Genomic DNA, 281330 nt, shown 5'->3' with positions numbered 1-281330 from the left:
GCTTTCTGCCAGACCGCATGGTGAGTGTCAGCCAGGGCTCTCTCTAACTGTGCCTTTTCAAACATAAAGACGTCAGTGGTCCGAATCTGAGCCTTTGGGAGAAAAGCCAAATGGATGCTGAGAGAGGGAAAGGAAGGTTCTCCAGGGGACATGAGGGGTGCCACAGAGTCCACTCACCTGCAGTTGTTCCTGCAGGGAGTTCACCTGCTGACACCTACTCTCCTGTGGTAGGAAGAGGAAAGAAACATCTTTTACCAGGGAGGCAGAGATGCAGCAGCAAGGGACAGGACCCCAGAATGCCACCAATGGCCCAGGACAGGCCCACCAATGAGGCCAGATTCTCAGTGACCTTGTGGGGCCGAGGGTGGGGTGCAGGGGTTGAGCCTTCTCCAGGTTGGGGGTGGACAGAACAAGCCTGCAGCTCCCCATCTGAGTCTTTCCCCAAACCCATCAGACATGGAATGAGCGAACAAAGAAATCATGTTCCTCTTTCCTGTTGGTCCAGAGTTTCCTGGTGCTGTTTTTTCTGTGTGGAGCATCACAGGAAAGTGACCGAGGTTGTCCCCTCAGCTCCATTCCCCAGACCAGAGTGGTGGGCAGGGGACAGGAAGGGATTTTCAAGGAAAAGCTCTCAGACCCTATGGGGACGCAAATTGACAAACTCTCCTCGAACTCCCAAGGAAAGAGAATTTGGATCTTTGTTGGCTTTCACTCACAGCTACAGAGCTGAACATCTGAATCTGGATTCTCTTTAAAGGACAGCCACAGAAACTTCTAGAAATGGAGGCTGAGAAAGGAAAGACTACCCTTCTCCCAGCTTGTGATTTACAACGGTGCATGTATTCACCATGAACCACACACTATGGGACTGGAACTGCTCTTAACAGCAGGGATCCAGGTATGAAAAGGACAGGCAAGATCCCTGTCTCCCTGATGTCTCATGTGTGTCTAGAAATCTTTCATTCTTAGAGCTGAAAGGGGCCTTTGATACCCTCTAGTTCTATCTCAAGACACTCAAGCCCTGGAAGGAGAGGTGGCTTGTCCAAAACCAAAGACAGAGCAAAGCAGGAACTAAGTCAGGGTGGGAACATAGGACTTCAGACAACAGTCAGCCTAGTGTTTCCAGCAAAGGGACAGCCAAGGGCACGTGTGGCGAGGAGTCAAGCAGGGGTGTCTGGAGAAGAGAGAGTGGGCAGACAGGGCAGCAACGGAAAGAGCCATGCCGCATGGTCTGGGGCCCCTCCTGCTAGGCCCCTGAGCACCCCATTCTCCCTTGGCACAGGAACCCCCAGCCCCTTTTCTTTAGATCCCCCAGGGGAAATTGGAGCCCAGGATTGGCAGTGTGGAATCAGGGGACCCCACTGGACTCTTACCAACTCCTGGATCATGCTCCTTCAACGTTTGTTTTCTATGTAGCTGTAGTATCAGGCTACTGCTAGATCTAGGCATCTGCTCTGAGGCACGTGCAGAGAGGAGGAGGTGGAGGAGTTCTGGGGGAGAGGTAGAGAGAGCGATCATTAGGGGTGGGGTGGGGGCTGTCTCAGCTGGCAGAGAGGGGCTGGGTGCCCCCACCATGAGAGGTGGTCAAGAGGCTGGCCCGCAGGGCACTTACCTCCAGCTCCTTCATGTAAACTAATGTCACAGAAGCCTCCCCATTGATGTCACAAAGGCCTCCCCACTGATGTATGATGTGGGCTAGAAGAGATGAGAGTGCACATGGAGACGCTCTGTCCCCCTCAGTGGCTAAGCCCTCTGCTGTCGTTTCTTCCCCATCAGCTGGCAAAAGTCTCTTTCCTGTCTGACCTGGACCAGGCCTCTTCCTGTAGCCCCTCTGTGCCCACTTCTGAAGGTCTCTCTCCCCCATCGACCCTCCCCTCCTGAACAGCTCTTATCCTGTACTTTTGTTTTTTATTTTTTTCTTTTGGTGGCCAGTATAGGGATTGAGCCCTGGATCTTGGTGTTATCAACATCAACCTGTGCTTCCTGCAGCTGGACCCGATGAGAGCCAAGCTCGTGGTCTGTCTTTGTGTGCACAGCTTCAAGGGAGAAGACTCAGGGACGAGTCCTAAATCATAACCCTTGCAGAGGGAGATGCAGGATTCAAACCCAGACTTAACCAGTCCCTGACATTTCTTCCATGATCCTTACCATTACCCCCTACTGTCTCTTGAACCCCCTGTTTCCAGGAGCCTGACCAGCCGAGACTCACCTCCTTAGGCAAATGGCAACCCCCAGAGGTTGCTAGATCAGGGCTACTGCCAGTTTTCATTTTGTTCTTTGCTCTGGAGGACCACCAGGGCTGTTTCTCCATTGATAACCTCTTAACTGTGAAAGGGAAAAGCAGTAATATTCAGGAGACCGATAAGCCCCTATACTTCCATCCTACTTTACAGTTTTTCCAAAATATTCTTCCTTATACCATCTGATTTAATGCCACCAGCAACCTTACACGGTGTTGTAATGATCATTAAATGGTTGAAGGAATGGACCGATAACATGACTGAAAAAAGGCAAGAATGGAATTTAACTTCAGTCTTCTGGGGCTTTGTCAAGAATCAGCAGCTGCCAGTTGGCAAAGTACAAATCAGACATTGGGGTCCTCCCTTACAGAGCTGTGAGAGCTGCACACCAGTACTTTTCAAACATTTATATCAATGTATCCTAATGGCAGAAGTCGTGAGGGCACACCCCTAGGGATCTGGGGACCTAATAAAAAGAGGACAACTCAGGCATCATTTCAGAGAGAAGTCTGTTACGATCTTACAAATCTAGATGAATGTCACACCTGAGTTCATTAATCGATTTTTCTTCTCTCAAAAGAATCGAGCAAATCTCATTTGTTAGAAAGATGCCCCCTATGAATCCTGTGGCACCCCAGATTGAGATGATCTGGGCAAGATTCAAGCTGTGAAGTTCAGTTGCCCAGGATTTGTTCCACAGAAGATAAGCACATCTCCCTCCAGAGGGCCCTGACTGAAAGGTGCTCTGGTCCCAGAATCCTAGGGAACTCTAATGTGAGATACAGACTCAGAAATAGGATCTAAATTGTCTCTAGAGAGTAGAAACTTGGGAGAAAACTAAACCAAACCCATTCTCCCAATTGTCACCCAAAGATATTGTCAACATTTCAAGCTCACTGGTGATATGTAGGCTTTTCAGGTAGTAAATGTCTAAGTAAAGGGAGTGAGGGAGACAGAAACCTCTCGGTCCTGCTTCCCCTAGTTCTGAGTGCCCTTCCAAATGGAAATTTGTGCCATGACCAGAGAAGCTGGAATGAGGGTGAAAACACTTAGGGGACTGGGCCATCAGGTCAAAGTCTGGGCTCCAGGCAGTAATGACAAGGGACAGCTGGCGAGGGCAGGGGCTGGGATGGCTGAGAAGACTTTGGTGACGGGAGTCAATAGGCTCAGAGGGATAAGCCCTATGTGCCTCAGAAGTGACACCGAGTCCTGCCCCTGTCCCACCATCAGAGGGGCCTCAGGCTGGGTCTGGGGCCTGCAACCCAACATGCTATACCTTATTCTTGGCCACAGTCAATTTCCTCTGTCAGGTTTCCTCTGATGTCTCGAGGCAGGGAAAAGGTAAGGGGGGCCGTGTCACCACCATCCAGGCACTGGGGACTTGGTTCCTTCAGCTGACAACGCAGATGTGCAACTGAGCCAGAGCTGGTGGGAGCGGGCGGTGCCAGGCAACACTGAAGTAGGCGTGTCCTCAATGCTCACAGCTCATTGGTGAATGAAAAAGATGAAACAAATGGGGGCATGGCCTGGACACAGGGAAGGATGGAGTCACAATGAAAGTTGTGGGTCACTGACCCCACCTACCCCGGGGAGAGACCCCCCTTGGGGAAATGGGTGGGGCTCTCGCTTGGTGTCCATGCAGCACCTGTGTGACCCTTCATGGCAGTTGTCAGAGAACTCAAGGCACCTGGCAGAGCAGAGAGGCCACTGTCCAGCCCCAGCCCTGGCCCTCCATGTGCCAGTTCAACCCCTGACCCGGGACGTAGGACCCCAGGGCTCAGGAGGTGGGTGAGGAAAGGACAGCAGGGGAGAGTGTATCACTTCACAGTCCCTTTCCAGACTCCTCACAGCTCTGCCCCAGACCTTCTTATCCCAGAAACCACCTCCAAAGACCCCCATCCAGTCCTCCAGGTGCTTCTCCACTTGCCCCCTTCCTCGAAGGTCCCTTCACTGATCCCGGGAGCGTAGCTGCCCCTTCCCAGCTGGGTCCTATCCAGGTCACTCCTGCTTGCCAGATGCTCTTCCTCTCACACCGCACAGCACCCCCTTCCTCCCAGCACGGGCTCTCGGTCCCATCAGCCGTTCCCCTTGGGTGCCTCAAGACCAAACTAGGGAGGTAAAACTGTAAAACTCTCAGAAGAACACACAAGTGTAAATCTTCATGATCTTATATTAGGCAATGGTTTTCTAGGCGTGACATCAAAAGCACAAGCAACGAGAGAAAAAAATGGATAAACTGAACATTATCAAAGTTAAAAACTTTTGTCACTCAAAGAATGCCACAGAGAAAGTGAAAAGAAACGTGAAAGAAAGTGAAAAGAAAACCACAGAATTGGAGAAAAATTTTACAAATCTTATATCTTATCAGTTTTTCTTTTTTTAAAGATGACCGGTAAGGGGATCTTAACCCTTGACTTGGTGTTGTCAGCACCACGCTCTACCAAGTGAGCTAACCGGCCATCCCTAAATAGGGATCTGAACCTGTGGCCTTGGTGTTATCAGCACCGCACTTTCCCTAGTGAGCCACGGGCTGGCCCAATCTTATATCTTAGAAGGAGCTTGTATCCAGAATATATAAAAAAAGATTAGAACTTGATAATAAAAAGATAAATATCCCATTCTTTTAAATTGGCGAAAAATCTGAATACATAGTTTTCTAAAGAAAATATACAAATGACCAATAAGCACATAAAAAGATGTTTGACATCAGTAGACATCAGAGAAATGCAAATCAAATCCACAGTGAGATATCACTTCACACCCACTACCATGGCTATAGTCACAAAGATGCATCAAAACAGTGTTGTAAAATTATGGAGAAATTAAAACCCTCACACACGGCTGGGAAAACTGTACAGTGGTGCAGCCACTTTGGAAAAGGCCTGAAAGTTCCTCAAAGGATTCAGTGTAGAGTTACCATATGATCCAGCAGTTCCACTTCTAGGTATATGGCAAGAGAAATAAAACTATGCATCCACACAAAACCTTGAATATAAATGGTCATAACAACATTATTCACAATAGTCCAAAGGTGGAACTAGCCAAGTGTCCATGAACTGATGAATGAATAAACAAAGTGTGGGATATCCGTGTAAATAAACATTATTCAGTCATAAAAAGCATTGGGGTGCTGACGCGTGCTACAACTTCACATGAACCTTGAAAACATTATGCTAAGTGAGAGAGGCCAGTCACAAAGGACCTCATAATGTACGATACCCTTTTTATTAAATGTTCAAAATGAGGAGATTTGTAGGAAACTAAAGCATATTAATGGTTGCCTAGGGTTGGAGGGGATGGAATAATTGGGGACGATGGTTAAGGGATTTCGTTTTGGAGTAATGAAAGTGTTGTACAATTGCTGTGATGATTGCAAAACTCTGAGTGTGCTCAAATCCATCGAATCATACACTTTAAATGGGTGAGTTGTATGGCATGGACATTACATCTCAATAAAAGCTGTTCACAAACAAATGTGGGGGCCGCCCCGTGGCTCACTCGGGAGAGTGTGGTGCTGACAACACCAATGCCACAGGTTCGGATCCCTATATAGGGCTGGCCCATGGCTCACTTGGGAGAGCGAGGTGCTGACAACACCGAGTCAAGGGTTAAGATCCCCTTTCCGGTCATCTTTTGAAAGCAAAAACAACAAACGTGCTGTGACTTCCGCTTCTCCTTAGGATATAGATGTTGCAACAGCCCAATGCCCAGCACAACGACCAGGAAAAAGCCAGATAAAGCATAAAAATCCTATTTTGAAGGCATAGCAGTGCTGTGGAAACGACAAGTAGATGATCTTGAACTTCACAGCGAGTCGCGTCCCCGCAGGCCCGGCGTCCGCGGCTGTCGCGCAGAGGCCGCCGGTCGTCCCACGTCGCCGCTCGCCGCATCCGCCAGATTCAAACGAAGACGGAGATTCGAATTCTGGCGCCGAGCCCGGTGATTGGGCGGGAGGCGCGGCGGCGGCCAATGGGCGGGCGCGGAGGGCGGGGCGGGGGCGGGGCCGGGCCGGCGTCTTTCCCGCGCTCCCACGGTGTCGGCATTTTGAGTGTTTTGAGCCCCAGGAAGGCTCCATCCGGCCCCAGAAGCGAACGGACCGAGCAGACAGACGAGCGCGAGCGTCGCCCGCGAGGTGGGTCGGCGAGGCGGGCGCGCACACACGGCCCCGTCGTCGGACCCGAAGGGCAGGGCAGGCAGGTGGGCACGAGCCCCGAGCCCGTCCCCGCGCCGGCCGCGCCCGCCTGGCTCCGGCCGCTCCCAGCGCCCTGGGCTCCCCCTGCAGCCTCGTGCCCGAGCCCCGTGTGCGGCTCCGACGGCGTCCTGGACCTCCGGCCCTGCCACGCGGGGTGCCCTGCAAAGGGGGCCTGTCTGTCGCGGTGGCAGGAAAGATCTGTCTCCGACGTCTGATGAGGGGCTTGCCACCTGCGGAGGGGGTGATGCGACCTGGGGCTTGGCCAGGACCCAGCTGCTGGCAGGGGGGTATGACGTGGCACACAGCCACACTACCGTGGGCACCGACCCTGTGGTTTTCCACTGCAGGCGTGTCTGTGACCAGCAGAGACCCTCTGCCCTGGGGATCCAGTGGATCGTATTAGAACACTAGGGACAGTGGAGCACGAGGAAATCATGCACAGTTGTGCAGTGTGTTCACCGCGCAAGGGCACCTGGCAGAGGTCTACTCACGGCACCAGTGCGCATCTCCGAGAGAGGCTATGCCCACCCGGGAGAGCACCATTCCCTAACTGTCCCCTACAGGGACCCATCGTCATTTACTTGCCCAGAGAGTTGTTCCACAGAAGAACACGGGCTGTGGGTCCCATCAGATCCAGACGCCTTTCCAGGACTGAGCCAGGACTGAGCCGAAGCTGCCCCGGGGCTTTCTGGTCCCCTGTGAGTATGCTGGTGCTCCCCAGTCCTCTCCCGTGGAAGTCACTGCTGTCCCCAGCCCTTTTCTCCATCCCAACAGCAGCCGACACCCCCACCCCAGGCCTCTCCAGGGACTTCTCCCAGCAGACCTGTTCTGCCGAGAATCTCCAGGTCATTTCTCAATCCCTCCCCTCCCTTTCTTCCTGCCCTACAATCTTCAGAGAAGAAGTGGAGTCCTGGCTTGTCAGAGGTCAACTCTTCTCCCTACCCATTGTCCCCTCCCTCCTCCCGCCTCCTCAGATGCTTTACCCCTCTCCAGCACCAGCCACCTCTCCTGATCCCTGGTGTCTCCTCTCTCCCAGCCCTGCCTCTAAGTGTGTCCCCAGCTCCTCAATCAGGAGAACGCTCGGCTTCCCACTGTGCACTACTTTACCTGCTATTAGTGTCTCTTCTCTGGCAAGCTGCCCGAGAAAAACTCTCATCCCAATGGCAGGGTTGCCACCAGCAGCAGCAGCAGCAGCGTTCAGTGAGATGGTGAAACAAGTGTATTCATTTGTCCATGGACTGAGCACCTGCTCAGAGCCAGGCACTAGGATGCAGCATGTGCCAGAAAGGCCCTGCCCTCCAGGGGCCCAGGCCGAGGGGATGAACAGGCAAGAAAAAAATCCAGGACAGTATGAGCACAGTTCTATGAGGGGGAGAGGGGATTCCAGACTTGGGGGTACAAGAAGGGCCCCCCAGAGGTGGTAAGGTCGCAGGCAAGGTGATGCATAAGCCACAGTGAGCCCAGATGATGCGGGTGGGAAGCCGCAAGTTTGCCAAAGGACCTGGTGGATCGGGCTTCTCTCTGAGAATGCGTTGGGATTGCTTTCTCTCCGAGAAATTCAGCACCCGCTGTCCTCGCCCCTCCTGTGGCGTCTGACTGTACAGATCAGGCCTTTCTCGCTCATGCTCACTCATTCCTTCCCTTGTTAAACACAGGCTTTGTTGGGCACTTGATTTCTCCTGGTCATCTTGCTGAATCCTTCCAGCAACCTTGGAGGCAGACACGTTATCATCCACTTTCACAGGTGAGGCCTCCGAGTTCCAGAGAGATGAAGAGTCTCCCAGGGACATCACAGACCTGAGGGGAGAGTGCGAGAAGGACACCTGTGGTGGACTCTCTGGGGTCAGGTTGGGGGCCAGGGCTGGGCTGTTAGGTAGGACTGGGTTTGGCTGAGAGTGAAAGAAAACTCCAAATAATAGTGGTTTAAACAGTCCTCAGCGACCCAGGCCTCCATCTCGTCCCACCACCTCCTTGGCGTGTGGCTTCTGCCTCATCATCCAAGACAGCTGTTCAGCTCCAGTGTCACATCCACATTCCTGCCAGCAGAAAGGGGGAAGGCCAGAGAAAGGCATGCCCTGTCCCTAGAAGGACAGTTTTCACACGTTCATACACTGTTTCTAAGTTCCCTTGCCAGAACTTACTCAGAGGGCCACACCCAGGTCCAAGGGAAGCTGGGAAATATCATCTTATTCTGTGGGGTGGGGGGCCCATGACCAAGCAGAAGCAGGGAGTGCCAATTGGGGGACAACAGGTAGGCTGTGATTGTAGCTAACTGGTCAATCCAGCAGATGCCCTTTCCTGCCACTCAGCAGCCATCTTCCAAGTCTGGCCAGGTGGATGGGACCAGCAAGGAGAATCTGCACCTTGACATTCAGAAACTGAAGGAGGAGAGGGACATGCTGGACAGGGAGATCTCCCGATTCATATTTGAGTAAGTTCCCTTGGGTTCGTTGGCGTGGTTAACATTTACCTAGTGCCCAGTGACTGAAACCCAGTCGCACTAGCTTTACATCAAAACAGGACTGTGCTGTCAGATTCAGGTGCCTGAGCAGCCTCTTGGGCAGGGAGGTGGTCAGCCTGGGGAGGGCCTAGAACTAGGAACTGGAAAGCTGTTGGGAAGGGAAGCTGTCGCTGTCCCCATCTCTCTCCGGAGCCACGCTCTCTGCCTCTGCTCTCATCGGCACACAGACTCCCTTCTCTCTGCATATGGGGCATCATTGTGTAGGGGAAGCTGGCTTTTCCACAGCTCCCGAGTTCCCGATGCCCCTCGTTCCAGCCACATGGCTGAGACTGAGCAGCCTTTGAATGTGCATTTCACACTTGTATTAGTCTGTTTCTGTTGCTTTTGACAAAATACACAGAACTGGGTAATTTATAAGAAAAATGAAATTTGTTGCTTACGGTTTCTGAGGCTGGGAATTCCAAAGTCCAAGGAACACGTCTGGTGGTGGTGACAGTGACCCCTCACGTAGCAACATGGTAGAAGCAGAGAGAGCAGAGAGACTCTCGGTGTTCCCCTTTAAAGCCCTTAAAAGCACGCCCCTGACCACCATTATTAATCCATTCACTATGGCACAGTCCTACAACCTAATCACCTCTTCAAGGCCCCACCTTTCAATTACCGTAATAGGACTTCCCACCCTCAGCAGTTACAATGAGAATTAAGTTTGGGGGGACATTCAGCCTAAGGAAACACTTGAGGGACATTACCTGGCTGCTTGGATCATGTGCCCATCCCTGAGTCCCTTAGCTGTGGCTAGGGTCACATAGAACCAATGTGGCTGCAGACCCCTCACTAAGGGGACAGGGCGCATTTTCCAGGCATGAGGAGCTGGGCAGATCCCCTGCCCTGCTGGGACCTTCATGAGGACAGGGTCTATTTTGCCATCACTACATCCCCAGTGCCTGGCACCTAGTAGGCCCTTACTGAACATTTGTTGAACAGATGCATCATTACTGGGTTTTTTGTTTGTTTGTTTGTTTGTGGCTGGCTGGTACAGGGATCTGAACCCTTGACCTTGGAGTTGTCAGCACCATGCTCTTATCAAGTGAGCTCACTGGCCAGCCCGAGATGCCTCATTGCTGTCTGAGCCAAGGGTCCTCACAAGCTTTCTTAACAGTCTGTATTTCCCTCTCTCCATCCTCACCCCAGGAGCTACAGTGTGGATGAACTGGGGGACCACATCTCCCAGCTCTATGAGCATAATGACATCAAGGACATGGGGCAGGCGCTGCTGGGCAAACTAGGTGAGCAACAGGACTCCAGAGGAGCGACCGGGCCTTGGAGAGTGTCCTCTCCCCTCGGAGTGTCGGATTTTGTTCCTGGGCCTCCTAACTTGTCAACCCTGCCGCCCTTCTCATCTGCCTGCTCCTGCAATGCCCCAGCCCCTCTTACCTGAGCTCCTGGGGTTTCTCCTCCAGTACTGAGCCTGCTTCGGAGCTGCAGGTGGGTTTGAGCAGAGCTCATCCACTCGCTCGGCTGAGGACTAAGGGTTCCCTGTCTTCTGGGGTCTCTCAGAGTGATTGCGATACCATCCTTGCCTCAAGTGGCTGACCTGCTAAAGAGTCATAAAGCGTAAGGGTGACCTTTTGTGATTTAAAGGGGTATTTGTTCCTCCTTGAACAAAATCTCACTGTCCACAAGGCTTTAGCCAAAGCACAGACACCTGTGTGTGGGCTGGTTAGAACAGCCCACCTTGGTGGTAAGGAAATGTGTAGATGGCTTTGTACAAACTTCAGTTCCATCAGCTGGCTTGGAGTGGTGGGCACTGGGGATCAGCAGCCAGTGACCCCTGGGACAGTGTGCAGAACTGGGGCTGTCTGCCCAGCTGCCGCCTGCATTTTAGCACATGTCGCAGAAGTGCCCATCAGCCTGCAGGTTTCCACAGGAGGGAGGGCTTCTCTGCATTTCATTGGAAAATGGGACCCAGAGGAGGGGAAGGAGAAAACGGGAGAGAAATATAGACAGATAAAGAGACGAGGGTGATCAGGGTCCAAGAAGAAAGGAATGTGAGGGAAGTGTTGCCTAGTGGTGAGGAGCATAGGCTCTTGTTAGCTGGCTTGAGACCCAGAGCGGTGGCCTAGGCTTTCTTGTTTACTCAGTGAATCCTTACTGAGCACCTACCCTGTGTCGGGCCCTCTCCAGGGTACTGAGGATGCTTTGTCAAACCAGACACTTAAAGGTCTCTGTTCTCTCGGGACTTATGCTTTGGTGTTGGGGGCAGGGGAGGGGGATGGGCAATAAATAAATGAACACAATAAATTAGTTATAAAATGTGTTAAGTGTTATGGGAAGAGGGCATGCGACAGGCATCTGGAGAGGAGACACCAGGAATACTGGTAGACTGGGAGAAGACGGGAGGGGAGGAAAGGGGAGAGACGGGAAGGGAAGGGAAGGGAGAGGAACACTGGTAGACATCCTACAGTATGCAGAATAGGCCCCAGAACAAAGAACTATCTTTCTTTCTTTTTTTTTTTCCTTGCAGCTGGCAGGTATGGGGATCCCGACCCTTGACCTTGGTGTTGAACACTGCACTTCTAACCACCTGAACGGGAGGTTGTTATTTTTTTTTTTTTTGGGAGGTTGTTATTCTGAAACAGCCAGGCGTTCCCTGCCCTGGCATTGGGGGGCTGCCTGAGCCCCATTTCCCACCAGTCCGTGGGGACAAATGGCCCCTGAGGGCCAGTCGCTGGCACCCCTTCAAGATGTCACGTACTTTAACAAAACAATAAAATAAAGAGAAGGAAACAAAAGACGTCACATACTTGTAGGTTTTGGCTCTTCTCTCGTGGCTCTTGTATTCGGCATTCAGCGTGGCATCTTCCAGGTGACTTTCTCTAGCACGGTGTCCTCTCTTTTGTCCCCAAGGAAATCTCTCAGGCAGCCAGTGCTCACATGCTCTGTGTCCTGCCGTCCTTACAGAGAAAAGTCCTTTGTGTAGTTCTGATTCCAGCCTGCCCCTTCTTTCTGGGTGGGGGCCTCAGCTCACAACTGGAACAGTCGGTGAGCCAGGGGGGTCCACCAGCCTATTGCTCCCCTCTGATCATCCATGTCATTCTTAGGAGAGAGGCGGGGGATGGCGCTTGGGCATAGGGTGGTGGGTCTCACCTGGGGTCATTCTATTCCTGGGGGACACTGGACTACGTTTGGGGACATCTGTGGTTGTCACAACTGGGGGGAGCTCCTGGCATGGAGCAGTGGAGGTCAGGGACTCTGCTCAGCACCTATGGTACCCAGGACGGCCCCATTATAGAGTATGATGTGACCTCGAACATCCACAGTGCCGAGGGGGAGACCCTGGTGTGTTTGGAGCTTTCTGAGGGGCAATGGGAGGGGCTTTGGAGTTTGCTCATTTGCTCAGCCTGTGGTTGCTGCTGGGGATACACAGCCGGGAATAGATTCCCTGCTCACAGGAGCCCCCAGTCTAGTTAGGGAGGTCAACACCAAGAAAACAAACTTGTTCTAGATGGTGCTGAGACTGGCCAAGGAGGTGAACAGTCTGAGCAAGTGCTGCGGGTCGGGGAGGACACGCCAGGTGTCTGCATGGTGCCTGGGGCCATGCTGGGAACCACATGCAGCCTGGACAGGGAGGAGGGCTGGGATTTGGTCAGCTGGATGCTGTGGGGCTGATGCCATGCCAGGCCCTGTGTCCGGGAGCCTGGAAGACTCTGATAGAGAGAGAGGAGGAGGTGGTCGCAGCTGACCGCGGCCTTCCAGTCCCTGTGCTGCCCACTACTGACATTCTACGCATCACATGTGGCTCAAGTGTGTGGGTGACGGTAGCAGCCCCCTAGAGAGGAACGAGAGCAGCTGGTCACCAGTAAAGAACTTGGCTCCAAAGCTGCCATGTCCTGTCTCTCTCAGAGGGGAGTCATGCCGGTGAAGACAGCGCCCCACAGCATCCAGAGCCAGCGACAGCCGGTGGACTCTCGCACAGTGCCAAGACGGACGGGGACAGACACGCGTGAGGGATGATGGCTTTTGCAGGGGAGAAGTGGCAGGGGGCAGCCCAAGCGCACCTGAGCAGTGTCCTGCACACCAAGAAATTGGGGACCAGCATTCCAGGGGAAACGCCACAGCAAGGAAAGCGGGAGCCCCGCACTGGTTTGCAGAGCTGCGGCTGGCCGGGGTGGGCCATTTCCACACAGCGAGGGAGTGGCACCCGGGGCTTTACCCTGCGACTCTGCCCCCCCGTCCCTGCCCCAGAGACACATCACTGTGGGGGCTACTGGGCTTGTGCTGCCCCTGGATTTCTAGAAAACTTCAATTTCCAAGGTCATTAGGGTGGTGTCAGCGAGAATAGGTCCAAGGGGGCTCCATTGTGATGTGGTGGCTTAGTGCAGGGGTTTTAACTTGGGGTCCAGGAGCAGGCTTCGGAGGGGACTTCACAGGCTGAGAACACTCTAGAACAAGGGCCACAGACCAAGTGCAGCCTGGGTGCAAATCCAGCCCTCTCCTGTCTTTATAAATCAAGTGTTATTGGCACATGGCCACACCTGTCAGCTTACCTGCTGTCCGTGGCTGCTCGTGTCCTGCAAAGCTGGAGATATTTGCTCTCTGGCCCTTTACAGAGAAAGTTTGTTGCCCTGGTATAGGATTGTAAGTGGGCTTTTGCATGGGTCAGAGGGAGTGTGATTTCTCCAGAAGGTCTGTGACTCATCAGGGTTAAAGTGTCGTTAGACCCATGGGGCAGTGGGGTGTGTGGGCTGTAACAGGACATACAGGTGACAGGCTGGGTGTACCTGGGAGGTTCCCGAGTATGTGGTCCCCCAGGTGAGGTCCCTGTGTCCAGGGAAGGCCCATGTCTTGATCTGGGGCTGAGGCCGAAGCCAGTTGGATGCTCGGTCCCGGATCTGCCACTCCCCTGTCAGGCCTGCCCCTCTGCTGAGGGTGACCCTGCCCCTCCCCACAGGCACTCGGAACATGGTGCTGAACACAGAGGCGTGCACCATAGATGCAGATGTGCTGAGCCAGCGCTGCGTCCTCATGCGGCTGGTGGACTTCTCCTACAAGCAGTACCAGAAGGCCCTGCAGCAGCTGGCGGGTGCCGTGGTCATCATCCTGCTGTGGCCATAGCTGTCATGCCCCAGGACGTCGTCCGGATGAGCCCCTGACCCTCCCCACACAGGCTGGGTACCCCCCGGCTCAGGTCCAGAAGCTCGTGTTGGATTTGAAGTCAACTGTGTGACCTTGGGCAGGTTGCTGGACCTCTCTGGGCCCTTCAGAAAGTGGGATGGTTGTTCCCTATCATCAGTGGTCATCTTCAGGGGGTGATTCTGTCCCCAGAGGGGCATTTGGGGTGGGGGTGTGTAGTGGAATGAATTATGTCCCCCCAAAGTCCCTGAGGCTTGAATTGTGTCCCCCAAGTTTTATCTATTAGTAACTTAGCCCCCACTGTGACTGTTAAGAGGGTGGGAAATCCTATTATGGTAACTGAAAGGTCTGGCCTTGAAGAGGTGATTGGATTAAAAATGGGGGGAAGGGTGTGATTCTGAGGGCTTTAAAAGAAGGAAAGAGTCTGTCTTCTCTCTCTCTCTCTCTGTCCTCTTTCTGCTTCCACCATCTTGCAATGTGAGACCCCTGGGTCACTGTCGCCACCACCAGATGGACTTTGGACTTCCCAGCCTTAGAAAGTGTAACCAATAAATTTCATTTTTCTTTATAAATCACCCAGTTCTGTGTATTCTGTTATAAGCAACACGAACAGACTAATACAGAAAATTGGTACCAGAGAAGTGACGTGTTGCTTGTAACAGATACTTGAAAATGTGCAAGCAGCTTTGGAATTGGGTGTTAGGCAAAGGTTGGAGGAGTTTGGAGGACTCAGAAGAAGACAAAAAGACCAGGGAAAGTTTGGAATGTCTTAGAGACTAGTTATGTGGTGGTGGGCAGAATGCTGATAGACATATGGACTGTAGAGACCATTCTAAGGAGGTCTCAGATAGAAACAAAAAGGAGTTTATTGGAAACTGGGGCAAAGATTACACTTGCTGTGAACTGGTGAGGAACCTGGATGCATTGTGTCCGTGCCCTAGGACTTTGTGGAAGTCAGAACTTAGGATTTGTGAACCAGAGTATTTGGTGGAAGAAATTTCTAAGCAGCAAAGCATTAAGGAAGCTGCATGGTTACTTCTAACAGCCTACTCTGAGTTATGGTGGCAAAGACATGATGTAAAGCCAGAAATTAAAAGGGAAGCAGAGTGTAAAGATTTGGAAAATTTGCAGCACGGCCATGCAGTAGAGAAGCAGAGAGCATGCAATGGTGCAGCCCAGCGACCGTTAGCTAAGAAGATTAGCACAAAAGAAAAGGGACAATCAACAGAAGGGGGAAAGGCCCTGAAGACATTGCAGAAACCTCTAGGGCCAGCCCTTCCATTTCAGGCCCGAAGGCCTAGGGAGACAGAATGGTCTTGGGGAACAGACCTGAGGCGCCCTCCATGGGCTCGCTGCCCAGGGCCACCTCGAGAAACTGCTTCCAGCACCAGCACCCCGTCTACTTTTGCTGCTCCAGCTGTGGCTAAATTGGTTCCAGGTGTGGCTGGACCTGCAGCTTTAGAAGATGCAAGCCAGAAGCCTTGGCAGCATCCACATGGTGTTACGTCTGCAGGCTCGCAGAATGCCAGAGCTGTGGAGGCTTGCAAACCTCCACCCCGATTTCAGAGGATGTATGGAAAAGTCTGGGGTCCCAGGAAGAGATCTGTTGCAGGGGCAGAGTCACCACAGACAGCCTTTGCTAGAGCAATGGCGAGTGGAAACATGGGGTCTGAGGCACAGCAGAGAAACTCCATCAGCACAATGTATAGTGGAGCCGTGAGAGCGGGACCACCATGGAGAACCCAGGCCTGTGGAGCTACCAGAGTGCAACGGCAGCTTGTGAGAGCTGAAGCATCACCTGAGACCAGGAAAGCCATAGGAGCAGAGCTGCCCAAGGACTTGGGGACCCAACCCCCACACCAGTGTGCAGAGGACGTTGGACATAGAGTCAAGTTACAATATTCATCAGCTTTAAGATTCAATGCATGTGCTGCTGGGTTTCAGACTTGTTTGGGACCAGTTACACCTTTCCTTTGGCTTATTTCTCCCTTTGGAATGGGAATATGTACCCTATGTTTGTCCCACCACTGTATCTTGGAAGTAGATAACTTGTACTGATTTCACAGATGGGACTTTGAGCATTGGACTCTTGAGTTGAAACAACCTTAAGACTTTGGGGATGAAATAAATGCATTTGCATGTGAAAAGGACATGAGTTTTGGGGGGCCAGGGGAAGAATATAGAGAATTCTCCCCAAACTCTCTGAAGCTTAAATTGTGTCCCCCAACTTTTATGAATTAGAAACTTAGCCCTCACTGTGACTGTTAAGAGGATGGGAGATCCTATCATGGTAATTGAAAGGTGGGGCCTTGAAGGGGTGATTGGATTGTAGGACTGTGCAGTAGTGAATGGATTAAAAATGGTGGTCAGTGGCGTGGTTCTGAGGGCTTTAAAAGAAGAGTCTGTGTGTCTCTCTCTCTCTCTCTCTCTCTCTCTCTGCTTCCACCATCTTGCAATGTGAGACCCCTGGGTCGCTCTTGCCACCACCAGATGGACTTTGGACTTCCAAGCCTCAGAAACTAAGCAATAGGCAGAAAGTTTCAAGATGGCGGCGGCTGCGGCGGCTGGCGCGGAGTAGCTGAGGTGGAAAAGGTGGCCACTGGACCTCAGGCAGCCGGGAAACTTGTAGACCTTCCTCTGGCCATCTCTTAAGGGAGGACTGCTGCTGCTGGCCGGTCGTGGAGGCTCAACGCCACTTTGCCCCCGGCAGGAGAGGCTGCCTCATTTACAGGCAACAGCTTTGAAGTGTGGAGCAGGAAAAGAACTGATTCTTAGCTGCAAAAGCAAGTCTCGAAACAGGGAACACGGCGCCAGGGCTGCTGTGGATGCAGCCAGGATCCCGGAGGCTGGGGCCGCACTGAAGGCGGCCAGCTGCCCTATTCAGGATTCGAGGTTTCAGGCCGGCATTAAAGAAGATTCCTGGGAGCGCCTGAGCGGCGCCGCGACTGAACAGCCCGAGGCGGCAGCGCCGAGAACACGGAAGGCAACAAACCAGAGACAGAGCGAGCGCCCGACCTGGCACAGCACTGTGAGTGATCCCTGGCACAGCTCTGTTCGGGGGGTGGATGCCCACGCGGCTCCCACCTGCACCACCAGGCCACTCATTGCCCCGGTGCTGCCTCCATTTTCCCAGGTGCGGGCAGCTCCGCCCTGCTCGGCCATCACTGAGCCCATTTGCTTGGCCTGGCGCGGGGCTTTCCGGACCCTGCGGGCCGGCCTCCTCTCCCACTCCCTCCGCGGTTCTCTGGCGGGGCTGGGGGTGTGGGGCGTCCCGACCAGTGTTGGGAAGACTAGGAAGTACGGGCGGGCTGACTGTCACTCCACCACACCCTGGACTCCGGCCCGGTAAACTTCCTGTTACTGGGAGGCAGATACCATCTCTGCAACCACCAGTTTGGAAAAAAGCCTAACGAATTTCTGGTTGGGAATAGTGTGGTAGGAGAGTTCCCAGGTCCGCTTGAACCTGCCGGAGAGCAGGCTGCAGGCGGGCACTAGACTCGGTTTATACCGGGGGGATACAAAGGTGAACAAGACCCGAGAAAGATCTACACAGTGCTACAAAGGCACCCAGAGAGACCGGTCGTCTGTGCCTAGCAGAAACCTGGTAGACTTCCTGGGCGAGGCGGTGCTAAGCAGGGTCTTGAAGGCCCAGCTGATAGACGAGGGGTGCAGAAGACACTCCCCAGCCCAGCACAGTGTGCACAGAGGGGGGAGACGTGCGGCCAGGGAGGCGGAGACTCGACAGAAACCACACACCCGGTGGGGTCGCCACTGCACGATCTAACAGCCTGGGCCAGAGCACACGGAACGGGGAGAAGTCCTGTACAGGAAGTGAAAGCTCAACAGAGATCACACACCCTGTGGTACGTGATCCACCAGCCCAGCAGAGTACAAGCTGACCAGAAAGGTGGATCCCCGGAGAAGCCCAAGACCTGAGGCAACCACACACACAAGACACTAGAGGCCAACTGAGCAGTCACGGCGGGAGCCATACCAAATTGGCAACCACAGCAACATCCTAGTTAGTCATTAGTCTCAAACCGGTGGACTGTGAAACCCCCTGCCACAATGAATAAACACCAAAAAAAAGACACCAGAAATACAAAAAATCAAGAAAGTACACCACCAAAAGTTAATAAATCTCATACTCTAGATCCTATAGAACAAGAAGCCCTTGAAATGACTGACAAGGAATTTCGAGTGATAATTCTAAGAAAACTGAATGAGATACAAGAAAACTCAGCTAGACATCATGATGAAATGAGGAAAAGTATACAGGATCTGAAAGAGGAAATATACAAGGAAATCAATGTCCTGAAAAAAAATGTAGCAGAACTTGCTGAACTGAAGAAGTTATTCAGCGAAATAAAAAACACAACGGAGAGTTTAACCAGCAGGCTTGTCGAAGTTGAAGAGAGAACCTCTGAACTTGAAGATGGGCTGTTTGAAATAACACAAGCAGACAAAAAGAAAGAAAAAAGAATCAAGGACATGGAAGAAAATCTGAGAGAGATATCAGACAACCTCAAGCGCTCAAATATCCGAGTCATGGGTATTCCAGAAGGGGAGGAAAATGGAGATTCCATTGAAAACATATTCAACAAAATAGTGGCAGAAAACTTCCCAGGTATAGGAAAAATCACAAATCTTCAGATCCAGGAAGCTCAACGATCTCCAAACGTATTCAACCCAAAAAGGCCTTCTCCAAGACATGTCATAGTCAAATTGGCAAAACTCAGAGACAAAGAGAGAATCTTAAAAGCTGCAAGAGAGAAGCGTCAAATCACCTATAAGGGAGCCCCAATCAGGTTAACATCAGACTTCTCATCACAAACCCTAAAAGCTAGAAAGGAATGGGATGATATTTTCAAAATACTAAAAGACAAAGATTGCCAGCCAAGAATACTCTACCCTGCAAGGCTATCCTTCCGAAATGAGGGGCAAATAGTATATTTCTCAGACAAACAAAAACTGCGGGAGTTCACTACCACAAGACCACCCTTACAAGAAATCCTCAAGGGAGTACTGGGTTTGGTTCCTGAAAAATAACTACCACTGCCATAAAAACCTAAGAAAAATCTAAACCCGCTAGTACAATAAAAATGGCATTCATGAAGAGAAAACAAGCTAACAAAAACACTATCTACAACCTAAGGAACCAACAAACAAAGAAACCAAACAGTAAATCAGAAAGCAAGGAACAAAAGACACCTAAGACAACCAAACAACCAATAAAATGCTAGGAATAAATCAACACCTTTCAATAACAACTCTTAATGTTAAAGGCTTAAATTCCCCAATTAAAAGACACAGACTGGCTGACTGGATCAAAAAGCAGGACCCAACTATATGCTGCCTACAAGAGACCCACCTCACCCATAAAGATTCACACAGACTAAGAGTGAAAGGATGGAAAAAGATTTACCATGCAAACAGAAAAGAAAAACGAGCTGGAGTGGCTATTCTTATATCTGACAAAATAGACTTTAAACTAAAAACCATAAAAAGAGACAATGAGGGACACTACTTAATGATAAAAGGACTGATCCATCAAGAAGACATAACAATCATAAATATGTACGCACCCAATGTTGCAGCAGCCAGATTTATAAAACAAACTCTATTAGACCTAAAGAAGGAAATAGACACTAATACCATAATAGCAGGGGACCTGAACACTCCACTGTCAATATTAGACAGATCATCTAGGCAAAGAATCAGTAGAGAAACACAAGATCTAAACAAGACTCTAGACCAATTGGAATTGGCAGATATCTACAGAACATTCCACCCAACAACCTCAGAATATTCATTCTTCTCATCAGCACATGGATCATTCTCCAGGATAGATCACATATTAGGTCACAAATCAAGTCTCAATAAATTCAAAAAAATTGGAATTATCCCATGTATCTTCTCAGACCACAATGGATTAAAACTAGAAATTAATAACAAACAAAACTCTGGAAACTATACAAACACATGGAAATTAAACAGCATTCTACTTAATGACATATGGGTCCAAGAAGAAATCAAGCAGGAAATCAAAAAGTTTATTGAAACTAATGAAAACAATGATACATCATACCAAAACCTGTGGGATACTGCAAAAGCAATATTGAGGGGAAAATTTATTGCATTAAATGCTCACTTCAGAAGAATGGAAAGATGGCAAGTGAACAACCTAACACTTCACCTTAAAGAACTAGAAAAACAAGAACAATCCAATCCTAAAGTTAGCAGACGGAAAGAAATCATTAAGATCAGAGCAGAACTGAATGAAATTGAAAACCAAAAAACAATTCAAAAGATCAACGAATCAAAAAGTTGGTTTTTTGAAAAGATAAATAAAATTGACAAACCATTAGCATGGCTAACAAAAAAAAGAAGAGAGAAGACTCAAATAACAAAAATTAGAAATGAAAAAGGCGATATTACAACTGATTCATCTGAAATACAAGGAATCATTCGAGACTACTATAAACAACTATACGCCAACAAATTTGAAAATCTGGAGGAAATGGATAAATTTCTGGACACACACAAGCTCCCAAAACTGAACCGTGAAGACGTAGAAAATTTGAACCGACCAATAACAATAAAGGAGATTGAAGCTGTTATCAGAAGGCTCCCAACAAAGAAAAGCCCAGGACCAGATGGATTCACAGCAGAATTTTACCAAACATTCAAAGAGGAATTGACACCGATTCTTTACAAACTATTCCAAAAGATTGAAACGGACGCAAATCTCCCAAACTCATTCTATGAAGCAAACATCATCCTGATACCAAAACCAGGTAAAGATATAACCAAAAAAGAAAACTACAGGCCGATATCCTTGATGAATATAGATGCAAAAATCCTCACTAAAATACTAGCAAACAGAATACAGCAACACATACGAAAAATTATTCATCACGATCAAGTGGGATTCATCCCAGGGATGCAAGGTTGGTTCAACATACGCAAATCAATAAATGTGATACACCATATTAATAAACTCAAACACAAGGACCATATGATCATATCTATAGATGCTGAAAAAGCATTTGATAAAGTTCAGCACTCATTCATGACAAAGACCCTCTATAAGTTAGGTATAGAGGGAAAGTATCTCAACATAATTAAAGCCATATATGCCAAACCCACTGCCAATATCATCCTGAATGGGGAAAAGCTGAAAGCTTTTCCTTTAAGAACAGGCACTAGACAAGGATGCCCACTCTCACCACTCCTATTCAACATAGTGTTGGAAGTACTAGCCAGAGCAATCAGAGAAGAGAAGGAAATAAAGGGCATTCAGATTGGAAAAGATGAAGTCAAACTGTCCCTGTTTGCAGATGACATGATCCTATATATCGAACAGCCTAAAACCTCTACAAAAAAACTGTTGGAATTGATAAATGATTTCAGCACAGTAGCAGGATACAAAATCAACACACAAAAATCAGTAGCATTTCTTTTCTCCAATAGTGAACATGCAGAAGGAGAAATCAAGAAAGCCTGCCCATTTACAATAGCCACCAAAAAAATAAAATACTTAGGAATTGAGTTAACCAAGGAGGTGAAAAATCTCTATAATGAGAACTACAAACCACTGCTGAGAGAAATTAGAGAGGATACAAGAAGATGGAAAGATATTCCATGCTCTTGGATTGGAAGAATCAACATAGTGAAAATGTCCATACTACCCAAAGTGATATACAAATTCAATGCAATCCCCATCAAAATTCCAAAGACATTTTTCTCAGAAATGGAAAAAACTATTCAGACATTTATATGGAACAATAAAAGACCACGAATAGCCAAAGCAATGCTCAGCAAAAAAAATAAAGCTGGAGGCATAACACTACCTGACTTTAAGCTATACTACAAAGCTATAATAACCAAAACAGTATGGTACTGGCATAAAAACAGACACACTGACCAATGGAATAGAATAGAGAATCCAGAAATCAACCCACACACTTACTGCCATCTGATCTTTGACAAAGGCACCAAGCCTATTCACTGGGGAAGGGACTGCCTCTTCAGCAAGTGGTGTTGGGATAACTGGATATCGATATGCAGGAGAATGAAACTAGATCCATACCTCTCACCGTATACTAAAATCAACTCAAAATGGATTAAGGATTTAAATATACACCCTGAGACAATAAAACTTCTTAAAGAAAACATAGGGGAAACACTTCAGGAAATAGGACTGGGCACAGACTTCATGAATACGACCCCAAAAGCACGGGCAACCAAAGGAAAAATAAACAAATGGGATTATATCAAACTAAAAAGCTTCTGCACAGCAAAAGAAACAATTAAAAGAGTTAAAAGACAACCAACAGAGTGGGAGAAAATATTTGCAAAATATACATCTGACAAAGGATTAATATCCAGAATATATAAGGAACTCAAACAACTTTACAAGAAGAAAACAAGCAACCCAATTAAAAAATGGGCAAAAGAGCTAAGTAGGCATTTCTCTAAGGAAGATATCCAAATGGCCAACAGACATATGAAAAAATGCTCAACCTCACTCAGCATCCGGGAAATGCAAATCAAAACCACATTGAGATACCATCTAACCCCAGTTAGGATGGCTAAAATCCAAAAGACTCTGAACGATAAATGCTGGCGAGGCTGTGGAGAAAAAGGAACTCTCATACATTGTTGGTGGGACTGCAAAATGGTGCAGCCTCTATGGAAAATGGTATGGAGGTTCCTTAAACAATTGCAAATAGATCTACCATACGACCCAGCCATCCCACTGTTGGGAATATACCCAGAGGAATGGAAATCATCAAGTCGAAGGTATACCTGTTCCCCAATGTTCATCGCAGCACTCTTTACAATAGCCAAGAGTTGGAACCAGCCCAAATGCCCATCATCAGATGAGTGGATACGGAAAATGTGGTACATCTACACAATGGAATACTACTCAGCTATAAAAACGAATGAAATACTGCCATTTGCAACAACATGGATGGACCTTGAGAGAATTATATTAAGTGAAACAAGTCAGGCACAGAAAGAGAAATACCACATGTTCTCACTTATTGGAGGGAGCTAAACATTAATATATAAATTCACACACACACACACACAAATCGGGGGGGGGGGAGGGAAGAAGATATAACAACCACAATTATTTGAAGTTGATACAACAAGCAAACAGAAAGGACATTGTTGGGGGGGAGGGGGGAGGGAGAAGGGAGGGAGATTTTGGTGATGGGGAGCATTAATCAGCTACAATGTATATCGACAAAATAAAATTAAAAAAAAAAAAAAAAACTAAAAAAAAAAAAAAAAAAAAAAAAAAAAAAGAAACTAAGCAATAAATTTTTTTCTGTATAAGTCACCCAGTTCTGTGTATTCTGTTATAAGCAACACAAACAGACTAGTACATGGTGCTGTGGCATGGAGTAGGTGGAGGCCAGCGACGCTGCTTAGCACCTACGGTGCTCAGGACGCCCACCACATAGAAGGAGCTGGTCCAAATATCAATGGTGCCAAGCAGGAGAGAGGCTGCTCTGAATGAACAGGCTGATAGGATCGCACGGGAGACCCCGGATGGGGACGCTCTTGCAGATGACGGGCTTGCGGTGGGGGAAGCTCACGCTCTCCTGAGGCCGGCTCTGTGCTGGTGGTTCACTGGGGCCTGCCTGCCCTCCAAGGACAGCTGGGGGGCACCCTGCCCTCCCATACCCTGGCCAGAGGCCCCTGAATGTTTATCTTGTCCACAGCAATTCATGGAGATTGAACCTGACATGGCTGGCCATGGAGACCCTTGTGCCCATGTACTTTGCCATGGAAAACAAGGCCCTGCTGTCCATCTTTGAGCAGACCCAGGCCGCCTCTGCCTCCCAGGGCTCCACCTCAGCCAAAGAAGGTGGGCTGCAGGGACGGGGTGGTGGTGTCAAGGAGCTTTCCTCTCCCAAGAGTCATGGTCACCCTGTGTCCCAAGAGCTATGTCTCACTGTGCTGTTCAGAGTGAGTGTGTGGCAACCCGTCACCCATAGTTCACTGTGGAGATTGCTGGGCCCTTCCTTGGACCTGCTGTGTCATGGTATCGGGGCTGGGCTGGGGCCCGGGACCTGGAACTCTGCATTTTTACAGCCCTTGCTCCCCCACTCTGCCGCTGATTCCTGTGCGCACAGAAGTTCAAAACTGCTAATTTAGAGGAGGCATTTCCCAGATTCTCATGTGGTTTATGAAAAACAAAGGCATCTATTCATTTTTCTCTCTTGTCTCTTCCACCTGCCAAGTAAATTCTGTGTCCCCAGCTTGCCGGAGCCTCAGGGGGGATGAGCACCATTCTGAGGGAAAAGGACCAAACATTTCCCCCGTCAGGGAATGCAGGGCGGGCGGCCTTGTGGTGTGAGCTTGGAGCAGGAGCCCTGAGCACTCGTTTGTTAAGGGGAAAAATGGAGAGGGAGTAGCAAAAGTAATCAGAGACATGCAGCAGAAGGGACCTGCCAAAGGCCACTGTCACCTATGGAAATAGCGGGTCCAAAAAACACATATTGCCAAACTGCTTCCTCCAGGAGCAAGGCTGGGTCTATCTATGCCAACAAACCTGCCGGCCACATCCTGTTCTTCAGGGCACTGAGCACGGGCTTCCCTCCACCCTACCCCCTAGACACCTGGCGTAGGGGAAAGGGCTCCAGACTGGGAGCCAGAAGAGCAGGCCTTCCCCTTTAAAAGTTCTCCCATCCATACAATCCTGAGCACATACATGAAAAAAGATTCTCCCATCCACCCACCCACCCATCCACCCATCCATCCATCCATCCTTCTATGCATCCATATGTGCAATGAACATATATGCTGTGCCCAAAACTGTATTAGCCCCTGGACACAGCAGAGGAAGGAGGCCACCGTACTGCCCTCTCAAGCTCACAGAGCTGGACAGCAGAGATGGAGAAGCAAACAAGCAATCTCAGGGGCAGACTAGAAACATGGTGGACTAGGAAGGCTTCCTCGAGGAAGGGATGTTTTAGGACAGACCTGAGAGGTAGGGAGGAGCTAGGCAGCTAAAGAAGAGGGAGAAAGTTCCAGGCAGAGGGAACAGCACACGCAGACTCAGATGAGACAGCAAAAACGCTGATGTATAGAAAGGATCGAACGAACTCCAGGTGGTCAGCATAAAGACAGCGAGTGCAGAGAGGAGGGCAGGACAGGAAGGGAGGCCTGGGGGCTGGACAGGACAGATGACAAGTGCAATAAGCCACCGAGACCAGCCTCTCACACCCACGTCCATTGGGGGAACTGGGAAGTCCAGCCCAGAAATGCTGTCTAGAGGTGACCAGCCCTATGTCCTTCCCAGGTCCACCAGGCCTGACACAGGCCCAGATGGCCACAGCCCTCTGGCTCCACCCACCCCTGGCATCTAGGGCAGCCCACGGCCCCAGAACCCCGGGCACCCACTCACCATGCACAGACACCTCCACCTCAGGGTGACCAAGCCCATACAGATGCGGTGGATGGAAAGGAAGCTCCTGTCCACAGCAGGGCTAAGGACAGACTCTCCCAGTGCCTACTGTCCATGCCCCAAGTGGCCAGGAGAGTGCAGGTGAAGTTGAGGCTGACATCAGACTGCCCCACTGTGCCGCGTGGTGTGGAATAGAAAGTCACACACAGAATCCTCGTTTCTGCAGGGTCAGCACGCTCTCCTCTGTTCGTGTGCAAAGTGGGTATCACAGCAGGACCTGTCTCCCGGGGTCATTGTGAGTCTCACATGGGAGGATGTGCAGAAAGCATCTGCATGCAGGAAACACTTAACAAATGACACGTGGTTCCCATCGCCGTTCCTCCCCCACGCAGATGCCCACAGGAAGCCCGCTGTCGTCAGAAGGCCCTTGACTTGATGAACGCTAAGGGCGAGAGGCTAAAGTTCCATCCTGGGGACAGTGGCCTGCAGACCCAGGAATACTCCAGGTCTAAAGGCTGAAGTTTTCTCTCCCTGGACTGTGCTGGGTGGCCACCACCCGTGTTCACTTCTGTCCCTGCCTTAATTTCAGATCCGCCAGAAGCAAGACCCGAGTCAAGGATTCAAGGGCAAGGGTTAATTTGGGAGGTGACCCTGGGGAACCAACAACAGCAACTTAGAAGGTGGGTATCATTGTGCCCATTCCACAGATGAGAAAATGGAGGCTCAGAGAGGCTGAGTGCATGAGTATTCACATTACACTTGGACTCTTTATAGATATTTTATATATTTTTAAAGACCCTATTTTCATGGCCAGTATGTTGAAAATGCTCCACTTCATTAATAAACTAAGAGATACATATAAAACATTTCAAACACCATATTGGTAAAGATTTTAAAAATAATAGTCAATATTGTGGAAAGTGTAGGCTCATTGCAGGTATAAGGATATATTGGTACAGACTTTTTTTTTTTTTTAAAGATGACCGGTAAGGGGCTCTTAACCCTTGACTTGGTGTTGTCAGCACCACGCTCTCCTAAGTGAGCCACAGGCCATCCCTATATAGGGATCCAAACCCATGGCCTTGGTGTCATCAGCACCACACTCTCTTCCAAGTGAGCCACAGGCCGGCCCTTGGTGCAGACTTTTTTAAAGGGCAATTTAGAACATAAATCAAAAGCCATAAATACATGCATTCTTCGACTCAGAAATCTACTTACAGAAAATTTTCCATTGAAAATAATTATGGGTATGTTAAAAAATGTGGCTACATTGTGTTCACTGAGTGTTATGAAAATAACAATCATAATTACTGTATTATTATGTCTCTGTTGCTTATAAAAGAAATACCTGAAATGGGGTAATTTATAAAGAAGCAATTTTTATTGCTTACAGCTTCAGAGGCTGGGAAGTCCAGGGAACACGTCTGGTGAGGGCCTTGTTCTCGGTGGTGATTCTATAGCTATTCAGGGTGTCACATGGCAACATGGCAGATGGCTCGAGCAGGGAGAGAGAGCTTCTCACACGCTGTCCTTTTAAAGCCATCAGAACCACGCCCATGACCCCCATGAAACCATCAGTGGATTAATGCATTCACTAGGGCATGGTCCTCACAATCTCATCACCTCTTCAAGGCCCCAGGTCTCAGTTACCATAATAGAGTTTCCCACCCTCTTAGCAGTCTCAGGAGGGATCAAGCTTCAATGAGTTTGGGGGCACATCCAACTCAGAGCCATCACCATTGCCCTGCGTGTGTTTAGAAAATGTTCAAAAAGTGGAAATGAGGCAGGAAGAGGGCTGAGCATCCTTATCATGCCACTCTAGAACATTCTAACAAGCCAGGCTGAGGGTCAGCTGCTCCTCCCAGGAGCTGTAATTCCTTCCACTTTCTAATTGCTGCCGGTTAGGGGTCGGGTACTTTACACTCTGTGAAGTTGAGACTAATTCATAAACAGGTGAGAAGGTGCAAAGATTCTCTTGTCTGCCTGGTAGAAAGGCTCAGCCCGGTGTTGTGCCTGATTTAGCAATCTTATGAGTCCTTCTTCCACAGGTCTGGGGTCTCCATGGCGGTCCTGTTCTCATGGCTCCACTAGACATGGTGCTAGTGGGGTTTCTCTGCTGCAACTCCGACCTCACGTTTCCACTTGGCATTGCTCTAGGGGGTGCTTTCTGCAGTGACTCTGCCCCTCTGACAGATCTCTTCCTGGGCTCCCAGACTTTTCCATACATCCTTTGAAATCTAGGTGGAGGCTCCCAAGCCTTCTGAGCTCTGGCATTCCGTGAACCTGAAGACCTAACACCACGTAGACTCCACCAAGGCTTCTGGCTTATATTTTCCAAATCTGCAGGTCCAGCCACGCCTGGGGTCAATTTAGCCACAGCTGGAGCAGCCAAAGCAGCCAGGGTTCTGGTGCTAGAAGCAGTTTCCCAAGGTGGCCCTGAGCAGTGAGCCTGTGGAGGGCTCCTCAAGCCTGTTCCCCAAGACCGTTTTGTGTCCCCAGATCTTTGGGCCTGAAATGGAAGAGGTGGCCCCAGAGTCTTCTGCAATGCCTTCAGGGCCTTTTTCTTCTCTTGATAATCCCGTTCTTTTGTGTTAATCTTCTTAGTACCATTAAATTTTCCTTCTGAAAATGCTCTCTGCTTCTCTACCGCATGGCCAGGGTACAAATTTTCCAAATCTTTACACTCTGCTTCCCTTTGAAGTTCTGGCTTTATGTCATGCCTTTGCCTCCATAGCTCAGAGCAGGCTCTTACGAGTAGCCATGCAGCTCCCTTAATGCTTTGCTGCTTAGACATTTCTTCCACCCAATACTCCGGTTCACAACTCTTAACTTCCAACTTCCACACAGTCCTAGGGCACGGACACAATGCAGCTGAGTCCTTTGCCAGTTCACAGCAAGGGTGATCTTTGCCCCAGTTTCCAATAAACTCCTTATTTCTGTCTAAGACCTCCTTCGAATGGTCTTTACAGTCCATATTTCCATGAATATTCTGCTCACCACCATGTAACCGGTCTCTAAGCCATTCCAAACTTTCTCTCATCTTTTTGTCTTCTTCTAAGTCCTCCAAACTCCTCCAAACTCTCAACCCCCAGTTCCAAAGCCATTTCCACATTTTCAAGTATCTGGTATGAGCAACACCCACTCCTGGTACCAGTTTTCTGTTTTAGTCCATTTGGTGTGGCTTTAACAGAATACTTGGCACTAAGGGCCTCCATTGCCAGGCCTACTATTCATGGCCCCCCTGCTGCTAACGGCCCCCCCTAGGGCCTGCCAGGCCTGCCCCAAGTGCTTCCTTGGCCTGGCCTGGCACTAAGGAGTCCCCTGGATGGCCTGCCCCTAGAGCCTCCCTGGCCTGGCCTGGATCTAAAAGCCCCAGTGGCCTTGCTTGTCCCTAGGGACCCTGGCCCTGGCTGGCCTCTATGGACCCCCTAGAGTGGCCTGGCCTGCCACTAGGGCTCCCTTGGCCTGGAAGGCCAACCCAAAGTGCCCCCTACCCTGGCATGGCCTGCTCCCAAGGAAGCCCTGGCCCTGCCTGGCCTACCCCTAAGGCTTCCCTAGCCTAGTCTGGACTGTCCCTAGGACACTGCTGGCCTGGCCCCAGTCTGGCTGAGCCAAGGACACCCCTGACCACTCCTGGGCTGTCCCAAGGGAACTGCTGGCCTGTCCTGGGCTAGCACTTTGGGCCACCTCTATCCTGGCCTGGTCTACCACTAAGGGCATGCATTGCCTTGTGTGCACCTAGGGCTCCTGTGCCCTTGCCTGCCACTAAGCACTGCCCTGGCCAGACATGCTGCCAAGGGCCTCCTACCGCTAAGGGTGGGCCAGGCCTGTCCTGTCCAAGGAACCCACTGGTTGTTTGGCCATAGGGACCCCCCCTTGACTAGGCTGCCCCTATCAGACCACAGCCATAAGGGCCACCCTGCCACTAAGGGCACCCCTGCCACTAAGTGCTCCACTTGACTGGCCTGTCCCTGGGCCACCTTGGTCTATCATGGTGCTAAGAGCCCCCTGACCTGCCTCTAAGAGATCACAGGCATGGATTGCCCTGTCACCATGGCCCCCTTGGCCTGCTTAGTGCTATGGACCCCTGGCCTCACCGGCCTGTAAGAGACCACATGGACTGGCCTGGCCTGCCCTGGGAGTCTCTTACAGGCAGGCCAGGTCAGGCCAGGACAGACCTGAGGCAGGCCCCAACCAGTGGGTCTCTTCTCTACACCTGGTCAGGCCCACCCATAGTGGCAGTGGGGCCCTTAGCAGGCCTGGCTAGGGGACCGTTAGTGGCAGGCCAGGAAAGTCCAGGAGCACAGTTAGTGGTAGGACAGGCCAAGTGAGGCCAGGGGTGTCTCTTAGAGGCAGGCCAGCCTGGGGGTGCCCTGGGGGGGGCTTTCTTTCATTCTTGGGGCCCAAGGGGAGGTCAGGCCAGGGCCTCCTGCCTGTTAGTGGCAGGGGCAGGCCAGGAGGGACATAGGTGGGCTAGAAGAAAGAAGGAAACAAAGAAAGAAAGGAGAGAGAGAGAGAGAAACAGACCCCTAAGAAAGAAAGAAGGAAGGAAGGAAGGAAAGAAAGAAAAGGCAAGCAGGATGGAAGGAGGGAAGGAAGAAAAGAGCCCCCCCTAGTGCCCCCTGGCCTGGACTGACCTGACTCTAAGTGGCCCCCTGTTCTGGCCTGCTGTCCCCTAGGACTCGAAAGAAAGAAAGAAAGAAAGAAAGAAAGAAAGAAAGAAAGAAAGAAAGAAAGAAAGAAAGAAAGAAAGAAAGAAAGAAAGAAAGAAAGAAAGAAAGAAAGAAAGAAAGAAAGAAAGAAAGAAAGAAAGAAAGAAAGAAAGAAAGAAAGAAAGAAAGAAAGAAAGAAAGAAAGAAAGAAAGAAAGAAAGAAAGAAAGAAAGGAGGAGAAAGAAAGAAAGAAAGAAAGAAAGAAAGAAAGAAAGAAAGAAAGAAAGAAAGAAAGAAAGAAAGAAAGGAGGGAGGGAGGGAGGGAGGGAGGGAGGGAGGGAGGGAGGGAGGGAGGGAGGGAGGAGGGAGGAAGGAAGGAAGGAAGGAAGGAAGGAAGGAAGGAAGGAAGGAAGGAAAAACGAGCCCCTAAATAAATAAAGAAGGAAAGAGGGAAGGAAAGAGGGGAGGGGAGGGGAGGGGAGGGAAGATTAGGGGAAGGTTAGGGGAAGGTTAAGGAAGGTTGGGGAAGGTTAGGGCAACGTTAGGGGAAGGTGAAGGGAAGGTTGGGGAAGGTTAAGGGAATGTTAAGGGAAGGTTAGGGGAAGGTGAAGGGAAGGTTAAGGGAAGGTTAGCAAAGGTTAGTGAAGGTTAGTGGAGGGAGGAGGGAGAGAGGAAGGAAGAAAAAGAAAGAAAGAGCCCCCCTAGGGTCCCCTTGGCCTGGCCTGGTCTTCCTCTAAGAGAGCCCCTGGCCTCACCTGTCCTGCCACTAAGGGCACCTCTGGCGTTTCCTGGCCTGCCACTAAGGGCTTCCCTGGCCAGGCCTTTTGATGGCCCCCATTGCCACTAAGGGCGGGCCTAGCCAGGCCTGCACCAGAGACCCACTGTCTCAGAGCCACCCTGGTCTGGCCTGGCCTATCCTTAGGATCCTGCAGGCCTGACCTGGCCTGGCACTATGGGCCTGTCTGGTCCAGCCTGGCCCAGAGCCAAGGACTACCCTGGCCTGTCCTGGGTTGTCCCCAGGGCCCTTCTGGCCAGTCCTGGCCCAGCACTAGGGGCCACCTCTGTCCTGGCCTGGTGCTATGGGCACCCCTGCCAGGTCTTGCCTTCCACTAGGTGGTCCCATGGCCTGGCCTGACCCTAGGTCTACTGTGCCCTCACCTGCCACTAAGGGCTGCCCTGGCTCCAGGGCTGCCAAGGGTGTTCTACTGCTATGGGCCAGCCTGGCCTGTCCTGCCCAAGGAATCCAATGCTTTTTCTGCTATATGGCCCCCCTTTACTAGTCTGCTCCTAGCAGACCACAGCCATTAGGGCCATCCTGCCACTAAGGGCAACCCTGCCACTTTGTGCCCCACTTGACTGGCCTGTCCCTGGGCTACCTTGGCCTGTCTTGGTGCTAAGAGCCCCCCTGGGATCCCCCTTAGGATCCTGCAGGCCTGACCTGGCCTGGCACTATGGGCCTGTCTGGCCCAGCCTGTCCTAGAGCCAAGGACCACCCTGGCCTGTCCTGGATTGTCCCCAGGGTCCTTCTGGCCTGTCCTGGCCTGGAAGTATGGGCCACTTCTGTCCTGGCCTGCTTCGGGTGCCCCTGCCTGGGCTTGCCTTCCACTAATTGTTCCCATGGCCTGACCTGACCCTAGGGCCCCTGTGCCCTCGCCTGCCACTGAGGGCTGCCCTGGCCAAGCATGCTGCCAAGGGACTCCTACCGCTAAGGGCCAGACTGGCCTGTCCTGCCCAAGGAACCCACTGACCTAACCTGCCACATGGCCCCCCTTTACTGTTCTGCCCCTAGGGGACCACTGCCATAAGGGTCACCCTGCCACTAAGGGCAGTCCTACATGCCCTAAGTGCCCCCTTGACTGGTCTGTCCAGGGACCATTTGGCCTGTCTTCATGCTAAGGGTCCCCCTGGCCTGCCCTGGCTCTAAGACTACGCTGGCTTTGCCTGGCCTGGCAGGCCTGCCGTAAGTGCTTCCTTGGCCTGCTCTGGCACTAAAGGCTCCCTGCCCTGGCCTGACCCTAGGGCCTCCTGGCCTGACCTGCCCAAGGGACCAATTGCAGTGGTCTTCCTCTGCAGGCCCCTGAGACTGGACTACTGGTAAGGGCACCCTGCTGCTTTCTTTTCTCTCTCTCTCTCTCTTTTTTTTTTTTTTTGTTGTTGTTGATTATTCTTTTCTTTTTTTTTTTTTTTTTAAGATGACCGGTAAGGGGATCTTAACCCTTGACTTGGTGGTGTCAGCACCATGCTCTCCCAGTGGGCCAACCAGCCAGCCCTATATGGGCTCTGAACCCGTGGCCTTGGTGTTATCAGCATCACACACTCCCGAGTGAGCCACGCGCCGGCCCGTTGTTGTCTTCTTTTTTTTTGGTTTCTCTTTTATGGTATTTTTTCTTTCTTTTTTCTCATTTCCTTTTTTTTTTTTTTTTTCTATTTTTCTTTGTTGCATTTTTTGTGGTTTTTTTGTTTGTTTGTATTCTCCCTTTTTCTTGGCACTCTTATTTTGGTTTTCTTCTTTTTGTTGGTGTTTTGTTTTGTGAGGGTTTTCTTTTGGGGCTTTTGGGGATGTTTTCTTGTTTCGTGGGGGTCTATTTTTCTTTGGGGGGGGCTTTTCTTCTTTTAATGGGTAGTTTTCTTCTTTCTGTTGGAGTTTTCTTTATTTTTTCTTTTTAAAAAGTTTTTTTTTCTAAAAAGATGACTGGTAAGGGGATCTTAACCCTTGGCTTGGTGTTGTCAGCACCACGCTCTCCCCAGTGAGCCACGGGCCGGAACTGGAGTTTTCTTTTTGTTAGGCGTTTGTTCTATTTTTTTGTTTGTTTGTTTTTTCTTCTTTTATGGAGGTTTCTTCTTTTTGTTGTGATTCTCTTCTTATTTTTGAGGTGTTTTCTTCTTCTGGGTGATTTCCTCTTTGGGGTGTTTTCCTATTTGGTGTATTTTCTTCTGCTTGGAGTTTTCTTCCTTTTGGGGGTTGTTTTCTCCTTTTTCCGGGTGTTTTCTTCCTACGTTGGGTATTTTCTTCATTTATGGGTGTTTTGTTCTTTTGGGTGTTTTCTCTTTTATCTTGGTGTTTTCTCTTTCTTCTTCATAGTTTCTTGTCTTTTTCTGTTTGTTTTCTGATTTTCAGTTTTTTTCTTTTCTGGCCCAACTTCTCAGCCAGCTCCATCTTCTCATGCTGCCCCGACTGCAGCACTGGGGACCTCCATGTTCTAATTGGTCTGGATGGAGAGAAGCAATTGGCGGCCCCTGATGCTGCTGGAGACCCACGGCACAGGGAAGGGGACACAGGTCACTGGCTCACAGGTGCCTTCCCGGGTACCATTTCCTGTGAGGTCTCCAGCACCCCAGTTCACAGGTAGGGAAACAAAGTCCCAGGGGGTGAGTGTGGAGGGCAGGCCGGCAGGGCAGGTGACACACCAGGCTGAGGAAGCCAGTACAGCTCAGCCAGCTGCTCCTGGAGCTCACGGGCCTGGGACAGCACGAGCTGGTGGTGGCATGGTGGCACTGCGTGCCCTCCAGCACTTGCCTGTGCTGCTTGCCTCAGAGCCCAGCAGCTGCCCCAGCTCCAGCAGCCGCTCCTCCTGCTCCCGGTTCAGGTGGCTCAGATCCTCATTATCCTTTACCTGAGCCGTAGCTGACACGCCAGGCTCTCCGGCTGCTTCTGCAGCTGCTCCGCCTCCACCTGCAGCCCCTGTTCTTCCTCGCTGAGCCCTGCTGGTGGCTCCGGTGGTGGAGGCTCAGCTGAGAAAGGAATCAGATGATGAGGGATTCTGGCCTCTGGAGTTGCACAAAACTCTCTTCTCGACCCACAGCTCCTAATTCAGCCTCGCCCAGACCATGGCTTCTTGTCTAATCATTCCTCATGCCCAGATGATGATCAATCATTCAAACCACTTTCAAATAGAGTTCTTCACATTCTTATGCTCAAGACAACTGTGGGTGGCTGACGATGGGCACCCCACCCCTGTTTGCAGTAGGGACACTGAGGCTCAGGTGAGCAGACTTGCCGTCTGCTGGTGCACACCTCTTTCTCTTCCCCCCGCCCGCTGCCAGGCCACCCCAGCCCCAGCTTACCTGTCCACCTGCTTACATCGGCCTCACAGGTCACTGGCTCCTGGACCTGACTCACGCCATGCTTCTCCCTTGAAGCGTGCACCTGCCCAGAGCACAGGGGCTGAGCCATGGCTGCCGAAGGGACAAGCTGTCACCTCCCTCTCTACCCCACCCCCATAAAACCAAAACCCTGTGCTGCAGCCACTCACCTGTCGTGGCAGGAGCTTGGATGCCTCAAGCTTCTTCATCTGAAGCTGCAAGGCCGCCTTCTCCATCACAAGGACCTGAAGCTTCCTCTTCAGTTGGGGCTGGTGACACTTGTGGTCCTCATTGCTGTTCCTGTGGCCAGAGGTGGAGGAGAATGGAAAGAACGAGGAACAGAAAAGACCACTTTGGTGATCATGCACTGACTTTGCCACACAACCAGAGGACCATGGCATGAGAAGGGGATTCCAGGAACCAAGTCACAAGTGCCAGTCCAGAGAGTGGACATGAATTGCCTGAGGCCACACGTGAGTCACTGGCACAGCTGGGGCCAGAGCTTGTCTCTGTACATGCTGAAACCTGTATGTCCCCCTCATTGTGCTCACCTGTACCCTCCTACCTCCCACCACACTGACTGCGCTGAGGCCCCCAGACCTGCCATCCACTGTCCCCCTCCTACTTCTTGTCCTCCAAGTGCAGGTGGAGAGCATCTCGCTCTTTCTTCAGGTCACGGTAGGACTGCAAATGCAGAAAGGCGAAGTCAGGATTCGGCAGGAAGAAGATGTAGTCGGGGCACACGAACACTGACACCTACAGCAACCATTCCGCAGTGACATTTGCTCCCCTGAATCACACTTGACATCTTTTTCAAGCATTTCCAAGCCCATGTTCTCAGTTGGTCTTACTAAGAACTCAGTAAGGGTGGAAGAGGCAGGGAAAGAGATCTGATTTACAGCCGGCTGGCCGAGGCCCAGGGATATCGGGTCATGTTGCCATTGTTATGACTGTCATCACCATCATTTGACTCTGTATTGAGTGCGTCACCAGGCACCATGCTAACAATGCACTGAATCCTCACAACCACCATAGAGGCAGTTACTATTACTATCTCCATTTTGTAGATGAAATAAAGTATTAGCGGTAACTGCTAACATCACTTACAGCTGGGATGTGAACATCCAGGTCTATCTAATTCTCTAAGGCCATTTTTTCCCCCGGGGGTGGAGGTGCAAGCGTGAGGGCAGGTTGCTGGACTCACCCTCTCTGCCTCCTTCTGTTGTGCAGACAGTGGTCAGACTCCACTGCAGCTCTTTTATCTGCACTCAAGTGAGCACAGGCAGCTCGCCAGATGTTCACACTCCCCTGGAATGACAGAGGTCAGGATGGAGCCCAAAGGACTCCCCCAAAGGCCTGCCAAGGCACCAGGTTGAGGGGGAAAGGGTGCCCAGATTCACACCTGCTTTCTGCCAGACCGCATGGTGAGTGTCAGCCAGGGCTCTCTCTAACTGTGCCTTTTCAAACATTAAGACGTCAGTGGTCCGAATCTGAGCCTTTGGGAGAAAAGCCAAATGGATGCTGAGAGAGGGAAAGGAAGGTTCTCCAGGGGACATGAGGGGTGCCATAGAGTCCACTCACCTGCAGTTGTTCCTGCAGGGAGTTCACCTTCTGACACCTACTCTCCTGTGGTAGGAAGAGGAAAGAAACATCTTTTACCAGGGAGGCAGAGATGCAGCAGCAAGGGACAGGACCCCAGAATGCCACCAATGGCCCAGGACAGGCCCACCAATGAGGCCAGATTCTCAGGGACCTTGTGGGGCTGAGGGTGGGGTGCAGGGGTTGAGCCTTCTCCAGGTTGGGGGTGGGCAGAACAAGCCTGCAGCTCCCCATCTGAGTCTTGCCCCAAACCCATCAGACATGGAATGAGCGAACAAAGAAATCATGTTCCTCTTTCCTGTTGGTCCAGAGTTTCCTGGTGCTGTTTTTTCTGTGTGGAGCATCACAGGAAAGTGACCGAGGTTGTCCCCTCAGCTCCATTCCCCAGACCAGAGTGGTGGGCAGGGGACAGGAAGGGATTTTCAAGGAAAAGCTCTCAGACCCTATGGGGATGCAAATTGACAAACTCTCCTCGAACTCCCAAGGAAAGAGAATTTGGATCTTTGTTGGCTTTCACTCACAGCTACAGAGCTGAACATCTGAATCTGGATTCTCTTTAAAGGACAGCCACAGAAACTTCTAGAAATGGAGGCTGAGAAAGGAAAGACTACCCTTCTCCCAGCTTGTGATTTACAACGGTGCATGTATTCACCATGAACCACACACTATGGGACTGGAACTGTTCTTAACAGCAGGGATCCAGGTATGAAAAGGACAGGCAAGATCCCTGTCTCCCTGATGTCTCATGTGTGCCTAGAAATCTTTCATTCTTAGAGCTGAAAGGGGCCTTTGATACCCTCTAGTTCTATCTCAAGACACTCAAGCCCTGGAAGGAGAGGTGGCTTGTCCAAAACCAAAGACAGAGCAAAGCAGGAACTAAGTCAGGGTGGGAACACAGGACTTCAGACAACAGTCAGCCTAGTGTTTCCAGCAAAGGGACAGCCGAGGGCACGTGTGGCGAGGAGTCAAGCAGGGGTGTCTGGAGAAGAGAGAGTGGGCAGACAGGGCAGCAATGGAAAGAGCCATGCCGCATGGTCTGGGGCCCCTCCTGCTAGGCCCCTGAGCACCCCATTCTCCCTTGGCACAGGAACCCCCAGCCCCTTTTCTTTAGATCCCCACGGGGAAATTGGAGCCCAGGATTGGCAGTGTGGAATCAGGGGACCCCACTGGACTCTTACCAACTCCTGGATCATGCTCCTTCAACGTTTGTTTTCTACGTAGCTGTAGTATCAGGCTACTGCTAGATCTAGGCATCTGCTCTGAGGCACGTGCAGAGAGGAGGAGGTGGAGGAGTTCTGGGGGAGAGGTAGAGAGAGCGATCATTAGGGGTGGGGTGGGGGCTGTCTCAGCTGGCAGAGAGGGGCTGGGTGCCCCCACCATGGGAGGTGGTCAAGAGGCTGGCCCGCAGGGCACTTACCTCCAGCTCCTTCATGTAAACTAATGTCACAGAGGCCTCCCCACTGATGTCACAAAGGCCTCCCCACTGATGTATGATGTGGGCTAGAAGAGATGAGAGTGCACATGGAGATGCTCTGTCCCCCTCAGTGGCTAAGCCCTCTGCTGTCCTTTCTTCCCCATCAGCTGGCAAAAGTCTCTTTCCTGTCTGACCTGGACCAAGCCTCCTCCTGTAGCCCCTCTGTGCCCCCTTCTCAAGGTCTTTCTCCCCCATCGTCCCTCCCCTCCTGAACAGCTCTTATCCTGTACTTTTGTTTTTTATTTTTTTCTTGTGGTGGCCAGTACAGGGGTTGAGCCCTGGATCTTGGTGTTATCAACATGATCCTGTGCTTCCTGTAACTGGACCCGATGAGAGCCAAGCTCATGGTCTGTCTTTGTGTGCACAGCTTCAAGGGAGAAGACTCAGAGACGAGTCCTAAATCATAACCCTTGCAGAGGGAGATGCAGGATTCAAACCCAGACTTAACCAGTCCCTGACATTTCTTCCATGATCCTTACCATTACCCCCTACTGTCTCTTGAGCCCCCTGTTTCCAGGAGCCTGACCAGCCGAGACTCACCTCCTTAGGCAAATGGCAACCCCCAGAGGTGGCTAGATCAGGGCTACTGCCAGTTTTCATTTTGTTCTTTGCTCTGGAGGACCACCAGGGCTGTTTCTCCATTGATAACCTCTTAACTGTGAAAGGGAAAAGCAGTAATATTCAGGAGACCGATAAGCCCCTATACTTCCATCCTACTTTACAGTTTTTCCAAAATATTCTTCCTTATACCATCTGATTTAATGCCACCAGCAACCCTACACGGTGTTGTAATGATCATTAAATGGTTGAAGGAATGGACCGATAACATGACTGAAAAAAGGTAAATATGGAATTTAACTTCAGTCTTCTGGGGCTTTGTCAAGAATCAGCAGCTGCCAGTTGGCAAAGTACAAATCAGACATTGGGGTCCTCCCTTACAGAGCTGTGAGAGCTGCACACCAGTACTTTTCAAACATTTATATCAATGTATCCTAATGGCAGAAGTCGTGAGGGCACACCCCTAGGGATCTGGGGACCTAATAAAAAGAGGACAACTCAGGCATCATTTCAGAGAGAAGTCTGTTACGATCTTACAAATCTAGATGAATGTCACACCTGAGTTCATTAATCGATTTTTCCTCTCTCAAAAGAATCGAGCAAATCTCATTCGTTAGAAAGATGCCCCCTATGAATCCTGTGGCACCCCAGCTTGAGATGATCTGGGCAAGATTCAAGCTGTGAAGTTCAGTTGCCCAGGATTTGTTCCACAGAAGATAAGCACATCTCCCTCCAGAGGGCCCTGACTGAAAGGCGCTCTGGTCCCAGAATCCTAGGGAACTCTAATGTGAGATACAGACTCAGAAATAGGATCTAAATTGTCTCTAGAGAGTAGAAACTTGGGAGAAAACTAAACCAAACCCATTCTCCCAATTGTCACCCAAAGATATTGTCAACATTTCAAGCTCACTGGTGATATGTAGGGTTTTCAGGTAGTAAATGTCTAAGTAAAGGGAGTGAGGGAGACAGAAACCTCTCGGTCCTGCTTCCCCTAGTTCTGAGTGCCCTTCCAAATGGAAATTTGTGCCATGACCAGAGAAGCTGGAATGAGGGTGAAAACACTTAGGGGACTGGGCCATCAGGTCAAAGTCTGGGCTCCAGGCAGTAATGACAGGGGACAGCTGGCAAGGGCAGGGGCTAGGATGGCTGAGAAGACTTTGGTGACGGGAGTCAATAGGCTCAGAGGGATAAGCCCTATGTGCCTCAGAAGTGATACCAAGTCCTGCCCCTGTCCCACCATCAGAGGGGCATCAGGCTGGGTCTGGGGCCTGCAACCCAACATGCTATACCTTATTCTTGGCCACAGTCAGTTTCCTCTGTCGGGTTTCCTCTGATGTCTCGAGGCAGGGAAAAGGTAAGGGGGGCCGTGTCACCACCATCCAGGCACTGGGGACTTGGTTCCTTCAGCTGACAACGCAGATGTGCAACTGAGCCAGAGCTGGTGGGAGCGGGCAGTGCCAGGCAACACTGAAGTAGGCGTGTCCTCAATGCTCACAGCTCATTGGTGAATGAAAAAGATGAAACAAATGGGGGCATGGCCTGGACACAGGGAAGGATGCAGTCACAATGAAAGTTGTGGGTCACTGACCCCACCTACCCCGGGGAGAGACCCCCCTTGGGGAAATGGGTGGGGCTCTCGCTTGGTGTCCATGCAGCACCTGTGTGACCCTTCATGGCAGTTGTCAGAGAACTCAAGGCACCTGGCAGAGCAGAGAGGCCACTGTCCAGCCCCAGCCCTGGCCCTCCATGTGCCAGTTCAACCCCTGCCTCGGGGCGTAGGACCCCAGGGCTCAGGAGGTGGGTGAGGAAAGGACAGCAGGGGAGAGTGTATCACTTCACAGTCCCTTTCCAGACTCCTCACAGCTCTGCCCCAGACCTTCTTATCCCAGAAACCACCTCCAAAGACCCCCATCCAGTCCTCCAGGTGCTTCTCCACTTGCCCCCTTCCTCGAAGGTCCCTTCACTGATCCCGGGAGCGTAGCTGCCCCTTCCCAGCTGGGTCCTATCCAGGTCACTCCTGCTTGCCAGATGCTCTTCCTCTCACACCGCACAGCACCCCCTTCCTCCCAGCACGGGCTCTCGGTCCCATCAGCCGTTCCCCTTGGGTGCCTCAAGATCAAACTAGGGAGGCTAAAACTGTAAAACTCTCAGAAGAACACACAAGTGTAAATCTTCATGATCTTATATTAGGCAATGGTTTTCTAGGCGTGACATCAAAAGCACAAGCAACGAGAGAAAAAAATGGATAAACTGAACATTATCAAAGATAAAAACTTTTGTCACACAAAGAATGCCACAGAGAAAGTGAAAAGAAACATGAAAGAAAGTGAAAAGAAAACCACAGAATTGGAGAAAACTTTTACAAATCTTATATCTTATCAGGTTTTCTTTTTTTAAAGATGACCGGTAAGGGGATCTTAACCCTTGACTTGGTGTTGTCAGCACCACGCTCTATCAAGTGACCTAACCGGCCATCCCTAAATAGGGATCTGAACCTGTGGCCTTGGTGTTATCAGCACCTCACTTTCCCTAGTGAGCCACGGGCTGGCCCAATCTTATATCTTAGAAGGAGCTTGTATCCAGAATATATAAAAAAAGATTAGAACTTGATAATAAAAAGATAAATATCCCATTCTTTTAAATTGGTGAAAAATCTGAATACATAGTTTTCTAAAGAAAATATACAAATGACCAATAAGCACATAAAAAGATGTTTGACATCAGTAGACATCAGAGAAATGCAAATCAAATCCACAGTGAGATATCACTTCACACCCACTACCATGGCTATAGTCACAAAGATGCATCAAAACAGTGTTGTAAAATTATGGAGAAATTAAAACCCTCACACATGGCTGGGAAAACTGTACAGTGGTGCAGCCACTTTGGAAAAGGCCTGAAAGTTCCTCAAAGGATTCAGTGTAGAGTTACCATATGATCCAGCAGTTCCACTTCTAGGTATATGGCAAGAGAAATAAAACTATGCATCCACACAAAACCTTGAATATAAATGGTCATAACAACATTATTCACAATAGTCCAAAGGTGGAACTAGCCAAGTGTCCATGAACTGATGAATGAATAAACAAAGTGTGGGATATCCGTGTAAATAAACATTATTCAGTCATAAAAAGCATTGGGGTGCTGACGCATGCTACAACTTCACATGAACCTTGAAAACATTATGCTAAGTGAGAGAGGCCAGTCACAAAGGACCTCATAATGTACGATACCCTTTTTATTAAATGTTCAAAATGAGGAGATTTGTAGGAAACTAAAGCATATTAATGGTTGCCTAGGGTTGGAGGGGATGGAATAATTGGGGATGATGGTTAAGGGATTTCGTTTTGGAGTAATGAAAGTGTTGTACAATTGCTGTGATGATTGCAAAACTCTGAGTGTGCTCAAATCCATTGAATCATACACTTTAAATGGGTGAGTTGTATGGCATGGACATTACATCTCAATAAAAGCTGTTCACAAACAAATGTGGGGGCCGCCCCGTGGCTCACTCGGGAGAGTGTGGTGCTGACAACACCAATGCCACAGGTTCGGATCCCTATATAGGGCTGGCCCATGGCTCACTTGGGAGAGCGTGGTGCTGACAACACCGAGTCAAGGGTTAAGATCCCCTTTCCGGTCATCTTTTGAAAGCAAAAACAACAAACGTGCTGTGACTTCCGCTTCTCCTTAGGATATAGATGTTGCAACAGCCCAATGCCCAGCACAACGACCAGGAAAAAGCCAGATAAAGCATAAAAATCCTATTTTGAAGGCATAGCAGTGCTGTGGAAACGACAAGTAGATGATCTTGAACTTCGCAGCGGGTCGCGTCCCCGCAGGCCCGGCGTCCGCGGCTGTCGCGCAGAGGCCGCCGGTCGTCCCACGTCGCCGCTCGCCGCATCCGCCAGATTCAAACGAAGACGGAGATTCGAATTCTGGCGCCGAGCCCGGTGATTGGGCGGGAGGCGCGGCGGCGGCCAATGGGCGGGCGCGGAGGGCGGGGCGGGGGCGGGGCCGGGCCGGCGTCTCTCCCCGCGCTCCCACGGTGTCGGCATTTTGAGTGTTTTGAGCCCCAGGAAGGCACGACCCGGTCCCAGAAGCGAACGGACCGAGCAGACAGACGAGCGCGAGCGTCGCCCGCGAGGTGGGTCGGCGAGGCGGGCGCGCAGACACGGCCCCGTCGTCGGAAGGCGGCGCCCACCGCGCTCGGGGCCAACGCGGGGACCCGAAGGACAGGGCAGGCGGGTGGGCACGAGCCCCGAGCCCGTCCCCGCGCCGGCCGCGCCCGCCTGGCTCCGGCCGCTCCCAGCGCCCTGGGCTCCCCCTGCAGCCTCGTGCCCGAGCCCCGTGTGCGGCTCCGACGGCGTCCTGGACCTCCGGCCCTGCCACGCGGGGTGCCCTGCAAAGGGGGCCTGTCTGTCGCGGTGGCAGGAAAGAGCTGTCTCCGACGTCTGATGAGGGGCTTGCCACCTGCGGAGGGGGTGATGCGACCTGGGGCTTGGCCAGGACCCAGCTGCTGGCAGGGGGGTATGACGTGACACACAGCCACACTACCGTGGGCACCGACCCTGTGGTTTTCCACAGCAGGCGTGTCTGTGACCAGCAGAGACCCTCTGCCCTGGGGATCCAGTGGATCGTATTAGAACACTAGGGACAGTGGAGCAGGAGGAAATCATGCACAGTTGTGCAGTGTGTTCACCACGCAAGGGCACCTGGCAGAGGTCTACTCACGGCACCAGTGCGCATCTCCGAGAGAGGCTATGCCCACCCGGGAGAGCACCATTCCCTAACTGTCCCCTACAGGGACCCATCGTCATTTACTTGCCCAGAGAGTTGTTCCACAGAAGAACACGGGCTGTGGGTCCCATCAGATCCAGACGCCTCTCCAGGACTGAGCCAGGACTGAGCCGAAGCTGCCCCAGGGCTTTCTGGTCCCCTGTGAGTATGCTGGTGCTCCCCAGTCCTCTCCCGTGGAAGTCACTGCTGTCCCCAGCCCTTTTCTCCATCCCAACAGCAGCCGACACCCCCACCCCAGGCCTCTCCAGGGACTTCTCCCAGCAGACCTGTTCTGCCGAGAATCTCCAGGTCATTTCTCAATCCCTCCCCTCCCTTTCTTCCTGCCCTACAATCTTCAGAGAAGAAGTGGAGTCCTGGCTTGTCAGAGGTCAACTCTTCTCCCTACCCATTGTCCCCTCCCTCCTCCCGCCTCCTCAGATGCTTTACCCCTCTCCAGCACCAGCCACCTCTCCTGATCCCTGGTGTCTCCTCTCTCCCAGCCCTGCCTCTAAGTGTGTCCCCAGCTCCTCAATCAGGAGAACGCTCGGCTTCCCACTGTGCACTACTTTACCTGCTATTAGTGTCTCTTCTCTGGCAAGCTGCCCGAGAAAAACTCTCATCCCAATGACGGGGTTGCCACCAGCAGTAGCAGCAGCAGCAGTGTTCAGTGAGATGGTGAAAGACGCGTATTCATTTGTCCATGGACTGAGCACCTGCTCAGAGCCATGCACTAGGATGCAGCATGTGCCAGAAAGGCCCTGCCCTCCAGGAGCCCAGGCCGAGGGGATGAATAGGCAAGAAAAAAATCCAGGGCAGTATGAACACAGTTCTATGAGGGGGAGAGGGGAGTCCAGAATTGGGGGTACAAGGAGGGCCCCCCCCAGAGGTGGTAAGGTCGCAGGCAAGGTGATGCATAAGCCACAGTGAGCCCAGATGATGCGGGTGGGAAGCCGCAAGTTTGCCAAAGGACCTGGTGGATCGGGCTTCTCTCTGAGAATGCGTTGGGATTGCTTTCTCTCCGAGAAATTCAGCACCCGCTGTCCTCGCCCCTCCTGTGGCGTCTGACTGTACAGATCAGGCCTTTCTCGCTCATGCTCACTCATTCCTTCCCTTGTTAAACACAGGCTTTGTTGGGCACTTGATTTCTCCTGGTCATCTTGCTGAATCCTTCCAGCAACCTTGGAGGCAGACACGTTATCATCCACTTTCACAGGTGAGGCCTCCGAGTTCCAGAGAGATGAAGAGTCTCCCAGGGACATCACAGACCTGAGGGGAGAGTGCGAGAAGGACACCTTTGGTGGACTCTCTGGGGTCAGGTTGGGGGCCAGGGCTGGGCTGTTAGGTAGGACTGGGTTTGGCTGAGAGTGAAAGAAAACTCCAAATAATAGTGGTTTAAACAGTCCTCAGCGACCCAGGCCTCCATCTCGTCCCACCACCTCCTTGGCGTGTGGCTTCTGCCTCATCATCCAAGACAGCTGTTCAGCTCCAGTGTCACATCCACATTCCTGCCAGCAGAAAGGGGGAAGGCCAGAGAAAGGCATGCCCTGTCCCTAGAAGGACAGTTTTCACACGTTCATACACTGTTTCTAAGTTCCCTTGCCAGAACTTACTCAGAGGGCCACACCCAGGTCCAAGGGAAGCTGGGAAATATCATCTTATTCTGTGGGGTGGGGGGCCCATGACCAAGCAGAAGCAGGGAGTGCCAATTGGGGGACAACAGGTAGGCTGTGATTGTAGCTAACTGGTCAATCCAGCAGATGCCCTTTCCTGCCACTCAGCAGCCATCTTCCAAGTCTGGCCAGGTGGATGGGACCAGCAAGGAGAATCTGCACCTTGACATTCAGAAACTGAAGGAGGAGAGGGACATGCTGGACAGGGAGATCTCCCGATTCATATTTGAGTAAGTTCCCTTGGGTTTGTTGGCGTGGTTAACATTTACCTAGTGCCCAGTGACTGAAACCCAGTCGCACTAGCTTTACATCAAAACAGGACTGTGCTGTCAGATTCAGGTGCCTGAGCAGCCTCTCGGGCAGGGAGGTGGTCAGCCTGGGGAGGGCCTAGAACTAGGAACTGGAAAGCTGTTGGGAAGGGAAGCTGTCGCTGTCCCCATCTCTCTCCGGAGCCACGCTCTCTGCCTCTGCTCTCATCGGCACACAGACTCCCTTCTCTCTGCATATGGGGCATCATTGTGTAGGGGAAGCTGGCTTTTCCACAGCTCCCGAGTTCCCGATGCCCCTCGTTCCAGCCACATGGCTGAGACTGAGCAGCCTTTGAATGTGCATTTCACACTTGTATTAGTCTGTTTCTGTTGCTTTTGACAAAATACACAGAACTGGGTAATTTATAAGAAAAATGAAATTTGTTGCTTACGGTTTCTGAGGCTGGGAATTCCAAAGTCCAAGGAACACGTCTGGTGGTGGTGACAGTGACCCCTCACGTAGCAACATGGTAGAAGCAGAGAGAGCAGAGAGACTCTCGGTGTTCCCCTTTAAAGCCCTTAAAAGCACGCCCCTGACCACCATTATTAATCCATTCACTATGGCACAGTCCTACAACCTAATCACCTCTTCAAGGCCCCACCTTTCAATTACCGTAATAGGACTTCCCACCCTCAGCAGTTACAATGAGAATTAAGTTTGGGGGGACATTCAGCCTAAGGAAACACTTGAGGGACATTACCTGGCTGCTTGGATCATGTGCCCATCCCTGAGTCCCTTAGCTGTGGCTAGGGTCACATAGAACCAATGTGGCTGCAGACCCCTCACTAAGGGGACAGGGTGCATTTTCCAGGCATGAGGAGCTGGGCAGATCCCCTGCCCTGATGGGACCTTCATGAGGACAGGGTCTATTTTGCCATCACTACATCCCCAGTGCCTGGCACCTAGTAGGCCCTTACTGAACATTTGTTGAACAGATGCATCATTACTGGGTTTTTTGTTTGTTTGTTTGTTTGTGGCTGGCCGGTACAGGGATCTGAACACTTGACCTTGGAGTTGTCAGCACCATGCTCTTATCAAGTGAGCTCACTGGCCAGCCCGAGATGCCTCATTGCTGTCTGAGCCAAGGGTCCTCACCAGCTTTCTTAACAGTCTGTATTTCCCTCTCTCCATCCTCACCCCAGGAGCTACAGTGTGGATGAACTGGGGGACCACATCTCCCAGCTCTATGAGCATAATGACATCAAGGACATGGGGCAGGCGCTGCTGGGCAAACTAGGTGAGCAACAGGACTCCAGAGGAGCGACCGGGCCTTGGAGAGTGTCCTCTCCCCTCGGAGTGTCGGATTTTGTTCCTGGGCCTCCTAACTTGTCAACCCTGCCGCCCTTCTCATCTGCCTGCTCCTGCAATGCCCCAGCCCCTCTTACCTGAGCTCCTGGGGTTTCTCCTCCAGTACTGAGCCTGCTTCGGAGCTGCAGGTGGGTTTGAGCAGAGCTCATCCACTTGCTCGGCTGAGGACTAAGGGTTCCCTGTCTTCTGGGGTCTCTCAGAGTGATTGCGATACCATCCTTGCCTCAAGTGGCTGACCTGCTAAAGAGTCATAAAGCGTAAGGGTGACCTTTTGTGATTTAAAGGGGTATTTATTCCTCCTTGAACAAAATCTCACTGTCCAGAAGGCTTTAGCCAAAGCACAGACACCTGTGTGTGGGCTGGTTAGAACAGCCCACCTTGGTGGTAAGGAAATGTGTAGATGGCTTTGTACAAACTTCAGTTCCATCAGCTGGCTTGGAGTGGTGGGCACTGGGGATCAGCAGCCAGTGACCCCTGGGACAGTGTGCAGAACTGGGGCTGTCTGCCCAGCTGCCGCCTGCATTTTAGCACATGTCGCAGAAGTGCCCATCAGCCTGCAGGTTTCCACAGGAGGGAGGGCTTCTCTGCGTTTCATTGGAAAATGGGACCCAGAGGAGGGGAAGGAGAAAACGGGAGAGAAATATAGACAGATAAAGAGACGAGGGTGATCAGGGTCCAAGAAGAAAGGAATGTGAGGGAAGTGTAGCCTAGTGGTGAGGAGCATAGGCTCTTGTTAGCTGGCTTGAGACCCAGAGCGGTGGCCTAGGCTTTCTTGTTTACTCAGTGAATCCTTACTGAGCACCTACCCTGTGCCGGGCCCTCTCCAGGGTACTGAGGACGCTTTGTCAAACCAGACACTTAAAGGTCTCTGTTCTCTCGGGGCTTATGCTTTGGTGTTGGGGGCAGGGGAGGGGGATGGGCAATAAATAAATGAACACAATAAATTAGTTATAAAATGTGTTAAGTGTTATGGGAAGAGGGCATGCCACAGGCATCTGGAGAGGAGACACCAGGAATACTGGTAGACTGGGAGAAGACGGGAGGGGAGGGAAGGGGAGGGACGGGAAGGGAAGGGAAGGGAGAGGAACACTGGTAGACATCCTACAGTATGCAGAATAGGCCCCAGAACAAAGAACTATCTTTCTTTCTTTTTTTTTTTCCTTGCAGCTGGCAGGTATGGGGATCCCGACCCTTGACCTTGGTGTTGAACACTGCACTTCTAACCACCTGAACGGGAGGTTGTTATTCTGAAACAGCCAGGCGTTCCCTGCCCTGGCATTGGGGGGCTGCCTGAGCCCCATTTCCCACCAGTCCATCGGGACAAATGGCCCCTGAGGGCCAGTCGCTGGCACCCCTTCAAGATGTCACGTACTTTAACAAAAAAATAAAATAAAGAGAAGGAAACAAAAGACGTCACATACTTGTAGGTTTTGGCTCTTCTCTCGTGGCTCTTGTATTCGGCATTCAGCGTGGCATCTTCCAGGTGACTTTCTCTAGCACGGTGTCCTCTTTTTTGTCCCCAAGGAAATCTCTCAGGCAGCCAGTGCTCACATGCTCTGTGTCCTGCCGTCCTTACAGAGAAAAGTCCTTTGTGTAGTTCTGATTCCAGCCTGCCCCTTCTTTCTGGGTGGGGGCCTCAGCTCACAACTGGAACAGCCGGTGAGCCAGGGGGGTCCACCAGCTTATCGCTCCCCTCTGATCGTCCATGTCATTCTTAGGAGAGAGGCGGGGGATGGCGCTTGGGCATAGGGTGGTGGGTCTCACCTGGGGTCATTCTGTTCCTGGGGGACACTGGACTACGTTTGGGGACATCTGTGGTTGTCACAACTGGGGGGAGCTCCTGGCATGGAGCAGTGGAGGTCAGGGACTCTGCTCAGCACCTATGGTACCCAGGACGGCCCCATTATAGAGTATGATGTGACCTCGAACATCCACAGTGCCGAGGGGGAGACCCTGGTGTGTTTGGAGCTTTCTGAGGGGCAATGGGAGGGGCTTTGGAGTTTGCTCATTTGCTCAGCCTGTGGTTGCTGCTGGGGATACACAGCCGGGAATAGATTCCCTGCTCACAGGAGCCCCCAGTCTAGTTAGGGAGGTCAACACCAAGAAAACAAACTTGTTCTAGATGGTGCTGAGACTGGCCAAGGAGGTGAACAGTCTGAGCAAGTGCTGCGGGTCAGGGAGGACACGCCAGGTGTCTGCATGGTGCCTGGGGCCATGCTGGGGACCACATGCAGCCTGGACAGGGAGGAGGGCTGGGATTTGGTCAGCTGGATGCTGTGGGGCTGATGCCATGCCAGGCCCTGTGTCCGGGAGCCTGGAAGACTCTGATAGAGAGAGAGGAGGAGGTGGTCGCAGCTGACCGCGGCCTTCCAGTCCCTGTGCTGCCCACTACTGACATTCTACGCATCACATGTGGCTCAAGTGTGTGGGTGACGGTAGCAGCCCCCTAGAGAGGAACGAGAGCAGCTGGTCACCAGTAAAGAACTTGGCTCCAAAGCTGCCACGTCCTGTCTCTCTCAGAGGGGAGTCATGCCGGTGAAGACAGCGCCCCACAGCATCCAGAGCCAGCGACAGCCGGTGGACTCTCGCACAGTGCCAAGACGGACGGGGACAGACACGCGTGAGGGATGATGGCTTTTGCAGGGGAGAAGTGGCAGGGGGCAGCCCAAGCGCACCTGAGCAGTGTCCTGCACACCAAGAAATTGGGGACCAGCATTCCAGGGGAAACGCCACAGCAAGGAAAGCGGGAGCCCCGCACTGGTTTGCAGAGCTGCGGCTGGCCGGGGTGGGCCATTTCCACGCAGCGAGGGAGTGGCACCCGGGGCTTTACCCTGCGACTCTGCCCCCCCGTCCCTGCCCCAGAGACACATCACTGTGGGGGCTACTGGGCTTGTGCTGCCCCTGGATTTCTAGAAAACTTCAATTTCCAAGGTCATTAGGGTGGTGTCAGCGAGAATAGGTCCAAGGGGGCTCCATTGTGATGTGGTGGCTTAGTGCAGGGCTTTTAACTTGGGGTCCAGGAGCAGGCTTTGGAGGGGACTTCACAGGCTGAGAACACTCTAGAACAAGGGCCACAGACCAAGTGCAGCCTGGGTGCAAATCCAGCCCTCTCCTGTCTTTATAAATCAAGTGTTATTGGCACATGGCCACACCTGTCAGCTTACCTGCTGTCCGTGGCTGCTCGTGTCCTGCAAAGCTGGAGATATTTGCTCTCTGGCCCTTTACAGAGAAAGTTTGTTGCCCTGGTATAGGATTGCAAGTGGGCTTTTGCATGGGTCAGAGGGAGTGTGATTTCTCCAGAAGGTCTGTGACTCATCAGGGTTAAAGTGTCGTTAGACCCATGGGGCAGTGGGGTGTGTGGGCTGTAACAGGACATACAGGTGACAGGCTGGGTGTACCTGGGAGGTTCCCGAGTATGTGGTCCCCTAGGTGAGGTCCCTGTGTCCAGGGAAGGCCCATGTCTTGATCTGGGGCTGAGGCCAAAGCCAGTTGGATGCTCGGTCCCGGATCTGCCACTCCCCTGTCAGGCCTGCCCCTCTGCTGAGGGTGACCCTGCCCCTCCCCACAGGCACTCGGAACATGGTGCTGAACACAGAGGCGTGCACCATAGATGCAGATGTGCTGAGCCAGCGCTGCGTCCTCATGAGGCTGGTGGACTTCTCCTACAAGCAGTACCAGAAGGCCCTGCAGCAGCTGGCGGGTGCCGTGGTCATCATCCTGCTGTGGCCATAGCTGCCATGCCCCAGGACGTCATCCGGATGAGCCCCTGACCCTCCCCACACAGGCTGGGTACCCCCCGGCTCAGGTCCAGAAGCTCGTGTTGGATTTGAAGTCAACTGTGTGACCTTGGGCAGGTTGCTGGACCTCTCTGGGCCCTTCAGAAAGTGGGATGGTTGTTCCCTATCATCAGTGGTCATCTTCAGGGGGTGATTCTGTCCCCAGAGGGGCATTTGGGGTGGGGGTGTGTAGTGGAATGAATTATGTCCCCCCAAAGTCCCTGAAGCTTGAATTGTGTCCCCCAAGTTTTATCTATTAGTAACTTAGCCCCCACTGTGACTGTTAAGAGGGTGGGAAATCCTATTATGGTAACTGAAAGGTCTGGCCTTGAAGAGGTGATTGGATTAAAAATGGGGGGAAGGGTGTGATTCTGAGGGCTTTAAAAGAAGGAAAGAGTCTGTCTTCTCTCTCTCTCTCTCTGTCCTCTTTCTGCTTCCACCATCTTGCAATGTGAGACCCCTGGGTCACTGTCGCCACCACCAGATGGACTTTGGACTTCCCAGCCTTAGAAAGTGTAAGCAATAAATTTCGTTTTTCTTTATAAATCACCCAGTTCTGTGTATTCTGTTATAAGCAACACGAACAGACTGATACAGAAAATTGGTACCAGAGAAGTGACGTGTTGCTTGTAACAGATACTTGAAAATGTGCAAGCAGCTTTGGAATTGGGTGTTAGGCAAAGGTTGGAGGAGTTTGGAGGACTCAGAAGAAGACAAAAAGACCAGGGAAAGTTTGGAATGTCTTAGAGACTAGTTACGTGGTGGTGGGCAGAATGCTGATAGACATATGGACTGTAGAGACCATTCTAAGGAGGTCTCAGATAGAAACAAAAAGGAGTTTATTGGAAACTGGGGCAAAGATTACACTTGCTGTGAACTGGTGAGGAACCTGGATGCATTGTGTCCGTGCCCTAGGACTTTGTGGAAGTCAGAACTTAGGATTTGTGAACCAGAGTATTTGGTGGAAGAAATTTCTAAGCAGCAAAGCATTAAGGAAGCTGCATGGTTACTTCTAACAGCCTACTCTGAGTTATGGTGGCAAAGACATGATGTAAAGCCAGAAATTAAAAGGGAAGCAGAGTGTAAAGATTTGGAAAATTTGCAGCACGGCCATGCAGTAGAGAAGCAGAGAGCATGCAATGGTGCAGCCCAGCGACCGTTAGCTAAGAAGATTAGCACAAAAGAAAAGGGACAATCAACAGAAGGGGGAAAGGCCCTGAAGACATTGCAGAAGCCTCTAGGGCCAGCCCTTCCATTTCAGGCCCGAAGGCCTAGGGGGACAGAATGGTCTTGGGGAACAGACCTGAGGCGCCTTCCATGGGCTCGCTGCCCAGGGCCACCTCGAGAAACTGCTTCCAGCACCAGCACCCCGGCTACTTTTGCTGCTCCAGCTGTGGCTAAATTGGTTCCAGGTGTGGCTGGACCTGCAGCTTTGGAAGATGCAAGCCAGAAGCCTTGTCAGCATCCACATGGTGTTACGTCTGCAGGCTCGCAGAATGCCAGAGCTGTGGAGGCTTGCAAACCTCCACCCCGATTTCAGAGGATGTATGGAAAAGTCTGGGGTCCCAGGAAGAGATCTGTTGCAGGGGCAGAGTCACCACAGACAGCCTTTGCTAGAGCAATGGCGAGTGGAAACATGGGGTCTGAGGCACAGCAGAGAAACCCCATCAGCGCAATGTATAGTGGAGCCGTGAGAGCGGGACCACCATGGAGAACCCAGGCCTGTGGAGCTACCAGAGTGCAACGGCAGCTTGTGAGAGCTGAAGCATCACCTGAGACCAGGAAAGCCATAGGAGCAGAGCTGCCCAAGGACTTGGGGACCCAACCCCCACACCAGTGTGCAGAGGACGTTGGACATAGAGTCAAGTTACAATATTCATCAGCTTTAAGATTCAATGCATGTGCTGCTGGGTTTCAGACTTGTTTGGGACCAGTTACACCTTTCCTTTGGCCTATTTCTCCCTTTGGAATGGGAATATGTACCCTATGTTTGTCCCACCACTGTATCTTGGAAGTAGATAACTTGTACTGATTTCACAGATGGGACTTTGAGCATTGGACTCTTGAGTTGAAACAACCTTAAGACTTTGGGGATGAAATAAATGCATTTGCATGTGAAAAGGACATGAGTTTTGGGGGGCCAGGGAAGAATATAGAGAATTCTCCCCAAACTCTCTGAAGCTTAAATTGTGTCCCCCAACTTTTATGAATTAGAAACTTAGCCCTCACTGTGACTGTTAAGAGGGTGGGAGATCCTATCATGGTAATTGAAAGGTGGGGCCTTGAAGGGGTGATTGGATTGTAGGATCTGTGCAGTAGTGAATGGATTAAAAATGGTGGTCAGTGGCGTGGTTCTGAGGGCTTTAAAAGAAGAGTCTGTGTGTGTGTGTGTCTCTCTCTCTCTCTCTCTGCTCTCTCTGCTCTCACTGCTTCCACCATCTTGCAATGTGAGACCCCTGGGTCGCTCTTGCCACCACCAGATGGACTTTGGACTTCCAAGCCTCAGAAACTAAGCAATAATTTTTTTTTCTGTATAAGTCACCCAGTTCTGTGTATTCTGTTATAAGCAACACAAACAGACTAGTACATGGTGCTGTGGCATGGAGTAGGTGGAGGCCAGCGACGCTGCTTAGCACCTACGGTGCTCAGGACGCCCACCACATAGAAGGAGCTGGTCCAAATATCAATGGTGCCAAGCAGGAGAGAGGCTGCTCTGAATGAACAGGCTGATAGGATCGCACAGGAGACCCCGGGTGGGGACGCTCTTGCAGATGACGGGCTTGCGGTGGGGGAAGCTCACGCTCTCCTGAGGCCGGCTTTGTGCAGGTGGTTCACTGAGGCCTGCCTGCCCTCCAAGGACAGCTGGGGGGCACCCTGCCCTCCCATACCCTGGCCAGAGGCCCCTGAATGTTTATCTTGTCCACAGCAATTCATGGAGATTGAACCTGACATGGCTGGCCATGGAGACCCTTGTGCCCATGTACTTTGCCATGGAAAACAAGGCCCTGCTGTCCATCTATGAGCAGACCCAGGCCGCCTCTGCCTCCCAGGGCTCCACCTCAGCCAAAGAAAGTGGGCTGCAGGGACGGGGTGGTGGTGTCAAGGAGCTTTCCTGTCCCAAGAGTCATGGTCACCCTGTGTCCCAAGAGCTATGTCTCACTGTGCTGTTCAGAGTGAGTGTGTGGCAACCCGTCACCCATAGTTCACTGTGGAGATTGCTGGGCCCTTCCTTGGACCTGCTGTGTCATGGTATCGGTGCTGGGCTGGGGCCCGGGACCTGGAACTCTGCATTTTTACAGCCCTTGCTCCCCCACTCTGCCGCTGATTCCTGTGCGCACAAAAGTTCAAAACTGCTAATTTAGAGGAGGCATTTCCCAGATTCTCATGTGGTTTATGAAAAACAAAGGCATCTATTCATTTTTCTCTCTTGTCCGTTCCACCTGCCAAGTAAATTCTGTGGCCCCAGCTTGCCGGAGCCTCAGGGGGGATGAGCACCATTCTGAGGGAAAAGGACCAAACATTTCCCCCGTCAGGGAATGCAGGGCGGGCGGCCTTGTGGTGTGAGCTTGGAGCAGGAGCCCTGAGCACTCGTTTGTTAAGGGGAAAAATGGAGAGGGAGTAGCAAAAGTAATCAGAGACATGCAGCAGAAGGGACCTGCCAAAGGCCACTGTCACCTATGGAAATAGCAGGTCCAAAAAACACATATTGCCAAACTGCTTCCTCCAGGAGCAAGGCTGGGTCTATCTATGCCAACAAACCTGCCGGCCACATCCTGTTCTTCAGGGCACTGAGCACGGGCTTCCCTCCACCCTACCCCCCAGACACCTGGCGTAGGGGAAAGGGCTCCAGACTGGGAGCCAGAAGAGCAGGCCTTCCCCTTTAAAAGTTCTCCCATCCATACAATCCTGAGCACATACACGAAAAAGGATTCTCCCATCCACCCACCTACCCATCCACCCACCCATCCACTTGTCTGTCTATCTATCCATCCATCCATCCTTCTATGCATCCATATGTGCAATGAACATATACGCTGTGCCCAAAACTGTATTAGCCCCTGGACACAGCAGAGGAAGGAGGCCACCATACTGCCCTCTCAAGCTCACAGAGCTGGACAGCAGAGATGGAGAAGCAAACAAGCAATCTCAGGTGCAGACTAGAAACATGGTGGACTAGGAAGGCTTCCTCGAGGAAGGGATGTTTTAGGACAGACCTGAGAGGTAGGGAGGAGCTAGGCAGCTAAAGAAGAGGGAGAAAGTTCCAGGCAGAGGGAACAGCACACGCAGACTCAGATGAGACAGCAAAAATGCTGATGTATAGAAAGGATCGAATGAACTCCAGGTGGTCAGCATAAAGACAGCGAGTGCAGAGAGGAGGGCAGGACAGGAAGGGAGGCCTGGGGGCTGGACAGGACAGATGACAAGTGCAATAAGCCGCCGAGACCAGCCTCTCACACCCACGTCCATTGGGGGAACTGGGAAGTCCAGCCCAGAAATGCTGTCTAGAGGTGACCAGCCCTATGTCCTTCCCAGGTCCACCAGGCCTGACACAGGCCCAGATGGCCACAGCCCTCTGGCTCCACCCACCCCTGGCATCTAGGGCAGCCCAGGGCCCCAGAACCCCGGGCACCCACTCAACATGCACAGACACCTCCACCTCAGGGTGACCAAGCCCATACAGATGCGATGGATGGAAAGGAAGCTCCTGTCCACAGCAGGGCTAAGGACAGACTCTCCCAGTGGCTACTGTCCATGCCCCAAGTGGCCAGGAGAGTGCAGGTGAAGTTGAGGCTGACTTCAGACTGCCCCACTGTGCCGCGTGGTGTGGAATAGAAAGTCACACACAGAATCCTCGTTTCTGCAGGGTCAGCACGCTCTCCTCTGTTCGTGTGCAAAGTGGGTATCACAGCAGGACCTGTCTCCCGGGGTCATTGTGAGTCTCACATGGGAGGATGTGCAGAAAGCATCTGCATGCAGGAAACACTTAACAAATGACACGTCGTTCCCATCGCTGTTCCTCCCCCACGCAGACGCCCACAGGAAGCCCGCTGTCGTCAGAAGGCCCTTGACTTGATGAACGCTAAGGGCGAGAGGCTAAAGTTCCATCCTGGGGACAGTGGCCTGCAGACCCAGGAATACTCCAGGTCTAAAGGCTGAAGTTTTCTCTCCCTGGACTGTGCTGGGTGGCCACCACCCGTGTTCACTTCTGTCCCTGCCTTAATTTCAGATCCACCAGAAGCAGCACCAGAGTCAAGGATTCGAGGGCAAGGGTTAATTTGGGAGGTGACCCTGGGGAACCGACAACAGCAGCTTAGAAGGTGGGTATCATTGTGCCCATTCCACAGATGAGAAAATGGAGGCTCAGAGAGGCTGAGTGCATGAGTATTCACATTACACTTGGACTCTTTATAGATATTTTATATATTTTTAAAAACCCTATTTTCATGGCCAGTATGTTGAAAATGCTCCACTTCATTAATAAACTAAGAGATACATATAAAACATTTCAAACACCATATTGGTAAAGATTTTAAAAATAATAGTCAATATCGTGGAAAGTGTAGGCTCATTGCAGGTAGAAGTATATATTGGTACAGACTTTTTTTTTTTTTAAAGATGACCAGAAAGGGGATCTTAACCCTTGACTTGGTGTTGTCAGCACCACGCTCTCCTAAGTGAGCTAACCAGCCATCCCTATATAGGGATCCAAACCCATGGCCTTGGTGTCATCAGCACCACACTCTCTTCCAAGTGAGCCACAGGCCGGCCCTTGGTGCAGACTTTTTAAAGGGCAATTTACAACGTATATCAAAAGCCATAAATACGTGTATTCTTCGACTCAGAAATCTACTTACAGAAAATTTTCCATTGAAAATAATTATGGGTATGTTAAAAAATTTTCTACATTTTGTTCACTGAGTGTTAATGAAAATAATAATCATAATTACTGTATTATTATGTCTCTGTTGCTTGTAAAAGAAATACCTGAAATGGGGTAATTTATAAAGAAGCAATTTTTATTGCTTATAGTTTCAGAGGCTGGGAAGTCCAGGGAACACGTCTGGTGAGGGCCTTGTTCTCGGTGGTGATTCTATAGCTGTTCAGGGTGTCACATGGCAACATGGCAGATGGCTCGAGCAGGGAGAGAGAGCTTCTCACACGCTGTCCTTTTAAAGCCATCAGAACCACGCCCATGACCCCCATGAAACCATCAGTGGATTGATGCATTCACTAGGGCATGGTCCTCACAATCTCATCACCTCTTCAAGGCCCCAGGTCTCAGTTACCATAATAGGGTTTCCCACCCTCTTAACAGCCACAGTGGGGATCAAGCTTCAATGAGTTTGGGGGCACATCCAACTCAGAACCATCACCATTGCCCTGCGTGTGTTTAGAAAACGTTCAAAAAGTGGAAATGATGCAGAAAGAGGGCTGAGCATCCTTATTATGCCACACTAGAACATTCTAACAAGCCAGGCTGAGGGTCAGCTGCTCCTCCCAGGAGCTGTAATTCCTTCCACTTTCTAATTGCTGCCAGTTAGGGGTCGGGTATTTTACACTCTGTGAAGTTGAGACTAATTCATAAACAGGTGAGAAGGTGCAAAGATTTTCTTGTCTGCCTGGTAGAAAGGCTCAGCCCGGTGTTGTGCCTGATTTAGCAATCTTATGAGTCCTTTCTTCCTTCACAGGCTACGCACGACTGCAGTCCCTCACGTTCTCTTTGAACTTTGTTTCATTCTGCCAATTCCCTCACTACTAATCTGGATAAAACTTTGAACACTAGGTTTTGAACATTTTGAAAACTTTGCTTTCACATATGTAATATGAAAGATAGGATACAGCGTAAATGATTATAGGACTCTGGCTAAATAGTTTATGGAATACCCGTGGAACACGGATTACAACACAGCCACTAAACATCAAGTTGCAGAAGATTCTTTAATGACACATTGTACGTGAAGAAACAGAGTCCGAAGTATAGGACAGGATGATGTCATTTTTAAAAACAAGGCAAGGATAGAGGTCTGAAGTTATATTCGCCAAGTTAATACCAGTGGTTATCACTGGGAAATTGGCTTAAAGAATATTTAAAATTTTCTTCTTCATATGTCTTTGATTTTTCTAATTTTCTGTAATGAACATGTCTTGTTTTTATGACAAAAATATTTTTATTTTAAATCCCATGTATATTCAGTTCTTCTTTTCAGAACTATATAGTGGTAGCTCTTACACTGATTTTTTTGTTTTGTTTTTTAAAGATCTCAACTGGCTCTACTGCAATTCTAGAATTGGGCAACATGTAATTCCATAAACTAGAATAAGTGTTACCTCTACACTGTTCTTTTTTAGGGTTCTGTAATTTTTTATGTTATTTTTTTGAATTAAAATACAGTACGATAAACTATTTTTTGGTGTAAAGTCCTATTAACACATGTATACATTTGCATAGCACATGAATAGATTTGCACAACACATGTGTAATTTTGCATAGCCACCACCACAATCAGGATCTAGAACAGTTCCATTACCTCCGTGCTACCCGTCTGTAGTCACACCCTCCCCTCTCTCCTCACCCTGGCACCTGCTGATCTGTTCTCCAACACTGTAGTTTTGTATTTGTGAGAACGTCATGTAAACAGAAGCATGCAGTGTGTAACTTTTAGAGACTGTCTTCTTTCACTCAGTCTAGTACCTTTAAGATCCATGTAAGTTGTTGCTTGTATCTGTAGTTCCTGCCTTTTTGTTGCTGGGTGGTATGGATGTACCACGGTTTATTTATCCATTCACCTGTTGAAGGACATTTCCAATTTTGGCAATTATGAATGGAGCTGCTATGGACATTCATGTATACTTTTCTGCGTGAGCATAAATTTTCATTTCTCTAGGGTAAATGCCTAAAATGCGATGGTTGGGTCATATGGCAAGAGCGCGTTTAACTTTGTAGGAAACTGCCGAACTGTTTTCCAGAGTGGCTGTACCATTTTGCATTTCCACCTTGCTGTGGGTCGAATGTCCCCCCAAACCTCATTGAAACTTAATCCCCACTGTAACAGTGTTAACAGGGTGGGAAATCCTATTATGGTCATTGAAAGGTGGGGCCTCGAAGAGGTGATTGCACTGAGAATGGATTGTTCCATTCATGGAGTCATGGCGTGGTTCTGATGGCTTTGAAAGGAGAGCAGGCGAGCAGGTCAGCTCTCTCTTGCTCAGCCCATTCTCACCGTGTGACACCCTGCATTGCTGTAGAGGGCCACCACCAAGAAGGCCTTCACTAGGTGTTTTGCCTGGACTTTGGACTTCCCAGCCTCCAAAACTGGAAGAAATAAATTTCATTTCCTCGTAAATTATCCAGTTTCAGGTTTTCTGTTATGAGCTACAGAAATGGGAGTTCCCATGCTGCTCCACCCTCACCAGCACTCAGTACTGTCAGTATTTTTTTTTAATCTTGCCATTCTACTAGATGTGTGGTGATATCTCATGATGGCTTCAGTGTGCATTTCCCTGCTGGCTAATGCTGCTGAACATGTTGAACACTTGCCTTCCTTATGTCCTCTGTGGGTTGTTTCCTTACTGTCGAATGTTAAGGGTTCTCTTTCCTGATAAAGTCCTTTGTGGGATGTGTGATTTGCAGATACTTTCTTGCAGTCTGTAACTTGTCTTTTCATTCTCTTAACAGTGTCTTTTGCAGAACAAACAGTTTTAATTTTGGTGAAGTCAATTTATCAATTTTTCCTTTTATGGATTGTCCTTGAGGTGGCGTGTCTAAGAACACTTTGCCTATCTCCAGGCCTTGAATATCTTCTCCTGTGTTTATTCCAAAAGGTTTATAGTTTTATGTTTTTTACGTTTGGAACTATGATCCATTTTGAGTTGATTTCTGTATAAGGTATGAAGTCTAGATCAAGGTTCATTTTTTATTGTTTTTTTCTTTTTTTTGCATATGATGTCCAGTTTTTCCAAGACCATTCGTGGAAAAGATTACCCTTTCCCCATAGAATTGCTTTTGCACCTTTGCCAGAAATCAATTGGCTGTAATTGCGTGGGGCTATTTCTGGATTTTCTATTCTGCTCCATTGAACTATGTGTCCCTTGGCCAATACCACACTGGCTTGCTGACTGCTGCAGTACAGTGAGTCTTACAATTGAGCAGTGCAGCTCCTCTCACTTTATTCTCTCGCAAAATTGTTTTGTGTGTTTTAGTTCCTTTGCCTTTCAGTGTATGTTTCAGAATCAGTTTGCTCGTCTCTTTTAAAAGGGCTTGTCATGATTTTTACTGGAAATGCTTTAAGTCTACAGATCAATTACTGTGTCGAGTTTTCCAATCCACAGAGTATGTCTTTCTATTTCTTTAGGTTTCCTGTGCTTTCTTTCATCAGCATTTTCTAGTTTTCAGCGTATGGATCCTGTATATGCTTTATTGATTTTTATCAAGGTGTTTCATTTGGGGGAGCTGTTGTGAATGGTGTTGTTTTTTAATTTTTTTGATTTCTGATTGTTCATTACCAGTGTATAGAAATGAGATCAATTTTTGTGTGTTGACCTAAATCCTGCCACCTTGCTAAACTCACTAATTTTGTTTTTGTTCTCGTAAATTCATTGGAATTTTCTATCCTGACAATCATGTCATCTGTTTTATCTCTTCCTTCCCAATCCATATGCCTTTTTTTCTTAGCCGTACTGTACTGACTAGGACTTCCTGTCTGATGCTGCACCGGAGTGGACATCCTTGCCTTGCTCCCAATCTTTGGGGGAAAGTATTAAGTCTCTCACCAGTAAGTACGATGTCAGCCATAGTTTTTTGGCAAATGCCATTTATTTGGCTGAGTAAATTCCCTTCCATTCCTATTGGCTGAGAGCTTTTTCATGAATGGATATTGATTTTTGTCAAATGTTTTCTCTGAATCAGTTAATATGATCATATAGCTTTCTTTTTTAGGCTGTTCATATGGTGAATTACATCGATTACTTTTAAATATTGAACTAGTCTTGCATTCCTGGGATAAACCCCACTTGGCCTTGGAGTAGTATTCTTTATATATATTTCTGAGTTTGATTTGCTCATATTTTGTTGAGGATTTTTGCATTTATGTTCATGAGAAATATCAGCCTGTAGTTTTCATTTATAGTATATCTTTGATTTTGGTATTAGGGAGATGCTGGCCTCATAAAATGAGTTAGAAACTGTTCCTTTCTCTTCTATTGAGTAAAATTATTTCCCCCCCTTTAACTATTTGATATAATTCAGCAGTAAATCACCCGGGCATGGAGTCTTCCTTTTTAAAAGCTTTTAAAGATACAAATCCAATTTCTTTAATAGTTCTAGGATGAGTTGGGTTGTTTATTTCATCTCGTGTGAGTATTGGTACTTTGCAGTTTTGGAAGAATTTGTCTATTTCATCTAAATTGCTGGGTGTGCTGTCTGTGCATAGAGATGTTCATATGACTGTGTCGTTGTCCTTTTAATGCCTGTGTGACCTGTAGTGATAGCCCTTCTTCATGCCTAGTATTGGTAATTTATCTCCCTTTTATTTGTAAGTCTTGCTGGAAGTTTATCAATTTTATTAGCTTTTTTTTTTAAGATCCAGCTTTTGGTTTCACTGATTTTCTCTATTATTTTATTGATTTCAGTGCTGTGGATTTCAGCTCTTTATTTCTTATGCCCTGGGTTTATTTATCACTTCTTTTTCTAGTTTCTTAAAGTCAAAGCTCAGATTACTGATTTGAGACCTTTCTTCTTTTCTAATATGAACATTTAATGCTGTGAAATTTCCCCTAAGTGTTGCTTTATGTGTGTCCTAAATATTTTGATACATTGTACTTTCCTTTTCAATACTGATTCCTAGTTTAATTCCATTATGGATGGAGAACATACTTGGTATATTTTTAATTCTTTTAAATTTGTTAAGGTTTGTTATGACCCAGGATATGGTCTATCTTTGGTGACTGTTCCAGTCACAATTGAAAAGGATGTTGTTTTAGTCCATTTTGGGTTGCTATAACAGAAATACCTGAGACTGGGTAATTTATAAAGAGAAGAGGTTTATTTGGCTTCGATTCTGGGACAGCTGCATCTGGCACAGGCCTCAGGCTGCTTCTACTCATGGTGGAAAATCGCAGGCAGCCGGTGGGTACAAGCAGATCACATGACGAGAGGAAGCAAGAGAGAGAGAGAGAAGGTGCCAGGGTCTTTTTAAGCAACGAGCTCTCGCGGGAACTAATCGAGCGAGAACTCACTCATTAATCCCCCCTCCCCCAGGGAGAGCATTAATCCATTCATGAGGGATCCGCCCCCATGACTCAATCAGTTTCCAACACTGCCACATTGGAGATCAAATTTCCAGATGAGTTTTGGAGGGGACAACACATCCAAAGTCCATCAGTTGTGTATTCTGATATTGTTGGGTGGTGTGTTCTATAAATGTCAGTGACACAAGGTGGTTGATGGTGGTGTTCAGTCATTCTGCATCCTTGCTGATTTTCTGTCTACTAGTTCCATCAACTACCGAGAGAAGCTGAGTCACCATATGCAGAAAATGTCAAGAAGAGGACAAAATGCTACTTCCAAAGGACAAGATGGCTTGGTCACCAGGGAGCCTGGCTCACAGCATAGTGCCGGCTCTTCACAGCAGTGCTGGCATTGTCAGTTGCTCCTTCTCGGGAGGCAGATGCACGTGGGTTTGAATCTCACCAGCTCCCCTGCTCGTGGTTAACAGCTGAGTTTCAGACATCACCTAAGTACATACAAACACATGCACGCCTTGAATTTATTTATTATTATGTCTTTTGATGCCAGTTTTGAGGTGGGAAGGTTGGTTGCAGCTTGGGTATTTACTGCCTTTCCCCTCCTGACCTCTTAGTGAATGACATCCTGTTGTTTCCCTGAAGCATCGTGAGCTGGTGAGGGGTAATGGGTGTGGAAGTTGGGACAAGTCTAAACGGGTTAAACTTACTTGCATTTTAGAAAAAGGTCATTGCTAGAAGGAGAAAATAATAGATTTGGAAGAGAGAGGAAAGCTGGAGAGAGGGACAGGAAAAGAGGAGTTTAGGGGGGCGGCAGCTGGGAGCCTGAGAGGCCTTCGGGGAAGACGTGTTGAAAGGGACTTTGGGGAGGTTGAGCCGGCTGTTGTGAGGTGTGATTCCCCCTTTGCTAATACTCCAAGAGGCATCAATAAAGACCGACATGACTCTGATGCCTTTGAGTCTCACTTGTGTTTCTCTTGGCTGTGATGCCTCACTGAGCGGGGTCTGAAGGTCAGACAGAGGCCAGGCCATCAAGTTCAATGCATTAATTTGGGGAACACCCTACAAGAGCTTGTTGGAAGTGGGGTAGGCTTTCTCTAATTCCAAGCCCGGAAGGTACAGAATTCAGCTCCCCATGCCAGGAGGGAGACTTGGCAAGAATGCCACAAACTGGAATTCAGTGAACTCTTTCATTATTAAAGTCCTGTAAAGTGAATCGCTGTCTCCAAGAGCAGGTCATCAACTCCCTCAGTGAGCACAGTTTTCTGCTTACATCAAAAAATATTTTTTCCCCTTTTCAAGTTCACAGAGCTAGGAGGAACCACTTGGGGTGGGGCCTTAGCCAGAGATGTTTGGAAATAAAGGGGGGAAAAAAGCCCATCCCATATCCTGAACCCTCCCCTTTCCATCCCCCTGTGCCAGAGCTGTAAATGGGAAGGAGCTATTAGGACCGATGATAATAGCTGCTTGCTGTGCCCAGGGATTATCTAGCGCTTGCTGGATGCCAGATCGTTTCACATGTAGTGAAAGTGCTTAGGCCAGGACCTGGCACAAGGAAGATGCTCAATTAACATCTGCTGACTGGCCGATACTGGCCTGCTCTGCCAACGGTGTTTCAGTGCTCAGGGATTTTGTTCTTTTTAACTGTAAGTCAGTTAGCATCTCAAGGGAAAGACAGGCTCATGAGGCCATCTTCTGAATATAGCAACATTTCTCCACCTTTATTATTTAGGATTTTTTTGTAAATGGCAGAAATCCAATCTAAATGAGCCTAAGCAAGGAAAGGGAGCTTAATTCACATAGTCACGTCACAGAAAGTATGGTGGGAGCAGAGAGTCAAAGACCCCTGGGCCTCTGTCTCTCCCTCTCTCTGCTTCTTATCTCTGCTGCCTTCATTCCTACGCAGACGGGCCTCTCCCTGCGGGTGGAGAACATGCTTCTGGCATCCCCCAATCCATAGCCTTCCTGTCTCAGAGGCAAGAGAGATTCTTCCCCAGTAGAAATATCCCAGGGAAGGATAATGATTGGCTCTGTGGGGGTCACGTGTCCATCTCTAGACCAATCACTGTAGCTGGAGGGATGGGACTGTGGATTAGATCATCCAGGGTCACATGACCACTCCTCGGTTGGGGGAAGCCTGTTGGAAGCCATCAGCAGAAGGAATGGAGCAGCATCCTTAGTTGCAGCCAACAGAAGCTCCCTTTCGGTGATTTAAGCAGTGCTATTAGGTGCTCCCGTGTGAGCTACAGAGTTGTGCTTGGTGCTACGCAGGCGGAAACAAGCCCCTGAAGCCATCGCAGCTCTAGTCTGGTGGCTGGAGGCTGCGGCTCCCTCCACTGCTCCTCCCACGCCAGAACTCGAGTTTGCCGTGACTGCTGCTAAGGGGCCACCAGCTTGTTGTGTCTCCGGTTCCAGCAGGAGTGTACTTGCAGGGCGGGGCCTATGACACACTCATGCCCCCACTGCAGGAGGGGACCTGGCATCTCAGCATCCATAGTGGAGGCGTGTTCTGCTTTCCACTAGGCCTCACAAGGAGGGTTCCCAGACGTGATTTTGGGGTGGCCAAACCTGACAACAAATGTACTCTATGGGTATATGTCGTACATGTGAGCAGTGGCCACTAACCACTTTGTTCTTGAGACTTTTGGTCCTGTGATGTACATTGGTCTCTGCTAAATGTGGAATGAGAGGTATTAGATATTCTTTGGTGACAAAGTTTGCCCCATAAATCTTGGCATTGGCAAGCAGCTCCTCTCCATACTAAGAAGGTCATGGCTCGATGTCTGGTTCTGGAGAGCATCATTTCTCTCCTTCGGGTTTTTCAAATTAGGTTTCTTGGGGAAAAGCTCCTGGCACCATTAATGTAAACATCTTTAATCTGATTCCTTTGGCAATTCTCTGCCCTAATCAAATGTAAGCTGTCACAGCTCGGCGGTTAGGATTGATCTGTTTCCTTGATTGACATCATCTTGATGACACTGTGGATGCTTTGGTGGAGACTTTCTGAGGGTAAATTGAATTGGCAGGTACTTAAAGGAGACTAGCAGGGAGCGGGCTGGGGCATTAAGAGAGCTCCAGCCTGGGTCCAGAATCCACCCCCACTGCAGGGGCCTGGGCTCAGCCACACTTAGAGGCAGAGGGAGGCCCCAGCTGGTCTTCTCTGGTCAGTCGAGATCGCCTTACTCTGGTTTTCCATCTGTCCTCCCCAGGCAACCACACCCTGCCTGTTTTTTAAAAATTGTGATAAAATACACATAACACCAAAGTCACCATTTTAATTATTTTGAAGTGCACAATTCAGCAGCAGTTACTACATTCACAATGTTGCATAACCATCACCACAATCTAGATCCAGAACTTTTTCATCACCGTAAGAGAAAACCCCATATTCATTAAGGGGTCGGTCACTCCCTGTGTTAGTCAGGTTCTCCAGAGAGACAGAATCAATAGGATATGTTATAAATATATGCCAGGGGATTTATTATGGTAATTAGTTCATGGGACTGTGAAGAGAAGTCCCACGATAGGCGTCTGCAAACTGGATGCTGGTAGCGTGGCTCGGTCCAAGTCCGAAGGCCTCAAGACCAGGGAAGCCGATGGTGCTGTTGGTATAAGTCCTGGAACCCAGAGCTGAAGAGTCTTGAGCTGTGATGTCCACAGACGGGACAGAAGAGTGTGTCCCAGCTCCAGCAGACAGAGAGAGAGAGAGAGAGACTTACCTTTTTTCTCTGTTTTTTTGTTCTTTCCAGGCCCCCAGTGGATTGGGTGGTTCCCACCCACATTGAGGGTGGATCTTTCCCATTCAGTCCACTCAGGCTCCCATGCTGATCTCTTCTGGAAACACCCTCATGGACACACCTAAAAAGATAGATTTACCAGATTTCTCTGTATTGCTTAATCTAAGCAAGTTGACACCTAGAATTAACCTTCACATTCCCCAACCTTCCTTCCCCCAGCCCTAGGCAACCACTGATCTATTTCTGTTTCTGTGGATTTGCCTATTCTGGATACCTCCAGATTCCATTTATATGATTCCATATAAATTCCTTTTTCCATATAAATTTTCTTTCCCTTAGCATAGTGTTTTTAAGGTTTATCAGTGTTGTAGCATGTCAGTACTTTGTTCCTTTTCATTGCTGCATAATATTCCATTGTATATATAGACCACATTTTGTTTATGCATTTGTTCATTAATGAGCATTTGGATTGTATCCACCATTTGGCTATTGTGAATAATGCCATTATCAACATTAGTGTACAAGTTTTCACTTAAACGCCCATTTCTAATTCTTTTGGGTGTGTATCTACGAGTGGAATTGCTGGGTCATATGGTAATTCCATATTTAGTTTTCTAAGGAAACGCCAAATTGTTTTTCCCAGCGGCTGCCCCATCTTACATTCCCACTTCCCTGCCCTCCTGACCTGGCATCTTTCAGTGTTTGGAGAGGTTTTTCTTGGCCGTCTTACTTCCCTTCCGTACCCTTGGAGACAGGCTCTCAGAATCTTCTGGCTGACAAGCACTCATCTGCTGAGCAGTTCAAGCTAATGTGCTGATGGGAAAAGGCTAGAGATGTCATGTCTGAGCCAAGTGTAGTATCACAGGGGGCTCCTGGAGTGAATCCCTCCATCTCTGCTGTTCTCACAGAGGAAGTGGTGCTAATAGTGGACATTTAGGCCAGGAGGGAGGGACACTGACTGTGACAGGAGGGTCTTAATTTGGGGACAGATTGGCCTTATGGGATCGCCAGCTTTAACGGCTCTATCTCCAGCACAGAGACTATCCAATTCTGATGACATTCTTCAAACACCTGGGGAAATTACTCAAATAATGGGAGTGTGTAAATTAAGGGGAATTATTAAAGGAACTAGGATACTGCTTATCGTATTTTAATTGTTCTCAGCAAGCTTGTGAGTTTATAAAATAATGAATGAAAGGGCCTGGACTTTTCTCATTCTATCCATCCTTTCATTCAACACTTATTTATTGAGCTCCTACTGTGTGTCAGATGCTGAGCCAAAGCTTGGGGGTATGAATGAGAAAGAGTTAAATGTGGTCCCTGTCCTTTGGAAACATGTTCTCATGGGTCACTTTCTTGCCTTGTGGGTCACGTTCTGCAGGGGACAATCACAGCTCTTTCTTCTGGGTGTCTCGGTACCTGCCTTGGGGATTGGATTCCAAGGTCAACACATAAGGAGAAATCTAGGTATAGAAAAAATGGTTTGGCAATCTCTTAAACTCCACATGAAGGTTAGCATACATGGTTTTGTGTTATGGCCTGAATAGAAATAGTTAAGTAAAACTGTACACCATGTGAGGGGAAAACAAAAGGACAGGCATGTCTCAGCAAGAATGCTTTTGGCTGCAAGTAACAGAGGGTGCGATGCAATTAGCTTGACTAAGAAGGAAAATGCATCATCACACATAACAAGAAATTTGTATGTAGGAAGCTCCAAAGCTCTATTGTCTTTATTGCTGTCTTTGGGCTGGCTTCCATGGTCTCAAGAAGGCTGCACAGTTCCTCAGGTCCTATGCAGACATCATGTCATTGGGTGGAAGAAGAGGGGATCCACTCTCTTCCTTGTGTCTGTTTTTCTAGAAGGTTTTTAGTTTAGCTTTTACACTTAGGCCTATGAATCATCCCCGATTAATTTTGGTGTATGGCATGAGGTAGGGACTCAGGTTCATTGTTTTTCCATACCGATATCCAGTTGTTTCAACTCCGTTAGTTGAGAAAGATTTTCCTTTCCCCATTGATGCCTTTGTCAAAATCAATTGACCATGTATGCGTGGATCTATTTCTGGACTCTATTCTGTCCTGTTGACTTATTTGTCTTTCCCTTTGCCTACACCATGCCACCTTAATTCCCTTTGCTTCAGAATAAGACTTCGAATCAGGTGGCAGAAGTCCACTGCCTTTGTTCTTTTATGTCTCTTTTGGAGATTGTCCTTCTGGCCAGAACTGTATCAAATATCCATTCCTAGCCCAATTACAGGGTGACCCAGCCCATCAGGATTTTCTCTGGAGAGGAAAAAGGTCACCCTTCCTTAAGCCTTCCTTTTTGGAAGAAAGGTAGACACCTGAACCAGAAAGCCAAGGGGGAAAAGCCAGGCTTTCAGGATAAACGGGGTGGGGAGGAGAGTTTAGGGTAGGAAGCCAACAGTGCATGCCAAAATAGAAAGAAAAGTGAAAGGGAATTCTTAATTATGAGAAAGGGAGAGAGAGAGAGAGAACACAATAATAAAAGGACAGACAGTAAACCTCAACTCACTGTGGCTTTTCTTGCCAGCCACAGGTGACAACAATGAAGGTGACATTATGGCCATAAATGACAACAAGACTCGGTGCACAGCCTGAACAGTGAGCAATGACCCCTGCCAACCAAGTGGGCTCCTTCTCCCCTGACGACAGCATCAGGGGCTCAGCAGCACATGAGCTCCATCCAGGGGACAGCGGGCCAGGCCTGGGGCTTGGGGAGGAAGTCTCACAGCACTTGGCTCTAGCATAGCTTTTCCTTGTTTGTTCTTGAAAACATGGGGATGGGCAGTGGTTCCTATGTTTCTTGAACTGCTTGAATATTTCTTGGGATGGTCTCAAACCGTTTCTTAGGTGCATGTGACTTGGAAGCTGGCTCCACAGAGGGGCTGGGCTCTGCAGTAAATCACCGCAGTGCCTGGAGCTCAGAGCTCGGTACGGTCGTGCGGATTCTAATCGCTTGGCTCCTGCGGCTTGTCCTCAGTAGCTCTGTCTTTCTGGGTTGTGAGTCAGTTCCTCTGACTTCCTGCTTGTTCTGTTTTCCAGGCCCTCACTCAATTCTTTAATTCTTCCTGGAGGAAAGAAATGAGGGCTCAAAACCATTTTTTACTTCTCAGGACCCAGGTGGGCAGAATCACCTCCTTTATCCACACAGTTGTCTCTCTTTCTCCTTTCATTGTGCCCAAGCGTTTTGGTGACATCTGGGTAGGATATGACTTTGCAGCATCTTTCAAGGTGCTAAATGTCTGAAACTCGGCTCTGAGTCCGCTCAGAAGAGTTGCTCGAGAGGACTGTGCGTGTCTAAGGAAGACACCAAGCTCCTAGTTAGTTCTACATGTTCTTCTTGCCGGGATTCCTCTGTAAACCATCCCCCCGCCACTGTTCTGACACAGTGTGCAGTGGCGGGGTGGCTCACAGGCTTTGCAGGAAGTTAGACGTGTACACAAAGTCCAGCTTGGACACAGGACTTTACCTCTCCAAGCCTCAGTTTCCTGATCTGTCACATGAAGAGGAAATATTGACATCTGAGATGGTTGGAGGGGAGCCAGCAAGGAGCTGCTCCTCACCGTGTCTGGCACTCAGTGAGGATTTGGCAAACGCTGTCCACTGTTAGCAAAAGAAGAGAGCAGATAGGGAAGAGCGAGGGAGGGCCTTTGGCAGGGAGGAGCCATTTTTCTTTGATTGGCCAAGTGTCCGGAGCCATGGGTTTGGATCCTGCCCCCAGCTGTTTTGGGATCCCCAGTGCAGACACAGTGCACAGGATGGATTGGATTCCGAGCCAGAGATGCACACCGTGGGGTGAGCAATCATAGCTCACACTTCCTGTAAATGGACAGGGCTCTCCATAGCAAACATGTGGGATGTTAGGAAACAAATTAGTCCCTTGAGACTGCTCCTTCTGGAAACGGGGGAAATGTGGATTAATTAAGCTCAAAATTGCAGAGCTCCTTGGCAGCCTGGAGAACTCAGGGAGGATGAGCTGAAAGTGGTTGCTGAGGTTCGGCTGTGCTTTCTCTGGGCCCGGTGCTTTCGTGTCCGCTACTGCTGCCTGGCTCACCTTGGACCCACAATCATGGCTACATTCTCAGGAAGCCCCGAGCACCTGCAGAGGCCCGTGCTTGGGGCAGCACCCCAGCCATGCTGGATGGGCACCGGGATGAGGCCGTGGCGGCTGACGGCAGGTGGCTGTCCCAGACTCCCTTCCACAGCAGATGGGGGAGGCGGTGCCAAAGTGAGCTTGGACCCAGGCAGTGGTCCCAGAGTGGGGCCCCAAGAAACAGTGGAGGTTACCTTGTTCGTCTCCCCTCCATCTCAAGTCCTTCTAAGAATGAGGAAACCAAGGCCAGGTTAGGGGAGGATTTACTCAAGGTCACCGGGCTATTTCAGAACTCAACTCCCTCAGGACCAGCCAGAGGGGCATCTTGCTTTCTTCGGGACCAGCTCTGCTCTTATATCCTTGGGGAGATTTATGGCTTCCTGGTGTCTACAAAGTCTCCCCTCTGACCTGTGCTGACCTGTCCGAAATGCAAACTGGCTCAGGTTGCTTTCCTGCCTGGCATTCTTCAAGAGCTTCCCAGGGCCTTCAGAAAACCCCAAGCCCGTTGGCAAGATATTGAAGGTCCTTCGTGATCTGGCCTTTGTCCTCTCCTCTGCCATCACTTTCTAGCCCCACTAGGTGACCAGCCGGTGAGACTCCCCGACCTTTGCATGTGCTGTTCCCGCTCCTCAAGTGCCCTTCCCCTCCTGTCCTTCATGGCTTCTCAGGCTCAGTCTGCAACCTCCTCTGACCCCTCAGACTCAGCCAGTGCTTCCTCTGAGCTTCCAGAGCTCTTGGTATCCCTCTGTTAGCACTTATCTCATTGACTTAGAATTATTTGTTTACACGTCTCTTCTCCCCAGGGTAGGAAGCAAGTCTTCTGCATCTTAACCTACCCCCTGCCCTAACAGTGCCTAGCAGAGTGCCTGACACACAGCTTAGGCTCAGCAAATGTCTGTGGAGTGAATGACCAAAGGACCTGTTTATCCCCAAAGGTCCCCCGCACTGTGCCTGAAATGTCACCATTTGTGAGTCCTGCCTGGTTCCTGGCTTTGGCCTTCCCACAGCTGGGGCCTCTCTTCTCTCTCCAACAGCTGGCCCAGCCCTGCCCAGACTCTGGGGGCAACTGCAGCCTTTGTCCAGGAAGATTTAAAGAGTCAGCGTTCAGAAGTGCAGGTGACTCAACTTCCCATGAGCTTGGCTGCAAGTTCTGCTCCCACACTGGGTCTGGGGACCTGGCTAATGCCATATCCCTTAGACAGACAGTTCCATGGTAGGCCATTTCCTGAAACCCCGACACTGCTCTAGGACTGAGTTCCTGAAGATGTGTACTGCCTGCCCCGCATGGCCAATGCCCAGCTGCTCAGCTTCTCTGATACCTGCTGCCCCATTCAGGTGGCAAAACTTCATTAGGCACCTACCGTGTGCCAGGCACTGGGTCTTTGCTGCCGTAGTGCTCACAGCTGGGGTGGGAGGGGGAGCCCCACAGACATGACAGTGGCAATACAGTGTGGTCAGAGATAGGACAAGGGGTCAGACAAAGGGCTGCAGGCTTGCAGGGCAGCCTCGGAGGTCGGGTTTGAGCTGAGATTGAAGGGGGATGGAGGAGGTATGGAATAGGGTGGAACAGGGGCTTCCTCCTGGCTGAGGGCTCTGCAGAAACAGGGGGGAAGAAAGCCGTCCTCTGTCCCCCACTCAAGACCCAGAGCCCTCAGCCATGTTGCAGGGCTACCCGGCCCTGTTGGGGGAGCACGGTGTTCTCAGAGGAGGGACTGAGGAGTGGGGGGGGGGGGCAAGCTGCCCTCTCTCACGTGACTCTCAAAATCAGTCATGTCCACAAAAGCTGTCACTTGATTATTAAGGCAACATTTAGTAAGTCACCACCGTGTGCCAGGGACTTGGCTGGGAATTGGGGGCTGATCTAGGGGGAAACAAGACACAGACCTGCCCTCAAAGGGCTCATAGACCAGTGGGGAAATAAGCCATGTGAGCACAGCGTAAGCTGAGTGACAGTGGGGTGCCTGGCCCAGTCTGAGGGCAGAGGAGAGGGAGCACTGTCAGGGAGGGGATGGCTGAACCCAGCTCCAGGCAGCACCTCCTGTGTCCCAGCACCTTCACATGCAATCCACGGGGCTGGGAAGGCAGGTGGGTAGAGTATCCCCCTTCCTCTTGAGTCACCAGATGACTTGTGACAATGTCCTCTAACAGGGGAGGGAGCAGAGCCCAGGGGCTTTGGAGTCTTTCTAGATCTGGCTTCCAATCCTGTCTCTACCACTTGAGAGCAAACGACCTCACCTCTCTGAGCCTCGGTTTGCACATCTGCACAATGGGTTTAGTGTTAGTGTCTCCCTCTAGGGTTGCAGCAAGCATTCAAGGAAATAACAACCATGTGAAAATGCTCAGCACGTGGTAGGTGCCTGACTTATGCTTGTTGATTATAACAGCAGCAATACTTGAGGTAATTGGAAAGCACAGAGCCCTGCGGAACGAAGAGGCATTGCAGGGTGTGCGTGTGCGTGCGTGTGGTGATTGGGGGAGTGGGCGGACGCAACCGAGAAGCGGGGCTCACTTTGGCCTGGCCTGGGAAGGGTCGGCCCCATCCCCCTCCCGCCGTCGCCCTGCAGCGGGGCCGCCCATCCCCATCGGGGGCGCGCCCTCCGCGGGAGGCGCAGGTGTCCGCAGCGTCCCGATCCTTCCCGTCCTCGCCGCCTTGGCCGTGGCCCGAGTTCCCTTCTGCCGTCCGCCCCGCGTCCTCCGCTAACCTCGGGTCTGGACTGGCGAGCAGCGGGGCTGGGAAAGTTTGAGTCACGGTGGGGGGAGCGGAGGAGGCGGGCCCGTGACCCTGAACGGGGTGGGCTCTAGGACCCGCCTCGGGCTCCAGCAGGGGGACCCCGCCGCGCACCCCCGTCCCGCGCGCACCCGCCACGGCCCGACCGAGCGAGGCACCGCGCCGCAGCCGCACGCCGGCCGGCCCCTGGGTGCACCGGGGCGGCCGCGCTCGCCGCGACCCGCGCGCCACCCGCAGCAGCCCGTCGGCCGCGCTCAGCATGACGCCCCGGGCGCCGCTCCTGCGCCTGCTGGTGGCGGTCTCCGCGGCAGCGGCGGTGGCCGGCGCGCCCGGGACGGCGCTGCCCCCCGCCACGGGGGCCGCCACCCTGGCCTTCGTCTTCGACGTCACCGGCTCCATGTGGGACGACCTGATGCAGGTGATCGACGGCGCCTCGCGCATTCTGGAGCGCAGCCTGAGCCGCCGCAGCCAGGCCATCGCCAACTACGCGCTGGTGCCCTTCCGCGACCCAGGTAGCGCCCCCGCGTCCCCGCGCCGGGCGCACCCGGACGTCTGCGGGCTGCGCGCTGCTGGGACCCGGGGCACCGGGGCAGGCCTCGCAGTCGTCCCTTCCCTCCCCCGGGGGACCCGCTCTCCCCGTCTCCTGCGCCTCCCGGTTGGCGCTGTCGGGCTAGTGGCGGAGAGTCGGGGACCCGCCTTGAAATGCCGCGCAGTCACCTCCTGGTTGTGAGGCCGGGTGGAAGCGACCTCGCTTTCCCCATTTGTGAGACGGTGAGAGCTGCCTCTGAAACCTGCTGAGCTGTGGAAATGGGCACTCGCGTCCGGGGCCGGGCACGCGAGGACCCTTTGCAGGATTTGCGGTTTTAACCTTAGTTAATTCTTAGGACGGGGTCCACGCCACGGAGGCAGCAAACTGACCCTGGCTGCAGTTTGCCCCTCGCCCGTTGTAGGAGAACAGCAGCTCCCCTCGCGAGCCGGTGGCCTCCGCCTGCCCTGTTCTCTCTGCGGTCCGGCCCTAATTCCTCTCTGCGCGCAGCCCCTCTGCTGCCCGGGAGCGCTTCCTTTCAGCTCAGTGTGAGGGGCACGCCCTTGAAAGGGGTCCCCGGGAGGCAAAGCTGTGAGCAAATAGGGGGGGAAATACGTTGAACACTTGCTTGCCCACCACCTAGATCCTGTGACTTATTTTCTGATCAACTCACTTTTTTCACGTCTCTCCATCTATCCACCCCTCTCCCCAGGGGCATAGCTTTACAGAGTCTTTACAAAATTGTTCTGCAAAGTGTTCTCGAGCCGAGAAAATACACAGTGACCAACGGCCGTGTCGGTCTGTAAGCCTTTCCAGAAGAATTTGCAATTATTAATCACCACATCGTTACAGGTGCTTGAAGAAAGGGCGCGTGGCGAGGCAACTCCATGCAGCCTTCAGGCCGAGTGTGTGGTCGAGGGGCTGGGAGGCCCCTCTGACTCCAGGAGTTCTGCAGCTCAAAGCCCAGAAGCCAGGGCTCTAGGAAGAGATTTCTGGAAGCATCAAAAGGACAGCTTCCACCTTGGGGTCGGGGGTGCCACAAAGTAGGGGGTTGTGAGGAGGTGGGGTGAGAGGTGTGTCCTGGGCTTCAGCTAGGACACAGGTCACCCTCTGTCTCCTCAACTCTCTTACTCCCTTTCTGGATTGTTCTTGGGCTTCCAAAGACATCACACTGAGAGAGCTTAGAGATCATCTCATCCACCCCTTCATATCTTACAGTGGGAGAAACTGAGACTCAGGACACCAATGAGAATTCCCCAAGGCCACCTGCCAGGGTGACATAATTCCTGATTCATAACCCATATTTGTCTCTAAGATGCTTGGCTCCAGTTGTAGGACAGGATAGCGGCCTTTTGGAGCCAGACAGTGTCCCGAGGAGGCCCCAGAGCCGGGCTCCTGAGGGCTGTCCTCGCTGCCCCCTCTGGCCACCAACTTCGGGAAGTGGGAAGTGCTCCTTCCACCTCCTCCCCTCCTCCTCTCTCCAGGAGTGAGCCCGTGTGCCACTCTCCAACTTTTGCCAGAGGCAGCCCAGCACGCCATCCTCCATGAAACAAAAAAGCCAATCCTGCTCCCCAGTTCCCCAAATCATCCTCCCTACTGACACCCCCAGGTTCAGGCGTGGCGGGGGAATTCAACATTAATTGAGCACCTGATGTATGTAGAGCCCTGCGAGGCTCACAGTGTGAAGGGAGCGAGGTTCATACCAAGGAGCCAGCAGCTGCAGGGGACAGACCAGATGGGGGAGTGGAAAATGACAAGTGCAAGCTTGGGTACCAGCTCCTGGCCATCGTGGGTCAGCAAGGGAGGGGACTAATGGAAGTCTCTCTGAGAAAGCAGCCTTAGAGCGGGGCTTGAAGAGCGTGAGCAGATGTTTACGGGGTTTTGCCCATTTGCCTGGCAGATGCTAGGTGCTGGGGACACAGCTGGGACGGAGGACTCCGTGGGGGGCCTGGGGCTTGCTGGCTGGAGGATGATCTGGGTGGCTGACGTGTAGGGACAGGTGTGTGTGGGAGCTGGAGTGCAGGGGGAGTGAAGTGGGTACGTGGGGAGGGACAAGACTGGACCCAGCCGTGACTGCAAGGCTGAGGATTTGGAGGACTTGGATTTCCTTCTATGGGCTGTGAGCAGCCCGTGAAGGTTTGTGAGCAGGGATTGGAGCAGTGGCTTAGGTTTGAATCAGCAAATGGAACTCCCTCTGGTGGAAGAAGAGCTTGAGAAATAGGGGTTTTAGCGGACTGTTCCCGCCCCCAGGACTGCACACTGGGAGGGTTTTCTCAGAGAAAGCCTCTGTCCCAAAGTCCCAGAGGGATGTGTGGAGCAAGCAGCTGTGGCTCTGGGCTGTACAGGTTTGGGGACAAACCAGGAGCCGTGCTTCAGAAATATTTTTTAAAGTTCTTAAGTGAGAAAGGTGGTATGTTCCCAGAGTAGAGAAGTTAGAAATTTGCTAATTGTTTCACTTGGCTGAAAATTTAGGTTGTTTTCAGGTTTTCTCTATTAATTCTCTATTAAAATCTTACAAAGAACACTCATGTGTGTACATCTTTGCGTCTTTGATTGGTTTTTCCATAGGATTAAGTTCCTCGAAGTGGAATTTCTGGGCCATTTTTAGCACACTGGGTGAGTGGGCGACTCTTCAAGTTGTTTTCCAGAATGTCTGGGAGTCTAAACTTTCACCAGAAGCATCTGAGGGGCCTGTTTTAGGGCAGCCACCCCCAACTTTGGGAATTAGGTTAAAAACTTTTTTTTTTCTAATTCAAAAGATAAAAAAATATCTTGTTTTAATTGCTAGTGAGGTTCAATATGTTTTCAAGTTTTCACTAGGGTTTTTGGTGTGAATTTCTTCTTTTCTAAATTGTCTGTTTCTTTGCTAATTTTTCCATTAGGGGTTTTAGTGATTTTCTTTTCAGTTGGTTTGAGGACTTTTTGTTGATGACAGTAACTGTTTTTTTGTTATGTGGCTAGTATTTTTCCTGGTTGTTTGCCCTTAGTATTGTTTGTGATTCCTGACATTCTAAAGTTTTAAGCATTTATGTAGACAAATCAATACATTTTTTTCCTTTTGTGATTTCTTCACTTGCATGCTTAGAAAGGTTTTTGTCTTTGGTGGCGGTGGTGGCTGGCCAGTACGGGGATCCGAACCCTGGACCTTGGTGTCACCAGCACCACGCTCTCCCAGGTGAGCTAACTGGCCAGCCCCGAAAGGTTTTTTACTATCACAAAATCAGTAAGATAGAATAGATCTTCTAGGTTTTCTTGTTTTCTCAATCTTCACATTGACTTCTTTAACCTAGAATTAAAAAAAATTTTTTTTGGTGTATGGTTTAAAAAGGAATCTAATACAATTCTTTTAGAGTGGGATAAGTAACTGTTCAAGTACATTTTATCAACTAATTCGTTCTTTTTCATTCATTTGGATCCTTTATCCCAAATTACTTTATCTGTTAGGAATCTGGGCTTTTCATTCTGTTCCATTGTACGACCGTTCTCATGCCAGAAGCAAATTGTATTAGCTCAATGGCTGTATGCTACGTACTAGGAGGGTGAATCCTTCCTCATATTCTTTTTAAATAAGCTTTTTATTTTAGAATAGTTTTAAATTTATGGAGTTATTGTGAAGACAGTGCAGAAAGGTCCCACATATGTAACCCCAGTTTCCCTTATTATTAACATTTTATATTATTGTGGTATGTTTATCACAATTCATGAACTAATATTAATACGTTATTATCAGATAAAGTCCATTCTTTATTCAGATTCCTTCAGTTTTTCTTTAATGTCCTTTTTCTGTTCTGGGACCCCATCCAGGATACCACATTACACTTAATTGTCACGTCTCCTCAGGCTCCTCTTGGTTGTGACAGTTTCTCACACTTACTTTGTTTTTGATGAACTTGACTGTTCTGAAAAGTACTGGTCAGGCATTTTCCCCTCAATCGTTATTTGTCTGCTATTTTTCTCTGGTTAGACTGGGTAATGTTTGGGGGAGGAAGACCAAAGAGGCGCAATGGCATTCTCATCATGTCATATCCAGGGTCCCTGCCACCGGGTACAATATCGACCACGTGGTGCAGGTTGTGTTTGCTGGGTTTCCCCACTGTGAAGTTATTCTTTTTTTCCCTCTCTCTTTCCATACTGTACTCTCTGGAAGAAAGTCACTATGCACTGCCCATACTTAAGATGTGGGGAGTTGTGTTCCACGTCCTAGAGGGTGGAGAGGGTGGAGTACCCACATAGATTTTTTTTTTTCTGCTGGCCTGTATGGGCATCCAAACCCTTGACCTTGGTGTTACAACACCGCGCTCTAGTCAACTGAGCCAACCGGCCCGGCCCCTACGTAGATTATTTGAAATTCCTCTGCAAGAGAGAATTGTCTCTTCTTCTCCATTTATTTATTAATTCAATCATTTGTGTATATATCAGCATGGAATCGTGGATCTTGATTTCATACTTTGGGTTATAATCCAATACTACTTTACTTTGTTGCTCAAATTTTTCTAGCTTTGGTCATAGGAAGCTTGTTCGGTTGGCTTCCGTGTCCCTGTCATATCCTCCATTGCTGTGTATGTTTTTTTGTTTTCTTTAAAGCACTTTTCTACTTTCTGACACGAGAAGATGTGCTCCAGGCTCATCACAGATATTTCCGTCTCGGTCCTAGACTTAGCTATTTCTCCAAGGAGCCCTGGTTCCTTTTTTGGAAAATGGTATTAGAAACCAGGATCTGGTACTAAGTATGCTTGCTGCTTCTGGGAGTCCTTGCTTCTAGACACCCCCTTAGCTGGCAGAGCAAGGAGCTATATGTTGTATATGCTTCCTGTGTGTGTACCTATATCTGTAAATATTTCTGCGTGTAACCATCTGTATCTATACGAAGCTAAGCATGAGTTCATACTGGTGTCTCCAACTCTAACTGTGGTTGGTCCTGCTAACCACTTCCCCTGGCTGATCTTATCTGGAAGTTACTCCCAGTCTAACAGTGACAAACCTGGCGCCCACCGCCCGCCGCCCACCGCCCCCCCACCCACCACCCACCATATACTTAATTGCTCATTTCTACTATACACACGCAGTGGTTTCACAATTGTGCCCCCGTGGGAAACAACTTCATTAACTGGAGTACAGTTCTTTCGCCTTTACTCTTACAGACTCCACTAATTTCCATAGTTACTTGGGCCAGCACCTTATTCGTCTTTTCATTCATATTCTGCATTTTCAGAATATTGTTGAACATTCATTCCTTCAGATGAGATACAGAAAAACTTAGTCAATTCCCCCCCGCCCCCAAAAAACAATCTATTGTGATTTTGCTTGGAATTGCATTAAATCTTGATTTGGAGAAGAACTGTAATTTTAAAAAGCCAGTTTTCTCCCTCCAGCAGGGATGCCTCTTCCTCTGTTCACGTATTTATTTCCTTTAGTAAAGATTTATAGTTTTTTTCTTATAGGTTCCACCCACTTCTTTTAAAGATAATTACTAAATATTTTGTTTTTCGTTACTATTTTGACCAGGATATTTTTTTCCATTACATTTTTTGCAAATGAGTATTGCAAGTATGTTGGAAAGCAATTTGTTTTTAGATATTTATTTTCTTTCCAACTTTTTTACTTTTTTTTTTTTTTTTTAGTTAATTTTTTGGGGGAATGTCTTGAGTTTTCTAGGTTGATGGCCACAGCCTGACTAAATTACTGTCTCCTCTTTTCTAATCAAATATTTCATTTATTTTGAGAGTCTTGCAGTATTTACCAGCTAGAACTTTCAGAATGGTGCTAAACAGCAGTTGTGGCTGCAGTGGTTCTTGTCTTGCTAATAATGAGTTCTTTGTATGATGTTGGTTTTTGGTTTGAGGTTTTCTTTATCAAGTGAAAAAAGATGCTTTCAATCCTAATTTACTAATGGCAAACAACCCAAAAAGCAAAAAAAGCAAGAGCAAAACCAAAAAGCCCCCAAAATCTCAAACAGGGATGGTTGCTGAATTTTAGCAAGTGACTTTCTGGCTTTTGTTGAATATTTATAAGATCTTTCTCCTGTTGACCTGTTAATGTAATTCCTTAATTTTAAGCTATTTCCACCTTCCTTGAATAAGTTCTGCTTGGTCATGATGGATTTTTTTTTTAAATATACAGCTGGATTCTAGTTGTATTTTGTTTGCGAGTTTTGCTTTTCATTCTAATATGCATGACCAGCAACTGGCATTCTTTCTTTGTGCTCTTTGTCAAGTTTTGGCATCAGGGCTTAGCTCTTTCAGTTAATAATTTGTTTCCTTCAAAAACTGCAAAATTAATACATGCTTGTAAAATACTCTAATACTACTTCTCTCAAGAGATGCAAACACGTTTAATATTTTGCTGTCTTTCCAGACCACGTATGTGTGTGTGCACATTACACACCTAATGTGTATGTGTGTGTGTGAATACATATACGCACCTTTTAATAATTATACTATGTAAAGTGTTTTGCAACTTGTTTTTTTCCCACACATAATACATCGTGGATATCTTTTCCTGTCAGAAAACATGGATAACTTCAGAGGATGCCATGGGAGGAATTATCTTGATTTATCCAACCATCCCCCTACTGTGGAAAATAGGTTGCTTTCAGTTTCTTTACAATAAACACAAAATTTGCAAATATATCCGTAGGTTACATTCCCAGAAGTGAAACTGCTGCGTTGAAGAGTGTGAACATTCTCAATCTTGATAGATACTGACAAACTGTCCCCTCCAAATGCTTTGCCATTTTACCCTCCTGCTGACCACTTTTCCCCCATGCCACCCTTGCCAGCGTTGGAGGACGTCACTCTGCCCCTTTTTCCTAATTTGATAGTCAAAAAATGATACTTCATTTCGATTTGCATTGTTTGATTGTTGGTGACTTTAGAATCTTCTAAGGTTCCTCCCCTGCATACTTCTGGGTCTCCAGGGGCACTGCCAGCTTTCCTAAGGGAAGAGATGGTCAGTCAGGGATGAGGAGTCAGTGGGTTGAGCATACACAGAATTGCCAGTGAGCTGGGATGGTTTGGGCTCTGGCTGTATGCTCTGCGGGGTGTGTGTGTGTGTGTGTGTGTGGTCTTTATTGTCACCTCTGAATCATTGTTGTTAACCAGCTTCTCATCATGAAATAGAAATGATTGGTCCTTGCTCTGGGGAAAATCTACACCCTTAGCCTGGCCCCACGCGCTTCTCTCTTTGGAGGTGAGAGGTCTGAGCTCCACCAAGGTGTGAGTGACATTAGGCACATCCCTGCCATCCCGCGGCCCCCTGACAGCAGCCAGGAGCGGCTGGCTGGGCCAGATAGCACCTTGTCACAGGGCTTCCCAGGCATGGGTCTGTGCAGGCGAGAGGTGCGAGGAGAGAGGAAGACCAGAAGGGTAAGGAAGCAACGGGTCTGAGGGCGGGAGGCCCCTGAAAGGGGCTGGGTGGGCTGGGTGTGTTAGGCCAGCCTTCACGGCATGGGCTGGTCTGGTCCCCAGGGGTCCCTTAGACATCCATTATTCTCTTACTCAGTGTGCGACTCCTGAGGGATTACCATGGGCCGGGCAGGTGGTCAGCTTGCACCTCAGTCCAGCCAGAATGGCCACTGTGAGCAGCCAAGTTCCTGGGTATCTAATCACAGTTGTGGTCCCTGTTAGGAGGTCCTCTGAAAGGAGGAGAGAGGATGGGACAACTCCTTCAGTCAGAGACATTGGGTTGAGGTGGAGAGGAGCTGACGGGTGGGGGTGGGGTGGGTCAGAATAGGACTGGGAAGAGCACACCAGGTGGAACAGCAGAAACAGTGGCTCTGAGGCTGGCAGGAATGTGGGTCAGAACATCTTGATTGAACATCAGCCACTGAGCTCATGGGGACATTCAGGGAAGAGCCCAGAATCCACCAGGCGTTCAGGGAAAGAGGCCCTGGTAAGGAGGCCCTGAGGAGACTCGGATTCTAGACTCCCGGACACTGAGGAGGAAGCAGAGGAAGGTTCTGGGGCCATTGTGGCTCTCTGGGCAAAGCCAGAATGCTCAATTGGTTTCTGTGCCACCATGTCTGTCTTTTGGGGTGTCTTCAAGGGAATCACATTTGTCCAGACTAAGGCTCAGGAACTGTTGGAATTCTAGCAGGCTAGAAATCACTTTCTCCAGCCCCTGGGGCAACTGAGTACCAGGGAGGCAATTTGCCCACAGGGATGGCAGAGTATGGGACCCTGCCTGGGGTCACTGCAGCTGGAGAAGGTTGTGTGTGTGTGTCCAGAGTTCTTGGCATGAGGTCTTTGTAAGCTTGGACTTCGAGTGCCTGGCTGCAGTCGTGACGCTTGCACTGAGACACACGAAGCTGGTGGAGGGGCTGGCCTGTTCCACCCAGGCGTGCTCCTCACATGTCCGACAGAGTCCTCGGGGCTGGCCCCACACCCACCTCTTGCCCAGTGGAAAAAACCCACCGATGGAGAGACAGTTCTGGGCCAGGCTTCTGGGGCTCATGTGCTGGAGTGTGGCTCTAGTGGAGCCAAGGTCATGGGCTTAATCGTCTCTCCAGCCACAGGCCCTCCTCTGAGGGACTGCATGCCACATCTGCCCAGCTGTTTGATAATTGCCCACCTCCAGTCATGAATCTCCCTCCCCCTCCAAGAGCAGGAACGAGGGGCTGGGGAATGAGTTCTAAGAATCTGCAGCTTGACATGTGGTTGACAGCTTGGGTCGGGGTCAGATGGACCCACACTTGAGTCTCATCTTTACTGCTTCCCAGTTGTCATTCCTCGGGCAGTTTGCTCTTCCATGGGCCTCAATTTTCTCATCTGTAAAATGGTGATAATAGTAGACTTCGTAGGTTACTGTAAAGCTTTTATGAGCCTTAGAGCAAAACCTGGTGCTTAGTAAATATTAAAACAATGGTGGTTATCATCCTCATTGCCATCACCATCATCATCACCAGTGTCACCATTGTGGTTGGAGGCAGTGTAGCCAGGGGCAAAGGGCACAAGCTTCGGAGGCAAACATATGTGGATCTGGACATCATACTAGGTTGACTAGTGTTCCCCCAAATTAGTGTCCTTCTTGAAACCTCAAAATGTGACATTATTTGGAATAGGTTGTCACAGATGTAGTTAGCTAGGTTGAGACAAGGCCTTGTCACATCGCCCTCTCCCTGTGTGTCTGTCTCTCTTCTTATAAAGACACCTGACCTGCTCAAACAGGATTTCTGCCAGCCTCACTGATATATTTATTCATTCACTTATTTGGACAATATTTATACAATATTTATATAAACACTTACTAAGTGGCAGGCACCGAGTGTGGCTCCAGGTCTACCTACGATGGTGAACAAGAGAGAGGGGGTCACTGCCTGCATGATGTAGCCCATCAGCTCTTGCACCGACTCTTCCCCCCACCTGGAGGAGCTCTCTTTACTCTCTGGTCCTCAGTTTCCCCATCTTTAAAAAGATGGGTCTTCAGATCTCTTCGTTCTCAACATTGTTATGTTTGGCACATAGGTCTATAGTAGAATTGATTTTTCCCTACTTTGTTCTCGCTGGAGACAGGACGGTGGAAGCTGTGGTAGGTGGAATAATGTCCCCCCAAAGATGTCCACGTCCTAATCCACAGAACCTGCGAATATGTTATGTCACATAGCAAAAGGGACTTTGCAGATGTGGTTAAGTTAGAGATCTTGAGATGGAGACATTATTCTGGATTGTCCAGGTGGGCCCACTGGAATCACAAGGGTCCTTATAAGAGGGAGGCAGGAGGATCAGAGTCAGAGAAGGAGACGTGGGGACAGAAGCAGAGAGGAGAGAGAGCAGGGAGAGCGAGGCATGAAGATGCTGTGCTGCTGGCTTTGGAGGTGGAGGAAGAGGCCGTGGCCCAAGGACTGCAGGCAGCCTCCAGAAGCTGGAAAAGGTGAGGAAACGGATCCTCCCCATGAACCTCCAGAATCAGTGTGGCCTGCCTGCACCTTGGTTTGAGGACTTCTGACCTCCATAAATAATGGGTATTGTTTTAAGGCACTAAGATTGTAGTGATTTGTTACAGCAGCCACAGGAAACTAATCCAGAGGCCAACCTTAAAATTATTTCCAACCTTTCTAATACTGAAATTTCCTGGGGCCTGCATTGGCCACACAGTCCCTGGCCCTTGGCATGTGCTGGCTGAGTCCTTGGGACAAGAGGAGGTCAGATGAGGAGGCCTGAGCCTTGCTGAGGGATGTGGTCTCACAGAAGCACCTTCCTCTCTCCCAGAGCTTGGAATCTCCCAGGACAACCTGGGTGATGGAAGGCCAGGCCTTAGATGAGGGGTCTGGCAACCTCTCCACCTTCAACCACAGGGCCAAACTGTGGTTTTCTCATTTCAGTAAAATGGTTCAAAAACAAAAAAAATGAAAAGAAAAGTGGGGGGGTAGGGAGGAACTGACATAGGTGGCCAACATTTTATCTTGCCACATAGAACCATGAGCAAAATCAACTCCCTTTTACTGCTATGGTCCTTCCACGAAAGAAAGAGGAATCCCCACTCCCAGAGCCTGTAGACCGCGGACCACGGGCAGCGCTTCCAGCGGAGTGCACCTTCTTTATGAGGCCTCGCTCCAGCTCCTTTACTCTTTTCATGCTGCTGCGAACAGGGCAGAATGGGGTCTAGCGCTGGTCTTCTGTGCTGGGAACCACAGGGGTAGGTGACATCAATGATAGATTATGATGGGGGGACAGAGCTGATCAGATCCAGAACTGGGCACTGCGGTGGCTTCAGCCTGTTTGCAGGTGATGGCCAGTCGCCGTCGATTCTTGGGCAGGGTGGTGTGAGCAGAACCAGATGCCAGGTGGGTTCCTCTAGTGCAGGGCAGTGAAAGGCAGGAGGGCTGGGTGCGGGGAGGGACAGCTACAAGGTTACTGAATTTGCATCCAAAATCTTGACATATGTCTTTGCCACTGAACCAGCAATTCTATTTATGGGAACATATCCTAAGGAAACAACTGAATTGGTGCCTGAAAGCTGTGGAAACAAAGATATTCTTAATCAAATTGTTCACTATAAAAATTGGAAACAAAACAATGCAGGATTGAGCAGGACCATCATTAGACATTTATACAGTGGAAATACTTTGTAACTAATAAAAATGATGCCGGACTGAGTGTTTAACCTTCTGGAAAGTTGCTCACACTGTGTCGTTCAGTGAAAAGAATGAGGCTGAAAATTCCAAGATCAGGACACCAGCGAAAAAGAAAAAAAAAAAAAAAGAACTAGGTCATTTATTCTTCAACAAAGCATTTCTGAATGTCATTTATACTTCAGTAAAAATTCTGCTTAAAATAGAATGCATTTTAAAGATATATTTATACAATTTACAGATATGAATACAAACTTTGAAGGGTATATACGAAAGTGAAAATGACTATCTCTGGCTGGTAGAAATACAGGTAATTCTGCCCCTTCCTTCTGTTTTCTGAATGTCAGGTGTAGTTCAATGTGTAGTTCCCAGGGAGCTATAGTCAAGAAAAGCTCGGTTTCTGGTGTTGTCCAGACCTGGGCTCATATCCCAGCTCTGCCACTTACTGGCTGTGTGTCATCGTGCAAATTACCTAGCCTCTCTGGGCTTCCATTTTCTCCTTTACAAAATTTGGATAAGTCTTGGACTACAGGGTCCAAGTGCCAGAGAGGAGTCAGTGAGCTAATTAGTACATAGGAAGCATCTCAGCACATAGCCTGGTGCTTAGTAAATGTCAGTGTCATTAAGGACATATTAATTTTTGTTTTAAACAATGAATGTGTATAATTACCTAACAAAGAAGTAACTGACATTGAGTAAAATTATTGCTCTTAGTCAAACTAGAATTTGAGGACCTCACATAGAAGCAAGACTGTCTTTGGCTGCCAGTGCGGTGTGAGGCCGCCCGTGGAGCACGGCCAATCCCACGTTCTCGTCCACGGTGCCAGCTCCCAGCTGCCGAGCCTCTGCCCAGTGCCAAGCTCTGTGCCAGGTGTTCACCTGCCTGGCTTCACTGAATCCTCACAACGCTGATTGTTGGTCAGGAGAGATGGTGTTGTTATATGCCTTGTTTTACAGATGAGGAAACTGAGGCTTGGTAAGGTGAAGGGAGCTCTGAGAGGCCCCAGAGCTGGCAAAGGATGGAGCCAGGACTCCGATCAGATCTGACTGAGGTCGAAGGCGGAGGGCTTAGCTGCCCTGTTTGAGGCTGAATTAGTTACTGCAGAGTTCAGAGAGAAGGATGGGGTGGGGAAGGCTTGGTAAAGGCCAGAGCAGGTGAGGGAGAGGGTACAGGTCATGACGGATGAACACGGGTCAGAGGGAAAGGGGCTCCAGAGGGAACCTGGTGTCTACTCTTCCTCAACCATTGTCAGTGCCAGATCATTCCACATGCTTCCCTTTCTAAGAAGGACTGAGGCCTGCTGACGAGCTAGTTGCCAAGTATGGAAGTTTTTAGGGTGACTGACTAAAATTTAGAATTCCTGGACTAAAAATAGTCCATTATTAGAGTTCACTAATGACTTAGATTAAATATGTTCCCAAGGAATCTGATGTTCACACAATCTTGCAAAATCTCCATTGTGAACATATTGTGTCTCCTTGGAATTCTAGCCTTATTTCTGTGCACTGGTGACATTGTCTTATGTTGGCTGTGACTTTCCATTACTGCTATTTAAAAAAAAACCTAAAAACTTTCAATTAGGGAACGTTTTAAATGTATGCAAAGTAAGCAGAAGAGTCTGATGAATCCCTGCCTATCACCCAGCATCACCAAAAAAAAAACCAAAAAACTCTAGCATTCTGCTGCATCTACACCTCCTCCTACCCCACCCCCAGTCAATGATTATGATTTTTATAGTTCTTTTTTCATGAGATAAACTTACATACAACGAAGCGCACGAATCTTAGCTGTACACGTTTGACGAGCGATGCACCGTGGAACCTACACTCCGGTCACCATGTGGAATGTTCGTCTCCCCCGACGGTTCCTCTGCCTGTCTTCCCGTTCAAGCTTCCCTATCCCCCAGCAACCTCTGTTCTGGTTTTTGTTTTCACCTTAGATTAATTTTGACTGTTCCAGAACTTTCTGGAAGTGGAACCGTATAGTACGTGCTCTTTTGCTTCTGGCTTCTCATTATGTCTGGGAGGTCCACCCATGTTGTTGCCATGTGTTGGTAGTTTGATTACACGAATATACCACAGTTTGTGTATCCATTGCCCGGTTGATGGACACTTGCCTTGTTTCCAGTTTGGGCCAATTATGAGTACAGCTGCTATGAACATCTGAGCACAAGCCTTTGTGTGGACGTGTTTTCATCTCTTTGGGCACATACCTAGGCGTGGCGTGGCTGAACCATAGGCTAGGTACGTGTTTAACCTTTTAGACATTTCTGTTGTCTTCCAAGGTGGTTGAACCATGTTGCGCTCCCACCAGCAGGATAGGAAAGTTCCCCGTGCTCCCCATCCTCGCCAAGATCAAGTGTGCTCAATCTTTGTAATTTTTGTTGCTGCTGTTTAAAATGAGCCAATATATAAATGGAGTTTCTGGAAGGTTTTACTTCTGGTGTTGGATAGTTTCTGTGTGTTCTGAAATGAATTATTTGTTTGTGTCTCTGTTTCCCTGTCTTCCCAGGATTCCCTTCCCACTCTGGGGTTGGAGGGGACAGTAGAGTCTTGGTCACAAAAGTTTGGGAACTGCTGTTCAGAGAGGGGACTGGGGGTTTGACCCCTACCCCATCTCTGTGCTCCCCAAGAGCTCTGGGCCCTGGTCTGGGGGTCCCAGCCCACCTGGGCCTCTCTCTCTCTCTTCTCCACAGATATTGGCCCGGTGACCCTCACGGCAGACCCAGTGGTGTTTCAGAGGGAGCTGAGAGAACTCTACGTGCAGGTGGGCTGCCCCTGCCCCCGGCTGCTGGCCCTCTGTGCGTTCTTCCCAGGCCATGCCACAGACCAAGGTCTTTGCCCCACCAGGGGCCAAGATGGCAGCTTCCTCCACCTGCCATGACCGGCCCCTCAGCTCTGCCCGTGGCCTGCACTCCGGCTTGGGGCCCCTGGAGATCTGTACTTATTGGGGTTCCTTCCTTCATTCAGTGAACCAAGTACCTCCAGGAGCCCCTGTGCCTGGCACTATGCCCAGCACATAATAGGTGCTTATTATTTAGTGAATGAATAGAGGGGTGGAAGGAGGAGGTGGTGATGCCCAGTTGAGGGTGTGTGTGGTGACTGGGGGAGGATGGGAGACGGGTCAGTTCAGACCCCTAAACCAAGCCCAAGACTGGGTCAGATGCCCCACGGCTGCCTGGGCTCCTTTGCCACACAGAACACCCTGGTTCAGCATCTCTCTTCCCTCCTGCCCACTGAGACCACCAGTTTCCCGAAGGCAGGATCTGCACGTATTGGTCTAGTTCACTGCCTGATCCCCCAGGGCCCAGAACAGGCCCAGCACAAATGGGGGCTCAGTAAGTCCTTGTGGGGTGAATGAGTGAATCAAGGCCAGAATCATTTACCAAAGAGTTACCACCTGTAAATCCTGCTGCTGTGGTCTGGGTGTACAAACGTGGCTGAGACAGACATAGGCTCCCTTCCTGCGGAGGGTCCCCATCTGGTGGGCAGCGAGGGCAGGAGTATGTCTTTATTTGGGATCAATACCAGGGGAGGTTACAAAGAGGATTTGGGGCGGTGGCTTCGAGTGCTTTCCTCTTGCCCAACCCCACGTCTCCCTTCCCCTGGCTGCTCCCTATCCTGAAGCCGTGGCTAACAGGTGGCTGCTTTGGGCTATCTGTTAGTTGTTCCCATGGTCCCCACCCTCTTCCCCTACTTGTAGCACTCATCACAGTGAAAACTAAATAGCTGTGTTGGGCTTGTTGGTCAGCGCACCTGCCTCCCATCCCAAATTCCATGGGAGTGGGACCATGTCACTCTAGTGTGGGTGAGTGAATGAATGAATGAATGAATGAATGGCTCGGCTTGTCTAAAGTTAAGGCAGATCAGATGCTGCACTGTGTCTGGGAAGGGAGTGGCTGGTGTCATGGCCTGACTCCTGGGTGGGCAGGACACAGTGGTTTGCAGTGACTCCCAGCCCTCTGCCCTCCAGGGAGGTGGCGACTGCCCAGAGATGAGTGTGGGGGCCATCAAGGCTGCTGTGGAGGTCGCCAACCCCGGCTCCTTCATCTTTGTCTTCTCGGATGCCCGTGCCAAGGACTATCACAAAACAGAGGAGGTGCTGCAGCTCCTGCAGCTGAAACAGTCACAGGTGAGTGAGCCTGCCTTTGGGGGCTCAAGCGGGAGACACAAGGGGGTCCTGAGGAAGCTGGGGTCTTCCACTCAGCAGCCCTGAACCCCCACCAGGAGACAGGAGCTGGCTCCAGCCTGCACCAGTCACGGCAGGCCGCCTCTCAGCACCCAGCGCGGTAGGTGGATTCCAAGTGTGTTCTCCTGCTCTGCTGGCCAGGGCTCCTGCCTCCAGGGCGAGGCTTGTTCCTGATAAAGACCACACCACTGGCTCCTGTCACACCCTGTAAAGTCTGCACCACCCGGCTTCCTCCCACGTGGCCTCTGCTCCTGGTCCCTGCAGCTCACGTGCCTTTCCCGCTGTCTCAGGGTTTGGAAGACATGTCAGGCTCTTGCTTCTTGCTTTTGCAGTGAGGGCTGCTGGGAGGCCGTGAGTGGCGAAGGGGGGAGGTCCGGCCCTGTGACATCCTTGGGAGGCTCAAGGGCTGGGACTGCCTCTCTGCTCTCGTGTCCAGGACACACCAGGTTCTTCAAGGTTCTCCTAACTCTGCAGCCTCCAGGGGCCACTCAGCTCAAGAGGAGTTAACCCCCATGCCCTTCTTTGTCATAGATTTAATAACAGCTCCCATTTGCTGAGCCCCTGCTGTATTCCTGGCCCTGTGCTAAGCACTCATCCTACATCACCTCCCAATCCCCAGGAGATGGGTCCACATTATTCCCATTCTATAGATGTGTCACCTGAGCCCAGAGAAAGGAAAGGGCTCACCCCTGTCACTCCACCCTGATTGGGACCCTGCCACTCACACCTGATGTAGGCGGCCAGGGAAGTTGTGAGCTATGCTGCATGTCCATCTTCCAGGTTGTCTTTGTGCTGACGGGGGACTGTGGTGACCGCACCCATCCTGGCTACCTGGCCTACGAGGAGATTGCTGCCACCAGCTCAGGGCAGGTGTTCCACCTCGACAAGCAGCAAGTGACAGAGGTGAGCTCCAGTGGGAGTGTCTTCCCTAACCCTGTTGTCTGGGCACAGTGAGGACGCTGACCACATCTCTGGGTCCCCGCATCTCTGGGTGTCTTTGCTGGGTGGTTGAATAGCATTCGGAGCTGAGCGGCACTGAGCACATGCTCATGACAGGTGCTGCAAACACTGCGCTCAGGGCATTGTGATGTCATCTTGCTGAACCTCCAACCCACCCCAAAGGCAGGTACTTTGGGTTTTCAGACAAATGTTTTGCAAGTAAAGAGGCTGAGACTTGAAGCAACACCCTGGGTTTTGGTCCAGGTCCCACAGCTGGTCCAGGCTAGTGGGACAGACCTAGCAAAGTCTGGCAGAAGTGTGGGTGGGGGGTTCTTCTGAGATTCTCCCCAGAGTCAGGGAACCCGGGGAGGTTGGACGATCATGCAGAACCATCATATTCAGGCTGTGTCATTAGGGACTTGGCAGGGAGGGGCTTGCTTTGTGGCCCGAGATGCCATGGTCTGGATTCATTCCTAGCCCACTGCTAACCAGGCGTCTGCCTCCTGGTCTTGCTCCTGGACCTGTGTCTGCCCTTCCTCCTCTCCAGGCTCTGTTGCACCTGCCTGCCTGGTGGCCTCCCCACTTTCTCTGTACCCCACGCTTCCATTCCTTCCCAGTAGTCAGAGGGGTTCTCCCAGTGATGTGCTGGTAAGTGATTAACAACCACCTCTCTGGAAAGAACAGGATGCCCATTCCCCTGGTGTAAATACTCTTGATTTCATGCTGCTGTCATGAAGCCAATGAACAGAGTGGGTAAGTGATGCTGATAATTGGCATTTTTGAGTGTGTGAGCTGGCTCCAGCACAGTGCTGGATTGTCCTAAAGCAAATCTGACCACACGTCCCTCCTCATTGTCCCTTAGAAAATGTCCAGACCCTTACCAGATCCCTCTGCCTTTCTGATCCCACTGCCTAAGATCCCCCCCTTGCCCACTGCTCCCCAACTCACTGGCCTCTGCTGTTTCTTCAAATATCCCCGGTTCTTCCCCATCCCAGGGCCTTTGCTCATGTGGCTTAATCTTCCAGTTCCTCCTCCCCTGGCTCATTCTCATCTTCCCAGTCTTAGCTGAGATGCATCTCCTCACGAGGCCTTCCTTGATTTCTGCCAAGATTAAGTCTCCTTTCTTATCCTCACCCAGCTCCCTGTGCTGCTTTACAAAATTATAATTTTATAATGTGAGATTCTTTAGTGTCACTAAGCTGTGAGCTCCCCAAGGGCTGGGCCGTTGTGAGTCCCATCTGCCCCCAAATCCCCAGCACCTTGCGTTACCAGAGCGTAGCAGGTGCTGGGTGGAGAGCTGACGAATGAACACACGAGGGGTGCCTGAGGCCCTGCGGGGAGGAAGGTGAAAGGAGCATGTCCAAGCCGGCCACAGGCTTGAGCCAGCCCTGCTGTTGCCTCTGGGAGAGAGTGTCATGTATTGTATGTTTATGAACTGAAGAGAGCAGTTTCCAGAGCTGTGTTTAGATTAGCATGCCTTAACTCCCTGTTGACAGATGGCGTTTTGGGTTCTCTGTGACACATTAGGCTTTATTTTTGGCATGTCAGCCTACCCTGGCACTGAGCCTCCCATGAGAGGGTGAGGCATTTCAGAGGGGAGGGATGGCTTGATCCTTGCTTTAGGGGAGACCTATCTGGGCAATGGCCTGAAACCTGGGTTCCTGCTGGGGGCAACTGGGCAGGGTGGAGGATGTCTTGTCCAGGTGTGGGGCAGCGAGCCTGGGTGAATCCACCGCTCCTGGCTGTGGTGCCAGCTTTCTGCCGTGGGAGTCTGGCTGGGCAGCACGCATCTGACTCAGTGGGACTGCTGATAGCCAGGATTGACTGCATCTGGGTAGGGGCCTGGATCCCTCTCCTTCCTGGACACAGAGCTCTGTCGTTCATTAGCTTAATGCTTTGGACCTAGCCCCTTCCAGATGTTTGCAGACATTCAGCGAGCCTGGGAAAGTGTCTAGGGCAGCCAGGACTATGGTCACCGCCTTTCCCGCCCCCCACAAGAGAGGCGAACAGTGCCTTCACCCATGCCACGGGGGCTCTAGCTGGGAGAAGGACGCAGATGTTGCAAAAGTCTCCAAAGAGTGCATGGGTGGTTAGTCCTTTTAGCTTTCCAAAGTACATCCAGTGTGGCAGGAACAACATTCTGCGTTCTCTCTTCCCCTCGTTTATTGAGCATCTGCTATGTGCCAGGTGCAGCTGGAGGTGCTCGGTGTGGAGGTGGCAATCCATCAGTGCTTAGGCCTCCCTGATTTTGAGCATTTGCCTCTTTCCAGTTGTGGAGTTGGCTTCACTGGTACCAGGAACCCCCTTTGAGGTTCCAGGGTAACTAAAGGAGGGTGAAGATTCCCTGCACTGGTAGGAGTAATTTGGAGTTTTTACCATCCTTAAACAGACAAAGGGCCATGTCAGAGACAGGTGGTGTGGCCCCTTGAGCCTGTCCCAAAGGTGTGCATTGTTGATCAACACTTAGGTCCAGGAACCCCCTTGCACCAGCGTAGCCTCCCACAGGCTTCCCCCGCTGTGCTGTCACCAGCCTCAGTGGTGTGGGCTGGGGTGAGGAAGGAGCAAAAGAGCTGGACAAACCCAATGATTCTGCAGCCTCCCATCATCCTGAGAAGTCCTCTTTGTCTTTTTGTTTTGGTGGCTGGCTGGTATGGGGAACTGAACCCTTGACCTTAGTGTTACAAGGCTGAGCTCTAACCAAAGGGCTAACTGGCCAGCCCCCCTCCATATTTTTGCAGGGAGAGCCCTGGGCCTCTTGCTCTCCTCTGCCTCCCTCCCCTCTCCCGCCCTGCAACACATATCCAACGCAGCCAGTTCTGGGGACGGGGACCCTTCCCATGGACAGTACCAGCAGGTACAAATGGCAAATTGCCCACGTTCTGCATATCAACTAGGAGAAAGGCGACCGGCCTTCTAAGAAAGTAAGGGTAGGGGGTGGGGTGTGGGGTGACAAGGGAGGTTCTGACCAGGTGGCTCTGATTAACAGATCAGGAAAGGCCCAGAAATGACTTCATCCTGGATGCTTCCTAGGGGGAGATGGTGCGGTGGAGTGGTTATGGCCCGGACTCCAAGGCAAGAGGCCTGGCTTCAGACTACAGCTCTGTCACCTACCTGCTGTGTGACCTTGAGCACAGTTCTTAACCTCTCTGGGCTGCAGTTTCCTCTTCTGTCCAGAATCCACCCTCATTTTTCCAATCTGCGGTTGCCAGACCCGTTCAGCCTCCTGGCTCCCCCTTTCTGCTTCCTCAGCTGCCCTGGCAGTCAAGGGTCCTGGGAGGAGCCTCTGGGGATGATTTGTCTGCTGTGAAGGGCCGAGCGGCAGCCATCTGGCCAGGGTAGCAGCACCAGATTCTTTCATTCTTTCCCCATCAGTGACAAAGAGATGAGCCCTGATGCATTGCTGGCTCCTAGGCCCCCAGCCCCGCTAACATCTGGAAGCCATTGCCCTTGCCAAGTAAACACTGAGCTTGCTTAATGAAGGTTCTCTGCTCAGAAGGCTCCCCAGATTCCGCTTTGGAGCCCCAGAGACATCACAGGGTCCAGAAGGCCTTGCCCCCAGGACTGGCCATACGGGGAGTCTGGCCTTGCTGTGGGCGAGAGGGTCAGCTCCCCCAACTCCTGAGTGATCGTGTACTTACAGGGCAGCCCCGCGGGCAGGCCACCTCCTGGTGGGGTCACTGGCTTTCTGTCATGTGTCCTAGAATTCTCTCTGATTCAGTAGCCTGAACTGCTGGGCATCGTCCCTCCATCAGAACATCCTAGAAGGAGCTTGTAAGGGCAGTTGCAACTCGGTGCCAGGTGTGACTTGTCTGGGTAACTGTCAGCTGGTGTTGCCACCACTTCTCAGCAGCTCTGCTCGGTGACAACTCCCTCCTGACCCCTGACAAGGCCTGGCCCCAGGGGAAGAGGACAGTGGCCACAGAGCTACTTATGTGCTGTCGGGGGAGCTGCCTGCCTTACTTGGCCAGCTTCTGTCCACCTCTCCAGCTGGGACTCCTCGGCTGCTGCTCCTTTCCAGTCCACCACTGTGTGGACAAAGAACTTTGTCCCCACTCCTTGGCCAAGACAGGTGGGACTTTTTCAAGAGACACATTACTTAGAAAGCTAGGCAAGACAGAAGAATGAAGTGGCTCCAAGTGTGAAAACAGATGAGTTTCTAGAACACAGAATTCTCACTCTGTGATAACTGAAATCTAGCCATAAACTTCTAGGCACGTGGGCTCCAGCTCAGTCTGAGCAAAACATATTCATTTCCTCAATCTCAGGCAATTCTTCCAAATCTCTTCTTTTCCTGTTTCCTTCTGTGGACGACCCCATGGTAGGCAGAGCTGAAGAACTATGATTTGGAGCAAGGAAGGCCGAGAGGTAGCAGACAAGCACCACTTCCTAATCCCATACCCATGGCAGGCATCGCTGGTCAATCACAGAACCCTTCTAATTGAGGCTGAACGTGGCTTCGCACTTTTTCTTCAAACAGCATTCCACGAAGGCATTTCGAGATGAGTGGGGCTGGCAAGCAACAGCATACCACTGTGCTTGCTCAGGGATGTGTTAAAGTCACGGCATACTCGTTATTTGTAGGTGACTTTTACTTAAACTTACTCTGAAAAATCTCAAGGATGTTGAAAAGCCAAAGCAACGTACCTACCAACTCAATTCAACAATTGTTAACATTTTTGCTCTCCTTGCTTTATCTATCTCTCTATGCCTTTTACTGAACTATGATACCTTATCCAGACTTTTTTAAAAAAAAGATGGTCTCCACCGTAATCCATAATATCACTAATAAAATTAAAACGAGTTTCCTAGTATCATCTTATACCCAGTCTGTATTCAGATTTCCCTCATTGTGTTATAGCATCAAGGTCAAGGTTTCAGATCCCGATACCAGCCAGCTGCAAAACAAAAACAAACCCGCTTTTCCTGAATTATCCCCCAAATGTCTTTTATAACAGTCTTTGTCCAATGAGGACTTAATCAAGTGCTGTGCCTCTCATTTGGTTCTTAGGTCTATTAAGTCCCTTAAATCCGGAGTTGTCTACTGTCTTTTCATGGCACTAAGTTGTTGAAGAGGCATTGATTTGTACCATGTCTCGTGTTCTGGGTTCATGAGATTGTTTCCTTCTGTTATTATTAACTTTTTCTTTTTTCCCCGATAGTCCCCCTAAACTGGGTTAGTCTGAAGGGCTGATTAGAGGAAGGCTGACAGTTTGGCAGGAAGATGTCAGAGCTGGTGCTGTGTGTATTTTCTCTTGTCTCATATCAGGAGGCAGATAATGTCCGCCTGTCCTCCTGTTACTGATGGTAAGTTTGTTTGCTGAGTTAAGGTGGCGACAGCCAGCTCTGCACATTGTGCAGCCGTGCTTTTCCATTTATGACTCAAGTGCTCTGTGGGATAACGCTCCGTCTCCAAGCGAACATTCAGTTTCCCCATCAACCTTTCATCTGTGGTTTTAGCATCCACAGAGGATTCTTGCCTAAAACGATTATTTTATTAGGGGTTGCAAAATGATGATTTCCTAATTGCATCATTCTTTCCACATTTATTAGTGGACATTCTTCCAAGAACTTTTGCTCATCAGAAGGGATTATTTGGTTTCTCTCAAGTACAATTTCTATTGAAAAAGCAGGAATCACATTTAGTTTTTTCTCTTTAATTAAGAAGTCATCTTCAGTGGTGGCAACTAAGGTTTTACTGTTTTGAATTTTGCTTTCTCTTTTTTGAGTACTGTTATGGGACAGGGGTTATGTAATTCAGTATGTTTCAGTTGATTACAGTTATTATTCTTTTTCAGGCTCAAGTTTTCCCAGATTTAGCCAGTGGGAGCTCCTTCAGGCTGGTTCCTGTATCCTCTTGATATGTCTCCACTAGTCTTTGAGAACATCTTTGTCTTATGGAATAACCAGTTGTCCCAGGCTTACCTTAAAAATCGCCTGCCCCAGACCTGGAATTAGTCATTTATCCAAGGAACCCTAGTGGGGAATGGTATTTAGAAACCAAAATCTGGGTAGTAGGAGTGATCACTGGTATTGAGATTTGGGGACATCATTCCTTCTTATCTATCTTTCTGTCATCAAGAACATTTATACTGGGCCAGCCCCGTGGCTCACTCAAGAGAGTGCAACTCTGGGAGCACTAAGGCCGTGGGTTCGGGTCCTATATAGGGATGGCCAGTGCACTCACTGGCTGAGCGTGGTGCGGACCACACCGTGCTGAAGATTGCGATCCCCTTACCAGTCAAAAAAAAAAAAAAAAAAAAGAACATTTATACTACTTCTAATTCAGATTTCACATTGCAGATTTTTTAGTTAGTTTATTTGATTATACACTTGCAGCTTTCTCATATTTAATTATAAGAGGAAATCTTGATTCAGAAAATGCTAACATTTTTGCTTATTTGCTTTATCCTGTAAGATACATAAAATAGCTTCAAAACCACAGTGCTGACAGTTCTGCCACCTGACAACTACTAAGGAAAGATTTCTTTGTAGTTCATTTTGTCCTCAGGGTACCTCCCTCCGAGAAAGTCTAGTTGAGCCTCTGGGTTCTGAATTCACTCGGATTCACTTTTCTCTCTGTGGTTATGGTGCCAATCTGTACAGCCAGGTTCATCTGGCGCATTTTCTTTCAGTTTTAGGGTCTGCACAGGACAATTCTTGAGTAACTTGGCCTGGAAAGAGAAGGTCCAGACATGAAGGCCCTTTTCCTCTCCCTCTTTACTGGTTTCCTCACTGGAACCTGGGAGATGTGGCTATTGCAAAAGAGGAAGCGTGAGCTGGGGAAGGGAGCAGGACTGAGTGACATCTGAGAGGTGGACCTATGGTGAACCTGGTGGCCCTGTTCAGGAGGCGCATGTCCTACGATACTCACCCACAGTGAATAAGCGCTTCCTGAGCACCTGCTCTGGGCCGGCCAGAGAGTTCGTGGCTGAGACACGTGGGTCTCTGCCCCCATGGAGCTCTCAGGCCAGTAGGGAAGAGAGGCATGAATCTAATAAGTGTGAACGACTGGGGTGCAGAGCGCTGCAGAGAAATATGTAGCAGGGAGCAGACAGAGCCTGCTCGGGATTGGAGAGGCCCTTCAAGCTGACAGGTGAAGACAAAGCAGGAGTTGGTTGATGAGGAGGGGGCAGGGCATTCGTGCAAAGAGAACGGCACGTGTGGGTGGGGGCTGCCTGGGGAGGTGTGGGGGCCCAGCGTAGCCAGCATGGGGAGGTGTGGGGGCCCAGCGCACCCAGCATGGGGAGGTGTGGGGGCCCAGCGCACCCAGCGTAGTCATAGTGGCACTGTGACCTTGGGTTAGCTTGGACAGGTGGCCAGGGCCACAGAACATACGGTCTTGAAGGATATGGTAAGGAACTGGAGAAACCAAATAATTTTGTACTCAATGAGATACCATCTCAGACTAGATCAAGGGTCTATACATTCATTGGTGGGGGGATGTTTTTGAGCGAGTTTGATAACCCCCTGAAATTGTACCCTAAATGTGTCCCCAAGTGATATACTATTCTAGGCAGAAGGTCTTTACCTTTTACCTGATTCTCAATGGGACTTGCCCAAAATGTGTAAGATTTTAGAATGAATAGCAATTATAGAAAGCAGGTATTTAAGATTTCTCAGCATTGTGAAAATTCTGTCCACTAATTCCTCACTTGTGTGGATTGGGTGACTCAGAGTGTTGGCAGCAGGTTGTCTCAGTCTTGCTCAGAGAACACGGCACCTGGTGGGAGCACAGTCTGAGGCCCTGGGGGGCGGTCGTGAACTACAGGGGTCTGGAGGAGATTCCAGATCTGCATGTGTAAGAGGCACTGAGAGGGCCTCCTGGGGGAAGTGATGGGTGCCATAGAAATTGACCAGGTGGAGCAGGTGGGGAAGATTCTTCCCAGCAAATGGACATCCCTCGCTCCTTCCGTCCAAGCTGAGTCCTCTGGATGCATCACAGCTCAGAGCCCACAGAAGCCCGGAGGGTAACAATGTGTGAATCGGGGCTGGTGTTGGACAGCCAGGAGTGGGGTGGCCTTGGGTGACCTGGACAACTTGTATCCTAAAGCCTGTGGGGGAGAGACCAGATTCTGAATACAGCTGGCAGCTGGTTAGGGACCTGCTTCAGGTGGGCCAGACACAAGCAAGACGCTATGGGCACCTGCTGGCATCAGATTCTCACACTTTCCTCCCAGGTACTGAGGTGGGTGGAGTCAGCAATCCAAGTCTCCAAGGTGCACCTGTTATTCACGGACCAAGAGCAAGAGGGCGAGCACACATGGAGACTCCCCTTTGACCCCAGCCTGAAGGAGGTCACCATCTCATTGAGTGGGCCAGGGCCTGAGATCGAAGTCAGAGACCCGTTGGGTATGTGCCACTCTGGGGCTGGACTCCTTTTCGGCCCCAAGACCAAGCTGGAAGCCCAGGATGGGAAAAAGAAAGAGACCCAGGTGGCAGGAGGTTCAGACACAAGGCCCCAGGAATAAGGAAGTGGGGGAGGACACCAAGTGGAGAGCAGAAAGGGTGCTGTGGTGGGCAAGGGAGCAGGGAGGCTGGTGGCAGCCAAGCAACGGGAGTGAAAGTGGCGGAGGCCCCAGGCCTGTGAGGCTCTCACTGGGCTTTCCCAATATTGGCTCAGTAGATTCTCACGGTGGGAAGGGTTCCTAGCAATTGTATAGATGGGGAGCTGGGGCCCAGGGAAGTGCAGTACTTGTCAAAGTCAACAGAGAAGCAGGGTCAGTGTTATTTGGGCAAGGTCACCTGGCCTACGATGCTCTGAGGATGTCATGAATAGCAGGTCCAGAGTCCAGGTGTTCAGCCCACACCTGGGGAGCGATGAGGGTGGAGTGCGGAATAAGGTGGGGGCCTGAGGATGCCAAAGGCCCTCTTGTCACTTCCTGGGAAACCTGAGACTGGTGTTTGGTGGGTTGTGGGTTCCTGGACAGGAAGGGACCCCTGTCACCCCCAGGGAAGTGTCAGGACTGAGCAGTCCTTGGGGCTTCCACAGGAAAGATCCTGCAGAAGGACGAAGGCCTCAATGTACTCCTCAACATCCCTGACTCGGCCAAGGTTGTGGCTTTTAAGCCTGAGCACCCTGGGCTGTGGTCCATCAAGGTAGGGGGCACAGGGTTGCGGTGGCGGGTGGGAGAGACCAGCTTCACCGAGCTGCAAGCATCTCCCTCCTGCTTGCCCTGGGGAGCCTAGGGCCTTGGGAAGCTGAGGGCTATGGTGTGGTGGTGCTGTGGGCGTATCAAGAGAAGTAAAGGGTCAAGGACAGAGGAGGGGCCTTCTGCTTTGCACCAGTGAGAGGAAGTGGAGTGGTTTGGGGTTAGTTAGAGAACGTTTAAGAAAGACTTGAAAAATGACTGCAGTGTTCATAAATGGGTAACTGAGCTGGCATGACTCAGAACCCTGTCCTATGAAGAATGTGTCAAAGAAGCAAGGGTAACTTTGAGGGACAGCTCAGAGGGACAGGACTGGCCGGGGGAGTGGGGCCTGCTGTCATCTGCAAGGTGCTGCAGGTCAGGGACTGGAGGCAGGCTCGGACCCTAACTGAACATTCTGGGATGGGGCAGGCTGCTGCTGTGGAAAGTGTAAGCTCCTGCTAACCTGGCAAACACTTACTGAGCACCTGCTGTGTGCCAAGCACCATGCTAGCTGCTGCAGGTGGAGTGGCAGCACGGACCACCTGCCCTTCAAACTCTGAGCACCTTTGAGCCCAGAGCTGTCATGCTGATGGGGCAGGCAAGACAGGGAGTTAGACATGCAGGGGACAGACAGGGCCTTCAGGGGACTGGGGAGAGCTGAGAGGCAGAGCACAGCTTCAGGAGTCCTGCTCAGCTTGGGGTTGTGAGCTGGGGCTTCTGCTACTTCATTTGGGGAGCCTTGTGCTGGGCCCCCGGGAACAGGCAAGTTGCCCACGTGTCTGCAAAGGCAGAAGAATTCCAGCTGCTGACGCGGGGCCAGGTCGGGGCAGTTGCCTCCTGTCCTGGAGCTGGGGTGCTGGGGTCTGATACTCTGGTGATGCGGAGCCTGGGCCTGTGCTAGGTCTATAGCAGCGGCCGCCACTCAGTGAGAATCACGGGCATCAGTAGCATCGACTTCCGGGCTGGCTTCTCCACGCAGCCGTCTCTGGACCTCAACCACACCATCGAGTGGCCCTTGCAAGGTACAGTGCTCCTGACACTGCGCACGAGGCTGAGCCACCCTCTGAAGAGACGGGCTTGGCTTTGGGACATGGTGGGAGGTCTGGGGGCAGGCTCGACTGTGTGTGACCGTGGAAAGGGCCCTGCAGAGGCTAAGGCAGGTCGTTCTCCCAGACCCCAGTGAGTTCCCGGGCCAGTGTTCTCTCCTTCAACCCTGGCCCAGGTGACATCATGATATTCACCTTTAGAATATCCTCCCTGCCACCCATGGCCTCCAGGACCCTTATGTTGTCCCCTTTATCACTGACTTCACCTCTTCTTTCTTTTTGTCAAAACGTGTCTGTCTAGTGTCCCACTTCAGTTTTCCAGTGGAAATCAGGCTGGCTCAATAACAGAGCAGCTGCTAGTGAGCTGGAGTGGCCTGGGAGGATGTGGCAGGTGGAGACATGGGGTCAGTTTTTCCTCTGGAAGTTGCCCACCAGGGCCTGAGGATGTCTGTGTGTCCCATGCTATTTCACCTGGAGAAGCCTGGGCCCCGGGGCTGCCTGGGCTCCAGGCCAGTGAATACCACTGTTTGTCAGATCAGGGGTCCCAATTTATAGTCTGGAAAATATAGTTCCTCACCATGGGGCCATTCAGAGGATTTTGCTGAGACCATCTCAGAAGAGAGACTGAGAGGGGCCTCGTCCAGGTTGGGCAGACTCTGGACACTGAATAGTGGCCAAAAATAGTGCAAGCTGGACCCTTAGTTAGGGCTTTCTTTCAAATCTTTATCTTCTCTCATGTTTGTTATTCTTGTCAGCCCTTGTTAGTTTCCGTGCCAGGACCAGTGGTAATGTCTTTAAAGTGGAAAAGGGGCTGCTTACTCATTTTGTGGTCGCTTTGCCAACAGCAGCAAGGGGGAGAAGTGGGGAAACTCTGGTCCGGCTCTAAAGCCAGAGAGAAAAGTAATCCTAAATGCAGTGCTAGAGTGGGGACTGAAAACTGGCCTATCCCAAGGGCCAGTCTCAAGTAGAAGTGGGCAGAGGAGGTCACCTGTGACTCTCTTGGGTTTCTGATTTTGATAAGGATGTGAGTCAATACTTTTTTTTTTCTTAAAGAGAAACAGCAGGGCAATTGCAAATGATAAATAGTGATTGACACTTGGCCTCAGTGCTGGGGACATCACGGAGTGGCAGAGACTGTGGCTAACTCGATAGTAGATGCCTGGACCACAGGAAGCAGCTGCTGCATGTCATTGGCTGATTGTGGCGACGTGGAAGGGGGCCCAGCATTGACAAGCTTGATTTTTCAATCAAATCTGGACTTCTAGATTTTTACATGCCCTTTCCAGATTGTTCAGTGTTTCTTCAAAAATTTTAAGGCATTTCATGGACCACACCAACCACACCCACAGGCACCTAGTTTATGATCTCTGAGAGAGAAAAAATTAACAACAGTTCAAAAAGGGAGAGACCTGACCAAAGTTCCCAAGTCCACTAAGGAAATTATGAAACCTGAGTCCAGTTCTCCCTCTTTCAGGATGGTGTGAAAAGCACCACATTTCCATCAAGATAGAAAGGGAAACCAGAGAAAAGCTGAGCATGGGGAGAGGTTGGGCAGGAGTCATAGTGTCCCCAAACCAGAGTGGACACTTCATCTGAGGCCATTCTCCAGAGCCTGATGATGGTCAGCACCAGAGTTAATGGGGCAGGGGTGGAGAGACGTGGCCCTTCCCAGTTCTACCCCATGAGAGTCCAAGTCTGCAGAGATGGAGGTGATGCGGCCACTGGGAAGCAACAGGTTGGATGGACAGTGGCATTTCAGGACCACGGACAGCAGCAAGGTCCCCTCTCTCCCCATCCCACCCCCAGCATTGGTTGGCACGGGCGTGGGTAGAGAAGGTGGGGGAGTGGGTGAAAGGGCCAAGCAGCCTGGGTCCTGCAGGTGTGGTCTCAGGGCCCCTGCTTGAGGAGGACCGTGGAGCCCGTCACAGATGCCAGCACCTCGTTCCTCACCCTCCCCTCTGCAGGGGTGCCTATCTCCCTGGTGATCAACTCCACGGGCCTGCAGGCACCTGGCCGCCTAGACTCGGTGGAGCTCTCACACAGCTCGGGGCGGCCCCTCCTGACTTTGCCCATGAGATCCCTCTCCAATGGATCCACCCATCAGCTGTGGGGCGGGCCTCCCTTCCTCACCCCCAAGGAGCGCTTCTACCTCAAGGTGAAAGGCGAGGACCATGAGGGAAATCCCCTCCTTCGTGTCTCTGGAGTTTCTTACAGTGAGGTGGCCCCAGGTAAGTGGTTGGCTCTTTTGTCCCCCATCTCTCCAGCTCACTCAGAGTCCCATTTCTTCCTGGAAACCCGGAAGGTTAGATTACGAAATGTTTGTTCATTAAGTTTCTATGGACAGCTATTCCTTATTAAGCCTAGTAGAAATCAAGATGCTTCAGGTGAGGCCCTCAGCTCAAGGATTTAGAAGAGTCAAATACCTGTCCATCTACCCTCTGTCTACCCATCCACCTACCCATTCATCCACCCATCCACCCATCCATCCATCCACCTGCCCATTCATCCATCCATCCATCCATCCATCCACCCATCCATCCATCCACCTGCCCATTCATCCACCCATCCATCCACCCACCTACACATTCATTCATCCACCCACTCATCCACCTACCCATTCATCCACCCATCCATCCATCCACCTGCCCATTCATCCACCCATCCATCCACCCATCCATCCATCCATGTACCCATTCATCCACCCATCCATCCATCCACCTACCCATTCATCCACCCATCCATCCATCCACCTACCCATCCATCCACACATCCATCCATCCACCTACCCATTCATCCACCCATCAATCCATCCACCTACCCATCCATCCACCCATCCATCCGTCTCTCTAATATTCATTTTGAGTGTCTGCTATGTGTCAGTCATGGTGCTAGGTACTGTAGACACAGCAGCAGGTGGGGCAGACGTGGGTGTTTGCTCTTCCATAGTCATAGCCACTGTTATAGTCATCATCATGGCACTACTAGTCCTGGTCAACATTCTGAGCACTTTCCATGGGCTGGTCCTAGGCCAAGCACTTGCCATGCACTAGCTCACTGAACGCTTGCAGAAGTTCTGAGTTGTCTCCCATTTTATAGATGAGGAAACTGAGACTGCCCGCCTCACAGGGTTGCTCTGAAGGCTCCATAAGCTGGTGCACACCATGGGACAGCCCTTGGGTGCTCAGAGGCCGCACTCAGGGCATGAGAGTTGTGGACCTTTATGTCATTTTGTCATCCCACCTATGGTTATGCTGTGTTGGTTCCCATATGTGTGGCTTTTTACTGGTGTCCCATGTGTCTCTGAGGTCTCATCATCCAGGTCAGAAGCCCCCAGAGGGCAGGTGGAGCCTTTGGTTTTCCAAGTCTGCCTCTGGTCCTAGCAGGGCATGTCTGGGCTCACCGGCCATACGGGCTCCTCACTGGGCTCATCGTCTAACTCCTGCTCGCTAACCCCCTTCCCTGGGAGGTGGCCCGGGAGGAGTTCACAGAGGTGGATGTCATTGACATCCCAGCACTTCTCTGTGGGGCATCTCAGCGAGGAGCTTCCTCCTCTGTCCACTTCAAATAGGGAGCGGGGTGGAGAGGGGGGACCGGCTCCTGAGACTGGCTGTGGTGGCCACGATGCCTGCGGTGGGGTGGAGGAAGTTGAGGAGGTGGGACAGGGCAGGGCTGGGTGGGGGAGCTGGGGACCTCTGCTTTCCAGCCTCCTGGCCTCCACTCCCCTGCTGTGGTTCCTGGGCCTCTCTTCCTTTGGACTTTACAGCTCGGAAGAGGAACTTTCAGGAAGGAATTTCAGCAGGGGCAATAACGGCCTCTGTCTTCTTTCTCCTGTTCTTTCAGATGGATCCAAAAGTTTGCAGTTGAGCTCTGGCTTTTGGTCTCAGCTCTAGATTAAGCTGGGGTGGGGGGAGGGTGTTGTTTGGGTTTTGCTTCTTCCCTGACCTTCTGGGTCTGGGAAGCTGGGATTTTGCCTTAGAGCAGGAGGCTCTGGGTTTGGAGATAAGAGGTGTGGGTCTGGGGTCCCTGGGCCCTTTCAGCTCATGGAAGCGGGGAGCCCGAGCTGGTCTGGCAGAGGCTTCCAGTGTGTGTGGGTGAGTGGCAGTTGCTTTGCACACAGCTGAGGACGTGGCTGGATGGCCTGACACCCCTCTCCCCTGGGACGTGGCAGGCAGCCTGCAGCATGATGTCACCACCGCCCACCCCACCCCCAGCTCTGTGCTCGAGGAGGTCTGGCACATTGTCTCACCCTTGGAGCATCTCTGCCGGCCCCTCTCGCTCTGTTGGGGACGGGGAGAGGGCGGCACAGAGGTTGAGCACACACCCAGGATCACCCAGCACAGACGGGGACTTCTCAGACTTCTCTGCTGAAGTAATTCCAATAGCCAAGGAAAGAGAATGGGTCACCCCAAGACCAGGGTTTGATGAGGGGGGCAGTGTGTCTGACGGGGGCCCCAAGGGACTCATCACAAGCTGTGAGATTTCGTTGAAGTCTCTTTTATTATCTCAAAAATGCGTGTGAATTTTGCATTTACAGCCATGCTCCAACTATGCTTATTTTTAAAGGAAAGGACTTCCCTTTTTTTGGATAAAACTGGCCCTCTGGGCAGATGGGGCAGTTACACAGCCCCACCCACTCCCCTGGGGAGCCCCATCCCAGTCTGGGTAGCTTTTCATCGGATTTCAGAACTGATGAAATACAGTCCCATACAGTCGAGACACTGGTGGGAAGGGGCTGGTCCCTCCTGGCCAGGCTTGAGTTAAACAGCCTTGTCATAAACCACACAGGCGACATGAGCTAAAATTAGTGGAGCTCACGATGCCCAGGCATGATGCCAAGTGTCTTCCACATGCCACTTCTCACCAGCTCCTCCAAACAACATGATGAGACCTCAACATTGTACCGTGATTACCCCGATTTTTCAGAGGTGGAAACTGAGAGTTAGAGAGGTGAAGTGACCTGCTTTCAGTTCCACCTAACGGTGGAGCTGGGGATTGAATCTCCAGCCTTCTGGCTCCTGGTTCACCCCTGTGGTCTCTGTGCTGCTGGGTGTGGTGAGGGTAGGCTGTGGGGGGTGGCTGGGAGGAATTCTGAAGGCTGGTCCTTGCCCACAGGCGCCCCCCTGGTCAGCATGCCCCCCAGGATCCACGGCTACCTGCACCAGCCCCTGCTGGTCTCCTGCTCTGTGCACAGTGCCCTCCCCTTCCGGCTACAGCTGTGGCGGGATGGAGCCAGGCTGGGCGAGGAAAGGCATTTACAGTGAGTGGCCGATGCTGGCTGGTTGTACCCAGCCACAGGGCTCCCAGGATCCTGATGCCCTGGAGGGACCACAGAGGAGTGGGTGGCAGGAGAGGGAACTTTGTCCTGGTCATATTGTCCTCCGGGGCTGCCCAGCACAAACACCTTCAGGGAGGCCAGGGATGGACGAGAGTGCGTCCCCGAGACCGCCACCACTGCTGGGTCACCAGCCTGGGAAGGAGCCGTGGGCCTTTCTCAGCTCCATGGGGTCAGGGCAGGAGGGACCTCGAAGATGCTCTCTCTTATGGATGGGAGTCCAGGGCTCAGCAAGGGGAAGTGACTTGCTCAAAGTCACACAGCATGTCATGGGATTTGCATGTCCTTGGCTGCCCCCATCTCCCCTCTGGGCAGGATTCAGGGGAGTGGAGGCCCCGAGGGCCAGATGAGGCTGGGGGGACCCTGACTGGGGCCGTGTGGTTGTGATTCTCCTGCTGTTCTCTGTTTGCAGGGAGTCAGGAAACAGCAGCTGGGAGATCCCGCGGGCCTCCAAGGCCGAGGAAGGCACGTACGAGTGTATGGCGGCCAGCAGGGCTGGCACTGGACGAGCAAAGGCCCAGCTTGTCGTCACAGGTCTGCCCCTGGGGACCCCTCTGCATACCCCTCCCACCCTCTGCCTAGATTCTTCCCCCTAGGGTCACCTCCTAGCCGGTCTCCTTCTGCAGGGTCGTGCACCAGCCAGCCAGCTGCTGGGGCTTCTCCATCATCCAGAGTCTTGCCGCCCCTGCTGACCCCCCGTGTGGGGCTGTCTCCCCCAGGAATGGCCTGTGGGCTTCACTTGGAAGGTTGAGAACCCTGGCTTGGGTCACACCTGCCTGACTGCCTTAATCCCACCCCGACTTCTTGGTTTGGCCTTTGGGGCTTGGCCAGATACCCGGGCCTTTTCAGAGGTCACTGTCCATCTCTTGGTCCTGACCCCTAATGCCTGCAGGCCCCTGCAAGGATAGCACTGTCGAGCTCAGGAAGGCTGGAAATGCCACAGACAGCCTCAAAATGAAATTGGCTTTATTTTTGAAATTATGAACCTAAGCTGGTTTGTGGAGGGGGAAAGGAATGCAGTGAACATGGAATGATTAGCCACTCCACGTTCAATTACAAAATACTGCTCCTGCGCCTTGTGGGAAGACTGGAAAATACAAGCGAGCAGAAAGGTCAAAATAATGTGCAGTTCCTGCATTCTTCCGTTTTGATTTACTTTCTCCCAGACCTTTTCCTATGTAAGCATTTTTTTTTTTAATGGGATAATATAGATGCTTACACCAACCTGATTTTTTTTTTTTATCATCTAACAATATAGCAGTCATCATATATGCTTCTATGGCATTAATGAAATTTGACTTTTTATGAATCATGGTACAGAAAAGTAGAATGGTTTAAGGAAACTGGTACAAACATTACTTAGAGCTAACAGTTGCTAAGATTTTGCTGTATTTGCTTTTCCTCTTTTTTGCTAATGTATTTTAAGCTAAATTGTAGGTAACCTGATATTTTAGTACGTATCTCTAAAAAAAGTAGAGTTTTCCTGTATAATAGAGGTCCTGTGATTATACCCAGTAAAATGAACAATAATGCCTTCATAGTATTTAATTTTGTTCATAGTCATATTTCCCCATTTGCCCCAGAATGTCATTTCCAGTTAGTTTCTATAATAGCGTTTCTGGTGGCTGCAGAGCTCAAACGCTCTTGTGGACCGTACATGTGCTTGGACGTCACCGTTACTGGCTGAACGTCACCGTCACCATCGGATCCAGTTTTTCCCTGCTGGATCTCAGGCCTTCGTCCCTAGGTTAGGCTGTCTCTGATCTTGTCACTTCTCATGGCTTTTTGCTATCCAGATAGTGGTTTTCTTAGCTCTTCCCTCCTTTGGGGCAGTGGCCTTATTTCTAAATTTTGGCAGCTGCGAATAGCCCTGCTACTGTGCATAGAATAGTTTGAGCACATTATGCTTTCTCTCTTGCTGGTGATTTCCAAGGGTGGAATTATTGGCTCAAAGGCTATGATGAGTGGTGTGGGGCTTGTTAGACATCTTAGCTGGCTGTCATTTGGAACGCATGCACGTGCCCTGCAGCCCTGGAGGGTGCATGGTGGCAGTGAGGAAAGGAGACCTCCCCTGGGTGCCGCCGCCCTCTGAGATGGTGAGCAGATGCTGCTTAGCCACTCTGCCAGCTGATGTGTCCACAGCAATATGTTACGGGCCGACCCGTGCCTCGAGGTTGGGGGTGGCACAGGGTCCCAGAGTCTGGACCCCACCAGGGCCTGCAGGGCAGCCCCTCCCCCACCTCAGCCCCTGAGTCCCTCCTGTGCTCATGTCCCTGCAGACCCCCCACCGCAGCTGGTCCCTGCCCCCAACGTGACCGTGTCCCTGGGGGAGACTGCCATCCTGTCCTGCCAGGTCCTAGGTGAGGCCCCCTACAACCTCACATGGGTCCGGGACTGGCGAGTCCTGCCGGCTTCGACGGGCCGAGTCACCCAACTGGCCAACCTGTCCCTGGAGGTCAGCGGCGTTGTCTCTAGTGACAGCGGGTGGTACCAGTGCGTGGCCAGCAATGCCAACGGAGTCACAAGGTCATCTGTCTGGCTCCTGGTGCGAGGTGAGGCTCTTCCTGCTGCCCCTAATTCAACACGCACCTAGCATGTACCGCAGAAGCTCATCAGTCCATCTCGCTGTTTAGACATTGTCTCTGGCAGCAACATCAGCCCTTTTAGTGTTTTCTGTTGGCTGTTTCTAGATGAGCTGCCCCATTAGCTGTGTTTAAGCTTGACAAGTCATTGTCCTGTAAGATTTCAAAGGACCAGGGTAGAACCCAAGTTTGGGACCAATACCAGGGCAGGCCTTGGGGCCCACCTCCAGGTCACTGGAGACGAGGGCTGTCCTCAGTCCTAACAGCTGCCTGACATCTCCTGAAGCCTCTGGGAGGTGCTCAGCTCAGAGCAGAGATTCAGGGAGCACGAGGCTCCCAGGCTGGGGAGTGTTGGGAGATCAGCTCCCCATGTGGCCTACGGATGTGCTTGGGCAGCTGCCTGGTCTACCCCACTTCCCAGGCAAGCCATTTGGAGGGATTTAGGCCCTTTGCGGCCCTTGCTTCCCCTGTCTTGCCCACCTGTGGCTGTAGGGAGGGACAGGAGGTGGGGGCTGGGGGCTGGTACTTGGGACTGCAGGGCTGCTCTGACTGGCTCTTCCCCACCTGTCCACTCTTTGGGCCACAGAGGCCCCACAGGTCAGCATCCACACCAGGTCCCAGCGCTTCTCTCAGGGTGTGGAGGTGAAGGTCACCTGCTCAGCGTCTGGGTACCCCCCACCCCACATTTCCTGGAGCCGTGAGGGCCGTGCCCTGCAAGAGGACAGCAGGTGAGGGCCCAGGACACAGAGCTCTGGAACTGGCAGCAGGTGGACAGGGCCTCCCAGGGGATCTCTCTGGGCCTTGGTCTCACCTGTGAGTGGGGACAGCATTTGCCTTACCTTCGTCTGGGATTACCTGACGCTCAGGAGTGAGACCACTTTGGAAACATAACAATGCCGCAGAGTGGGCTCAGTGCTCAGGAGCTGAGCTCCGGAATCCAGCAGACCTGCATTTGGATCCTGCCTCTCCCAGGCTGTGTGACCTTGGGCAAGTTGTCTGCCTCTCTGAGCCTCATGAATTAGAAAAGACAATGTACATTAGAGTGATTAGGACACAGCCTGGCCAGAGCAAGTGGTCAGTGTAGAACAGCGATCACTAGTGATGTTGTTAATTAACTTGTAATTAGTGATGACAGTGGAGCAACCCTTGTGTGACCTGACATGTTTTATGGCACAGCTCCAGAATCCGTGTGGATGCCCAGGGGACTCTGATCATTCAGGGCCTAGCCCCAGAGGATGCTGGGAATTACAGCTGCCAGGCTGCTAATGAGGTTGGCACAGACGAGGAGGCAGTCACCCTCTACTATGCAGGTACCTGGGCCACATGCATCTGCAGGAGAGGGACCTCCCTCCCTCCCATTCACAAACATTTGCTGAGCATCTACTATGTGTCTGCCACTGGGACACAGTAGTGAGCAATGGTCCCTGTCTGGGGGGAGCTTATGTTCCCACAGTGGACACGGAGCAGGGTGGTGTGGGGGAAGGGTGTGCAGGTGGGGGCTGGAGGGAAGTGGCCGCTCCGCTCAGGACTCATCCAGGGTTTCTCCGAAGAAGTGACCCTCGCCATAGGGTCACCCTTGGGAACAGTGGTCCAGGCAGTGGTGCTGGGGAGACAGAGGCCCCGAGGTGGGAATAAGCCTGGGCTGCTTGCTCTGGAGGCTGCAGGGAGGCTGGTGTGGACGGAGTGGGGCCAGGGCTGGGATGGGGGGGGTCCCTGATCTGTGCAAGCCTCGATCCCCATCTCCCCTCCACACAGACCCACCAGCCATCTCTGCCAAAAATACCGTGGTGCTGGCTGCTGTTGGGGAGGAGGCTGTGCTGGTGTGTGAGGCGTCCGGGGTCCCCCAGCCTCGGGTCATCTGGTATCGAGGTACGATGGGTGGGGACAGGGGCCTGGGGAACTGTCCCACTGGGGCTCTGGAGGACCAGCTTTCCAGAAATGTCGTTGGGGAGCTCTCTGGGTGGGGTGTCTAGGAGAGCTGGCTGGTTCCAACAGCCCCCCTCACCCCTGACCCCAGCTGGGTGTTGATAGAAGTGACACAGGAGTTAGGAGCAAGATTGAGTCAGACCCAGATTTGATATCCAGCTCCCCTGGGTGACCTTGCGCAAGTCACTTGGCATCTCTGAGCCTCAGTTTCCTTATCTGGAAAGTGAAGAAAATCAAAGATTGGTTGTGTGAGGATTAATGAGTCCATATATGTAAAGTGTTTAGACAGGCCTGGTGTGCAGCTGTGCAAGTGCCCTCAGTGACGGCGATGATGTGATTATCTGGAAAATGGGGGTGACAGTACGAGGGTTGTTCTGCGGCTTGGGGTTCATGGATACACCGTAGACTGCTTTCACAGTGCCTGGCACCAAGCTGGAGCTTGCCTGGCGGGGTGCCGGGGCTGCTGCCTCAGTCTGTCAATGTACTGGGCTCCTGCTCAAGTGTCAGCCAGGGTCCCCAATGAAGCCCTTCCCTCCTAGATGCTCTCCATCTTGTGAGCACTTGTCTGGGACCTTCCCAGAGCCCCACCTTGACTCTGAGACAGGCAGGGCAGGTGGATTTAGCTCAGAGTTTGAGCACTCTGTCCAAGGTCACCCTCCAGTGGGTGGCAGAGGCTTCTATACTCCTTATGGAGTGTTCATGGCAGTGCGTGTTCTGGCTAAGAGCCCCATCAGCCCAGCCCAAGAGCCCCTTTTTAAAGGGGGATCTTATAGTGGAATATTACTCAGCCTTACGAAGGAAGGAAATTCTAACACATGCTACAGTGTGGATGAACCTTGAAGACATTAAGCTAAGAGAAATAAGCCAGACACAAAAGGACAAACACTGTATGACACCACTTAGATGAGGTCCCTAGGGCAGTCGGACTCATAGAGACAGAAAGTGGGGTGGAGGTTGTCAGGAGCTGGGGGAGGGGAACAGGGAGCTAGCATTTAATGGGGACGGAGTTTCACTTTGGGAGGATGGAAAGTTCTGGAGGTGGACGGTGCTGATGGCTGCACAACAGCAGGAGTGTCCTTAGTGCCATTGACCGTGCACTTAAACGTGGTTAAGATGGTAAATTTTATGTTATGTATATTTTGCCATCATAAAAAATTAAATTTAATTTCATTTAAAGGGGGGGTCAGAATCAGGGGACTTGGTTGGCCTCAGGAGCCTGGAGGAGATATCAGGCAGGAAAAATGATGGGGACTTCGGGGTGGATGTCAGGGAGGCAGGCAGGGGCGGGGTCACCTCGGGGCTCCCCAGGCCCCTCCCAGAGCTGATCCGAATCTCATCTGGACCTGGGGATGGGCACCCAGTAGGGAGGCCCAGGCATGGACTCCTTGGGTGTTGAGCCTGCCGTGTGGGGGCAGGGGGCTGAGTCCTAGTTCTGATCAACAGAGTCCTCAGGGAAGACCTGAGACTTCCGCAGGACTGGACCAGGGTTCCTGACTTTGAGGGGAAATCTGCTCCCACCCAGCCCCTTCCCAGGCCCCAGGCTTACGGAGCTGCAGGAGCCCAGGGTCCGGAAGGTCTCCATGGCAACGAAGGGCGCTGGCTTGATGCTTCTTCATCTTTGGTCCAGGGGGTCTTGAAATGATTCTCGCCCCGGAGGGCTCCAGCTCTGGGATGCTGCGGATCCCGGCGGCTCAGGAGAGGGATGCTGGTGTCTACACCTGCCGGGCTGTCAATGATCTGGGTGATGCCTCTGCAGAAATCCATCTGGAGGTTGGACGTGAGTGTACAACTTGTCCCCCACCTGCTCCTACCCCTGCTGCCCATCCCAGCCCTTTGCTCCCCGACTCTGAGCACGGAGAGGAGACCTCTACATCACAGACTGCTAGTGTGGGATTGCTCATGTGGGTCCAGAGGACATGGGGACAAGGGCATCAGGAGGGAGACGGCGTGTGTGTTGTCTCTTGCTGGGTAACAAATGGGCCCAAAACTTTGTGGCTTAAACAATAAGTACTTATTATCTCACAGTCGGAGGGTCAGGAACCCTGGAGCAGTGTAGCTGGGTGATTCTGGTTCAGGGTGTGTTGAGAGATTGTAATCAATACGTTGGCTGGTGCTGCTGTCACCTTAAGGTTTGTTTGACTGGGGCTAGATGGTGTATGCCAAGCTCACTCACATGGCTGTTGGCAGGAAGCTTCTGTTCCTCACTATGTGGGCTTCTCTAGAAGGTGTCTCACCACGTAGCTTCCCCAGAGCAAGTGGGGGTGGGGGTGGGGGGGGAGAGAGAGAGAGAGAGATGAAAGAGAGAGAATCCAAGAGGAAGCCACAGTCTTGGAAGTCACATACCAGCACCCTACGATACTCTACTGGTCACACAGACCAGCCCTGTTGCGATGTGGTGGGAGGGGCTGTGCAGGAGGGTGAACACCAGGAGCCTGGGACAGTTGGGGCTGTCTTGGAGGCTGCCTACAGTATCACATCTGGTTCAAGCTTGGGCTGAGATCTGAGTTCCAGTCTCATGCCTGTCACCTCCTATGTGCTTTGGGCAAGTCATGGAGCCTCAGTTTTCCCATCTGTAAAATGGGGCTGACCATACCCCCTCCCCTGCTGGGTTGCTGTGACAGTTCAGTGAGATCGGGCACGTGATGCCTAGCACAGGCTCTGGCCCACAGCGATGGTTTAATAAACAGGGGTGGGGTGGGGAGGGTGTGTATGTGATTATCCCCTTTTTGCAGATGGGGGTCTGGATTTTCTGTGGCTGGTGCATGGCCTTGGCTGTGATTTCCACGATGTCCAAGTTCAGGTCTGGGTTTTGGTCACTGGGATTTGCTTGGAGCCGTGGGCACAGCTCCTCGGCAGGGTACAGCTCCTCAGCACACTGAGCCGGGGCAGATGGGGCTCTGAGAGTTTGCCGCGGCCATGGCGGGAGACAGGTGCTGGGAGTTCTAGGGAAGCTCAGAGAATCGAAAATGTGCTTGCCGTGGGCCAGGCTGGGCTGGGGCTGGGGCTGGGTGGGGTGACCAAGGAGCTCCCCCAAAAAGGGCAGGGCCCTGGCCAGAGTAGGCCCAGTTAGGAGGGTCTGGCTCTGGGAGAGACGGGACTGTCTCAGGGTGGGATCCTCCCAGGCTTGGGTGCCCACAGTCTTCTTCATTTGTTTATTCTGTCATTCATTCCTCCAACACAAGGGTACCAAGTGCCTGTGTGCAGGCCCTACGGTGGCTGGTGAGACATGGCATCTGCCCTTGCGCTGCTCACGGGGTCAGACAGACAGAAGACAGGCCATCAGAATGCTCAGGGTACAGAGGTCTGGAGGTGGCACCCTCAGGGGCTGTGGGAGCCCAGAGGAGGGGGCTAACCCAACACTGGGGGCTGGGAGACCAGAAGCAATCATTCGGGCGAAGAGCTGGGGAACAGTGTTGCAGGTGAAGGAAGGAGCAGGTGCTAATCTCCCCGTGGCAAGAAGGGGAGCGAGGCAGGGAGTGAGACGGGGAGGGGTTGGGGAGGCGGCCACAGCTGCTTTCTGTTACAGCCTGGGGGAAGCTGTGAGTAGGATCTGGGCTTTGTCCTGGGGGTGGTGAGAGGTTTTAAGGAGGAGAGAAATATGCTCAGACTTTTCCTGCTGTGTGGCTGGACTCTTGAGTGGGGTGGGTGTGGAAAGCTAAGGGCTTAGAAGCCTGATCATAACAATAATAAAAAATATGAGCTAACACTTCTATGGTATTTACTTGTGCTGGGACCAGCTCTAAGCACGTTTCCTGGGCTAATTTGTGCAGTCCACACAACAACCCTTGGAAATGGGGGCTATCGCTATCCCCTTTGCAGATGGGGAAAACGAGGCACAGAGAGGTTAAGTGGCTTGCCTAAGATCACACAGCTGCCGAGTGGCAGAGCTGAGATCTGAGCCAAGGGTCTGGGCCTCTCACCCTGGTCTGGAGCCTGGTGTTCACCAGCTTAGATGTCACTTCCCCTCTCTGAGCCTCGGAGTCCTCATCGGCAAAACGTTTCTGAGATGTGCAAATCAGAGAGAAAGAAGGCCTGGGACGCAGTGGGCTCTGATGAAGCCAGTGCCACTGTGATTGGCCAGAAGTTTCTGGGTGAGCAGAGAGGGTGCTCCAGGGAGGGCTGCACTTGGTATTGTTATGGGCGGTCATTCTCTGCTCCACGTCTGATTTCTTTTCCACAAAGCTTTGTTTCTTTAGGGTCTGTGCTGATGTGCCTTGTTCCTTTGCCTGTCTGCCTTTGACCTTGAAGCCATATCCCCATGTCCGAGGCAACTCTGTTGGCACCCCAGCAGAGTTTCTTGGCCACTGGGCCTTGGACGGCCCCTGGCTTTTCAGTCAGGGAAGGGATGGAGAGTGGCCCAGCACCTGTGGGTCTGGGGTGAGCTGGCCTGGCAGTGCCAGTGGGAAATGGAATTTCCTGCCCATCTGGGTGGCAGCTGTGGTCCAGCCTTCCTGGCCAGGCTGGCAGAGGCCAGGAACAGGTGGGCCCTGTGCCCACACCCTGCTGTTGAGCTGGGAACTGGCTTCCTGGTGGCATTTGGGGCACAGGATGGAAGGTGCCCACTTCCTCTACCGACAGCAAGTGCCCGCGTTGTGGACTAGCCTGCAAGGCACTTTGGCATCACCTTCTGGGCCTGGCATTCCAGGTCCTGCTGCTTATTTGGCTAAGTTACCTGCCTCTCTGAACCTCACTTTCCTCATCTGTGACATGGGGACAATAATCACAGAGCCTTAATGAGATCATGTACTTTGCTCAGAGCTTGCATGGAATGAGTGATCAGTACACTCAGGCACCCTCTCCCCACCCTCTGTCTGCTGTGCCTAGGCTGGGTGGGCTGACCAGGGCTTGGCCAGGCGGGGTGGCCATCATACGGCTGGTGACCGGGCTCTGCGGCAGGCACCCCCTCCCTGAGTTCAGTGCCCTGAGCTGTCGTCTTTGCTTGGCTTGATTTCTCTCTAAATGGTTGTTCATCTGTCCCTTTTTCTGTCCTCCTATTTCAGTCCCTGCTTTTTAGTGCCAATCCAGATGCTCCTTGTTGCTGGGGACCAAGCTGGGAAGCAAGGGGGTGTGCTTTCATGGGTGCTAAAGACCCGCCGGTCAGCATGTGGGGGCAGGAGAAGAGCCCGCTGGCTCTGTGGCCTCTGCGGCTGCTGTGGCCAGTGTCGGGGCGGCTTCTCCGTCTGGCACAAAGGGCCTGGACACGAGGCTGAGATACTTCTAGGGGTCTAGGACAATGCTCTGACCATAAGTTCTTTTCGAATCAGAAGAAAAAAATGAATGATAGTGAGCAGATAAAGGTGAATCCAGCCTGGATTGTATGTGTCTTTGTACCAGTGCAGGTGTAAAATATAATTTTTAATATTTCTTTGCTGAGTAAAAGGCCCATGAAATTCATTTGTTGGTTAGGGCTGCAGCCGCAGGCTGGTTGCAGGATCTCTATGTGGGGAAAGGGTCTCCTGAATCCTCAGAGAGGACTGGGAAGGCCACCCCTCCCCCGCTTCAGTCACTGTCCTTGGGCTCTCTGGGCCTCTCCCCATGACCCACTTTGTCCATCTGCCCAGTTTTTGGGCTGACACTCCCTCCCTCCTCCTGGCTAAACTGAGTCAGGGCTGGGGCTCTTCTGGAGCTGGCTCCATCCCCACCAGTCCTGCCCCAGGGCTCCGACCCTGCACTTGCAGGGAGGCAGACGCTGGGGTGCAGGGTCTCCAGGCAATGATGAGGAGCCCTGGAACTTTAAGGTATTAGGACCAGAGTAAAGTTACCTCTTTCCAGATGGGGAAACTGAGGCCCAGAATGGTGAAGGGGCTCTTCTGTGGGTGCCCAGTGGGGCAGACAGCACAGGGGCCCTGCCCAAGCCCTGGGCCTTCAGGCCAGTGTCCCTTGCCCTGGGAGTGCAATAGAAGGCAGGGAAGTCACCACCTCTGTCACCTAGAATCCATGGGAGCCTTTCCTCCAGGAAAATGCCTGGGGGGCGGAGCATGGCAGACCAGCTGGAACCTGTGAACCTCACCCCCATTGGCTCCGAAGCCTCATTTGCAAGCAGACGTCACTCTTCCTTTTAAACGTTCTGCCCTAGCCAGGCACACCCCTGGGGCTGACTTGCTTCCTCTCTCTCTCCCTCCCTCCTTCCTTCCTTCCTTCCTTGGGTATTTCCTGAGCACTGACTGTGTGCCTGAGGGGACAGCCCTGCCTGTCTATGGCCAGGCCCCTGTATCCCCACAGCTGGCTTGTAGGAGGGTTTCAATAAGTATGAGTCACAAGGAGGAGGTGAGACAGGAGGCAGCTGGCAGTCTGGCCCAGCAGGGCATTTCGGGAGACTGTATGTCACCCTGATGTCTGTGGGAGCCGTGGACAGTGTCTTGGTCAGGTTGGGCTGCCGTAACAGAACACCAAGCACCGAAGCCTGGGGGCTTGCAAGGCAGGCTTTTATGCCTCAGTTGTGGAGGCAGGATGTGGGAGGTCAGGGTGCCAGCATGACAGTCCTGTGAGGGCCTCTTCCTGGTGTGCAGCTGGCCGCCTTCTCACATGTCCTCATGTGGCCTTTCCTTGGTGCATGTGGGTGGAGAGAAAGAACAAACTGTCTGGTATTTCTTCTTTTAAGGGCACTAATCTCATCGTGGGGTCCCCACCCTGATGACCTCATCTAAACCTAATTCCTCCCAAAGTTCCCATCTTCAAATGCTGTCATATTGAGGGTTAGGGCTTCAACCTGTGAACTTTGGGGACACACAGTGCAGCCCATAGCTGATGGGGTTTAAGCAGGGGGAGCCAGGATCTGACATGTGCCCTGGGAAGTCCCTCCCACCACCACAGTGAGGGTGGCATGGGGTAGGCATGGAGAGGGGAGGGCTGCAAGGGGTCACCTGCCATGACTGAACTAAATGAGATGTGAGCAGGATGAGGACACCCCTGTCACTGCTGGAAGGTGACAAAGCAGGCAGAGTTAGGGACTGCAGCCCTGTGGGTGCTGGTGAGTCAGGGATACATTGTGGTGAGGGCTGGGGGCACATGGGGGCTTCCAGGGGCAGATGAACCCAGGGGTCCAGAGCTCAGTGAGAGGTCTGGGCTGGGGAAAGATGTGGGGGTGTTGCTGCCCTGGCTGTGGCTGGAGTCCGGGCTTTGTGGCTGGGGGAGGCCAGGGTGGGGTGGGGCATAGGCTGTCCTCTGGGGAGGCCCAAACTGGAGGACCAGGGCATCGCATCCCTCGAGGTGGCAGACCCTCCGAGGCTGGTGGCTGGCATTCTTCTGGCAGATGGGGCCAGTCTCTTATTCAGGGTATTCTGGGCTCCCCACACAGACCCCCCTCCCCACAAACAGGCAGCTGACAAGAGAGCTCCAGGGAGTCCTGGTGACTGCTGCCCATGTCCAACTGTTTCTGGGCATTTGCAGCTCCTGCCCTGGAAACCCGTCCACGGCCAAGACAAAGGGGTCATTCCTAGGGGAATCAGATGGCCATGGAGCCAGCTCACCATCCCTCCTGGGTACTGCAGAGGGTCACCTGGGAGCCTGTGTGAGGAGGGGGCTCGGGATCTGGAAGCAGAGGTGGTGGAGCCTCATGGCTGAGGTCCTGGGAGGAGTGCTGGGCTGGGCATCTGGCCCCTCCCTGACCTCCTGCAGGACTCGGGGCCTCCGTCTCCTACCTGTACAATGAGGGGCCAGACCAGAGAGGCTTCAGCTCTGGCATATGAGGTTTTGGGATCCTGTATTATTTGGGGTGCCCCAGGTGAGGAGGGGGTGGGATAGCTGCACAGACGCGCTGAGTTACAGTTTTCTGGGTGGGGCCCAGGGCAGAGCAGCCATGTCTGGGATTTGGCTGCATTGGGCCTCACCCTGTAAAGAACATGGAAGCGGTGGGTGGGTTCTGGCTGGGGCAGCTGCCGGGTTGTCCCCAAACACCTAATGGGACTCAGGGGTGGGGTGGTTGAGAGTTTGGGTTTTAGCATCTGTCAGACTTGGGCTCTGACCCCGCTCTGCCATTGACTTCGAACTATGACCTCGGCAATTTCCTTAATCTCTGACCCTCAGTTTCCTCGTCTGTAAAACAGAGCTCGTGATAATACCTACTTTATGAGTTTATCGAGATAATTAATGAAATCATGGTCTAAAAGCGCTGGTGTCCATGTCTGCAGGGATGCCAAATGCTACCCTCTAAACCGATCATTTGCTTACTAGTGTAGGTGAGCCATCCCTTCTCGGGTGGGCATTTTAAAACTGGGCAAGGAATGGGGTGTGAGTGGGCTTCAGAGTTTCTCACAGTCAGGAGACAAAGCTGGGCCCTTTGGGGGCGGAGGAGGGAAGGGGATGGAAAAGCCATCTGAGAGAGCAGGGTCTGATGCCTGTCTGCAGGAGGGGAGGTCGGAGCTGGGCGGGGCTGGGGGTAGGGGTGGGGGATGGAAAACTGTACCCCTTGGGGCCTATGCTCTGCAGGAGCAGTGACCCCATCTGGGGCGAGCCCAGGCAAAAGCTTTCTGGGCTTCTGAGCCTCAGCGGCTGCCAGAGCCCTATGAGAAAGGGTGTTGTCTGAGATTGGGTCCAAGACCATCTTCCTCCTTTGCAGTAATTTTCCAAGTTGTGTTTATATCTCCCTGGAACGTCCCTAATCCCTGAGGCCAGGAGGGAAATTTGATGTCATGATTTGGATGGATGAAGGAGATTCTGGAGAGAGATTGAAAGAACAAGGAGGTGGAAGCTTTTCTATGGTGCTGGACTGAAAGGGTTAAAAACAAGCCAGGGACTTCCCTGGCGATGGTTCTGGGGACAGGCACCTGAGGACAGTGCCCAGAGGCTGCAGGTGGTAGGGCCTGGACTCAGCTGGGGTTGGACCTGCTCCTGGCCTGCTGAGGGACAGGAAAGATCTTGAGTTTCTGTTTTGAGAAATGATTCTTTTTTTCTCGCTCCTGATTATAAAAGTAAGAAAGTGCTTAGAAAAAAGGTTCGAAGGAAACGCTGTAAACTATTAACAGTGGTCACCTCGGGGAAGGGCATGGGATTTAGAGTGTGTGGGGCAAGAATCAGGGAAATGTCCACCCTTGGTGTACTGTTTGAATTTTTTTTCTTAACTTGGGTGACCAGAACAATCCTTGTTTGGGTCTGTTGTCCTGGTGTAATTATTAACACGGCCTCTTTTCGCTCTTGTGTGTCCCAGTTTGGACCATTAAATATAAGGTCATGTTATTTATAACAAGCAAGTTTTAATTTTGTACTGGCGTTTTATGTGCTCATTATGAACAAGTTCAGCCAGCAGGGAAAGATCAGAGAAGGGAGGAAGGTAGACCTGTGGTCCCCTACAAAGTCGGCCCTGCAGGGTGGTGTCAAACAGAAGGGGCCCGAGAAATGGTTGCCCAGGTCCACCCAGCAAATTCCTCCCTGCCTTGTTTTCCCTCCACAGAGGATGGCCTGGCACAGGCCAGAGGGTTTAGCATATCAGAGGTGAGTCCAGGACATCTCCAAGAAGAAGCCCCCTATGACTTAGAGGGAGGGGGAGGGGGGGTCTGAGCGGTGGGGGAGGGACTCAGCTCCAGCCCCTGCGTGAGCCCCTGGCTGGCCATGGTCACGATCAGAGTCAGCAACATCCTGGGAGATGTCGCAGCCAGGAGCGGGCACGTTGCTCCCCTGCCCAGATGAGTGAAGCGGGGCCCCTGAGGCCCCACACGAGCCCATGAGACACGTCGGCGGCCATCATCCCACCAAAGTCCACTCCCTCTCTTTGTCCTGAGGGACTCTCTGGGGTGGGCCCCACTAAGCCCAGAGCCCTGGACGTTAGGGTAGGGTAGGTAGAGGGGAGCCTCCCAGCGATGGTACGGGAGAGGGGAGGCAGCCCCCCCCCCCCCCCCCCGGGGCTGAGCAGGTCCAGCCAGGGGTGTGGGCGTGGCTGATTGGTCACAGTCACCTCCCTGCAGATGCACCCCGGCTGACAGAGCTGCCTCGGGATGTCACCGTGATGCTGGGGAGGAGCGCTCTCCTGGCGTGCCGGGCCACGGGCCGCCCACCCCCACTGGTCACCTGGCACCGCAGAGACGGCCAGCCACTAAGGCCCCGGCAGGGCAGCAGGGCCGGGCAGCCCGATTCAGGACTGCTGTTCATTGAAAGTAAGAGACTGGGGCCGGGAAGGGTGGGCGTGGGAGACAGGATGACTTCCAACACCTCGAACCCCCAGGCTGGGTGGTCGAAAGTAGGACACTGGCCCCCAGCACTGAGCATGGGTCAGGCTGATACTGGGTCACACTTTGGCTGGGTCACTCTGGCCAAATCATTCCACTGCTCCAAGCCTGGGTATATCAAGATAATGATAAAACCTGCTACCCAGGCTGAATAACAGGCCCCCTTTATAGGGCTGTCGTGGGGGCAGTATACATAAGTGCTTAGTTCCTGACACACGCTGAGTGTTGTATAAGTGTAAGCCATTGTCATTGCCATAACTAGCACTCCGACTGCTCACTACGTGCCTGGCCCAGTGCTGGGTCCTTTCTTTGCATCGTCTTATTGACCCCTCCCAATCACACTATGAGGTATTGATCAATTGTCCCTTTCTACAGATGAGCAAGCTGAGGCCTTCTCACCCTCCCAAAGCCCACTGTGTCTCCCATCCCCTCCTCCGTGACAGTCTAGCCCTTCCGCCTGTACCCCCGCAGGGCTGGCTGTGTCAAGGGCTCTCTCTGCACCTGTGGTGGCTGGAGCCATGCATGCCCTGGTGTCAGGCCTGCCTCTTTTCTGCCCCTTAGATGTGGCCCCTGAAGACCAGGCTCTTTACATCTGTGAAGCTCGAAATGTCTTTGGGAAGGTCCAGGCCGAGACGCGGCTCATTGTCACAGGATATGGTTTGCTGGCGGATCTGATAGCCGTGGGAGGTGGGGAGGTGGACGCTGCCTGGGGCACTGCCAGGCCCTGGGCACCCCCAGGGAGGCCCCTCATGGCCACCACATCCTTTGGGACAGATGTGTCCAAGGCCAGGTTCCCCAGGTGAAGCATCTGTATCCCTGCTTCCTGGGCAGTGTCCTGGGGCCCTTTGACTCAGGATCCCCAACCCTGATGCATGTAACATGCCTGACTCCCCAGAGAGGGGAAGAGGGGGATCTGTAGTGGCTGATACCCTCTCTTCTCCCCACAGCACCCCCGCAGATCGCCAGCAGCGCCTCTACCATCCGGGTCCTGGAGGGGCAGCCCGTATCGCTGCCCTGCATCATCCTGGCTGGGAGGCCCCTCCCGGAGAGGCGCTGGCTCAAGGATGGCCGACCTGTGAGTGCTGGGCTCCTCTGGGTGCGGCAGGCAGTGGCGCCTGGGACGGAGAGGGGGCTGTCACTTCTGCTTTGGTCCCTGCTTTGCTGTTCCCCTTCCTCTCTTTCCTGCCCCATTCCAGAACTTTCTCTGATGATGCGCTGATAGCAATTGTTACCCTCTAAAGTCCTGCCAGTGGCCGTGGCTGCTGGTCCCCTTGGAGCTCAGTGGGATGATCCTGTGCTCAATGACTGCTGTGGGCTGGGGATAGGTATTTAGTGGTGGCCCAGACACAATGCACTTGCCACCCTGTTGTCATGGTTCCAGGGCAGAGACGTGACCCGTGCAGTTTAGTATCTGCCCTGAATACCTAGTACATTGCTGGACACAAAGTGGCCACCTTAGCAATTCCTATGCATTTCATTTTCTTTATTTTCTTCTATCTCCCTCTCTGTTGCCTCTGTCTTTACCTCTTTCTTTTCCTCAATTCTTCTGCCCTGTCCTCAGACACATCAGGGTTCTCTGTGTCCTTGAGACTGGAAAGGGGTGCTCTTATCCTGTATTAACTTAAGGTGCCAGCAGATGGACAGAAAACGAACACCACTGGGAGACAGCCAGCACTTGGCTGTGCTTTCTGTTGCTGCTGCCCTGGCCCTGGCCTTGTCCCCGATCCAGGCTAGCGGAACAGCCCCCAGCCAGGACCACCCACTGCCTACAGAGTCCAACAAGCCCTCAGCCTGCCTCCCCTGCCCCAGGACCCACGCTTCCCATTTTAACTATTTCCCTACATCCCTGCCAGGCCAGACAACTCACTGTTCCCCACGGAAACCATCTGCTTTACCATATCTGTGTTTTAGCTCATGCTGTTCCTGCCACAAGGAACACCTCTCCCTGTCATTTTTGCCTGTCTATCTCTTTCCTGTCCTTTAATCACAGCAGTGAGTATGCGTAGTTCAGCACCAGGCCCGTGCTTCATTCCTTACACCTAACCTGGAAGGAAGGGTCCATTATTTCCCCCATTTTACAGATAGGAAAACTGAGGCTTAGAGAAGTTAAGTCACCTGGTCAAGATCACATAGCTAGTAAGTGGCCAAGCCAGGCTTGAACCCAGGCCTGCCTGACTCCACATGTCAAGGTTATAAAACTTTCTAAGGCAGGAGTCTGCAAACGACAGCCCGTGGGCCAAACCTGGGCTGTTTTTTAAAATAAAGTTTTATTGGAACACAGCCACACTCACTCATTTATAGTTTGTCTATGGCTGCTTTCATGCTACAACTGCAGAGTTGATTACTTGAGATAGAAGATCATATGGCATAAAACGTTTAATCTCTGGCCCTTTACAGAAAAAGTGTGCTGACCCTGCTCTAAGTCCCAGATTAGGTGCCACCTCTTCCAGAGGCCTTTGCTGATCTCCCCTGGCTTAAGGGGGTCTTTCTGTGTGCGTCCCTCACGGTTCTTAAACTCAGATGCTCTTTAGAATCACCTGGGGGAGTTTTAAAATATCCTGGTGCTCAGTCCTCAACCTTACCAATTATCTGGGGATAGAGACCAAGTTACTGTTATTTATTTTAACTTTTTATTTTGAAATATGTGGTTAGTTTTTAAAACTCTCTAGGTGTTTTCAATGTGCAGCCAAGTTTGAGAACCACAGTGTGCAAGTTGTATTTTAAAATTTCCTCTAACTGTGAGCTTCTTGAAAGCAAGAATACAGCTATTTATCTCTCTACCTCAAGTAGCCCCGAGCACAGTGAGCACTGGCTGGATATTCATTCATTCAACATATGCCCATTGAGCCCCAGGCAGGTGCCAGCTATTGTGCAGTGGTGCCATGTGCTCACATGTACAGTGCAGAGCGTCCAGGCTCTGCAGAGCCTCATGTTGGTGACTCATTCTGCAGCCTGGGAGGTGGGGAGGAAGCTCCCTGGAAGATAATGCCTTGTGTGGGATCTGATGGGCGCGCAGGGAAGGAGTGGACTTAGATGTCCTCATTGCCACGCCGGGGAGTGGCCAGCAGTGCTGAGCCTGTTAGCTGTGTAGGGATGCTGGCTGGAATCCCACCTGCTTAGCTGCCAAGCAAAGGACAGAAACCCCCTCGACCTCACTCAGCCCGAGAGGGTCGAGTACCCAGATAGTCTGGGAGCAATTCCTGGAACCTGAGGGCAAAATGTGCAGCTGGGCTCCCAGGACAGGGACCAGGGCAACCGAAGTGGTGCAGGCCCACTGGAGAGGATGCTTGGGCCCCTCACCGAGGGGGGCTGGCTGCACATCTGTACAGGGGTTGCCCCAGGCTGGAGTCTGGACCAGGACTCCCCTGTCCAACCCTGGTCCTGATGGATCAGACCTGGGGAGCCACTGGGAGCCCCTCTCTCAGCTTCTCTGCGAGGCTCTGTTCTTCTCTCCCTGGAGGCGACCATCCTGCTGTGTGTAGCCTCGGTGTGGGAGGGCTGCCCCTGCTCGCTAAAGGTTCTGGCTCCAGCTCCAGACTCCCAAGAGAGACTCCCTTGGGCCTAGCTTGGGTCAGGTGTCTTGCGCTGGTCCAGTTGTCCGAGGGAGAGGTGAGGTCAGGCCCACCCTAGCCCTGCAGGGTCTGTGGGGGGTGGACGAATCTCAGAGAAGAGGTGGGGCTGGGAAGCCCCTCCACCTTCTCAGAGCCCCTGTCCCCTCAGGCCAGCCTGCTCCCTGCTGGCCTGGCGGGCAGCACAGTCTCCTGGCTTAGCTACCTCTGAGTGGGGCTGTGGTCTAAGCTGGTCCCTCCTCACCCTCACCAGCTCCCGCCTGGCAGCCGTCATTCCGTCCGAGCAGATGGCAGCCTTCACCTTGACCAGGCGCGGCAGGTGGATGCAGGGAGGTACAGATGTGTGGTCACCAACACGGCTGGCTCTCAACATCGGGATGTGGAGCTGGTGGTCCAGGGTGAGTCCTGGGGTCCCAAGGCGGTGGGGGTCGGGCGGGGTCAGCACATGCGCGGAACTTGATCTTGAACACATTTGTGTAAAAAATTGCACAAATAATACTATTTACTGTAGGGAAATCAGGGATTTGACATGTTAAAAAATACTCCCATTGCATCAGTAGTAATGGAAAGAATAACCAGATGTTACGTTTTGGTGTGATCCTTCCATACTGTATACACACACTGTATATCTACTGTACATGGTATGTGTATACTATATATTACATGCAGAATATATATTCTTTAATATAATATATAAACGGTCTTTATATGTTCTTTATATAAATTACATGTAAATTCTTTTTCTATCTGTCTCTCTATCTATTCTTTACAAACATTTAAAAATCAAACTGGGATCCCATCCTGTCATTGTCCTGCCACCCACGTGTTCCCTTGACAGTACGTTGTGACTGTTTTCTGTCAATAACGACTCAGAGGCACCAGTTTAACGACTGTGTTTCCCTGTCGGTTGCACCGCGATTATCTAACCTGTCCCCTGTCCTGTTTCTCAGTAGCGGGAATGCCCTGGGATGAAGGACCTTGTACTAGAACGTACATGGCCAATCTGTCCTTAGGGTGAACCCGTTCGTGTGGATGAAATTTTGTCACAGAGATGGCACATTTTTAGAGCTTTTAGTGTATTTTTCCCAATGCCCTCCTACCCACCGCGTTGGGTCCCTTCACTTACCCAACCAGGTACCGCTGTTCTGTTCTGTTTAATGTAAAATGAGAAGTTTAAAACTAAGGTTAGTTATATTTTGTAATTTACGAAGTACATTAATATCTTCTTTTTTGGTCATTTGTTTCATAAAACCCTCAAGGGATGAGCAGGAAGAACCCATCATTGCCCATTTTATAGAGAAAACCCAAGTTCAGGAGGGGCTGGGTCGAGAACCCAATTCATAACCGCAATCACAGGCTGCGCATGTACCACGTGCCAGGCCTCTGCTAGGTTCTGTGCATGTTTTCACTTAACTTTCACTCTGTAAGTTCACACCGTGCCTAGCACGGCTACTTCTGTGGGGTTGGCGTGGACGAGCTCGAGCTCGGTCTCTCTTGGCTCACTTTATCTCCACTCAGCAGATATTTATTGACTTGTTCGCTTTGGCCACCTGGGTGTATCCGGAAGGGCATTTCCCCCCTACAGGAGCTCCGTGTGGCACCTACGGTCAGAGCCCTTGGCTTCTGGCTCCCCTCCGGACTTTTCCACTCCCTCTTGCTCCCTCCCCAGCTCCTCTTAGACACCACCGTGTTCAAGCCTGCAAGCCCGGAGGGTGCCCAGGGTGGACCTAGTGCCAGTTTTTAAGTTCACTGTCTTCTATGAACACCAATTTCTGTCATTTCTGATCTGTCTGTCCCTGAAGAAATAAGTAGGGAATTGGGGTTAATGTAGGGTTTTTTTTTTTGGCTGATCAGGGAATATGGGTACCAAAAGATTAAGTGGTTTATCCAAAGTCCCAGAGCAAAGAAAGAGCACAGCTGGCTTCCAAGCACAAGCTGCCTTCTGCCTGGAGGATGAAATTTTTCTCCTTTCTTTTTTCCCCCCTAAGCCTCAGTGCTGCAAAATATGGGGAATGAATTTAACCATGGCCAGGCAGTGGTGGCTGTTTTTTATTCTCCTGTTGAAAATTTTTAAATTGTAAAATATGCATAACATAAAATTTCTCATTTTAACCATTTTTAAGAATGCCACTCAGTGGCATTAAGTACATTCACATTGTGGTGCAGCCATCACACCGGTGCAGCCACCGTCGGTCTCCAGAACTTTTTCATCACCCTAAACTGAAACTCTGTCCCCATGAAACACTAATTCCCCATTTCTCCCTCCCTCAGCCCCTGGGAACCTCTATTCTACTTTCTGTCTCTGAATTTGCCTGTTCTAGGGACCTCATGTAAGTGGAACCATATGATGTTTGTCTTCCTGTGTCTGGCTTCTTTCACTTACCAGAATGTTTTCAAAGCTCATTCACGGTGTGTCAGAAATTCATTCTTTTTTTAAATAGACTGGATTTCCTAGAGCAGGTTAAGTTTACAGCAAAGCTGAGCAGAAGGTACGGAGATTTCCCACACACCCCAACCCCCGCCCCTGCCATGCACAGCCTCCCCGATTTTCAATGTTCCCCACCAGAGAGGTACGTTTGTTACGATGGATGAACCTGCGTTGACACATCATTAGCACCCCAAGTCTGTAGTTTACATTAGGGCTTATTCTTGGTGGTGTACGTTCTATGGGTCTGGACAAATGTGTGGTAACATGTATCCAACCCTGTAGTGTCATATGGAATATTTTCACTGTCCTGAAAATGCTCTGTGCTCCACCCGTTGCTCCCTCTCCTGGCCCAGCTCCTGGTAACCACGGATCTTTTTACTGTCTCCGTAGACAGTACTTTCTGTCTTTTCCAGAACATCATATAGTTGGAATCAATTTTATTCCTTTTTAAGGCTGGATGATATTCCATTATATGTCCGTAACACGTTTTCTTTATCTATTCATCGTTGCTGGACATTTGGGTTGTGTTCACCTTGTGGCTATTGTGAATAATGCTGCTGGGAACATTGGTTTATGAAATTGATTTGTTTATAAAAGTGCCGCCTAGAATCCATCCCACTGCCACCCACTACATCACCAATGAAGGGGTTCCAGCCTCTCTCCCCTGCATCGCCTCAGGAGTCCCCACCCCCACCGTCACCTGGACCAAGGTAGGAGGAGCCTGTTACCATGAGCAACCAGAGAGGTGGGCCCAGCGCATGGGGGAGGTGTGCGGGCTCTGCTGATGTCCCCTGTGGCTCTGCTGCAGGAAACCAATGCCCTGACCTCCAGGGGTTCCCACTACAATGTGAGTAAGGACGGCACCCTGATCATCGCCCAGCCGTCCACCCAGGATGCAGGGGCCTATGTCTGCACGGCCACCAATGCTGTGGGCTTCTCTAGTCAAGAAATGCGGCTTTCTGTCAACAGTGAGTGGTGCTGGGCCCTGTCCTGGGAGAGGGGATCACTGGGCATGGAGCCTGGGAGTGGTTCCAGCTTAGCCCTTTGTAACCAGACTGGGGGAAGCTGTCCCATGAACAAGCCCTGGAAAGACACAAGGCTCTGCGCTGCACCCGCCTGCTTTGGCAGCCCCCTGCCCCCCTCTCTCCCCACCTCTCTTTGCCACAGACCCTCTGGCCTCCTTTCCATTTCTTGAATGGCCCATCCTGCCTCAGGGCCTTTGCACGAGCAGCTCCTTCTGTGTGGAATGCCCTTTCCCTGCCTCTTGGCCCACTGTCAGATCTCAGCTCTCCCTGGTCTCCCAAGCTGGGTCAAGTCACCTTGCTGTAAACTCTGGAATGTCCCCATCCTAGCGGCCATCACAACTGTGATTAAATAACTAACTGATCTTGAGCCAGCTGGCCCCAGTGTTCCCTGTGGACCCTAAGCCCTGTGAGGACAGGGACAGGCCCTGTCTGCTTTGCTGCTGTTTCCCAGTGTTCTCCATAGGGCTGGGCACTCAGCGCATACGTCCGGGACACGCAGGCCAGTCTTTTTCTCTCACAACTCTGGGAGCCAATATTTTTATATTGCAAAAAAAACTAAAGGGGAGGAATTCCTCTCTGAACTAATGATGCACAAGGAACACAGGAGGGCTTGATGGGTTTTGAGGTCCCCAACTGTCTGGCTTGTTTCATTATTGCTGCTTAGACATGTACTGAGTGCCTTCAGTGTATGAAGGAAGTGGGGTACGATATAATCTCTGCTGTCAAGCGTCTTCAGCGTAACATGTGACAGAGGGGATGTACATGATGATCATAAATCTGTGACCGGGATAGGAGAGGGCCAGAGAGTTTGCACAGCATGTGGGTGCTGATATCATGGAAATAAGTGGAGTGATTAAGGAAGAGGAGGTAGAGAGAGGAGACAGAACTTGGTGAAATGTCCCTGGGCAAGGGACAGCAGGATGTAGAGAAGCCAGCAGAGGCATAGGATTTGGGGCAGAAGGACCAGGTCAAGGCTGGCAAAGCAAGGTGAGCTTCCAGAGGGAGGCTGGTAGACAGGTGGAAGGTGAGGACTTAGTGAATCTGAGTGCTCCCCATTATAACAGAGCCACAGCCACCTTCTGGACCCACAAGAGGTCAAAGTCACAGTACCACCTCTGCTTCCTGGGACAGCCATCCTGCAGCCTCTGGCCCCCACCCCTTTGCTCCCTGCCCTGCTCACAGGCCCTGCTTGCCTCCCCCGACAGCCAAGCCCAGGATCAAGGTGAACGGGTCACATGATGCAGACGTGCCTCAGAGAGTCATAGCAAAGGCTGGTGAAGAGGTGACCCTGGAATGTGAGGCCCAGGGCTCCCCACCCCCACTGGTCACCTGGACGAAGGACTCCCGCCCTGTGCCGCCTGTCACTGACAGGTAACCCCAATCCCATGGCCTTGGGTTGAGAAGGGGCGGAGGTTGGGATTGGAGGGAAACTGGCCTCAGGGTGGCCAGCAGGCATGTCAGACCCCTCGGATGCTCCCAGGGGATGCTCGTTGGCTTCCACACAGAGGACTTTTGTCCATGGGCCCCTGAAGCCTTTAAGGGGACTGCTGGAGGGTGCATGGAAGCCCAAGGTGAGGCGCCCCCCTGAAATAACCTGCACCGAGCATTTCATGCAGCAGCAGCTGGGCACTGCGTGCGGAATCTCGGGTAATCTGCACAGCAGCCCTTGTTGTCTGCACTGAACAGGGATACTGAGGCTCAGTGAAGTGGGGTGAGCTGCTCGTGGTTGCCCAGCTAGAAAAGAGCAAAGGGTGGGGACCACATCCTGACCATGACACGTGCCACCTCCAAGCCTGCTCCGCAGGCCAGGAGTCTGGCAACCGGGCTTCTGATCAGCTGCTCCCTGTCTGGGATCCTGGGAGCGGGTGGGCAGGGAGGAGCCTGGCTCGGGAGTCCTTCAAAGCCAGGTCATGACCCCCAGGCGGGGGTGTGGGGCTGCTGTTCCAGCTGATGAGAGGGCCTTGAAACTCCTGAGGCCCTTGTCCCTGAGCGGGAGTTGTGGGGGGCGGGTGCTGCAGTTCAGGCCGGTGACATCAGCCCTGGCAGGGTCTTTGAGATGTTCCAGACTGAGAAAGAAGGTTCCTGAACAGCCTGCTGTGCACCCCCGCCAATCACCCACACATGTCTCTGCATCTCAGAACATCTGTTTGGTGAGCCCTTCCAAACCTTGAAGCCGTGCACCCCTACGTGGGGCTGGGGCACAGGGAGCCGGCCCTGGGCTGCATCTTCAGTGTCCTCCACCCATGCCTGTTGGTGTCACTGCAGCTCCGGGTGGGAAGGAGGCAGGGGTGTAGTGGGGTGCCAGGGGAGCCGGTGTCTCTCCCCAGAAAGCCCGGTCCCAGCTCCGCTGCTGGGCGGTGGCCAGTGGCCAGCCGGGTGCTTGTTTATTTACGGCTTGTTGCTGAAACGGGAAGCTCGCTCACATGTGTTCACCCCTCCTCGCCCCGATGCGTTAATAGATCAACCGGGAGCCGTAAATTTGCAAGAGCTGCTTTTGCAATCCCAGAGTTGTGTTCTCTTTTTCTTTCTCTCACCCTCTTCACTTCTTGCTGCCTCACTTTTTTCTCTCTCGAGATTTATAAGATTCCAGGAGTTCATCTAAATGAGGAGGAAAAGCAGCCTGGGGGTGGGAGTGGGGTTAAGTGCTCAGGCCCTGGAGTTCATGAGACCCGAGTACCGACCGGCTGGTCCCTTCCCAGCCGTGTGACCCTGGGTGGCCACTGGCTCAGTTGGCCTGTTTCTCCATCTGTAAAGTGTCTGTTATTTAAATACTGATCTTGCCACGCGATGACGGATGCGCCATGCTTAGCACGTCGCAAGGGCTGAAAAATTGTCCCTTTGATGTTATTTTCCGGCTGCTGCTTTTCACAAAGTAAGGCATCATTTCCAGATTTTAAAAAGTTATCATCATCTTACCACATCTGTTATCTCATTTAATTCTCACCCACTTTTTATAATGGAACAGCTTTATTAAGATATAATTCACATACTGGATAATTCAGTTATTTAAAGTGTACAATTCAGCGTTTCTTAGGGTATTCCCGGAGTTGTGCAACCACCAGCACAGAGAACGTTCTCATCAACCCATTAAAAAACTCCACATGCGTTGGCAGCCACCCGCCCTCGCCTACCCCTGCCCTATCCCAGCCCCCAACAACCACTAATCTGTTTTCTCTCTCTTTGGGTTGATCTGTTCTGAACATTTCACATACATGAAATCATATGCGGCCTTTTGCGTCTGGCCTCTTTGACTTAGCGTGACGTTTCCAAGGTTCATCCACATTGCAGCATGGATCAGAACTTCATTCCTTTTGACAGCTGAATAATATTCCATGGTCTGGACAGACCGCACTTACTTTATCCAGCATCCGTCAATAGACACTTGGGTTGCTCCCACATTTGGTGGTTGTGAACAGCCTCACTTTGGGTTGTATTTAAACTTTATTTGTAGGCTCTGGGTCCCCATGGTTCTTTGGGCCTCCCTGCAGCACACTGACAATGCTCTCCCGGAGGACAAAGTTCAGACCTTCACAGACACAACACAGCTCCCCTTTATAGTCCTATTGCAATTCAGCCAGAAAATGAAGATTTAAAAAAATCCCCTGGAAAGCACACACCGAGCTGGGGGCAGGGGGGTGGGGGTGCTGTCTGGTCCCTGTCCCCGTCCTCTCCCTCCCCCTCCCCCTTTCCTTCTGTAAGGTAGTCCCCAGGCTCAGCCTCCAGGCTGCCATTCTGGAAGCTTGTGAACTTAATTTCTATGAGTATCATGTTCATTTGCCTCCAGGATCCAGCTTGCTCGTTTGTTTTTTTTTTAATGTAATACTATTTATTTAACATCAGAAATGTTTCAGCATTCTAAACATACACAGGAAATAACAGAACGGTGCAAAGTGTGTTCAGTACAGACGTCTTCACTGGCAGTTCACTCCCTCCTGGGGAGTCGGGGAGGGGAACGGCCGCTCTTCACGACCCCCTGCCCAACCCCTGCCCCAGGGCTGGGCCTGGTGCTCCTTCCACCTTGCTGGGTGCCTGGAGGACGCAGCTCCCTTCCTCTGTCCTTGGGGAAGGCCTGCCCTGCTCCACGGCTGCCCGGCCTGTCTTCCCTTCACCCTGTGCTGACCTTGGCTAGGGGGTCTTGGTGCTGGTGCTTCTTAAAGGCTCCCCAGTAATTCTGTGGTGGAGTCACGATGCGCTGAGCCCTCGAGGCCTCCTTCATCCCCGCTCAGCTGGGGGTGGCCCTCTTCTCCTGCCAGCCATCCTGGAGGTGGGGGGTGAACAGCACTGTGCCCAGTCCACGGAGAAGGAAATGGGAACACAAGGGTGTGGGGAAACCGGAATCCCGATCTTCTGACTCCCAGCGCCGGGCTCTGACACGCATGAGGACACGCGCCCACGTGGACTCGCACACGGACACGCGCACGTATGGACTCGCACGCAGACGCGCGCACGCATGGACTCGCACACGGACACGCGCACGCGTGGACCCGCACACGGACTCGCACGCGGACACGCGCACGCACGGACTCGCACACGGACACGCGCACGCACGGACTCGCACGCGGACACAGACACACACAGTCACACACGCATCAGGCTTCTGGGCCAAAGTCAGGCGGGCCGCTGCTGTCTCTGGAGAGTCTGGAGAACACTGTGAACTCTGGTGTCTTCGATCCCCAGAGTCAGAAAGTCCTCACAGAAAGAAAATATCCCAGGAGCTTGAGAAGCCCCTAAATGCCGAACCACCCCCACGTGCCCGGCCCTCCCGACTGCTCGGGCACACGTAGCTGCTGTTCTAGAATTAATCTCAGCACATCTTATGTTCTGCCCTCATCACTGATTGCTGTTTCCATTTACCCATTTTCTTGATTCAGCCTGGCCCATGTCATTTGCTTTTCATTTCCAAGGGCAAAATAACATTCCAGGGCATTCGGCTCTCATCGTTGCTAAGCTCTTCCTCTGTTTGGGGCACGTGCTGCGTTGCCAGTTTTCAGCAGTAATGAATGGGCTTTCTTTGTACAAATGTTCCTCTTTATCTCCTGGGTCCTTTCCTTGGGGGATAGTCCCTAAAGCAAACAGCTCCATCCAAGGGTGGGAATGGCCACTGGGCGCTTCTTATCCTGTGGAACTGTTATTTTTGAAAAGAATGTCTGAGTTGTAAATTCAAAACTGAAGTCAACAGGGTGGATTGAGGCTGACCGGTCAGCTCAGTTGGTTAGAGCACAGCCTTAGAACACCAAGGTCACAGGTTCGGACCCCCGTACAGGTCGGCCGCCTAACAAACAAACAAGCAGTGTTGACTGAGCACTACAGTGTGCCCAGTACTGTGCTGAGACTGCATCAGAGACAGATGCTGCCGGGCTCCCCCTGGTGTGAGATCAGGCGGCAGGAGACCCGGGTCCCATCCCAGCTTCACCCCAACTTGCTCAGTGAACTTGAGCAGGACCACTCCATCTTTGGGCTCCCATCCTCCCATCTGAGAAATGAAAGGGTTGGACGGACAGTGGTGGCCAGAGAGCATCTAGCGGCCCTGGTCCCATGATTCAGCCCGGGGATGCTGGGCGAGGCAGTGTTTCTAGGCAACAATGTTTGTTTGTGATTCTGATGTGGAGCTGGGACAGCTGTGAGTGCTCCTGGCTCCAGCTCCGGCTCCCGGGGGCAGCCAGCCAGGGTCCCACATGAGGCCAAATCCCAAATCGCAGAAGGGGAGGGGGGCAGTGAGAAGATGCTTCTGTCTCATTATTCCAGGTTTTCTTATTTTCCTACTCCCACTGCCCTTCTCTTCTGCCCATGCCTGATGGTGCTGCAGGACAGTGAGCCCACCCACTCCGTCCCCTGCACGGGGGCTGCTGGCCCGGCTAGCTAGGACCGAGGGCGAGGGCTACCGCTGCAGCTCTGTGACCGGGAGGAAGGGTGCTCGATCACCTAAGCCAGTGGCCCAGTGTGGGCTGCCCGGGGCCCCTCGTGGGGACTCTGCCTTGGTGGATCCTCGAAGCTCACACTGGTTCCTGGCCTAGCAGCTCTGAAGTCAGGTCTTGTCAGCCTATGGCCAGCGGCTCTTTCTGGAGAACGTTAAAGTCAGCTAAACTGGAGAGCCGAGCATTTAGACCACTGCAGCAGTGAGGTGCGCAGGGGAAAGTCTGAGGGTCGAGTCCCAGTTGTGCCCTCACCGGCTGAGCAGCTGTGGACAGCAGGGCTTCATCTCCCTGAGTCTCAGTCTTCTCCTCTGCGAAAGGGGGTGATGGTGGTGACATCTGTCTGCCTTGCTGGTCTGGCTGCTGGGAGTCTCAAAAGAGAATATGCCGGGAAGGTGCTTAGCCATGCAGTGGTACACAGGAAGCGCTCAATAGTTAACAGCTGCTGCTGGCATCAGCACCAGCGTCGCTGGGTAACGTGATCCGGCTCACGGGGTGGCTCTCCCTCCTCTCCCACTCCCTCTCTGTCTCTCACTGTCATGTCGTGCTTGGCCCCTTGGCTGGTGTCAGGCTCTTCTTCCCAAATTTCTCCAGCTTGCCTTTTCCACTTGTGGCTTCCTTACAAGGGCCCAGCATACACCGGCACACAGTGGGCATCTGGCGAGTGTCGCCTGACTGTGTTCTGTGGGGGAGGGCCAGCCTCCAGAGGGCTGGGTAACGGTGGGGAGTGCCGTTCCTTCAACAGCCCCTGACCCTGCTCCCGGAAGGCTCGTGCTCCCGGGCAAGGTGGAAACTGCTGCAGGTGGATGCTTTATAGACAGAGGCAGCAGGACAAGCAATCTGGAGCCAGCAAGAGAGACTGGGGTGCAAACAAACAACATGGACTCTAAGCAACCTGAGGACAGGAGTGTGTCCTCCACAGTGGCAGCCTCTGGCCCACCTTGAGCCCAGCAGCTCTTTGTTGACTAAGTAACAAACGAACAGTTGGCTGGACTAGGCTCGATGTAGCTCAGAGCAGGGGACATTTAACCTGCCTAAAATCATAAGAGAAGTCTTCATGGAAGAGCTGGAGCCCTGGCTGCCTTGAGGGGGTCTGGAGGCAAGGGAATGGCACTAAGACAGGGAGGGGACAGGGAGGGGACAGTGTGAGCAAAGGTGGGGAAGGCATTGTATGTGTGTGAAGAGGGGACAGCTGGAATTTGCCACCTAGTGTTTATTGAGCACCTAGTATGGGCCAGGGCCTGTGCTAAGGGCTAGGGACATACCAGGGACCTAGCCACACCTGGCTCCTCCCTTCATGGAGCCATCAGACAGTGACAGGTAATCACAGGTGTGATAAATCCGACAGTGGCTTCAGGAACACAAAACCGGACGCAGGGCATTGCCTGGGGCAGCAGGAAGGCTCCCTTTGGCCACAAAGGACAGGCAGCTGCTGAGGGGTGAGGCCCTGCTGGGCTGCAGCACCGCTGTGTGCTGGGGACGAGGCAGACAGGCGTGGCCTGGGGATTGCATTATTCCGAGCATTTTCTGCCACGTGCCCTCTGGTCTCTCTGGGCAGGTGCGAGGCTCTCAGCAGCCTCTGCCCCGTGGGCCTGGCAGGGTAAGTGGGCCCCTCTTGGATCCCCCCACCACTCTGACATCTGCATGTGTCTTGCTGCCGACAGCGAAGGCTCAGGCCAGATGGATGTCATAAACAGGAAATTCCCCTCGAACCTCTCTGCGTTCTCATCGGGGCGCCGTGGGAGCCATCTGGCTGTACATGCGGCGACAACATCGGCTCCTGCTAATTACTGCACACGCTCCACAGCAGCCTGTTCCTGGAGAGACTCGGCGTCCTCCTCATTTCCTCCTGTCCCTCCCCTGCCCCCGACTTCCCTGCTGGGCCGCAGCCCCCAAACCTCCACTGAGCTTCTGGGAACGGTGGGGTGGGGCAGGAGCAGGTGATGGGTTACCCTGGATGCCCCCCACCCCAGGCCTCCCGAGGTCTTGTCCAGCCAGCCCCAGGCACAATCAGCAGCTGTGGCTTCGCCTTTTCCCCAAGTCTTGTTGGAGCTTGGGCAGGCGCCGCTCTGTGCCAGGTCTGGGATAGGTTCTGGAGTTGTAAAGGCAAATGAGATGGACAGGGGGCGTCCTCCTGGAGCCACAGGCAGATGGGTAACAGGTGGTCACAAGCCCCGTGTGGTGAGGGCTGTGATGGTGGGAAGTGCAGGCAGCAGTAGGAGCCCACAGGATGGACCTACCGGCCTGGGGCATCAAGGCAGCCTTCCTGGAGGAGGTGATGTGTAAGTTTCGAAAGCAGGTGTTATCTTGGTGAACAGGAAGTACAGGCATGTCCTAGGTAGAAAGAACAGCCTGTGCAAAGTAGGGGAGGGGACATGGACCTGGCCCCCTGAGGAGGAGCAGTGGTCCAGTGCTGCTGGGCGGGGGACGCATGTGGTGGGTACAGTGGGGGCCGGGGGGTGGTCTGTGTATGTCTGCCCAGGCTATGCTGCTGTGCTTGGGTTTTGTCCAGGGAGCAGTGGGCAGCCACAGAGGAGTTTACGGCAGGGCAGTGATGTGGCTAGATCGGCATTTAGAGCAGAAACAGTCCCCACCAGGCCGGCACTGGGTTCTTATTTTGCTCTGGGCAGGCCTCAGCTTGTCCATCTATGAAATGAATTTTACCTCTCACCATTTCTTCCTCTGTGATACAGTGACTGGCACCCCTTCTAGGAAATGACCTGGGGGCCGGTCAGAAGAAACACAGATGCCTCCTTTTATAGTTGAGAATTGTTTCCACTTTTGAAAGTTCCCTTTGTTATTTTATAAAAGAAGCTCCCACTTCCTATCCTTTTAAGGGCTTGGTGAAGGAGGGGGTGAGGGGTTCCATGTCCCCTAAAGTCCTTAGAAGAAAGAAGGCAACTTCTGAGATAATGGAGTCTGGAGCTGCCTTTTCAAGTATGAAGACATTGGGGTTCAGAGACGCCCACTGCCCTGCCTGAGGCTGCACAGCCTGTCTGTCGTGCAGTTGCATCTGTGAACCAGAACTCCTGTCCCAGCCCGATCTCTTTCCCCTGACTCACGCCGTCCCCGAATCACCATCTGAGGCACCGCAGCGGAGTCCAGGGAGGGAACTGCGACCCAGCCCCAAGTGTGGCTAAGTGTAGATGTTTCAGCCTCAAACTGATTTGGCCCTTGTTTGGTGGGTGTTGACATGTTGATATTACCTAACTTGAAAAAAAGCTGTAGATGAGAAAAGCCAAGCTGGGGGTGGGGGAGGTATGGAGCCACGCAGGGGAAAGGCTTACCTGTCGCTGGGACACACGCGTCTGTGTGGTCTCTTCCCTCCACACTTTAAGGATTGAGCCACCTGCTCAGGGCTGCCCAGCTGATCAGAGGTGCTAGCCGGGGTGTGTATCACACCATCGGCAGGGCCGTGTCCCGGGCACCGTGGGCTCCATGTGTGTGATGTCACTCATACTTGCCACCTCCTGTGATTCCAGATGAGGACATTGTCTCTCAGGGATGGTGGCTCTCACCAGGGCCACCTCCCATCTGTTCTGCTGTGCTCCTTGCCAGGGCAGGGGGACTTCTTCATGTCCCTGGGCAGTGTCCCCAAGGGGTGGTCCCTGGCCACCTGTCTCAGCCACCTAGGGTCTTGACAAAGCCCCAGTTCCTACCCCCCCTCACTGAATCAGTCTCTGGGCAGGGCCTGGGAGTCTGCATGTCTCACATATGCTGGGGGGGACTCCCTCTGAGAGTGTACGAGCCTGTGGCCCAGGGTCCTGCACAGGTGCACATGAGACACACGCAGCAGTGTGCGGAGACCTGTGTTGATGAAAGAAAGAAAGAACAAATGAAATAAGGAAGGAAGAAAACAGAAAGATAGATCTAATGTTTAAGTGTCACCCCCAAAGGGAGCAAATTAGTATATCATGGTGTGGTCATGCAAGGAAACATTTAACGGTGAAAAAGGAATGAATTAGACCTACACACAGATGCATGATGCTGTTCACAGACATGTTTTAAAACATGCAGACCAGCACTGTCTATTATTTATGGATGCATCACCACTGTGGGAACAGCTGGCTTTGCTGAGTGCCTCCCTGCACCAGGCGCTGTGCTATGAATATGTCACTCAGTTCTCTTGGCAACTGTATGAGGGATAAGCATTACTGTTGACTCTGTTTTCCATAATGAGACAACTGAGGCACAGGAAGTTGAGGGACTTGCTCAACCTCACGCAGCAAGCACATGGCACCCAGTGTGTCATCTATAACTGTCCTCAGAGAACTTGCCACAAGTGCCTGCTGGATGTCCGGGACACACTGTGGAGGGGGTTCTTGGGTAGGGGGGTTATTGCCCCACCTTGCAGATGGGGAGACAGAGGCCAGCAGGGCACAGCTAGTAGCCTGAGGTTGCACAGGCGAATTGCTGATGATGTTGACTTGTTTAATAATTGCGTGCTCAGCACTTTGTAGCATCTCATATGATCCTTGCCACTGCCTGGGAGACGGGGGCTAAAGGATCCCTAAGGATCTTACAAAGGGCTCTATGATCCCCATTTTGCAGAGGAGGAAACAGAGACTCAGCGGAAAGGGGAGTGGGGACCAGGACTGGAGCCCAGGGCTATTCGGTTCTGGAGCCCACTTGGTAATCTCCAGTGAGCACAAGGCTGGGGACTGGCCCTTGGGGTCCCCCACCCCCTGTGCTGGCCGCCTGTTCTTGGGGCCAGCCGGGGCCAGTTGGCCACAGCTGCCCTCCCTGTTTTACGGGGGCAGAGGCTGTACGAAGCCAGCACATATGGGCTGGTGACATCATGTCTACAGGGGCCCCTTGGGGTCCAGTCCAGCTGTAGGAGCCTGGCTTGTGGTCCTGGATCCCTGTGGCTTGGGGGTCAGGTGACTTTAGCAAGGTGGGCAGGATTGGGGAGGGTGATGATGGGGGGCGGGTCTCTACAGCTTCCTCCTGAAGACCCTCAACACAGCTCCGGACAACAGAACACCAAAGCACTGGATTCAGGGTCAGGCGGGCCCTGGCACTTAGACACAGAGGGCCCCGGGCTGGTGGCTTCTCCCTTGAAGCTGAGGGAGGGGCCTCCTAATGGTGCTTCATGCACACCTCGCAGGGCAGATGTGACCAGTAGCGGAGGGGGAGTTACCAGCAGCCGCCAGCAAGGTATCAAGTGATGACCAGGGGCCAAGCCCTCTTGCTATTCACATTTCACGGATGAGGAAACAGAAGCTGTGACAGGCAAAGTGGCTTGCCTGAGGTCACACAGCGAGGAGAGGTTCAGAGTTTGGACTCCTAGTCCAGTGCTCTTTAACTCTTCCACCAGTAGGGGTGGGACTGGCCCTGGCCTGGTGGTTCAGGGAAGTGGAGGTGGGACAGGGGATGGACTGGACGGAGGGTGGGCACTGGATGCCACCTCAGTCCCAGGAGGCCTCCTGGGGGAGGCGGCTGGTTCCAGTTGGTGTTGAAGCCTCTCCATGGGGTGGGGTCGGTTGGGGTCTCACCAGTGTTCCTTACTCCCACAGGCATGGCCTCCTCCCGTCGGGCTCCCTGCGTCTGGCCCAGGGCCAGGTGGGTGACAGTGGCCATTACGAGTGCACAGCCAGTAACCCTGCGGGGTCCACCTCCCATCGCTACATCCTCAGGGTGCAAGGTAAGGCCTCAGTCTCTCCCTCCATCTGTCCCTCTCTCAGGCCTCTCAGTGCCCCTGCCCTGCCCCCATGCCCAGGCCATCAGGTTCTGTCACCTCTCCATGGCACCTGCCGCTCTCCCCACCTCTTCTCAAGGCCCCTCTCTCGTTCCCCTCCACCCCCTTTCTCCACCTCTCCCCTTGGTTGGGGTCTGGAGAGGCTGTTTAGAGGCCCCTAAGAACAGAGGGCAGGGCCCAGTGGGGGCCTAGGGCGGGGGTCGGGAGGGGACCCTGAAGGCGGGCCTGGGAGCATCTCTGCCCAGTGGCTTGGTGGAGTTAAGAGGCTGGTGGGGTGTCGCTCGGAGCCACTTCCTGCGGGGACCATCCCACTGCTGCTGCTGCCCCTTCAACGAGGCACTTTCCACATCTACGGCAGGAGTCATTTAGTGAGCACCTGCTGTATGCCAGGAACTGCACTGAGCTTGCTACGTGTATCCTTTCGTCTTTGGCCAAGGTTCCTAAGCCTCCATGGGGGTTCTGGTTCCAGGTCCCCAGAGTGGGCATTTACCTGGGTGTCCAGGTCCCATTCAAAGGAAGCCAGCCAGTGAGAGTCATATCCCAAAAGATAGGGAGCCTGTCATCTCCAAGGGCCCTGAGGAGTCATTTAAGACAGCACAAACACTGGCCCACCCCCTGTTTTCATAAGGCCCACGAGCAAAGAATGCTTTCTGTATTTTTAAATGATTGATAAAAAAAAAAAAGACAATATTTTTGTGACATTTGAAAATTATATGCAATTCAGATTTCAGTGTCCATAAATACATGTTTTATTGGAACACAGCCCTACACATTTGTCTCTGTGTCATCTGCGGCTGCTTTTACACTCTAATGTCAGAGTTGAGTATTTGAGACAGACCATCTGGCCTGCAAAGCCTGAAATAGTCAACATCTGGCCCTTCACAGAAAAAGCTTGCTGACCCCTGATCTAAGCTAACATCCCATTCTACAGATGGATAGGCTGAGGCTGGGAGAGGGGAAGCTCAAAGTTTGCCGTGGGTGTGCGTGGCATGTGAGAGACACGGGAGCGGGACGCAGGGCGAGGAGCGGGGCCTCAGAGGCGGCGGAGCTGGATTGACTCTGCCACTGACTGGCTGTGTGACCTTAGTTGCTTGGCCTCCTCTGTAAAGTGGGGGCCACAATAATGCCCACCCCACAGTCATGAGAAGGTACCAGTGACATGAAGGGCTCAGAACAGCGGACGCTGCTACTGTTTTCAGCAAGAGTATGTGAGAGTGATGGGCAGGTGTGTGCACCTCTGTGCTCCTGGGCAGGGAGTCCTCCTGGGCTGCAGGGTCCTGGGCCACGAGGCCCTGGGCCGAGGGGCTGGTCTCTGCCCAGGGGCCAGGTTCCCACAGATGGTCTTAGCTCCAGGCCCCTCCTCAGAAGCTGGGAAGGGGGTGGGTATTCCTCAGTTTCTCCCAAAGGCCGAGGACACTTGTCGCAGTTTCCCATGCATCTTCTGGAGCAGTTGGCCCCTGGGCCCTGAGAATTCTCCTGGGCCCACCGGAAGCTGCCTGGGCTCTTGGTCACTTGGCCCCAGGGTGGTGTCAGCTCCCACTCCTGTCATCTGAGGGAGGGGTGACTCTGGCTAAGTCATACAGACTTTCAGAGCCTCAGTTTCCTCATCTACAAAAGGGACATGGTGTCACCCACCCAGGAGGAAGGATGAATGAGACAGAGGATGAGAAAGGGACTTGAAGACACAAATTCGAAAGAAATGAAAATCGCCATCCTCCCCACAGCCAAGGGCAGGAACCAAGTCCAACTCAGTGATTCTAGCTGCGGCATGTCGGGTGCCACTGTGCGCCGCCTTGTGCTGGCTGCTCTAGTGCCGCCTCCCATTCCTCGGGTGGCTTTGTGACAAGGGGAAACCGAGGCTGCGGCAGCTCAGGGTCTCGTGGCTGTGAGGAGCCGAGCTGGGATTCGAACCACCACTGAGTGTGCTGCTGGGCCATTCTGAGTCAGTTCCAATGTCCCCCTGCACCTCAGTTTCCCCATGTGTGCACTGAGCTGGATGTACCCCGGTGGCACTTCTCACGGGCGGGGTGCGGGGATAAGCAAGCCGAGGGAGGCGCTGCTGCTCACTTTGTGGGGAGTCCAGGTCGGGTGAGCAAATGTCTTTTCCCGACATAGCGAGGAGTTGCCAGCCTCTGATTGCCCCCGTGATGATTTTGCTGGCTGGTGGCATCTGAGATGTGGCATGGGTCTGGGTTCCGGGGCCTCTCACCTGGCCCCCCACCTTAACACACCTTCCTGTGGCCCTGTCAGTCCCCCCTCAGGTGCAGCCGGGTCCTCGAGTCCTAACGGTGCTGGCAGGAGAAGCTCTAGATCTGAACTGTGTGGCGGAGGGCAGCCCAGAGCCCCGGCTGACTTGGTCCAAGGACGGGGTGACCCTGTCGGGCGAAGGGCCCGAGGGCTCCATTCACTTCTCAGACATCAAGATGCCCGACGCTGGGATGTATCGCTGCGAGGCCTCCAACAGTGCCGGGGTGGATGCCTGGGTGCTGGAGCTCAGGGTGCTGGGTGAGTCTCCCCCCATCTCCCCTCCTCACCTCCCCCATCCACAGCCTGGACTTGGGAGGTGCTTGTCTCTGCTCTGGGCTCAGGCCTGCCTGGCCCTTTCCTCCCTGGGACCTCCTTGCCTGCAGCTGTGGGGCCCTCCTGTGTCCAGGAGCTGTCATCAGCCCTTGGGTACTGACCAGTAGGTCTTCAGAGCCACCACCAGGGGCTCCCTGGGCTGTCTCCCCTCAGGCCCGTGACCTGTGGGACCCTGAGTACCCAGGTGGCCAGAGGCACTGTGGGGCAGTGGCTGGAGGGTGGGTGCTGGGCCAGGGCCAGCTCTCCCACTTGCCAGCCGGACAACCACAGGCCAGTCATCTACTCTCCACCTGTGGTTTCTCACATGTAAAGTGGGACCAATACTGTGGGGGGGGGGGTTAGTGAGAGAATGTGTACGAAGTGCCTGGCATAAGGAAAGTTCTGGATCAGTGTGCTAGCATTTTCACTATTAGGAATTTAAAGGAGATTTGGAAAGGCACTGCTGAAAGGGAGTGGGAGGGCAGGACAGCGCTCAGTTCCTTGTGTTTGAGGGCACAGCGCAGCCTGCCCAGCCTGTGGGGTTGTGCCCGAGAGTCTGCTCCCTAGGGCCACCCTGCAGGAGACGAGCCATCACTATGGCCCCAATTGGGCTCGCCAGGAGACTGAAGGCTGAGATTCTGGAAGGGGTTGCCCTCCTGCTGGCCCTGGGTCCCTGTGGGGAGCGTCATGCTTTGGGCTCAGGGATGTGAGTGTGGCCGTGTTGCCTCCCTTCAGAGCCACCGCACTGGGGGGCTGATGAGACCAGTGGCCTGCTGGAGAGAGTGGCCGGACAGAACGCCAGCCTGCCGTGCCCTGCCAGAGGTGAGGCTGGGCCCTGAGTGGGGCCGGGGAGACCAGATCCACGCTCCAGCTCCCTGGGTCACACACCATGGGCAGTGTCCATGGCTTATGGAGGGTCGTGGGGTCCTCGCTTCTTGCCTGCACCATGCCAGGCATTTCGTCCCATCTACAATCCTATAGGATGGGGATTAGCATTAGTCCCTTTTCATTAGGGGCAATCCAGGCCCAGAGGGGTTAAGTGACTTGCCCAACATCACACAGCAAAAATGTGACTCACAGAATGTGTGGTCTGGGTTGACCCCAGTCCTTCCTGTCTATTAAGCCCTGTACCCCTCAGCACCTGGGGGTGTGATCGCTGGGGCTGGGGTGCCCAAGGATCCTTGTGGATTAGGGCTTGGTGGTCACGCCTCTCCCCAAGCTCCAGACTTCTCACAGAGGACAGACTCATGTGGTCCTGGACAACCCCACTTTTCGGGGGCCCACTTTGGGGTGGCAGCACAGCGTGGGACCCAATAGCCACCTCTGGCCAGCTGCCCAGTACTGAACCCTGCTCCAGCCCTTCTTGGCTGTGTGGCTTGGGGCAGTTTACCCCTCCTTTCTGAGCCTCCGTTTCCTTATCTGCATGGAGGGGTCATGCCATTGCCTCCATATAGGGCCACTGTGAGGACTCAGTGGCACCACATGAGTTTGGGGTCTCCACGCTGTGCCTGGCACCTGGTAGGGGCTGGAGTCTACCTTCTGTGGACTCACTACCCACCCAGCACCCCCTTCCCTGCCGCCCTGCCTGAGTTGCTTCTTGTGGCTTTGGGCTCTTCTATGACTAGTGAGGGTCTTCCTCCCTGAGGATGTGCTGTCTGCCCTGTGCGTGGCCGGTGTTCTCTAAAGGGTGACTTCTGAGTATCTGAGTAGCCAGTGGCAGGTGACACAAAGCCTGGCAGGAGCTTGGAGAACTGCCTCTAGACTCAGTTGCACCTCCTCCAGCTGCAGGGAAGTCCCTGGAACAGGACCAAGAGGGAGGCAGGTAGGAGTGGGCTGGCACATACCTGGGCAGGGGGCAGGCACCCAGGTGGGAGCTCTGGGAGCCCCTTGGCTCCCCATCCACAGAGCTGCCCACCTGGAGGGGTCCCTGGGCCCTGCACCCTCAACCATGGTGCCACCTTGTGTCAGGTTCTGGTAAGAGCAAGCAGCCTGTGTCCTTGGGATCAGAGGGCTGGGAGGGCTGAAGGGGACAGCCCCAGGCCAACCTGGCACATGGGGAGCCCCTGCTACCTGCAGCGTCACTATCTGCCTCCTCCTCAGGGGGCGGGCTGGGAGGGCCAGCAGCCTGGACACCCACTTGTTTGTGACTTTGGACTCTCCTCTCTGCCTCTGCAGTGTGAGGAGGGGGGAGGCAAAGTAGTGATTTGCAGCCCCAGCTCCTGTCACAGAGCTTCAGGGCAGTCCTGCAGTTAGAGTTAGATTTTTTGCATTAAAATGGTCCCAGGTTTGGAAACCCAGTGCCCCTGCAGGCCAGCAGCTCCCCTGGGTGGTGGGAAGGATGGGATGGGGGGCTCTGGGGGAAGCTAAAGTAGCTGGGAGGGGCATGTGAGTGTGTGTGTGTGTGTGTGTGTGTGTGGTGTGTGCATGTTAGTGTGTGCATGTGTCTGTGGTGTGTGCATGTTAGTGTGTGTGTGGTGTGTATGTGTTTTGTGTGCGTATTAGTGTGTGTGTGTGATGTGTGTGAGTGTTAATGTGTGTGTGTGTGTGGTTGTGCATATTAATGTGTGTGTGTGTGGTGTGTGCGTGTTAGTGTCTGTGGTGTGTGCATGTTGTGTGTGTGTGTGTGTGTGTGGTATGTGCATGTTAGTGTGTGTTTCTGTGGTGTATGCATCTTAGTGTGTGTGTGGTGTGTGCATGTTAGTGTGTGTGGTATATGTGTAGTGTGTGTATGGTGTGTGGAGTGTGTATGTGCATGTGGCATGTGGTCTGTGGTGTGTGTGTACATATGTGTGGTGTGTATGTGGGATGTGGTGTCTGTGGTGTGTGTGCATGTGTGTATGTGTGTGCTACGTGTGGTGTGTGTATGTATGTGTGGTGCTTGTGCAGTGCGTGTCCCCACAGTAGGCTAACAGGTCCCTGGCAGTGGGACACTCTGGCCTGCATTCTGGGTAGAGGATTCCAGAAGAAAACAGAGATTGCATAACTTGCCCAAGGACGTGCAGAGTGTGGGCGGACAGGGACGCAGGTGCCTGGGCCCCCCCTTCCCCTCACACCCAGTGGGAAGATTCCAGCACTTTAAGGCAACAGTCAGTGTAGGGCGAGAGGGGCAGGGACCCTCCTGAAAGAGACGACACGCAGAATGCCTTGGTCCTGTCTTGACCCCGTGCTCTCCCTGCCTGTGACAGCCCCTTCCTCCCTGCAGCTGAGGGGATGGGAAGACAGAGGAGTCTACCAAGGGCAGCCCTGCTGCCAGCAGGTACAGGATGGCTGTTATCAACGATAATCAGTTTTAGCAACTGTAGTCCCGATGACTAGCACTGGCAGCAGACGGCGGGTGGGGTGTGACGTGGAGCCTGTGGATGGGATGGCTGTGGTCCTGAGGTCACTTGGCACATCAGTGCAGAGCTGGGGCTTTTGCTGTGACCATGGGCAGCCCTGCCTGGTGGGTCGCCAGGAGAGCGTGGAGAGCTGGGCCATTCATACAAGGCCCATTTGAGGACCTACTCTGTGCAGGTCCTGTCCTAGGGGCTGGGGGGACAAAGGGACAGCTCCACTCATAGCCCAGTGGGGCGGGTGTTTATTGTGTGTAGTCTGGTGGCAGAGACAGACATTGGATTGTCCAACAGGAGGAGTGTCTGAGAAAGCAGTTTGTTGGGCGGGTGTGGTGCTCACGGTGGGGCTGGGGGTGTGGCCAGCAACATGACCGGCCTGTGCTTGGTCGCATTGTGAAGGGAGGGACAGGCTGGGCAGGGCCGGAGCCTCGCACTGATCAGGCACTGATCTGATGGCACAATGCAGCTTGCTGAGCGTGGCAGGCTTGTTCATTTGTTTAGCACCTACTGTGTGCCAGGCACTCTGCTGGTGGCTGGGGGTGCAGCAGGGTATAAGACAAAGTCCCTGGCCCTCGTTGGGGGAACCCCCATGACTGCGGGCCTCTCGGGGACCCTGGGAGACCATGTGGATGTGCAGTACTGGGTGGGAAGGTGGCAGGTGTGCAGGCCTGCAGCTCCCAGGGAGCTGCTCCTACCAGTCCTGGGTCAGGAGGTGCCTGGAAACATCCAGCGAAGGGTCAGTGGCATTTGCACAGAGGAGACACATGGGGGACAGCGCAATGTGGAGCAGGAAGTGTCAGGGTATTCGGTGCTGATGACCCTGTGCACCCTTCTAGGGACACCCAGGCCACGGATCACCTGGAGGAAGGGCCCGTCCTCGGATCCCCTGCATGGCCGTCCAGGTGTGGCAGTGCTGGATGAAGGGTCTCTGTTCCTGGCCTCTGTCTCGCCCACAGACAGTGGAGACTATGAGTGCCAGGCCACCAATGAGGCGGGCTCTGCGTCCAGGAGAGCCAAGCTGGTGGTCTATGGTAAGCAGGGACCCCCGAGCTGCGGGGACCCAGGGACCGGCTTGTACCCACACCTGTGCCCCTGTCTGGCCAGAAGCCCATAGTGATGTGGGGATCTGATGTATGCCAGGGTGCCCAGGTGTGGCAGCGCCTGCTCCCAGGGCCAGAGAGCTCACTGCAGGGGAGGCTGCAGGTCCCTGCCCCAGCGTGCCAGGGAGGGGGCGCGCTTGAGGGTGTTGGGAGAGTGGCAGGTTGCATGGGCACCCCACTTCCCCACAGAGACACCACGGAGCCCGTGTAGGGGGAGCACCTAGAACTCCACAAATGGCTTTTAAAATGGTCTAGCGGGTGAATCCACTTTAACATCAGCATCGATGGCAGCGGAGAGCCCCAGAGCCCACCTCTAGGTTAAAACTGAAAACAGACCCAAGGCGCACGTCCCTGTCAACAGCAGGGAGGGCTGCCCACCTCCCTCCACCGTGCTATGTGCAGAGGGGGAGACAGGCTGCGGACGGGTGGGCATGAGCCTTGGGTCACTTTTATTGCTCGCAATGGCCACCTGCCACTTCCCCGTGACCAGCTGCCCTGGCTCGCCTTGTAATGACGTGCTTGAGAAGTTCATTAAAAACTCATGTTCAGGACCCAACTTCAGAGAGTCTGATTCGGGGGTGACCCTCTCTGGTGACTGTGACACTGGGCTGGGTATAGAACCAGATGGATCTGGGGGCTCCTGTACCTTGCAAAATTGTGTCAGAGAGTGTGGCATCGATGTCCGGGCATGACTGGGTGTGCCAGCCCCAGGGTGAGGCTGCAGCTATTCACAGGTCCGCAGGGCCCTTGTGGCCAGATCACGGGCTGGGCACACAGGATAGGCAGACCTCTTGGTACCCCAGTGACAGGCCCTGAGGATCTAGAGAATGGGGGGACTTGGGGCTACTTGCCCCGGCCAGGAAGAGTGGCCCAGATGGGGTCCCTGCGGCTGTGGCTCTCGGGGTACGGAGTTGAGGCAGCTCCTCTGTTTCTCCTGCTCCTCAAGTGCCCCCCAGCATCCGGGAGGATGGACACAAGTCCAACGTGTCAGGCATGGCCGGGCAGTCCCTGACACTGGAGTGTGACGCGAATGGCTTTCCAGCCCCCGAGATCGTGTGGCTCAAGGATGGGCAGTTGGTGGGTGTCCCCTGGGGTGGACAAGCTGCGGGTGGGATTTGGATTGGGGACGGGCCTCTGGATGGGTGTTCCTGAGTGTGCCAAAGTGTAGCAGGGAGACATGACAGGTGTCTTGGGGGATACCCTGGGGCTCAGGGCAGGAGGACCGTGGCCCCATGATGAAACCTGGGGGGCTGAGTGGAGAGAGCACATCTCTGTTCTGGGAGTCAGAAGCCCGGGGTTCCAGTCCCCAACCTGCTCCTCGGGCCTCAGTTTCTTCACTGCTGATGCCGGAGGTGGCGAGCCCCTCATCCACTCGCGCTCTCCGGCCTCTTCTGCCCAGATCCCCGAGGTGGGAAGCCACCACCTCCTGGATGGGGCCCGGTCCCTCCACTTCCCCAGGATCCAGGAGGGTGATTCTGGCCTCTACTCCTGCCGGGCAGAGAACCAGGCCGGGACAGCCCAGAGGGACTTCGATCTCCTTGTGCTCAGTGAGTGAGGCCTGAGCCCCACACTCCCAAGCGCGGCTGGCCCCGCAGCCCCTCCTCTTTTAGCAGAGTTGGGGGAAAGGGGAGACTTTGCCTGAGGAGAGCAGGGGGCACAGAGGGGCCCATGACAGACCCAGTCCCTGTCCTCAAGGAGTTATGGGGGCAGGGGGACAGACATTAGACAGTCACATGACTAACCAAGTAATTACTGTTGTACGTGCTGCAGTTCAGAACAGGCTGCTGAGAGCTGCAGAGCAGGGACCCATCCAGCCAGGGGGTGAAGGAGCTCCCGGGGAAGGTCGGGTAGGAGAAGGGAAGGGAGTGCCAGGTGGGGGGCCCATGCTAGCAAAGGCTCTGTGGTTGGCGGGGCTTGCAGGGTTTGAGCTGTTCCCCCCACCCCTTCTCGCCCCCCAGTCCCTCCTTCTGTGCTGGGAGCTGGGGCCGCCCAGGAGGTGCTAGGCCTGGCTGGTGCAGACGTGGAGCTGCAGTGTCAGACCTTGGGGGTCCCTACGCCCCAGGTGGAGTGGACCAAGGACAGGCAGTGAGTGGCCACTGGTGGGTGGTGTAGGGGTGGGGCCTGGGCTGGGGCCAGCTGGCTGGGGGGCCGGGGAAAGGCTGAACCCTTTGAGGGGGACTGACAGGCACAGCATGTGCCACCCAGGACCTGGGCAGAGGGCAGCGCGGGCACCTCTTGCCCAGCGAGAGATTGTGCGGGAAGACCCCACTCTCACCTCGGCAGGGTCTCCTTGTCGCTCAGTCTTCCCTTTTTTTCCAACTCATTTCTTTTAGATAAAATTCACATGATGTACAATTAACCATTTTAAAGCGCTCAATTCGGGGGCATTTAGTGCATTCAGTGTTGTGCGACCAGCACCTCTACCTAGTCCAGAACATTTAATCACCCTAAAAGGAGACCCCGTACCCACTAATCAGCCAGTCCCCATTCCCCCATCCCCTGTGCCCTGACAACTGCCAATCTGCTTCCTGATGCCACAGGTTGACCTATTCTGGACATTTCCTATAAATGGAGTCAGACAATATGTGGCCTTTGGTGTCTGGCTTCTTTCACTTGGCATAAGGTTTTCAGGGTTCATGCACGTTGTGGCACGTGTCAGAATTTCCTTCCTTTTCGTGGCTGAATAATGTCCCATTGTACAGATGATCGTCGCGTGCTCATCCATTCCTCGACAGGTGGACGTCTGGGTGGCTTCCGCCCAGTGCAGCCTGCCCCCGCAGTGCCTTGGCCGCCTGACAGTTTTCTTGTCACCATCTCTCCAGGCCTGTCCTTCCGGGAGACCCTCACCTCCAGCTCCAGGAGGACGGCCACGTTCTCAGAATCGCCAGCAGTCATTTGGGGGACGAGGGGCGGTACCAGTGTGTGGCCTTCAGCCCCGCCGGCCAGCAGGCCAGGGACTTCCAGCTCAGAGTCCACTGTGAGCCCTGACCCCTTCCCGTGCTGGCCATGGCTGTGCGGGAAGCTTCCCGCCCGGCTGCCACTGCCTTGGAGGGAGGATTAGGGCAGAATTGGGGGCCTGTGAGGGGCGAGGCCCAGTCCAAGAAAGCCGGGGGTGGGGGGCTAGAGGACACCTGGCCCAGCGTTTCCCAAACCCCAGCTCCCAGCCCAGCTTCACAGAAGTGACTACTTCTGCTACCACGCAGAAGGATTCTCTCTCAACTCTTTAAATCAGTCACTTCTCTTTACACTGAAACACATTCACTGAAAAGGATATTTAATATCTCAAGTGGGAAACTAGCACCACTTGGCACTAATGGAAGGAAGCTGAAAAGCGAATACAGCCAAAGAGACCAGTGTCGTAAATCCTCACGTCACAGGCCAGGCAGAGGCCACCCAGCCTGCGTCTTCTAGCTCTGTGCTAAAAGGGGAGCGTGGAAAGTGCTAGAAAGTTTAAGGACATAGTAGCAGCAAACAGAGCCTTTTCTCGCTGTGATCAGGATGGATGGGGGTCTGGGAAGGGCGCGGCTGTTCCGTTCTGAGCTGCAGAGCTACTTCATGCTGCCCCCATGTGCCCTGGGGGACCACCAGTGGTGGGTGACCTGTCCTGTGAGAAGCCCTGATCTAGCCAGCCCCTCATTCCACAGATGGGGAGACAGAGGCACAGAGAGGGGAGGTGACCTACCCCGGGTCACACAGTGAGTTAGAGGCAGTGGAGCCCAGATCCCAAACCTGTGACTCCCTCCCCCCACCTCCTGCACCTCCTGTGATGACCGGTCTTGCTTCCCACACCAGCATGGCCCCGAGTTGACCTCTCCTGTCTGCCCCCAGACCCCCACTCTCCCCAACCCCCATGCCTTCCCTGCCCCTGCAGTAGATGCCTGTGACATGTGTGGTGCTTGTGGCCCAAGGGCATGTGCATGACACTCTGAGGGAGGACACCAGTCATTTTGGGGGCTGCCTCTGACCTGCTCCCCACCCATGTCCTTCTCAGCACCCCCCACCATCTGGGGCTCCAATGAGACAGGAGAGGTGGCTGTCATGGAGGGCCACCCGGTGCGGTTCCTGTGTGAGGCCCGAGGAGTTCCCACCCCTAACATCACCTGGCAAAAGGATGGGGCCCTGCTCCCCCCCAGCACTGAGGTGGTCTATGCCAGGGGTGGTCGGCAGCTGCAGCTGGGGAGGGCCCAGGGCTCGGACACTGGCATCTATACCTGCAAGGCCAGCAACGCTGTGGGGACCACAGAGAAGGCCACCAGGCTGGAGGTTTATGGTGAGTGGCCAGGTGGTCAGCTGGGATGGGCAGTGGAGGGGGCGCTCTGGGACACGGTGGCCTCTGCCTGTCTCCAAAGTTCAGTGAGGGGTGGCCACTTTGAGTGGCTAAAGGCAAACAGGATAGTGGGACCAAAAAGTTATCCAGGGAGAAGATAACTCAGCAGAGTCACCTCAGCCTGTCCAGCTTCCCTCACACAGGTGAGGAAACTGAGCCCAGGGGTAGAAGGGCCTGTCTGGGAGGCTGCAGGAGAGCAGAATCTAGAATCCAGGTCTCCTTTCATAGGTTGGGGCTTTTTGCTAAGCCATGCCCAGATGCTAGGACCACCACCGATGGTAACTGTGTTTAGTTAATCACTTACTGTAAGCCAGGCCCAGATGCTAGGACCACCACCGATGGTAACTGTGTTTAGTTAATCACTTACTATAAGCCCTGCCCCGACCCCAGGACCACCACTGATGGTAACTGTGTTTAGTTAATCACTTACTGTAAGCCAGGCCCAGACCCCAGGACCACCACTGATATGTGTTTAGTTAATCACTTACTGTAAGCCCTGTCCAGACCCCAGGACCACCACCGATGGGAACTGTGCTTAGTTAATCACTTACTGTAAGCCCTGCCCAGACCCCAGGACCACCACCGATGGAAACTGTGTTTCGTTAATCACTTACTGTAAGCCCTGCCCAGACCCCTGGACCACCACCGATGGAAACTGTGTTTAGTTAATCACTTACTGTAAGCCAGGCCCAGACCCCAGGACCACCGATGGAAACTGTGTTTAGTTAATCACTTACTGTAAGCCCTGCCCAGACCCCAGGACCACCACCCATGGTAACTGTGTTTAATCACTTACTGTAAGCCCTGCCCAGACCCCAGGACCACCACTGATGGAAACTGTGTTTAGTTAATCACTTACTGTAAGCCCTGCCCAGACCCCAGGACCACCACCGATGGAAACTGTGCTTAGTTAATCACTTACTGTAAGCCCTACCCAGACCCCAGAACCACCACCGATGGAAACTGTGTTTAGTTAATCACTTACTGTAAGCCAGGCCCAGACCCCAGGACCACCACCGATGGAAACTGTGTTTAGTTAATCACTTACTGTAAGCCCTGCCCAGACCCCAGGACCACCACCGATGGAAACTGTGTTTAGTTAATCACTTACTGTAAGCCCTGCCCAGACCCCAGGACCACCACCGATGGAAACTGTGTTTAGTTAATCACTTACTGTAAGCCCTGCCCAGACCCCAGGACCACCACCGATGGAAACTGTGTTTAGTTAATCACTTACTGTAAGCCCTGCCCAGACCCCAGGACCACCACCCATGGTAACTGTGTTTAATCACTTACTGTAAGTCCTGCCCAGACCCCAGGATCACCACTGATGGAAACTGTGTTTAGTTAATCACTTACTGTAAGCCAGGCCCTACCTCGTAGCATTAGCTCGTTTGATCAGCTGGTGCTGGGACTGGCTCTGGTGTCCCTACTCACAGATGAGTGCAGTGACACTCTGGGAGACAGAGGCTTGTCCAAGGTCACACCGCTAGGAGGTGATGGGGCTCAGTTCATACCCAGGCAGATCTGACTCCAGATCTCCCGCTATTGACCTCGGCGTGGCCAGACTCTGAGGGGGCTCGGCTCTGGGGATGTGCAGAGAAGAGCTCAGGGGGGGGGGGGAGGCTGGAGGTGGCCTGGCTGGGGCCTGAGCAGCCCCCTGGGGAAGCTTGAGGGGGCAGCATGCCGGCCACAGGGGTCATCCTGGCCCCTCACGAGGAGTCAGCTCAGGAGCTCTGGCCCCCCAAGATGCAAAGGGCTTGGATGCTGGAGCCCCGGGGACCCCGAAGGGGAGTTGGGCTGTGTGGGGTCTATGGCAGCCTCTGAGGATGGGCCTAGCTGCTAGCTCAGGGGCTCTTATTTGGGGATCTGAGGACCTCCTGGAAATGGGATGAAAACGTACATGTGTAAGTCTTCATTACATTTCCAAAGGGCCTTGTGCCCCAGTCAAGGTTGAGAAGCACATCCTAGTCCATGATTGCCGTGTGTCCCCTGCTCAATGATCTCAGCAACTTGGGTGGTCCCCCAAGGGCAAGAGGGAGATTTCCCCCTCTGGCTTGGCTACAGTGGGCTCTGAGCACAGCTAAAATTCTGCCCCCCTGGGTCATCACCGACTGAGATAAGAGCCCCCAAGGCCAAGCTGTCAGGGATCAGCTCCACCCCGGTCAACTTCTTCGTCAGACCAGGGAGGGGCTCCTGGGAGCTGCACTCTCATCCTGGCCTTGGTAGCCATCACTTTGGGTTCAGCAGATACTGGAGACACCCACAGACAAGCCTTCACTGTACTGGTGATGAGCTGGCAGGGGTGGCACGTGGATGTAGAGAGATGCAAACGGTGCCCAGGGAGGTGGCTGCCGGGGATCCCAGGAGGGTGTGAATGCTTCCAACCAGGTCTGGGGGAGGCTTCCTGGAGGAGGTGATCCCTGGACAGGGGGCTGCAGCTAGTGGAGGTGCAGGAAGAAAGCGCTTCACACGGGCAGGCATGTGGGGCTGGGGGGTCTCCACACAGAGCCGAGGGGCTGGCATCCGGCTCTGGCCACTGAGCAGCCCCTGCCCCTTCCCCAGTCCCACCCACCATCGAGGGCGCTGGTGGAGGACCCTACGTGGTGAAGGCTGTGGCCGGGAGACCCGTGGAACTGGAGTGTGTGGCCACAGGCCACCCACCCCCCACCCTCTCCTGGTACCACGAGGGGCTGCCCGTGGCAGAGAGCAACGGGACGTGGCTGGAGCCGGGTGGCGACGTGCTGAGGCTGGAGAGCCCAGGGGAGGCGTCCGGAGGCCTGTACAGCTGCGTGGCCAGCAGCCCTGCTGGGGAGGCCGTGCTCCTGTACTCCGTGGAGGTGCAGGGTGAGCCCAGACCCGACCCCCAGAGCCGCCTGGGCTATGGACAATCCCCCTGCTGTGCTCTTGTCCCCAGCAGACCTGGAGGGGGGGGAGGGACATGAAGTAACCAGCGTCCCATATTGAATGACACAGATAAGGACGCTGAGGACTGGCCTGGGGGCAGTGGGGCTAGGAGGGGCCTAGGACCCTGAGCCAGGTCACCCAGGACGGAGGATGCCGTCTGCCTTCCATCAGTGGAATGGACATTTATCGAGAACTTCCTAAGGCCAGAAGCTGGGCTGTGGGCTGGTCCCAGGCCAGGGTGGGGCAGGGTCTTTCTTCTTCCATCCATTCGATCCATCCTCAGCACTAACTGTGCTGCGCCGTGAGTACTGGAAATAAAGCAGAGCACAAGGCAGACCGGACTCCTGAGTCCTCGGCCTGCTGGGGGAAAGGGCCCGTGCCTGTGCGGGGAGAGCTGGGAGAGCCCCTCACCCAGCCTCGGGGTGTCCCTCAGAGGCCTCCTGGAGGAGGGACCACTCTTGGGCGACTCGAAGGGTAAGGTGAGGCTGGGCCTTGCTCTGAGGGCACTGCAGACTTGGGAAGACTTGAGGCCAGGGTTTGCTCAGCTCCAAATGGTGGCTCCTGCCCGCAGTGCCCCCGCAGCTCCTGGTGGCTGAAGGCTTGGGCCAGGTGACGACCATCGTGGGACAGCCCCTGGAACTTCCCTGCCAGGCCTCAGGCTCCCCGGTGCCCACCATCCAGTGCGTATGGGGGGTGGAGGCCAGCATTGGGGGTGGGCAGAGTGCGTGCTGAGGGGGTAGGTGGGGAAGGGAGCCGCCCCTGTTCCCAGGAGTGTGACAGACCACAGAGCCTGGGACGAGGAGAGCGGGCGGGAGGTGCTTCAAGCATCCTGGCTTGTCTTGCCCAGTCCGGCCTTTGCCAGCCTCAGGCTGACCTGTCCCCCTCCCTGCACGCCTTAGGTGGCTGCATAATGGCCGCCCAGCAGAGGAGCTGGCCGGGGTGCAGGTGACCTCACAAGGGGCCACACTGCACATTGACCGTGTGGAGCTGGCCCACGCAGGCCTTTTCGCCTGCCAGGCCACCAACGAGGCAGGCACTGCCGGGGCCGAGGTGGAGGTGTCTGTGCATGGTGAGTGGGTGCCCGGGGTTCTGGGGCCGTGAGCTGCCCTAGATGCCAGGGGTGGGTGGAGCCAGAGGGCTGTGGCCATCTGGGCCTGTGTCAAGCCTGGTGGACCTGGGAAGGACAAAGGGCTGGTCACCTCTGGACAACATTTCTGGGCTGGGCTTCCCAGATCCCCCAATGGACGTGGGTGTGAGAGGCTGGTCTCGGCGGCTTATTGCATTTGTCATCTGTCCTGTGCAGCCCCCAGGCCTCCCTTCCTGTCCTGCCCTCCTCTCTGCACTCGCTGTCTTTATGCTGACCACCTGGAGTTCATTCGATCCTTTCTATACATCAACGTTTTTGCTGTCTCATCTGAGTCTGCGTGTGCTGTTCCCTCTGCCTGGAACTTTCTCCCTCTTCTTTACCTGCCTAGCTCCTCCCTACCTCTCAGGTCTGTCCTAAAACATCCCTTCCTCGAGGAAGCCTTCCTAGTCCACCATGTTTCTAGTCTGCACCTGAGATTGCTTGTTTGCTTCTCCATCTCTGCTGTCCAGCTCTGTGAGCTCTGAGAGGGCAGTACGGTGGCCTCCTTTCTCTGCTGTGTCCAGGGGCTAATACAGTTTTGGGCACAGCGTATATGTTCAGTGCACATATGGATGCATAGAAGGATGGATGGATAGACAGACAAGTGGATGGGTGGGTGGGTGGATGGATGGATGGGAAAATTTTTGTGCTCAGGATTGTATGGATTGGAGAACTTTTAGAGGGGAAGACCTGCTCTTCTGGCTCCCAGTCTGGAGCCCTATCCCCTAAGCCAGGTGTCTGGGGGGTAGGGTGGAGGGAAGCTAGAGGCCAGCCCTTGTCCCAGCCCTGAAAGGCCACCTCCTCACCCTCAGGCATTGGGGGGTTTCTGGAGGTCCACAGCACCCCTCCAGACCCTGACCTGAGCTCTCCCCACCTCTCCTCCTGCCAGAGCTCCCATCCGTCATCATCATCGGGGGTGAGAACATCACAGCCCCTTTCCTGCGGCCTTTGACCCTCCAGTGTGTAGGGGCTGGGGTGCCTACCCCAAGCCTCCGCTGGTGGAAGAATGGGATGGCCCTGGCAGCCTCAGGGGGGAAACTGCAGGTACATGCAGGGTCCCCAGGGTTGGTGGGGCAGCTGGACACAGGTGGAGGGGCTGCTCTTTAGGGGAACTGGAGACCCCAAGGAAGGCCCTGGCAGCCTGGGGGTAGGACAGGCACAGAGCCCTCTCAGCCTGGAAAAGCTCGGTGGACCTTGGGGTGACGGGTCTGAAGAGGGGAGGGGGCCCTTAGCCTATTCCAGGTCTCAGAGCTTCAGGTGACAGAGAGAGAAAACGGTGGGGGGAGGGAGGAGTGCGCCTAGAGACCAGAGGAACCCCTGGAATGTGAGTGCTCGGCTCATAACTACCCCAGAGCCAAACATGTCCCCATGCCTCGCGTCTCCATCCCTGGGGGCCAGCAGCAGCTTGGCCACTCACCACGTCCCATCATCACTCCGACTCCCCTCCAGGCCCAGGCCCTGTGGCTTCCCCCACAGTCACAGTCCCATTCCCCCCCACTGCCCTGCTCCTCCTTCCAGATTGAAAAGGTGGACCTGAGGGACGAAGGCATCTACACTTGTGCCGCCACTAACCTGGCTGGGGAGAGCAGGAGGGACGTGGCGCTAAAGGTTTTGGGTGAGGATGTGGTTACCAGTGGGGCCCAGGTTCAGGGATGGCGGGTGGTCTCTGGAGGACCCTGGGGTCAGGAGGGGAGGAGATTTTACAATCACAGATGTGCCCTTAACTTCAGAAGTGGGGAGTCTGAGGTGAAAGCATAGGGGATGCCCTGTGGCCCCTTTCTGTTGTTTTTGGTGGGATTTGCAGCGGTAGGCCTTGCCCTCATTCAGATCTACCTTTGCTTGTTTTATTCATTATTTGGGTTCATTTGCAAGCAAATCCCTGCCCTTGTCACTTGCCACATCTGCATGGGATTCCACCACCCTGTTGTGCTGGCTGTTGGCTCTTCCTGAGGCGCTGGTGCTGGGGTGACCCTTGTACGATTGCAGTAAAGATTGTAGCCTTTGCTCTTGTTCGAGGGCTTGGTTCCAGGAGTGGGGTTTCCTGGTCAAGGACCTGAGCCGATTTAGAGCCCATGATGCCCCAACTCCTGGGAAGACTGGGAGGGGCATTGGGGATGTCTGGGATAGGAGGTACCCAGAGCTCACACCACAAAGCCGGATCTCTCCTTGTCTCCCCCTAGTGCCCCCCAACATCGAGCCAGGGCCAGTCAACAAGGCAGTGCTGGAAAATGCCTCGGTGACCTTGGAGTGTCTGGCTTCAGGTGTGCCCCCTCCTGGTAAGACCCCTCTTCTTGGCTGAAAGCCTGTTCCCCATCTAATGGGGTCGACATGTATCCTGGGTGCCACTCTGGCTGTGGAAATAATGGGGACAAGTGAGCAGGCCCCTGCTTCTCCTGTTTTCCTCTCTTCCTCCTCAGCAGCTTTTATCCAGTGCCCATCACATCAGGTCACCACCCGGGCCCAGAGCCTTTGCTGGTGTCCAAAGCAAACTTGCAGTGCTTTTGCTTAGAGTCTGCAACTTCGCAGGGCTGCCCCAGGGCTGGGGGCGAGGACCAGGACCTCTGAGTCACCATCTGGGCCTCTTCTCTAGACCAGCAGTTCAGGAAAGGGCTGGACGCCTGGGGCTGGGTGTGGGGGTTGGACATACAGGATGGGATGGGGCTTATTGTGGCCCCAGGAGGAAGCCCCCATCTGAACCAGGCCCAGCTGCTTTATAGGGTGTCTGCCCTTCCCATGGGGCACCCTGGTGTTTTCTGGGATGAGCCCTGGCAGGATGGACGGGAGCTGATGATGGAAGCGGCCCCTCCCTGAGAGTGAGGCTGCTGTTTTGGGGTGGCCCGTGTCCTACTCCACAGCTGTCCCTGCCGAGAGGTCTCCTGGTGGGAGAGGAGATGAGGAGGCCCAGCTGGGTTTGACTGTCCCTGCTCCTGACTGCCTCAGCCTCCACTCATGGGGCTTGCTCTCTGCCCTGGGTCCTGCCTCAGGCGACACTGCCCTGTTCCACCTCCTTCCTGAAGAACTCTGGCTTTCTCCAGTGCCTGAAAGAAAGTGTGGCCGCCCTGGAAGCTTCTCTTGGATGCCAGCTACACCAGCAGAGTCTGAAGGGCTGGCAGGACCCCTTGCACCTATCTTCTCTTCCCTAGATGTCTCCTGGTTCAAGGGCCACCAGCCTGTCTCTGCCCAGACGGGAGTGGCAGTGTCAGCTGATGGGAGAGTTCTGCGCATTGAGCGAGCCCGGCTGTCCAATGCTGGGAGCTACCGCTGTGTGGCCTCCAATGTGGCAGGCAGCACGGAGCTGTGGTTTGGCCTGCGAGTCAATGGTGAGCTGCCTTGGGACTACAGGGGCCCTTGTCCAAAAAGTTGTGTTTCCGTCCATTTGTCTGTCTGTTAGTCTGTGCGTCACCCCTCCGTTCATCCCCCTACTCACCCACCCATCTGACAGCCATCCTTCCATCCGTGCATGCAGACATCCAACCGTGTGTCCGCTGATTCAACCATCCATCCACCCACCCATCTGACAGTCCCTTTGCCCACCCACCCATCCATTCATCCATCCATCCTTCCATCTCTCCATCCTCTATCTACCCACATTTATCGAGTACATGCTCTGGGGCAGACCCTGGGGCTACATTCCTGAATGAGACAGACATAGGAGTTTTCAGTCTAGTGTAGGAAACAGTAATTAGATCATTACCCAAAGTATGACATCATGACAATCATGAAAAGAGCCAGTAGACATGAGTTGCAGGCAAGTGCCTGTAACCAGCCCTGCCCTGGCCTGGAGAGTCCACGAGGCATCTTTGACATCTGGGTACCTAAACTGACACCTGCTCTGTCTCTGCAGAGACCCGGGGAATTTGAGAAACTGAAAGGAGGTCAGGAGTTCTGGAACTTACAAAACAATAAGAGGAGGGGCTGGGGTGGTACTGGTGGCCATGTGGGGGCTGTGGGAGAGGTTGAGTCTTTATCCTGAGAGAAGCGGGCAGCTAGGCAGGGGCCTGGGACCCTGGGCATCGTGGCTCATGCCTCCCAGATGGACTGGAATCTTCTGACCATTTTCTCCCCAAGAGGGATGCCTGTAAGATAGTGTTTCAGCTGATAGCTCTGAGCTGGGACATGAAAGTGTCCCCGGGCCCTCACTCTTGCTCCCCACACCCTCCCCATGATAAATGACCTCCTGCTGACCGGAGGCCACGTCCAAGTGCTGTGTCTGCTGCTTCCTAGCTGGTGCACCTTGGGCAGGTGACTTTGTTACCGGTGCCCAGGTCCCACTGCTCTCAGCTCAGAAACAAAAGACTCATCAGTCGCACATGTTGGTGTGAGGCAGGAAGTTTATTATCAGACATCTGAGGAGGTGGTCTAGCACTGTCTCTGAGTCCTAGGGTTTTGGGGGAGGATTATATAAGACAAAGGGACACATGAGAAGTGTAGTGGAAGATGCAGCAGGGTTGGGGTCAGTGACTACGCGCTGATCAGCCTGTCTTAATCTCCGACCCTGGGCTCTGTCCTGTGAAGCCTGCAGTCAGACTGCTTGGCTCTGGCATTTTCTCCTTCCCAGGATGCCTGCAGCTGCAAACAAGACTTAGTTTTGCAAGTTGCTGAGCAATGGCTCCGGTTTATTCCTCCTACATACCGCGGTGACAGTTCATTGTTCCAGCAGAGTTCTCTCCTCAGCATTAGGCTCTAACATGGCTGTCCTCGTGCTAAGCTAGTATTTGTGGCACTCTATCGGCTTCCCCTCTCTGGGCCTCAGTTTCCCATCTGTAGAAGCCTCATGGTGGTGTTCAAAGGAGAAGACGAGCAGTCCTGGCCTGCCTGTGTCGGGACGGCTGTCCCTGTGCTTTTGTTTGTGACTGTGCACTCCTGTGGGGGTACCCAGCCGGGGCCCTGCCTGCTTCCCCCACATGGGGCTCAACCTATGCCCCGTGCCACTCCCGTCCTGCAGTGCCACCACGAATCACACTGCCGCCCAGCCTGCCAGGCCCCGTGCTTCTCAACGCCCCCGTCCGGCTGACCTGTAATGCCACTGGTGCCCCCAACCCCACACTGATGTGGCTGAAGGATGGAAACCCTGTGTCCATGGCAGGGACCCCGGGCTTCCAGGTCAGTAGTGCTGGGAGGCACTGGTCCAACCTCTGGGCCTCTGAAAGGTGCCAGGAGCAGAAGTCAGGCCCTGGGACCTTAGGGTGAAGGAGAAGTCATGTGTCTGGGACCACGGTCTGGAGGGGGGAGGGAGGGGATACTGAACAGAGCTGCCTGGAGCTGCGCCACCCGACAGGCACACAGTGCATGCCACGAACAGAGCCATGTATGTCATTTAAAATGTTCTTGTAGCCACATTAGAATGAGTGAGAAGAAACAGGTGTCACAATTTTAATAATACATGTTAGTTGATCCAATATATCCAAAATGGTTTCATTTCATCATAGAACAAATGTGGAAAATTATTAATGAGACATTTTACGGGTTTTTTTCCCACTAGCTCTCTGAAACCACTGTGTATTTTGCACTTGTGGCCCATCTCAATTTGCACTGGCCACATTTCAAGGGCTCACTAGCCATGTGGCGAGTGGGCAGTGTGGCTCTAGTGAACTCTTGGCAGACCCATGTGACTGCCCTCCAACCAGCAGAGGCCCTGTGTTGCGGGGGATCTAGGGGTCTGGGACAGGCTGTCCAGGTGTGCTTGGTGGCAGGGCCAGCTTGTGAAGGTGGGGTGCTGTCCCCTGTGGTATGCCACAGTGGGACGCGGGCTTTCCTCTGGGCTCACAGGTCTTCCCTGGGGGCCGGGTCCTCACTTTGGCCAGTGCCCGGGCCTCCGACTCTGGCAGCTACTCCTGCGTGGCTGTAAATGCAGTGGGCGAGGACCGCCGGGATGTCATCCTACAAGTCCACAGTGAGTCGCAGGCCAGGAAGGCCACATGGTCCAGACCAGCAGCTCCAGGAAGATTGGGTGGGAGTGTCCCTGACCACATCCAAAGGGAGAGAGGGTGGTTGGATGGAGGAGGTGCTGCCTGACACGTGGCTGCCTTCAAGTGGGGGTCAGTTGAACGCCCCAAGACCTGTCTGGAGTGTGAGCTGAATGGGTGGGCGGGGGTGGCCCTGCATGGCCAGGAGCTCCGTGTTCAGGGGAGAGGTGGAAGGAGCATGAAGTGGTAGGAGGAGAACTGGTCGAGAGTCAGGAGGCGCAGCTTCTCACTGTTCTGGGTCAAATGGGGGTGTCCGTCCATTCTGGAAAGGCAGTGTGGGGTGGTGGTTAGGAACAATGGCTCTTGAGTGTCGTGCCTCCATGACCTTGAGCTGATCACTTTGCTTGTCTGGGCCTCCATTTCTTCATCTGTAAAATGGGGGGAAGGATAGCACCTACCTCAGTGGTTGTCATGGGGACTCACTAAGCTCATCGGAGCACAAGGTTATGGTTGCGATTGTTTTTTAATGTCTTTGTACCTCTGTGGAGGCACAAGAAAGAATCTGGGAAATGTGGAGTCTTGGGCAGGGGTGTGAGGAAGCCTTCGGTTCTAGCTCTTTCTCTTCGCTGGCGTTAGGTCAGAGCTAACAGGTATCATGTGCCCAAGCACCAACCTGTGCCATCGAATTTCATCTCACGGATGTTCATTAGGCCCATTTTACAGATGAGGAAACCAAGGCCCAGAGGCGCCGAGTAGCGTCTCAGGGACCCACTCGAGCCGGTGGTAGAGCACAGGACCCCAGCCCCGGAGCTCTGACTCCAGGCCCTGTGTTCGTAACTGCCATGCTGCACTAGTTATTTTTGTCTCGAGGGGAAAAGGTGGTTCTGGAAACTGCTTTTTAGCATTTTTTAAAAAATGAAAATATAATTAAATTTTTAAAACTTTGAGATAATTGTATATTATTGTAGATTCACATACAGTTGTAAGAAACAATACAGAAAAAAAAAAAGGAAAAGAGAAACAGTACAGAGATAATCTGAGTTTCCTTTACCCAGTTCCCCTGAGTGGGTAACATCTTCCAGAACTCTAGGACAACGTCCCATCCAGGACATGGCTATTGTTACAATCCACCCATGTTTCTCAGATTTGGGGGCCTCCTTTTGAAGAAAGACTGTGCAGGCAGGTGAGGGGTGGGAAGCAGGTTGAGGCTCAGGAACGGGCCCCAGTCCTAGCGGGGACTCCCCATCTGCTGATTTTGCTCCTGGCTGCTGGAAGTGGCTGCCCTGACCCAGGTCATGGCCCTGTTCTGCCGGCCCCACCCCAAAGGCCTGAGAGAGCCCCTCCCTGCCCCCTCCCACAGTGCCCCCGAGCATCCTCGGAGAAGAGCTGAATGTGTCCATTGTGGCCAACGAGTCAGTGGCCCTGGAGTGCCGGAGCCACGCCGTGCCCCCTCCCGTGCTGAGCTGGCGGAAGGACGGGCAGCCCCTGGAGCTGCGGCCGGGGGTCCGCCTTTCCGCAGACAAGGCCTTGCTGGAGGTGCGTGGCCTCCCGGCCGGCCAACCCACCCCCACCTTTTGGCGGAGCTGAGTCCCGGGCAGGGCCAGGCCTGTGGGCGTCCCAGAACCCCCAAGAGCATCAGTTGAGCTCAGTGTGACCTGCAAGCCCTGCAGGGGATGGCCAGTGTCTCCAGCTGTTGGGGAGAACCTGCTGCACCAGTCTGCTCCTCCTCCCCCGACCCCTCTACATCTCATGATAGGATCGTTCCCAACTCTGAGCATCAAAGTTTGGCTTCCCCTCCTTTCCCTTCATTCTTCAAAGCCACAGCCCAGTCCCACCCCCTGTGTCAAGATCTGGCCCCCAAGGTCATGTCCCCCCCATCCTTTACCCTCCACCTTTCCTCTGGTCTGTCACATTGGACTTTCTGAGAGCCTGGGAGCAAATCCAGGGCCAGAGCGGGTCTGCCGGGCACGTGCCCACCCCCTTGGCAGGTTTGGGCTGTGGATGGCAAGTGGGGGAGGCTGGCAGGCTGCTCTCCAGGGGTGGGCTCATGTCAGGACTGTTGCAGGCACAGACTTCTGGAAGCTTCACTGTCCAATTGGTGGGGGAGGTGCTTTCATTGCCTCCATTTTCCCATTGGGGAGGTTGGGCTCAGCAAGGTAACATTGTGCCTGAGGTCGCACAGTCTGTCAGGGTTGACCCTGTCTCTGAGCTGCCCCTGCCGATGGGTTGTCTCTGTTCCCGGCCAGGTGGACAGGGCAGAGGTGTGGGACACAGGCCGCTACACCTGTGAGGCCCTGAACCAGGTGGGCCGCTCGGAGAAACACTACAACCTGAATGTCTGGGGTAAGCATCTCCCAGGCTGGGTGGCTCCCGGACTCTGTGGTGGGGGAGGGGGTGCTGCCTCGCTTGGGTCCCAGGATACAGCCCCACTCCACCCTCCCTTACCTCCCAGTCCCTTCCCCATCCCAGTCGCCCACTACTTCACCCATTCTCTTCTCTGACTCAGTTGCTCCAGTGTTCCCCTCAAGGGAGCCCCGCACCCTGACCGTGAGCGAGGGGCACCCTGCCAGGCTGTCCTGCGAATGCCGGGGCATCCCCTTCCCCAAGATCTCCTGGAGGAAGGACGGTAGGATTGCTGCCCTGGCCCAGCACAGGGAGGCTGCTCCCCATCCCCCACCCCAGAGCCTAGCTGAGATGGTGGACTTATACCTCTAGGGGATGGGGTGCCGGTTACAGAAGTGACACTTCCCCCAGCCCCTCTCTGCTCAGTCCCCAAGCCTGAAGGGCCCCCTGACCCCTTCCCAGCCAATGAGAACTGGATTGATTTGAGCTCACTTCAGATGTTGCTTCTTCCAGGAAGCCCTCCTGGCTGGGGCAGGGCCTCAATGGTGCAGCCTCTGTGTGATAACTTGGCATGCGTCACCCACCTTAGTCCTTCCATATCTGCTCCTCCATTAGTCTATGAGCCCAGTGAGGCGAACTGTCGTGGCTACCACTGAATCCCAAGTTCACTGCCTGATACAAAATAGGTGCTCAATAATGTTTGGAATTCATTCAACCAATATTTATTGAGAGCCTCTCTGTGCCGGGCCCTGTTCTAGGCAGTGGGGTTACAGCATACAAAACAGACAAGTCCTCACCAGCACGGTGAAGGCATCAGATAATAAACAAGAAGTTAGTGAATGACTTGCTACCTTAGGGGGTAAGTGCTATGGAGGAAAACAAAGTCTGGAAGGGGGAGAAGATGTCCTGGGGGGTAGGATTGCAGTTTTCAGTTCAGTGGCCAGGGACGTTTGAGCAAGCAGACTTGAAGAAGGTGAGGACAGCCATGAGAGTATCTCAGGGAAAAGCACTCTAGGCAGAGGCGATGGTCAGTGCAAAGGTCCTGGGGCAGGAATGAGCCAAGCATGTTTGAAGAACAGCAAAGAGGCCAGTGAGGCTGGAGCAGAGTCACCCTGGGGGACGATTGCAGGAGATGGTCACCAGAGCGGTGGGGGTTAGACCAGACCCATTGTAAGTATCTTGGCTTTTTACCTTGAGTGAGAAGGGGCCACTGCAGGGCTCTGGACAGAGAAGGGACACCGTATGACTTACACTGTAGCAGGGCTACCCTGCCAGCCATCATGAGAAAAGACCACTGGGGGCAGGGGCAGGATTGGCCAGCAAGGAGGCTCATGCAGGACTCCAGGCGAGAGACGCTGGCCGCCTGGACTCGGGGGGAGCCGTGAGGTGCTGGGAGGGGCCGGGGCCTGGACGTAGTTCGAAGGTGGTGCTGGTGGGATTTCCTGACCGGTTGGAAGGGGAGTGAGAAGAAGGAGGAGACCAGGAGGACGGGGGAGAGTGGAGCTGTCATCCCTGGGATGGGAGGCTTTGGGGGCAAGTTTGGGGAGAAGACCTGGAGTTTGGGGTGTGATAATTTTGAGATGTCCATTAGACACCCGATGAGATGTCAAACGGGTAGAGATGTAGGTGTCTGGAGCTCAGAGGAGAGGTCTGGGCAAGAATCAACCTGGGAGCAGCCAGATAGGCTGTGGTCCCCAGGGCAGAGAGGAGAAGGCAGGAGGAGGAGGTGCTGTCAGAGGGCCCCTGGGCCTCCGCCCCTGCCAGGACATTCTTCGCAGAGATCTGTTCCTCCATCAGCAGGTGCGGGAGTGCTTAATCCAGCAGCTCAAGGCCTACAAATCCTTCCCTTACAACAGGGTCTTCTTGCTGCTGGGTGTACCAGCTGCTGGGTTTCCCTCCTCGGGCCACTGTCGCTAGATGGGCAGTTCATCCATTCAGTAGCCTTCACTGAGCTGAGCCCTGCTGTATGCCAGGCCCTGGGGAGCCTCTGAGGATCCCAGGGGGAAAGAGAGGCAGGGTCTACCATTCTGGAGGGCCCAGGCCAGGGTGGGATTCAGACAAATCACCTGTAGGCAGATCTGTGATGGGGAGAAGCTCCGCAGGAAGAGTGGGGGCTGGTGCTCAGAGGGAATGTCAGGACCACATTTGGCACTCAGGGAGGGCTTCCTGGAGGAGGTGATGTCTAAGTGGGCACCTGAGGGATGAGCAGAAGTTGGCAGGAATGGGTGGTGGACAAACATCCATGGTGGAAGGACCTGTGTGCCTGCAAATGCTCTAGAGCAGGGCTTCTTCCTCACTGTCCCCAGGTCAGCCACTGCCTGGGGAGGGGGCCGGCCTCGAACACGTGTCAGCTGTGGGGAGGCTGCTGTACCTGGGACAGGCCCAGCCAGCCCAGGAGGGAACATACACCTGTGAGTGCAGCAACGTGGCGGGGACCAGCAGCCAGGACCAGCAGCTGGAGGTGCACGGTGAGCCGGGACGGGAAGGGGCCGGGAAGGGGCCGGGAAGGGCGTGCAGACCCCACCCCCAGAATCGAGCAAAGACAGGAACAGCCATGATGAGCGTGCTGCCACGTTCTCTCAGATTAGTGGCATTTTATTAACCACCTTCCCATCAGCTTCTGACAGCTCCTAACCTAAGCATGGGAGAGGGGGTGGCATGATCCCGATGGCCCAGAGAAAAAGCATCTTGAAGCAGTTGGAAATATGGAAGAAATGTAAAATTTATATGAACTTCCTATGTATAATGGAAACCGAAATCTCCATCTGCTCGTCCTGCAGGGGTGAAATTAAAACAACGCTCTCTGCCCTAAGTGAATCATGGTGCGGTAAACGCGTGTACTGAAATAACACACTGCACCCCACAAATCTGTACAAGTAATGTCAAAATAAATTTTTTTTTAAAAAAAAGGAAAGAAAAAAAAAAAAAAAGAAAAGTGCCGTTCTGTGTCTTGGGGAGACACCCACCTGTGGAATAATCCCCCATCCTGATCAGTCCCAACGACTGCTTAAGCTCCGGGAAGCCTCTGGTTTGGTTCCTGAGGGAAACCCCTCACAGATCCTGAAAGGGCTGTGCTGGGAGCTTGTCCCCAAAAAGCAGGCCCGCCCAGGGTCCCCAGGGTGTGGGACAGGAGGCAGTGAGGCCCATTATAATAGAGAAGGAAAAGGAGGTCCAGAGAGGTGAGGTTACCTAGCCGAGGTCACACGGCCAGTGAGTGGCAGGGGGACACAGGCCTGAATAGGGTATGTCTGCTGGCCCCTGGTGAGTGCTCCCAGGCTCTCCCTGACGTGCTTTCTCCCCACCTCAGTTCCCCCTCAGACTGCTGGCCCCCGGGAGCCCCCCACACAGGTCTCTGTGGTCCAGGATGGGGAGGCCACCCTGGAGTGCAACGCCACCGGGAAACCCCGGCCAACAGTGACCTGGGAGAGGAACGGCCACCCCGTGGGGGCCGAGCCTGGCCTGCGGCTGCAGAACCAGGGCCAGAGCCTGCGTGTGGAGCGGGCACGGGCTGCCCACGCCGGACACTACAGCTGTGTGGCTGAGAACGTGGCCGGGAGGGCGGAGAGGAGGTTTGCAGTCTCCGTGCTGGGTGAGGACCAGCGGCCAGTGGGTGGAGGCCAGGATGGGGTCGGGTTGGGGAAGGCAAGGGCGCTTCAGTCTCCAGGCCAGCCCTCAGGCTGTGCTCTCGGGGTCACCTTTCTTCTTCCTGGAGTCAGGTCTCCAATGAGAGCTGCTGTCGGGGGGGAAGCTGACAACATGGCTCTTAAAATCAGGACCGACCCCAACAGCCCTAATTCTCCCCAATCTACCTCCCCTCCCTCTCTCCCTCCCTCCCTTTCTTCCTTCTCTACTCCCTGCATCCCTCCTTTCCTCCTTTCCTCCCTCCAATATTGACTGTCCCCTGCTCTGATCTGGGCACTGGTGAAATAAGTGGTCTCTATCCTGCGTGACTGCTATATGATGGAGGGGGGTGGGGGGCGGATTCAGGGGCCTGTGAAAAGACCAGGAAGACCCTGATCACTGTTGTGAAAGATCAGGGCAGACTCCTGGAGGAGGTGACCTTTAAGCTGAAACATACAAGCTGAGTAGGAGTTAAGCTGGGGTGAAGGGAGGAGTGTGCCAGGCAGAGGGAACAGACTCTGCAAAGGCCTGGATGAGTGACAGCCCATTCAGGGTGTCTGGAACAGCCTGGTTCATTGCAATCACTTACTTAGCTTCTGCTCTATGCCTGAAGTGTCATTCAAAGTAGACGCAGGGAGTGGTAAGAGATAAGATGAGAGAGGCGGGCAGGAATCGGTTTACAGACACCACCCCAATCGTGCCCTGCAGTATCGCTGGTCCCGAGCCTTACCCATTATCCTACCTGGGGGAACGTGGCTTCCTTTTCGAACATGTCCCTTCCAAACTGCAGAGTTGCCACGTCATCCAATGTGTGGGTTTAGGGAAACACCTGGGCTCACCTGTGCCCCGACTCCAGTCTCATTTGCTCAGCACTTGCTCCGTTCCAGGCACTGGACTAAGCGCCTTACACATGTTCTTGTTGAATCCTCCTGGCATCCCTCTGAGCGACTGGAGAAACTGAGGGCCCAGGTGTTTGCCTGACCCCCAAGTCCAGCCTGTGGCTATTACTCACTCCCTACTAGGTGTCACAGCTTCAGTGGGAGCAGCTCTGATCTTGTCGCTTCAGGGAGGGCAGTCAGTGGGGGGTGGGGACGGAGCATACAGTCCTGGTCTGCACCCTGAACGTGGCTTCTTTGTGTCTAGTGCCCCCAGAGCTCCTTGGAGACTTGGACCCACGGACCAACATCACTGTTGCCTTGAACAGCCCCTTGACGCTACTCTGTGAAGCCACGGGTATCCCCCCCCCGGCGGTCCGCTGGTTCCGAGGGGAGGAGCCCATCAGCCCCAGGGAGGACACCTACTTCTTGGCGGGTAAGATGCCAGCCAGGGTTGTATCCTGGGAATCAGATCTGGCCCTCTGCCTCTGTCTCTGTCCTTTACATGCCCATGAGCTCTGATGCCGAGCTGCCAGGCCTGGTTGGAACAACTATTCCAGCTGCTGGTCCCCAAAGAGTACACCCTAAAACACTGATAAGGTGAGGTATTCCAGGGGGAAAAAAATGGATTTAAATAAGTTTGGAATGGGCTTCCTGCTCTGCTTCCCTCCTGGAGACCCACAGTGAACGTTTGCATAGTAAAGACTCTGATAAGTCCTACAGAAACAACAAAAATTCCCTTGGCGCTTATATAACATCCCACAGAACAGTAACAAACTTTTGGAAATGCTGATCCAAGTACCTTCTCTTCTGAATATTCATCCTCCTCACCAAATTGGCTTGTGATGTTCCTTGCTGGTATACAGATGGGGAAACTGAGGTCAGAAAGGCAGTGTCCCACCCAAATGTTGCAGGCACTTCGAGGCCCACCGAGGCGCAGCCTCAGTGACCCATCAATTGTCCTATGCATCCCGTGGTGAGATGGTAAATACGCCTCCCTGTGCATCACTTCCGAATACTCGGTGGGGGCTGCCTGATGCATTGTGCAGATACGAATTCAGAGACAGCATTTGGGCCCCACGGAAAGGAAAGTGGAGATCGACTAGTGATGTCTGCTCTGGGTGCAGGAACAGTCCTGTGATCTGCCCTCCCCAGACTGGTCTTAGGAGACCCTTGGGTTCCTCTGAGATCAGCCAGCTCATCCTGTGAGGGCCTAGAGAGAAGAAGGACTTTCACCATGTCTGTCAGAGTAGAGTGGGGATCTGAACTGGGCCAGGACTACATTGCTCATTGCTGATCCTTTAGCCCCAGCCAATCCCCAGAGTGAGGGGTGGCCAGGGTGACACTTCCTTCTTGCTAGAACAGAGTCACCAAGTTTATTCCGGTGCAAGCCTAATGTCCAGGCAGCTCCATCCTTTACCCTCCTGGGCCTCGGTTTCCCCATTTGAGGAATGGGACACTGTGGGAGGCAGACACGTACACGTTTAATTATGATGCCTGGTCGTCCCTCTTGCTGGTGGGCAGCTGGCTGGGGACAGAGGCTGCTCAGATCCCACTCTTCTCCCTGCCCAGGTGGCTGGATGCTGAAGATGACTCAGGCCCAGGAGCGAGACAGAGGCCTCTACTCGTGCCTGGCAAGCAACGAGGCTGGGGAAGTGTGGAGGAACTTCAGCGTGGAGGTCCTCGGTAGGTTGCAGCCCCACTGCCAAGGGAGCCCCATGAATCCTTCTCCTCCCGCCTGGGAGCTCCTGGGGCCCAGCACTAAGGGCTCATGCTACAGCATGGGGCCCAGCACAGGGAAGGAGCGAGAAGCTAAGCTTTGTTTTCTTTGCTTCATCAGAGACATCTGCTCTGAGGCTGCCGTGAAACTTTCTAGAAACAGTAGGAAAAATCCAAGGTGGAAGGGGGCAAATATTTTCAACACCACCAAATCCACCCTCTTCTGATTAAGGTCTTCTCCCAGAGGCACTGGCACTTAGCCAGCAGCAGATGTTTATTAAACTCACCGCCTTGTGGAAGCAGGCACAAGGGAATGGGGAAACTGAGTCACGGGAAACTGAAGAGAGGAGCCTAGGCTCTTGGCTTCCTGCTTCCTGATTGTGTGGGCTGAGTGGGCCAACCCCAGTCAGTAGCCATCTGTCTCCTTCCTTCTCCCAGTTCCTCCCAGTATTGAGAATGAGGACCTGGACGAGGTGATCAACGTCCCTGAGGGACACACTGCACACCTGACATGTAACGCCACAGGTAAGGGGCCACACAGAGTGGTGGGCTGGGAGAAGGGGTGGGAAGGCGGTTTTGGAAAAGAGGGTGACCTTTGGGATCTTGCCGCCTGCCTTGGTCCTGCTGCTCCACTGAGAGTCTCATCTGCACTTGCTGTCCCTCTGCCCCAAACACTCTACCCCACTCCTCACCTGACTGCAGATCTCAGCTTCCAGGACCCTCCACAGGGAGTCTTTGGTTGGCCCCTGGCCCAGAGGGCTGTATCCACTAAGCTCCCATAGGCCCCAGAGCTTCCCTGTCTCAGCACTGACCACACTGGACCATAGTGGCCTTGTAACATTTGAGCTCTTGAGGACCCAGGGGCTGCCTTGTCACCATGGTTTCCCCAGTGGCTGGCAGAGTAGGCTTCCATTAATGCTCATAGGCTAAAAGATGAATGGATGGATGTTTGGATGGATGAATGGGTGGGTGGGTGAGTAGACGAATAGACGGATGGGTAGATGGATGGGTGGGTGAAAAGATGAATGAGTGGATGGGTGGATGGATGGATGGATGGATAATGGGTAGGTGGGTGGATGGATGGTTGATGGATGTATAGATGAGTGGATGAAGGGTGGGTGGGTGGGTGGATGGATGGATGGATGGATGGATGGATGGATGGATGGATGATGGATGGATGGAAGGAACACTCGCCTTTCTGTCTTGTCAGTCTGTACTGAGCCATCTCTGCTTACTCCTCAGTGAAGAAAAGGCAACCAAATCCCAGAGGAAAGCACCCCAGCCAGGCCTGGTGGCTACTTCTGTTTCTTGCTGTGCTTCATGAGCCTCTGAGCTGTGATGGAGAATCCATGTCCCCTGCTCTGTCTGGGAGCAGCCTCTGACCCCTGGGCTAACCTGGTCAAGCCTGCTGAATTGTCTCATTTTTTCCTCCGCATGCAGGCTACCCACAGCCCAAGGTCACGTGGTTCAAAGATGGCCGGCCCCTGGCTGGGGGAGACGCCCACCACATCTCCCCGGATGGAGCCTTCCTGCAGGTCCTCCAGGCAAACCTGTCCAGTGCTGGCCACTACTCCTGCATCGCAACCAATGCCGTGGGGGAGAAGACAAAACACTCCCAGCTTAGTGTCCTGGGTAAGTTTGGGCATCTCCTGGCCACCCTGGGTGCTGGCGAGAGGGAGATCCAGGTGACAGCTCCATGCAGACAGCTTGCGAGAAAGCACTCTACTAAGTTTTCTTCTATTTCTCCAAGTTTGACGACAACAATACAAAATAATATTAGCAGCTATATCAATTAAACATTTATCACGGGCCAGGCATTTGGACAGGCCAGATTGGTTGAATCTTCACAATGACCCTAGGAGGTGGGAGACGTTCTTGTCCCTGCATCACTGATAAAGCTCTGAGGCTTAGAGAGGTGACACGACTCTGCCAGGTGCCAGGGTGGTGGGTTCACACCCAGGCCGTCTGTCCCAGGACATCGTAGTGCATACTGTCTTGTTAGGCTGGAGAAATAGAATCTACCCAAACGAGAGCACGCTGACTAGTTCAGTAAAATCTGTTTCTAAAAATGCTGGTGGCACAAGGGAGAGTCCCTTGCAGGGTTTGAAGGATGACATGTTAGGACTAATGAAAACAGAGCTACTCTACCCAGCAGGGAAAAGAGCCCCCCACTCCCCATCCCCAGCTCAGGGAAGCGTACAAACTGGAAACAGACAGAATTGGGAACACTCTGGTTAAATTAGTAGATAGTCTAGATGTTGGGAAGGTGTTGGGGAAACTGAGGCAGAAATTATTCAGCTTTCCCCTGTAGTATTGCTTAGCAGTGGCGAGCCCGTGCTCTGGGTCACGCGAGCCTGGATTTGAGTCTGGCCGCACCATGTGTGGGCTCCTCTGAGCCTGTGTCCCGTCTGTGTAACGCAAGTACAACAGCACCTAGGCTAAGCACCAGCGCACAGGCTTTCCTGGTCCCTGGGCCCAGGGTTGGGCATCTGTGTTCATGACTGCCCTCCGTGCCACCCCCCCCCAGTGGTCCCCACCATCTTGGGAGTGACCGAGGACAGTGCAGACGAGGAGGTGACCGTGACCATCAACAACCCCATTTCTCTGATCTGCGAGGCGCTGGCCTTCCCTTCCCCCCAAATCACCTGGATGAAGGATGGGGCCCCTTTTGAGGCCTCCAAGAACATCCAGCTGCTCCCAGGTGATGTCCTCTGGGGGGGTGCGGGTGGTGAGGAGATAGGTGACATGCCATCAGGCTGGGTCAGAGGAAGGGATGCGTGAGTCTAAGCTCCTGCCTGGCATGAGGCTGCAGGTACCAGGTGACCCTGGCTACTGCCCCCCAACTCAGGTACCCATGGGCTGCAGATCCTGAATGCCCAGAAGGAAGATGCCGGCCAGTACACCTGTGTGGTCACCAATGAGCTCGGGGAGGCCATGAAGAACTACCACGTGGAAGTCCTCAGTGAGTCGGGGACCCCCAGGGCACCAGCTGGGTGGGCAGAAGGCTTCCTGGGAACCCAAGGGTGCTTTATGTGGCTTGTCTCCTCTGATAGTCACCAGGCAGCTGGGGTGGGCTCTGTCATTCCCCAATTAAGAGCTGAGGATGCTAAGAGGAGGGAAGGTGAGGTGGGACTTGGGCCACGTGGACTCCAGAGCCACACCGTCCGGGCTTCCTTCTGCCACTTCTGGTGCAGCCAGAGGCTCCCCTGCCTCAGATCTCCCTGTCCCTCGACCATTGCAGACAAACTCTCTCTCACCTAGGTGAACAGTCCAGGGGATGGGTTGGCTTCCAGGGTCCCCATTCCTCCACTCTTAGGAGCAAGTCCCCCATTTCTGGGACTGCCCCCAAGACGAGGGTGAGCTCAGGGTCTCAGCAGCCCTCCCCCCAGGCCCACTTCTCAGACCCCCTTGTGGTTTTCAGTCCCACCTTCCATCTCTAAAGATGACTCCTTGGGGGAGGTCAGCGTGAAGGAAGTGAAGACCAAGGTCAACAGCACCTTGACCCTGGAGTGTGAGTGCTGGGCTGTGCCCCCACCCACCATCAGCTGGTACAAGGACGGACAGGTGAGCGCAGGACCCCCTGGGTGGCCTTAGGCTCTCACATCTGGGTCCCGCTGGTTCTACCTGGAACCTTCTGGAAAAGGCAGCCCTTAAAGCACCTGGCCCCAGAGCTGGTCTAGGCCCTGCCAACACTTTATTTTTTAATAAGAAATCCTTCTCTGTAGGGAACAAGTCTCATAAACATTAAACTGCTATTTTTACCCATTTACTTCTCTTCCAATTTTTATGTTACATGGATTTGGTTTTACAAGGTTTGCCAGGGTGTTCCTAACGCTTATGTTTTGTTTTGTGTTTTAATTTATTAAAATATAAGTGCACCTGTCTTGGTGCTTTCCGCCCCCTCATTTCTGATCTCTGTCTCTCCCTTACACCCCCCTGTTGTCCTCCCCCAGCTTGTGACCCCCAACCAGCGGCTCCGCATCCTGGGGGAAGGGCGACTGCTCCAGATCCAGCCCACGCAGGTGTCAGATTCAGGACGCTACCTGTGCGTGGCCACCAATGTCGCTGGTGAGGACGACCAAGACTTCACCGTGATCATCCAGGGTATGTGTCACCAGCAGGCCTGGGGGTGGGGGGATGCCAGCCAGAGGCATGGAAGGGGGTGTCAACCAGCGTGACCGACAGGGTGGTGTCAGCCAGGCTGACAGTAGCCAAGTGCTCTCCTGGGTGCGGGTCTGTTCGCGAGCTTCATGCGGGTGATGCCTGCAGACCCACCCCTCCCACCCCCCCATGGCAGAGGGAATGAGGCCTCCTGCCCCAAATCACAGAACTAAATGGCAGAGCCTGGATTTGGTCTAGTTAAGCTGAAACACCACGCTCTTGACCTCTCTGCCAGGCACCCCTTGCTTTCTTAGGAAGCGTGGGGAGTTGCTTCAAAATAATCTCGGTTGAGAGTAAGTTGAGGCAAGTTGATAATTGTTGAAGCTGGCTGTGGGTACGTGGGGCTCCTTATATTCTACTCCCTGGGTTGTGCATGTTTAATATTTTCCTTTTTTAAAAAAAATGAAGGAAGGAGGAAGGGAGAGAGGGAAGAAGAGAGGCAGGGAGACGGGGAGGCTGATGGCTGAGCCACGTGATGGTGAGCGTGAGTGTTCACGGCCAGGTTTTGCTGCACGATGCTCCTGGAGTGGCCTGGCAGGAGGAACACCTGTTCCAGGCTGCTCGTACCCTTTCCCATCTCTGGCATGTCTGGTCCCCAGCCCCTTGGCCCTGGCTTTGTCTTTAAGTGACCTTGTGACCTGGAGTTGTTACTGCCCCCTTTGGGCTTCAGTTTCACCCTTTGTAAAATGCAGGTGATCAAGTTAGGTGACACTGAGGTTCTAGAAGCCATTGATTTTGTGCCTCTGTGCTCCAATAAACAAATGCTGGCTAAACCTTCGCGTCTGGCCTCCTCCCCTGAAAAATATTTTCATGTAACAGGGAGTCTTTTGAGCTCACTAGACGTGAGCACCATAGGTGCTATCCTCTGTGTTATCCTAGTGCCCAGCACATAGTAGTTGCTCAATGAACACTGGTTGAGGGAGTAAGTGAATCTAAGAAATGCCTTGACCTTAGGAAATGGCTCAAATGCTGGAATTCTGTGCCAGGGGAGACTGGCATGGGAATTTCTTTGGGCGGAGGTATATTACCTGCCCCTCCGCTGTGTGTCCTAACGGCTTTGTCTCCCCCACCCAGTGCCCCCCATGTTCCAGAAGATGGGCAACACCAGTGCAGCCTTCGAGCTCTTGTCCCAGGAGGAGGAAGTCCGGGGCGGGGTGACAGAATATCGGGAGATCGTGGAGAACAACCCGGCCTACCTGTACTGCGACACCAATGCGGTCCCACCCCCGGAGCTCACCTGGTACAGGGAGGATCAGCCCCTCTCAGCCACGGATGGGGTGTCTGTGCTGCAAGGTAGGCCAGGGCTGTGTGAAGTGGGTGCTTTGAGCTCCCCTTCCACGTGCTGCCCACTGTGTGACCTCAGGCAGAGCATGCGCCCACTCTGGACCTCAGCTGCAGTTTGTAAACTGGGACTACAAGTTCTTCACCTGGGGTAAGAATGGGATCGTCTTCTGCCTCTAGTTTTTAGAACAGAGTTTCCCACCCTGAGCTGTGCCCACCTCTGGGCTGCAAGATCTATAATGTCCTGAAATGATTGGCAGAAGTGAGCACCTCTCTCTGCAGAGGGAGTCAGTTCCTTTATTAATAACCTCAACGAGGCTCATGACCCCACACGCTGGAGAAGCTCTCACTGGGCTTAGGAGACCACACTGTGGTCAAAGCTCATGGCTCATGTCTTCTTCTTTTTTTTTTTTTTTTTTTACCACTTTAAATACTTGGTTATTTAAGGTTATTTAGTTTTTTAAGTTAAACTTTTATTTTAGAATAATTTTTTGTGGATGATTTTGCATTAAAAGTCTCCAGGGGTGGGGCTTAGAAGTGCCTGGCTTCCCTGAATGGCTGGCCCAGCTGCCTCGGTTGAGTCTCATGCGGGGAGACTGGATGATCTTGGGACTTAAGATTTGCACCATGTCCTGCCAGGTTTGGGGCCACAGTGGGGTGGTAGGAGGAAGTGGTCGGTTGCATGGGCCGCCAATGAGCAGAGGGGTACCAGAGTTTGTACTTTGGTGCTTGCAAGAAAAAGAAGCCTCTCAGAGGTCCAGGAGAGGCAACATTTACTGAAAGCTGCTGGTTTCTGTTGGAAATCCCTGGACTGACCCCTTAACCTGGCAACTGGCCTCTGACCTGGATGCTGACCCTAAATCTTGGTGCACAGTCAGCTCAGTCACACATAGATCCCTAACTCAGACCCTCACCACAGGTTAATCTGGACCATCAACTGAACCCAGAATACAGCCAATGACACTATCCCCCCCCACAAGTCATTGCCCCTGGCCTCCAACCCCACTACCGACCTCTGACCCTGGCCACTGTCCCCTAATCCTGAGCATGTAGTGGTCATGGTCACAAGCTGACCTGCATTTTGACCCTGCCCATAGATTAACCTCAAATATCAACTGACCCCTGACCATGGCCACTGCCTCCCCAGTCCTGGCCTCTGTCCCCTGACTGCACAGAGTGAGCCCCTGGTTCTGACCCTGGTCATGCCACTCACAGCCTGGGCCAGTGAACCCCAACCCAGAATCCTGAGCACACAGTGACCCTGACCTGGCCCCTTTCTAGAGACCAGCTCCAGCCCCCCACAGATGCCAGGTCCTGGCCCTGGCTGGCTGTTGATCACAGAGGGTCCCAGGTGACACCTCCCACCCCCCCCACCACCACCAAGCACTGCAAACTCGGGAGCTGCCTGCTCTGCTTCCTGCCCAGTTCTCTGCCCCTTCCCTGTGCCCTCCCTGAGGAGCTGGGCTCAGCACAGGAGACCTGAGCCTGCAGCTACCACTGCCTTACCGGACACTGCTGGAGCCTCAGTCTCCTGCCTGTAAGGTGGGAGGAGCAGCAGCGCACGCCCCGCAGTCACGAGTGTAAGGCAAGGAGGCTTGCCCGGGCCTGGCACATAGCAGCCATGACCATGCTCTGACTCAACTCCGTCATCTGGGCAGAGCAGGCTGATTCCATTTCACAGAGACGGCAGGGGCGCCATGACATGGCCCGGCTCCCTTCCAGAGGAAAGAGCAGGTTTCTCTTGGAAGCCCCTGAGCTCAGGCCTCTGTCCCTGTCCCTGCAGGAGGCCGGGTCCTGCAGATCCCCCTGGCCCGAGCGGAGGATGCTGGCAGGTACTCGTGCAAGGCCTCCAACGAGGTGGGCGAGGACTGGCTGCACTACGAGCTGCTGGTGCTGAGTGAGTGGCCAGGCGGTGGGGGAGTCTCAGACTACCTGTGGGTGGGGGTCGAGGCAGCATGCGTGGTCACGCCACACTCAGAGGTTGGTAATGGGATGACAAGCTTGGGCTCTGAAACCAGGCAGAACACGCTTCAAATTCCAAGTTAGAAGCTTCCTCGCCATGTGGTGTTGAGCGCATCACAACCCTCTGTGTGTCCCATCAGAGCCTGGGGGCGGTGCTTGGTGAGCAAGGCATGGGGAGCCCAGCCAGCACCTGGCACCAAATGCCCCTCTCATCTCCATGCCCACCCCTCATCCCTGGGGACCTTTGCAGTCTTCTCACTGCTCCTCCCCCACCCCTAGCCCCACCTGTGATCTTGGGTGACACTGAGGAGCTGGTGGAGGAGGTGACCGTCAATGCCAGCAGTACCGTCAGCCTGCAGTGCCCGGCCCTGGGCAACCCCGAACCCACCATCTCGTGGCTCCAGAATGGGCTGCCCTTCTCCCCGAGCCCACGGCTGCAGATCCTGGAGGACGGGCAAGTGTTGCAGGTCAGGACAGCCCCTGCTTGTCCGTGAACCAAGGGGTGGTCACTGCCTGTGACAGATGAGGTGCTTTGCCTGAAACCCTGCTGGAGCAGCTGGGATTTCATTCAGCCCAGCAAATAGCCATCTGCAAGGAGCCTTGCTGGGCAGCACAGGGCTACACACAGAACCTAGAAGTTCAGGTGACATCTAGACAAGGACACCATGTGTGCCCCACCTACAGCCCACGTGGCACAGAGCAGTCCCTGCGGGAATGCTGCTGACATGTGCAGAGCCGTGCCTGGCACTCAGGTCATCAGACAGCACCCTTGGCCAGCCAGTGTCCAGACACGGAACTGCATGGGACCCCTGGAGCCCAACACACACAGGACAGCCCTCCAGGGCCTTGAGGGGAGACTGAAATCACATCTAATTTGCTATGGATAATCACCCAACACCAACCTGACATGCTCCCTCCTGAATGTCACACAAAGCCCTGCGTGGAGGTGGCCTTATAAGGGGCTCCTCCTGGTCTTCATGAGTCATCTGGTACCCATATGCCTGGTATGGAGTGAGAGGGAGGGGTCCTCACAGTGATTCCCAGGGGATGGGGGAGTCTAAGAGGTCTCTGGCTCCCCCAGAGCCATCCGGCCTGTGGCGCCCCCCAGGCATCAGCTCACTGCCCCCACAGGTTTCCACTGCAGAGGTGGCCGACGCTGCCAGCTACATGTGTGTGGCCGAGAACCAGGCGGGCTCTGCAGAGAAGCTCTTTACCCTCAGAGTCCAAGGTGAGCTGGCCTGAGCAGGTGGCTTCTATGGGCTCCTTGCCCTCCCTGAGGGGCACTGCCTTGGTGTTTCAGTGTCCAGGCTCTGGGACCCTCATGCAGAGTTCAAGGATCTCAGCCACATCCAGGACATAAAGCATTTGGGGAACTCTGATCACTATTAGACCAGCCCCAGATGGTTGTAAGCAGCTTTGGAAGTGGCCAGGGAATGGCTTGTCCGAGGCCTTACGGTACCATTATTGAGCACTTACTGTGTACATGGCATGGGCTGAGCACTTTCTCTGGGCTGACACCTTCCAGCAGAGCTAGGTTAGCCCAACTTTGCACCTGTGGAAACAGACTGAGAGAGGCCACCCAGGTCAGGGGTCTCACCGTCCCAGAGTCTGCACCTCCAGATGTGGTGACAGCTGTGACCTCAGGGATGGAGGGTGACAGTGCTAAGCACTCAAGGTCATGGACTCAAACCTGACTGATATTTTGGCTAAGCCACCAACCAGCTGTGTGGCCTTGGAAAAGTAATTCTCCCTCTCTGATCTCTGAGCCCCAGTGTTCTCATGTGTGGGATAGTTGTGACAAATAGAGGTTTCTGCATAGGCTATTTGAAGATGCTCTGAGGGGAAGAGCCAAGAGCCCAGTGAAGGCTCTTGGTGTTTCCTTCGTGGCCCTTGCTCCCCTACTGGGGTGCATTCTCATGTCTTTCTTTATCCTGGTGGCTGTGGGGATAGTCCCACCACGAATTGCAGGCCTGAACTCGGAGCAGGTCACCGCCATCATCAACAGCAGCATCTCCCTCCCCTGTGACGTCCACGCTCACCCAAGTCCCGAGGTCATGTGGTACAAGGACAGCCAGGCCCTCTCCCTGGGTGAAGAGGTCTTCCTCTTGCCTGGTGGGTAAACTGAGGCTTCACGTGAAGCTCTGAGGTTATGTGGGGAGAGAGTTGCTTCCACAACCCTGGGATAAGGCTGTGAGTCCGGGAGGGATCTAGGATCAGGGGAGCGGGCCTGGGGGCTGGGCCAGGTTGCTGGTGCCAGGCGCTGGCTCCCCCCGGGCAGGCACCCACACACTGCAGCTGGCGCGAGCACAGCCATCAGATTCCGGGACGTACATGTGCGAAGCCCTCAATGCTGCCGGCCGAGACCAGAAGCTAGTGCAACTTAGCGTGCTGGGTACGTGCATGTCTGTCCCCACACCCACACCATCCCCTACTCCATCAGCCCTCAGCCCTACTCTCCTGGGCAGCATAGCCAGGCGAGGGGCAGCCAGCCCTAGGTAAGGCTGGGACCGCTGCTGCAGTGAGCTCTGATGGATGGTGAGGAGGGGGAGCAGCAGGATGAGCCCCAGGAGCTTGGCCCAGGAAGGGACATTTCCCAAGCCTGTCTGATCATGAGATTCTCTGCATGGAGCCTGTTAAGGGGCTCGTAGCCTTCATAATCCTCTTGAGGAAAATCTGGTCCAAGGTGTCACAAGCCAGGACTCACTGGAAGGGTCCTTCTGGCCCTGGGGCTGGTTCATTCATTTATGCATGTTCACCTACTGTGTGCTGGACGCCTGCCAGTCCTGGGGTTCACAGCAGGGGGTGGGGGCTTCTACATTGGTTTGCTGGCGTGGTAGAAGACTGAGAGGGTCCCCACGGAGGGCTCTAACCCAGCTGGGGCCTGCCCCATGTAGGAAAGAGCCTGGAGGGCTGTCAGCATCTCCTCACATCCAGGATGCTGGTGCCCAGAGAGGGCAGGAGGCTGTCCCTAGCCACCTGGCAGGTCCTTGCTGTGCTGGCCTAGTTTCTCTTCCTCCAGCTCCTCTGGGTCTGTGGCAGCCCCTGGGGTTGGGTCCATGTGTGACCCCTGTGGACCTCCATAGGCTGTTTGCCTATGGCTGGGCCGGGGAGGACTCAGCAGCAGCCACAGCATCTCATTCTGCTGTCTCCTGCCCTCAGCTCCCCCCACCTTTAGGCAGGCTCCCAGCAGCCCCCAGGATGCGGTCCTGGTGCGGGCCGGGGACAAGGCCATCCTGAGTTGTGAGACAGACTCACTCCCCGAGCCGGCCGTGACCTGGTACAAAGATGGGCAGCCCCTGGCCCTGGTGCAGAGGACCCAGGCTCTGCAGGGTGGGCAGAGGCTGGAGATCCTGGACACACAGGTGAGAGGCTTGGGTAACATGGGCAGCATGGGAGGCTGTGGGCACCGTGGGAATGTTGCCTCCCAGCTCTGGTGGGCCTAGGCAGGGGGAGGGAGGTGGGCAGGAGTGTGGCAGGGACTGGAGCTGCTGCCTCCCTGGCCTGTGGGACCCCAAGCCAAGTTGATTAGCAGCCTCCAGGACAGGAGACATGGGCAGGGCACAGGATTCCAGAGGGTTAGGTTTCAGATCTGGCTCTACACTGACTCACAAGATGACCTTAAGCCCATTCCAGCACTGTCTGCCTCAGTTTCCCCAGGATCTAGAAGCTTTTTTTAGGCCCTTCTGGTTGGCCATCTATGAGCCCAGGGAGTCTGTCCTGCCCTCCGTGGTGTGGATTAGATGCCCACAAGTGTTTGTTGGATGAATATTGGCTGCTTCTCTGGAAATCCATTCTGGGCTCCCGTCTCCTAGCACGGCTCTGTCCCCAGACTTGGCCGACCCACAGGCCCAGGGAGGGTGGGGGTCCAGATCCTGTGCATTCACCTTCGATGGGCCCTCCTACTCCTGGAGGCTCTTGGAAAAGGCCAGAGGCTCCCGTCTCCCTTTGGCTCTCAGTCAGGACCAGCATCTTTGGGGAGTTCCTGCTCTGGAAGCTTCTGGGGTCTGGATGTTTGGGGGGAGCCCTAGGGACCCAGCCCAGCTCCATGCGCACTGTCACAATGTACTCTTCCTATCCCAGGTGTCGGATAAAGGTGTATATAGCTGTAAAGTCAGCAACGCAGCCGGGGAGGCCAGGCGGACCTTCATCCTCACTGTCCAGGGTAAGCTGAGACCAGCCTGGCCAGCATGGCCATGGAACCCTGGCAGCACACAGGGCTGCCAAGGTGAGAAAGACAGTGGCTGGAGAGAGGCGGTTTTGCCAAGAATAAAGGGCACAAGATCTGGAATTTAAAAGACCAGGATTAGCAGGATCCAAGTAGGACTCTGCCGGTGACCAGCTTTGGGGGCTTCGTAGAATGACTTTGTCCCTCTGAGCCTCAGGTTCATCTCCAGTAAAAGGAACTCAAGGCGGTACCTGCCTGCAGGCACAGCAGAAGTGCCAGATCCCGTGGACTCTGTCACTGTGTCTATAAAGTACTGGGCACAGGGCCTGGCATGGGCATTAGGAGGAAGGGGCCCTAGGATATCAGACACTTGAGCGGCCGTGTCACCTCTGCTTTTGATCCCTGAGGGGGCCTGTCCCATCAGCCCAAGGATGGAGCATAGATGGCATGTGCTGGCTGGGGTGAGGAGGAGCCTGTCTGAGCTGTCTGGGGAGCTGGCCAGATTTTCTTAGGATCAGATGTTGTGTTAGTTAAAGTATGGACTTAGCTGTGTAACAAAGAAACCCCATGGTACAGCAGATTAAATGCAAACTTAAAATTAAAGCCCAGAAGTGAGTATCTAAACCAGTGGGAGTAGCTAAGCTCTGTGGGTAACTTAGAGACCCAAGTTCCTTCCATCTTGTGGATCTTCCATCTCTTAGGGTGTTGTCCCCGCTCATGCGGTTGGAGCTGGGACACACCGTGCCTGTGCCAGCCCACAGGAGGCAGAGGTGGAGGGTGAGCATTTATTTTAGGTAGAAGTTGTGCCTGTCCCTTCTATTCGTATTCCACTGGTGAGAACTTAGGCAGCTGCCACAGCTTGCTGCGAGGGGAGACTGGGAAACATAGCTTTTACTTGAGCGACCATGTGCTCAGCTCAAACTGCTCTGCGCATGATGGGAAGAACAGGTTAAGGGGACACCAGCTGTCTGCCATGGGTGTCCCAACCGGGTTAGCAGTGCATCCAGATGTGAGCCATGTTCAATACGATCATTGAAAATGACTGATACCAGGCTTGCTGCTCAAAGCTCACCACCCCTTCTGACAGCTTCCTCTGGAAGTGGAGGATGTCTGGTCCCTGAGGACTCTGTCCCACTGGCAGTGGCTGTTTGGGGTGCATGACTTACCCTGGCCGAGCAGGACAGGTAGTGGGGATCAATTAGTGATGTCTGCTCTGGCATAGGTTAAGAACTGCTGGTACGTGAGCCACTCATTTACCAGCCTTGGGCGAAGTGGATCCCTCCTGGGCTCTGCTTCATAGATGCTTTCATAGAGCCTAAAGTGACCCTGTCTTCATCAATGGCAGAGTGTCATATGTGACTCCTAACCACTGGGAAGATCCACCTGAGAGGAGGGAAAGTGTGGGGAAGAGTCTCAGGATTCTGGGAATCTGTCTTCTTTCCTGCAGTGCCCCCTACGTTTGGGAACCCCAAGACAGAGACAGTGAGTCAGGTGGCTGGGAGCCCCCTGGTCCTGGTCTGTGATGTGTCCGGGGTCCCCGCGCCCACTGTTACTTGGCTAAAGGACAGAATGCCGGTGGGTGAGTATGCCGTGTCCTTATCTTTCCAGTGTGACGCATCCCTTTATTTAATGAAATGACACTGAAAGCAGAAGAAAGTTGTTGGTTGTTAACGTTCTTGGCAAAATCCAAGGCTGGCTGCACAGTGCTGGCCTCACCCCGTTTGTCTTTTAACGTCGTTATGGCCCTTGGACTCCAAACGTTAACGCCCCCAGAGAGAAGACGGCTCTGCGTTGAGCAGGGTGGACGCCAAGGGCCAGGCAGAGCCGCGCTGGCCAACACTGAGCTTGGCATTGGCCTCTGGAGCTGCTCCTCCTCCAGCTCTGTCCTAGCTGCGCCCTTGTTCACCCCATCCAGACCTTCGTCCTTGTCCCGCCCTCTTCCTCCCCCTCACACTGCCACCCCTGTCTGTGGTCAGTGACCCCTCGTCCTGACAGCTGGTCAACACCTCTGGTGCCCACCCAGTCTCCCCTGGTGAGGGTAGCAGCCCCCACAATGGTCTCCTGGGCCGCTCTGAGCCTCCAGTGCAGGCTCCCCACAGAGCAGAAGGGTGTGGCAGCGCAGCTCTGAGCGGATCGTTTGTCTTTTGAAAGTCCTTTCACGCTACCGCCCTCAGGACCCCAGCTGGGAAGCCTGCGTGGCCCGGGCCAGCCACCTGTCCATGCTCCAGACAGACCCGGCTAGTACCTCTCCCCGCATCCCCACAGCAGCAGCTTTATTGAGATATAATTCACAAACCATGTAATTCACCCACTTAAAACATACAGTTCAATGATTTTTAGTATATTCAGAGTTGTGCAACTGTCACAACAATGTTAGAACATTTTTATCACCCAAGAAGAAACCCCGTACCCATTAGCAGCCATCCCCCATTTCCCCCAGCTGCCCCTCCCCCCAGCCCTAGGCCACTGCTGATCTGCTTTCTGCCTCTGCAGGTCTGCCAGTTCTGGACGTTTCATATAAATGGAATCATATGCTATTTGCCTTTTGTGTCTGGCTTCTTTCACATCACATTTTCAAGGTCCATCCATGCTGTAGCATAAATCAGTACTTCATTCCTTTTTAAAATTAAATTAAATGTTTCCCTCATTCCTTTTCATGGCTGCATATTCCTTTCTGTGGCTGTATTGCATGTTGTTTGTCCATTTGTCCGCTGATGGCTAGTTGGGTGGTCTCCGCCTTTCGCTGTCAGGAATAACGCTTCGTGTGCAAGTTCTGTGTGACAGGTGTTTTCACCACTCCTGGGTGGATCCTGCAGTGGAGGCTCTGCGGGCTCTGCCCGCTCCTCCTGCAGCTCTTTGCACAAGCTGTTCCTGCCTAGAATACCCACCCCAGCGTCCCCTGGCCACCTCTGCCTGCACCTGGCTGACTCCTGTGCACTGGAATGCGCCATGTCTGGACTCCCTCCCTGATCTCTCTCACTCCCAGGTCCCCCCGTTCCACCAGGGGCTCACAGGGCTTGTTTCACTGTCTTCTCCAATACCCTTGAACTCCTGAGGACAGGGATCATGTCCCCAAGCTCACGATTGGACATAGGGCAGTTGCTCAGTGCATCTTGTACTGAAAGGCTGGCTGGAGAGATGAGGATCTGGGCTGGGGATCAACCCGGGCTGGTGCCGTAGAAACAGCTTCAGGGCAGAAGTGGAGCTGGAGAGATTGGAGCAGGAGGATTCCAGCCTGGGGCAGGCCAGCAGCCTGAGCAGAAGTCCTGGGAGCCCCAGGGTGACTTCTGTTGGGGTCAGTGGGTAGCTGGTTCACCTCCATCAGAAGCCTTGATGGATTGGGGTGGGGGGAGCTGGAGGGATGGGGGTGGTATGAGCTGGGCCTGAGAGCAAGTCCTGGACACAAAAGGAAGTGGATCTCTTGGGAAGAGATGTCCTGAGCGGAAGGAGGTCAGGAAGAGTTGTAAGGAACAGCGTAATTAAAGAGCAGGCTGAGGAAGGTCATGATGCGTAGGGAGCCCCTGCTGCTCTGGGCCTCAGTTTCCCTATGGGCACAAGAAGGGGGTGGGGGATTCAAGTGCTCCCCTACGTCCCACAGAGAGCAGCATGGAGCATGACGTGGTCTCCCGCGGGGGCAGCCTCCAGATGAGTCGCCTGCAGCCGGCCCAGGCTGGCACCTACACGTGCGTGGCCGAGAACGCCCAGGCCAAGGCCCACAAGGACTTCGTGGTGGCCGTGCTGGGTACGTCTGCACCCTGCACACCCCCTCTCCCGTGTCCTGCCCCCAGGGAAGCCCCTGCTGCTGCCTGGGCCTAACTGCCTCCCCTGTCGCAGTGGCCCCCCAGATCCAGAGCTCGGGTGCCGCACAGGAGCACAACGTGCTGGAGGGGCAGGAGGTGCGGCTGGACTGTGAGGCCGAGGGGCAGCCACCACCAGATGTGTCCTGGCTGAAAGATGGTGGCCCGCTGGGACAGGGCATGGGCCCCCACCTCCGGTAAGGCCCGGCCTATGCCCGTCCCCCAGGCACAGGCCCTGCAGACCCTCACACACCTGCCCTGGCTCTCCTTCCTTGCGGCAGCTTCTACCTGGATGGTGGCTCCCTGGTGCTGAAGGGCCTCAGGGCTCCAGACTCTGGCGCCTACACCTGCGTGGCCCACAACACCGCTGGGGAGGACGCCAGGCTGCACACGGTGAACGTGCTGGGTGAGGAGCCAGGCCTGGGAGAGGCGGGCAGCCCCTGGGGGCCTGGCCACAAGGGGCCTCCACAGGGGAATTTGGAGGGTAACGAGTGGGCGGGAGTGCGGGACCCCTGGGCTTGGGCCCCTGGTGCCCACACTGTGACCTCTCAGGGCCTCCGTGCCTCACCCTCAAACTAGAGGCATGACCGCTGCAGCCCGGGGTGTGGTGGGGAGTTGGGGTAAAGGGAGACAAAAACAGAGCTGGGGGAGAGGCTGTGCCCCACACAGTGGCCCCATCCCTTGCGTGGGGTGGATGAGGCTCTAAGTAACCCCAACCATGATAGCTGCTGGCAGCAGACGTCCATGTGCCGCCTCCCAGAACTTTCCTGAGAGGAGCCCACCTGCCTCCCTCAGATCCCCTTACTGCACCTCTTTTTTCTCCCTGCTCACCCTCAGTTCCTCCCACCATCGAGCAGGCAGCAGACAGCTCGGGGACGCTGGTGAGCAGGCCTGGGGAGCTGGTGAGCATGGCCTGTCCCACCCGGGGCTCCCCGCCCATTCACGTGAGCTGGCTCAAGGACGGCCTGCCCCTTCCGCTCTCCCAGCGCACACACCTCCATGGCTCTGGCCGAACCCTCAGGTAGGGGAGAGGCTCCTCGGCCCACCCACCAACCAGCCAGCAGATCACCGGCCTCAGACACACTCTTCAGGAAGCTCGGGTTTAAAATACTTCTGAATGAGTTTTAGAATACAAATAATATAAACGTGCAGAGGTTTATAACGGGGAGAGTGAGAGGACTCCACCCTCCAATGGAACTGCAGAGATGAAAGGGGCCTCTGCCCTCAGGCACTCTCACAGTCCAGTGGGGGAGGCACGGAACCAGGTGATGGCACCTGATTGCACCTGACTCAGCCTGGCCTGGGGTGGAGGAAATCAGGGAGGGCTTCCTGGAAGAAGGTGCCTGAGCCAAGTCTTCATGCGCTCACCAACACTGTGGAGCGTTTACTGTTGCCGGTGCCGTTCCAGCCCTGGGATAGAGCAGCGAGCAAGATAAAGTCCCTGCCTCTGCAGCTGCGGGGGCTGGGGACGGGCGTGGAGAATAATCCAATACAAAAATGAAATGTCATGAGGGATTGTGCTCTAGAGAATAAGGCAGGGCGAGTAGATGGGAGGGTGCTGTTTATTACACGGTTGGGGGCAGGTGCTCAGATAAGGTGACATTTGAACACAGATGGAAGGAGGTGAGGGGGTGAGGGAATGACAGGTTCAAAGGCCCTGAGGCAGGAGTGTCTGTGTGTTTGGGGAGCAGTGGGGGATGGGGGGTGGTTAGGTGATTAGGGCAGGACCTTGCAAGTCCTTGGAAAGATGTGAGTTTTCCTAAGAGATGGCAAGCTGGGGTGGGGTGGGGGAGGGTGGTTGCAGCATAGGAGTGTCACGATGTGACTTAACATGTTTTATTGTGGTAAAACAGACATAACAAAACTTGCCACCTTAACCGTTTTAAGTGTATAGTTCAGTGGCATTAAGGAAACTCTGTCCCCATGAAATACTAACTCCGCATTCCCTCCTCCCAGCCTCTGGCAGCCATGATTCTACTTTCTATCTCCATGATTTTGACTGTCTAGTTCCCTCCTGTAAGTGGTATTCGTCCTTTTGTGTCTGGCTTATTAGCATCATGTCCTCACGGTTCATCCACGTTGTAGCGTGTCAGGACTTACTTTTCAAGGCTGAATGATATTCCACTACATGGATAGGCCACATTTGGTTGATCCATTCATCCGCTGACGGACACTCGGGGTGCTTCTACCTTTTGACTATTGCGAATAGTGCTGCTGTGAACACAGGGGTGCCTATTATCTGCTCAAGTCTCTACTTTCAATTTTTTTTGGCTGTGACTTAGGATTTTAGAATCCTAAGGGCAGAGAGGGAGGGCAGTTCGGGGCTGTTGTGACAATCCAGGTGAGACACAATGTGGCCTGGATCAGGGCTATGTCGGTGGAGGTGGTGAGAGGTGGTCACACTCCAGATACACTTGAAGGTAGAGCTGGTGGTATTTGTGAAGAGATGAGAGAAAGCCAGGCGTCGAGCGTGGCTCTGAGGTTTTTATCTCGGGTTCCTGGACAGGTACCTGGTTCCTATTTTCCCAGCTTGGACCGCCATGGGAGGAGCAGGTGGAGGGAGGGTAGACCTGGAGTTCTGATTGAATGCGTTGGGTCGGGAGGTTCTTAGACATCGGGGAAGACAGCAAGCAGGCACTGGCTATTCCGCTGAGGAGTTCAGGGAGACACACACCTGCGAATTGTCTGCAAATGGGCGGTGTGGGGAGCCAGGACAGGCCACAGCCCCCTACAGAGCAGGTGTGGACCGTGCCCCAGCTGCTAGTATGGGAACAAGTCTAAGGGGCCCAGAGAAGGGGGCAGCCAGGGTGTCGGAGAAAATCTAGGAGAGCGTGCTGTGTGTGAAGACACGTTGCAGGGATGGAGAGGCCAATCTGGCCACAGGAGATGAGGTCCGAGAATTGACCGTAGGCCTTGGCATTGCGGCCGTCACTGGGGACCTTGGCAAGAGCAGCTTAGGAGAAGTGGTCGGAGCAAAAGTGGGGTTTGTGGGAAGAGGACAGACAGTGGAGCTGGTAAGTGGAGAGGACTCTGGTGAGGCCTGAGCACAGAAGAAGGGCAAGCAAGCTGTCCCTCCAAGATTTGGGAAGCGGGAGGTCTGGCTGCAGGGTGACAGTGGGCAGAGAAGGCAGCAGAGGTGGGGTCCCGGGGGGGGACATCCAGGGGACACTGGGGAGCCAGGGAAGGGGTTTAAGTAGAGGCTGGACTCAGGTTTGCATTTCAGAGTCAGCCCTCTGGCCAGCAAGCCTGGGAGACAAGGATAGAAAAAGGAGGGAGCTTTCCACCTCTCTCTCTCTCTCTCTCTCCACCCCCCACCTGGGAGGGTTCAGGATTTCCCAGGTGCAGTTGGCAGATTCCGGCATCTTCACCTGTGTGGCTGCAAGCCCGGCTGGGGTGGCCAACAGGAGCTTCACCTTGCAGGTGCACGGTATGGAGCAGGGCGTGGGCTCAGCGGGTCCTTTGCCTTTGGTGGGTGAGAATCAAGGCTCTTGGCATTTGGGTGGAACCACGGGCTGGCCCCCGGGGGTGTCAAGGTGGAGTAGACACAACAGCTCAGTCTTAGATTCATTGGGCTGCTCAATCGTTCATCTCACAAGCAGTTATTGGGCACGTAGTGTGCCAGGGCCCTGCCAGGCAGAGGGATATGGCAGTGAGCAGAGTGGCCCCTGCTACCAGAAGGTTGGTGCAGCTCTGTAAAGAGCCAATCACAATTCCAGGTAACTAGTGATACCAGGGGAAGGAGAGGGCACTATGGGAGCACACAGCAGGGCACCTCACCTGGCCTTGGGGCTTCAGGGAGGGCTTCCTGGAGGAGGTGAGGTCTGAGCTGAGTTCTGGAGATAAGAAGGAATTGTCCAGGAGGAGGGCATTCTGGCCAATAGGAACAGCCTGTGCAAAGGTCCAGGGGTGAGGGCTGCCTTGTGGTGGAATAAAATGACTCCTGTCCTCTCTGTGCCCTCCACAGCGCCACCTGTCCTGGAGCCAGTGGAGTTCCAGAATGATGTGCTGGTGGTCCGTGGCTCCCGGGTGGTCCTCCCATGTGAGGCCCGGGGCAGCCCCCTGCCTGTCGTGTCGTGGAGGAAGGATGGGGAGCCCTTGTTGCCCCAGAGCCTTGAGCAGGGGCCTGGCCTGCAGCTGGAGACAGTGGGAGCTAGTGACTCGGGGGCCTACTCCTGCGTGGCCGTGAATGAGGCGGGGGAGGCGAGGCGGCACTTCCAGCTGAGCGTGATGGGTGGGTCCTCTGTCCTTGGTGTGGCTTCTCTGTGCTGGGGAGAGGGTGGGACTCTGGGAGGATGGAGAAGGCGCTGGGGGAGGTGAATCCCTCCGGAGGTTTGGGGCTGCTGCCCGGGTGCAAGACTCAGGGAACGAGCTTGGGTCTGGACGGGACGCCTCGTTGGTCTTGCTGATGGGGTGGTAGGGACTGGGTTGAAGTTTGATTCTCCTGGGACTGTGTTCCTCCATCTCATCCACTAAACCTTAGTGACAGAAGCAAGAACGAGAGCCACCGAAATCTGGAGGCAGAGCCCTAAAACGCAGCACAGAATTTTGCAAGTGTTGTGCTATAGTGGAAAAATTTGTGTCAATTCTGTTTCCTCCATACTGTGTCCTTGTTGATTTGAAAGCACAAATACTTGTCCCAGGGAGATGGGCCCATGGTTTCTGATGTTTCCAGGGCCCTCCAACACCACCCCCCTCCCCGTGCCTCTATTTTTGGCCCCATCTGCTGTCAGCATCTGGATGGGAGGAGAACCCCAGCCCCCAGCACTCTGGGCCATGGCTGACCCCGGGTGGGGTGTCTTGCAGATCCCCCCCACATCGAGGACTCAGGCCAGCCTGTGGAGCTGTTGCTGACTCCCGGTGCCCCCATGGAGCTCCTCTGTGATGCCTGGGGCACTCCCCAGCCCAACATCACCTGGCATAAGGATGGGCAGGCCCTGAGCAGGCCAGAGGACCGTGGCAGAGCCGGGCGGGTGCTCCGGGTGGAGGGTGTGCAGGTGCTGGTGCCCCCGCTGCGGGAGGGGGCTGGGGGAGGAGGAGGGAGAGGCTGCCCTTGGCAAGGTTTGGCCGAGTTCCTCCTTTGTGTGGGCTGTGAGGGTGGAGATGACCCCCCTTCTGGGCCACACCCTCAGGAGCCACCAGCCGGTCAGAACCAGGGCTGCTGCAAAAACCCGATAGCTCCCCATCTAGGCCAAAAGAGGGCTGGTGCAGTCAAAGGGAACATCTGGGAAGAGGCAGGCCTGGCATTAGGCTAAAGCAAGAGTGGGATGGAGGTAGAAAAGAATTCTAGAGAAGGTCGTGGGCTGGCTGGGAAGGTGGATGGCAGCCCCAGCAGGCCTGAGTGAACTCTGGGTCCTTAGCTGCACACGAAGGGGACCAGGACAGGAGGTGGGCAGGCTGGGCCAGAGGCAGCTGCTCACCCCACCTTGTCCCTAGGTGGGCGATTCTGGGCTGTACACTTGCCTGGCTGAGAGCCCTGCAGGTGAAGTCGAGAAGAGCTTCTGGGTCAGGGTTCAAGGTAGGGTTATGGGGGTGGGGATGGGAGGCAGGATGGGGACCTGCTGGGGCGGGTCCATCTCTCATGTCGTCTTGCATTCCCCAGGCCCCCCAAATGTTGTTGGGCCCCAAGGCCCCCGCTCTGTGGTGGGCCTGGCCCCAGGGCAGCTGGTCCTGGAGTGCTCGGTAGAGGCAGAGCCAGCGCCTGAGATCGAGTGGCACCGAGACGGCATCCTGCTGCAGGTGGGCATCAGGCTGGGGACTTGGGGCACTGCCTTCTGTCTCTCTCAGGCCCCAGACCCTGAGCAGACTGGATCCTGGGTGCTGAGGGCCCCCTCTGAGCAGCACATTGTATGCCTGCTCCCCAGACGTCCTCCACTTCTATTAGTCATTCTCATCATGAATGGGGACACTGAGGCAAGGCTGGGACTTTCACCTAGGGCTTTTGAGAAGCACCCCAGTGTTCCTCCCATGGTTCCTATGAGCTGCTCTTAGTGGCTGTGTGACGTGGGGTCAGTGCTGAGGCTCTGTGCTCATCCCTTAATTGGGGCCATTTTGCTGCTGTGGACTCAAGGACTGTGGGTCTTCTGGTGGGAGCTCCAGGGACAGGGTGATTGCTCCCTCCCAGAGGATCCCCTTTCCTCAGAGGGTCCTCAGCTGGGCACTGAGTCAGGGCCAGCAGCCAGCGTGGAATGGGGCCGAGGTCACTGTCCAGCCTCACTGGTTCCCTGGCCCCCTTGCCTGGATCCTGGCATTGGCCTGGACCAGCCCCGCACTGATGAGGGTCTCTCCACCCTGGCGGGGCCCTCCAGGCAGACGCCCACACACAGTTCCCAGAGCAGGGCAGGTTCCTCCAGCTGCAGGCACTGAGCACGGCAGATGGCGGTGACTACAGCTGCACAGCCCGCAACGCCGCGGGCAGCACCAGCGTGGCCTTCCGCGTGCAAATCCACAGTGAGTGTGGCCTGCCCCGCCCCGCACCCCCCCGACTTAGAGCCACGCTCCCAGCCCTGTGCCCTCTGTGTCCCTCCACAGTGGCGCCCACCATCCGCCCGGGCCCACCTGCAGTGAACGCCTCAGTGAATCAGATGGCCCTGCTGCCCTGCCAGGCTGACGGTGTGCCCCCGCCACTCCTGAGCTGGCGGAAGGACGGGGCCCCCCTGGACCCTGGGAGCCCCAGGTGGGAGCAGAAGGGGAGCACAGGGGAGGGTCTCAGGTACCTGTTTGTGGGTTGTAAACAGAAGCCAACTCAGGCAGGTGGAGTAGAGACTTTATCAACAGGACATGGGGGGGTGTCTCTCAGAACCCAAGGACAAGCAAGCCCCTTGTGAGGAGCCCTGGTGGCTGGCTCTTCCTAACCTCTGCTTCTCTGTGTGTGTGGGCTTCATGCCTCTCTCTCTCTCTGGCACCTTCTTCCTCTGTGAACATGGCAGAAACACCCCCCCCCCGACACTCCCATGCCCCCAACATTACAGCTCCTCAGCTCACACAACCTGCAGAATCCTAATTCCAAATTCCCAGGGCAGAGAATGCCATTGGCCCAGCCAGGCTGAGTGACACGTCCATCCCCAGTCCAACCCACTGTGACTGGGGCCAGATTGCACAGTACAGACAGGGCTCTCAGGAAGGGGCAGTTCTCAAATCTAGGGGGGTCGTTCTCAGAAAGAGTGGGGATATCACTGCCTGCTGACTCTTGGGGAGAGGCTTGGCCCAGGCAGTAGCACAGGAGGCCCAAAGCAGCCCCTCTCTTGACTTTTCTAATGCTGGGTTGGGGTGTGGGGAGCTACCCATGACTGTGACCTCCTGACCTTGGCCTAATGGATGCAGGACTCTGACCCCTGAGTTAGTATCCTCTTGCTGGGAACACAGGGGGCAGAGGGACGGTCTTTCTGGACACAGCCCTTCGAGGGTCCCCTGGCCTGCTGGTCTTCTTGGCAACCCCTCCCTCCGTTCCAGGTTGGAGGTCCTGCCAGAGGGTTCCCTGAGGATCCAGCCAGTCCGTGCCCAGGATGCCGGGCACTATGTCTGCCTGGCATCCAATTCTGCTGGCTCCGATCGGCAAGGACGTGACCTCCGGGTCTTCGGTAGGTGGACTAAGGAACGGTGAGTTCACTGCCTTCAGCATCCAGTCCCTGTTGGGGGTCTGGTCCTGCTTAGTTTCTGGGTCACCCCAGCTGTCAGAAGCCAAGAGCAATGGTTTCCAAATGTTTATGGCCATGAAGCCCATTAGTAAAAAGCGGGCACGTGAAGGATGCATGTTTATTTTTATGCCTGTATCACCTTCACATACTACTACGTTGTTCTATTAAGTGAGAGGTAAAGCATGCACAAAAGGGAAAGCATTTGAAAGGATGAGATTCGAAATCACTGCAATCAGAGGCCCTGGCCTCGGGCAGGGGCTGATGGGGAGTTCCAGCAAAGGTGGTGAGGGAGACACCAGGCTCAGGAACACCCAGCTGTGGGAGCCTCTTGGCAGTTCTCCCTGGGGAGTTTCTTCTGCCCTCTTTGCTCCCTTGGAGATGGGCTGAAGGTGGGAGCCAGACCCCTGCCCCTGACTCTGCCTCTGGGCACAGCCTCAGAGGTCCCAGCCCCCAGCCCCTCCTGTCTCCTGATGACTGCCCTCTCTCCAGAGCCTCCAGCCATCGCCCCCAGCCCCTCCAACCTGACCCTGACCGCCCACACGCCAGCATCACTGCCCTGTGAGGCCAGTGGCTCCCCCAAGCCCCTGGTGGTCTGGTGGAAGGACGGACAGAAGCTGGACTTCCACCTGCAGCAGGGCACCTACCGGTAACAAACTGGTCCTCCCAGGAGCACCCTGAGATGCCCGGGGTGGGGAGTGGGTCAGAAATGAGGCACCAAAGACAGGACCAGAACTGGTGTCTCCACCTTGGGGGCCCAGGAGCGTCTTTACACTCAGACAAACAGGACTGCGTGACCTTTGGGATATACAGCCAAACAGAAAAATGGATGACCTGTGTATCCATTACAGTCACTATTTGTTTAAAAACAATATGTGCTGGCTGAGCCTGGACACGTGACTATGCCTGAAGCCTCAGTCTCCCCACTTCTCAAATGTTGCTGATCATTAAATGGTCATTAAAGCATTAAAAGAGTTGATTCACCAACTAATTCACCAAATAGTTGTGTTAGGTGCCGGGTCATCATGGTGCTGTGTGTCTAAAGCCAGTGCTCCATAAACCTGAGTAAGTTACTGATTGGGGAGTCGAATGCAATTATCATAGCAGTTATGTCTCAATGGTTATTGTAGCAAACATACAGGATTACAGAGAAACACAGGATGAAAATAAAAATCGTCTACAAGTCCAACAGCTAGAACTTTGGGGGTAGAAACTTTTAGAAAAAACATCTAGAGTCAGGGCTGGGGGCTGGATACAGTAAGAAGAAATGGTCATGAGATTCCCCACATCCAGCCTGCCCAGGAAGGAAGGCCAGGGCGAGCTTTTGTCAGGTCAGCCCCGCCAGTCACTTGGCCTCTGTCTGTCCGTCCAGGCTCCTGCCCTCCAGCGCCCTGCTCCTCACAGCCCCCAGCCCGCAGGACTCAGCCCTGTTTGAGTGCGTGGTGAGCAATGAGGTGGGAGAGGCCCGCAGGCTCTACCAGGTGACTGTTCACGGTGAGTCGGGGTAGGAGGCAGATGAGGAAGTCCAGGGCAGGGGGCTTCCCTCCGTTGGGTGCTCTCCCTGCCTGCAGGGACTTGCGCTGGTTTCCTCCTGGGCTTCAGAGGACACCTCCTCCGGGAAGCCCTCTCGGATCCTTCCTACCCACTCTGACATAACCTGGGTTCCATCACAGTTCTTGCCATGTAAGAGCTCACAGGAGAGGCCCCTCCCCAATCCAGAATGTTCTAAACCTACATCTGACTTGTCATCACCCGGGTTGAAATCCCTCCTTCCATGGCTGCCCACTGTGCTCAGGACAGAATGCAAGATTTCACCCGGGCCCACAAGTTCTGTGTCACCCCATGGCCTGCCTCCCTCTGGGATCCAGTTGTGCTGTTCAGCTTTCTGTCCCTCACCTCAGGGCCTTTGCACGTGCTGTTCCTTCTACCAGGAACACTGTTCCCCTCACCCAGCCAACACCTGCTTTTCATTCAGATCTCAGGTTAAATGCCACTTCCCCCGGAGGCCTTCTCTGGCCTCCCCCACTTCGAGTTGGATAGCTCTTGCAAAGCCCCCTTCTCTTGTGAAACACTCTGTGAATTATCCCAGTGCCCCCAAATTTGCTGAGTAAGCAAATGTGACGTCTGCCTCTTGCCCCTGCCTCCCTCCCTGGCCCTTCGTCACTAATGTCATCTGTGTCCGGGCCTTCATTTATAGTTCTCGTCCCCCTGGCCCTGTGACTGTGTGTTCCCCAGTGTGCCTCAGCAGGGCCTCAAGCCTGATCTTGGGTTTCAGTGCCTCCCACCATTGCTGACGACCAGACGGACTTCACCGTGACCAAGATGGCACCTGTGGTCCTCACGTGCCACAGCACGGGCATGCCAGTGCCAGCTGTGTCCTGGAGCAAGGCAGGCGCACGGCTAGGGGTGCGGGGGAGCGGCTACCGTGTCTCGCCCTCGGGTAAGCAAGGGTGAGCCACAGAGAGATGCGGCTGAGGGAGACTAGGAGAATGGGCAGAGAGGGCAAAGGAGCCCATGGCATGGAGCAATGTGGAAAGTTCTGGCTGGGCTCTGCCACTTCCTCTCTGTGTGACTGGGAGAAGCCCCTCGCCCTTTCCTCCTCCATACTCTACTGTGTTGAGATCTGTCAGTGGTTCCCTGATCCCCGTGGGCAAATCAGTGTTTCAAGGACAATGAGAAAAATAACAGCTACCTGAGAGTTTTTTGTAAACCTAGTTTTATCCTATTAGAAGCATTGTCCTTTATTCTGAAATTATGCTCTTATTCGTTTGGTGTTAGAAGTTCCTTTCCTTGATGAAATTAAGGTAATAGTAGAAGATGATTTTTTAAATGTCTTTGCTTGTCAAAATAAAAAGTTGGCAACTTTATGGAGATTCTCCAAATTAAATTTTTGGTTAGTTGGTTAATTAGTGAAATCCTGAAGTCTAGGAACCATATCTGTGGTTTTCTTTTGAAGGAATGGTGCACTTCCTTCCACCAAGTGGTGCCAGCAAAGCCCAACATGTAAAACGAGCCACAGTTCCAGTGCCATCTGGGGCTGGAGGTGCCCAGAGTCCAGTGGGCTTGCTCCCCTCACCCACCCAGCAGGCCCTCAGGGGTCCACAGAAGACAATTTAGAAACCACTTCACTCGACTGCTGAGGTGTAGCCTGCAGTCTGGGAAGGTTAAGATGGTGTCCGCTGAGTAACCAAGGCTAAGGAAGGGGGGGCCAGGGGAGGACAGAGGAGGCAACATCCTGGAACGCTTCCTGGTGGAGGCGAGTTTTTAGCAAAGCATGGTGAGAGTAGTGGGATGTGGAACTGTGAGCCAGGGATTCTGGTCAGGGCAGTGGAAGGTCCTGGAATTTCACAGCCAGAAGGGTCTAGTGACCATCTTGTCTGATTCTTCATTGTACACATGGGGAAACTGAGGCCCAGAGAGTGGAATGGACTTGCCCACAGTTATGCTTCAGGAAGGGAGCAGAGGCAGGCCTAGATCCCAGGTTCCCACACCGTCTGATCCTGCATACTGTTTACAGATGAACAGGTTGAGTGGCCTGGACCAGAGACATTAGGGTGGGGGTGTGTGGGAGCTCTGCCACCTCCGTCACTGGGGACCTCTGTCCCCGATCCCTTCACCCCCTCCATGCCCCATTTCCACCCACAGGTGCCCTGGAGATTGGGCAGGCCCTCCCCATCCACTCTGGCCGCTACACCTGTACAGCCCGCAGCTCCGCGGGTGTGGCCCACAAGCACGTGGTCCTCACTGTGCAAGGTAAGTGTCCCTGGCCCAGACTGCCTGAGGCCCTGGGGCCAGGGGAGCAGGCAGAGAGCTAGAGGGCTGAGGATGGAGGTGAAGCTCCGGGTCCCAGATGCCTACACCTGCCTCTGATCCGACTCCTGATGAGAGAAGAGTCAGCCCCCTGCGTCCGTGTTGCTACATCTGAATTTCCAGAACCCCATTTCCTTTAGAGGCTTCTCTCTCCCTCATACTCAGAGGCCCCCTTGGGGCAGCTAGGTGATGATGGCATCCCCAGGGACCTCCGCACCACCGTTCCTTTGCAGCCTCCCCCATGGTGAAGCCGCTGCCCACTGTGGTTCGGGCAGTGGCAGAGGAGGAGGTGCTGCTGCCCTGCGAGGCCCTGGGCATCCCCCGGCCAACCATCACCTGGCAGAAAGAAGGGCTCAGCGTCCCTGCAGGTGTGTCCCCATGGCAGCCGCTCTGGAGGGGAAGGGAAGAATATGGGATTCTCCTTCCTCTCCCAGGAGACTCCGCAGACCTGCTGGGAGGTCCAGAAAGCCCCTGCCCGGCCCAGAGACAGGTCCCCCACCCCCTGCCCTTGTTTCTCCCTTCACCATGGCCTGAGATTCTGTCTGAGCACTCGGCGGCTGAGTTGGGAGGTCAGAGGCCGGGGGCGTGCTCGGTCTGGTTCTGGCCGGGCTTCCCTGCTCTCTCTCACTCGGTCACTCTGTGACCCCAGCAAGTCATGCACTGCCTGTCAGCAGATCAGCTCAAGCCACTCTCCTCGGGGGTCTCCCCTACCCTAGCCACTGGCCCCCGATTTTCTCCCCGCAACATCCAGGAGCGAGTACCTGGGTCCTACCCAGCGGACAGCTGCGGATTAGCCATGCTAGCCCAGAGGATGCTGGAAACTATTTTTGCATCGCCCAGAACAGCGCGGGCAGCGCCATGGGGAAAACGCGGCTGGTGGTACAAGGTGGGCTGCGGCGGGACTTGGTCTGTGGACTCAGAGGGGCTCCTGGCTCCAGTCTCCTTGTCCTGCATACTCCTCTCCCCTGTGACCTGGAGCATCTCTGGTCACCCTTTCCCAGAGGAGGAAAATGTGTGGGTCTTGTGATAGCTGCTCTGCTTTTGGTCCTGGAGGCCACCTGATGCAGGAGTCTGTGCCCCAGCAGGGACCACCAAGGCCTCTGTGCTGAGGCTGTTGGTCATCGTGTGTGTGTGTGTGTGTGTGTGCATGTGTGTACATGTGTGCAGGTGCCACAGGGTCACCCTGTCACAGCCTCACCAAACTCAGAGAGTCGCCAGATTGTCCGTACCATGGACAATGACCTATGACCAGGGAGTTGGTGGGGTTGCAGCTGATGGTGGGGAGGGCTGAGGGGCCATGCCAAGGGCCAAGGGCACTGGGCAGGGCAGCCCACCCTCGCCCAGCCCCAGTCCCCTAGTGGACCTCCATCTCCCTGCAGTCCCTCCTGTGATTGAGACCAGCCTACCTGACCTGTCTGCCATCGAAGGCTCCCACGCCCTCTTGCCCTGCATGGCCAGGGGCAGTCCCGAGCCAGACATCGCCTGGGAGAAGGACGGCCAGCCTGTGTCTGGAGCCCAGGGGAAGTTCACCATCCAGCCTTCTGGGGAGCTGCTGGTGACAAACTCGGAGGTGAGGGCACCGGCCCCGGAGCACAGGGAGTGGTAGAAACACGCAGGGAGCAGAGACCGTTTTTCCTTCTCGGCACTGAGCACTGGGCAGTCTTTACCCCAGGAACCTGGGGAAATACATGTCATCGTCCCGGGTACCGATGACAAAACCGAGACTCACATGGGTGTAATTGTCCCAAGATACAATGTTGCCAAGAGGCAGAACCCAGGATTTTTGTTTGTTTGTTTTCGATGGCTGGCCAGTAGAGGATCTGAGCCCTTGATCTTGGTGTTGTAGAACCCAGCTTGTGGCCAGCTCCTGGGGGAGCGGGAATGTGGCAGCAACTTTGTGTCCCCAAAGTACATCCTGTTGTTCTCAACCATGCATTGATGTTAACTGTCCTCCATGGTCTGGGGGAGATGTTGAGCCAGGGGTGTAGGTGGGACCCTGACCTCCTTCCCTCATCATCATGCATCAGACTCTGTAATTACAAAACGGGCCACTCTGCAGATGGCTGGGCAGTGGGGATTCGAGCTGGTGCATATCAGGTTCTGAGCACAAGGCCTGGCATGCAGTAGGTGCTCACTAAATGATGACTGTTACCATCACGTGGCCAGAGTTTATGAAGGAGCAGAGCCACACAATAGCTGCAGGGAGGCACTGTGGTGTGCTGGCGAAGCAGACCCGTTTGTTAGCTGTGCGACCTTGGGCAAGTCACTTCACCTCTCTGGGCTGGATGCTCCAGGGGAACCTGCAGGGCACTGGGCCCCTGGGGACATTCTGGCCCAGACCAGGAGTGGGGGGCAGCTCTCAGGCTGACCCCTCCCTTTGCCAGCAGGGCCAGGATGCGGGCACCTACACCTGCACTGCTGAGAACGCCGTGGGCCGGGCCCGCCGCCGTGTGCACCTCACCATCCTGGCACTGCCAGTGTTCACTACCCTGCCTGGGGACCACAGCCTGCACCTCGGGGACAGGCTGTGGCTTCGCTGTGCAGCCCGGGGCAGCCCCACCCCCCGAATTGGCTGGACTATCAACGACCGGCCAGTTACAGGTCTGGGCCTGCTTGGGGCGGGTGGGACAGAGACCCATGACCCTGGGAGGTCAAGGAGGGAGGGCAGGTGGGAAACCCAACCTAGTGGAGAGGAAGAGGTTGTCAGCCAGCTCTGTGGGTTCTGGGTCTCCAAACTTAGCCCTATGTGGGGGGAGGGGAAAACCCATGCGTGACCAAATGTGACAAGCCATATATCAGAGCTGCCAAGAAGCCACCTGAGAGGAAGACTTAACTCTGGAGACCGCAGGGCCTGGGGCTGTGTTCTAGCCTAGAGCTGCTGCTCCCATTGTGGGACCCTGAGCAAACCTCTTTCCCTGGACAGCTCTGTCCTCCCACCTGGGACCCAGGTGACTTTTAGGGAGACACAGGGCCTTCAAGATACTTAGTAGGTTCTCAGTAAATGTCTGCTGAATTGATAAATTGCTATGTCCCTTCTAATGCAAAATAGTACTTTCCTACATTGGAATAAGACATCATACGTTCCTAAAACCAAGTCCAGGTGGTGAAGGCCTTGCTGGGCCCCAGAACTTCCCGGGGGGAGACCGTGGGCAAGTGACCCAGCCTCTCTGAGGCCAGCTTCTTCATTAACAATGGGTCCTGCGCACAGAATGATCGAACACACTTGGCACCAGGCCTCACCCAGAATAAATGCCCAATCGATGGCAATGTGTGTCCTTATCCCTACTGTCAGCGCACTGTCTAACCCATGGCGGAGGAAAACAAAGCCAGTTAATAGAATCCATCTGTCTAGAACCATGGCAGCGTTTCTGTTATCAAACTCACAGTAAACGCCTGAAGACAGTGAAAGGCAGGTTCTTTAACCACATCCTCTGATACGGCCTGTGCCTGCCAGGCTGCCACCCAGGGAGAAGGGACACTCCCTTCATTAAGCACCTGCTGGGTACCCAGTCCTGAGTGAAGTACTTTGGGCAGGAGGTCCCTGCATCTGGACTCAGAGTCCCCTGGAGCATGTCTTTCTCGCCACAGAGGGCGTGTCTGAACAGGATGGGGGCAGCACGCTGCAGCGGGCAGTGGTCACCAGAGAGGACAGCGGGACCTATGTCTGCTGGGCCGAGAACAGAGTGGGCCGTGTGCAGGTGGTCAGCTTTGTCCACGTGAAGGGTAGGACTTTGCCCATATGGCCTTTCTCTAGAGACCTCCATGAAACCCAATCTATTGGTTTTCTGAGAAACTGGCTTCCTGTCCTGTGAACTAGTGGGTCTCCCCACCCCACTTCCAGGTGCACTATAGAGTCTCCTAGGAGACTTTATAAAATGCCGAGGCCCATGTTCTATTCCTGACCCAGTAAACCAGCCTCTCTGGGGTAGAGGTGCGGCATCGATATTTTTGACACTCCCTGGTCAACCCCGGTGCAGGTAGAGATGTAATCTGACCAATTGGCCTGGGTGGGAGGAGGGCATGAGGGCCAGGGTACCCTGGGAGATAAATGCCTGAAGCTTGCCAACCTGCCAATTGTCCTCTATGGCCTCATTCCACCAGAAGCAGCACAGTCACCTTTGGTGACACCGTGACTTAGTTTGCTCAGCTTCGGGATGGGTGGGGCTTGCTGGAAGGAAGGAGCAGCCCGAGGCACCAGGACACAGCTGCAGCTTTTGGTAGATTCAACCTCAGGACCCCAGGAAGTAGGGCACCGGCACAGGACATCCCGACGGTGTTTTGAGATGCACAGGAATCTCTAAGTGTTGCTGTGTACAACAGGGGTGTCCTAATGTTCTCCTTTCCCCCAGTTCTTGTTTTCCAAAGTACCCGGCGGGTACTCTGCAGCTAGTGTAATTCATCTGCAAGAGCGAGTATATGGCACACGTAACCCTGCATTCTTACCTGTGCCCGTCTCAGGCATCACTAATCAATCAGCACTACTCCCACTAAGCTTCAAATCCTTCTCAGTACGGTTGCTGGTAGCCACTGTCAGTCTATGTTACCTGACCCATGACATGGACACTGCTTGCCATCCCTGATGCACTGACGGTACTCAGCTATGCTGGGCAAGCAGGAGCCTGTGTAGGCCCTGGAGGCAGCGGGTGGGCAGGCCTTTGGGTTTATGGGAGGTTGAGCCTGACGGGAGCCTCTTTCCCGACCACTTGTTTGATGTCACCCCATGCAGAGGCTCCTGTCCTACAAGGGGAAGCTTTCTCCTACCTGGTGGAACCAGTGGGGGGCAGTGTCCAGCTAGACTGTGTGGCCCATGGAGACCCAGCGCCTGACATCCGCTGGCTCAAAGACGGCCTTCCACTGCGGGGCAGCCGTCTCCGCCTCCAGCTGCAGAATGGCTCACTGACCATCCCCAGGACCGAGGCAAGGCGGGGCCTGGCACCTGGGGTGGGGCCGCCCAGGACAACCCTAGGCTTTTTCTGACTGCTCAGGAGGGTTCTTTAGGTTGGCCCTGCCCTCTACGGTCTACAGAGCACCTCCCTGCCATTCCCTAGACATCCTCCCACCACTGACCTTCAGCCAGTTACTTAACTTATCTGTGCCTCAGTTATCCCACCGAGTCAATGGGGCTGGTAATTATTTCTACCTCAGAGGTTTACAGTGAGAAATCAGTGAGATGACCCATATTTGGTAGAGTGGTTCGTGGGTAATAGCCCCAAAATATTAACAACCCCGCAGGGCAGGATAGGCAGGTAATAGTGTCTCATTTTACAGATGAAAACACTGAAGCTCAGAGAGGCCCACACCCCGGAAGTGCAGGAGGCAGGACCCCGCCCCGGGTCTCCTGATTCCTGCTCCGTGCTGTTTCCAAAGCCTTGGACACGGGGCATCCCCCTCCCACCTGACATTCTGTGCCCCAAGTGTCAGTGGTTATGCAGAAATCCACAAATCAGATCACTCAAGTTCATCTTGGGGCTGTGGTCTCACCCATTTGGGAGACTTCCTCTGGATGATAATAATAATAATAAAGGGCTAGTAATAATAGCAGCAGTCACAATAATAGCAGCAACAATATCGGCTACCGCTACCCAACTACTAACCGGGGGCCAGGCTCTGTGGCTCACACTGAATCATGACACTTAATGCTCACAACAATCCTAGCGGTTATCATTTCCATTTTAGAGATGGGGAAACTGAGGCGCCAGAGATGTGGTAATGTCCTAGTAATAGGTTCAGTACAGTAAGTGGTAGGGCTGGGATTCAGTCCCATGTTGGTCTGACTTCCAAATCAGCACTCTTAACTTTGTGCCACGCTGGCCCTGCCAGTCCCCGGGGATGGCCTCCCAGATACATCCTCTGGGAGTGGCCGGTGGATTCCGGCTGCATCAGCTCCACCCCATGGCAGCGTTGCCACTCAGAGGTGACTCGGAGCTGTGTTCTTCCCAAGTTCCATCACATCTCCGTGGTCGTGGATGTCCTGTGAACAAGCTTCTTTGGCCCCCTAGGTTAGAGAGATGCTGCAACCTGTCTCGCCTCTGGAAGACTTGCAGTACACATGGCACATAAATGCCCTGAGAAATCCTGCAGTTCAGAGACATGGGTTGTCTGACTCAGTGTTTCCCAAACTTATTTGACCATGGAATGCTTTTTTGCAAGGAATCCCAGATAACGTACCATTGGGCAGTAAGATGTCACTGTATACAGTTGGGAAGAGGAGGATCTAGATCATGCTTTTTCCAGAAAGTGGCTCCACTCAGGGCAACGTGTCCATGCTCTTAGTAGTCACCACCGCCAGCACCGGCTGTCAAGGGGACTGGGTTCTCTTTGAATGTCTACTGACAAGTGGCCACAGAGGCCCTTCTGATGCTTGTGGAGAATCCGGCATCCCTGGCTGGCTTATCCTCTAAGCACCTTGCTGGTAGTGGGGTCTTGGTCCAGTTGCCCCCACCATGCCCAGCTGTCCTGAGCACCACACTCCCCTGTCCCGTGCCCACCTACAGATGGACGACGCGGGACAGTATCAGTGCCTGGCAGAGAACGACATGGGCACGGCGAAGAGGGTGGTGACCCTTGTCCTTCAGAGTGAGTCTTGGCCTCCCCTTCCCAGAGTGGGGACGGTGAAGGGGGTGCTGGGGCTGCTGGGGCCTGGCCTTGTCTGAATGGAGAGCAGAGAGGCAGGGCCAGGGACTTGTAATCCTTGAACAAATGTTTATTTGGAACCCACAGTTGAAGTCATCTGAACTGTTTCCCAAATGTGGAGGGAGGTTCAGGGTCAGGCTAATGAATACCCAGCGACTGGAAACCAGGCCTGGAAGGAACCTGTGATTCAAAACTCACAACCACCCTCGAGATCGTAGTGACAGCTCCTGCATTTACAAGCAGCGTGCAGTGTACGGAGCTCCACCTGAGCCTCAAAATAATACTGTGAAGTAGTCTCAGTAGGGATCTTGTAGGAAACATTTTCTGGAAGATGAACACACCTATGAAGAATACGTGTCACAAGTGTGTAGCTCAGTGACTTTTTATGATGTGAACCCACCCCGTTAACCAAAAAAGACAGCAGTGTTAGTCCACAGCCCCCACCACCCCTGTCTTCTACTCACTGCCCCCTACCCCAGTAATCACCATCACAAGTTTTGCCTGTTTTTATTTTTTGTTTCCAAAAAACAACATTTTTGAGATATAATTTACATAGCATAAAATCCACCCATTTCTACAAGTCCTCAGCCTTACAAAGGAAGGAAATTCGGACACATGCTGCAATGTGGATAAATCTTGAGGACATTACACTAAGCAAAATAAACCAAAACAAAAAGACAAATATTGTATGATTCCCATTACAGGAAAAGTCAAATTCCTAGGGACAGGAAATAGAATTGTGGTTGCCAGGAGCTGGGGGAGGGGGAAATGAGATGTTTAAGGCGCACAGAGTATCTCAGTCCTGCAAGATGAAAAAGTTCTGGAGATTGGTTGCACGACAGCGCGTAATATGCTTAACACTGCTGAATTGCACATTTAAAAATGGTTAAGGTGGTAAATCACGTATTTTTTACAACAATTTTTTTAAAGTGGAAAAATGTACTCCTTATAAGTATATATACAGTTTAGTGATTCTCCATAAATCTATAGAGTTGTACAACCTTCACCACACCCATTTTTAGAAGATTTCTATCACTCCAAAAAATTCCCCCTGCCCCTTCGTAGTCAATCCCTACTCCCTGCTCCCATCCCCAGCCCCACCCAGGCAATCACTGATCTGCTTTCTATCTCTATAGATACACCTTTTCTGGAAATTTCATACGAATGGAATCACATGTAGTCGTTTGGTTCTTGCACCCTTCACGTATCAGTGTTCTTGGGACATCCATGATATATCAATGATTCATTTCTTTTTATTGCTAAAAGGTATTCCATTGTATGGATAAACCACCTTTCGTTTATCTGTTTACTAGTTACTGGACATTGGATTATTTCTAGTGTTTGGCTACTGTGAACAATGTTGCTATGAACATTTGTGTACAGGTGCTTGTGTGGATATATGTTCTCCGTTCCCTCGGGGGGAGTCCTAGGGGTGGAATTGCTGAGTGACATGATAAATGCATGTCTAGCTTTTTAGGAGACCACCAAACGGGCTGTGCTATTTTGTGTTCCTTCCAGCGGTGTGTGGGGGTTTTGGTTTCTCCACGTCCTTGTCAACAGTTGGTAATGTCCGTCTTTTTTATTGTAGCCACCCTCGTGGGTATGGCATGATATCTCACTCCATCTGCACTCCCCTAATAACTAATGACGGTGTGAGCCTTTTCATGTGCTATCTTCTTCGGCTAAGTGTCTGTTCAGACTTTGTGCCCATCTTAATTGAATTGTTTGTCTTATTAATGTCCTATCAGAATTCTTTATATAGTATGGATACAAGTCCTTTATCAGATTTGTGATTTGCAAATACTTTCTCCTAGTTTGTGGTTTATTTTCTTAATTGTGCCTTTGAAGAGCAAAAGTGTTAAAATTTGATGAAGTCCACATTTACCAATTTTGTGTTTTTGGGGGTCATGTGTTGGGTGTTACATCTAAAAAAATCTTTGCCTAACCTAAGATGACCTTTTCTTCTATAATTTTTATAGTTTTAGTTCTTACATTTAGATCTGTGGTCCATTTTGACTCAATTTTTGTGTAAGATAAGGGTCTAAATCCCTTTTTTTACATATAGATATCCAGCTGTTCCAGTACCATTTATGTAGACCTTTAATTTCTCTCAGCAGTATTTTGTAGTTTTCAGTGTACAAGTCTTACACTTATTTCAGTAAATTGATGACTAAGTATTTTATTATTGTGGATGCTGTTCTGAATGGAAATGTTTTTCTTAGTTTTATTTTTTTATTGCAAATATATGGAAATACAATTGATTTTTATATCTTGATCTTGAATCCTACAACCTTGCTAAATTAGTTTTTAGTTCTAGTAGTTTTTTGGTAGATTCCTTAGGATTTTCTCCATCATCTATGAATAGAGAAAGTTTGACTTCTTCCTTTCCAATCCGTATGCTTTAGAGCTGGCTGGTTAGCTCACCTGGTTAGAGTGTGGTCCTGATGACACCAAGGCCAAGGGTTGGATCCCCATACTGGCCAGCTGCCAAAAGAAAAAAAAAAAGAGAGAGAGAGAGAAGGAGAATTTCCCAATCTGTATGTCTTTAATTTCTCCATATTGCCCCCTTGCATTGGTTAGAAGCTCTGGTACGACGCAGTGGCGAGAGTGGACATCCTTGCTGTGTTCCCAGTTTTAGGCAGAGAACATTCATTATCAGCATTAAGTGTGATGTTGGCTGTGGGACTTCTGTAGATGCCTTTGTGTAGATGTTGGGGAAGTTCCCTTTGGTTTGTTGAGAGTTTTTGTCATGGATGGGGGCAGGTTTCTGGTCCCCGACAAGATGGTGCAGGTGCACTGCTCTCCACTTCTGCTAAGGACAGCAAAAAACCTTGGACTTTATATAGAAGACAAACATTTAAAAGACTCTGAAAGAGAGAAAAGGTGAATCAGCTGCAGATCTTGGGACCTGAGGAACAACCTGGGGGTGAATTCCCTGAGTTTTCTTGTTGCCTCAGATGTCCTGGGCTGGGTGCTGGAGAACCCAGCAACCTGGAAACACGAATGGGTTCAGACAAAAATTTTTTTAAAAGACCCCAACAAAAACCTGTTCTCTCTTGCTAAAGGACTAGGAAAGGGACAGCCTAGCAAGAAAGAAAACGTTTAGATAATAACCACCCTATTCCAGCCAAACACTACAAAAAAAAATGGTGGCTCCAACCCCAGCCCCTCCACAAGTATCAATGGGGGGCTACACATCCACCCTCCCCTGCTACAGTGAGACATCACTGTGCCCCCACGGGGGTGGGGACAGTGTCAGATGAGGCCTAACGAAGAGACAGAACTTCCAGCACGTTCACCCACAGAGGCCAAGGGAGGGGGCTAAGAGTTGTCCTGCCTTCTCCCAGCCGGGTGGCATCAGCAGAGGCCTGGCGTGAAGCCTGAACGCCCACCCTGCCCAGCAATAATGCGGTGCCCCTCCCTGTCCCGGGGTGTCAGTGGAGGCTGACTAGGGAACCTGGACGTCCCCTCTTCCCCTAGCAGTGTCAGAAAAGGTCTGCTGAAATGGAGGACTTGCATGAGAACCAGAGTATTACAATACTCAACATGTCCAATACACAACAGAAACTCTCTCATCATGCCAAGAACGGGGAAAATCTCTATGAGAAAAGACAACCAGGAGATACCGACTGAGACGACACAGACGTTGGCATAACCTGACAAGGGTTTTAAAGGAGCCATCCTAAAAATGCTTCAGTGGGCAATGGGAAAAATAGAAAATCTCAGCACAGTGAGGTTGTGGAGTCCTTCGAGTTCAGGTGATGTTCCAGTCTGTATCCGTGTGACTGTCCCTCAGCCCTCTCAGACCTCCCTGCCCAGGTGCCACTTTCCACACCGGCCAGGGGTGTGTGGAGAACCGAGCCAGCCACGTGTGGCCCCCTCGTTTCCAGGTTCTCCTTGGCTCATTTCTGCCTAGTCCACTGGCCTCCCCAGCCAGGGCCACAACCTTGGGCTAGCAGAGGTGCTATTTTCCCGCTCATTTCTACCAGCGTTGTGACTTTTCCTGACAATACTTCTCAGAATATATTTTCATCTCCTACTGCAAATCAAGTCAGCCTCCTGCATTGGCAAAAGCTGCTGGTTCTCACAGCCAGCCCTGCCCTAATAAACCTGCCCTGATGACCAAGGTGGGGCACAGTCCCCAGTCCCAAGCAGGACAGCCATGGACTTCCACTGTTCTTATCCAAAATTCCAGAGGCTTTTTATGGATAAATCACTCAATTTGTTATTTGCCATTGGTTGATTTCTAGAGCCCTGAAATAGTTGTTTCTGACAATTTTGTCAAGTTTTATACTTGTTTGGGGGGGCAGGCTTGCTGACCTCTTCACTCAGTGTAGCTGGAAGTCTTGCTCATTTTTTGGTTTTTTGTTTCTGATCTTTATTTAAACGGCATCAGATCAAATGTGCTCGTGTGTCAGACTTCTTTCGCACAACATTTTTTGACATTCGTCCATATTGTTTCATGGAATTAGTTGATTCCTTCTCACTGCTGTTTGGTTTTCCACTATGTGGATACACCCCTATTTATTTATTCCACTGTAGGTTAGTTTCCAGTTTGGGGCAATTACAATCAGTGCTGCCGCAACAGTCTTATGTGTGTCTCTTGGTGAATGTGCATATGCATTTGTATTAGGGCACCAGTCCAGAAATGGAATTGCTAGGTCGTGTAGTACACATGTGTTTAGCCTTAGGAGTCACTGGCTGTGGTGGGCTGATAAATGGCTCCCAAAGTCATGGCCACGTCCAATCCCCAGAACCTGTGTTCTCATGAAACAGAGGCAGAGGAGATTAGACATACACACACATGCGTGTGCATGCACACACACACAGGATAGGGCAAAGTGAAGACGGAGGCAGAGGACAGAGTGATGCAGCCTCAAGCCAAGGTCTACTGGCAGCTGCCAGAAGCTAGAAGACGCAAGGAATGGATTCCCCCCTGGAGCCTCCAGAGGAGCCTTGATTTTAGCCCAAACAAACCGATTTTGGATTTCTTGCTTGCACAGCCGTGAGAGCATACTTTTCTGCTGTTAAGTCCCCACGTTTGTGGCAATTTGTTACAGCAGCCACAGGAAGCTCATACACTGGCAAACACACTGGTCCCACCCACAGTGTAGGAGCTTCCCGGTTGTTCCAGATCCTCAGCAGCACTGGGCATGTCCATCTTTTCCATTTTAGCCATTCAGGAGGGTCTGTAGTGGAAAGTGGAATTATCACCCATCTTTCAGAGATAAAACTGAAAGTCAGGAAGTGACTTGGTGAGAGTCACTCACTGCAAGTGACAGAGCACAGGTCTGCCCATTTCACTGCACATCAGGAAGAGGCAGTTTTGGCAAGTGGCACCTCTTCATTGGAAACAACCTAAATGACTCATATTAGAGTCTTGATTTAGCAAATCACAATAGATCTGAGCAATGAAATACTACATAGCCAATAAAAATGAATATTTAATGGCATCAAAAGGTAGTTATGATCTATTGTGGAGTAAAAAAAGTAGGTATGTGCAATATGATTGTATTTTCATAAGGAAACAATGTCTAGAAGGAAACATGCAGCAATTATAACTGGGTGCTAGGATCATATGTGATTCTTACTTTCTCTTTTCTGCCTCTCTGTATTTTCTAATGTGTCTAAATGAATATGTACCTCTTGAATATACAAAAAATAATAAAGTGTTCCTAAAAGTAGCCCCGGGCCTCCACAGGTGCCCCGGTGTTCCAGGTGGAGCCCCAGGACATGACAGTGAGATCTGGGGACGATGTGACCCTGCGGTGCCAGGCCACTGGAGAGCCAGCGCCCACCGTGGAGTGGCTGAGGGCGGGCCGACCCTTGCAGGCCAGTGGGCGGCTCCAGACCCAGCTGGACGGGAGCCTGTGGCTGCAGCGCGTGGAGGCTGAGGACACAGGCACCTATGAGTGCGTCGCTCACAACCTCCTGGGCTCCACCACAGCACGGGCGTTCCTAACCGTGAGAGGTACGAGGTGTCCCTGCCCAGACCTTCATGGGCAGAGGCAGGATCCTGCACAATGGGGATTTATGTATTGCTTGTGGGGATCCACTGCTCTGCCAGGTCCCCAACCCTTTTCTTTGCTTAGTCACAAACTCAGAGCGAACCAATTGGGAGGGCCTTATGGGTCATCTTATCTGCCCTGCCCCTTTACAGTTGGGTAACTGAGCCCCAGAGGTGCTAAGTGTTCGCCGTTCATCTTGGGTGGGGAACCTTGGCTGTTCCAGCTTAGCTGGCACAGATATGTGTCTTCTATTCGGACACTCCACAGCCCTGTGAAGTAGGCAGCAAAAAACAAGAGCATCTGTGGAGCTGCTGGGGGCTGCTGTGACATCTGTGAAGTGGTGTTTGGTCCAAGCTTCACGCGCTGCCTGGCCGTGGTGGCTGGTCAGAAATGACACTGCTTACTGGGGTTCCTAACCCCCACCATCTCAGGATTCCTCAGTCAGCTTCTTTCTCCCTTGGGTCAGACCAAACTTTAAAATCAAGGAATTATGCTGGCGATATTTGCTGTTCCTCGGCTTGCAGAAGCACCGCCCGGGTCCACCGCCCGGGTCTCCGCCCTCATGTTCCCACGGTGTTCTCTCTGAGCTCACGTCTAGCTCTAAACTTCCCCTTTTCATGAGGACACCAGGCACACCGGATTAGGGTCGACCCTAACGAACTCATCTCAACTTGGTTTCCTCTGTAAAGACCCCATCTTCAAATAAGGTGACATTCTGAAGTCCTGGGGGTTAGGACTTCAACATGCAAATTTGGGAGGAGGACACAGTTCTCAGCCCATAACAGCCTCCTTATTTTTTTAATGGAAACAAGTGTTTTTCCTTCATATATGCTAATCATAGAACGGCCAAATAATATCAAAATCTGTGAAGAAAAAAGTAATTATCTCTCATCGTGCAATGACCAGAAATAGCTTAGCCGATTATTTGGGGTTTCTTCCTTTTACAATTGAGGTCAGATTCACAGGTCATCTTTATAACCTCCCATTTTTTACTTACTCTTATCTTGGACGACATCCCATGATAATAAACCTAGGTCCACCCACATCTTCTTTATTTGCTTCATAGCATCCCTTGGGAATGCTTTTTAATCTTAATTTTCACTGGCTTTGTTAAATAAGCAGCAAAGTTTATTTTTTTTTCCAGTTTCCCCTCCAAAAGCCACACAGTGGTGGCATCTGTGTGATGGCCTGAATCTTTCTATAGGATAAATTCCTTCCAGGGGCATTGCTAGGTAAAGGGACTTCAGAGCTGTTGAGGCCCTGACTACACTCGTGTCTTCCCTCCTGCCTGCTTCACTTCTCCGTCCCTGTCAGCCTGAAAGGACAAGAGGTGCTGAGTCTCCCCAGGTCTGAGAAAGTTGACAGTGGCCTGCCATGCCTGGGCTCATTTCCTGTCCCTCCCAAAGCTGCCTGGGTCGTGCTCCTGCCTTCTTATCTGCAGCTCCCAACTGCTTCCTCATCCCCTTATTAAAAGGCCAGGGCTAGGTTCATGCCCCTTCTCCCGTCCCTCCCATAAACCCCAGAGCAGCGGATATTGATGACAAAGATCCCAGATGGGCATCAAATCTCATCAAATCTCATCAAACCCCAGCTACTGGCTGCAGGAAATGGCATTGCTTCCTAGAACCCAAAATTAACTAGCCCTCTGATTACCCATTTAGGATCCTGGCAGTTGAGTGCTTTCTGTTATTTTTCGACAGATCATGGGCAATTTGTTGTTAATTTCCTCTGAGAGCTGGTGAATGAGAAGCAGGCCAACTTCTGTCTCTTGCGCCCTGGACAGCCATCTGCCCAGATGAGACAGCTGGCCCCTTAGTCAGAGGAAGTGCCCCCCTGTGCCTGCGCCATCCATCTGATTAGTGCTAAACAGCCTCTGCTCGCAGACTGCCTGGCGAGAATCAACCCACCCCAGCCAGGCCAGCTGCAGGGCAGCTGGAGCCAGGGCCACTGATGGAATGGGGGACGTTCAGGTGATGGCGCTCCATTCCTGGCTTGGTGCCCTGCCCCCCCCCATATACCAGCCCCTGCCATCGTGGGCTCCTGGTGTTTTAGAAACCAAGGGGTCTTCTGTGTGTCTGTGGTCCCACCTGCACATTTCACAGATAAGCCGACTCAGGTGTGGCTTTGGGGGCCTGCTCTGCCCAGGTTTTAAGGAAGGTGGGGGCAGAGCCAGAATTAGAAGCCAGCAGCTCCCACAGCTCAGGGCTTTTCCCAAGAGCCTCCCTCCTCTTTTGGAGCCAGAATCCCCTGCGAGTGGAGTCTGTCAGCCATGAGTTGGGTGTCCCTGGGCAAGTCATTTCACCTCTCTGAGCCTCAGTTTACTCCTTGTGAAATGGGAATGAGAGAGCAGTACTTGCTGTACTGTGGGCACAGGGATGGGGAGTGAACGTCACTATTGTTCCTTTCCTTCCTCACAGGAGAGCCCCGGGGGAGCCAGGGCAGCCTGATGGGGGTAATCAATGGCCAGGAATTTGGCGTGGCCACTCTCAACACCAGCGTGCAACAGGAGGTGCATTCTGGGGTCACCAGCATCCGGAGCAGCATCAGCCATGTCCCAGCAAACGTGGGTAAGTGGGGACCAGAGAGTCATCTGCATCTGAGCCCATTCCCCCCAACTCCCAGGAACTCTCCGACACGTGCTAGACCCAGAAGGAGACAAAATCCGTGCCTCGAGGGCTCGATAAGTGGACGGTATCTGAGTACCTCTAATTGCCAAGCCCAAGCCAGCGTGGACTTAGGTGCACACGACTTCCTCTCCACATGCAACGCTGCCACAAAACAAAATAACTGCATTTAAAATCAGACCAGAAAGAGTGTGGGTGATCAGAGTTATGTGGATGCAGGAGCTCAGATAATGGTTTATGAAGCCACTGATTGCTCTGTGAGGTTCTTATCCCACTTTTAAGGCCAAGGCTGATAGAAAAGCGAAGGATCGCCAGTAATGACGGAGCGATGCGGGCTAGAGGCTGCAGAAAGGGTGAAACGTGGAAAGCTAAATTAGCTAGGAACCCAAGGGGGGTCCACCTGCACGCAGATTTATAACACATTGTGTCCTGAGAAGATGGAATGCTCCAGAGACTTGCAGACCCTGTCATAATGGACCTTGCTGTTTAGCTCTTCCCAGGAGACCCATGGCCCCATGGGGGTCCACAGCAGGGAAGGGGCAGTGCTGACTAGGACTTTACTAAAAGAAGCTCCTCTGAAGCCATCCTTGGCCACAGTCCTGTGTGAACAGTGCCAAACAGAGGCTCAGAGAAATTGAGAGAGCTCCGCCCACACACACAGGCCTGTCTGGCTCTTGTTAACACCACAGAGCTGCCACGGTCCCTGATCCTGGGTATGCGGGGAGGGGGCAGTGTTCCCCCTGCCCAGTCCATGGCCCCCCATGACCCCAAGAGGAGGGCCGGGCATCACATGAAGGTCTGAGGATCCCTTTCAAGGCAAATTTTGGCTCTTTTTTCATGTGGGTTTGAAAAATTCTTCCTCTCCCGAGCTCTTTCAAAAGGTATCTGCAAGGTAGGAAATGTGGTTGATTTTCAACTCAGGCTGGCAAATATGCAATGACAGCCTGTGGAGTCCCAGGCTCCAGATCAGGAGCCCTCAATCTGTATTTGTTGAAATTAGTTAAATACCAACAAGTTACATGCATTTATTTCAGTAAATTTATTTTCGTAATTTTCACAACTATTCCATGAAATAGATATTTGCCTTTATCATTTCCCAGGTTCTGGTTAAATAACGGGTGCAGGTAGTCACAAGGCTGAGCCTGGAGGGAAGGAGCTGAGCTCTCCTGGGGGCAGTGGGGAGCCACAGAGGGACCTTGAGCAGGAGAGTGGCTGCCCCAAGGATCCAGCCCTAACCTGTCCTCGTCCCGCCTCACCCAGGGCCTCTGATGCGGGTGCTGGTGGTCACCATTGCCCCCATCTACTGGGCCCTGGCTGGAGAGAATGGGGAAGCCCTGAACGGCCATTCCCTGACGGGTGGCAGATTCCGGCAAGAGTCACACGTGGAGTTTGCTACAGGTGAGTAGGGTGTCCCCCAAGGTGAGCTGGGTAGGGCTGAGGCCTGAGCCCTGTGGTGACTCTGGGCTGGGTGGGGATTGCAGGGGAGCTGCTCAGAATGACCCAGGTGGCTCGAGGCCTGGATGCTGATGGACTCCTGCTCCTCGACATGGTGATCAATGGCATTGTCCCTGAGAGCCTGGCCGATGCAGATCTTCAAGTGCAGGTGGGGGTCAAGCCTTGGGGTGTGCAGACAGGGTGGGAAAGAGAATGGGGTATCCTGCCCCCAACTATCCCTGAGCAGCCAGGTGCACTTTCCTTCCTGACACCCCAGCAGGGACTAGGTCATGACCTAGTTTTGAACTTGGGGTAGAACTAGTGGGTTGTCTCAGGGCTTGACTGGGAGCCCAGTGGGAGGACGCTTTGAGCCCAGACTCTCTGGGACAGAGTATCCTCCCTATTCCATAAACAGGAACACAGAAGGGAAGTGAGCTGCCCAAGGCTACCCAGCGGGTTGGCAAAGGAGCTGAGAGGCTCACCCAGGTCTTCTTCGGCAGCATCACCCAGCCCCCTGAGTAGGGGACTGAGGGTCCCAGGCTGCTTTGCAGCTGAAATCCCAGGCATTCTCTTCCTCCTCCTCCAGGACTTCCAGGAGCAGTATGTGCAGACGGGCCCTGGCCAGCTGTTCGTGGGCTCCATGCAGCGCTTCCTGCAAGGCAACCAGCCCGCGTTCCTGCGCTGCAACCACAGCATCCAGTACGACGCGGCCCGGGGCCCCCAGCCCCAGCTGGTGCAGCACCTGCGGGCCTCGGGCATCAGCACAGCCTTTGACCCTGAGGCCGAGGCCCTGCGCTTCCAGCTCACCACAGCCCTGCAAGCTGGTGAGGCCCTTCGTCCTTGGCCTCCACCACCCACTGCCCCAGCCAAAAACTGCCAGGGGCCCAAACGCTTCTGGCTGAATGCCACCCCCACCCCACATCCACTGACCACAGGCCAGGGACTGAGGGACTGAGACATCTCACCTCCTGGTCTGCCCACCTCCAACCTGCCCCTGCTCCCATCCCTCCACTCATACTCCCAACAGGGACACAGCTCTCAGGCCACTCCTGTGCAAACCTCCAGAGCCTTTCCCCCAGCCCCAAGGTGAAGGGCCCACCCCCACTTCCCAGGTTGATGTTCAAGAGCTGAGCCACATCCCACCCTCTACTCCCAAGGGTGCTTGCACCAGAGGCTCCACCCAGGAGCCTGTTGAAACCCCCGGAGACCCACATGAACATGCCTTATGTTCTCAACCAATAGATGCTAAAGAGACATATGTTATCATTATTTGAGGTCCCAAAATGTCTTTAACATTGAACAAGAGACAGTGGTAAGAGCACAGCTTTGAGATCAAGCAGATCCAGGTTCAAATCCCAATGGCACCACTTTCCAGCTGTAGGACTTTGGGGACAATGCCCTGGCCCTCTTGGCACCTTGATGTTCCCACCTGCACAATGGGCTGCAGGGTCAGCAGTAGAGCTTCTGTCTCTGAAACCCTAGCCTGGTCACTATCCTGGCCTGGCACCTAGTGACCACTTTATCAGAGTGGCTGTCCTTATGATCATTTAGACCATTTGGTCTCCTTCCCGTCTCCAAACCCAGTTAGCCCCACATGCTTTTGTTCCTGCTGCCTGTCAGCTGCTGTCATGCACCCATCTGCATGCCCTCTGTGCATAGCTGCTGGGTTCTTGTGAGTTTTGCACGCGGGGACCTCCTGCTTTCTACTTTTCATTAACGGTTTCTCCTGTGTGCACCTAACGCATTGCCCAGTCTCACCGGGAGCGCCTCAGGGCACATTGACATGACTGGGTATGTCCCACAATCATCACCTCTGACAAGCCTGGGCAGCCAACAAGCTCGCTGACTTGCTGGCATCAGGCTGGCTCAGGACAGGGGCTGACATCCCGCTGGAGGTCACTGCCTGGCCAAGTCGACATGAGGGAACTATGAGCCCAGGCTATGGCCAGGCAGCCTTGGGCACGGGAGACCTCATGTCCTTAGGTCCTGTCGTCTTTGCCTTGCAGAAGAGAATGAAGTCGGCTGCCCCGAGGGTTTTGAGCTGGACACCCAGGGAGCATTCTGTGTGGGTGAGCGCCCTCCCCCAACCCTGGCCTGCGACTTGGGAGGCCTCTCAGCCTAGGGCGATGATCTGTGCCAGCCACTGGCCAGAGGGGCCTGTGAGCACAGACCAGCAGGTCTCTTCCTGCCCCAGACAGGGACGAGTGCTCGGGTGGCCCCAGCCCCTGCTCCCACTCTTGCCACAACATGCCCGGCCGCTTTGCCTGCTTCTGCCCAGCTGGCTTTACCCTGGCCTGGGATAACAGGAACTGCAGAGGTGAGTGGCCCCTAGATGGAGAGGCACTCCCGGACCAGGCCCAGGCATACAGCAGGGTCCCTGGGGCCAGGACCCTGGCCAGGTGCACACACCTCCAAGGATGGCCCATCCCTGAGGGCACTGGATGCCAGCCTGGGGGTTCCAGTGCCTTGTCCCCACCAGGTCCCTTCCTGCTACAAGGGCTGCAGAAGGTGGCTCAGGTATCAGGGGGCAATGGGGGGTCCCCGCAGATGGGGCAGTCACCATGGTGTGATCACCATGTACTCATGGCCTTCATCCCCGCTGAGCCTGGACCCAGCCTTGGGAGCTTTCCCAACACGCAGCATCTTTTCCAGTCATGTGGGTTTGGCCAGAGAGCTGACGCCCATTTGCCACTTGCTCTACTTGTCCCCCCAGCAAAGTTGCTGGATGACAAGCCTGACCCTGGGAGACTGTCCTGATGCTGACCCCTATCTGCACCCCTTTGCTCCCACCAGTGGGGCCCAGCACTGCCAAGCCTCCGCTGGGCTCTGAGCTGTGTGCCCAAGGGGACGTTGTCTGCAGCCTTGTATCGGAAGCGTCAGGCCGAGGCCCTCGGGTCCCTTGGGGTGGGCTCTGCTTTTGGGGGGGGTGGGGTCAGGATGATGGAAAGAGCTGGCAGGTGGGGTGGGGACCTTCAAGCCAGAGGCTCCTGAGCCTGGTGATGAAGCCTGTGTGGGTAGGCTGGGCCAGGCAGGGTGGCAAGGAGGTCCTGGGAGGACATGTGTTCATGCAGCCGTCTGGCCCGGTCTGCCCCCAGATGTGGATGAGTGTGCATGGGACGCCCATCCTTGCCGAGAGGGACAGCGCTGCGTGAACCTACTCGGGTCCTACCACTGCCTCCCTGACTGCGGGCCTGGCTTCCGGGCGGCTGCTGATGGGACCGGCTGTGAAGGTGATGGAGGCACGGTGTGGGCCCTGTCTGTACTCCTAAGAACTCAGGGGTTGCCAGGATTCAGCTGATGGAGGGCTGTGTGTCCCCGGGATGCTGGGCTTTCAGAGAGACTGGAACTATCTCAGCAGAAAGAGCACAGTGAGGCCAGGGACAAAGCCTGAGCCGGGGCTCCGGAGTAGTGAGTCCAGCCTGTCTCCTGGCACCTTGAGTATCCTCTAACAAGTGTCCTTTCCTGTCTGGGCCTCAGGTTTCTCATCTGTTCAATGAAGGGGGCCCAGGTCAGGGATGGCCAGCATAAGCTACCTCTGCTGCCACTTCCCTAGTCCCCCTCGTGGATCATGGCCCAGCGTAGACAGCCTCTGAATCCTTCTCAACACAGCTCCCCCAGCAGCCGCTAGGGGTCAATGGCAATTTGCCTTTGCATGAAAATCTAGGTGCCGTCCCTGCTGGGGTGACCTCCAGGGTCCTTCTTGCTCTAGCAAGCTACGGTTTCATGACCATGGGCCCACCTGGCTGCTCCAAGAGAGGCCATCCCATGGCGGGGAAGGCGTGGTGGAGCTTGAACTCAGAGCATGCAGCCATCACACCTGGGTGGGCCTCAGGCCTCACAGCGCCCTCTTTACTGACAGGGCTCTTGCACCTGCTGCTGCAGCCTCCTGCCACCCTCCCTTCCTTCTTTCTCACCACTTGTTCTAGCTCTTTCTGTATACCAGGCTCTTAAACCCTTCACTTGCATGATCCAATTTTCTCCTCACCTCAACTGCATGAGGAGGTTCTGTTCTTAGCTCTCTTTACAGATAAGGAAACCGAGGCTCAGAGAGGGAGAGTTACTTGCCCAGGGACTAGAATATGGCAGAGCTCCATTGGAGCCCAGGCCTCTCTGCCTCCAAAGCCTACCGTTTAAGCCCTTTCCTTTCTTTTGGCCCCAGAACCTTGACCTCCAACCTGGTATAATTGGCAGAGGTGGTGCGAAGTTGGAGAAGGGAAGGGGGTGAAGCCCAGTTGTGGAGGGGGATGGTGTGTCCCCTGGGGGAAGGGACCTGGGTAGGCCCTGCCCCTGACCATGACCCCATCTGCCCAGATGTGGACGAATGTCAGGAGCAGTTGGACGAGTGTCACTACAACCAGCTCTGTGAGAACACCCCAGGCGGGCACCGCTGTGGCTGCCCCAGGGGGTACCAGACACAGGGCCCCGGCCTGCCCTGCCTAGGTATGGGGACACCCACCCCCGCCCTGGGGCTCTGGCTCACAGGTGGTGGGTGTTTATGGCAGTGGTGCTGGTGAGTTCAGGAGGGGCGGCTTGGAGGCAGCTGGATTCTGGGGAGGTGTGCACAAGCGGCAAGACTGGAGCCAGATGGAGTGGCCACGGGCTGTGGCGAGCCCCGAGCCACCCGTACACCCTGCGGCTCCGCCCCTGCAGATATCAACGAGTGCCTGCAGCTGCCTGCAGCCTGCGCCCACCAGTGCCGCAACCTCCAGGGCGGCTACCGCTGCCTGTGCCCGCCAGGCCAGACCCTTCTCCATGACGGCAAGACCTGCATCCCTCTGCAACGGAGTGGACAAAATGAGACTACTGTCAGCCACCGAAGTCCCTTTGTGCCCTGGCTGCGACCCCGGGCCCCCATCCCTGGAGGCTCCTACCAAGCCTGGGTCTCCCTCCGGCCACGTCCTGGCACCCTGAGCAGCATGGGCCGGGCCTGGTGCCCCCCTGGCTTCATCAGGCAGAACGGCATCTGCACGGGTAAGGCTAGGCCCCAACCATCCCATGGGGACACACCTGCTGTGTCACCTCGGGCTTCTAGGCTGGGCATGGGGGCACCACCCACCAAGTTCAGAAACCCAGGACTCACAGGCAAGTGGTTGGGTGGTGCGGGCCGATGGGCACTTCCTCGATATAAGGCATCTTAGAGCCCTGGCTGTGCTAATGGGCAAGGGGCTTCCAAGAAGGGGATGGAGTATTTTTCAAACCATTTGACTTCAGAACATTTTGTCAGAGGTAGGGCCTCCTGGACAAATGTCCCCAGGAACCCACTTAGAAGCACTCCTCTTGGCACTCAGAGGTAAAGCAGTCAGGGAGAGAGATTTTCAGGAGCGAAGGAGGAATGTTCCAGGTAGACAAGAGAATGTAAGAGGGACTGGCGAATCCAGGGCATGGGGGTTGGTGACAGCCTTTGGAGTGGAGGCTGGCATCATACTTCAGAACCAGGTGGAGGGGAGGTGGCCTGTGTGAGGGCTGACGCTCCAGCATTCCTGCCTGGGCAGAGGAGTCTGTAGTGGGAAGGTGCCATGCAGGGTTGGGTGGAGTGGGGCAGGGAGGAGTGGGCTGCCTCAGAAAGGGGACTTTCCTGGCCTGCTCCAGAGCCCAGCAGGCAGATGTGTGGCCACCCGGTCATATATGACTTAGTGTGTCTCTCTGTCCCCATCCCCTACCCGCCCTGAACTCCCCCATGCTCGGGCCAGACCTCGACGAGTGCCAGGTAAGGAACCTGTGCCAGCATGCCTGCCGCAACACTGAGGGCAGCTACCAGTGCCTGTGTCCCTCCGGCTACCGCCTCCTCCCCAGCGGGAAGAACTGCCAGGGTGAGCCAGGCCGAGTTGGCTGCCTCCCATGCCCAAGAGGCCAGGGCAGGGCAGCGTGGGAGGGGGCGTGTGGGGATCTCACCCACTTCGTTCTCTCCAGCATTTTCACAACGGTCCCATGAGGTAGGAGCAGGGAGAGGAGGTCAGACGGGTCGCATGACCAGCCCCTGCCCCAGGATCCAGAACAGGTTGGGGCCCAAGATCCAAACAGAAGTTGAGAGATTACATGGCCTGTCTCAGCTCCACTGTGTGTCCCTGGGCCATTCACTCACCTCTCTGAGCCTCAACCTCCTGGTGAAATGCGGCTAACACAGTGCCCCTCTCAAATGGCTGGGATGAGACCTGTAGAGGGTGGGCACAGAGCTGGCACAGCTGCTGCTGGTCGTAGTAGCAATGTCCTTTAGCTCCCAAGTGGGCTACACTTTCCCTGACACAGGTGGGAGCCAGGCGTCATGCAGTGTCCCCTGCCCCATAAGATGGGAATCATGCCCGCCTGGCCTGCCTGCATCCCGCTCTCTATCAGGGGCTCAGCGGGGCTTCCACCGAGGGAGACGAGGATGGGCACTCTGTCCATGGGCAATGGGCACTCTGGGTTGGAGAGTGAAGTTGGCCCTGGAAAGTCCCAGCCCCTGGGGGGATGGGGAGGTGTTAGGGGCTTCCTGGCTGGACTGTCATGGGTCAGTCTGGCTGGGGACAAGGGGAGTGGGGCTGTCCACCTCGCTGGTCCACCAAAGGACTGTTTCTCTCCCTTCCTCTCCCCACTTCACGCGTCCTCTGGCTCCTGCCTTGGGACCCTCTCCTTCACTCCATCTTTGCCTCCCCCCCTCTCTTCCCTACCCCCACTCTCCTCCACGCCCACCCCCATCGACCTGCTCTACCCAGACATCAACGAGTGCGAAGAGGATGGCATTGAGTGTGGGCCCAGCCAAATGTGCTTCAACACCCGCGGCAGCTACCAGTGTGTGGACACGCCCTGTCCCGCCACCTACCGGCAGGGCTCCAGCCCCGGGTAAGGGCTGGGCTGGCTGGGGAGTGGGGCCGGGGGCACACTTTCTGCCAGGAGCTGGGCAGCCTCCACTCTGGCTCCTGTGTGGCTGGAACCCACTCCACCCCCTTCCCAGGAAGGCCTCCCAGGCCAGTGGAAGCAGCCCTGTCAGAACTCGTGGGCTGGGCTGTGTGCCCTGGAGAGCACACGGTGCAGCCACTTGGGGAACAAGCGTGCCTTGAGGCTGTCCTTCCCTGCATGGGTGCCCGTGGGCGTGCATGGAGCACCGGGGACAGGGAGAGGCCAGAGTTGGGACAGAATGGGGGGACAGACCAACACACATAAAACCCTGACACAGGAATGCCACCCGGAGACACATACAAAACCCCAGGACTCAGACACACAAACACAAAGCATCTTTCCTCGGCGCTGCTCCCAGTGGCTACAGACACTCATAAAGAGACACAGGGACATGAGAACTTGGGGTCAGGAGCTGGTGCAGTTGGGAAAGTTTCCTGGGGCCGGTGACTTGCCCCGGACCTTACAAATCGAGAATTCTCGCCTGGGGACCCAAGTGGGTGCCCTGGGCAAGGCTAAGCACGTTTTTTTGAGCCCCAACTTCCACCCCTGCGCTGCAAATCCAGAGCGGCTGACTCAGTCCCGGGGCACCTACAGGTGGACCTGAAGGGTCTTAAGTTTTATCGCTGGGCTGCCCTGGAGCAGGGACTGGGAAAGTCCGCTGGGCGGACCTGTTCCGATGGGAAAGGACATGTCTCCGGCTCCTTCGAGCCTCAGTTTGTGGATCACTAAAATGGGCTAACAGTGGCGCTGTAGAGGCGGCGTCTGGGGCGCGGGGGGAGCGGGGCGGGCGCAGCGCGTGGGCACAACTGCAGGGGCTGGGGGGGGGGAAGTCGGGTTCATGCGGCCGGGCCACGCCCCGAGGGCAACCGGGGTCAGCCGGTCCGTCGGTCCGTCTGTGCTGCCCGCAGGACGTGCTTCCGGCGCTGCTCGCAGGACTGCCGCGGCGGCCCCTCCACGCTGCAGTACCGGCTGCTGCCGCTGCCCCTGGGCGTGCGCGCCCACCACGACGTGGCGCGCCTCGCCGCCTTCTCCGAGGCCGGCGTCCCCGCCAACCGCACGGAGCTCAGCGTGCTCGAGGCCGACCCGCGCAGCCCGTTCGCTCTGCGCCCGCTGCGCGCCGGCCTCGGCGCCGTCTACACCCGCCGCGCGCTCACCCGCGCCGGCCTCTACCGGCTCACCGTGCGCGCCGCGGCGCCGCGCCACCAGAGCGTCTTCGTCCTGCTCATCGCCGTGTCGCCCTTCCCCTACTGAGCGGGGAGGGTCATTGGCTGCAGCTCCGGGGCTGCGAGCGGGACAGGGTGGCGATCGCCCACGCCACCTGCTGCTGCAAGCTGAACGTCATCTCCTCCTGCCCCCGTGTGTCAGCGAGACTTTCGGTAAACACGACCCTGCACGCGGCCTTGACCCCAGGGACACGGAGGGCCTGAGCACACAGGCAGGCGTCAAAGGCTGCCCTTGGGTGACAAGGCCCACAGGCAGGGTCGGGGGTGAAGCCTCCTTGCCTGCCCCAAGCCTCAGGGGGAGCTGGGCAGGGACACGGGGCACCAGGACGGTGGAGAGAGGAAAGGGCAGACCCTGTGGGGGCGGCAGCAGCTGTCCCCTGTCCACACCTGGCACTGTCATCCTGAACCCAGTGTGTGTGTGTGTATAGAATATAAACGATTCTTTTTAACCGACTTGGCTTCTTCGTCCAATTATTTTGCCTTGGAGAGGAGGGGCTTTGGCTAGAGCGAGACCACGACCCTTCTGTTCTGGTCCTTCCTGGAGCACTGGACTAGGAGCCCAGCAGCCCCTGCTCCTAAGAGGGTGGCCTCAGACACCTCTGTGGGCTCAGTTTCCTCATCCTTAAACCATGAATATTGCAATGGGGCCTCCCCTTCCCCCACGGGACTGGGGGGAGAATTAAATGAGAATTAAATCTGATGCACAGACAGCAATAATTGGTAGCAAAAAGATAATTTTTATTTTAATTCTTAATAATGATTCTTTTATTTTCATTGCATATATTTAAGGTGTACAACACGTTTTGATATACATAATGAAGTGGTTACTATAATCAAGAAAATTAACATATCCACCATCTCACATACTCTTTTTGTGGCAAGAACATCCAAAATCTACTGTCTTAGCAAAAAAATCGAAAGCGATATTATTAAAGTCTTCTTGTTCATTAGATCTCTAGATTTACTCATCCTGCATATCTGCAACTTTGTATCCTTTGGCCCATGTCTCCCCATTTCTTCTCCCGCACCCCAACCCCCAGTAACCACCATTTTGTTCTCTATTTCTAAGTATGTGACTTTTTTCTAAGATTCCACATATAAGTGAGATCATGCAGTATATTTCTTTCTGTGTCTGGCTTATAATTAATATTAAATAATAATTCTTAATTATTTTAAATGAATTAATTAAATTCAGTCATCTATTCATTCTCCAAAGATTCACTGAGTCCTACACACGTGCCAGGTAGTGACCATAAAATCCTCGTGCTCATGAACTCACACTCTAGGGACAAAGTGTTCATAAACAGCAAGGAAAGGAGGAGTAGGACGTGTATCCGACAGTCAGAGAAGGGTGCTAGGGAAAAAGACAAAGTTGGAAAGGTGGCAGTGGGGGTCAGGGGGCAATTTTTAATAGGCAGTCAGGTGGAACAGCAGCTGCCAGGACCCTGAGGCAGGAGGGTCCAGCAAGGAGGTGGGGAGGCTGGAGCTGAAGAGGAGGAGGGAAAAGGAAGGGAGAGAGAGATGATCAGAAAGGGAAGGTGGGAAAAATAATTAATCAATTAATTAATTTTTAAAAAAAATAAGAAAGAAAGGGAAGGTGGGTCGGGGCAGATCCCGTAGGTATTTGGGTCACTGTGGGACTTTGGCTTTGCTTGAGTGAGCTGGGTAAGACAAGATTAAATATGTATGAATGCAGTGGCCTGTCTCCAGTGCCCTGGCATGGGCCCTGAGCCTCGGGAGGCGGGCTGGCGGCAACCCCTGCCTCAGTGGCCTCCCTGTTGCCAGCTATCCCCAGACACAGCCCCTGGGAGAGTCTGTCTCTTCTGCACGTGTTTTTCTTTCTCCCTGCTCCCCTTGCTCAGTGTGACACAGACATCTCCCTGTAAGTATCCCCCTTCTCTTATCTGGGCAACAAGAGAGGCTGAGTTATTTCCCACTAGGGGTGAATGACAAACTAAACCGAGCCTTCCAGCAAAGCTGGGGTAAAGAGAGGAGAAATCACTGTGTCCATTTTACAGATGGATAAAGGGAGACTCCTGGAAGGCACATGACCCAGTCACTTGACTGGTAGGTGACTGAAAGATTAGACAGGAACTCTTGACTCCTACCTAACAGCTCTAACAGAATCTTCCCCAAGACATTTCCACTTTCGAAACTGTTTTCGCTTAAACCAGGGCCTGCAAACCTTTTCTGTTAAGGGCCAGATAGTAAATATTTTCAGCTCTGTGGAACATACAGTCTCTGTTGCAACTACTTAGCTCTGCCGTTGCAGTGCAAAAGCAGCCACAGACAACACATAAATAAGTGGGCGTGGCTGTCCCAATAAAACTTTATTTGTGGACACTTATTTCAAGTTCATTATCATTTTCACATGTCATGAAATGCTATTATTTTGATTTTTTTTCCCAACCATTTACAAATGTAAAAATCACTCTTAGTTTGCATGAAGGTTTTACAAAAACAGGTTCGGACCATAGTTTGCCGACCCCAGGTTTATACCACAGAAGTCACTAATAGTGGAACTCCAGGCTGGCTGGAGGAGAGGTTGGAGGAGGAGGGGAGAAGTGGGGGAGGGGCTCCCCAGCTCCTCCACACCCCATTCAACCAGGGCCCACCTGTGAGGGTCTTCCTTGGGCCGAAGAAGGCCCCTCATTGCACAACCCTAGGGGTCACAAGCCAGAACTTGAGTGCTTCTCTTTGCTTGGCTGTTAAATTTTATTATTATTTTTTTAATGTTATTTATTTATTTACTTATGTTTTTGGCGACTGGTCATTCTGGGGATCCAAACCTTTGACCTTGTGTTATCAATACCATGCTCTAACCAAATGAGCTAACTGGCCAGTCCCATAAATTTTTATGGAATGAGGGACTTTGCAGCCCTGGGGCCGAGGCAATGCAGAGGTCCGGATCTGCAGAGGGGGGTGTGGACACCTCTCTCACCCCCGCTGTCTTCTGCCAGCTGCTCCCTAGTCTCACTCAGATCTTTTGTTTGTAAAACTACCATCTGTTGAGTCTCCATCCAGTGTCTTCTGGACTTGAGTTTATTTAATCCTCCCAGGAGCTCCAGAGGCAGGAAATAGTGTCCCCATTTCACAGATGAGGGAATGGGGGCTCAGAGAAGGTGAGCCTCTTGTCTAAGCTCACACAGCCCAGAGGGGCAAAGAACTCAACCCAGACTCGTCTGATTCCAGAGCCCAGAGCTCTAACCATCATGCTCCCCTGCCTCTACTCTCCAAGAAAGGAGGATGGGGGAGGAGAGGGAGACCAGGAGTAGGATGAAGAGGTGGGACCACGCAATTCAAGGCCTGAGGGGCCAAAAAGAGAGTGTCCATTCAGTGTGTCCCCCTCTTTCCCCCACCTTCTCTTCATTTTCCATTTGAGGCTATGAAAGGGAAGTTGCTGAAAAGGAGTGACTTGCCCAAGGTCATGCAGCAAGCCCATGGCAGACCAGGCCTGGGACCCGGGCTCTGACCCAGTCCCTTGCTCCCCACCACCAACCTCTTACCCCACCCACAGGGATGGTCACCAAGCAGAGGAAATGCCTTGCAAGCCAGCTGCAGCCAGAGCCAGAAGATTGTTTTCCGTCAGAGAAGGGTGTTTTCCACTCCTGCTTTTCTAGCTGCCAGCTGTAGTTGGCCGAGGCCCTGTCCAGCTGCCCAACCCCCTGCTGCCGCTTGACCTCCTAGGCTTCTCTGCACCATCAGGGGTGGAAAACAGCCCCATAGGTAACTCATTAAACTCCCTGATGTGACTTTTCCAAGAACCCAATAACTGGACTCTGTGTTCCTCTGGGTGGGGACTGGCAACCTAGGGTCCAGCCTGGAGTACATTCTGTATTCCTGGGGCCGGTGCCCAGGCCTGGGCAGTGGCAAAGTGGCTTCTGGTGCTTACCATAAGATGGCTGCAGGGCATGGTCCTTGCAGTCTCTACACACCCAGGCCCCTCTGCAACCAGCAGGTACAGAGCCCTTGGGTGGCAGAGGACAGAAACAGAGGACAGGAGGAAGCCTGCTCCACATTATGTGCACGAGCTGTCTCTATGGGGGATTGGATGAGACCACATCCATTGAGCTTCTCCTTCAGTTCAGACAAGTGGCCACAAAATTCAGAGCAGGCCCTTAGAAAGGCCACCTGACTGCAATATGGAGGGTGGATCAGAGGGGGTGGTGAGTGCAGTCAGGCAGAGAGGTGAGGTGTCTCCTGCGAAGGCACAGGTGAGAGGTGATGGTTGCCTAGGCTAAGACAACAGCAGTAGAGGGAGAGAGAAGGGACCAGAGCCCTCACATTCCTCCATGTCACTGCTGGAGACTTCAGACCTCTGCTATGTGCCAGCATGTGGGCATATGACAAGGGACTGCTCTGGTGGAGAGAGGGATGGGATCAGAGAGGCATCTCTAAGAAACAGTGTGTGCAAAGTCCATACGGCAAGAAAGAGTCTGACACGTGGAAATAACCACAAGCAGGCCAGTGTAGTGGGATTGCAGTGGGTGAAGGCAGAGGACGGAGAAGCACAGTCTTCAAGATATAATCCTAAGAGTACTGGGGATCATCAGCCTTTTTTAATAAATCATCACATTCATTAATATTGCAGTACATACCTCAAAAATTTAGCTGCAGTATCACACCTAGAAAAATCAACAATAACCCCTTGCTGTCCTCAAATATCCTATCAGTGTTCGAACTTCCAACTGCTCATGAAAATAGTTCTTTTGCACTTTAAAAAAAAATCAGAATTTAAATGAGTACCACACACTGTGATCGATTATGTCTTTTATATCTCTTTTAACCCAGACATTCCCCCTCTGTCTATTTTTTTCTTAAAAAGTTTAAAATCAACTTTATTGACGTATAATTATTCCAGGAATGCAAGGTTGGTTCAACACCTGAAAACAAATTGATGTAATTTACCACATTTCTAGAATAAAAGAGAAAACCATATGATCATTTCAATAAATGTAGAAAAAGCATTTGACAAAAATTAGCACCCACTCATGATAAAATCTCTCAACAAACTGGGAATAAACTTCTTCACCTGACTTCGAATATCTATGGAAAAACCTACAGATAACATCATGCTTAATGGTGAAAGACCAAATGAGTGCTTTTTCCTAAAAAATAAATAGCTATTCTCACCAATTCTCTTTGATGTTATACTAGGGGTCCTCAGCATTGCAATAAGACAAGAAAAAAAGACACAAAGATAATAAAGTGAAAAGTAAAACTGTCTCTATTCATAGACAACATTATTGACGACTTAGACAATCCTAAGGTATTTACAAAAATCCACCACAATCAGTGAATTTAGCAAGGTTGCAGAATACAAGGCCAATCAATATACAAAAATCAGTTGTATAGACTATCAACAATTGGAAAATGAAATTTAAAATATCATATACAATAGCATCAAAAAAGTTTAAATACTTAGAAATAAATTTGATGAAAGATAGGCAAGACCTGTACACTGAAAACCACAAAACATTGCTTGGACATCTGAGCCAAGATGGGCCTTCTGGCACTCCCATTGAAATTGAGGACTTTTATACCACCGGTCAAAGATGCCCCAACCTGTCAAGTCTCCCTCTTCTGTGAACGGAAGACTTGGGTCTCCACCTGTCAAGTCACCCAAAGTGTCCAATGAAATATCCACCTCAGAGCTGGGCCCTGGAGCAACCATACCTGTGACCCCAAGAAGCTCTCTCTTCTAACATGAGAGGTGAACTTATTCACACCAATGCCACAGATCCCTTGGTAGTTACATATTTTCTCTCACCTGGAGGCTGTTCACCCCCACCTGCTCCCTTTGGAACACTCATTACCTGAAAGGATCTTATGAAATTCCAGCACTTCTAGCTCTGGGTCCTGCTAGTCTATATGTCTAAAAGATTCTTACCTGGGATTTCACATCAAATAAAGCAGTTTTCTGACACTCAAGGGTATGTACTTCAACACTATCTTTCTTAGAGATACACCTCTGGTTTAAATTAAAAATTAGGACTGGCCAGTTTCTCGGTTGGTTAGGGCATGGTGCTGCTGACACAAAGGTCCATTCCACTGGCCTGCCACCAAAAACAAACAAACAAAACACTAAAAATTGAATTCACAAATGAAGATCATCTCAAGATGTGGCCTCCTACAAACTGACCTGACAGTTTTAGTTCTTTCCTTATTGCTCATGTACATAGCTTTGAACACTTCTTAATAAATGGTTTTAAGGTGTTTTAAATGCTGGAGAAATTTAAGAAGACGTAAATAAGTAGAGAGTTATACCATGTTCATGGATTAAAAGTCTCAACGTTGTTAATATGTCCACTCTCCCCAAGCTGATATACAGATTTATTGCAATCCCCAATCAAAATTCAGCAGGTTTCTTATATAAACTGACAAGCAGTTTATACTATTTATAGGAAATGCAAATGACAGATAATAGCCACAGTAATCAAGATGGTGTGATATCAGCATAAGGATAGTCAAATCAATGGAACAAAATAGGGAGTCCAGAAGTTAATACATATTTAAATGTCAATTAATTTTCAACAAAGCTGCCAACATAATCCAATGGGGAGAGGAAAGTTCAACCGTTTCTAGAACAACTGGAAATCGATATAGGAAAAAATGAATCATTAAAGGTTTCAAAAAGGGTACAACCTGTTCTGATTTGTGTTTTTAAGACCTCTGTGGTTGTTGGATAGAGAGAAGGTTGGAAGGGCAACTAGGGTATGCAGAGAAACCAGCGAGGAGATTTGAGTAAGAAATTATAATGGTTGAATTATGAGAAGATGGTAGACTACTGTGGAGGAGATGGAGATGCAGAGAGAGGGGCAGACTGGATAAACATAGGAGATATGAGTGTCTCAGATCCCAGTGCCTCAGTTTCTCCACCTGACCAGACCTAGGTGCTGCTGTGCTTTTAGAGATGCCACTTACCTAGATGTGTAGGCTCCTTGAGGAGCCCTGACCTGGGTGTGGGCAGGAGGCAAGGCAAGTCAAAGGCCACGGTGGCCCAGTCCCAGGTGGGGGATCCCTTTGGGCCATGTCCCACCCTGGACTCAGGAGCTGCTCTGCAGAGTGAGGGCTAGACAGGATTGAATGTCCACTGGGTAGATGGAGGGGTGCAGTGGACCATGGCTCATCCAGGAGCTGGCCAGTCCACCTCCACCTTGATCTCTGCCTCTGGCCAACTGTCTACCCTGGTGCTCAGCAGGTGCGTCCTTGTTGGCAGTTTGGGCCCATTTTCTTCTCAGGAGCACTATGACCTCACTCATGTCACAGGTGCCTGTGCATCAGGAAGGGACAGTCTTCTGGGCTGGAGCCATTTCTGCAGCAGGGAGTAAATGTCCCTGCCGCCTGTGACCCTGGGACTGGGACCTCAGCTTCTCCACCAGTTCAGCTCACACCTGAACTAGAGTAGAAGCTTTGGGCCAGAAATTCAGAGACTCGATTCTAGTTCTGCTCTGCCTCCATGCATGCAGTGTGACCTTGGGAAAGACACGCCCTCTTTCTGAGCAGCAGGTTGCTGTCTGTACAGTGGGGATAATAACAGCTAGGTCACACAGGGTAGTTCTGAAGATGGAAACTTAGGCAATGCAAATACTTGCCCTCCCCTAGGGGAGCTTCACAAATGAGGAAACTGAAGCCGCAGTGGGGAGTGACCGCCCCGAGGCCACACAACTGCTGTGTTTCATGGCCGTTCCTCACTTGCTTTCTACTAGCATGGAAGGCCCAGAGGATCCATGAGGCCCGGACTGTCCCAGGGAGGCCAGCTGTCATACCGCCTCCTGGCAGGAAGGTGCCTCAAGCCACCCATGGGCACCCAGCCCCACAAGGCTCACTGTGGCCCCCTTGCCATCATGGGCCACAACCCACATGGGGGTGCCAGGGGGCTCGGAGATTTCTGAGGGTCTTGGAGCTGTGGCTTTGTTTGTGAACTGTTTCTATACCTTTTCCCTCCTTGAAGCACTCACAGCTACTCTTCCTAGCCGTGCACTTGAGTAACTACATGGGGTGTGAGGGGTGACATGGGGGCCTGGCTGGCAGAGAGACTGAGAGTCACAGGGTGATTCAAGGGGTGCCAGCTTCAGGGTAGCGGCTGGGCAAGGCTCAGGGCGCCCACCTTCCCCAGGTTCTGAGCTGATGGCTGGGGGGGGGTGGCCTCCCCCCTGCGGTCAGTCCTAACTATGGAGCGATTCTCTTGGACCGGATCCGGAACCTGCTGTTTTTACTGGGGTTGTGGTTGCAGCAATTGGTGCTTTGAGGCCTGCAGACCAAGTTGGGAAACTTCTGATGTAGAGAACCTTCTGGAGGCCAGACCGGGGTCACAGCTCCCAGTTTCTTTTTACAGGCAAGAGGCGTCACCTCTGTGAACCTCAGCCTTCCCTGCTGTCAAATGGGTTAGCAGCCAGCCCGTCTCTTATTCACTATTTCCTGGGTGCCCCCGGGAGTTTGGCCTAGTGCCAGGTTCTGGGGAGACGGCCAGGAACCAGTCCAGGACTGAGGGAGAAAACCAGCGCTTTCTAGCGCCAGCGGCACCTCGGTTTTCTCATCTCTACCCCGGCCTCAGGCTCGTGGGGGCTAGTGTGGGCAGAAGGGCGGGCTTTGGGGCTGCAGAAAGGCCCGGGACGCCGGCATGGGATAAAAGTGGGCATGATGCTCCGGGAGCCTAAGGAACTTCTATCCCCACTCCCACCAGGAACCTCTTTGAACACGTCCCAAAGGCGAGGCGGCAAGTCTCTGGCAAGACCGCTGCGGTCACCCTGCCAGCTACGTGGGTTGCAGCCACTGCCGCCTTCGGAGGCGCCGCCAGCCCGCGGGCAGGGCCGCAGCCCCGCTTCTTGCGCCCCCGGAGGGTGTGTCGGCGCCGGGCCGCAGGCGGAGGCGGGGGGCGGGAGGTTGGGGGAGGGGCGACGGCGGGGGGGGGGGGGGAGGCGTGGGGGCGTGGGAGGGGCAGCAGCGGGGGAGGGGCGACGGCGGGGGGAGGCGGGGGGCGTGGGCGGGGCAGCGGCGGGGGGCGGGGCCGAGAGGGGCGTGGGGGCGTGGGGGAGGGGCGTGGGGACGGGCGAGGGCGGGAGGGGAGGGGCGAGGAGGGAAGGAGAGGCCGGGGCCTCGCCCACCCGCAGGTGGCCACTAACGCTGATGGCTCCTGGCGGGGGCCGGGCCCGGGGGCGGGGCCTGTCGCGCGCGTGGCCCCACGTGTCCCCGGTCCCCTGCCCTGCCCCCGGCCCTGTGTTTATAACCCGGGATGCGCGCCCCTGCCGGCCCTGCTCCGCCGCCTGCCACCGCCGCCTGGGCCCGGTAAGGACCCTGGTCCCTCTCGATTCCGCCTCCCTAGCCTAGGTCACCCCCTCCCCGGACGCCGAGCCGACGAGGCGGAGGGGACGCGCGCGGGAGGGAAGGGGGCGGACGCCGGGGCTCCTGCTGCGCTTGGTGGCCGGATGCCTCCTGCCTCGGGCCTAGGGGACGAGGCGAGGACACGAGTCCGGGGGTCTGAGGAGCAGGTCGGGTTACTTGTCCTGCGTGCGAGCCGGGGTCCTTTCTGGATTTTCCCTCTGCGGTCGGGCTTCGTCTGTGCGGTGAAGCCCCAAAAGGAGACCTTGGGAGTCCGGAGGGTGTGGGGGGGCCCCCTGTTCTCTCGCCCCCTCTCCGACTCACATCACAGTCTCTGTCTCCACTTCTTTTCCTTCTGCGTGAAACCAGAGTTCCAGCCCCACCTCAGCCCCTTGCCCTCTGGGGCTCGGGGTGTCGTTTCTCCGAGCCCCAGTTTACCCTGAGCAGGTGAGCACTGTGACCACGGCTGCCCAACCCAAGGACTTGGGTATGACTGGGCTCCCTTCCTTGCGGGGGACTCAGTCTGCTCTGCCCTGGTGGGGCTGGTGGCCTCACCCGCTGCCGGTTTCCTGATAGCCTTGGGTATTTTGGGCCCTGGGCCCGGGTCTGGGAGGGGTCCCTGGCCAGGAATGTCTGACTTCTGGGTGGCTGTTGCCTTTGGCCCCCTTGGGCGGTTGCACCCTCCAGGGAGTCAGGGTCATTGTGTAATGGAGGAAACTCCTCTCCCATCCTGCCAGGGCTATTCCTGAAGAGGACCGCAGTGACCCGCCCTCAGTGTTCCTCTCTGTGAAGTGGGGCGTTTCCTCTGGGCAGCCAAGTCTGGCTGCAGGCCCGGCCTCAGCACAGGAACAGACCTGTGTTTTCCTCAGGGGTAGACCTAGAGGGCCCTGGGCTTTGATCCCTCTGCTCCCAGCACGTGGCCCAGTGGCAGGAGAGGGCAGGTGAGGCTTTGGTCGGTCTCCCAGCTTCCCAAGCTCCAGTTTCTCCACTAGTAAGAGCTGGCTCAGGCTCAGGAAACATTTGCAGACAGTAAGAGGCTTTCAAAGGGCTCTGTAGACTGTTGAGGGCTGGGCCTGGGTCCATTCACTCACTGGCTGTGTCTGGGGAGTGCCTTGCCTTGTCCTGCCTTGCTGGGGACACGCAAGGAAGGGGACAGGGTCCCTGCCCTCTTACCTTAGGTTCTGATGGGGGAGGGAGACGGTAGAGGCAGAAATAGCCGCAAAGGGGAAGGGAGTGGGTAGGAACTGGAGGAGGCTCCATTCCAGACTCCCTCCCCTTCCCATTTCCCTTCTCCAAGGGTCCCCTTCCCCATTCCAGCCAGTGGACGGGAATGGGGGCCTGTCCCAGGAGGAGCCACCTGTGCACCATGCTGAGAAGTAATTTCGGCTCTGCTCCAAGTGCATGAGTCATGAACCCTGCCCGCTGAGCAGCCAGACCCAGGGCCAGGCACGGGGTGAGGGTGGGGAGTGAAGGGGAGGCCTCCGCTCTTAGTGGTCTCAGCTCTCCTGAGTACCCACATGCACCTGCACCACGTGTCTGCCTGCTATGGGCTTGTCCTTCACCCAGCCCAGGGCCCCAGGAGCTTTGGGGTGGAGCAGGCCCAGATCCCCACTCTGCACAAGCTCTTTCCCAGGCCGCATCTCCTCTTCACCCGCTGGGTCCTGGGAGGTGAGCCAGGACAGCCAGATGCCTCCATGTGAGCACTGAACACAGCCGCTGGAGTGAGGGGCTGGCCTGTGGGCGCCCATGTGGAAAGAGGTAACCTCGCTGGAATCCAGGGTCTAAGCCTCTGATTTCTGCTGTAACACTCTGGGCAAAGTTGATCTGGGCCCTGGCTCCCTCCCCACTGTGGGGCAGGCTCCCCGCCACCCGCCACCCGGAGACTTGGGCTAAGCCAGGCACCCAGAGGCACTTTGATAGAATAAATGAATGAATGAATGTATCTTCTTTCCTCCATAAACACACATTCCTGGCAGAGGGTTTAAGTGCTTTTCCCAGGGTCTGATGAGACCTGCTAGGTCTCCCTACCGTCTACCTTGGGGCATTTTCATCGAAACTACAGACTTTACTGAAATGAAGTGGGTCTGTCACGTGAAAGTGTGGGCTGGATCCTATAGGAGGACAGGGGACCTCCTGGTCAGTGTGGAGTTGCAGCCAGTTCTATCAAACACAACTGAGGACGGCAGGACAGCAGCTGAAATCCTAGAAGGAGGAAACTCCAAAGCAGGGGGAATCTAATGGCCCAGGTCGAGCCAGGGTTTTTAAAAAAAATTCTAACAAACCAAGCTCAGCAGAGTTAGAACCTCGGAGAGGGATTCCGGAGGAACAGCGCACAGGGCCTCCAGAGAAGTGGAGGACTGGTCGGGGGTGATTCTTTGAGGAGCTTGTTGTCTGGAAGATGCATGAAGTGAAGGGGGACAGTCTGTGGTCACCGGAGACCAGGGAGTGCGGGGCACAGTGTAGTGAGGAGCAAGCCATCTGCAGTCAGCCTGGGTTTGATGCCCCTAGTTTGTGAGTCGGGCGAGCTGTGTAGCGTCCCTGAGCCTCGGGATCCTCTGTAAATAGGTGGTAATGATCACCTCCACCTTAAAATGACGCACTTGTGACTGAATGTAGTACCTGCTCTTGTCATTGTTCCAGCTCTGATATTTTAACTTTAGAGCTGCACATGTTGGTGTTGAGAGGGTGCCCAGGCTGGCCTGGCATGTTCACTGGAAGCTGGCCAGATGGCTCTGCTGGGCCACCAAGAATGGCCCCTGCCTTGCCAACCGAGGCCAGGCTGGCAGGCAACTTGACATGAGGTCACCCTCTTCCCTCCTCTCAGGTGTCTCTTCTGGTGAAGGATGTCCGGGCTGGCATTGGGAGCTGGGAGCAGTGAGCATGTGCCTGGGAGCTGGAAAAACCTGCCTTGGGCCCTTCCGGAGGGGGGGGGAGGGCTGGGACTGGGGGAGGCTGAGTCCAGCTAGGATTTGCCAGGTGCCTCCACCAGAGAGGAAGCCCAGTGTCTTGGGGTGTCAGAACCAAAAGGGCTTTTAGGTTGTTGTGCAGATGGGGAAATTGAGGCCCAGAGAGCGAGGGACCTGCCTGAGGTCTGCCCTGGCCATGATGGGGAAAGTTTGGAGTTTAGTGAGCACGTTTGACCTCACTCCCCAGCAGCTCACTGAATCCTGGAAGCCGCTCTTTGGGGGACAGGCTGCCCTCTCTCCTGCTTTGCAGATGAGCAGCCACGCTTACAGAGCTTAAGCAACTCGAACCCAGGTCTGGTGGACTTCGCCACTGAGCTGTGCCTGTAGCGAGAACTCCCTCGCTGGATGGGAGCTGCTATTCTTCTCCTCCGTTCCCTGTCCCCAAGGGCCAAGCCCCCATCTCTCCCCCAAATCAAGCCCTCAGCTTCATTTAGTTTTTGCCTCAGGCTACAGCCTCATCATGCAGCCCAGGGACCTTGGTGGCTGAGGGAGGAGAGTGCTTTGCCACATGCTAGGAGGCCAGGAGCAATGTGAACGTCCAATTGCATCATTTCCCAGCCCGCCTGCCCAGCTAATCTCTGTGCGTGCACACACAGGCCTGAATATGCCACACACACACACACACACACCCATACACACATCCGTACACACATAAATGCACACACGTGCGTGCACACAGGCACATACATACTCTCTCAGGTACACATGCCTGCGTGCACACAGGCACACACACACTGCAGGCATGCTCACACACACACTCTCTCAGGTATACACTCCCAGGTGCAGGCAGGCACGCGCACTGTGGGCACACACACACACACACACACACACACACGCACGCAAACATGTGCACTCTCAGGTACACACTCCAGGTGCATGCATTCCTTCACACTGCTCAGCCCCAGAGGTTGAGGGCCCACGCCCGCATGCAGCCTGGCAGGCAGGAGCAGCTCACTGGCTTCTGGATGAGAGCATGCATAAAATCCCACGCTTCGAGGGGATCTCAGCCCTCCCCTTTTGCAGTGAGAAGCTGACCTCCACAGAGTAGAACCAGCAGCATTGTTCTGCCACATGTGTCTGGGAGATGGTCCCTTCCTCACAGAGCTCATTGTTGGGGGCCAGTGGGGAGGGGGGCAAGTAGAATGTGGTGTGACATGTGTTCTGATGGGTGACAGGCACAATGGGATCACTGAGGAGGGCGAGGTGCAGGTGGTCTGTCTCCGTGAAGTTGTCCCTCCCCCACACTCCTGTACTCACCCTCTTGTCTCCAGGTGCCTTCCTTTGGGAGAGGTCAGAAGGAAGGGCGACTCTAAGAGCTGGGTATACCTTGGATCAGCATCGTTTCTGCCACCCCAGGGTGTCTGAGCACCTGCGGTTCCCCAGGCCCCACCTTGCCCAGCACTTGCCTTCCCTGAGCCTCCCTGTACACAGGGAGCAGTGGCCTACAGAGCCCAGCTGATCTGGGTTCCAATCCTGGCTCTGCCACTTACCAGCCAAGCAAGGCCTTGGGCAGGTTTCTTAACCCCAGCCTCAGTTTCCCTTCCTCTAATGGAGATAACCCCAAACGGAGGAGCTTGGTGTAGGATGGATGTGTTCACATCTTGATTGTGGTGATGGTTTCACAGGTGTGTAGACATGCCAAAACTTGCTAAATTGAATACTTTAAATATATGTCATTTATTGTATGTCAATTATACCTCAATAAAGCTGTTATAAAAATATGCAAAGGGTTACACCCCCTCCCATGCACACTACCTGCACCATCACACACAAACACGCAGGGGCAGGAGCACGCACATTCCCTGAATGTCTCCTGGGGGGCAGGCAGGGGGCTGGAGGCCGGACAGATGGCTCTGAGGCTCCCAGGCTCCCCACAGCTCCCTGCTCAGGAGGGCTGCTCACAGGGGATGGGAGCTGGTGAGGCTGGCTCAGGCCTCTGGCACCTCCCAGGCCACCGTGCCGGACAGCCAAGCAGCTTTTCCTTTTGCAGAGCAGTACCCTGAGTGTGAAGACAGATTCCAGACACAGGGAACCCACACCTCCAATCTCAGGTACTTCCTACCCCGAGTCCTTCCTCCCTCCTTCTCTCCATCCTGGCCAGTTGCCTGGCTGCAGTTGCCATGGGCACCATCTGCTGGCTCCAGGGTCAGGGCCTGCTGAGTCACCAGCAGCCCAGAACCTGAGCAATCTGGCCCAGCTGGCTGGGGACAGGGCCTGGCAGGTGGTCGACTGCCCAGTGGAGGGGAGCGATGTGGGCATTGATCAGAACCACCCCCACCCCTACCCTGACTGCACTGTTCCATGAGGTGTTTCCCCTTCTGAGTCCAAAGGGCAGCATGAGCCTGTGAGACCTGGGGCTGACTAGTGGGTGGGCCTGGGAGATATGCTGGGGACAGTACATGCATGTGGTCGGTCTCCAAAGTCTGCCTGACTCCGTGTCCAGGCTCTGCAGCACAGGACTGGGTGGCCTGGGAAAGCCACTGCCCCTCTTTGAACTTCCAGGCACAGAGAGAGTGCTCGGTACCCAGGAGACTGCATCAGTGCAGTGGGGTTGGTGGGGTCACCCTTCTGGGCTCCCGTGGATCTGTGGAAGGGTGTCCCTGACCCTTCCCAGTCTTGTCTAACAAAGACCCTTGGGTGACTCTGACCTTGGTCAGACTCCAGTGGAAACACTCCCGCCCAGACACAGACATGCCTCTGTAAATGTGAGGATGCTGGGGACAGGTGTCCACAGAGGCTGGAACCAGATGGCCTGGGTCCTTGTCTGGCCCTGCTGCCTGATCGTAAGACCTTGGGTAGGCGACTTCACCCTCGGTTTCCTCCTCAGCGAAATGGGCACAGTTAACAGCACCTACTCTCAGGGCGATGTAGGGAGTGCTGGGGGAGGCAGGGCAGCCTGAGGGTTCAGGGAGAGCCTTCCGGGCAGAAGGAACCACAGCTACAAAGGCAAGGAGACAGGAGACCACAGTGCCTTCCGGAAGCTTCTGTGTAGCTTCAGCGCACCCATTCCCACTGCAGAGAAGGAGAAAGACCCCTGGGTTACAGAGAGGTATTACGCCTCTGCCTATCTCCTCCCCTCCTTGGGCCTCAGTTTCTCCACCTGCACACTGGGGAGTTGCTGTCTGAGCCCCTCCCAACTGAGCATTTGCAGAGTTAAGTCATCAGAGGCGCTGAGAGTCCCTCATGCTCCTCCCTCTGAGAGGCACTTGCATTTGAAAAGAGACTCTAAACTTCCAATGAGTGAAGGACCAATGGGGCTCCAGGTGGGAGAGCTACCTGGGGCAGGTGCCCTGCCCACTGGCATCTCATTCCACCTGCTGGTGGGGGCAGCACTGCTTGCAATGACCTTGAGGCAGCCACTGTCCCCTCTGAGCCCCGCTGTCTGCCTCCCCAAAGGGGATGAGGACACCTACTTCATGGTGAGCCACGCGAGGCCTCCTGGGGTCCTGCCCGGCACTGTCCATGCTTGGCAAGGAGCAGTTCTGATTGGGGACATGTCAGCTGCCAGAGGCTCAGAGCTAAGTCCCCTCCCAAATGTCCCAACTGCTGCGCATCCTCCACATCCTGGCCTTCGTTCAAACCTCAGCCTCAGATGCCTTCTCTAGCTGGTGAGGGGTTGGCTGGAAGAGATGCCTTCCTCCTGCCAGCCCCAAATGCTGCTGTCAGCAATTCTAGGCTCCTGCGTGGTATGCGGGACAGTGGTGCAGACTGTGCAGAGTCAGGGTCCGGAGGTGGGGGAGGGGACGCAGGAGAACATCCTATTCCAACCCGCATAAGGCTGCCCGAAGGGGGCCGAGGGGGGCTGAGCCTGCTACCTTCCCCGCAGGCCTGGGGGGCCAGAAGGGAGCCATTTGCGGGGACTGGCAGGCAGGGAGTGCTGGCTCTGGGTCACTCACGTTCTTCCTGGCCTCCCTCCAGACGAGATGTCCAGCAAAGGCTCCGTGGTGCTGGCCTACAGTGGCGGCCTGGACACCTCCTGCATCCTCGTGTGGCTGAAGGAACAAGGCTATGACGTCATTGCATACCTGGTGAGGAGGTGCCTGGCCAGTCTGTCTTCTACCTACTTGTCCCACTGTCCATCCAGCCTGCCCCCTGCCAGTCACTACCCAGGTTGCTGCCTATCTGCTCATTATTGCTGGTCCAAGCCCCACTTACCCTTCTCTAAGTCTGTCTTGAACTGGAACTAGGAAAATAGCTCTCACTGTACTGCCTCACTTTCCTCATCTGTAAAATGGACATTCTTGAGCTGCCTCCTGGAGCCGGGAGGATGCTGGCTCTCATGCAAGTGATCAGGGTGGGGGGACATGGAAGTGACCTTGGCAGTGCCACTGAGCCAGCCTGCCTGGAGAGTGGCCATGGACTTGGACCTGCTGAAGGCCATGGGAAGGCACACTGGCTTTGCTCTCCAGAGTTCTCCATTTCCAAGAATTCAGCAAAGATCGTATGTAGACTCCTGAGCTGGGAGGCCCTTCGAGATCACCTAGTTCTGAGATGGCAAATAGGTTACAGGTAATAGGTTATAAAAATGCGTGATGCCAGTGCCCCATCCAGGGTCCATAGCAGTCACCCCTAATCCAGCCAGCCCACTTCTGATGAACCTCACACAGCCTCTGAGTCGTTCTCCATGTGGCTACACTATTCAGGACTCCCGGTGGCAAATTCTAGAAATCCAACTCAAACCAGCTTAAGCAGAAAAGAAAAACAAAAACAAGACAGTTCTTGGCTCACCCAACTGACAAGTCCAGGGGTGTCATGGCTTCAGGCAAGGCTAGATCCAGGTGCTTGTCCAGATCTGTCTCCAACTCTACTTGGCTTCATTCTTGGCCTCTCCACAGGGCGGGCAAGACTGCCAACAGCCCCGCATTCACCATTGCAGCCCAGCTTTCCCAGAAAAAGGAGGGCTTGCCCCAGAGGCTCTGACAGTAGGGGCCCAAGGGTCCTCTCATTTGCTGGTCACTGCCCTCCATGCATTAGTCACGTGGCTGAGTCATGGCGGGCTGGGCTGGGGTCATGGGTCTGCTCCTACAGTGAGCAGGAGACATGATTTACTCCCCTCCATCCCTGCAGAAAGGGGTCCTCCCAGGAAAGAAGATGCTGTTCCTAGATGAAGCGAGAGCAGACAAGAAGCAAACTGTTGCCAAGTGCTTTGTTAGCAGGCAACATGCTGCGTTTAACGGTGCCCAACCCTCTTGACATTCAGATGGGGAGAGTGAGGCCCAGGGAGGGGAGGAACTTAGCTCAAGGTCACCTGGTGAGTGAGAGCCGCAGCTCTGAGCTGATGCAAAGAGCTCAGGGTGTGTTCATCTCGCCGTCGGCAGCATGGCGGGGCAGTCGGAGCTCGGATCTGGCCGTACAGACCCTGGGCTACCACCTGACAGATATAAAATCTGCGTGTGACCTCGGACAAGCACCTGCAGCTGGGCTCTGGAATGATTCCAGAGTGCTGAGCGGAATGCAGGGAGCAAGTGTTCAGGCCAGAGTCCAGCCAGCAGAAAACATGTCGGTGTCTAGACGGGGCCTGCGGAACCGGAGGTCAGGCTGCAGCTGCATGCACAGAGCTGGGAGCTCCTGGGCACAGGCTTCTCTGCCTCATACCCACTCAGATGCCTCAGAATGGGCAAGTCACTGCCCTTGGCTGGGGAAGTGAGCCAGAGGCTGGGCAGTTTCTGACAAGCCAGCTCTTGCGCTGGGCTTAGGGAGAGTTTACTAGAACAAAGATGGGTTCGAGGGAAACCTTAGACCTTCAGGCAATGACAGCAAACAGTTTTATCCCAGCAGCCTGTGTGCCCCGGGCCAGGTGCAACCAGTCCTCCAACTCATAGAAATGACTTCCCAGCACAACCCGGCCATCCAGCTCCAAGTACTAGCTCCTGGAAGTATCCTGACCTCCCATGTGAGGGCTGCTGCGTGTGGACTGTGTCTTTCCAGGGCTCACGCCAGGGGGCTGCTCTCTTCTCACACTCCTGTCTGCCCCTGGCTGACTGGGCCTCTCTGCTTCTGCCCCTCAGGCCAACATCGGCCAGAAGGAAGACTTCGAGGAGGCCAGGAAGAAGGCGTTGAAGCTCGGGGCCAAAAAGGTACCAAGTGCGAGGCAGGGTTTGGGGCCAGAAGTGGGGCGTGAGGGGCTGCAGCCATTCCCCTGCCCCAGAGCTCCCACCGCCCTGCACGCCTCCCAGTTTGTCTTCTTTTTTCCAAGTCCTTCTGCCTTCAGGTGTGTGAACCTCAGCCCCACTTCCACCCACTCACGCACCCCACCTCCCCATCCATCCACCCACCCACCCACCTACCTGCCCATCCCTCCTGTACCTCCCTTTCCATCATCCATCCACTCACCGTCCATCTCCCTGTCCATATCTCCTTATCTCTCTGTCCATCCACCCATCCTCGCATTCATTCTGCAGAATCAGAAAACTCCAGTTGAGCCCAATGCATTGACTGTGCATCCTACCATGTGGGTGTCGCAGATATGGTGAACTGGACCAGTGGGGCCCCTGCTCACATGCCTTTCCTGTGCAGAGTGGGAGCTGCTTCCCATGGGGAAGTCCCTGCCACCTGCACCCCTTCACTTGGAGGAGTGAGCAGGGGACACAGCAGGGGTGGTGTGAAAAGCCACCACCCCACCTGCCTGGTCAGAGCCTCTCCCCTCCGCAGGACACCTCTACAGGGTTGCCAGAACCTCAGAACGTGCCTGGCACATAGTAAGGGCTCAATTATCATGTTAAAATGAATGTGTGAGAGGTGAATGCAGTCCCAGGTCACCCACTGGCCACAGGCCTGGGACTTGAATATCCCTCCTCAGTCTGGTGTCCCCCAAGTTCCAGACAGGAGAGGAGAGGAAAAGGGTTGTCTGAGTAGTGGCCCAGGAAGTGGGAAAAGAATACCTGGGCATTGAAGAGGAGAGTGCACTTCCAGCCAGCGCGTGAGTAGGGCTTTCATGGGGAGGTCTGGCTTTATAGCCCCTTACTCTAAATAGGCAATTCTCAAACTTTTTGGCCTCAGGACCCCTCTACATTCTTAATTTTTAGAATTTTTTATGTTTTTTTTCATATAACATTAGGATATAATCCCTTTGCTTTCTTTTCTTTTTTATTTTATTTAGTGATAATTATAGACTCACAGGAAATTGTAAAAATAGTCCAAAGAAACTCCTGCCTCTAAAAAAATTATTGACAGCCCCAGAGAACTTTTGTGAATTACATCTATAGATATTTATCACATTAGAAATAAAAGCTGAAATTTAAAAAATATTAATTCATTTTTCAAAAAACAGTATTAAACACATTTCATGTTAACATAAGTAACATTTTTATTAAGAAAAATAACTATTTTCCAAAACAGAAAATTTTGTGAGTTTTTTGCAATCTCCCTAATGTCTGGCTTTGCAGAAGACAAATGGATTCTTAGCCATTTCTGCATTCAGTGTAGTTTTAGTTGAAGTTTATGAAGAAAATTTGGCCTCTCAGACATATCACTGGAAAGAGAAGAATATTTTAATATCCTTTTCAGATGGTTGGGGACATTCTTTGATGCTGCACCCAGACTCAACAAGTGATAGTTTCTTAAAGACTAGCATGATAGGGGATCAGAAACCACAGCAATGAACTTTTCGTGCTTTGTTGCGTTAAAATCTGTTGGTCCATCTTGCACTTTGAACGGATCTTTTACTGGTGCAAGATTATGTAACATCATACACTGATAATTTGAAAGATAATTGTTCCACTGAGTTATGCAGATCTTCCAAATGCTGATACGTCTCATTATAAAATATCAAAAAAATACATCTGTTAATGTCACCACTACTCACATCAGAAATACTGGGAAACTGTCAAGCTTACAGTGTCAGAAACAAGTTTCTGTTTTCAAAATTTACAAAACTCTAATTTTCACTGGGAAGCTTGCATTTTATCCCTGGCAACAGATACTGTCGGTTTTCCTTAGAATGACAGGTTTACTCCATTCATTTTTGTGAAAATGTTGGCCAAAGACCTAAGTCTGAATGACCATATTTTGTCTGTCAGTCTTTTCAAGTAAGAACAATGTTCTGTGAAAACAGTGGCTAATTTAGCTTGTAATTCCAGCATCACACTCACGCTTTTCCTTCCTACTTCAGAACAGAAGTGTTCCGTGTTTTATGTGTATTTCGCATTTCATACTCAAGGATGAGATTTAGTAAAAGCGATCATTTCACTGCTCCATCAAGGCCATTCCTAAGTGAAACTGGCACCATGAGGGTGCGGCATGAAGAACACAGTGACCGTGAGCCCAATCTGGTGCCTCTGCTCTGATTAGTGAGAGGGTACCAGCCCTTCACCCATGATTGCTTTTGCACCATTAGTGCAAACGTCAATATAGTGAAAAAGGCAAATAGCATTCTAGTATCATTATAAGAAAATATTTTCACTCAGTCTCCTGGAAGAGTCTGACTGAAAGAGTCTTGGGGACCCCCAGGGGTCTACATTTTAAGAGCCATTCCTCTAGATCAGGGTTTCTCCACCTTGGCACTGTTTTCACGTGGCTGGCTGTCCTGTGCGCTGTGGGATGTTACCAGCATCCCTGGGCCTTTACCCACCAGATACCAGAATTACCTTCCCCACTCCCCTCCTTTTTGTCCTTCCTACCTGGCAGTTGTGACAACCAAAAATACCTGCCGGTGTTACCATCTGAGGAAAACTATCCCTGGTTGAGAACTAAGGCTCGAGATCTTAGGTGGCAACTGAGTTTCATCTTGTTGGGAGGGATTTAGAAGCCACATCCGGTTTTAGCGGGATGGTGTATTGGGATTGATTAACAATGTCTGCCATGAGTGCAGGAGGGAGAGTAACAGCGTCATGTGCTGGATTAGTGATGTCTGCTGTAGGTGTCAGCCACTGATGGGGGCCACCTGATGCCCCTGGGCTCTGTGTTCCGATTGAGCCCCCATCCTTGAGGCCCCTTCTCATGAGCTCCTCTCCCCCATAGGTGTTCATCGAGGACCTCAGCAAGGAGTTTGTGGAGGAGTTCATCTGGCCTGCCGTCCAGTCCAGCTCACTGTACGAGGACCGCTACCTCCTGGGCACTTCTCTTGCCAGGCCCTGCATCGCCCGCAAACAAGTGGAAATCGCCCAGCGGGAGGGGGCCAAGTACGTGTCACACGGTGCCACGGGAAAGGTGAGGCAAAGGCTCGATGCTGCCCGGGGAGGGCCGGGCAGAGGGGGAAGGAGGCAGGGGGTCTGGGAAGGAGAGGACAGTGAACAGCTTCCGGAAGTTTTAGGTTGTGCCTCCAGAGCAGAGTTTGATGCACGGTGGACAGGCGGGGCTTGTGAAGATCCCCGTCAGAGGAATAGTATCGGCTAATTCCTGTGCTTTGTGCGCTGTGAGTTCTGTCTGCCTCACACCACCCATTGGGGTGGGCCTCACACCACCCATTGGGGTGGGAGGGATGTCACCCCATCTGGCAGAATTGACACTGAACTTCTAGGACATGGTCATTGGCCAAGGGCACAGAGTGTGAGTTGCCAGGAGACATAGTGGGAAGCGTCAGAAACCCCGAGTTTGCAGAGCAGGGTTCACACCGCAGCTCTGCCGTTGGTTCTCTGTGTGCCCTTGGGCAGGGCCCTTCCCCTACCTGAGCCTCAGTTTCTTCAGTTGCATAATGGGGCTAACACCCTGTTTTAGTTTCCTAGGGCTGCCGTAACAAAGTACCAGGCACTGCGTGGCTTAGCACAGCAGAAGTGTATCGCCTCACAGTGCTGGAGGCCAGAAGTCCAAAGTCAAGGTGTCAGCAGGGCACGCACCCTCTGAAGGTGGTAGGCGAGGGTCCCTCCAGCCTCTCTCCAAGCTCTGATGGCCTCGGGCGTTCCTTGGCTCGTAGATGCATCGCTCCAGTCCTCCAGTGCCCGTCTCCACACGGCCGTCTTCTCCCTGTGTCTTTGCATCATCTTCCCTCTGTGTGTGGCTGTCTCTGGGTCCACGTTTCTCATTTTCAAAAGGACACGCGTCTTACTGGATTAGGGAGCATCCTAACAGCCTCACTTAATTACCTCTGTAAAAACCCTATTTCCAAATAAGGTCACATTCTGAGGTGCTGGGGGTTAGATTTGAACCTCTCTTTTTCGGGGGATACAATTCAACCCATAGCACACTCCTACCTGCGGCCCATGTGTGTGCCAGTGTAGACTGAAGGAGGACCCCATGGGGTCTAAGTCAGAACAGCCCTCAGCACACTGCCCTGTGGAGGGGTTCCTAACCGTGGCAACTGCCAGGCGATGTTATTATAAAGACCCCTGAGTCACGAGGTCTCAAAGTTAGTAGACACCACGCCAATAACCTACTACAAGAATTGGATACTGAACAACCTGACAGTCAGCAGGCTGTGAACCTCCTCAGTGACGGGGAGCTCACTACCTCGCCTGCCCCGGGTTGGTCGAGGTGGGAATGGGGGGTGCAGATCCTGGCTCACGGTGGTGCAGGGACACCACAGCTAAGTTTTTGATGGAGCTGGGATTCAAGGGTGGTCTTGCAAACAGCCGTCCACCAGGACGGCACTGGTTGTGTCTTTGAAGGCTTGTGCATTCATCCATTCATTCGCTTGGGCACTAGTTCAGCAAGCTTACACTGGTGTCTGTAAAGCATTGGGCACATGCTGGGCTTGGGCACAGTGTTGAACTTCTTGGGCCTCTTGTCTGCCCTCCACGAGCCCATGTTCTCACAAAGGAGAGGAGAATGGATGCACGAGAAGGCAGCTGGAGGGTCTGTGCCAGAGGACCTGTGGGGGCAGCAGCCAGGGGCTGAGAGAAGGCCGTCTTACAGAGCATGGCCCTGAAGGCTGCTTATAGGTGAATGAATAACAGGGTATGGGAAGAGTGTGTCAGGCAGAGGGCCTGCCTGGCAGCACGGAGCACGGGCTACAGCCGTGGGGGGAGCAGTGGGGTCGGGACTGGGCTGAGGCCGTGCTAAGGGGTTTGGCTTCATCCTGAGGGCAATTGATTAGGAGGGATGGAGGGTCCCAGGTTGGATGGGGGGTGGCTGGTGACTCCCCCAGTGGGACAGTGGCAAATTGTGCTGAACTGAAATGCTGGGCTTCTGAGGTAGGAAGGGACCCATGAGCATTTCTTACACACAGACTCATGGCCCTAGTTTCTACTAATACCCCAGTCGTGGGCAGGGATGTGGGAGCCAGCTTCCGCAGGAGGGGCTGGGTAGAATTGGATGCGGGAGAGAGAGCCGGAGACTCAGGGGCTCAGAGGCCCACACGGCTGCTGCAGACCATAGTTCCACTGCTCTCACGTTGTGTGACTCAACCCCCACGAGTCTCTGTTTCCTCACCTATAAAAGGGAGAGAGAAATAAAACCCAGCTCACAGGTGGTTAGGAGCAATGAGTCGGATAATTCCAATAAAGTGCTTGGCACGGGGCCTGGTGCATAGTGAACACTTTTTGAAGGAGGTATCCCGACCCTGCAATTGTCAGACCTGTTCTGGGAGCAGAGGAAGGTCACTGAGGACAAATGTCAGTGCAGGATAAGAAAGCTCCTGAGCCATCTCATCTGCCCAAATGGAATGAGCTGGTGAGTTGAGGCCAGGGGACCAGGATTCTGGAAGGGATCCTGCCCAGAAAAGGTACCTCAGATGGTAATGTCAGGGTTCAGCTGGGTGGCATTCAGGGCTGGTGGAGCCTGTGGGTGGGTGTGTGGATGGGTCTGGCTCTGGTGTGGGTAGCTCCTGGGGTCCAGGCGGAGACTAACCCACAAGCGGCTGGGAATAGCCGCCTGCAGCTGTGTGCGCTGCCCTCCGTAAGGCCACCAGATGGCACCAGAGGCCTTCCGTGGATGGCCAGAGGGCGGCCACTGGAGGGGGAGAGGGACGGAGAGACCAGCGCCACCCTTGTCCTCTGCTCCCCACCCTGGTGTTGCAGGGCTTTGGTTCTGAAGCTGCTTGGGACTTGGGGTGTCCTGAAGCTCATGCTCAGGGGCCACAAAAGGGACAGTCAGATTTGAAACATCACTGAGGGCCTCCAAGACAGTGGGAAGGCCACCGGGATGCTGGAGGAGCAGGTGTTACCCTGACTCTGCCATCTCTTTTCTGGAGGTTGAAAGGCACGTACTCTCCTGCCTCCGTTTCCCCTTACATACCTGGGAAGCCCCCAGTAGCCTCTGGAGACAATTTCCAAGAACTGGGGGTTGTGAGTGTGGAGGACTAAGAAGGCCTGGGGCAGGGAGGGAGGGACCCTGAGCACTTGGGCTCCTTGCCTGGCTGGCTGGGGGTGGACACCAGTGACTTCACAGATCAGTCAGGGGCTGTCCCAAGCAAGTGATGAAGAGAGTGAGCAAGCGGGAGGACGTGTGGGGCCGGGCCTGCGGGAGGCTGGCCACCCAAGGCAGACCCCAGTGGGACACTTGGCGGAACTTTCTGCAAGGGGTTCACAGTGAAGAGAAAAGAGCTCCTGTGGCTGGGGTGTAAGCAGGCTGAAGAGGGTCCCCAAGATGCAGAGAGATTCCAGCACGGCTGCAGGAGGGTGCCAGTCCTGAGACTAGCCGTGCAGATAACTCAGCCGTTGACTTCTCCCAGCGTCTGGCACCTTATCCACATGGTGGAGGGAACCAGGGTCTTGGGGTCCTTGTTCCAGCCACGTAGACATGCCTTGGGGGTCCATGTTCCACCTTCATGCACTTATTTGTTCATTTCATAAATATATACCTAGCACTGGCTCTCCTCCGTGCACTGGATGCCATTATGGGATTGGTGACGAGAAGGCAATGGGGGACTTAGGGGCCCTAACCCAGCAGGAGCTCAGAGAGGGCGACTTGAAATATCCAGGGGGAGCAAGAGTTGGTCAGTGGCGCTAAGCCGGGAGGGCATCCCAGGCTGCAGGCACAGCCCGTGCAAAGGCCTAGAGGCGAGGGTCGGCTTCCCTCCCAGACACCCCAGCCCAGGAGAACTTGGAACAGAAATCGAGCCATAGTCTCACCCCTCCACATGCTGCTGGGAGCCTGATCCTGCCCACCCAGAGAGCTGCACAGAAGCTGGGGTGACCCTTGCGGGGCCTCCTCCCTTCCCCCGTTTTGGAAGGGGGATCTGGAAATATGAGCCTGAGACTCTGGCAGGGTACGTGCAGAGGGGCAGGAGTTTTGTAAATGGCACCATCTGTGTGGCTGTCCCAGGGGCAGATGGGAGACCCCCCAGGCCCTCCAATCCCAGTGGGCTCGTGTTTGCACACGTGTGCACATGCATCAGCATGTGCACACATGTGTGTGATAGACACTACATCCCCCTTATTCCAGGGAATCTACCCTGGTGTTGGGGGTCTCGGGGTTAGGGAGGGGAAGGACTGGTTGGGGCCCTCGGCTCCTGCCTGGGACAGAGTTTGAACCAAGGAAGCCTGTTTGTTTGGCTTCTTCGAGGTTCTCTGGCTCCCGAACAGATGGGTGTCCCCACGGCAGTGTCTGGATGGGCAGACAGCAGTCCAGCCGTGCATGGCCTGGGAGGCACAAGCCACCTTTGTGCTGGGGAAACATGAAGCCGTGGGGAAAAAAAACAGATATGCAATACTTGACCATGTGCTTTACAAATCTGAAACGAGCCTGCCTCTTGTTATAGCTGCTATGACTCAAGGAACTGGGCTGGCTGGGGGTGCTTGGGCCTCAGTGTCCCCATCCATAAGATGGGAATAATAATAGAACCAATCTCATGGGGCTGCTGTAAGGCGTCAGCAAGCTCATTATCCACGAAGCTCAGGTCAGTTGCCTGAGAGAGAACTGTGAGCATGGGCGTGTTTGCTGTGTGACCCTGGGCAAGTGACTTCACCTCTCTGAGCTTCACTGTTCTCATCTGCAAAACAGGGTTAAAAGTCCTCCTGGCCCTGGGTAGCACTCTGTGTGACAACGCATAGCAGGTTCTCACGAACGGGGCTGAATAGGGTGAGTAGGGGCTGCTCGGCCCCAGCTCGAGGCTCAGCTCTGCACGCAGCTCCTGGCTCTGCAGAGAGGGGCTGGGACCTGCCTTTCCGCGCTGCCTGACAAGACTCTGGAAAATAACATGTTATTCCCGCCACTGCCTGGCTGTGCCGTGCAGTTTTCACAGTAGGCGGAAGGTCCCTCTGTTATTTCCCAGCCCCAAGGCTCCCTCCAGGCCTCTGAGCTGGTGGAGGCGGGCGAGGCGCAGGCAGCCGTCTTCTCCTGGCTGAGCTGGGCTGGCTGAGCCGGCCTCCTCTCCTTCCTCCCTTCCTTCCTCCTTGTCGTCAGCATGGCCAGCTGTGTCTGGGATGACGGCTGCAGCTTGATGGGATGTTGGAATGACTGTATTTGACAGCAGGAGATGCAGGCAGGGTGGGGGGGCTGTGGGTACTGGGGACTTGGGCTTGGGCCCTGCCCCGCCTGTATACCCTGGGACTAGTCTCTTTCCCTTCTCGGGCCTCAGTTTCTCTGTCTGTGCAGAGAGGACCTGAGGAGCAAAAGGCCCTCCGTGGTTAGCTGGCTCTATCTCTTCCCCCCAACCAGCCATTATAGAAATGGGGAAACTGAGGCTCAGAGAGGTGACAGGATTCCCATCTGTATGGATGTGGGGACCAAAGCACCATGCGCTCTGTAGTTTGGGAGAGGGCAAAGTCAGGCAGGTGGGGTCCCTTCAGGAAGAGGCTGTCATGTGGGCGGCTTGGGAGCAGCCCCTTGGGGCTTCTCAGAGCAGGAGTCCCAGCGCTGGCCAGACCTCCAGCCCCAAGGGGACAGATGTCCCCTCATGCTACCACATGCACCTCTGAACTCTGCACATGCATGATGACATGCGCATGCCCCTACACCCTGCATACGTGCCCACGCATACATGACCCCACACCACGTGTCCCCACACGTGTACCCGCTCTGCTTTGCTACACTTCTGCACCTCTGCGCTGCAATGCACACACACCCGCCACATGCGCACTAACCTGCCACGGCACATGCAAAAGTCATGATGTTCACAGCATGGCACATAATGGGTACATAGGCATCCCATCCTGCCTGCCTGAGTGCCAACACAGCTCAGCTGTAGACTCAGAAAGCCCTGGGTCCAGCGCTGACCACCCTGTGGGACAGGAGCTGGCTCCTCTGCCTCTCCAAGAAAGCCCAGTTGCCCTGTCTTTAAACAGGCAGATAATGGAACCTGCCTCAGAGGGTTGTGAGGTCGGAGGGGGACACACACACGAGAAGAGACCCTTCTAGGCATGCAGTCCACCACCCCTGGTGCTGCCCCTGTCCCCACACCCTCCTCGACCCCCAGACCCCCTGCTCTGTGGTTGCTGACGATCCTCTGTGCTGTGTTTCAGGGGAATGATCAGGTCCGGTTTGAGCTCACCTGCTATTCACTGGCCCCCCAGATTAAGGTAAGACGTTGCTCTTAGGGGGTGGCCACTGGGGACTGAGGCCCCTGGGAGGGGCAGGGCATGGGGTTCTGAGAGGATCCACAGGACAGGGACAGTGTGCCAGGGAATCTTCTCTGGGTGGAGGTGCCCGTTATTCCCACAGAGAGCATCGTGTGCACAGTCTGCAGCAGAGGCCACTTTCTCACTGGCCAATCATTTTTCCTGGAGCTGCTGTCCAGGTGCCTGGGTGGGCCAGGGCACTAGACAGACAGACATTGCTGACCTTCAACCAGTGTCCTTGACGTTCCCTGCATGCAGGCCAGAACAGCTCTGGGACATGGTGGCCGATTTCTGGGCTGGCCACAGCCCTCCCAGCCCCGGTCAGGGCCACCCAGCTATGCCCACAGCTATCTATGCCTGAGCCTCAGAGTCTCAGACTCTTTCCTGGGGTGAAAATCACCAGGACCTCAGCCACCCCTGCCTGTGGCATGTCACCCAGGTGTTAGAGCACAAGTGGGAACCTTCCAGTCTGCTGCCCCTGCCCTTTGTCCTGACCTTGGACCTGGGCCTGTGTCCATCCATCCACCCATTCATTCCTTCACTCACTCACTCACTCATTCAGTATTTGCCGAGTCCCTGCTGGGCACAGGCCTAGGCAGGTTCCAGGAATGCACGCCCAATGCCAGCTATGCACGCCCGAGGCAGGGGCTCCCAGGCTGGGCAGGGGTGGGGCCAAGCAGTAGGAACACAGCGCAGCCACAAAGGCCAGCCCACAGGTCATTTTGCATTTTCCTAGTAACCACACTGAAAAAAATAAAAAGAAACAGGTGACATCACTTCAATAAAATACTTTATTGAACCCCATGTACCCAAAATGCTATCATTCAACATGTAATCAATGTAAAAAACTTTACTGAGATGTTTTGCTTTTTTTTTTTTTATGCCGAGTCCTCAAGGACCAGTGTGTGCTTTGTTTACACTAGCAGCACATCTCAGTGGGACCGCCACGCGGCCAGCACTCAGGGAGTGGCTGCGCGTGGCTCGTGACCATCATATTGAACAGCATAGGCCTAGATCTGAGCTCCTTTGAGGCCACTTTGGGCTAAATCCAGGGAAGATTTGCCCCCTCCCAAGCCCCCAAGGAGTCTAAGGGGTCTCCCTTTTTTTTTTTCTTGTAAGTGAAATATCTTTGTCCCTTTAACCAGCCAGGAGCTGTGTGGGGGATGGGAGTGGCCCGGAGGTGAGCGGTAATGAGCTCTAATGATCTATTTTGACCCCAAACGCCAGGCCGCTGAGCAGCCGTGGGACAGTGGCTGCTTGTTGACTTGCTGCAGGCAAGGTGGCAGGCATCGAGGGCCCTGTCTTGACCCCCACTTCTCTGCATTCCCACAGCAGCTTGGGGGGCCAGGGTGTCCGGTTTCTGGGTCTTTGTCTGTGGAGGCCAGGCCCAGGGGCTGGGTTGGGGCTGGGGTCATGGGCCCGAGCTGGTCTCCAGGAGCCGGGGTGAGGGCGGGGGTGTTTCCAGTGCTGAGCCTTGATCCCGATGCTGCTCACTCTGAGACTGGGGGGCTTCAGAGAATAGCAGGCCTTCTGCCGCCCACCCCACCATCAGATCCCCAGCCCAGAAACCAAACTGGCTTCTCCATCTAATGATGCCCCCCTTGCCCACCTGCCTGAGTGGTTGCAGTCAGAGGCAGGGGCCTGGTGAGCTCCAGGGGCTAGTAGGGAGCTCTTGTTCTGGAAACCTGTCCCTGACCCCCTCAGGCCAATGGGACCCAGAGGGAATGAGCTTTGTCCCTCAGTCAGGCTGGGCTCCCCCAATCCCCTCCCTTCCCCACGCGGAACAGTTCTGGGTGGGAAACGAAAGAATTGGGTGGGGGCAGTGTGTCATCTCTGGGTGCCACCGACCTCGAGCAGGGCCAGACCAGGCAGCTGGTGGTGGCTCTCAGGCGAGGATGTGAACAAGGGCCTTCCTACTTCAAACCCTCAGGTCTCACTGGGGAGACTGAGGCAGGAGGGGCAGGGACTTGCCTGAGGACACACAGCCATTCTGTCATGGAGCTCAGGCCTCTTCACAGCCATCCCCCAGGGTGGCAGGCTGCATCCTTCCCTGCTCGGTGGGGTCTCCCTGCCTGCACCCATGGGCTGCATCCTCTCTGTGGACACAGCAGGAGACTGTCGGGTGGTCATTGGAGCTGTGGGCCCCTTCCCAGAGAGACCAGGTCTGCTGCTTCAGGGCCAGGAGAAGCCAGTGGCTCGGCCCGCCTCAGTTCTGACCACTTGCTCTGTGTCCAGGTCATCGCTCCCTGGAGGATGCCTGAGTTCTACAACCGGTTCCAGGGCCGCAATGACCTGATGGAGTACGCAAATGTAAGGCTAGAGCCTCCGCCCTCACCCCAGCCCTTGCCTGCCGCCCTCCCAGGCACAGATCTGCTCGAGGGCTGCCTGGGCCCACAATAGAAAGCCAGGACTGATCCTGTGTGATGCGGGATTGAACCTCTGCCCCAGCCACCCCCTCCTCCCCGCTGTTGCATCTGTCCCCTGGGCTGGCCCCGCAGAGGTGTGGTCATCTGCTGGGTCCATTGCCCAGGCTGAGCATCTCTGTGGGGAGCTCCCAGTCTGCTGAGCAAGAGGGTGCTGGACTCGTTCTCTCTCCTGTTCCTAGGGGACAGAGACCAGAGCCCTGCTTGCCACATATGCAGGGTGTGTCATTCGGGGTGACTGGGGATGTGAGCAAGAGGCTGTTCTCTGCACCTCAATCACTGCTAATTGAGGCTGCTAATTGTCCCTAGCTCTTTCCCAGGAACAGGTAGGTGCTCTGAGGGGCAGTGGCAGACAAGCCTTTTCTGGCACCAGCCCCTTTTGAAGTACAAGTTGCAATAACACATATTAGAAGTTTTGCATCAAGATCCTTAGCCGCTCCCCAGGGCACCTTTCTTTTTAGTGACTCGATGGCAGCACTTGACAAACAGCCTCAATCAATCAGACAGAGGAAAAGCAACTCGGTGCACACACCAGAAAATTGCTCAGGTTTTTAAATAGCAGTCGCCAGGGCTGGCTGTGAGCTCTCGCCGCAGCCAAGGTGCCGCGTGGTAGGGGACGCGGCGGGGACGCAGCTCTGCCCCTGCCGCCAGCCTCCCATTAAGACCTGGAGAGCTGGGAGGAAAGACCTTCTCCACCATCTGTTGTTTTATTATTAAGAGGGGAGTTTACAAGAGCAAGCCCATATGTTGCCAAACAAATTGTCAAATAGCAGAGCTATTAAGGGACTGGGGCTGGCGAGGCTTTTCTCCCCGCTCGTCTCCTTGACGTCCAGAATATGAAGCATGTTTCATCTTTGAGGATAATGAATTGGAACCACACCTAGCTACACCCTCAAGTTAAAGAGAGGGGCAGGGCTGACCGATTCATTTCCTTTAAGCCCCCAAACAAAAGCCACTCCTGGTTTTTCCAGCAAAGATGAATTTCAGCTTCAGGAGTGTTGCTGTCCTTGCTTTCCAGCTTCTATGCCCAATAACCTTCTGAGCAGGAAAAGTTGGCCTGGGAAACATGAGCGTGTGCCCCTCGGCCACCTACGCTCTTTCTCAGAGATGCTGTCGGAATCGCGCTCTGGGGCTTCGCGCACTCTAGAAGGGAGGCAGGGGCAGTGCTTCTGCACCCAGAAAATGACCAGAATAACTGAGCAGCAGTGAGGCTTTGTCAAAATTCAGAGCCAGGCGGGATCTGAGACAGATGAGACGAAAATCAATGGGGCTTTGAAAAATCTCTGCTTTCAAAACCCGTAAGTAGCCAAGACCAAAAGGCGCTCAATGAGACTCATAAAAAACAGGCCTGTGCTCCACTTTCCCTGTCCCCTCAAACTCATCATCCAAGGGAAGAACACTCAGAACCACCCCATCCCTATCACTGTCGCCATAATTAATGTAAAAAATGAAAAAGAAAAAGCCAGAGTACAAGGTGGGAGCTGGAAAACAGGCGGTTTCCTGTCTACACATTGAAGGTGGTTTTGTTTTCTGTCCTCGATTACAATGAGTTTGCAGTGGGGTGGGGGTGGTGTAGGGGACAGAGAGGGGCTGTGAAACGGCAGTGCCTTTGGTCTTGGGATGGCCACTACTGTCGGCATTTTTGAGCGTCTCTGCTGAGCTGGGGAACCTGTCCTGTTCTTTCCTTCTCTCCCTTTCTCCTCTCCTTGCTCCTTGATGGAGGCCCATTGAGAAGGAGAGAAGGCAAGGGTATTTCCACCCCCACCTCCCCAGAAAGACAAAACCAATGCCTCCAGGGAACCTGTCCCACTGTTCTTCTCAGCCCCCAGCCGCTGAGCCATGAGAGGAAGGACAGAGCCCAGCAGCCACCAGGATATCCCTGCAGGAAAGGCCAGCCCTGTCTTGCCCAGGGTCCTGGTGCCCACACCTGGCAATCTCCACTGGAGAGAGCACAGGGCAAGTGTGTGGATTTGACTCTGGGCAACTTGTGGGGGACAAGTGCTCCCCATACTGAGCAGCCTTGAAATGAAATGAGGTGTTTTCATTTGCCCATGTAGTTTAAATTGAAGAGCACACAAATTCTAGAGTAGATTGTGGGCTAGTATTTTAAAGTAAGTCTCCTGGTAAAGCTCAAAAAAAAAAAAAGAAACCCAGAAGGTTTTAGCCTCGTTTTAATTTTAAATTGTGAAGGAGGAAACAGCCACTCCCTGGAGGAGGCCTCTAGAGTCTTACAGTCCTGGGAGTGACAGCCGGAGCCCAGCGGGAGAGAGTGGGCCTGCGGGGTGATGCTGGCAGAGGCTGCTGGGCTGGGGCTGGCCATGGCTCCCACCGGGACCCACTGAGGCCGAGGCACTGGGGAGGCAGAGTGTCCAGTCTTGCTGGCCTCCAGTCTGGGCCACCTCCCTGCACTCTGTGCGCATCAGGATTGGGGAGGAGAAGGCGGTGCCTATATGTCCCAGAGGAGAGTGGAATGCGTGTGCTGGATTCCAATCAGGCGTCTGCGAGGGTGGCAGGGGCCACGAAGGCAACCAGCCCGATCTCTTCCCCAAAGGCTGAGTGAGGTGGTGGCCACAGCCTTTCTAGCCCATGGTCTCTGTGGGAGGGTTTTTCTCCCTTAGCAATGGATTGTACCATTTGGAAAGCAAAACATAATCAGAGCAGAGTCCAATGGAGATGGGGGATCTGCTGGGGTGTTCCCCTTTTAGAGTCTGCAGAGTGACGTATGTGGCTATTGCGCTAGGCCCAGAGTGGGGGCGCGTCCCAGAAGGCGTGGGGCAGTGTATTATAAACAAGTGCCGCGAGCTAGAAGCCCTTGTGGGCGTCCTCCTTTCATTGGGTCCACATGCGGCACCGTGTGGGCTCTGGTAGCATATGCCTTGGTTTACCCCCAGCTCATAGGGTCGTGGTGGGGGTCACTGGTGCTGGAAGACCCTTGGCACAGTACCTAGCATGCTCTTAAGTGCTTCAGGGGTCCTTGACATGTAGACTCATAGAATCTTCCAGAAGGAACCTCCAGGGTCAGTGTGCACTCTTCAATACCTCAGATACACGTTCTTGTAGTTCTGCATGGGCACATCCAGCAATGGGGCCCTCGCTCCCTCCCCAGGTGGCTCCAGGGCAGAGGAGACCAGGAGGTGGCCCAGGGTCTTGCTTGAAAGGAGGCCAGAGTTTGGGCGTGTCTGCCACCCTGGACAGAACAAGGTAGCTGGGCCTGGCCCTCGCATCTACCTCCAGCTGCCTCATGCCCGACCCGTGTTGTCTCTTACCTGCAGCAACATGGAATTCCCATCCCGGTCACCCCCAAGAGCCCGTGGAGCATGGACGAGAACCTCATGCACATCAGGTGAGACCCCCGCCCCCGGCCCTCCCCTGCACTCCCCGACTCGTTCAGTGGGACCAACGCTGGCGAGTGTCTGCTCTGTGCCCAGGCGGGATGAGGTGGTGGCCCCCACACATGCGGTCCGCATGCTCGTGGAGCCGAGAAGCCTCGGGAGAACAGACGTCACGCTGCCCAGCTCCGGCACTGCTCTCGCTGCAGTTCCGATCAGCTTTGTGGTGACCTAGCCTCCTCTAGGGTAACGGAGGGCTTCTCTGAGGAGTGGCATTCTCTGCAGTCAAAACCTCAAGAATGCAGAAGGCCTTAGCAGGGAACAGGGAACAGTGTTTAAGGCAGAGGGACAGCATGTGTGAAGGCCCCCACGTGTGGAGCCCTGGGGTGCCCCAGAGGATGAGGGAAACATCCCAGCTCTTCCTGGCAACCTGCAGCTCCCACAGCCTACTGTGGTGGGCCCAGAATGTTCCAGACAGGGCTGGCAGCAGTTGCTTTGGCAGAAAAAAAGGCAGACCAGACTCGTGGGCACAATGGGGTGTGTGTTGGGGGGTGGGGGTGTGCATGGCGTGGCTGTGTCCCCTCCCCGACTGACCCCCTGTCTTCCCTCCCTCCCCCACACAGCTACGAGGCTGGAATCTTGGAGAACCCCAAGGTAATCCCCCGTTTGCTCCGAGCGGCTGCCTTTGGTGGTAGCTGCTCCGTGCCGATGCCGTCTGATGTATTTGTTGCCTAATTTGAAATTTCACGGGGGGCCGGCTGTGGGGCTGGGGCCGAGCCCTGCCTGTGTTCCCCCACCCTCCCCAGCCGGTCCCCTCCGCCTGCCCTCTCTACGCTGCGTTTTAAGGTCCCCCCTCCCCGGTGCTTTTGTTCTAATTGCCGCTGGGATGAATAGGGGAAGGAAATATTTCAGGGCAGCATAGAGGGACAGTGTGTGACTGCGAGACAATGAAGAAGTAATTAGGCAGATGAGACACTCGTGGGAGGGCCCAGCCTGCATCCACCAGCTCTCGGGCCGCGCTGCCCCGACTGGGGGCAAGGGGGGGCACAGATCCGAGCCTCAGGACCCATTTATCTGGATCTGTGTTCCACACCCGCCAGCCGGCCACCCTGATCCCCTGTCCCCAGCCTCCCAGGCTGGCCAGGCTGGGCCCTCGGCCCTATTTGAAGTTTAGGGTTTCTCTCCCTGGGGGTGGGGGGTTCTTTGTGTCTCCCCCTGCCCACCGTGGGAGATGGGGGAGGGAGGGTGAAATCTATCGTGGGAAGAGAAAAATCTCTTTGTCCCCAAGGAAGTGTGTCTCCACTCGCTGGCCCAGCCCCACACCCGGGCGGCTGGTTTGGGGGTGGGGTGGCTGCTTGGCTGAGGTTAGGGAAGAAGTGTGCTCTTTTGGGGGGGCTGCAGCTGGGCCTGGGGGATCTAAGAAGGCCTGCTGGAGGGGAGGATGCCCGGTGGTTTTGGTGATAGGATGGAGAGTACCAGATCCCTGCCCAGGATCACAGGATGGCTCCTCCCAGGGCCCAGTGGCTCTGACTCTCCCCTGCCTGCCATCCCAGGCAATGCCAGACCATTCACTTGGTTGGTGTTGGCCATAACACATACCAGTGACCATTTCTGGGGACCAGGCTTGGGTTTGGTATTTTCCTGGTTTAATTTGCTTGGATGCAGGCTGTGAGCATCCTCATTTTATGGGTGAGGAAACTGAGGCCAGAGTGGTGATTTGCCCCAGGGCACCAGCTGCTCTGGCCTCTGTGGCTCCCCTACTGCCCACGGCCCCCACTCCCTACCTGCTCATCCTGCCTGGTCTAAACTTGTCACTCAGCAGAGCCAGCACCCTTGTCCCCTGGGGGCTGATGGGCCCCATAGAGCTGCTGCCTGCTGGCCACAGGTTTTTCCAGTTCATGCTCTGCTGACCCCACAACACTCAGGCCAGCCACCCCTAATTAGCCAGTCACTCAGCACCAGGGGAGGCGGGGGACTGAGCTTCACAGTGGCTTCCAGGCAGGGTGTCCTCCCAGCCAAGCATGCTGGGAAACCACCCCCCAGCCCATTTCAAGCAGCCTGTGGCTGTCTCCTCACCAGAGAGGAGGCACCCAGAGAATAGACCATCTCAGCATTGGGGGAGCAGAGCAGGGGCCAGAGGCAGTGCTGGGGGCAGGGAGGGGGGTTCAAGGATTGGTGCAGGTTACAGGCCTCCTGTCTAATGAGGGCATTGGATGCATATGTAAGTGCTAAAGGCTATCTTTGTTAAGGATTTTGCTACCCAATCAGTACTAAGATCCAAGAGATAGGAAACTTGAGTCTAAATCCCAACTCTGCTTCTTATGGCTGTGCAACAATGGGCAAGTTACCCAACCTCTCTGAGCCTCCCATTCCTCATGCACAAAGTGGGAAACCACAGCTGCTCACTCCTGGGGCATCTAAAGAGCTTGGCCTGGCACCAGGCAAGGCCTCCTTCGTGGAGTTGGGGGTCCTGCCCTCCCTCTTGCTGGCTGAGATTCTTTGGGGAGGAAGGGGTCAAGCAGGAAAGCCTGGGCTGGGCTGGGTGTGAGGTGAGAGACAACATCATTCCTGCAGAGAGGCATGGGGCCTGGCCGAGGCACCCAGGGTCGGGCCACTCCTGCAGGGGGTCTGCACCCGCCTCCAGGCTGGCCTGGCCATGGTGTCTCCCCCAGGGCTCTGCGCTGGGGGCTAAACTCCAGGACCCACCCTTGTGTCTCTGCCTCTCGTGTGGAGCGGCCGGGTCCCCTGAGGAGGAGCTCTGGGGGACAGACCTGAAGGGACTCCCCTGCCCCTCCCCCTTTCCAAAAAAAAGCCCTGAGACCTGCGGAAGGGAGGGTTTGAAGGCAGATGGCCGAGCCATTTTCTGCCTCCATGAGGGCTGATTGAAGGGCAATGAGGCAGCTAATGCGAAGAAAGACAGAAATTTACTTGCTTTAACTTCACGCGGCCCGGGTGAGAGCGGCATTCAGCGCCGGCCGCCGGGCTGCCGGCTGAGCGGGCCGCGCGGCATCGATCATGCCTGTACATCACGGCTCAGTTCATGGGCCATTTGCTTCCAATCTCTCCTCCCCCGCCCGTTTCGTGCGTTCTTTCGCCCTCCCCCCACCCCCACCCGACGCTCTCCCTCTTTCTCTCCACTCTCTCCTCCCCCAGCACCCCCCCATGACATTGGAAGTGAGCCCTCCCGCTGGGATGGATAAAGAGATGGCATTGATACTCAGCAACAAACTATTTGTCATTTGAACTGGGCTTTTAGGAGGGAGAGTAAAAAGGAGGCAGGCGCCCAGCCACCTCGGAATGCAAAGCAAATGTCATTTTCTTTCTATTTAGGTATTTTCTTTAGTTGTTTTATCTACTTGGCAGCGCTGTCAGGGGCCCACCTGGCTTCCACTGTAGAGTGCTGGATTCACGTCCTGGACTTGTGTGAAGGGTGTGGCATGACACGGGTGGGGACCTCAGGGTTGGCCCCTTGGTGTGAGTAGAGCCCAGGCTAGGGGGAGTCCCAGGCAGGTGCAGAAGGGGCTGTGGCATTGTGCCGGTCACCCACAGTCCATCCCCAGTTCATTTTGCCTTTTGGCTGAGGATGGGACCACATCTGTCTGTGCACAGAGAACTCGGGGGTGGGCAGGGCCCAGTGGGACCCAGGGAGCCTGGCATTTCTCTGAGACCAGCCCTGGCACCTGCCCCATGGACAGTGATGCTGGCCTTCCCCGGCCACAGGCCTCACACCATTTCTCAACCCAGATTACTAGAGCAGCTGGGAAATGGCATGGGCTGGTAGGAAGAGCACCAGGCAGGGGATCTAGTGTCCCCAGGGCTGGCTTCTGAAGTATGATTTGGACAAGCTGCTTCCCTGGGCCTTTGTTTCCCCTGGTCCATGGAGGCATTAAGCTGGGGGTCCTTAAGGACCCCTTCCACCTCTTTGGGTCTGTCTTTAAGGTCAGTTCTGGGTTCTTGTTTCTGCCCCACAGGTGGAACAAATGAAGGGATGCGGGAGTCCTGAGTCACACCACACTTTGGGGCGGGGGAGCTCCATCTCAGGCCCCTCCTTGAACTCAGAAGTAGCACTAGAAGGATCAACCATCCCGGTTTGTCAAGGATTAAGAGGTTTCTTTGGACACAGAACTTTCAGCGCTAGAACCAGGAGAGTCCCAGGAAACCGTGGTAGTTGATCACTTTAGCATAGAGCCAGCAGTTAAGTGGCCACAGGCGAGTGATCCATCCCACATGGGGAGGACGGGCCTCTCCCGGAGGGGCTTTTTTGGGAGGCAGGCCCGGCACCTGTCACAGTCTGTTCCAGCTGTCTTTTCAACCTGCAGAGTACATTACAGTTTGCACTAGGCCTTCCCTGGCATTTTCTTGTGTGTTTTCATATCCAGTAAAAAAATATATAAAAACTGTCTAAACACTTAAATCATAAGAGAGTCGAGGGCAGGTTTCATTCTCCCTATTTTACAGATGAGGAAACTGAGGCTGAAGGAGGTGAAGCAGCTTGCCCAAGGCCCCTGCGGCCTGAGGTCTTGACTCCTGCTTAGGGCTATTTTCCACTACTCTAAACTCCAACATGCATTTGCCAAAGGCCTCGTGGGTTCCTTGTCCTGTGCTAGGTGCCAGGGAAGAACTCAGATGCCCGCAGAACAAACCTCACAGCTGCAGTTACCGTCCTTTCCCTCAGCCTCAACTTCTTCATCTGTAGATGGGGCGACAGTGCCAGACCTTCTTACCAAACAGGGCTGCTGAGAACTCAAAAGAAATTATAGTTGGAGGGTGACGTGGGAATCTGCAAGGTTTTGAAAGCAAAAATTTAAGGGACTGCCATTCCGAGGACTTAGCAGGTGGACCAGAACGGCTGGGCACGGGGTACCCACAGGAGGGACTTGAGCAGTCAGGCCCAAGAGGACCCATCTCCACGGTGGCAAGCATCCAAGCCACAGCCTGTGGGAGCTGGGGCCTGGGGAGACAGGAGGGAATTTCGATGGTTCCAGGCAGCGAGCCGCCCCTCCACCACTGCATCAAGACGAGCAGCATTTTCCAACACGCCCAAGAAAAAATATACATAAAGGTTGATGTGTTTTCAAATGGGTTTTCGCTTTCCGCTTCTCTTTTCTCCCTGTGAGTATTAACCTCAGGGACCCTGGGGACGGCTCGGCTCGCCAGAGCACCTGCTGGGGTCACGCGCAGTCATTAGCTTTGCGGTCAGTGCAGAATAAACCCCAATTCCCGGCGCTGGCGGGAGCGTGCGTGCCCGCTCCCGGGAAGCCTGCGCCCCTGCTCCCCCAGAGTCGCGCTTCTTCCTGCCTGACTTGCTCCTCTCCTGCTATTCCACCTCCAGCTGTGGGGGCGTCGAAGAAAATGATGAGATCAAGTTGAGGGGAAAAACTGTCTGATTTCTTGAGCCCTTTGTTTCCCAGGCCCCTGGCAAGCGGGGCTGGCTCTGGGCTGGGGGCTGTGGCGCCTGCTGGACCATACCAGATGGTGGGGAGGTGCCAGCACCCCCCTGATTCTGGAAAGGGGAGAGGGGTGCAGATCCCTGCAGGAGGTGGGGTACAGGGTGTCCAGGGACCAGCATGTCTTGGCTTGGCTCCGGACTCCCAATCCTCCAACCTCTTTCTGTCTTTTGTCAGAACCAAGCGCCTCCAGGCCTCTACACAAAGACCCAGGACCCCGCCAAAGCCCCCAACAGCCCTGACATCCTTGAGATAGAGTTCAAAAAAGGTATGTGCTCCCCCACCTCCCCACCCCCGCAGTGGGACTCGACTCAGGGCCCTGACTCCTGTCCCCTCCCTGTCTGGGGGCCTAGGCCCTCTGCATGCTTCCTATGTTCCTGGAAGCCAGAGTCCAGGCAGGGGCTTCAAGGGCTCCCAATAGCCCCCTTCCTGGACAGTGGGATTCACGGAAGCCTCCAGACTTGGGAGGAAATACCCTCAGCTGCCCGTCACACAGTTCATGGACACTAGGTCTGGAGTAAGAGCTGTCCCGTCCCTGAGCAGCCACAGGCTAGCTGCTTTGGGACTTTGGGAAAGTCACTCAACTTTCCTGGGCCTCAGTTTCTTCATCTGTAAACTGGGGATGAAAGAGTGCCTGCTGTTTTCCTGGTGCAGAATGAGGTCTGTATGGGAATTATCCAGCACCAGGCTCATCCAGCACTGGAAGGGGCTCAATAAATGACCCATCTTATAGAGATGGCCCCAAGGAGTACCTGACCCCACATCTAAAGCCTTAGCCAGTCCTCCGGCCCTAGGTTCAAAGCTGCCATTACTCTTGCTGCCTTTAGCAGTGGGGACAGGGGGTCCCCTGATCACCCCCATCCTCACTGCTGTCAACGAGAAGCATGTGCTGGCCTGGCCTGAGTGCCCAGCCTGGAGCTCAGCAGGATGGCCATCTCTGCCTTGGAGGAAGGAGGGGAAGGCAAGGCACGCCTGCCCAGGTTCTGAGTGGGGGCTTGGGGGCTCCGAGGGGAGGACCTTTCCAGGAGGCTGCAGAGATCAGGGAGGCTTCCTGGAGGAGGTGGTGCTGGCAGGAGCTGGAGGAACAGAGGAGGCATGCGGACATCCCAAGCCCAGGCAAGAAGGCTGGCTCGTCTGTCCACAGAGTGGCTGCCCAGGCCGGAGCAGAGAGCAGAGGGAGAGGGTTTTGTGGAGAGGCAGCCAGGGGATCGGGAGAGACGGAGGATCGGGGTAGGGGAAGCAGAGGTTCAGAGCCCTCTCTCCTTTTTGCCGGTGTGGCCTTAACAATCAACTTCACTGCTCTGGGCCTCAGGCATGCTCACCTATAAAACGGGCCATGGGAAAGATGCTTGTGGGTACTGAGTATGGGGTGTGGAGCAAGGTGGTCTCAGAGGCTCTGGGTACTTTAGTCTGCCTCTCCCGGGCCTTTCCCAGGAGCCTGGCCGAGCCGGTGGGTGTCTTCCCCACTCCCCTCCATCTCTTTAATCCTTGAATTTCATGCCTTTCAGGGGCCAAAGAAGCCTTGGTGAGGCCCCTGAGGCAGCTGGAGCCCTGAGTCATCTTATGTCTCCCCCTGTCTGACCCCGGCCTGGTCTGCAGGCGCAGGGGACCCCCTTGAGCAGCGTCTCTGAGAACTCGGTGGGACAGGCCCATGCAGCACCTCCCAGGAGCCCGGGAGAGTGGCGGGCAGGGAGCAGGCAGCCAGCAGCGGAGGGTCTCGCGTGCAAGGCTCTGGCGGCCCTTCATCTAGGGACAGGGCAGCCCTGCGGGCTGAGCTGGAGAAGAAACGTGACCCATTGTAATGATGTGGGGACTGTCTGGAAGAAAAAAAAGAAGGGAGGAACCCTCCCCTGACTAGTCCCCATTCACTCTCTAGTTAATTTATTTGAAGTTTTAATCTAATTATTAACTATTTTAAAGGCTAAGAGGCTTTCTCCAGCAACAGCACCAACAATGTCACCTCTTCTCCCGGGCAGGCCCCATCCGAGGCCCCAGCAAAGGCTGATAATAGGACCGGGGAGGGAAAGAAGGGGAGAGGGGAGAGGCGGGGGTGGCGAGAGGGGCTTAAGGTTCATTATTGGGCAGACTTACATTTAATAGCAATTTACAACCAAGTTATAAAACCCCTGGAAATGGGGGTTAAGAATGGTGCGGCTGACAGCGCCTTGAGCGAAGCCCCTCCGAGCGGCGCCTGGCTAATAAAGACTCGAAAGCCGCTATTGAGGCCTGATTGGCACCCGATGGCTCGCTACATGGAAATGAGCCGGGCAGATGGGTGGGGATTAGCCGCCAACTTGGAGCAGCTTTTCTTTGTCACTGTTACGGCTCTCTTGTTAGCCCCTAATACATGTATTGCTCATTTCACACCGCTCGAGAAAGCGCCCCTTGCTATTCAAAGTCAACCCCGACCCCACCCACTGCCCCCACCCCTGGCCACCCCCCTTGACACGACCCTTCCCTTGCTGAGCAGCGGCCGCGTCCCTCCTGCCCTCCTGCCACCCCAGACCCGACTTCTCAGAATTCACGGACGCCTCCGACACCTCTCCTGCCGGAGCGGGCACCGTTTCACCCCCATCAATCAGAGGGCTGCGTGCGGGTCTGGGGTACGGGGTCGGGGCGCGGGGGTCCGCCTGACAGACGTGGCAGGGGGCTGTGTGTGTGTGTGAGTGTGTGCGTGTGTGCGAGCTCAGCCACTCCTTGGCCAGGCGGCCCCCGGGTAACTGGTGGGACAGAAGGTGCTCCTGGTGTAAGACAATAGTGGAGCGTGAAATTCAATTAGTTCAGGGCCTGGTTCCAATTTCACAGCCCCTAAATGCAAAAGGGGCAAAGAGAATGGGAGGGTGGGGGAGAGCGTTTTTTATTGCATTTTCTCTTTCATTCTGGGGGGCTTTCTCGCCCCTTCTCTCCCCCCAGCAGGCCTCAACCTGCACAGGGCTTTTGAAGGAGTCATTTGGAGTCCATATCTGTCACATCCATTTAAGGCGTTGCGGGTGGAGGGAGAGGGCGGGTGGCAGGCACAGGCTCCTCTGCTAAACCCTTGCCCAGAGGCCCACTGCCCTCTCCTCCCGCCCTAGGGGTCCCTGTGAAGGTGACCAATGTCAAGGATGGTACCACCCACCAGACCTCCTTGGAGCTCTTCATGTACCTGAATGAAGTCGCGTGAGTGCCCACCTGCAACCCTGCCCGGCAAGCACTGGCCTGGACCATTGCGGCTAATGGTCATTGCTAAGGTTTAGGGGCTGGGGACAGGCTGAGGACAAGTTGTCCTAGCCCCAAAGGCATAGAGTCTCCCCACCCAAGGTGACTGGTTTGGCAGGAGAGTCCCAATGGTCCTTATTTAAATCCCTCAGCCTTGGAAGATAACAGCCCCAGAGGCTGCACTGGCCCCTAGAGCCTATCAGGCTGGGGCTCCCAGGCTCTCAGCCGGATCAAGGGAGACCAGGATAGAAGGAGAGATGAGCCGTGGTTAGGGCTGGTGCCAGGGAAGTTTCAGAAGGAGGTAACAGAAGGAGCAAATTGAACTCACTGAGTGACCCCTGGGCAGTCCCTTCTCTCTCTGGGCCTTAGTTTCCCCACCTGTACAATGGGCACTTGGACCAGGTGACCTGGCCCAGATGTCCTCTGAGTCTTAAATCCTGAGATGGAGCCTAACACCTTGCCTACGGGCCAAACTGTGCCCACTCTGCGACAGCCTGCAGCCCAGAGCCCAGCTGGGTGGGTGGCATTTGACTGCAAGCCTGCAGCAGTGCCTGGATCCAAGTGACCCATCCTTCCCACAGGGGCAAGCATGGTGTGGGCCGCATCGACATCGTGGAGAACCGCTTCATTGGAATGAAGTCACGAGGTCAGTCCGCTCACCACCCCTGGGGTGTGCCTTGGCGCCCAGAGACCCCCGAGACTCCCACCCATTCAGATGTTGCTATTCCCATGCTACATGGTGACCTTGGGCAAGTCCTTTCACCCAGCTAGACTACAGTTCCACTCTTGGGAAATGGGGATGATGGGCCCTTTGCCACTGATTTCCGAGGGTATTATAGAAGAGCCGTCCCAAGAGCTAGGAGGGGCTCAGAGGAGGAGGAAGCCAGAGCCAGGCCTGGAGGTCAGGCTCTCTTGTGTCCTGGGCGGGTCGGCCGGGTTTGGAGGCAGACCATGCAGAGCCGATTTCGTGGTCATTAAGGCTGCGTCGTGGATGCTAGCCAGGCAGGACAGGAATCCTGCCAGGAGTGGGCGCTGTGGGCTACACCGGTGCTGTGAGCCTGTCCCAGCCTCAGTCATGGCATGGAGGCCCTTTTTCCAGGGACAGGCAGAGCTCTATGGTGTGGAGTGACTGCCACCTTGGCTGGCTGGGCCTAGGGGGAAGAGGAGTTGGCCTCCAAGCAGCTGCCTCTGTCTGTCTTCTCTCAGTCTTTGTCATCATCACCATTTCATCTCACTGCACCCTCCTCTCTGGGACTCAGTTTCCTCATCCACAACAAGGAGGTCTCAGGTCTCTGAGGACCTGCCAGCAGGTGATAAAGCAATGCTGCATTCTTTTGGAGGGTCTCCGAGAGGGAGGGGGCAAGGTTTCAGCAGCTAGAGCCCCTGAATTTGGCACCTGAATTTTTAAATACCAGTGATGAGGTCAGGGGCCACTATTTTGGCAGATGTTCAAATTGCTTTGCTTAGGGTCGATTTGAAAAGTAACACAACCAAATAAAACTAGGCCAGGGTATAGTCATGGCTCTTTGTCCTTCAGGACATTTTTACTAAGATTCCAAAATCTAAAGACATGGCCAGATTTCAGGTGTTAGGAAAGGGTGCTGGCCGGGGAGGCGGGTGCCTGGGGTTCTCACACCAGGTTTGCCCTGCCTTGCCCAGTGACCTTGGACTTGTCATCTCTGGGCCTCGGTTTCCCCAGGTGTAATGTGGTGAGTGTGGGGGTGGGGGTTGGATCATTCTGGCTCTGACCTGTTTAGAGTTACCTCAAAAGGTACAGGGAGGAGCGCGGGGAGGAGGCCACTTTGCCTCTTTTCTGCAGTTCTTACCTCCTTGCCACGGCTATTATCCGTGAGAAACAATCTAATTGAAACTCTCTGGGAAGGCCTTGTCGAGAACAATGTTACTAATTAGCTGTTCCCTTTTATCCTCACTTACCTTTGTCTCTTACCTATATTAACATCTGATTAAATGTCCCTTTGTCTCAACCTGCCCTTGGGAGCTGGCACAATGTGAGTCCTCCAAGGCAGAACTGGGAGGGACCTTGGGGAGTCAGAGATCAGCGCCTCACCTTACAGATGGGGAAACCAAGGCCCCAGGCGGGGAGAGGGCTTGCTCAAAGTCCCAGGCACATGGGTGGCAGGACCGGGACTGATGACCAGGCCCCGAGAAGCATGGAGTGGAGGGCTACGAGCTTGGACTCTAGAGCGGATGGATCCAGGTTCAAACCCACATACGCTAGCAGGAACTGGTGTGATGGATGTGCTCCATAAATGGTGGCCAGTCCCCGGGGGCATGCTGGGTGAGGGCAAAGGCAGCCTGTGCCCTCTGAGAGCTGTTACTGTGGCACCTATTGTCATGCCTTCCCATGCCTGGGGCAGGCATCACGCATCGATTGTGCTGCTGGCTGCAGACGTGTCTCAGTGCTGCTGTCAGGCACTACCAGTCGGTCAGGACTGGCACAAGGGATGAAAGTGAATTGCTTTCCCTTCCTGGAGAGGTCAAAACTGGCTCAAGGTCACCCTGAAATGGCATCTTGTGGGTGGGGAAAAGTGGAGGAAAAGTGAACTGGAGAAGGCAGTGTGGAAAGCCCAGCTGCGCTATTCTGGGAAGACGTCGTGGAGGTGGTGGCTTCCGCTGGCAGAATGTGGAATGGGGGACAGAGGAGAGCACTCCAGGGAGGGTGGCAGAGAAGGGTAGGAGGCAACCCAGGTGGCCTCTTGGGGGGTGGATTGGGCCTGAGTGGGGCCAAGCCCCTGGAGACCCAGAGGTGGCACACTGAAGGGCCAGTGTCAAGGGTCAAGGCTTCAGTGCCAGACCTGAGTCCCGACCTTGTCTCTATCACTACTGGGAAAGCAGCTCAGCCTCCCTGAGCCTCGACTTCTTCATCTGTGAAATGGGTTGCTGTGCGAATCAAATGCACACAGCTCTTGACCCACAGTAGGTGGTGCGTCTGGAGGGTAAGACTACTCTGTTTTTCCTGGAACTGGGCATCATCCACATAGAAGATCACAGCCATGAGATCAACAGTCTGTTACAATCCTCTCGACAGGTATTGTGTGTGTTACCTGTCGGGGACTGTCCCTAAAAGCAAAGAATTCAGTCTGAGCGTTGTACAGTCTTTTGGGAAGGAAATCAGAATTCTGACTCTAAGAACGTGCTGTGTGACCGTAGGCAAGTTGCTTTCCCTCTCTGGAATTCCCAAGTGTGAAAGGAGGGCCAGACGATGAGATTTATCATCTCCCTCCGGAAGTTCTAATTTGCCTATTTTCTTGCTTGGGTGGTGGGGGTGGGAGAACGAAGTTGCTTGGTAATTTTAGGGTGGTGTCTTGTTTTTATTTCTCCACTCCAAATATTTCGCTGTGAGTAGGAAAGAGTGGAGACAATAAATTAGGGGGGTGTGGATTCCCCCATGATGAGGTTTTTATTAAGTGCATGGGAGAAGCTGTTAATCGTCAATTATACTGAGGGCAGAGCAGGAAGATGCGATTGTCCCTGTCTTGGTGTACAAGGGGAAAATGTCATTCGTATTGATTTTACAAAGCTCGTAATTGAAATCCGTTAAAGGCTTGTTTCTTTTCTCGGGGGTGGGGGGAGGGAGCTGGGCAGCACCCTTGCCCGGGTCTGGGGTGGCCAGGTCAGCGGCACTAGGGGCTGGGGTCAGGGGCAGGGTCTGGAGAAGCTGCGGATGGAATGGCTTCGCTGTATTGTGGCTGTTCACTTCGTCATTATCACATTATCTTTTTAACTCTGGAGGGGGGCTAATTAAGTGAAGTAAATGAAATCAGTGGGGAGGAGAAGGCGGGCCAGGCAGGCAGGAGGGGAGCGGGCAGGAGCCAGCGCGTGTCCTTCGTGTCCTTCGGCTCACCTCTCTCCCCTCTCTGGCCTGCAGACTCCTCACCTCCCAGCCCTGCCCCGCCCAGCCTCCCACCTGTCTCCCTTCCTTCCTTCCTCCCCTCCTCTTCCTCCTCTTCCCTTTGCTGTCTCCCTTCTACTCTCTTCCCTCCACCCTCCCATCTCTCTCCCACCTTCCCCTCCCTCTCACTTCCTCCTTCCTCCTTCACTTTCCAGCCAAGAAGGAAGGAGAGCTGCCCACCCACTTATGCAACCTGTCCACCCACCTGTCCAGCCCTCCCAGGGGCTCTGCTCAAGTGGAACACTCTAGATGGACAGTGGAGGGAGACCTGTGAAGCAAAGGGGCTCTCAGTCCCAGAGGCCTGGGGTGGCCAGCCTCAGAGGTGGACCCGGTTCCCAGGAGGGGGCCCGCCGTGCACCAGGAGCCTAAAGGGTGGTTAGAGTCCCACCCTGACCTGCTTCTTATCACCATGGCAACTGCCTCTAGCCTTGGCCCTGGTACCTAAAAGGAGAGCCCTTGGGTTCCAGCCAACCTCCCTTCTCCTGGCCTTTTCAAATCTCTTCCTCTGGATACTGCTTTCCCAAAGCACCAGAGCCACTGGTCCAGGTGCCCCAGCCCCCACACCCTGACCCCTGGCTAAATTGGTGGATCCCACTCAATTCTGCCAAATTGCTCAGTCCAGACTAAGCTGGCAGCCTCGGGGACAGACAAGGAGAGTCTTAAGCCGGAGCAGCTGTTTGGTCCCCACCTCCTTCTCCCTGGTCCACTCTCTACTCCCACCCCCCGCCAGCCCCCAGCTCCTCGCCCTGCTCCCCACCGCCCCCCACCCTTCTTGGCAGTGATTATGGTGTGATTGAAGCTGCTTCACCACGCTGCTGACACCTCTGTCTCTTCCCTGTAAACACGGGCAGATGAAAATAGACACTTGGAGCTGCTGTGCGTGTCACTCCGAAGATGTCTGTTGTCTCTTCCTTGGCGACACCGAGACTCAGCTGTCATTTCCTCCTCCTTTTTGCGCAGTGGTTTGTATGGCGACTGTCAAAAGCCCCAAATCCATAGTCTTTTAGCACCAGGTTTCTGTCACCGATTTTTTTAAAGTCATTTTTTTTCCCCAGAAGAAATACACAGAAATCGTTTGTACCCCCTATCCTGGTGGAGAGGAGAGAGAAGATCTTTAAGGTGCGCGCGTGCACGCATTCACACACACGCAACAGCAGCAACCTAACAGCAAGCTTTTGATCAGTCACAATTAACTTTAACACCTTCTCAGAGAAGGAGCAGGAATATTAATGGTGCTGATGTGTTTTATGGCTGTGGCTTTTCTTCTTGCTCATGACCCTTCCTGCAGCTGCCTGGGAGGGTTGCCAACCGTGAGGCTGGTTCTGAGGGCTCAGGAGCAGGTGGACTCTGCCCGCCCCTCCACCCGCCAGGCACTCTTTGCTCCTGGTGGCCTCATTTTCCTGGAGGACCTTCGGCAAGTCATAACTTCTCCTTAATCCCTGAACACCACCTGTGTTCTCCCTCTCTGGACTGTTGGGAAGTGATGCTGTGGCCTAGAGTGTTATAGAGGAAAAACCATCAGGATGCATAACATGCTGGGACAACAACATGTCTGGCCACTTCCCTTCCAAGCAGGTCTCAGAGGAAGTTACAATGTACGAGCAGCAGGAACTTACAACCATCTTGTTTTCACACAGGTGCCTGGGGCGCAGAGAGGGGGGCTGACATGGGCCAAGGTCGCACAGCAAAGCCAAGCTGGGCACTTCTTACAGGTGTAAGTTGCGGGACTTCTGGTTCCCAGCCCCAGCCCTGCAAATACAGCTTGGACTGTGCCCCACACCTGGCCCAACTGAGGACAGAAAAGCAGGAAGGCAGTCTGGGTCGCCAAGAGTTGAAATGAGGAGGGCTCCAATGACTGGCCTGCCTGGGATGGCGCTGTTGTGACTGTGTGGCCAGTATAAGGACAGGCTTTGCGAGTTTCTGGGTTTTTTCAAAATGTAGCAAAACTAATTATTAGGAGGCCTGTTTCCAACCCAGTAAGTATTGAGCTCCTAGTTTGTGCCAGGATGAGACGGCCAGCAAGCCTTTGTTGGTACCTTGCTGCTGGTGGCTCTTGGGAAATCACTTTATTCTTGGTGATAAATCTGGGATATTTCAAATTTTGCACCTGGAACACTATCATCTCCACCACTTTGGAGGCAGATATTTCTAGTCATTCTGCATATCTGTCTTTCTAAACAGACTGCTGAACCATTAGGCCTTTTTCAGTGGCTCACGGCCATTAGGAGCCACTTGTTTGGGGAACCATAGTGCCCCCCATGCTGAGTGCTTGTGCCCCCTGTTCCCAGACTGTTGGCTATGGTTTAGCTGAGCCCTCCCATCTGTCTCTACCTCCTCAGCCTCTTTACTCCTTTCTGAGCTACAGCTCCGAGCTGCTCTGCAGAAACGGATGGTGGAGCCTGTTTGAACTATATTTACAGAGTGGTGAGGCCAAGCGAGGGCCTGGGGAGCTCCCCAGGGCTTGCGGGCCGGGGCCTTCTGCTAAACTTGGGGATGCTGGTGAGGCTGCTTTCCCCTCAAAGGTTACAGCTAGACTGGCCGAAAGCCACAGCCCCCAGAAGTAATGGTTCGTGATAATCATATTAGTATCTGGTCTATGTGTGGGGCTTTTACACGCATGTCACCTGAGACCAGGATATCAGGGGTTTACAGATGAGAGAACTAAGCCTCAGAGAGGTCCTCTTCTGCTCGGGAACACCTTGGAGCCACAGTAAAAGCCCAGGCTTTTTCTCTGCAGCAACAGCCAGCACCTCAGATATGGGTGTTTCCTTCATGTGCTGGTGAGCACTTGATTACTTTGCCAAAGGCCCTGAGAGGCAACCTGGAGCCGAGAAGGGGGACCCAGATGCTAGTCCCATTCTCGCTCTAGTTGGCTGGGTGACCTTGGGCAAGTCATTCCCCTCTGCAGGTTTCAGTCTTCTCATCTGTAGAGTTGGCATTTGGGACCAGATTGGTGATTTAAGGATGGCTGGGTGGAACTCCGGGTTTGCAGAGGGGCCTCCGTTCCCCCCAGCAGTGCCTCGGCCATCTCTTCTATATGCTGGGCTTCTGCCCAAGACTGTGTTTGAATATTAGTTTTGCATCTAAAAGCAAGTAGCCCATGGCACCAGGTTGATCCTAAAGGACCTTTCGTGCAAGCTCCGACGTTTCTGTGGTCCCCAGACTTAAAGATCAGAGACTGGAGGAGCTCTCAGAGGAGGAGGCTTCTGGTCAGTGACATGAGGGCTCACCTGACTCAACCTTCCCCGTGCCCCCTTTGGACTCCAGAGTTGAAAACAGTCTCCTTTCTGCTTTAGTTTTGTTTCTTAAAGCATTCTTTAAATTGTGGTAAAATACACATAACATAAAACTTACCATTTTTACAACTTGTAAGGGTCCAGCTCAGTGGCATTAAACACACACACAGCATTGTGCAGCCGTCACCATCGTCCATCCACAGAGCTTTTCAAGACTGGAACTCTGTCCCCATGAGACACTCACTCCCCATCCCCCTCTTCCAGCCCCTGGGAACCACCTTTCCACTTTCTGTCTCTGATTTTGGCGGCTCTAGGTCCCTCATGTAAGTGGGCTCATACAGTGTTTGACCTTTTGTGTCCTCAGGGTTCATCTATGTTGTAGAATGTGTCAGAATTTCCTTCCTTTTTAAGGCTGCATAATGTTTCATTGTATGAAGACTACATTTTGTTTAACCATTTCTCTGCCAATGGACACCTGTGTGCTTCCACCTTTTGGCTGTTGTGAATAATGCTGCTGTGAAAATGGGTGTATAAATCCTTTCTGGTTTTTTTAAAGCAGCCAGTGTGAAAAAACTATGGTGGTAAATTTTCAGGATAACAGAAAACTTGCCCCTTTAGTGCTGTAACATTATATGGGGGGAAGAAAGGACACTTTGGGGGTAGAATTTGTGGGGACAGGACAGCTATTGCTCCTCCTCCATCTGGACAGTGGATGCAGGGCAGGTTGGCCCAAGGCCAGCTCCATGGACTTCATGTGAGAGGCCACACTGCTGGAGCAAGTGGGGGCCCGGGCCGAGTGACACAGGCAATACTACTTCCTGGCGCCTCATAGTCCTCAAATGTAGCATGGCCCTTCTGAGCAGACCTTCCTCTGGTACCAAGCTTAGCCCAGGACCAGGTGCCTCTGAGTCACTTTGGAGAGTGTCTGGTCCAGGCAGGTTCTTTTGCAAATGGAGGAACTGGGCCTGAAGAGACAGGAGGTGACTTGAGCGAGACCCTCTCCCCCTGACCTTCCAGGTTTAGGCCTCCACGGCCAGCTGATCCACAGGGCAGCAGACAGCACTGCTCAGGGACCTGAGGCCTGGATTCAGTTTCCAGCGCCACCTTGGGCAAGTCCCTTCTCCCGGGCTTAGTTTCCCCATCTGTACAGTGGGGTCAGGCTGGGTCATTGCTCAAGCCCTCTGCCATCCCAGTGGTCTTTGGAGAGACATGGCTGCCGGGGTGGGGGGGGCCACCAGCTGAGGGCAGCATGTGTGTTCACATGTTACATGTATGTGCACAGGCGCCCCCACCCCTGGCTCCCTGGTGGAAGGGAGGAAGGGATATCTGGGGCCCTGGGCTCCACCATAGTCGGTTTAATTACAGGTTTTCAGCTGCGGGCCGGTGGGCATGCATTGGGAAGGGGGGAAGCTGCTCCGAAACCCTGTCATTTTCCAGCGTCTGAGGGCCTCTTCAAAGGGGGGCATCTAGACATTTTCTCCACAAGCCGCAGAGTGGACTGTCGTGGCCCCAGCATGAACATAATGACAGATGCATTTTGCAGCAAGCTGGGAGTGAATGGGTCCAACCGGCTTGTCTCCTGTCAGACGAGTCATTATTATTATTTTTTTTTTTTTGTCATTTGCTGACAGTTTGGGTTTCATGCGTTTCTCTCTTTTTTCTCCTCTTCCCCCTGCCTGGAAAAATGGCTAGGTATCTACGAGACCCCAGCAGGGACCATCCTTTACCACGCTCATTTAGACATCGAGGCCTTCACCATGGATCGGGAAGTACGCAAAATCAAACAAGGGCTGGGCTTGAAGTTCGCGGAGCTGGTGTACACTGGTGCGTGAGGCTCCCCAGCTCCCCGCCCCGGAGCTCCAAATGCCCCCAGGCTCCCAGGCCAGCCATCCGCTCACATCCACAACACCTTCTTCCAGTCCCACCCACCACTGCCATCCCTTCTGTGAGACCCTGAATGATACAGGCTGGAAGCAGGGGAGGGAGCGCAGGGGGAAAGGGATGAGGAGGGGATGCTGGGGGCTGCTTGTTCATGGGGTCTCAAGGGAGATGCGCCAGCCTGCCAAGGTGTCCGGCCGCCTCTGCCACCTGCAAATTGCATGACTCCAGCAAGGCCAGGGAAGTATCACACATCATCACTCCAACAGTCGACCTTTATCCAGCATGTGCCTGGTGCTGGCACTGCATGGGGACATGCACCATCCCATGGGGTCCTCCTGAATTTCCTAGGAGGTCTGCAGTTCATTTTACAGATGAGGAAACCAAGGCTCAGAGGGGGAAGGAGTTTGTACAAATTGACACAACTGGAAGTGGCCGAGCTTAGTTTGACCCTAAGTCAGGCTGTCTCCAGGCAGAACCTGGAACTCCTACGTGGACCAAGAACTCAGCCCCCGGCCTGAGCATGAAACCCCTGGGGTGGCACAGGTCCTGAGCCCTGCCACATGCCCAGCCCAGGGTGAAACAATCAGTGGGGGGCGACATCAGCAACTGGTGTGGGTGGGTCCCCGATTTACAGGTGAGGAGACCGAGTTCCCTGTTGTCCAGGCATCCTGACTCCAAATTCAACCCTCGTGTTGTATAACATGAGTCTCCAAACTATAGTCTCTAGGCCAAATCTAGCCTGTCGCCTGTTTTTGTTCAGCCTGTATGCTAAGAATAGTTTTTACATTTTTAAACAGTTGGGAGAAAAAAGTTCTTTTGAATACTATTTCATGACTTGAAAACTAGATTAAATTCAGATTTCGGTGTCCGTAGACAGTTTTGTTGGGTACAGCCGCATTCACTCACTTCTGTGTTATCTGGGCTGCTTCTGAGCTACAAGCGCGCAGAGTTCAGCAGTTTTGAGAGACCCCTGTGGGTCACAGGGCCTGAAATAGTGACTATCTTGGCCCTTTAGAGAAAACGTTTTCCACCCCTGCTCTGTAGCATATGCGTATCCCTAACTTGGGGAATCACATCAAACGGCCCCTCTGAAGTTCTGTGACGACAGACTGTTGCCTGAGACCAATCGTGACACCCTTGGGAACCTGGACGTCAGGGAACAGGCAGAGTTAGTATTAGCAGTAGCTACCTGCGGAAGCTGTCCCCCTCTGCCTCGTCCACCCCTCTGCTCCGAGGTCGTTTCCTTTTAAGCCTCGAATCGCTGTAACTCAGGATTTCAGGAGGGCTTGGTGGGTGTTGGCTGGCGTGGTTTCTCTCTGCCATTGTTTCCAGCAGCTTTGAAGCCCAGTCCCCCCTTCTCAGGTACAGACAGGTGCTTAAATACCATTGTCTCCCGCGGGCTCCCACACGGCGGGACTTCACTGCTGAGAGGTGGGAGCACCTGGCCTGGGCCGCTCGGAGCGGCCGTGGAGGCCGAGCAAAGGCAGTGGGCGGCCGTCCCCCTCCCACGGTGGCGACAGCTGCCTCTTCCCCTGCTCTCAGCGGGGCACCTGACTGGTGTTACCTAATCGCAGCTTCACAGAGGTGAAGAAACTGAGGCCCAGGCAGGTGAACAGATACTACAAGGATTCACGGTGGCTTTGAGCCCAGGACAGGCTGGCTTCAGAGGCCAAGTTCTCGGCCCCTCCAGTAGATACCAGGGGAACCGTCAGCAAAGGGTGATCAAGAGGTACAGCGGCTCAGACAGGGTGCCCTGGGTGTCGGGGCACAGCGTGAGCCCTGGCTGTGGGCACGGAGCCTCCACACCAGACGGCCTGGGGCGAGTCCCTCCTCCGTCAGCCAGCCACGAGCCCTCTAAATCCCAAAATGAGGTTTAGTGATTAGGAGATTAAAAGGAAACAAAATCTCAGAGTGGAGGAGAGAGGGGACGAGGTGGGGGAAGTAGAGGCTTATCCTAGGTAGTTACTGCTAATATTAACTTGGCCCAGGTCCTCTGACGTCAGGGTTGGCCTCAGATAGCAGCCTGTCCCCGCAACAGTGCAGAGGGGCTGTTTGATGTGATTTCTCAGGTGAGTGTTATAGACCAGGGGTTAGCTTGAGCATGTCACTTAACCTCCCTATGCCTCAGTTTTCCCATCTGAAGGGTGGGGATAATAATTCCACCTGTCCCGTAGTGAGGACTAAATGCACAAGTGTTTGTAAAGCCCCTGGTACCTGGCATGGAAGAGCCTATTCCAGTGTGTTTTCAATAACTACAAACACCGGGCATGACTTTCAAGTGTGGAAGCAGGAAACGGGGGTCCTTGCCTCTGGCTGGGTTTATGGTCTTGGGTAAGTGTGTCTCCTCTCTGAGCCTCAGTTTCCTCTCCTGTAAAATAAAGGGCACAAGGCTTAGGCATGCCAGGGTCTCTTCCCAGTCCCATCTAGCTCGTTGAGCATAGAGCCCACCACCCTGCTGTAGCGCTTGGCTTCCTTAGAGCTCTTGTGGTCTAAGGGCAGAGATGGGGGCACAGGGGCACTCCCACCCCAGCCCCACTCCTAGATGCCCTGGCTTCTGTGCCCGCTGTCCCCCTGCATCTGTGTGTCTGTGTCTGGCTCTCTATCTCCTTCTCACATTCTCAAATTTCCTGGTCTGGCCATATAGGGTCCTAACAGACTCCCTGTCTCCAAGAGCGGATTCCAGAGTAAGCCTGGCAGAACCCCAGCTTCAGGGCCCTGGAGGGGCCCAATGGAGCATCTAATTTAGAGGGCATAGCTCCCCTACTCTCCTTGCCTCAGTTTCTATAGCACTAAAATGGGTATAAAGCACAACTTACACAGAAAGTTGCCCCAGTTGTAAAGGGTCATGCGTGTAGAGTGCTTGGCCGGGCCTAGCAGCATGTGAGGAGGAAGGGAGGCCTTTCATGCAGCTGGAGCCAGGCTCCCTTTCCCCCACCCCAGGTTGGGTCTGCTGGGAAAAGAAACCTGAGCTGAAGACCCCCATAGGGTGGGTGCAGGAGATCCTGTGATAAAGCCCAAGCCAGATCTCTGTCCTCCCTGTCTCTGGCTCCATCTCCCTCCTGTCTTCCAGACTGGCAACTTAGTGGGCTAATTATCCAGACTCATTACCCTGATCAGAAACATGACCAATTCCAGAATGTAGGGCATGAGAGGGAAGGGGGTGGGGAGGACATCAGTGTCCCCTTCCATGAGGGTCTCATGGTGTGTTGGAAAAAGCCCTGGGCTAGAGTTAGGAGCGCTCCATCAAACCTGGGCTCTTGCACGATCTTGCTGTGTGGCTTTGGGCAGGCTCTTTCCCTCTCTGGGCCTCTGTCTCCCTGTATGCAGTGAGGGTCGGCAGAGGTCCTGGTGTTCAAACTGCAAACGCAGAACGCTCGGTGCTCCACGTGCATTTTCTTGTGAACCTACACAACCCCCAGAGAGTGGTTAGTAATATTATCTCATTGTACAAACAAGAAAACTGAGGTACAGGGAGGTTACATCGCTTGTCAAGGTAGGGCTGGGATGTGACTCTAATGGCAGGACACTGGGGAGCAAGGACCCAACCTCTTCTGTCCCTGCCTGGCTCTCCCCAACCTCTGCAAGGCACAGGACTCCATTCCAGAGAAACCTGTCCCCTTTCCCACGGAGAGCCTCAGCAGGTGCCCCTGGAGGCCTAGGCCTCTAACAATAGCCACAGACCCTGGGCTGACCCAGCCCTTTATCAGGGCAGGAGATCATGCACCATCTGGCCTCGCAGCTGCCCAGGTGGGCTCACCTTCCCAGCTCCATTTCAGGGAAACTCTACGCCTCGCACCGTCCCTCCCCCAACCCTGCCTGTGGCCTGCCTGCCTCTGCCTAGGCCCCGGCCCCCCTCAGCAGAGACTAAAGAAGAGGCTGCTGTCTACAGGTCTGAGCCTGCTGGGGCCTTCAGGGGTATACAGGGATGGAGCACCCACCCCTCCCTGGCCTTCTGGGCTCTGGGGGACAGGGAAGGCGGGAGGAGAAAGGTAGCCCATTTCTTGGGTCGATCCCACCCCCACCTACAAATGGAGAGAAAAGCTCCAAGATTATCATAGGAAGCAGAGTTGTCACAAGTTGGGCCCATGGAGGTCAAATCCATGCACCCCACTTCCAGCCTGTGTGATTTGGGGGAAGTTTCTCAACTTCTCTGAGCCTTGCTTCCGTACCCCAAAAGGGAAGAGGCTAGGAAAGATTTTCTCATGGGCTATTTATGAAGATTCAAAGAGCTGGTCCAGGTGAGCCCAGTGCCTGTGCTTGTGTATGTGAACAGATTCCATGTGCATATGAAAATATTAGCAGTGTGCAGAAAACGGTTCACTGATTTCCAAGAGGCATGCCCATCCTGAGGGGTGGGCTCTTCCCAGGACTCCAGTTCACAGCAGCCCCTAAGTCTAGTGCTGGGGGGAAGGGGGCTCCACATGCAGAACTGCTGTGTCATCCCCACTCAGCAGAGGGGGAAACAGAGGCACAGAGGAGTGAAGGCAATGCTCACCCCTGGTCTGGGCACCCCCATCACTCAGCACCAGGTGGCATATGCCTCTGAATCTTGTCTGAGGTCCCCTTATGAATCTTGTTGGAGCCCCGTGCAGGCCAGGGATGGGGACCCTTCACCACTGTGTCCCCAGTGGCCTGTGCCATTCCCTGAATGTCTGAGCATGAAGCAGTGGGTCACTCCCCTCCTCCTGCCCCTTTGGACGTGACTGCATTTCAGGGACAAGGAGGTCATCTCTTTGCCCACAGGTCCTTTGCAAGGTGGCAAGACAGGGGTATATGGGCATGTTCCTCGACTTGGTCATTTACAAGTGCATGTTGTGTCAGGACTCATGACTGGACAAGGAGACCCAGGCCTGCCCTCCCAGAGTCCCTATGGGAAGGCAGTCAGCTCTGCCACAGTGGGGTGAGTCACGGGGCACCCTTCCTGTGCCCCAGTGCCCCGCGCCCTGGCCCGAGGCAGACAGCACAGTGTTTTCCTCCGCAGGTTTCTGGCACAGCCCCGAGTGTGAATTTGTCCGCCACTGCATCGCCAAGTCCCAGGAGCGGGTGGAAGGGAAAGTACAGGTGTCCGTCTTCAAGGGCCAGGTGTACATCCTCGCCCGGGAGTCCCCGCTGTCCCTCTACAATGAGGAGTTGGTGAGGTAGGTGTCCCCGTGCCTCATCCTTCCCCCAGCTGGGCACAGAGGCTCACGTCTCCCGTCTCTTCTGAGTGGCTTTCTCAGCAAATCTGTGCCTGAGCACAAGTCAAGTGCTGTTCAGAGCTCAGAGACAGGCGTGAAGATGACCAGCGTCATCTGTGCCCACGTGGGATGACAGGCTAGTGAGGGAGAAAGGCATCCATTGAGTGGTCAGCAGAATGTAGAAATAGAAAAGACGGTGACAGGCTGTGAGGAAGGACAGGATACCATGGTTGGGTATAATAATGGGTGTGGAGAAGCTTCCTGGCCCTTTAAGTTACAGCAGGAGGAGTTGACCAGGTGGGGAGGGGGCGGGAGAGTTTCCAGCAATGCTGGTCGCCTGCAGAGGTTCAGCCCTGGAAGAGTAAGAACACGGGGTGGCGGGGGGTGCTGAAGCCAGATCTTAAAGGGAAGGAGGAGAGATCTGCATTTTTAGAGGATCCTTCTGGCTGCTCTGGAGAGTGGATTCAAGCAGGGTTGGAGCTGGCAGAGGTGGAGGCGAGAGGACCCATGGGAAACGCTGGCAGCTGGGACCAGGCTGATGGTTCTGGGACTACAGAGAAGCAGACGAATTTAACAGATAACTTAGGAGGTGGGATTGAAAGGGCTCGGATGTGGAGGGAAATGGAAGGGTCCAGAATCACCCTGGTTTTGAGGGGGCCATGAGCAGCTGGGTTCATGTTGGTGGCGGTCACTGAGTTGAGGGAACATTCTTCAGGATCATGCATTTGGATTCAGATACTGTGAGGATGGGTTCTCTCTGAGATAGCCCAAGAGAACAATCTAGTCGGCCAGTGGGCACATGAGTCTAGAAGTGAGGAGAACGCTGAGATGAAGACATCGGGGAGTCGTGGGCATTTCGATCTTCTCTGAAGTCATGGCCACGAGGAGACTGCCTAGGGGAGAGAAGAGGGACAGATGCAACCTCGAGGAGCTTCCCCGTGAAGGGCCAGGCAGAGGGCAGCTGAGAAGGAACGCCTGGAGGGCCAGGAGAGCCCTGTGCATCCTGAATGACAGTGGCCTGCACCCAGGAGCCAGGCGTCACCTCTGGAGGTCACCTGACCCAATAAGAAGTGGGGGCAGAGCCCTGTGGGCCAAACAGCCCCACCTGCCCTAGGTTCCCCCAGGCCTGGCTTAGCTCAGGCTGAGGCTGGCTATCCCCTCCTGGAGGCCAGTCGGGAATTAAGTACGAGTTTTGTTTGGCAGTCAATATTATTTTTTTCTTTCCCTTCTCTTTGCCATGTTGAGTTTCTCCCCCCTTCAATCTTTCTAAACACTTTATAAGCCATAAATATAACCGAATCAGTTTAGATCAGTCGGGGTAAATGTCAAATTATCTTCTCTCTTTCTCTCTCTGGCTCTTTCTTCCCTCCCCCTCCAAATCAACAGCCTCTAATAATCTGTCCAACCCTTCATTAAGCCTTACAGTCTCACTCAGGGAGATTAAATGAATAAAGTAAAAAGGGAAAGGGGAAAAAAAGAGAGAAAAGCAGGAGCATTTATTCTCACTGTGTCTCCGACCATTTCCCTTTTCTTTCTGATTTCTACATCGCTGACTTGAAAGCCCTTGAGTGACAGCGTCACAGGGACCAGCGAGGAAGCTGCGAGAGGTAGCAGAACTGGAAATGCCGCGGCACAGTAGGTAGAAAGTAACGTAATTATAGAGCAGGTCAGAGCCACTCGAATGAGCAAAAATAAAAGCACAGAGGTTTTCTGGAGACCATCAGGGGAGGTAAAAAAAAAAAAAAAAAAAAATCATTGTAAACTCTTTTTCCACCTCCCCACTTCCAATCCCAAACCACAATTTTAAAAAGAGGTTTCTCAGTTCCTGAGAAAACTCTGCAGCCTCGTGGAACACGTCGGTTCCCAGACATGGGCCCTCTTTGCAGGGACTGCTGGGCGGTCTGGAAGGGCCTGTCTTGGGGAAGGGGATGAGAGAGTTTGTTTTGGCTTGTGAGAGATGGAGGTGAAAGGACAAACGGACAGAGTGGGGGGCTCCTTGCACGCTGCCTTCTCCGTGGGCTGAGTACAGGGCCTTTCAAAAGGGGACGGGAGATTGAGACGGTGGGGGTGAGCCTGGGTTTCCAAAGCCAGATTGTGTGTTTTGGGGGGTGGGGTCGGGTTGAGCCTGTGTATCACCCCCGAGCAAGGGCTACTTAAGGGATTCAAGGAGGTTGATTGTCTAGTTTGGTCCAGCCTTTCCTAAGCACCACTTTGCACAGCAAGGGGTGCCCAGCGGAAGTCTAGGAGCTCGCTGGCTGCCTCCTGGTGGCTTTAGCGCCTGAGCCCTGAAAGGGCCACTGGAAGTGGAAAGAAGGGAGGGGTGGGGGCATGAGGGTGACTTTCACCAAGAGGTCCACCTGCCAGCTTCAAGGTCTGATGAAGGTGAGGGCCAGGGCGTGGGTGGTAGGGGGCAGAGCCCAAGTCCTAAACAAGTTGCAGGACTAGGTGGACACAGAGACCTCATTTGTTCTTGTAAAATGTTCCCAGTCCACAAAGAACCAGTCAGAGGCACAGCCTCAGGGTTTTGGAGAGTGGCAGATTACCCCCCCACCTGCCTCCTCCCCAATCTCACCTCTCTGGAGAGGGCACCTTGGGGACAGGCCATCTCCTTGTCATCGAGAACCTTGAGACTGCTTTGTCCTGAGGCTGGAGTTCTGCAGACATGAAGACAAGGAGCTGACTCAGAGCAGGACATGACAAGGGACCCCTTCCTGTGAGAGGCTCAGGGGGGTGGCCTTGTGGAGTAGGGATATCTGAGACCACAGCACCAGAGTGCTTAGCACAGTAGTAACTAGCGATGGTAATGGGTGATGGATTGTTTATGTCTGGCTCCTCTCCCCCCACCATGGGCACACTCTCCTTTCCTTCTTGCTTCCTCAGCACCTGGCACAGTGCCTGGCAGGTAGTAGGTGCTTAATAAATGCCTGAATACACAAGCAAGTGAATGAATGAATGACGTTCGTAATAGTGAGTGCTCATCATGTGCCAGGCACCAGCTCCACTGTTTCACGTGCAGCCATTAGTACCGTTGAGAGCAGCCGTGTTTCACATGGGGAGACTGGAGCTCCATGAGTGGGAATACTTGCCCTGGCTCTGTGCCCGTGGGTGGCTGAGCCAGGAAGCAAACCCAGTTGCAGGACTTGAGTGACGGCAGTTGACATGGTTGGGAAGCACGGCTAAGTGAGAAGAGCCCGAGACAGTGAAGGCTGCAGATCTGGATGACAGAAAGAAAGAGGGAAGAAAGTCAGTTCTGTTGAGGACAGTGGCAGTTGACCAGGAACCTTTCATGACAAGCTGGCACTGGGGGCCTGGTTTCAGGATGGATTAGATGGGATCCAACTGGTTGGACCCACAAGGTGAAAGGTGACTTAGTGGGCCAATCTTGCATGGGTGCTGGAGGCTGTTCCAACAAGTGCCCCCGAACCTCCTGAGCCTTTGGGCCACTGGACGTCATCAGCTATTCCTGGACACTCCTCTCTGAGCCCACCACAGCCCTGAGGACAGAGCTGGCTCGGATGTGTGTCCTCGGTTTGCAGATGGAGTGCTCTGTCTGGTGTGTAAGAGGATTTCAGGGCTAGTGCCAGCTGAGCCCGGACCTCACTGGGGCGGCAGCTCCTGGCCTCCTGCTGCTTTGTGTAGCAGGGAAGAGGCTGCTGTGTGCTCTCCTGGGGCTCTCCCGCCTCTGGCACAATGCCGGACCTAGAACAGGGCTCCCTGAGTTGGAGGAAATTGAATGAAAAGCTGAAGTGCAGGGAGGGTTTGGACCCGCATGGCGGGGCTGTGCCCTGGGCATCTGTGAGCTGTTCCTGGCCCCAGTGGCCCTTCTGCTGCAAAGACAAGGCCCAGGGTGAACTGACAAGCTTCTGCTCTCTCCTTGCAGCATGAACGTGCAGGGTGATTATGAGCCAATCGATGCCACCGGGTTCATCAACATCAACTCCCTCAGGTGAGAAGCTCTGAGCAGTGACGGGTCCTCAGGCCCAGGTGTGAGGACAGGCTCTGATGGGGCCTTGGCTGCTCTGACCCTGCCCTGCCCTAGACAGACCGCACCTTCCTGTCCACTTGCTACAGCATCCTCGGTGCCTGCTCCCATTCTTGGTGGGGCCAGAAGTCATGCTGTGACAGCCAACAGCAACAGAGGGTCCTGACCATTTGGGTACCAGGTTCCTGGGTCCTGCCCTGTGCCTCTGAAACTTACCCCCATCCCCTCCACTTTGAGCCCCTTTCCTGGGTAGCTTAGACAGGGAAATGGCCTAGAGGGGAAAGGAGCCTTCATTCATGTTGCTAAAGCCGAGCTTGAGGGCATGATACACATCATCTGATGTCACTCAGACCTGGGCTCAATCCTGGCTCTGCAGTGTGGTCTTGTTACAGGGCACATTCAGCTCCTGGCTGAGGCTCCCCAAAACTGATACAAACTCAGGTCTGGCTGCCTGTCCCCAAACAAAAATCAAACAAAAGTCAAATGTTGGTAAAAATAGAAATCAGCTTTTATTCAGGAATACAAGTGACCTGAGGAGAGATGGTAGACTACCCATCTGTCTTGCAGACCTGAAGGAGAAAGGCCAGGCTAAGGCCATCTGAAAGATTTGGTTTTACTTGAGAGTTTTTTAAAGGGACTTGAGGGAATGGAACATGGGAAACGAAAAGCAGGAGGGAGGGGGACATGCAAGGGGCCAGGTGCAGTCTTGCCAAGACTTGTCTGGTATCTGCTCCCATCCTTGTTGTTATGTCAGGGTCCTGCCTGCTGGAGGGGTGGGATCAGCATAGCTTTACTGATGTCTTCCTTGGTTTCCTAGTGTCTGGATAGTAAATGCAAGTCTGCACCTCCAGGCTGGCTGGAGAACAGCTTTACACTCATGTAAATAATGTCATCTTGCCCCATAAACAAGGTCCAAAATACCAAATAATCATGAGAAAAGAGGGAACTCAGAGAAATGCACACTAAGGAAAAAAAAAAAAAGTGTTTTTTTCAAAATAGTTTAGAGCCCATGCAGTTTTAGGTCCCAACATGGTTTCAGTCCTGCTCACTCTGCAGTCTCAGACCCCTTCTAAATTTCTGGGGGTCCCAAGTGGGGGTATTAACCATTCCTGCTTCACAGGTGCAGTGAAGGTTTGACATGAGCCTGTGAGAATCTAGCACGTGGCTCAGACTCTGGCAGGCAGGAAGAGCCCAGTGACCAGCAGCAAGTGCTCTCTGCCTGGGGCTGGTGTGCTCAATGGCAAGCACGGCCATTCGTTACCAGCAGCCACGGGTGGACTACACTGCTCCCAGGCACTCTCCTAGGTTGTCTCATTTCAACCTTACACAAATTTGCAACTCCCAGAAGCAGGCTGAGAATGGTTCAGTAACTTGCCCAGGGTCCCATAGCTAGGAAGGGGTGGAGCTGAGTTGGGAAGGCCTGTCTCTAGCTCTGGGATCTGGAAGAAGGTGGGAGTCTCTTCTCTCCCTAACGTTTTCTCCCAGAGCCAGTCCACTGTCCCTGGAGCCACCTCAGAGCCCAAGAGACATTGAATCCAGCCCGGGCCGCCTGGCCCCTGCCCCCTCCCCACAGTCACCTCCACCTCCCCCACCTCCTGCACCTTCTGTTTGTATTTTATGATTCTATAAACCCCTTTAAATGGCCCAGAACACACCGGGTTTTCATAATGGCCTCTTCATTTCTCCCATTGCTAGTTAAATGGTTTGTCTTCAACAATGACAAACAATGTTTTCCCCCTAAGATAAATTAATTACATTATCCTGATTGGAGGGCAGGAGGGGCCAGGGCAGGAGAGGGACTAGGAAAAAAGACAACTTCACATATGTCTTAACAAACAGCTGGCCCTGCCACCCCGGTTCTGCCTGAATTAATTGAACTGAGTGCATGTTGTTATTGTTAATTTACATTTTTCTTTGTTTTGAATCTGGTTTACAGGCTGAAGGAATATCATCGTCTCCAGAGCAAGGTCACCACCAAATAGACGGGCTGACAATGAGGAGCTGGGGCGTCCTCACTTTGCAGATCTCCCAAGTACAGGCGCTAATTGTTGTGATAATTCGTAATTGTGACTTGTTCTCCCTGGCTGGCAGCGTAGTGAGGCTGCCAGGCCCCAGCTTTGTTCCCTGGTCCCCTGTAGCCTGCAAAAGTGGTCACCCAAGGGAAGGGGGGGTGGTGGCTGCACTGGGGAGCTGTAAAATCACAATTTAAAAAAAGATGCATTAGTCTTTTGTTTCTTTATTTCCGTGAGTGTGTGTACAATCGTGCTTTCCTTAGCTCCACCTTTGTGTTTCCTGATTTAAGTGCTGCTGAAGGCCACCATTTGTTAGAGAATTGTTTATCTGGGAGAACTGACCCCTCTCTCCTCCAGCAAAAGTGCCCAGAGTACCCATCAGGGGCAGACCCTAGCCCAGCAGCCTGGGATTCTGTCACCAAGAGCGGCCCTGTGGTATGTGCGAGTGAAGCCTTAAGGGTATAGGTGACATGCTTGGGAGTGTGTGGGGCCCACAGCCCATTCTCTGGGGGTCTCCTTTTCCCATAGCCCACAGGGAACTCCTGGATCTGGTGACCATAACTGACCATGTGACACTTCCACACCACAGCCGAATGGCCTAAGAATGGCCTAAAGCAGCCCAAACAATGGAGGAGGAAGAACTCACA

General features: G+C 53.6%; 3 protein-coding genes and 1 non-coding gene across 4 annotated transcripts; 3 read left to right on the top strand and 1 right to left on the bottom strand.

Annotated features, from left to right (window-relative positions):
- Window positions 1-4626: 4626 nt before the first annotated feature.
- TRNAV-GAC (transfer RNA valine (anticodon GAC)) lies at window positions 4627-4699 on the bottom strand. The gene has a single exon. It is a non-coding gene; the product is annotated as a tRNA-Val (tRNA).
- Window positions 4700-38086: 33387 nt separating this feature from the next.
- Window positions 38087-46021, top strand: LOC134365525 (DNA repair protein SWI5 homolog). The gene is made up of 6 exons (XM_063081650.1): window positions 38087-38100; window positions 39573-39614; window positions 42710-42758; window positions 44375-44496; window positions 45718-45812; window positions 45987-46021. The coding sequence occupies exons 1-6, from the start codon at window positions 38087-38089 to the stop codon at window positions 46019-46021; spliced, it is 357 nt and encodes a 118-aa protein (XP_062937720.1).
- A 25717-nt stretch (window positions 46022-71738) lies between these two features.
- On the top strand, window positions 71739-218872 carry HMCN2 (hemicentin 2). The gene is made up of 98 exons (XM_063081964.1): window positions 71739-71991; window positions 85770-85840; window positions 87047-87205; window positions 88043-88165; window positions 96379-96550; window positions 97191-97297; window positions 98231-98351; window positions 100340-100603; window positions 103488-103632; window positions 104120-104241; window positions 105987-106259; window positions 106876-107017; window positions 107466-107599; window positions 108045-108158; window positions 109843-109992; window positions 118115-118303; window positions 118937-119032; window positions 119323-119450; window positions 122198-122342; window positions 124970-125082; window positions 125181-125340; window positions 126603-126768; window positions 136826-136953; window positions 139258-139512; window positions 140302-140388; window positions 143735-143929; window positions 144945-145075; window positions 145398-145545; window positions 145957-146083; window positions 146821-146975; window positions 147990-148268; window positions 150891-151172; window positions 151804-151912; window positions 152132-152301; window positions 153248-153402; window positions 153877-153973; window positions 154539-154634; window positions 155502-155678; window positions 157304-157461; window positions 158128-158251; window positions 159625-159800; window positions 160511-160607; window positions 160771-160890; window positions 162914-163075; window positions 163915-164196; window positions 165372-165539; window positions 166676-166789; window positions 167261-167347; window positions 168263-168454; window positions 169350-169523; window positions 169671-169784; window positions 170244-170386; window positions 170776-170926; window positions 172058-172276; window positions 174048-174161; window positions 174506-174693; window positions 175358-175454; window positions 176177-176338; window positions 176505-176618; window positions 177386-177588; window positions 178307-178388; window positions 179839-179970; window positions 181990-182133; window positions 182226-182385; window positions 182470-182594; window positions 183026-183209; window positions 185518-185615; window positions 186153-186419; window positions 186992-187182; window positions 187622-187703; window positions 187788-187924; window positions 188494-188635; window positions 188717-188861; window positions 189638-189765; window positions 190312-190468; window positions 191192-191313; window positions 192095-192259; window positions 193465-193572; window positions 193863-193997; window positions 194381-194515; window positions 195009-195199; window positions 196017-196230; window positions 197218-197352; window positions 198356-198546; window positions 200124-200205; window positions 205964-206233; window positions 208688-208837; window positions 210155-210292; window positions 210376-210497; window positions 210915-211152; window positions 212335-212397; window positions 212523-212645; window positions 213424-213558; window positions 214640-214768; window positions 214979-215299; window positions 216019-216138; window positions 217021-217147; window positions 218113-218872. The coding sequence occupies exons 1-98, from the start codon at window positions 71739-71741 to the stop codon at window positions 218453-218455; spliced, it is 15228 nt and encodes a 5075-aa protein (XP_062938034.1). The 3' UTR covers window positions 218456-218872.
- An 8828-nt stretch (window positions 218873-227700) lies between these two features.
- Window positions 227701-280824, top strand: ASS1 (argininosuccinate synthase 1). Its single transcript, XM_063082441.1, has 16 exons — window positions 227701-227715; window positions 232705-232765; window positions 234633-234742; window positions 236723-236791; window positions 239673-239861; window positions 245990-246046; window positions 248321-248395; window positions 251781-251851; window positions 252461-252491; window positions 257462-257552; window positions 260359-260443; window positions 261064-261128; window positions 269324-269455; window positions 274494-274650; window positions 278570-278635; window positions 280608-280824. The coding sequence occupies exons 3-16, from the start codon at window positions 234638-234640 to the stop codon at window positions 280651-280653; spliced, it is 1239 nt and encodes a 412-aa protein (XP_062938511.1). The 5' UTR covers window positions 227701-227715; window positions 232705-232765; window positions 234633-234637; the 3' UTR covers window positions 280654-280824.
- Window positions 280825-281330: the final 506 nt, after the last annotated feature.

The sequence above is a fragment of the Cynocephalus volans genome, chromosome 17 (genome assembly GCF_027409185.1).
Source record: "Cynocephalus volans isolate mCynVol1 chromosome 17, mCynVol1.pri, whole genome shotgun sequence".
In the NCBI taxonomy this organism is placed as follows: Eukaryota; Metazoa; Chordata; class Mammalia; order Dermoptera; family Cynocephalidae; genus Cynocephalus; species Cynocephalus volans.
The sequence above is the reverse complement of the archived record's forward strand: the minus strand, read 5'-3'. Positions and strand labels throughout refer to the sequence as shown.

Excerpts from the sequence above, each read along its gene's own strand:
- LOC134365525 (XM_063081650.1), top strand. Across the intron at positions 44,497-45,717 it reads ATCTCCCGATTCATATTTGA|GAGCTACAGTGTGGATGAAC; the intron begins GTAAGTTCCCTT and ends TCCTCACCCCAG. Across the intron at positions 45,813-45,986 it reads GGCGCTGCTGGGCAAACTAG|TACTGAGCCTGCTTCGGAGC; the intron begins GTGAGCAACAGG and ends TTTCTCCTCCAG.
- HMCN2 (XM_063081964.1), top strand. The coding sequence starts at position 71,739 with ATGACGCCCCGGGCGCCGCTCCTGCGCCTGCTGGTGGCGGTCTCCGCG. Across the intron at positions 126,769-136,825 it reads GTGCCGCCTGTCACTGACAG|GCATGGCCTCCTCCCGTCGG; the intron begins GTAACCCCAATC and ends TTACTCCCACAG. Across the intron at positions 193,573-193,862 it reads CGTGGTCCTCACTGTGCAAG|CCTCCCCCATGGTGAAGCCG; the intron begins GTAAGTGTCCCT and ends GTTCCTTTGCAG.
- ASS1 (XM_063082441.1), top strand. The coding sequence starts at position 234,638 with ATGTCCAGCAAAGGCTCCGTGGTGCTGGCCTACAGTGGCGGCCTGGAC. Across the intron at positions 246,047-248,320 it reads CACTGGCCCCCCAGATTAAG|GTCATCGCTCCCTGGAGGAT; the intron begins GTAAGACGTTGC and ends CTCTGTGTCCAG. Across the intron at positions 251,852-252,460 it reads GAGAACCTCATGCACATCAG|CTACGAGGCTGGAATCTTGG; the intron begins GTGAGACCCCCG and ends TCCCCCACACAG.